The 218253-nt window shown below is 42.4% G+C and overlaps 1 protein-coding gene across 2 annotated transcripts; it reads left to right on the plus strand.

Moving 5' to 3' along the window:
- Positions 1 to 34737: 34737 nt before the first annotated feature.
- On the plus strand, positions 34738 to 209004 carry nkain2 (sodium/potassium transporting ATPase interacting 2; the record flags this gene model as incomplete). Of its 2 annotated transcripts, XM_079571850.1 has the most annotated exons (7): positions 34738 to 36225; positions 114593 to 114730; positions 123083 to 123163; positions 156642 to 156842; positions 178450 to 178510; positions 194418 to 194499; positions 207992 to 209004. In XM_079571850.1, the coding sequence occupies exons 1-7, from the start codon at positions 36172 to 36174 to the stop codon at positions 207999 to 208001; spliced, it is 627 nt and encodes a 208-aa protein (XP_079427976.1). In that variant the 5' UTR covers positions 34738 to 36171. The 2 variants fall into 2 exon arrangements, with proteins under 2 accessions (XP_079427976.1, XP_079427977.1); XM_079571851.1 differs by lacking the exon at positions 207992 to 209004 and having other exon boundaries at positions 194418 to 194503.
- Positions 209005 to 218253: the final 9249 nt, after the last annotated feature.

Below are 218253 nucleotides of genomic sequence, written 5' to 3' on the forward strand. Positions count from 1 at the left end.
TAGAGACAGACACGGCAGCTGGTGTTAAAGCAGTGCCTGTCCGCTTTATGTAGGACGTTTTGCAGAAAGGGCCGAGCGAACTCACGCCGACGCAACCACTTACCCGCGCGCCGCCAGCGAAAGTCCAGGGGGGAAACTCGCGGGACCCGGCGCCGCGGTTCAAATACTTCAACGGCCAATCATTACTTGATTGGTACAGTTGACCTTATGCAAATGAAACACAAAGTCGGGAGCAATTTATGCAAAGTTAATCTTCAGCGAAAACATCTTCAATTGATTTGTAAGAGCATAACTTTCAGGAAACGCTGCTTCTGCTGCCGTTTTCTGTACGTTACCGGCTGATATCATGTCTTATAAAGTTTAAACATGTATTACTTATATGCATTTATGAAGCACATACTCAAATCCACAGCACAAACTATTTCCAAGGAAGGCAATCACGGCGAGGCGAAAATAACTTTACGGATTTGCAAAACTTATCAATGTTTGTTTCAGTGAATGCGAATGAAGTGTTGCTAAAATATGACTTGCTAGTTTTGCCTCTTGGCTCATTGCCCCGGGTAAACAGTCCATCTGCTCCAGACAATGGGCTTACAACAACAGGTGTCAGCTGTTAGGCGCACAGTAATAGCACTGCCACCGTGTTGCAATACGGCATCAGCATAATATTCAATCACTTCTGCAACAGACAGACATTCTTGACGTTTGTGTTCCAACGGCTTCTCCGGTGTTATTAGGAGGCTGGTACGTGTGTTAATATGTATATAGTTTACAGCGAAACCATTTACATGTAAGGAGAAGCTTATTCCTTATTTGAAAGTACTATTACGTCGATATAATATCTAATATAGACATTAGACAGAGATGCCTGATATCTATATTTTGTGTATTAGCTACAGTCTTCTATTAAACAATATGAAGCCCATCTTCACTGTACTTGCCACCAAGGGCTTCTCAGCAAGGTGTTTAAAGTGCTGCTTGCTGCTTACTAATAGCAGCATTAGCATTTCAGCCGCACCAGTTTTGGCCTCAAAGGTTACCAGAAAGGGCTGAGGGTGATTGGTTATAAGTTCAAATTCCAAAGAGGAATGTGGGTGGAAGACAAAACTTCAGTTGAAAACTGTACAGACTCCAATAAAACAATTGCAAGGGCAATTCTTGTTTCGGTCATAATCAAGAATTCACCAAACACAAGCCAGTCAAATCATTATGACCATTGAAAACAAACACACACTGTCTCCTGAATGTCCATGAAGACACTACAGGCAAAACTCAATGTTTTCAGTTTTCAGGTTTTGGGCCAAATTGGTCTCTGAACATACAAGCTTTCACCCGGAAACTGAAAATATGCCTAATCTTCACAATAACATGTTTAAATATTGCGCTGATTCAATGTTCCCCCATAGACTTATATGGGAGAAAACAATTTCAAAGGCCTTTTTCTCAAAACACATTTTTCTGTCATTGTGGCGACACTATGTCCACGTCAGTAGGACCTAAAGACTTTTCCAGCCTTGGACTGAACAATATTTGGAATATTTTTTCAGAGGGATTTTTTATCATTTAATCCCTAAGCCCCATTTATTGAGTTTTGAATGTCAAAAAATAAGGCGAATTTTTTTTTTTTTTTTACAAAATTCTCCACTAAAAAACAGCTTATTTTAAAACTAAACAAGAAATCCTAAATCCCCTCTGAAAAAGTCTTGGTAACTCATTTATCAATAAAATGAAACCATAAATTTGAATGTAGCTCTATCCATTATTCAGATGGGAAATTTGGGGCACTTTTAGGCATAAAACACCTTGTTCTTATATGAAAAGATAAAATGACAGAAAACTTGCAATGTATTTTTTTCTCACATTTATGCCAGTGATCTACAGCAAAAGTTTCAAATTGATATCTGTTAATATACATTTTTTCCCTATTCACCTGCAGTGTCTCGCCTTTTAAATGTGATCAAATGAAGACGAGCTCTTGGGAGGTCATTTCAGTCTGCCGCATTCAGAAACAGAAGTGGTACAAAGGAACGAGGTGGTGATCAGGTTGTGTGGTCTTAGCTCAGAAGACGAACAGTTAAAAAAAAAATGTTCTGAAAGGAGAAATAAAACACACTGCTCACGTGGCTTTATCAACAAGAGGAATGGAGCCTCAGTGTCTCGCGCCCGATTCGCGACAGCACAGGCCCACAGCAGCGCTACCTCCCTGTTGTTAACACGTCTGTCGCCCCCAACAGCAACTACACGGTTTCATCTGTGCCACCTGATAAATGTTTATGTTTAGCCCTGTTTGGTTGGTTTGGCTTTCAGTTATTTATGTGTCATTTCATTTATTTCTGTCAGATCGCAGCACGCCGCACGCTCGCAGCTCCGCACCCATGAGAAATGCCGTGATGAAATCAGCCATCCAAAGTAATTCTGATGAAACTAAATGCAATGAACAAGAACAACGGCTCGTGTCTCTGTGTGCCGGAGAGAGACGCGGCGTTGTTGCCTGGGAAATGGGAAAAAGATCTCAAATAAACCTCCCTTTCACTAGATATTAAATGTAATCGACTGCCCATTTGGACGGGGGAAAAGTGAAGGGCAAGTACAAGGGGAGATTCGGTGGTTTCGCTCACGGACCTGGCCCGAGCTCTGAGCATCTGTGAGGGACTCCGGAGACAGCGCCTTGGCCGGTGAAGGAACACAGCGCGCACCTGTGGCTGTTGGACCGTTTTGTTGTTGTCGTGGTGACTGTGACCAAGACGACTCTCGCACAGCCCACTGCCCGACTGTCAGCCGTCCACAAACAAACTTTATTTTATGTTTCCAAAGCCAGAGACCCTCATCCTGCAGCGAGGTCTGTGCAACATGACAAGACCTGTTTACAAGCACGGAAAAGAAGCTGGCTTGTTTGTTTTGAGGTTGAAAGCTTAAGTTGATGATTAATTTTAGACAAAAGGGTTTTGGAACGGTTTGGGATGACAGGAAAAAGGTTAGAATTAGACGCATAAAGTGTTCACAATATTTACTTAGATCAGGGATTCACAAAATGATTTCAAGACAATGTTTTTTTGTAATGTTATGTTAAATATATTTGTGATTAAGTTTAAGTTTAATGGTTTTGTATAGCCTAATATCACAACAGAAGTGAACTCACAGGGCTGCACCAAACATTAAGGCAATTAAACAGAGCAATAAATATGACAATTTAAAGTTCAGGTGAATGAAGTATCCAGGCAAACATAATGTCCAATAAGCGTTGGCAGCAGGTGTCAACGAGTGGCGTGGGCGTCCCCCCGTCCTTAGACTCTCCAGCACGGCAAAGAAAAACTCAAAAACCCGGCAGGAGAAAAGAGAAACCTTGGGGAGAACCACAGAAGGAGAGATCCACTCCCATGGACGGACGGGCTATAGACCCAGGGCCGAAGGATCCCTCAGCAGACGGGCCAAGATCACAGACCGTCAAGTCCTTAGATTCCAGAATGCAGGTTCCTCCGTTCACCCAGGTTCCTCCGTTCGATCTAGACAGGCACTCCCGAGGGGGGAGTGCTGTGGGAAGTACTGCTGTACTTCCCACAGCAGTTCCTCCTAAGGCAGCTTTACTTCAGGCTGTGCGTCAGAGCTTTACCAAACTGACCTGATTATAAGCTAATTCTCAGAGGTACGTTTTGAACCTAGTCTTAAATGTAGGGACTGTGTCTGCTTCTTTAAAGCAGTATTTTAACAAAAAATAATGCATCAAATAACCATTAATAAACTGGAATTTTAAGGTTTTGCACCTAAATGATTGATGAGCTGTGACCCCACCCACACGCCTCCAGGCGTTCACCTGGGGGTGAACAGGTCCTGGAGAGATGGGAGCTCAAAGCCAATCACCTTCTCAGCAGCACGCACATGCGCTGCATTCAATGCTTGTCCCGGTCTATAGCGCCAGGGAACCACACGGTGATGGAGGAGGTGAGGATGGACTCGATGATGGCTGTGTGGAACTGCGCCAGCATCTTGGTTATCCTTTGCTAGTCCTTCTTGATGAGGGGACTGATGGTTGGCTCCCATTTGAGGTCCTAGGTGATGCCCATGAAACGGAAGGAGTCCACGATTGAGATAGGGGTAGGAGAGTCTGGAGAGTCGGGGCGAGGGGGGATGGTAGGTCTTTGTCTTTCCTGAAGTCCACGATCAGCTCCACAGTCTTCTGGGCGTTCATCTCCAGGTAAGGCAGGCTCACCGTCCGAGATGAGCCTCCTCCGCAAACTTGATCAGTTTAACGGACTGGTGACTGGAGGTGCAGCAGTTTGTGTACAGGGAGAAGAGCCAGGGGGAAAGTAAACAGCCCTGAGGAGTTCCGGTGTTTGTAGTCCGAGTGTCCGAGACGATCTTCCCCAGCCGGTGTCGTAATATATTGAGATTGAACCTTCCATGTGAATCGTGACTCATCGCCGGACCCTTGGCAATACGCATCCCAAGTTATGTTGCGTGGATGTCGTAACTTAGAGCTTAGAGAAAATTGTCCGATTTACAGTGTTCCAACCGAAATGTACAGGTCGGACATTGGTAAATGTGTCCTCTGAGAACAAAGGTTTATAATGACTCATAAACTGTATATTATAAACACATTTAAATTAGCCCAATAAGACAATGTTGACATCTACACAAGTCACATATACCTGCCACAGGAGGCCGGCAAAGGGTAAAAGGTTCGCAGCCTGATGTTTTCAGTGATTTCACTCTGGCCCTGCTGAGTTATAGTCAAGACAAGGCACGCTGGGCAATTGCAGCTAATTGCAGGGTCAATACCAAAAGGACAGACAATGACATCAAGAGAGTTGGAGCATTTCGTTGGTTTAAACAGGCGAATAATGGAGGGGAGAAAAAGTGCATACGGGATTGAGAACTAATTGGCTTGAGAGGCAGGATGTGACGGGCTTAGCATAATGAGTGACAGGTGGAAACAACACAGGAAGTGCAGAGTGTGTTGAATTTTTCCACTACCTTCACTTTGGTTGTCGGTTTATCCATACGATCTAGCTCTTTGAAAAACATTTTAGGGCACATTATTCAGAGATCAACAAGCACCTTTAAAAATCATGAAAAAGCTCTCTTCTAGGTAAGTGCATCTTCTATTATTAATGAGTGTCAGCGAACCTTACTAAATTATTACCATATTTTTCATGGTCGCACGCGGTGTAGCTGCATTTAGTCTGATTTAAATTTCAAATCAGACACAACAACAATAAAAGGCCGGATTACTGTTTTTACTTTGAAACATCTTTTCCCTTAAGTGCATTGTGAAGAAGATTGTTTGTGAACATGCTCTCTGGCGCTATAATGCAATTAGCCTCGGGTAACCTTTAAGAGAAGACAGTGTTTGCGCAGGACTGTATGGCGATATAAGATATCCATTAGACAGGAAAAAGGGCTCCCAGGGTCAGAGCCGACCGCGCTGGCTTTTTATCACCTGCAGACTTCACAGGCTCAGGATGGAATCAACTAAAAGCACTATTCTGAGCGACCATTACATATCTGTGTATCTTATATCTCACATAACATCCAAGCTTTGCAGTTCACTCCCACGTAGTTAAAGGAAAATGCTTGTTTAGGGCAGTGGTTCTCGACTTCTGCGGAAATTTTTAATCAAAGTTTTGCTCAAACCTTTAGAAGTGTGGAAAGCTTAGTGTGGTGTGTGAAAGCAAATTTGTTTCAGCACCTTTCTGAATCCGTATTACAAAGGATCAGGGGTTAAAAAAAAAAGGTTAGACCGGCTTTCATTTCCCTACAGTCAAGTTAGAAATTGCCAGCATCAGCATTTAACTTTGCAGGGTCATGATCTGCGAGTAATCTAATAATATTGTATTATATATTATGTCCATTATAAGATCAAATCCGTCCTTCGTCGTGATCCCCAGCTCTAGACTACACAAGCACAAATCCAAACACGCAAGGTCTTTTTGCGCTACATTTTCCTGGTGTAAGTGGCACATACATCTTAGCGCGGATCCATTTATACCTTCGCTGGTGCATGTATGGCTGCGGGCCCTCGAACAGGAGGACACCGAGGACGGCGTGATTAAAACAGAAGTGAACATCTCAGCAGTCTCTCATCAGCCATGCATTTTGTGTCGCCCAGCTGCCTTCGCAACCCATTCCGCACCGCTTCTCCCACTCTTCATTTTACTCGGTCAGAAACTTCTATCCTTAAACTTCTTGTCCTCCGCTCACCTTTCCCCCCACCCCCCCCCCCTTTGTTTACCACAAAGAAATCCGTTCTTTTTGTCTTTTAGTTGATCCTTCCGCGTCGCGCCTGCTTCTCTCGATCATACTCTCGCAATAAGGGATGGGCAGTGGAGACAAAATACACTCTCAAGCAAGAACGGCGTTGCTTTAAACATTAAACAATGAGGAAGTCAAAATGTAGCCCACATCGTTACTCACATTAGGCTGTCTTAAGAGGAGAACATTATTTGGAGATATTGGATTTGTTTATAAAGGATTTTCCTTGTCTGACCTCTAGAGGCTTAATCAGCAACTAATGATGTTCAAGCAGTGGCTGGACATATACTGCTCTAGTGGGGAGGGGTTTACCTTGTTAATAATCACACCCATTGTTTCCTTAAAAAGGTCAGGTGGTTCACTGGCACGACTGTATGTGCATCAGTATCAACAGCTCTGTTACACTGACTTGGTTTGTGCTCATTATCCGTCTATTGTCAATACCGGCTGTGTTTCAGACTCATTAGTGTGATTGCGCCCTTGAAGTTGCCTCGACTTGGGGCGGGGAAGGCTACTGTAAGAAGGGTGAAGGTTTTCTTTCTTCACTAAGTCCAGGCTGCCGTCATACTAAGCTCTAGCGGAAGCAGAAATCTTTCGCTCGGGTGCCGGGAGAGAGCGGGGGAAAAAAAAAAAGATTGTTGTTAGCTGACGAAGCCTCTTGAAACGTCCTCAACACGAAAACAAACCCAGTGCACGTAAATGGTGTCCTGTTATGCAGCACTATAGGCACTCGAAGCACATTACATCGAGGAGCAACACACCCGTGCACACTCTCATTCATGCTCATGCACCGATGTACACATACACTGGAGAGAGTGACGTGCCACTGCCGCCCCAGATGACGCTTCAGAACCAGGAGCTGAACACGAGGCTGGGTTAACGTTAAACGATACCGGTACGATATTGGGAGAGAAAAAAAGTTTAGGTACTACCGGGATCAAAAAATGAAAGCGTCGAAAGCAAAATATATCATTAGAGACTAAGTTCTGATGCTGTCGGTCCAGGGGCAGCATTAAAGGAAGTGACTTGGTTGTTTTACAATTTGCCCAATTTTGAAAAGTATTTTTAAAGGAATAGTTCACCAGTTTTCCACACTGAGATATGTTCTTACCTGAGCTTAGACAAGTTGATGCGTACCTGTCTGGTCTTTGTGCGTGTCCTAGGTTGCGCAAAACAACGCAAGATGTTGTTAGCATTTGGCCTCCCCCAATGTATTCCTATAGCTCCAAACGGGGCGAAGTTGGAAGCTACCACGCTCTTCCACTGGCACAGACAAAGACCAGACAGGTACGTATCAACTCATCTAAGCTCAGGTAAGAACATATCTCAGCATGGAAAAACGGTGAACTATTCCTTTAATATATTTGTTTTCAATGTCTTGCCTAATGTTTGCTTCTTTACTTTCCTTTTTTCAGAAATGTATTCCCCATTTTTGCTCCAATTATTTCCCATATTATTAATCCTATTTTTCCTTTTTTCCCCACTTTCTTACCCGATGATACCCACTTTATTAACAGATCCAACATGACAGCAGCAGACGCGGCGCCATCTTTCGATCAAGTTTTAGACCATGTACTAAATAGTTTAGCTCTAAAGTTTACAGCTGGTATGTCATACATCATCTGATACGATGATACGATTGGCTATGGCTACGTGCAGACACATAGATCGACATCCGCAGCTCCCAATAAAAAATGTCCTTATTTTTTCCAATTTTCCCCAAATTATACCCCATTGTTCACACATTTCCCGACATTGGAGATGAACCCAATATTGTACATTTGCAGATCTTCCACACGTTATTGTTCTGTTCAAAATCCAAGTATTGTTAATGGTATTGGAAATAATGTAACCGTACCCAGGCCTAAAAGCAGTCGCACCCTCTGGAATTTGATTGACGCCACCACAGGGTAAAAAGTGTGATAAAACTACATTTCAAGTACTTGAGTAAGTGTAGCCCACCACTACCTTTTATTTACCCAACGATCTCTCTTCTTTTGTCTTGAGGTGTGCCTTGTCTGTTCCTCTCGATCACAGTCTCGCTTGTTACCTCCCGATGCCTCCATCCATCTTGGTTCAGTCTCTTCAAGCACACACCCAAGCTTCTTATTAAATTAGTAATAATGTCGCCATGCACGCTCCGGGGAGGCCGCTGTTATTGACTTCATTATGCAAATGTAAACCAGCCTAAGGATACTACTGATGGGATAACACTCCGATTCTCAGTTTTGAAGGAGGATGAGACTGTCCGGGAAATGTTGGGTGCGGTTTCTGGATGTTGAACCAGTGAAGACGATATGTGTATTAAGAATAAATGTGATGCATAAACAACTTTTACGATGTAGTTTTAACCGGCGTTTGTGTCGTGAGTGTTCTTTTAGGACTCCCACGGCAAACTATCCAAATGTTCAATGATGGAGACACTTCTGACAAGAGAACAGACCAAAATAAGCACTCAATGTTTCCTGTTTCAAAACCAGAAGTGGGAAGTTAGTTAAAGCAGTACTAAGTAACTATAGGTTAATAAGAGGCCATATGCGCCACTCCAGGTGTCGTAGCATGTTGCAGTTTTTACTAATTAATTGTCTGTGAGAGTAAATACTACGCTGACAGAAAAGACAAAGGGAGAGAGGGATATTGTACATCCAATTACACAATGGAGATTTTTTTTTTCCACACAAACTTGGCCGTAAATACTGTTTAAGTGGCGCTAACCCGCAACTAGCTTTGCCCGTTAGCCTGTTAGCTTCTTCTTCGTGATTCTATTAGTGTGTATTGGTGGCTCCGACCCGGTGCAGGCAAAGCTGAAATTGTGGTTTTCTGGCCAGAGACACCAGGGAGAGATGAAAGACGCCCCAATCATCCCTTTAACACTTGTATTACCCCCAGAGGGACTACGGAAAGGATTTATTAAGGTAAACAAGTTACTTAGTACTGACTTAAAGGAACAGGCCACCGTTTTTACATACTGAGATATGTTCTTACCTTAGCTTTGACGAGTTCTTTAGGACCTGTCTGGTCTTCACCCGTGCCTTCAGTCACGTAAACACAGCGCAGACGGCGTTAGCATTTAGCCTCTCCCTCTCTCCTCTATAGCTCCAAAACAGGTCAAGATAGCAAGCTCTTCCACGTTTTCCCTATTTAAATATGGTTATGTGAAGTGTTCCACTACAAAGTATAATTACACAAAATTAAACAATGTGGATTTTCTAAGCGGATGAAAGGGGGGACTATATTGTAAGGCGTAATAATACCAGGAGTAGTTCGAAATCCGCGCAGTAATCTTCACTTTACTGTGCAGTAATCTTCACTTTACTGTGCGGATGCCAAAGGTAAGAACATATCTCAGTATGTAAAAACGGTGGCCTATTCCTTTAAGTTTAAATTGCTAGTTGTGAGTCAAACTCATTCCTAAACATCCAGATTTGTCACAGAGATGAGAGCACAAGCCCATTTCAGACCACTATCACTAAAAATATAGTACACTCACAATACAAACAGATGTATTTACACAATATGCAACAATGGTGCAACATTGATCTCATCTACTATGAACAAAATTGGTTTGAAAACAATTCCGGTTGATTAGTTTGAACACATCTTGAAATCATTTTTTTGTGTGTGTATACAACAGTGTTTGCTCATGGGCATTTCTTTGTTTTTCTTTCAAAAAGCAAATACATGAAGCCTGCTTATTATATTGTATTTTCACTTTTAGTAGTGACGATGCGACGCTCCGGAGGTGGCAAGATTTTGTTGGCCAACAAATCCTGCCTCATGCATTTTTAAATAGATCATAAAAAGGATGTGCAAATACAACACCACGGTACAGATGGCTGAGAGAGTATTCGCGCGCCTGTGTTTATCGCCATGTTATTATGTCGACGCGTGTTCATACAGATTCTACACTCGGGCTCAAGTGGCAAAGAATTGATCACCGAGCTAAACTGTTGTGAATGCTCAATATAAGGCATAACAATGAGAGGAATGACAAATGTGTGTGTCACATTTTTATCTGCGAAAATGAGTGGAGGATTTTGACCGCTCCCAAAAAAAATGTGGATATGATTTTAGAATAGGGAAATAAAAAAAATGAGGTCTGAAATTCTCTCAGCCCCACTTCACACGGCACACACATTTTTTTCTTGTCACCTTGAGAAGCAACTTTTCTCACCATTAAAATCCTACTGAGTGCTGCCAGTATTAAAAGCTGGAAACCGCAATCTGTTACTGTGTTCACTTGGCTCTGGGTGCAGAACAAGCACCTGGGTGGCCTCTAAGCCGGAGATCTGCACCGGACATTGCGCCAGGTCTCATCATCAAAACTCCTATCCGCTTTCGTTTTTTTTTTTTTTTTTTTTTTTGCGTGTGTGTGTGTGTGTGTGTGCAGATTTTTTCATCTTCTCGTTACACGCCGCGGTCATGGTCGGCCAAAAAAAAAAAAGAAAAAAAAAAAAAAAAAAAAGCGAGAGCCGCGCCTTGTTACGAGTTCACAGATCTGGAAGAGCTGCGGCGGGATGGGGCGCGCGCGTACGCACACAAGAGCTCGACGCGCGCTGTTGGCAGGAGGACGCGGCGGACAGATGGAGGCGCGGCGGTAGAGCAAGAGGCATGGAGAAACTGAAGTCGCAGTGTCGGGAATCACAATTAATGATCAGGGAGTAATGTGGCACTGTAGATACGGGTAATGAAGGACACGATCGACAAGTAAACAGGCTGATTTGTCACGCGCCGCTGCCTTGCGCATTGCCAACCTTTACCTGGGAGGAAGAAAAGCACCTACTTTTCAAAAACATTAAGGACGTGAAGGTAGGATGGGGTGAGGTTAAGGCTGGTGTTGACAGGGCTTTCAGGTTGACCTTTAAGGGGAGACACTACGGGTAAAACTCAATTTTTTCAGTTTTCAGGTTTTGGGCCAAATTGGTCTCTGAACATACAATCTTTCACCCGGAAACCAAAAATATACCTAATCTTCACAATAACATGTTTAAATATTGCGCTGATTCAATGTTCCCCCATAGACTTATATGGGAGAATGCAATTTCAAGGGCCTTTTTCTCAAAACACATTTTTCTGTCATTGTGGCGACACTATGTCCACGTCAGTCGGACCTAAAGACTTCAAATTTTCCAGCCTTGGACTGAACAATACTTGGAAGATTTTTTCAGAGGGATTTTTTATTATTTAATCCCTAAGCCCCATTTTAGAACATTTTCCACTAAAAAACAGATTATTTTAAAACTTAAAAAGATATCCGAAATCCCCTCTGAAAAAGTCTTGGCAACTCATTTATCAATAAAATGAAACAATAAATTTGAATGTAGCTCTATCCATTACTCAGATTTCGTCGGCAAAAAGGTGGGAAATTTGGGGCATTTTTAGGCATAAAACACCTTGTTCTTAAACTAGCAATGTATTTTTTTCCTCACATTTATGCCAGTAATCTACAGCAAAAGCTTCAAATTAATATCTGTAAATTCACATTTTTTCCCTATTTGCCTGCAGTGTCTCGCCTTAAAAAGAAAATGAAGGCCAGAGTCTAACCATGTCTTTCCCGAGCCCTCCCAAAACCCACAGTTGCAAGAGTACCGGCTTTTTACCACCTGCTTCCCCAATGTGTAATTTCAGAAGAGAGCGAACTTTCATTTTTTTTTTTTTCCTCCCCCCAAACAGTAATTTCATGCTTCTTTTAGAATGCTAAAAGGCTAAGTGGTAACAAGATGTTGCTCACTAACCCCAAACAACCTCCGAGATATGAGCTGCTTTACAAGACTCCCTCCGTGTGAATAGATGAATTCAGTCTTTTAATATGCACTCTTTTATATGGACTAGGAGCTGACTGATCCCGGATTGTGCGCCACTTTAGCAGCAGTATGAGGAGCAGATTCCTAATTAACATGTAGCTTGTTACTGTGCTGGCTGTGCATAAAATGCCCCTTTAAAGCCCTATTACAGAGAGTTAGCTATCGCGTTTGGATCGCATTTTCTCAGCTTTTTGCACAAAGGGTTTTTGTTTCTTTTTAAATGCCCTGGAGAAATGCAAATGTGCTAATAATGCGGTTAAATAATAAACACTGGCCGAAAAAGATATATCTATTTCAGCCCTGCACTGTTCAGTCCTTATTACCTAAGCCTTAAAGGAATAGGCCACCATTTTTACATACTGAGATATGTTCTTACCTAACCTTAGCCGAGTTAATATATCCCCGTCTGGTCTTTGTCCTTGCGCTCTGTCGCGCAAACGGAGCACATACGCAGCCTCTCCCACATGTCACATAGCTCCAAAAAAGCTCACGATAGAAGCTACCAAGCTCTTCCACGTGTTCCCTATTTAAATAAAGTTACGTGAAGTGTTTTCAGGCGAAGTATATTTACACAGAAATGTAGCATGTCGATTTTATAAGCAGATAAAAAGGGGTGCTATATTGTGAGGCGTAATGATACGAGGAGCACAACGTCCGCGCAGTAACTCCTAAAGGTTATTGACGGAAGTGAGCGGGGGGAAAGACCAGACGGGTATATATTAACTCGGCTAAGGTTAGGTAAAAACATATCTCAGTATGTAAAAACAGTGGCCTATTCCTTTAAAATGCAGTTCAATCTCTCCATGTTGATGGATGTTTGCAAATCATATATTATGTGACCGCTGTAACACATAAAACGGCTCACATTTGATAAAGCACAACATATGCAAGCCATTAACTGGAACCTATGACCTCTGAAGTGAACATGTGCAAGATGCTTCAGATCTGACTTAATAACAGAGGCTCAGTTAGTTGGAATGTTCATCCACTGATCCAAAGGGCCACGGTTTGAACCCTGGGGTTTGTGTCCTTGGGCAGGGTGCTTGACACACGTCGCCAAGACCAGTGGTTCTCAACCTTTTGGAGCCGCGACCCCCCATTATAACAGTTAAAGGGGTCACACCTTGAGAAATCGGAACACTAGCCTGCATAATTCTTAAAAAACGAAGAAAAAAAAGAAATGGCTAAAATAAAATTCATCCAATTACGAACATGTAATGGCACTCTGGTGTATAGCACAAACATGCAACAATAAAATATTATAGTATACGCTAAAAGAAGTATGTATGTTTTATCTACATGATCTGGCGACCCTCCAAATTCGTCTCGCGACCCCTAGGTTGAGAACCACTAGCCTAGACGATTGGCAGCCTCGCTTGTGTGAGTCTACCGCACGGCAGCTGTGGCTACACGCAGATTACCATCTGGACCGCAGGAAGACTAACAATTGTCAAGGCAATGGCTAATGGGGATCTGAAATAAACAAACACAGAGTGAATGGATACTAGTGTAGCGCTTTGAGAAGCAACTCAGCTTTGTAGAGCACAACACAAATGTAAACCATTATTATTATTATTATTACCTATGGTCTTTGTGCAGTGACTGTGTCGAGCGCTCTTGCCTCACAGGAGCAATTTCCTGGGTTTGATTCCTGCTCCATGAGTGCCTTTCTACATCATCTTATTCTTATGTATGGGTAAGTTTTCCCCTGGTGCTCTCGTTTCCCCACCTCAAACATAAATTCAGCGTGGTATGGCTGGTGAAGCTATACTCCAAGGTCTGGAGATCAAATCAAACTTTATTTAAAAAGGTGCACATTTCATGTAACACGCCCCACCCCATCCACATAAACAAACCCATTGTCACACTCATAGTTACCCCTAGCCTGAAAAAAGACTCTGCATCAACTTGATTTCTACAGCGTAACATACGCAAGTAAACAGGAAGTGGAGCAAACCAGTCAGCGAAGGGCAGTCAGTGGCTTTTTGTGTTAATAATCAAAAAGAATTGTGAATCACAAAACTTAACTACTGCCGATGTGTTTTTGGTCATTTACCGCTGATTAGAAAACCCAAAAAACGTGGCTCTCCCAGGCCCCGCCCATATACAGTATTGTTATCGAGGGGACATCCACATCCCAAGCGTGACGCTGCTCGCGAACAGCACGTGACCGCAAATTAACGATTCTGATTGCACAGATCTGTTTGCGTTTGGCAGAAGCGGCAACAGCCAGCTCCCTGCCCAGACTAAGATCCCCCGTGTACAAAATATACATCACACACGCACATCCACCACGCACACAATAAAAGAACGGACATGAGACTGAGCACAGATGACTCAGGTTAGGAAACACTTTCCAACCAAAGGGCAATGGATGCTGCACTGCAATCATTCATTGCTTGAAGAATGACTCAGATGGAGACAATACATTAGCCATACAACTCTTGTATTCTGCTTCACATTGAAAGACGTCTCCCACCTGTCCTTGGCTTTGTCCATACATGTACAGCGTGATTCTTTTGGTTTCCACATCCATATTTGTGCAGCTACTTCAAACTCAAAGCAAAGTCACCTCACATGCAGGACAAGGAATCATGACGAGTAATTAATTAATCCCCCAATGGCCTGTCCTCTTTCAGAGCTAGGGTCCAGACAGTACCTTCCTACCCTGCTTCCATAATGCCACGTTCTCCTCCTGTCAACAGCAACAAACCTCTTCATCCCTTAACAAACCATTCTTTTATAAACACCTAAAAATACCTTGATGTACCAGATATGCAAGCACACAAAATTGCTGTACGACTGTATCCAACCCATTGGCAGCAAATCACATTACATCTATTTTTGCACACACACATTGGAGGGAGCTTCTTTCTGGATCCCAGCCCCAGACACTTCATGTATTTTTAAACAATCAATGCCCTCTATTCAAAGTCTTCTTTTCCTTTCGATCCGCCCCTCATCTATCTATTTCGTTAAGTCCTTAATAAGTACGGCTAATAGCCTGATCCCATTTGGCAAAAGTTTGGGAACATTTTGGCCTGGTTTAATTTAACTTAATTAGATATAAACTTTGTTCGTCTCTGGTTCATAGGCTGTTGTTCTGAATGGCAAAAAAAAACTCATATATAGCCAGTGATATTCATATTGTGAAGCCATGCAGATGCTTGTATTTGTTATGAGAGATGAGGCTGTGATAGCGGCGTTATTAGCACAATAACGTCCAGCCGGGTGTCATTTTGTGTTCGTATTGAAATATAGAGCGCATTGTGTATTATATCTTCTGGCTGTTCTTCATTAAGATAAACAAGTTTTGCAGAGATAGCCCCGTTTGTTAACCCTAGATGGAGCCGGTTTTGAAATGGGAGAAATGTGAGTCACCAAACCGAAAAATATTCACAGATGCTATTTTTCAGTATATATTAATATGATATATACTCATTAAAAAACAAACCTGATTTATGTTTCAGTCAATCCTGCGTATTAAGTCCAATCATGGTTTTAAGTCCATTGAGCCTGGTTAATAAGTGCTGCAAAGCTTTATGCACGGAACAGGAAAGGATAGGAGATAGCTGCTCTTCTACAGCCCATCTTCAATGTTATGTCTGTTAAGTATCATATTTCGCGGGTGAAAGGTGAGCTGTGGAAACTGTTCAGCCAAAAAAGGAAAATTACACAGTGTACTATTGCATATCAAAAGTATAAAATGTCCTCTTCTAAACACAATGCAGTTTATGTATCCCTAAATTCAAGCTTGAGTTCACTTAAAGCAGAACTAAGTAACCTATGCCCCTAGAGGCCAGAGGGGCCACTGCAGGTGTCGTACCATGTTGCTTTTTTTTACTCATTAATTGTCCGTGAGAGTAAATACTACGCTGACAGAAAAGACAAAGGGAGAAAGGGATATTATACATCCAATTACACAATGGAGATAATTTTTGTCACTCAAACTTGGCTGTAAATACTGCTAAAGTGGCGCTAGCCCACAGTTAGCTTTGCCTGCTAGCTTCTTCGAAATTTCAATAGTGTGTATTGCACCTCCGGGTCGGAGCAGGGAAAGTTGCAAGTGTGGTTTTCTGGCCAGAGACACCAGAGGGAGATGAAAGACCCCCCAATCAACCCATTAACACTTGTATTACCCCCAGAGGGACGACGGAAAGAATTTATTAAGGTCGTACTTCGGTCGTAGCCACGCCATTAGCTCTAATGCTAACGGCCTGTCAATCAAAGTCCGTCCCTCATTAGTGTACAAGATTTCTAAAATCTTTCTTTACAAAAAATAGCCTTGTTTCTTTAATTGTAACTAACCCAGCGTACCAGGTACTGCAGCAATGGCGGACAATGGCGGCCCCTATAGCGTTGCGGTCATAAAGCAGTGCAACCAGCGACCATTGTGTACCTAATATTTTTCCTGATCGTCAAATGATTTTTTTTATTTTAAAGCAGTCATTTGGGAAAAGACATCGTAAATTTTACGATAACGCTTTTATTGTCAACTTATTTTCAACTTGTTTAATTGTTAATTAAGCATTTAATCCAGAAAAGGTGACCCTGAAAGTTGTGAAAAATAGTAATAAACTGTTTCAAATGTGTGAGGAAAGTGGGAGTGTAGACAATTTACAAACAATGAAGGCAAACAGACTGATTTTTAAGTTCATTCTAGCTTAAGTGTTTGGGTTAAATAGCAATTAAAGAAGAAATCTGAATTTGTAAACCAGCTCAAAGCCAGAATTTTAGATCAGAATGCATTAATCAAAGAAGAAGTCTGTAACATTGCAAAATACGATGAGAGAAAGAGAATTTTCTAAAGTAAACAATCCAGTCCCCTCCCCCTGACTGGACCTGAAAGCCCCTCCTCATTCCCTGTGCACAGGAAAGCTCGTCTCATTGGTCCACGTTAGGGCTGCACGTTATTGAAGTACTGCCGTGTAATATTTCGATAACAACACTATTAACGGTATGTTACATTCTATTAAGACACAAATCAATTTACTCAAAAACACAAAAACATTAACACATTTTAAAGCTCTGTTCATTGTTTTTTTTTGGTTTTCGATCTCAGTCAGATAAAGACTTTGGTGATGTTGCGATATATTGTGGCTTCTTGCAATATTGCGTCACCTAATATAGATACAGACGGCATCTCGTCATAGAAGGGGGCGTGGCTTCGCCGAGGGGGAAAATAGAATCTTTAGGGAAACTCAATTTTCCTCTCTTTTTAGCCATTTTCTGGTGGAACATGAACTTATTTATCACATACAAATAAAGTCCATTGTAAATCGGGCCCATTTGGATATTTTCTCACAGCAGATTGTTCAGTAGAAGTGAAAAACGGCAGTTGTAGCTAGCGCTAGCTAACCGTTAGCATTAGCCCGATGCTAACATGTAACATTATGTTAGCATTCTCTCTTGGAAAAGAGATTTTTAATCTCAATGAGTTTTATCCTGGATAAATAAAGATTCTCCGTTATTTATGTATTTATGGGCTGTTGAACCACTTTGCTCCTCTCCATGTCTTTGTATCTTTATTTATTAGAAAACTATATTCTTAGTTCAGCACATGTTAAAGTAGTTTTTGAATAATTAGAGAAAGTTTAGATTTTTTTTTTTTAAAATTCCCCCTTTACTGTTTTCAAACATGACCATATTTGGACATTTTTTGCGATATATTGTGCAGCCTTAGTCCACCTGTAATTATGTTATACTCAACCATTTGTGGCTGAAATCAGCAAAGGGAAAGACTTTATAAAAACATGATTCTATTTGTAATACATTTCATTTAGACTTACAGATCATCACTTTCATACCAAGACACTGTAGTGCTGAAGGATTTGCAACAGTCAGTGATCCCAGTTTTGACTAAAGGATTTGACAGCTATTCATAGAACGTAATGCAATTGTTTTTATGAATTAGGAAAGCAGAAAAAAAAAAATCCCCCCCTTGAACGCTCAAACTGCTGAGTGGTACATACTGAATAGAAATTGACCCCGGAGCGAGATCCAATCATGGGTATTAGAGCCTGCTGTGATTTACATTACATGTTTAGGCCCCGCACTTGATAAAAATGACGCATTGAATCGTATTGAACCCCATGAGCTACTCCTGCAATCTCGGCGTCTAATAGCACTCAGTGTAAAGCCCGCGGCCCTTCCCCGTGACTGAGTGCATGCACTTGTGCACGCCAGGCCTCGCAAATACTGTATTATAAAAGAGCAACGCTTCTGCAGACAAGGATCGCGAATAAAACTGAATTAGCTCTTGTTTCATGACGTAAACCCTATTCCCGCTCACCACCATAAATCATTTTCTTTGTACCTACGGACTGGTTCCACAGCATCATATTTCAAGGCTGCCCCGGCAAAGGACCCCTATTGAACTTTGTGGCAAAAAAACGAATAAATCTCCCGTGGCTCTTGGTGTTTGCAAGGTTTTATTGTATTCATGTGTAATTTGGTTAAAGACTACACCCCGGGGAGTCAAAAACCAGCCCCCAAACCTTGACACATATTGTATCTAACGACCAAAGAGAAATAGTGAAATTAATAGTGCAATACAAACTAAAAAGGAAACAGGGTTCTGTGCTTTGTTTCCTCACTGGTCGTCTATTTTTAGCTACGAGCCACTGGCAGCTGAGGACCCGTCGACTAGACCACAATTTGCTGGCCACCTAATGAATTCAGTGGACAAAACAATGCTGGGAACCGGTGTGCATGTCAAGTAAGATTTTTAGATCTCAGTTGGTTTTGTGTGCTCGAGAAATGACACATTTATTAGTTTTATCACAGTAAAAAAAATAATGCATAAAAATAAGCGCTCACAGTCGCAATACAATCGTATGCATTATTCATTCACCCAGTCACTCTCTCTCGACTACTTGGTGGTTATAGGAGACTTCTTATGTAGCCACAACGTGTTTGATTGAGGGATTCATGGCTACTGAAGGCATAGACAAGGTGAGTGTCTGGGTATATCTGAATCGAGCAGAGTGATAAGAGGTGTGAGGCAAAACCAGATGTGTGCCAGCGTCTGCCATGACAAGAAGCATCCGAATCGGGCTGTCAGTGAGGAAGGAGGTAGGAGAAGGAGCCTCAATGCTTCCTCTCATACATCCTTTAGCATAGGGACCTTGTTGTCGATTAGGAGTTGTGTGCCATCCCATAGCCCACCCTCGCCCCGCTCAACCACAGCTGATTGGCAGGTGCATGTTTAATTCAATAATAAAAAAAAAAAGATTCTGCACAAGTCAAACTTTACACAAGTGACAAAATAAAAACTAGTCACCCCAGCACAGTCACATGTCACTGTTTAAAAGAGCCACCTCAGTTTGTGCTTTTGCTTTCATGTAGCTCATTTGCATACATTTCGCAGTGGAGGAGCCGACCTCACTGTGTGTTCATGCGGCATGGATCTCTCAGGATGAATCAAAGCACAGGATTTGGTGGAATATTTGACCAGAGAATTTTTTTGTTTCTGTGATGAAGGCCATAACTGTGGAAGGTAAAATCTGAAACAGCTTTTTATCACCGTCTGTTTTCTGTGTGGCTTCATATCGTTATTGTGGTTCATGTTTGAGTCATTAAAGTCAGCGGCTGCAATACTATATGGTAGGGGTGTAACGGTTCACGGGGATGTATTGAACCGTTTCGGGTCGGCCGGTTCAGTTCGGTCCACTTGCGTACCGTTTCGATGTATTATTTTCATTAAATAATGTAAATGTATTATTAGCGTCATATTAAGTGCCGCGGAACAAAGTTCATACGCGAGTTTCCGCACGGACGCTATTGAGTGACGTACATTGAAGCTGCATGAGTAGCTGAGAGAAACGGCATCATGGCAACAGCGAAAGAGAAGCCAGAGCTTGAAGACCCTGCCACATCACTACAGTCTCCTGTTTGGAAACACTTTGGCTTTCCGGTTAAAATTCATGACGGGGACAGACGAGTGGATGAATCCAAAGTTGTACGCCAACATTGTTCCACGGAGATCGGGTATGCAGCAGGCAACACATCAAACATGTTAACGCACTTCAAATGGCATCATCCGAATGTGAATACCACGTCTACTAAAGAAAAGCAGCCTTGTGCAAACACCGCTAACGTCGGCATTCAAACAACCCCTGTCAAGTAGTTCGGATCAGGCAAAAGCAATCACGCATGGTATAGGTGTTTTCATCGCTATGGATTTGTGCCCATATTCAGTTGTTGAAGGCGTTGGCTTTAAGTATTTGATTAAAAGTCTTGAGCCTCGCTACAATATCCCATCACGTCCGCACTTCAGCCAAAAAGTTATACCAGCACTTTATGAAAAAGCTCAAACTGATGTGGTCAATAAGCTATGCGCTTGAGTGCGCTTACTGTATCACTTACTTACAGTATTTAAATTTTATTGTGTCTTGGCAGCTTTTCAAAAGAAAAATTGTGTTAGTTCTTATTTATTTGTACCTAAAATTAACCGAACCGAGCCCTCCAAAACTTTGAACCGAACCGAATACAATTTTAGTGTACCGTTACACCCCTACTATATGGGGTATATTGCTTTTATGAAACAGCTTTTGGCGATGTCACTTCCCCTGTTGTTTCCGCCGCTGTGTGAGGATGGTCAGTTTGTGCAAACGCAGCTGAAGCTCTAGTTCCAAACTTCATAGAGACCTAACTGTTGACCTTATCACGTGACAGGAGGACAGGCGCTAGGATCAGGACATAGGAGGCATTCAGAAGCAGCCTCGGTCCAGTGCCATGGACACTATGCAGTGGCTGGAGTGGGGATGGCACCACTGACCTGCAGGTTTGTGGGTAGACCTAAGCCACCAACTCTCTGTAGGAGTAAAGTAGAGCTCAATCATAGAATGGGACTTGAATGGACATAACCTAGGATCTAATTATTTCATGGTAATATCTAATCCTAACACAAACTCTAACCTAAGGCGGTCAATTACTTAAAAACATGGTTAGTATTTTCTTGGTGATAATAGGGTGTAGTTGTAAATTACACTTTCCCTTTGGGTTTCATACTAATCTTGATATTTCCATCCTATTACCATGTTGTGCTATTGTGCTGAGTAGTGAAAGGCAACAAACAAGTGGCTTCATGTTTGCAAACTTCTTCTTCAAATCCTTAAGCAGATTAACCTGAACCTCGATATTCCCAGTTTGAATTGTTTTATATCCCTCCTTTTGTTCATTGGTTGTTTTAGGCCTAAACACCCTTTGAGATTTGTGCTGCCGAAAAGGATGAACAATCTCTAATTACAAAACTAACGACAATCATTAGTCAAAGCCTGCAGTCATTTTTTAAGGATGAAATCTTGTGAAAAGAAAGGTCAGTTAGTTCCTGAATGGAGCTTAAGTATTACATTAGATTCATGGTGTACAGGAGTCAGATAGTTAACACTACCATGCAGAGCGACTGGCAGTTTGATCCCATGCTGCAGGCCATACATAACTCATGGTGATAGTAAAAGTGTTGGATTGTGTCTGAATGGTAAGTGATTTGAAACTGTAAAAAGTGCAATAGTTCATTTCGGAGTAATCAAGTTTGAAGAAGTGACTCAAACTGCAGCAGCCTTGAGAGTTTTGTTTAAAAAAAAAGCTACGGTTTAAAATAAAAATCCAGTTCAGTCGGAAGACGTTTTGCCTTTGTGGAGTTGACTCATTCCATTGTGAATAGGAATGCATCATGTTGGGTAAGGGTTATTGGCGGGTTTCTGGAACAGACCATGGGCCAGATCTTGTGGTTCATAGCGCAGGCTGTAGAGCAGACGAGTGCGCAGACGGGTGGTGCTCCTTGCAATCTTCAGTGTCATACCTGGCGCAAAAAGTGGGCAGGACAAGAGGGGGGACAGACTCGCATTGCGATGTTGTGGTGCCGCCCCCTCCCTATGCTTTCCCCAGACCTGAGGAAGGCGGTGGGTTGCTAGGGGGGGGCATTGTACATGCGTAACATACATGGTGCAGTGCGCAATGTTTAATAAAGATTAAAGAAATAAAACTGTCCCTCCGCTGCTGCAGCCACTCACTGCAGATCCAAGATGAGCGGGCGGGACAGAGAGGCAGCAGCCTCGCGTTGGACACCGTTCGAATGCGCAAAGATACGAAATGTACAGGATTTAATTGATCAGAAACTGTCATATTGGCTGCGGAGGAGTGGCAGAGTTATGCAGCAGTTGCTCTGCTCCCTGTAAAATGTGCTTCTTTCTTTTGGACTTAGCTGTGGCTCCACAAGGAGCATCATCAGGAGGTAAAGACTGACACAAGTTGGAAATGTCACCTTAAAACGCAGATCAGACCTGGTGTTGTGGCACTTGAAGGCATGTTTGGTTTATTTATGGAAAACTGTTGTTTTGGTGTTAGGGGTGTGCGCGTTGATCTATCAAAGTAAGCCCATGCGTAACCTACGCTCAAACAGACTTTTCAAGGCAATTTCGCTTTTGTTTTCAGTTTTGCTGCTTGTAATGAACCACGCCTCAGTCGGCCTCTTTTTCTTAAATAACGCCCTCTCCCTTGTGGAGACCATTAATGGTTTGATAATAATAAGGTCCACAAACTTGGCTTTAGGGTTTTTACTTTCGACAATACGTATTCCTGTGATTGAATAATGCAACCCCTTTTTGATCATATTGTGAGAAATGACCTTTGGGAATCCGTGCTGACAGAGGAGACTTTCAACATTTTGTTTCAGATGGACAGACCCAGTACACGGAAAGAGCATAAACCAGGTCAAAAGACGACAGGCAAATTGTACCATTGCGTTCTGAGCTGCCCTGCTTCACCTCAGTATCAATCCATGCGCTCCTTAGAACGCTTATGAAACCTGCGGATTCATATTATTTACGCCGAGTGTATCAGGCAGTGGTGTGCGAAATCAAAAGTACAGTTTCTTTTCAAATCCGTTTTGTATGCCATCGGTACCTCTCCGACAGCCAAGGTCAGTTTTCTCACTTTGTAAGAGATCCAGCGTGTGATTGGATAAAAAGTGCTACCTTGAAGACCGTTCGAGCACAGCCCATCACAGATTATGAGATGTTATCCAGTGCCTTGTTAAAACTGGACCTCACGCCTGTCTCCGCCGCTGGCACACACCGATACAACATGCCGATAAAGTGCACGAGCTAAATGAACAGGGCTATCCTCCGCTGCCCTCGCTATTCCTCACATCTGCTGTTTCATCTTGTTGTGTTGTGTATGTTCAAAGTTATAGCCCAATCTATGTATATCCCCAATTTCAATCTTTCTATCTCGGTATACACAACCCTTAATCTAGACTCTCCCAGCTGCCCCACAGGCAACAAAGATTGGACCAAACGCAGACAGCACATTTCACTAATCCCCAGCAAAAGTATTTCAAGACCTCAACTATAATATTAACCATATCAGCACTGAGTTAGAAATAATTGGAACAGCTATTCATGCGTGCATTTTTAATAGAATTTACCTAATATTTATGAAATTGTAAGGCGTGTTATTGTCGTTTAAGGGGCTAGATGCAAGTTGGCCATTTCATACTCACTACTGCCACCTCAGGTCATATGTGTAACTGCACCTTCTATAATAAGCTTGTGCATGACGGCACTTTGGACCCGAATTAACAGCTTTTTGAGTGACAGTGCAGGATTTTAGAGGCATTTGTGGGGACTCCGTATAGTCCCTTTAATGAAAATAGGCAGACAACAACTGGGAAGAAAAAGTAAGTACACCATTAGGAATGTCTCACATTTCTGCCTAAATTGGTCACTAACTGTGGTCTGATCTTCATCAAAATCATAAGAATGATTAAACAGTGTCTGCTTGAACTAATACCACCCACGGTTTTACATTTTTTTCATATTTTTATGGGCCATAACATGTAAGCATTCACAGGACAGGGAGGAGTAAGTGAGTACACCTCCTGAATCTCACTGAACTGCAGCAGTTTTGAAAAGAGGAATGGTCCAAGATTCATCCTGATCATTGTGAGCGTCTAATCTGCAACTATTGGAAAGCAGATGACAGTTGACCTGAGACATTCACAACATGCACGGAATGAGTAGGTGAATCCTTGTATTAAATAGCTTGGCTAAACCTTCTCTTGCAGCAATAACTACTTTTCTGTAGTTGCAGATTAGACGCTCACAACGATCAGGATGAATCTCGGACCATTTCTCTTTACAAAACTGCTGCAGTTCAGTGAGATTCAGGCGGTGTACTCACTTATTCCTCCCTGTCCTGTGAATGTTTGCATGTTATGGCCAATAAAAATATGATCAAATGTAAATGTTTGGGTGGAATTTGTTTAAGCAGACACTGTTTAATCATTCCTGAGATTTTGATGAAGATCAGACCACATTTAGTGACCAATTTCCAATTTCCTTACATTTTCTTCCCACTGTAAGCTAATGCTACATGGCATGGCGTAAACTATAACAATTATTTGAATGTGTACTCGAACAGCAAGAGAATATCAAACATCAAGCAAAGTAATGTACCAATATCAATCAATAAATGTGTAGAAATCGTTTGTAATCTCTGACTGTAATGCACACTTGGCCACACGTCAGGTAGAAAGTCTGATTTACCGCCTACAGATGGAGTTTTCACACAATTTCCTCGAAGTCGCTGATGACTAAGCATGACAAATACACTATTTTAACACCTTGTCTTTCTTGCTGCCTAACAAGTGCATCCACCCATGTGTTCAAACTTCCAGAGCACGTCAAAGTACACATTTATTTATACAAACTCGCTGTAAATTCCCGTCTTGATGCCTGGGTATGTGCGCACGGGGGGGGAAGCAGGTTCACCGGTCCAATCTGCGGCTCTATTTTCAGCAGGTTTCATTTTAGCGTGACAGCAGCGCTCCTTCAGTCACTTAAAGTTAATTTGCCTTTCCTTGTCTCCTCATGCTTTAATTTGCACTTATTTTATAACCACAGCCTCTCAAATCAATCTTTTGGAGTTTTCACTTATTTGATCCCAATTTAGCTTCCTCTTTTTGTTCTGCCATCTGGCTTCTGTCTGTGCGCCTTCCCTCCATCTCGCCCCCAACGTCAAAATAAATCGAAATTCTGCCCATCTCAATTTCTCAAGGTGTAAACAGCGGATGCAAGCTGGTTGTGGAGCTGGGGGTGATATTTTTTTTTTTATATATTTAGGTATGAAACACAAGGTATACAACCATAATAAGTACAGGCACCTTTTCTGGTACACGTTTGACAGCTGCTCTACGCTATAGCCAGGCTACTGTCGACACCACTGTAAATATTTCTACTGATGACTATGGGCTTAAGGCACAGAATACGACTTTCTGATGGCTATCTCACCAGTCTTCTGCTCTCATTGTTTTCCAATGAGCCGTGCACTGATGGACAGTCAGGACATTTAAAGAGTTTTTTAGTGCTTTTTTCAATCACATAGCACCAGTCTATATCACACAAGAATGATGACGAAACCTTCTGTTGGTCTGTAAATGCAGTAAATTAGAATAACTGCCTTGTATAAAATTGCTCTCTCAAAATTTCTGTAGTGAATGTCTTGAAATAGGCCTCTATCTCTTTAAGAACCTCTGACCCTTTCAGACACGCCCCCTCCACACGCTGTCTGTGGCATCAGTGGGGAGGGGGTTCTGCTGAGGAGCAGTGGTTGGTTACTCGGCTGGTGACGAAAGCTCGGAGGCGTCTCCAGGAGGTGGGGGCGTTCCTAGGAGGACTCAGGCAAACCTATCCCTAAAATGGCCGCCATCAGAGTTTTTACAGATTACTCAAAAATACGTGAATGTGCCAAGGCAACACTTCAGGCATGTTTTTAATGAGGGAATGACATAATAACATGATGTAAGGCTTGAAAAAGTCGATTTTGCATAATAACTTTAAAAAAAAGTACATACTGCTGGTCAAACATTACTAAGTGAATGTGGCTCAGTCTGATTATTACCTAAGTGGAAAGTATTTGCTGTAGAAAATACCGAAGCATTTGCTGTAGAAAGTACAAATCGGTTTAAATACCCTATTTTCCAGACTATAAGTCACACTTTTTTGGATAGTTTGGCTGTGGGTGTGCGACTTATACTCAGATGCGACTTATATATCAAAATATATCATTTCATATGTTTGTTATTTTCACACTGACAGCTGCTAAAGGGCGCTCAGTATCTGCTACCCCTGTACCACTGAATATTTAAAGAAACGATAATCAAGCGGTAGAAAAAAACGGGTGGAATGGGCGAAACTTGTGAGGGACTGGCAAAAACCGTAGGTTAAAAAAAAAGCTTACTGCGGGCTAAAGCCTACATGGCCACAGCTAGAGGAACGAGTTTGCAAATGGGAGCTGGAACAACATGATGCCGGGAGAGGCTTGTCGACGGTGCAGTTGCGCCTCCATGCCCAGGCAGCTGCCAAGAGCTGATGTGACTTATACTTCGGAGCGACTTATAGTAAGAGAAGTGGCTGCAGAAACATTCCGCTCATGCCTCAGTGGCATTATTAGGATTTCAAGTGATCTGAAATATGCTGATAATTTTGGCTTTTTAGAAATGTGCTGGAGTTGAAATGATTGTTCAAATGTAATGGAGTGAAAGTAATAAGTTAGTATGGATCCTCTAAACCAGGGGTAGGCAAGTTTGTGTCATGGACGGCTGATTTTCTTCAACGAAACTCACTATTAGCCCAAAGTAAAGCACCTTTTTTCTACAAATATAAGTTTTGCACATAATATATGACCTAATGGGGAGTTTTGCTGGGAAATGTGAAAACAATGACAGTATTTTCCACATTTTAGAGTCCTTTTCTCAAATTTGGTCTCTGATTTATGAATAAATGTTTCTTAAGGTCTCAAAGGTTTTATGCTGGAGGGCCGAATTTGGCTCCCGGGCCTGACGTTGCCTACCCCTGCTCTAAACTCTACTTCAGTACAATGCTCAAGTAAATTTAACACTGACCACCTCTGGATGTACATACCAAATATATACCGATTAAATTTTTCCTTGCTATCGGTACCACTCAATTTTAGTTTATTAGTTTATTCAAGCAGAATACAAAAACATTTACCAAGCATTTCCTCTGTCCTTTGATAGGTCCATCCATAATAGCACCTATTTTATTGCTTATGATCGTACAAATTATAAACTGTATTTGCCGTATTATAATAAGCTGTGCGTAGGAGTTGGCAATTTATTGCTAGCAAGATCATAGTGACATTTGGAAGATAAAACATAATATACTTGACCTGTAAGCTTGTTATTTCATCTTTGTAGTTTCTTCAAGTAAATGACCTTACAACACAGCAATCTAAAACTAATGTTTGCCAGCACAATTTTTCAATATTTCTGATGATTTTCAAAAACATCATTGCTATACCCAAAAATGAGATTGACCTATTTGTGTGTGTATATGCTCTGTTTGAGTGTGAGTTATATTAGTTTTTTTTGTTTGAACCTGCCTGTCTCAATATCCCCGGCTGCCTCAGTTGCCGCGGCCAATATTTCACATTTATGGTCTATTTTTCCACTGTGCACTTAGACGATGGGGAGATAGGCTGTGGTGTGGGAGGTGCGACGTGTCAGTGTTGTCATGCCTTATGTTTGTGTAGGCTATTCGGGCCCATTTGTGCGTACGCGCGTGTGTGTGTGTGTGTGTGTGTGTGTGTGTGTGTGCGTGTGCGAGCGTGCGGATGTGTGTGGGCAGACACCTGGTGACATCTGCTGCCGACAGATAAAGTCATACTCACCGACTATCTCCATATCTGAAGGTGCTGCTGCTGAGGGGCCTATCTCTGTGCCTGCGTCTGTCACTTCCAGCTCCTGTCAAACTCACATTCAAATGGGCCGTATTGATCCCCGAGCGGCACGGGGCTGGAGTGCAGGCAGCCCGACGGCACAAACAGGAGAGCACACCCTGTAACAGAGAGCACGGATATTGCTGCATTACCGACAGCACGGGCATCTTTGAATCCCTGCCATTTCCTTATCGGTGTTTGTTTCCCCAATTTGTAAAGCACATGACAATTTTTTTTCAGTCGTAGTTGTAAAAATGAAAACCGTGACTAGTGGTGAAAGAATGAGCTTTTGTCGGGTATTTCGCAAAACCTGACCCTCTCTGGTAACCCTGCACACAGACAGGTTTATAAATAAAAATCAACTCTCCTCAACTCTCAGATATGTGAGGTATTGCAAGTCTGGAAGGAGGGCCGATAGGATTTCCATATTATGAAGTAGAGGAATAAAAACTCATCCACCTCTCACAAATGGTTAGCGGTAGCAGCATGAGCTGATCTGTGTGGATGTCAGGTTTAGAGCAGCGGTTCTCAAACTTTTCACACAAGCACCACCTCGCCTCACCTCACCTTCACAGCGCCATCTGGACTAGATTCGGGCCGAACCAGGTCTAGACCAAAACTTTGAAGACATCATGACAAAACAGCGAGAAAGAATCCAACTTTAAAGGAGCAGGCCACCGTTTTTCCATACTGTGATATGTTCTTACCTGAGCTTAGACGAGATTATACGTATGGAGCCCGTTTGGAGCTATAGGAATATACTGGGAGAGGCCAAATGCTAACAACATCTTTGGTCTTTTTGCGTGACTGAGGGCACACAGTTCTTCCATACTGTGATATATTCTTACCTGAGATTAGACGAGTTGATACGTACCTGTCTGGTCTCTGTCCATGCCCGTGGAAGAGCGTGGTAGCTTCCAACTTCACCCCCGTTTGGAGCTATAGGAAAACACTGGGAGAGGCCAAATGCCAACAACATCTTTGGTCGTTTTGCATGACTGAGGGCACGCAAAAAGACCAGACAGGTACGCATCAACTCGTCTAAGCTCAGGTAAGAACATATCTCAGTATGGAAAAAAAACCGTGGCCTGTTCCTTTAATACACTGCAGACTAACATTGAACCACTATACACGTGTGGGTGTTTTTCTGGAGATAACTATACCCTAAAACCACATAAAAACATCCCATAATCTATTCTCCCATACATTCCCCATCCCATAGAGGTCAGCTCATGGGATGGGGATGTCTTAAATCCATAAAACCTTGGAGCTAATGTATTTATTACTTTTATGTATTTATTACTTTATTTATTGCTCTTTTCAGAAAACTGGGCTTGAATTTGGAACAGAGGAAACCTGAGACTCCCTTGCAGTGAGGCGCTAACCACTCTATTCCTGTGTGTTTGCAGCATTTATTTAACATATGAACTCATTCTAAAGGAAACACCCCCTTTTCTATGAATACCTTCCATGTTTGTACACCTGCGCATCGACTGTTCTGACAGACAAACAATCGATGACACACTCGGCCTCAGGTCTACATTTATTGTAGCAGTCAGGGCTATTTGACAAGTCTTGATCTTTATATCCATCAACGTCAGCTCTCTTTTGTCCCTAATATTCACCATTGCAACAGATTTGTTGGATTTGGAGGAGTCGCAATTGCTCCTGTTGTCTATAGCATTCCAATAAGTAAAACCTGTTGTTTGTATAGTGTTTGCCAGGAGAAATAAGCCCTTGCTCCATACAAGGCTATACGAGCAGTTGTAAGGATCGCTGTTGTGTGGGGCGTCGAACTGGAAGCGGTAAAAAAAAAAAAAAAACAGAGCCTGGAGCAGAAAAAAGGGCTGAAAAGAAGCCTGTTTGAAGCTTAAAATCTGATTCAAACTTGCAGCCTGGGCTCACCAAAAAAAGTTTGTACCCTAAGCCCAGAATGTAGTTGGTTGTTAGGGTTTACACTTGTGAACACGTAGCAATGGTTTCTAGGTCAATGTACAACAGGGGTGTCCAAAGTGCGGCCCGGGGGCCAAATGCGGCCCTCCGACCAATTTTTGGTGGCCCTCTGCCTTCTTGCTGAATCGGGACACATCATCAGAGATAGTCCTTTTTATTTGAAATGTAATAATTCTACACAATTCTAACCAAACAACTAACCTTTTACTGTGAGACAGAGCTGGTATGAAGGTTTTGAGCATAAATAAAGGTGTGGGGCGCAATTTAAACCTCTGCTAGTCAAAGGTTTTGCGGCACTAAGCACCGATCTATGGCCCTTCACCCTGTGTACGCTTCAGTATGCGGCCCCCCATGAAAAAAGTTTGGACACCCCTGATGTACAACAACGTGTGGAGCCATTATAGCGTTAAGCTTTAATCATTATGCATGCACTTGATTTCACAATTATTATTTGCTTAATCAACTCCTATCGAACGTGGCTTACACGCTGAAGGCTACTCAATGAATGGTTTTAATTTTCTACTTTAATCATGCAGAGATTATAAACAGTTTGGCATTGGTTAAGTGCGTCTCATATAACCTGCACTTAAAGGCAGGGAATATTACTTACTTTTTCCCAGGTACTCCACTTTCTCAGCTATTAGGCTAATACTCCCGCTCAGGATCCAGAGGTTATAGTCTGTTCTTATGCAGGTTGGGTGTTCCTGTGGAAAAAAAAAACCCGAAAATGTTGAATGTTATGTGTTCATTTCTTGATAGAAAATGTGTCTCTTTCACAGTCATTCCAACATTATTATCAAAGATTAAAAAGAAGAACAGCGTGAACTGTATAATTACAAGCTTTAGTTTCCCTTTTTTTTCAATGGGAGGGTTTATTTGTTTGGGCAGTGCAGACCATGAAAGGTGGTTGAGACATTCAGCACGCTGTAGTCAGGAGTTGGTCTCATGCCTCCGAGGCTAGCGTGTCCGACATACAGTACATGTGTAACAGCCATACACTCTAGGCAGGGATTATTTCTGGGGTGGCAACGCATTTTACAAGGTCAATTGTTTATAGCGGGGGTACGCAAGTTTTGCTTGATCACAAGGAAATGTTTCCGTTTGGATTCGGGCTGAGCCTCCCAAAATTATATACAAATAGTAGCATTGTCCATAATATGTGTAGGGGGTTTCTAACTCAGGTAAAAAAAAAAAAAAAATCTTGGCACCTGGCTCCGTATTTAGCTCTAAAGTTTGTTCTAAAGTTCTTTGTCCTGTCAAAAAAGTACTAACTGAGAGTAAGCCTCTTTAAAGGGGCTAGATGCATTTTATACTCAATACTGCCGCCTCAGGTCTTACGTGTAACTGCACCTTCTATATTAAGCCCGTGCGTGGCGGCAATTTGACCCAAAGTAACAACTTTTTGAGTGACAGTGCAGGATTGTAGAGGCAGTTTTGGTGAAGATAGGTCTGGGCTCATTCTACACATTAGGACATGGACATGGAGGGGGAGGAAAATACATAATTTTAACATTTTTAAACTCTGTATAGTGCCTTTAAAGCAGTACTAAGTAACTCTTCCCCCTAGAGGCCATAAGCGCAACTGCAGGTGTAGTAGCAAGTTACGATTTTTTAACTTAACTTTAAATTAATTGTCTTGGAGAGCAAATACTACGCTGACAGGAAAGGCGAAGGGAGAGAGGGTTACTGTGCATCCAATTATTCAATGGAAATATTTTTTTTCACTCAAACTTGGCTGTAAATACTGTTTAAAGTGACGTTAGCCCGCAGTTAGCTTTGCCCGTTAGCATGTTAGCTTCTTCTTCGTGATTACATTAGTGTGCATTGCTTTCTCCGCACCGGGGGCAGTCAAGTTGCAAACATGGTTTTCTGGCCAGAGACACCAGGGGGAGATGAAAGACCCTCCAATCATCCCATAAACACTTGTATTACCCCCACAGGGACTACGAAACGGATTTATTAAGGTAAACACGTTACTTAGTACTGCTTTAAGCACCCAAGTAGCTTCTAAAGCAGCATGACAGCAATGGGGTGGCAGCTGGGGAGGCAAGACCTTTACTAGGGGTGGCAGCCACTCTAGATCCGCCCCTGCCTCTTAGCCAGCGATTCCCAACAAGCTGGTGTAGCTTTGAGACCTGATCGTTCTGTTGATTACATTAATGCCGAACTGCAAAAACGATCTGCCTAAAAACTATCAAAACAATTAATCGTCGTCAGTCCCTAACACAATGAACATTTCCCTGAGACTCCCTTTTGGGTCCCGACCAACCAGTTGTGAACCGCTGCTCTAGGCACACTATCATTCCGTCTGATACAATCCAGCTAATTATCTTCCCATTAAACTGCTAGTTTGCATGTATCAACTGCTCTCACAGTGAAATCCTCGATAATAAAGTCTGCCTTTATTTTATTGCAGTGTTCTATGAGATGTTTTCCTCAACAAAAGGTCACACACTGCAGATGTAATGCCTTCGCGGACATACATCAAATCATCCAAGCATCATTTTCACTGATGACTGCCTCCGTCCACCGGGGATCTCTGCCTGAGGAGAACCATTTCCATGCCTGCTTGGCCCAAGCCCTCTGGACACTGGTCAATAACTCTTATTAAAAAGCATGTGATGGATGACAGCAAAACAATGAAGAGGGGGAGAAACTGCCAGGAGGACAGTCGAGAAAAGAGGAATATGAAGGTGATATGGCGATAAACTATAGGAGAAGGTTTCGGAGAGATGACTGGGCGGATGCTTTGACACATAGCCCCCGGGAGCCTACCATTATACTTGCAACTGTCAGTCAAGATTAGCGGCATAATTAAACTCCTGTCGCGGGGAGTGTGTGTCGTCGTGTCTCCAGTGTGTGTTGTTTCCTTGCGTGCGTGTGTGTGGGAGGGGTCCGCGGTGACAGAGATGGATGCAGAGGGGAAAGAGGGCCATTATGGGGTAGGGCTGCAGCACTGATAGCCTCCACATCTCTGTATGTCTTCAAGGGGCCGGCCATTTCACAGGCGTGGCATCAACGGACCCCCAACACTCTGGCACAAAAGCACTTTATTGTTATTGCATCAAAAGACACAATATTGATGTTGAATTAGGATGTTCTTTTATTGACACCAGGCTATGTGCTGTCTAATTTTGCAATCTACCATGTTTTTTTCATTCTCTTTGACAAATAAGCTTGTGCCCTATAGAATTTAATTGATGGGAAACATTGTTGTTGACTAATTTGCCTCAGCCCAACTCCAGCCGCTGTGGAATCATCACAGAGAGTGGAGTTAAATTAAGTGTCACTCATAAAAGGGGCCAATCACCCGTTTGAAGCGTTTGACTACACAGAGCTTTTTTTCCCCTCTTCTTCTTCTGTCGTGTAGCCCTAATTGACGGATAGTTGAGAGAAATGTTTTAAAACGCTACATGATTTTTTTTTTTAAACGCACTCTCTGTCCACTTTAAAATTACTCCGACTTAATAGCAGGCCTCAAGCTTTTAATTAATCAATGAGAATATAATGATGATCTTGACAAGTCAGACAGGCCCCCACTGTGAATGGAGAGTGGGCCAGAGGAAAGGGAAGAAAGCCGAACAGAGAGGAGAGCAACGCTGATGATTACTGATGGTTAAAGGCCGCGTTCCGGAGCAGCTGCCGCACACCGACCTTCTGCCGCTGTTTGCGCCGCTCCGAGAGAAAAGAGCCGCCGCTCCCCCGCCGAGCGGAACATCAGCAGCGTCAAGACGCGCGCACGCAGCTGCGGCGAACCCGGAAGAGAGCTCAGAGGGCCTTCAAAATAAGGGCAATATATAAGAAAAGTTTATACAGCGTTTGGCCTATTAAAGTGATAGTCTGTAAGTATGTGTGTGTTACAGATCAGTTATGCATCTTAACGTAAAGAAAGTCATGTGAAATTGCAATAGTTTCCCCTCCCCCTAAAGTCCCACCCTTTGCTGATCTCAGAAAGTAATCAGAGTCTGGCTGGATTACACAAGGACCAATGAGACGAACTGTCCTGCAAACAGGTAATGAGGAGGGGCTTCCATGCCCAATAAGGAGAGGAGGGAACTTGATCTTCAAGGTTTGAAATTCCTCTCTCTCTTTCTCTCTCTCTCTCTCTCTCTCTCTCTCTCTCTCTCTCTCCTCATTTTGCAATGTTACAGACGATCACTTTAATCTTGTAGAGCTGCATTAGGAACACTCGGTATACAAATAAGCTACTCTAAGTGCATGTTAGTCAAAACAGCACAAAAATATAATGACTAATTGCTTATCTTTCAATGAAAAACATAGAGCATAGGCTTCACTTATGAACAAGCCGTAATAATTCAGTTTAATCCATCAGCAGAATAACTGATGGCTGTAATGCAGCATGTAGGCTATCACTCAACTACTGGATGTAGGTTATGAAGAGGCTGCACAAACTACGCCCTTAGACAAACCTACAACTTCAGTTACAAATGTAAAAAATAAACTATTTTGTTCAAACAGGCCTATTCTGGTTATGACATTATTTAATCTTGATTGTGATATAAATTTGTTACATTTAACAATAAACTATAGGCAACTCTTCAGGAAATTGTCAATTCAACATAATATTTTGGAGAAAATGAATCTGTGATCCACTTTCATGAGACGGTCATGTCTGTGACACCTTATTTTAGATTTGTTACGTTATTAGCCTGGTTTCACTGACAGGTTCATTATCGGGAAGGAGAAAATGACTCCTTCTGCTATTATTATATAGACTATTAAAATTAACTTAAAATTGAGTGAATGTCACTGAATGTCATGTGTGTGTATGGAGCACACAAGGAAATAGGATTGTTTTGATATCAAATGAAATAAAAAATAATATATAGGCAGGTAATGAAGTCTATAGCTATAAAAAGCACTATGCAGTCGCCACTTTGCACAGATCCCACTTCACGCACGAGACTCTCTTAATCTGAAGTGACCTCCCGGAAGCGGCTCGGCTCCGCGCGTCGCTCCTCTTGACAGCTGGCAGGCGGGAGACGCTCCTCTCTCGGCTGTCTCTCTCGGTCCGTTGGTCCATCCCGGTTCCCATTGTTTCTTCCCGTCTCTCCTTCTCCGCTCCTTGAGGACACACCGCGGGGACAACTCACTGAACTTCGCCGCTGTTTCCCCCCCCTCTCATCGCGCTTTCCCGGACATTTACTGTGACTTCGTATTCTTTTTCCTCACCCTGACCCCGTCTCCTCCTCCATCCATCCCAGAAGCGTGGACCAAGCCTCGGGAGTGTTTACGCCCGGGCTGAGGTGGAGGATTTATTTATTTATTTATTTTTTTACCCAGGAGAAGGAGGTAGTGGATGGAGGCTTGACCAAGGGCGTATGTGAGTGCGCGCGCTTGTGGAGCTAATTTGGATGGGGATGATCCGAGTGGGACTTAGGAGGGGACTAGTGTGCCAGTTTCTCTCCGGAGGCTTTTGACATATCGGGGCAGCTTTCAAACAAATTTACGCGCGGTCTTTACGCGTGGATAGACGCAGCCTTTTGGTGACCGAGTGCCAACTAAAAAGTCTCGGTTAAAAGTGCGCCGTTAATCACTGAAAGATGACGAGGATGGACCCCGAAAAGATGCCTCTGTGACTTCCCCTGAGAGGAGAGAGGAGGAAGAGGCGAGTAGAGCCTGCTTATGAAAGAACGAGGCAACACTTGCTTGTTATTCCCCCCTCCACCCCCCTCTCTTCGTATTTCACATTTACGCGCTCTACAGCATCGCTTGATCTTTGCGAAGTGTGAAGTTTGTGAGGGGATGTACGACCAAAGAGAGTCATCCAAACTCATCGTCCTTCTCTGCATTTCGAGTTGAGCGGTTTTTTTTTTTTGGAGCGTGCTGTCAAGGATGCAAGTGGACGTGAGCTGGACTTCTTCCTAGCCCTCTTAAGTGGACAATTAGAGGCTTTGTGGACGCGCGGCGTAACAGAGGTGGCATTTTTTCCCTCCAGGGTGACATTCATGCTTTCGTTGCCGAGTTAATCAGAATGCACACCACTTGATTGGACTGGATTGCCTGGGAAAGCCGAGCCAAGTCTTTTTTTTGGACCAAAAAAAAAAAAAATCATTCCCCCCCATGGTCCATTTTTGACCTAAAACTTTTTTTTTGCCAGCAGGAGTCCAGCTGACCATCTACTAGGCAATTTCGCTGTCAAAGTCTCTTACATTCTGGAGGAGTTTTCGCTAGACAGGGCCAGTGCTGTCTGTGCCTTCTGTATTTGTGCACCCAAGTCCCCTTCACTGGGCTGACAGCCAACCAGACATCCCTCTGGGGGGGGTGCCTCTCTTTGTTTTTTTTTTTTATTCTCCACTCATTTTTTTCCCTCTTTTTTTTTGGGAGATTCAAGAGTCCAGCTGGAGATCGGTGACTTTAGTTTTGACCGTGAACCACTGGGGAGAAGAAGGCGGACACCATGGGGTGCTGTAGTGGCAGGTGTACTCTCGCCTTCATCTGTGGAATGCAGCTGGTAAGTGCAAGATCAATGGGGCTTTGGGGGGGGGGGGGGGTGGAAAAAAAGTCAAACTGCTCACTTTTTTTTGGCACCAACACGAAAGCAAGTCATCACTGTAAATCAGACAAGAAGCGTGGGCTCTTGAGTGATTAAAAGCGCGTTATTCACGATTACACGACTCGGAACAAAAGCGTGGATTGATGTATCGCCAGATGAAGGGAGATAAATCGTCTGGAGGTCTCGTATTAGAAGTTAACAGATGCGTGAAAGGTCGTGATACAAGGTCTGATATGGTTTTTAGTGATGTATTGGTATTGGCTTGGAGACTGTGGCCGCGCGGACCGGTGCGGAGAGGATTGATGGAAGGATCAGAGGACAACCTGAGGCAGATGGATGAAGGCGCGGCGCAGGTACATCGTGTGATTTATGGAGACGCGAGGTGGTGAGGGGAGAAGACGCTCTGACAGGAAAACCCGACGAGCCACTCCCCTTCCCAGTCTGCCTTTTGTATGCCCCGTTCCTTCATCGCCATCTGTGTCAATGCAAACCAGTGCCAGGCCAGACGACAGCGTGGTTCTGCTCGGTCTGTTGGTGATTTCGCTTCACCGTGGAGTTCTACGTCGTTGAAGTAGTTTTTTGGAAGTCTACTGGACTGCCTTGGTTGAGTCGAGGATGTTTCGCCTTCCGTGTTGAAGACGCATTTTCACTCTCGTCTGTTCCAACTTTGGTTTTAAAACTCTTCTGAAGGAAAAGAATAACAGTAGATGCATCTTAACCCCACTTTGCTTTTGTCGACCATACAGTTTCACTCATAAACCTCCTCACTGGTTCCTCTTCAGTTTGCGACTTCCAAAACCTCTCCAGAATTCACCTTTTTTTCTAAAAGTTTTTTCCTTTGTTGTATTTTCAGAGAGAGGAAAGACAGTCCCTGACATGAGTTCAAGGCAACAATTTTGTTCCAATTTACGCCGCGTTTCTTTGCTCGAAGAGACTTTTAAGAGAAAAATGTGCTGGTCATTTGCTCCCAGATTTTATTTCGCTAAGAGGGCTATCAACTCAGTGAAATAAAATGTGTGTATTGGTGTCTTAGTCATAGTTCATAAAAGCTTTGACCTTCCAACTAGTTTCACTGATGCACTATTAAAGATATTTCAGAATAGCTGAATTGCCGCAGGACTTTTGGTTTAATCGCAAAGCCACTGGTCACTGGTCAGGGATGCATTAGAAAACAAGACCTTCAAACATCGTCATCGGATGAAGAGATGTTATTTATCTTTAACGCTTGTTTTTTAGTTGTCTTTAGTTCTTTCCCAGAAGTCTTCAAAATATGCCTATTTTTATCTTTAAATCTTGTCCGAGCGTCTTCAAAGAAACTCTTTCATAGCCCAAAGTGACGGCATGAGTCAGGCTTTGTTCAGACAGCCAATCAGCAGTCACTGTCACTACTTCAAGGATATGATCGGATTAGTGCCTCACATTAGGGACCTATCTATATCAGTATCTGTAATTAGAGCTGTGTTCTATCGTATAATGGCCAGCTTTGTATGCTTTCCTTGTGTGACCAGGCTTAAGTGTTGGCTCTGTACTAAAGATAATGTATTCCACTGTTCCGATCCACTGAATGATCTTAATGCCGTCCCCGGAGTGCCGTCTTTAATGGGCAGTTTGGATTTTATGGATTTGACTTTGTTTACACTTCTGACTTTTCGGACAATGACAGGGATGTTGTCTTAAAAAGTGGTTGGCGAGATTAAAAAGGCAGCACATTTTGATTTGATTACAAGTTTGCGATTAATTGCATGGCCTCAGTTGTTTTTGTTTCATCTAGATGTTTCTCTTTCCATGGGAGACTTTCTAATATTAGTACAAACTGTAAGATAAGGCTAGCAAGAAAGCGTGCTGCCATGAAAGTGACATTTTTTGTGATGGAATGTCGGAATGATGAAAAATTATCCTTTGACTAACAGTATTCTTACTGTAATAAGAAATGCTGTTCTTCCACTGAACAGAGGTTTACTGTTTTTCCTGCAGAATTATAAAAAAGAAAGAACATGTTCTCAAAAAGTCAATTTCTAGTCTTTCAAATCTAATCCAAATTAGTTTTGGTTGGATGAGTGCGCGCAGCCTTTGTTTTGGTCAGCCTTGCGATGAGAGGTTTTTGCATTTTAGATGATTTAATATGAACAAACTGTGTTGAAGTCGTATTAAAATATTGCAAAAGGTTCATCACGATATTCAACTCGCTTTCTTTTTCATTTTGCACCTCTCCGGATTGTTGTACGAGACATATCCGTCCATGCCTTCTCTTTATCGCCAGTCATTTGAGGGGATCTCTCTCACAGGCAGGATTGTACCTTTTGTCTTTCCCGGATTTCAACAGATTGGCATGGCATTTCTTCACTTTCAGCACAATTCCCATGCACGGATCTTTTGTGATCTACTGTACAGCTTTGTATTGTTCACACACACACGCCCTCATGCATTAAACATAAAGCGGAAATGCTTGTCCCGCGGATTTCTCTGCCGATCTCGTACGCCAGTGAGGATGTGTAACTAACTCCTATTGTCACGCTGGCTGTTTCCCGTCGAGCTGTTTGTGTTGACACATCAAGTGCATAAAAGAGTCTCATTTTCAACGCCGTATTAGCGCACATGACCCCTTGGTGGTGCCCTTGCTATGAATGATCTATTGTGGAACACGCCCGCATCAAAAGAGGAATGACGGCTGCCATGTAGAAGACAGTGGAGCGCTGCATTGTGGGACAAATGAGTGCTGTGCATGTCGGAGGTGAGGGAGACGCGGGGAGCGAGAGAGAGCGTGGAGATGCTGTGACAGTGATAGTCATTGTCTCTAATGCGCTGGAACTAATGCTATGCCATAGTCAACAACATGTTTTGCTCTGTTAACTGTTGTAATAGGGATGCCAGCTGATAGCGCCACAAGCCGCGCTGGAAGTTCCAAAAACTCCACTCTACCCAAACTTACAAGTCTGTCCACGCACTGTTGGCTGTTAAGTGAAAGCGTCCTGACAGCAAAATCCATGTTTGTGTGACTAGAACCGAGTTTTTCCTGTTTTTAAAGTGGTAATAAAGTAGCTTGTGTAGTTGACTTATAGAGTTTATAGTTTTCTTACGATATACTATATGTACGGTACATTTGAATATAGCACTTTTTATAAGTTGTAGGAATAGAAGTTGAATAAGGCTCACATGAGGAACATATTAAATAAATAAAACAGTCGTAGTTGTAAGTAGTTTTAAGTCTCGTCAGTACTATATACTGTAGAAATATTTCTGTACTCTTGTTAAAACCCCTGTACCTTACTTGTTTCTTGTACTTGGAGAATCCTTTTTGCCTCAAGAAGTGAAAAGGGAGCTGCTGCTGTGTATCAAACTTTGAACATTTGTCGGTGTTATCGATGGTCGTTTGCAGCAAAAACTGGCTACGCCTTTTTTGTAGAGGTCGACCGATATATTGACCGGCCGATATATCGGGCTGATATTTGGGAATTTTACAATATTCGCTATTGGCCGATCTAGCACCGGTAAAAACTGATATATCCGGGACAGAAAGCGATAGAGACTTCCCGTTTTTGCCTTGGAAAGAGCGATGTCAGGCCTGAACTCGATTACCGCTAACCTCCGCAATCGTAATTTTGATTGCCACGCAAATGCCGCGGCTAGCAACAGTATGCTAATGCTAACGGCAAGTCGGCAAATAATCAAAGCTGGGACAGACACTATAACTTAATTCACCTAAAGTAATGAAATTATTTCGGCCACTGCTGGAGTGGCCAAGTATTGATGTTTTTACAGGATTATAGACCAGACATTTGTGAAATCGGTCAAAAATATCGGCCGAGCATATCGGCATCGGCCAACAACAATCCCCAAAAATCGGCCTTAAAAAAAACCCATATTGATCGACCTCTTTTGTCAGATGTTCTGATGCCGCAGGGTCGACCATGACGGTAAAAATAACTTAAGTGTTGGGTACCGTGCCTTTAAAGTGAACTTCATCGTCCCTGTTGAGAAATTTGTCCTCAGTATTTGGCCCATCTTTCAATGCCATCGGGGAAACCTGTCAGGGGCAGTGGGCGCCGGCAGCGCAACGCCTGGGGACCCATCTCCAGATCCTGAGCTAAGTTTTACCAGGAGCTTTGATCTTTCTCAAGCGTCGTCATGAGGCTTTTTAATCGTCAGGTCTACGGCCAGTTCAGTGGCAGGAGCAGCAGCACCTGGTTTGGAGTTTTGGAGGATTGCAACGGTAAATGTGTGTGTTTTGTTGACGCGGGAAAGCATTCATTTCTTGTTTGAGCTGAACAACGCAAAGAATTGTAACAATAAAAGCTATGTAGGAAGCTTTATTATGAAAAAAAAAAAAATCAATACGAGGGAGACATTTCTTTTGCCATATTTCTCTGCCTCCAGACCAAATGGCCCTGAAATAGGTTAAAGTATTTGCAAATTAATGGAGCATAGAGCATTTTGGGACGCGTGTGCCACCGTCATGACATATTCTGCTCTGTTAAGTGTTATAATACCACCACCACAAGCTGATAGCACCACTAGCCTCAAAACTCCACTTCCCTTTACTTACAAGCCTAGCCACACTCAGTTAGCTCTCAAACAAAGGCACGCTGACAGTAAAATCCATGTTTGTTCATCCAGAGAAGTGGATTTTTCCTGTTTTAGGGAGTTTTAATAATCCAGCAGCTTGTGTCAGCGCTGCGGTAACCCACGGCCAAAACCGCACAGCAAACAGCCCCCTTTTGTTTAAGCGAGCTAATTGACCACAAATTAGAATACAACCCCATTTCCACTCTTCAGTTTGCCCCACAGAGACGTAATTGCTTTTGGTTATGTTTGCATCTACTTAATACTTGACCTGGCGGGCGAGTAAAAACAATGCAGGGCGAACTGTGCTGCTTTATGTGGTGGAACTGATGTCTTTGTCGAACTGCTAATGGCTCTTCCTTCATTAGCAAGGTAATTAGCAAAAGAAGTCACCCCACAGTGGCTGAGTGGAAAGCAATGGCGCGTTTTGCGGTCTTGACGTATTTGGAGATGAACTATGGAGACACGGATCAGCATCAGTCACAGGAGATGAATTTTTGTCGGCGCATAGTTAAGCCGTCGACGCACGATTAAAATGGTGAGGGGTTGGTGCCACCATCAATATCTACAGTAGATTCGTATTCTGCTGGCACGCCGTTTCCCCTTCGGAAGTTGTCTCAGCAAATCTCCCGCTGTTACCTCTGCCAGATTAGAGATTTGCATTGTAGGTATAGCGTGGCTGCTGATTTACCTCGGACAGTCCTGATTTGGATGTCCCGTGTCTTGCCGTGTTTCTGATTGTGTAGTTGGAGCATCCAGTTAGCATTGGGGATTGTTATTATACATTCTTTGCTAACGGCATGCTAACCAATCAGTGATCACTAATGCTGTAATGAGCCTGTTGATGGTTCATGGGCTTCCGGGTTCTATCCCTATTAGGGCTGCTCGATTATAGAAAAAATAATAATCACGATTATTTTAGTAAGGCAGGTATCGCAGGGTGGCTGGGCGCACCCTTCGAGATCGGGTGAGGAGCTCAGTTACCCGGGAGGAGCTCGGAGTAGAGTCGCTGCTCCTTCACGTCGAAAGGAGCCAGCTGAGGTGGCTCGGGCATCTGTTCCGGATGCCTCCTGGTCGCCTCCCGCGGGAGGTGTTCCAGGCATGTTCTAGTGGGACAAGGCCTCGTGGAAGACACGGTGGTGGGACTATGTCTCCGAGCTGGCCTGGTGTCGCCTCGGGGTCCCCCCAGAACAGCTGGAGGAGGTGTGTGTGGATCGGGAAGTTTGGGCATCTCTGCTGAGACTGCTGCCCCCGCGACCCGGCCCCGGATAAAGCGGAAGAAAATGGATGGATGGATGGATTTTAGTAATAATTGAAATCACGATTATTCAAATTCATTTTTCATTATTACTTTAAAAAACAACTATATGGACTACATGGCAATACAGCGGCATGAAATAATAAGAGTTTACTTTGATCTCCGTTGATCTGCTCCTGAAGAAGAGTTTTAGACTTTTCTGCTAAACAAAACCAGTGCCTGAGCAAAGGATGTCGAGGCTTCTAAAAGAGCTGTTCTCCTTCAGCACAAGGTGAGCTCTTAACAGTGGCGTTATCTCAAGAGTTAGGTATAAAAAATATTAGTACGATATTATTTACAGTTCTGTCTGGTGTTTCAGCTGATCAGACGCGTCACACAAACCGTGCAGGACGGACTTTTTGCGCTTTGGATGGACGAGCGGGAGGGCATCCTTTATAATCGTGTTTTCTCGATTATGCTGTTTTTGTGATCGTATAGTGTAATAATCGAAATCGTAATCGAATTTCGATTAATTGCGCAGCCCTAATCCCTATAATTTCTCCCAAATTCATCAAAATGCACAATCTGTGACAGTGAAGAAGCAAAGGGCTGAAAAACGGTAACTGAAAGCTAGAAACTAAAATGTTTTGTTTTTTAACCGCTTAACCTCTTAACACTCGCCTTAACTGAACACATTTACTCCAGCTCGGTTTTACCTAAGTCTAAGGGCTTCTCGATTGGAGCTAACAGCCTATTGTAACGTCTCATTTGAAAGCTAAGACCCAAAAAACGGATGTGATCTTTTTCCTTGTGTTGTTAGCTTGTGTTGTCACCACAAAGAAGGACAGATTTAATGAATATGAGTGAAAAGGTCGGGACATGAAACTGACAGAAACCCAAAATAAAGCAGGAGCAACTGAAAAAACAAACTCACGGACAGGGCTCGGACATGAAGACAATGAACTGACAAACAAAGGGAAACAGTGGGGCGGAAATACATGAGGGAGTGTGACACAGGTGAAACACATTAGGGCGGGGCAGGAAATGAACAAGAGCGAAGTCAAACAGAAATTCACAAAGACATGTCAAAATAAAACAAGGACATGAACAGATACAAACATGAAAACAAACCAAACCAGGGTGACAGAAGGCAGATCATGACATCATTGCATTTTGTCACTTTTTGGTTGCTCTTTTGTTGCTTTTGCTTTTGCTTTTTGATTGCGTTTTTGTCACATTTTTTGTTGAATTTTTGCCACTTTATGTTGAGTGTTTTCCAGTTTTGTGCTGGGTTTGTGTCACATTTTTCTGCTCATTTGAGGCTCTTTTTTGTTTTGTTTGTGACTAGAGGCAAGTTGGTCATTTTATACTCACTACTGCCACCTCAGGTCTTACACGTCTTAAACTGCAGCTTCTATATTAAGCTCGTGCATGAATTAACAGCTCTTTGAGTGACGGTGCAGGATTTCAAAGGCAGTTGTGGTGAAAAGGTCTGAGCTCATTCTACACCTTAGGACATTGCTGGAACATAGGGGGAGGAAAATCTTCATCTCCGTATAGTCCCTTTAAGGGTAATGCCAAATTGGAGTAAATGTGCTCACTTAGCTGAGCAAATTTGCCTCAATTACCCAAGTATCCAGGCAATACCCAAACCTAACAACGTCTTGAAAAGGGCGTCAAAATAGCAATGAAAACGAGACGTAAATGAAGATGAAAACGTGAGTGTCACAAAAACGTCTTAGCCTATAGATTTGGATAAAACTGAACTGGAGAAAATACGCTCCGTTAAAGTGGGGGTTAAGAAGTTAATAAGCGCATTCACAATGTTCCTTTGCTTTTTGTAGAGTTGTGTTATTTGTTTGTGGAATATTTGAGTTTCGAGACTACATTCAGTATTCCCTTTTGTCAACTTATTAATGTTATTCTTTCTGTTACTGCCCTTTGTCAGCAGGGTGTCAGATCTCACTCCACTGCAATGCAAATCGGACTAAATTGTGTTTCCTAAAAACATCATATTTTCCATCAAAAGAGAGAATGGGTTAAACCCTGACTCCCGAGTGCTGTTGCCGACAAGTTTCATACAAGCTGTGTTACTTAACTATTCATGTTCAGCAGGAGGCATCGTAAAATAAGCCAATGTTTTGCTTTTTTCTTCTAAATTAATGAAATAACTGAAAAGAGAAGATCTGGGACACGGATTTTGCCGTAAACACTAAAAGGATGCTATAATGCTGCATTATTCACTTCTAAAAGACAGTTGTGGTTATTGCAAGTAAGCACTAGTCCCTTTTCTTAGTGTTGTGTTGTGCTGCTGAACAAGTAAAGTAGATAAAAGATAGCTGCAAAAGACACTCAAGAGGTTCAAAACAGGTTTGAGAATAAAACGTTTGAACAAATCAATAAAGAGTTCAAATCTGTGAGGCTTCTCAGAGTTACATCTCTTTGTTCTGTTCTTTTTACTTTCCATACGGGGTTGGCATCAGCAGATCTGTTTTCTTCAAACGTCCTTCTGGACGCTACTTTTAATTTATAAGCGCTTGGGATTGGTTTAAAGGTCACAGCCATCCTCTTTTATAAGACTAACTCACTTTGGTTGCTTTGTCTTCACTGCTCGATATTTAAAAGTGAACTTGTCATTTACAGTTTATGACATGACTTGTATTTAATAATTTTGAATTGATGTGGCAAAGTGGGGTACACTGTCTGCAATTTGAAGGTTCTAGGTAGAATTATTTACATAGTATTCTTATGCCAATGGTTTAGATTTGATTGATTATAAGCATCAAGATAGATAGATAGATAGATAGATAGATAGATAGATAGATAGATAGATAGATAGATAGATAGATAGATAGATAGATAGATAGATAGATAGATAGATAGATAGATAGATAAATAGATTTTACAATATCGGCTATCGGGTATTGGCCGATCTAACGCAGATATCTCCGGGACCGTAAGTGATAGAGACTTCTCAGTTTTTGCCTTGGAAGGAGCAAAGTCAGGGCTCACAACCCTTCAGGCCTCAGGGGAACCAAGAAAGATTGAGATAAAAATGTGTTAGCTGAGCACAGAACCTGGAGATTTATTTATTGGTTTATTTGGTCGGGACAGTGCATTATAATGTACATATTATATGGGTCTCATGTAAACACACCACAACGGATTGTAGCCATGGGCTAATTTCCATCCGTTGTCCCCCATGCACACTCTCAAACACATTCTCATTTATCCTGGCCTATTGTACATGTTTTTACTGTTAAGGGAAACCGGAGCACCCGGAGGAAACCTACACAGACACTGGGAGAACATGCAAACTCCACACAGAAAGGCCCCGTCCAGATGGGAATCGAGAGGGGACCTCTTAGCTGTGAAACACTAGTGCTAACCGCTGCACTACCCCCCATCGCTGAGTTATTTTCAACCTCCACAATTGTATTTTTGATGCACAGACTAGCAACAATATGCTAAACCTAGCAGTAACGGTAACTATCATGGCAACTATGCAAGGCTGGGACAGAAACTATGATTGGATCACGCAAAGAAATAAAATAAAATCGACCACTGAAATAACTGATCTAAGGTATCTTTACTGATCAGATCACATGTCAATATTTACCTGTCATTTACCCAAGGATATTTAGTGTTGAAAAGTCCAGTGATCAGACATTTGGAAATATTAGCCAAAAATATCGGTCAAAGCTGTGCATATCGGCATCGGCCAATAAAAATCTCCAAAAATCTGCATCGACATCGGCCTTAGAAAAACCCACATCAGTCGACCTCTATAAATAATTGCTAAAATACAATAGATGTGTTTCAAGTTACCTGCATAAAGCACAGTGAGAGCACTATGAGACCGTCAGCTGTGGCTTTTATTGTGACATGCCTTAACATTGTCCAGCAACTCATAATTGCCTGCCCTATAACAATAACGTACAGTTCTCATGGGAACATGTCATTATGTGGTTATACTGGTTACAGACTCTCACATTCTCATTTTAGCTCTTCGTAACAAGGTGGATGACCTTTAGAAGACAAAGTGACATTTAGGTGCAGTTTCCTTTCTGCCTAAAGTTAGCAGTGATCATAGCAAACTGTGGCTGTGCCTGAGGAAAATGGCATGAGATCTGAATTAGGGCGACATAATTCAGCGCCATCGGAACAAAATACTGAAGTGCATGGGGATAGTGTGTTAGCAGTTTTCTCGCCGTGTTTTAAATGTGTACTGTGAACTGAATATTGATTTTAATTGACCTACATAAATCACTATAATCTAATTGCCTTTGTAATACTTGGCCTAATCTGAATAACTTAAGAACTTCTAATTAGCGACGCATGCACGACAAATGCCATCATGTTTACCAGCAGAATGCGCAGACAGGAGCACATATGTCTCTGGTGACTCACTGTGGGATGCACTCATCGTTACTATATCTGTCCAGGCCACCCACCAGCTGCTGTCACATGCATGATGACTAAATCGGCCAATGGCGTGATAGGTTTTGGGAAGGCTGCCACTGCCCCCGTGCGATTGGCCGATCCGATCGGAGCGGCGTTTGCGGTGATTGGTGGGTGTTTATGTTGATAGACCCTTAATTGCTTTGGCTGTGCACGTAATTGAATCCAGTGATAGGAATTACTGCTTCTGCAATCAGGCGTAATGTACAATTACAATAGGATGGCGAGTCACGGGCCGGTGCGTCGTCAACAATGATACAGAACGGTGGTAATCTATATTGTCTGCCACTGTAAATAACAACACGGAGGAGAACACTTGTTGGAGATTTAAGAAGCGGGTCAGCACAGTGAGGCCTGTGCGGCAGCTATAGGCGATGTGGCATGGAGTGTGTCTGTCTGTGGCAGTCCATTACAGTGACATTTCCAACACTGAAAGACAAAATGAATAATTTACCACCTGGAAACTCCGGCATGAATACAGAGCGCTGTGTGTGCATGAGTCCAGTGTGTACCTGGTGGCAGAAAGTGAACTTTCCAATGTTCATGTGCGATATTTCCTGATTGCAAACATTCATCTGGGATGAGTAAAATATGCCAACATTGATGGTTTAGTTTTAAAGCAGAAGTAAGTAACTCATGCCCCTAGAGGCCATAAGCTTCACTGCAGGTGTTGTAGCATGTTGCGTTTTTTTACTCATTAACTGTCCGTGAGAGTAAATACTACACTGACAGAAAAGACAAAGGGAGAGAGGGATATTATTCATCCAATTACACAATGGAGAAACATTTTTTTTCACACAAACCTGGCTGTAAATACTGCTTAAGTGGCGCTAGCCCGCACTTAGCTTTGCCCGTTAGCCTGTTAGCCTCTTCTTCGTGATTTCATTAGTGTGAATTGTTGACTCCAACCCGGAGGCATCAAAGTTTGAATTGTGGATTTCTGGCCAGAGACACCAGGGGGAGATACAGCTCTTTTATTACCCCCAGAGGGACTACGGAAAGGATTTATTCAGGCAAACAAGTTACTTAGCACTGCTTTAAGATTCTTTATTACAGATGTAGTGCTTGCCTAAGAGGAACATGATGTATTGAAATATTGCGGTTGCGATTAGGTTCATGATCTATGTTTGAGGCAGGTTTATTTATTAAGCTCATTTTTCTCGTCAGAAACAACTCAATGTTCCTCAAAACAACACGAAACACAACACAAAAATACAATAACACACAAAAGAAAAACGATCAAAATGTCAAAGCAAAAGTAAAAATCAATCACTAAAAGAAATATATCAAATATCTGCTAAAATACTTTCATTTGTCATGTGTGTTTTCAGCCTGGACTTAAACATAGTCGGAACTGAAGCCTGCCTCACCTCCTTGAGAAGATTGCTTTGCTGCATGAAACCTAAATGCATTCTCATTGTGTTTAGCTTTCAAATCAAGATTCAGTTCACTATATTTGAAATCTGTCCAGGAGCATAAATATTAGACTGAAAAGTGAGGAGCTAAACTACAGCAAGTCAATTTATGTTCTACCTAAGACTGTCATTCTCCAGAGTGTAAACTCATCTGGATGATGCTCCAGACTGTAAAAGCCGGTGAAAACGCATTTATTTAGAGGAAGTAAAACAACAGAGAATACTTCTAAAATGAAAAATATGACAATAATGTTATAGCGGTGCCCCCGTTCCAGTCAGTTTCTTTAAACCAAGATCATTAGACCGTAACATACTGTTTATTTTCACACTTATCTGCGCTATAATTAAGTGAAAATAGATTTCCTTTACTTCCGACATAGAAGAGCATTTCCTGCCCATTCAATTATTCCAGTGCATTCTGGGAAATTGCTCGCTAAATAGAGATAAATTGTCCATGTAGAAAACACACTTCTGCTCCGTCAGCGTCCAGTCCAGTTAATCTGCATTTATTTTCGTACTTTTCGTGCTCTTACTGTGCATCAGTCTTCTGTGCAGGTATGTTGCTTTTATTTGAAAACCACTTGTGAGTTTAAAGGAGATCGAAATAGTCCCTTTGGCAATCTTTTATGCCTATTCACACGTCCAGCACCATCTCACATCTTGGCTTATAGATTTTCTGTCGGATTTTCAGTCCCTTTATGTATGCCCACACTTATGTCTATGACCTTTTTTCTCTCTCTATCATTTTTCCCTCCCATCTCCAAAGCCATCATCGCACTTTGGCCTTTGGCTGTGACTGGAGCTGACACCAATATGAAATAGGCACGCGCAGAAAGGTACTAGCCCGTGGGCCTCTTACGTTCCTCCCATTGAGGCCAAGTCTTTTAAAGTTACAGACATCAATGTGCAGGTCAGCCGGTGCTGCAGCCGCCGCACAGGTGAATCGAACACATTGTGCTTCAAGCTGCAGTAAAAGCACTGGGACTTTTTTCAGAAAGGAGTTCATCTCAGCTTCAAATTGTTGTTGGTCGAAAACAAGAAAGAGTAGGCAAGCCACATTAGGCCATCTTACTGGATCCTTGATCACACTTCATTTTGAAGCACAGTCAAAGCTAGGGCTGGGTAAAGTTTTTTTTTCCAGTACTAGGGCTGTGCAATTAATCGAAATTCAATTACGATTTCGATGATTACACTAAACGATTACAAAATTATTAGCATAATCGGAAAAAAAATATATATATTTTTTTTTCAATTTCTTTTTTTCAATTTTATTTTTTATTTTTTTTTTCAATTTTTTCTGGCAAAGCAGACTTGCATTATTTCACGGCGCTGGGATTATTTTCCCTTCACATTTCACGTGCCATGGCTCATGCTTTTGCCTGACATAAAAACAAACAGCGCTGTGTGATGATGTCATCAGGCCGCGCTGCTCAGTTTACTTGCGCAGGTGTGAGGGCTGGCCAGCAGGGGGCAGGTGTGAAACAGAGAACTCTCCTTAATCGAGGCTAACTTGAAATCATTTGTAGTTTTATGACTGTTCAGAAAACAGAAAATATTCAGCATCGTTTTTTTTAAATTAATAAATATATAAATAAATATAGTAATTATTGTGACAGCCATATAAGTTGCCAGGTCTTCTGTTACTGTAACTATATAATTTCCTACTATCATGCTTGTGCTGTAAAATACTACAGATTCCTTAAATACCTGCCCAACAGATAAAAATGTATGTGTTTTGTAAGGATTAAACAACGAGGAGCCGTGCATTAGACGGTTATAATGCACAACGCAGAGTTGTTTAATCCGCTTATACCAGGGTCCCACAAACGTAACATTTATAATAAATGTTTTTTTTCATTTACTAAACTCACTAAATATGCCAGACTACGGGACTATTTTGTGTGGGTTATTAGCCGGTCACTGAAGGCTCGTCTCAGAGCGAGTCATTCTCCGCAGCTATTACGAGGATCTCAGTCAGGCTCAACGACACAACATCAGCACAGAATCACAACACAACAGGACTAACCCGGAAACACTTTTCCCTGGAAGTAAACACCGATATGCGGCACTCGTGGGCAGGAGATATTTCACTGATTCAGCTGTGTCATGGCGACGCCCACAGCGGAGTGATATCCCAGTGATTTATACCGGACTACGTGTGCGGTTATACGAAAATAGTGCACGCTTGTTAGCACCCACCAGCCAATCAGAATCCAGTATTCACCCAGACCATGGTATAAGCTATAATACCACTCCTAGAAAGTCAACTACTTCTATTAAAATGTCCACCACTGAGTCACTCAACAGTTGTCAACTATTTCTGAGATTTAATATTTTATTCAGCAAGAGGTTTTTTGCATTTACTCACATGAAGTCTTTTCTGTGTCCGGAGCATGCAGCAAGAGTTGAAAGTAGTATATGCATAATTCAAAATCATCCCCTTGCAAGTATTTCAGAGTCAGCCTATCTCGCCGCACATCACAAGTGAATAAGCTACATTGTGCCCTCAGCTACAGATAGACCAGCAAAGATTTACAACCACGCTAAAAAGCAAACGTGCCTCATCTCGAAAATATTGTAAAGCAAAGTCTGCCGTGAGGACCGCGACCAGTTCTGTTGGAAGTAATATCAGCAGCAGGTGAGGTTTGTGTGAGCGTCTTTCTCCCAGAGCAATCGCGGCGTTATTGACAGTCAAGTGAACACTTTGGTTAGCTGTGGGTCGTGCAGCTTCCCCCGGCACAGTTAGTCACGGCTTTAAAACGGATAGACTCTGTTCATAATGTTAATAAGTCCACTCTGCGTTTTCTAAGCGTGAGCAAACCGAGCCAAGATCTCCCCAATATTTATTAATAGGAGGGCAACAGTGAGCCAGCGTGTGATAATGTGATTAATAATGAAGCGTTTTAGCCCGGGATGATCTCAGCGAAAATCTTTTTAAAGCTTGAGCTGATTTCTTTTTTTTTTTAATTCAGTGCGCTCACAGCTTCCACTCATGGCATCAGCTCCAACATAAAGGAGACTGAGTAAGTGGTTAGTAAGTGGTGTACCATTATTTTAAGTGGAAGTGGGAATTCAGGATTCGCTCATTAAGCGTGTTCAAAACGGGTTTTACATGGTCGTTGTTCAAAAGAGACTATTATCAGTGTGGCCTGCAAGGATGTCTTAGCGAGGTTGAGCAATATGGAAAAAATATCTGAAGGAGATGTTATTATTCATAGTTGTGGCCATATAAACCTGCAATTAACCCTTTATACAGATTTTTATGTATGTTAAAAGTTTTTACCATAAATTGCACAAGAAATGGGTGTTAAATTGACAGTAATAAAAGGTGAAAAAAACGCTGGAATTATTACAATTACAATTACAGTTGTCCTGTATTTTAAAAAAAATTACAGGTTTATTTTTTCTACAATACAGATTTTTATGTATTTTAAAAGTTTTTTACCGTAAATTGCACAAGAAATGGGTGTTAAATTGACAGCAGTAAACTGTAATAAAAACAAATGAGACAGTGCTTAACTGTAAATTGAATAACAAGGATCCTGTATTTTTTACAGTAAAAAAAAAAAGGCAACCACAGCTGCCAGTTTTTTACCGTAACATTTTTTCCCTGCTGCACTTCAGGAAGATAGAGAAGCTTGTAGTCCTCACTCAGCCAATCAGAAGAGATCACCCTACATCACAGATCCCACCACCGTGGCATTTGACCAATCAGAGAGACCGGTCGCGCTCTCAACTTCCTGTTTTCTCTGAAGTCTGAAAAAGACCCAAGTCTGGTTAAATTCATGGAACATTTCTTTACATAACTTGAAAATTAACCATGGTAAGTTAAAGGGGCTGGATGCAAGTTCGACATTTTATACTCACTACTGCCACCTCAGGTCATACGTGTAGCTGCAGCTTCTATATTAAGCTCGTGCATGACGGCAATTTGGACCCGAATTAACACGTGACAGTGCAGGATTTTAGAGGCAGTTGTGGTGAACAGGTCTGGGCTCATCCTACACATTAGGACATTGTTGGAACATGTAGGGGGAGGTAAATACATAATTTTAACATTTTTTAAACTGTATAGTCCCTTTAATGAAACAAATTCTTTGTTTATTTTATATATATTTGCAATGAACCAAATATGGTAACTTCGCTCACATTGATTTTCTGCATGATAATGAACGATTTTGAAAAATGTTGCAACAGAAATAAACTTGTGTTATGTCCTCCAATAACACTCTTAAAGGGGCTAGACACAAGATGGTCATTTTATGCTCTCTACTGCCACCTCAGGTCTTATGTGTAACTGCAGCTTCTATATTAAAGAGGGGGTATTATGCTTTTTTCAATCACATAGCACCAGTCTATAGGACACTACAATGATGGCCAAACCTTCTGTTGGTCTGTAAATGCAGTAAATTAGAATAACTGCCTTGTATGAAATTGCTCTCTCAAAATGGCTGTAGTGAATGTCTTGAAATAGGCCTCTGTCTCTTTAAGAACCTCTGACCCTTTCAGACACGCCCCCTCCACACGCTGTCTGTGGCATCAGTGGGGAGGGGGTTCTGCTGAGGAGCAGTGGTTGGTTACTCGGCTGGTGACGAAAGCCCGGAGGCGTCTCCAGGAGGTGGGGGCGTTCCTAGGAGGACTCAGGCAAACCTATCCCTAAAATGGCCGCCATCAGAGTTTTTACAGATTACTCAAAAATACGTGAATGTGCAAAGGCAACACTTCAGGCATGTTTTTAATGAGGGAATGACATAATAACATGATGTAAAGCTTGAAAAAGTCGATTTTGCATAACACCCCCCCTTAAAGCTCGCGCATGACGGCACTTTTTGAGTGACAAAACACAAGTGACGTGTAGGGGGATGAAAATACTTAGTTTTAACATCTTTAAACTCTGTACAGTTAAGTTGACTGATTTCCAACTAGTTCAATGAGTGCCCTGCAAAGGGTTAAAACGGACTCCATCTTGAATAATGTAGCGTTTCACATTTTTCGCCTTTTAAAAGAAAACCTGAATAGAGTGAATGCAGATGGGCTGAAAACAAGACAGGCGTTTTTTTTTTTCTTCTCCTTTTCCACCACACGTCTTCATATCACCAGAAAACAGATTGAAATCCGAGGTGCGAAGAGAGAGCCTGCGACAAAAATCCAGTCCAGAAAATTGCCAACTCCGATGCACGTCCAAAATAGCTCTCCCCTGCTTTGAACATCAGCTAAATGCCTAAAATGTCTGGCTGGTTTGTTGACATGGCAAACCATTATCCCCAGAGTAGCCCTTAAATCCCAGTTTGATGAAAAGTGTCCGCGAATCCCACGTCTAAATAGAATCACTAATGAAATCTCCCCACATTATTTACAAGCCCCCTCCAGATGTTCCTGTGTTGCATCTAATTTGATTTCCTAGCTGTCAGAGATAACCAATTTTACACCGGGAACATCTGCTAGCGCGCACAAATCACCCCATACGAGCCACTGCTATAGCGCTAAAAAAAAAAAATACTTCATACTATGATGGTAAATGGGAAGTTGGCTGCGCAGGAAACCCGGAGATGCCGGTCCAAAAGTGTCAGCATAAAGTACAGAATTCTGCACAGCGTAGTCAATACATTAGAGTCTGGAGAAGGTCCAAGCGGTGAAATGGAAAATGTTTGGGAAAGTGTTTTTTTTTTTTTTTTTTTTCCCCTCTTCATGTTGGCTTCTGTCCAGAGGGCGAGAGGAGAGCGGTTTGGATCTGGCAAGCTGGCTGTTCGCCTCATGACAAGGTGCGTCATAGAGCCACGGGAGGTGCCAGGAGCGCTTCTTACCCATGATCCCCGGTTTATTGATCTCTTAAAGCCCAGGTATTTTAGAGCCGAGCCGGGAGAAAATTGCCACCTGTTTTTCCGAGTTAACCCGTCTCGCACTCTCTAAATGTATCTGGCTTCTCCTCTCGGGAAAAATAAAGCGAAGTCATGAATTCACGGGCCAATCAACTTGTTTCGTAAAACAGACCGTATTGAAAGCGACGTAATCTGCGTGCGCATTATGGCGACCGAGTGTAAGCCGGGTGCAATATGATTTCTAATGGGACGAGGGCAAAAGCTGTTTTAAATACGGGGAATGTGCATTGAGGAGAGGATTTGGGGGAAACTGTAATTGACTGTGCTGCAAGTGAACGGGCAGAGGACAGCTGTGGAGGCTTAGGAGTTTATTTGTAAAGAATGTTCATCAAGGTGTTGTCTGCCGAAGGCTGTCATCAGGCGTTCCCAAACTTTTCAGTCCACAACTCCCAGATAAACATGCGAGCAGCCTGTGGTTTTATTTCATCATATTGTAAACAAAATAGATTAATACAGTATCATAATTATCGTGAAATCATGCTGAAATCCCACTTCAGTGCCTTGCAATACAACTTGTGATCTTAGTGAGACCCTACTCACACAGAGGTACAATGCAGACATTGTATACTAATAGTTATGCATAAAGAAAGGTAAAGGGTTTATGAAAACAACACAATTTAAAGGGGGGGTGTTATGCAAAATCGACTTTTTCAAGCTTTACATCATGTTATTATGTCACTCCCTCATTAAAAACATGCCTGAAGTGTTGCCTTGGCACATTCACGTATTCTTGAGTAATCTGTAAAAACTCTGATGGCAGCCATTTTAGGGATAGGTTTGCCTGAGTCCTCCTAGGAACGCCCCCACCTCCTGGAGACGCCTCCGACCTTTCGCCACCAGCAGAACCCCCTCCCTACTGATGCCACAGACAGCGTGTGAGGTTCTTAAAGAGACAGAGGCCTATTTCAAGACATTCACTACAGCCATTTTGAGAGAGCAATTTTATACAAGGCAGTTATTCTAATTTACTGCATTTACAGACCAACAGAAGGTTTGGTCATCATTGTAGTGTGCTATAGACTGGTGCCATGTGATTGAAAAAAGCATAACACCCCCTCTTTAACCAAACTGCTGTGTATGCAGTGTTGGGGGTAATGTATCACAAAAGTAAAAAAACACTTACGCAATGGACGGGAATATATTAGTCGTTACATTTCAAGTAACTCGAGTTATTTACTGTAAATGTATGAACAAAAAAATGACAATCTTCCCACCGAATCAAGTTGGACACTGGTGTATAAGCTCTACAGTTATGTGCAGTAAATGTCCTCAAAACAGAACAGGGATAGCAAATGAAAGGGAAATTTCTGACTGCACTTCTGCTCGGTGGCATTATTACTATATTCAGTTTTATTTTGCCAAAGGTACCTCAGCAGTAACTCAAAGTAGTGTAACTCAGCTACATTTTTGAAACAGTAACATGGAATACACACATATTAGAGCTGTAATTACTAATGTAGAATGTATTACAATTTTTAAGGAACTTGCCCAACACTGAACTGTTCCCTTTCGTATCAAGTTTAAAATTCTGCTGATTGTTTTTAAATTCGCTGGCACCTAAGTATCTGTCAGAACTGCTGCAGCTCTACTGTCCTTCCAGAGCTCTGAGGTCTGCTGACCAGCTTCTTTTGTCTGTTCATAAATCCAAGCGTGTGTCCAGAGGTGACCGAGCCTTCTCAGTGGCGGCCCCTAAACTTTGGAACAGCCTTCCTCTACATGTGCGCTCGGCTCAGTCTGTAGAGGAGTTTAAAACCAAATTAAAAACTCATCTTTTTGCTTTGGCCTTCGGTTCCATGTAGACCAGATACAGTTTGTGCCTTTATATATGACCTGTGTTTAAGTTTTATTGTGTTTATTGTACATATTGCTACTGTTCTTGTACAGCACTTTGGTCGACTATGGTTGTTTTTAAATGTGCTTTATAAATAAAATTGACATTGGCATTGACATTGACATTGAACTTTATTGTCGTTATACAATTGTACAACAAAATTGCATCGATCAGATGTTGGGTACGTCCTGAGCCGCTGCCACTGTGGGCCAACATGACCAGCATGTTTTTGGAGGTAGAGCTTGGTCAGGTCTCACAGCTTGACATCCTTCATGATGTTGAAAAAGATGGACTCCTGATGAAGCTACCAGCTTTTAAGACTGGGGCCCTTCCCACCACACGCTTATGTGGCTTAGCTGCAAGTCTTGTCCGGATACCTCCTTGCTTGCCCTTATTTGCTTCCTGTAGCACCTCTTGTGATGCTTCCACTGCGGTGTAGGGGACTCTCGGTTCCTCTTCAGTGTTTCAGTGTCATTTGTGGATCTGTAGGTCTCAAATGCTCTCTCAAAGATATAATCTGTTGTTTTTGACGTTGCCGTTTGATGTAAAAATGAATATTCAAGATAAAGGTTACAACCACAAGTTACAGGAAAGTTGATGAACTCTACTCTCGAAAGTAAAACTGTCAATAAGTTTGGAAACATTTCCTGCTGAGAGTTGAGAAGCTCTGAGCATGTACACTCCATGTGCTCACAATGCAGCCAAAACACACAGTACGAGGAGTGAACTCTGGCCTTTCCCCGGTGCCGTGTCTAATTCAGTGTCTTAAGCGTGCACATGAATTTGAATTATCACTGCTTTTGTTGCTGGTGGCATGGCTTGTAAAATGCTCTGCCGACACTGACCTTTCCTGACGTCTTCCGTGTGTATATTACATCGGGGCTCTGCTTACTGCGGCATCGGCGTCTCGCTTCCTTACTTTGGAAAGCTTTCTCATAAACCACAATTTTCCACCACGGTTGCTTTTATTGTAAGAAAACTACACGGCTCCTTCTCTGTTCCCCGTGCCTCCGATGATCCTGCCACGTCTTGTAAAAGGTTTCAACGCTCACATACAGGGTGTAAATCTGCGATACAGAATCAAAATACACTGTCGCCAAGGAACAGTGTCTGGAAGTGCGGGAATAAGGAAGTTAAAAAAAAAGTGGATGTTTTTTGTTAAAGCGGGAAAAGCTGACTCAATCTATATTCCGGCACAGCTCAGTGGAGGCTTTAAATTGAACTCTTACACAGTCGGATTATTTGTTCTAAAGTGTCAGTGATTCTGACACCTATACTGTGAAATCACATCCACTGCCTTTCGTAGCGTGGCACCCTTTCACTGCAGCAATGTACAGACTTTGTTATGTGCTGCAGTAGCACATAATACCAATGAACAGAGCAAATGGATGACGTTTGAAATGATGTCAATCATTTTCAACTCTTTCACAACTCCCGAAATTGAACCTCTTTCAACCTGTAGAGGAGTAGAGTTAATGCACAAATATTAACAAGTCTGGCTTCAAAATGACTCCTAGCTTTACGTTTACTGACATAAAAGGGACGATTGTGGTGCTGCGACGTTTTGCTACAATAATCCTACTTTATGTGCACAATTATATATGAGTTTGTTTTGTAAAATGCACTGTTTATCTCAATGAATAGATACAAAAAGTCAACAGCTCTAACGGTATGATCTTTGTGCCATATTAATGTCTCCACTTTTTTAAACCAAAGTCACTTTGCTCGACTAACTTTCTCTGACCTTTATGGATCTTAATTTTTAAGCCTTCAATAATGGTTCCTCGCTCACCATTTGGCAACGGTGTGAAAGTCTTCTTTGATTGCTTTTATGTTTAAAGGGACTATGCAGAGTTTAAAAATGTTAGAATTATGTATTTTCCTCCCCCTACATGTTCCAGCACTGTTATACAAAATCTTATATGTAGAATGAGCCTAGACCTGTTCACTATTACTGCCTCTAAAATCCTGCACTATCACTCAAAAAGTTGTCCGAAGTGCTGTCATGCATGAGCTTAATACAGAAGGTGCAGTTACATGTGAGCATAAAATGGACAACTTGCATCTAGGCCCTTTAAAGCAACTGTGAAGCACTTTGAATTGCCTTGTGTATGAATTGTGCTCTACAAATAAACTTGCCTTGCCTTGCCTTGCCTAAAAAGAGACATTTATCCAAATACTGGAATCACACTAATGTGTTAATATGTCCCTGCAGGTACGGTATGTCTGAAAGCAAATTGGATTAATTTCATTAGGTGTCACTCAGTAGTAAATACTTATTATTTCTTTAAAGTAGCTTTTGGATTTATGTCAGTCTTCTGTGACATAAAACTTACACACATACTGACTAATATTTCTGCAACAAACACATCATTCCTTTGCCCAATCGGGAGACAAATTCTCGAGTTTTGCCTGCGCTGCCCACACAGCCAGTCGATAAACACCAGATGGGAGTGAGGCAAATGACCCAGATTGGCTTTTGAACCCGGGCCACTTCATCCAAGACTGCTCCTGCGCGCTCCTCCAGATGCGCCGTCATTTTGGTGATCGCCGCCGCATTTTAAACACGAAATTATGGACAGAATGAGAAGTTTCGGGAGGCAAAACTGGATTCCTAATACCGTGATATTTTAAAGGTTTTCCGTCGGAGCTGCTGGTATTTCTATCAGCAAAAATGCCAAGCCAGTTCCGAAACCTCGCTTGCACGCTAATCCCCATTTACAGATGCAGCCTATCGGAGCAACGATTTCACCATTTTTTGGCAGAAAGGCCATTATCATAAGCCAAAACCAAGGCATTTTGTATAACACCGAAGATTCCCCATATATGGTATCATTTGTTTCTATACAGTACATAACATTACTATACTATCCCTGTTAAACAAAGTAAACTGGATTAGCTTTAAAACTCACAATAGCCTCCCGCACTCTGCTCTGAGAGGGGCCTATATTTTAGTTAATTGCCACACTGTTTCTTTAGTGTCCATACACGCCACCAACGCTTTGACATAGCTCCTGACTTATGTCTCTAAAGTGGGAGTGAGCCTCTAACCATCCACTGAGGAAATGCTGCTCGTCTGAATTACTGCTGTTGATATACAGTATTGTGACAAGTTGCATTTGCTTTAAAAGTGCTGTGTCCTGTTTGTTTCTTATCATTCTTTAATGCACTTCCCACATATTCCAAGCGCATCTTTATAATCAGGGTCTTTGAGGTCTTTTTTTTTTTTAGATACTACTTTCTGTGGGTTTTACATCGAGTTTGAGTGGCCGGCTAATGGTGTCTTATGATGAGTATTTTGTGCTAAAGCCACAAATCTCATTCCGGTGGCATTTCAGTGACTGGAAACTCACCTTCGTCACTTCTTACTTGGATTAATATCTGGATTAGTGTTTCTAATCTGCGCTTTACAAGATAATCACTGCTTTCCCCCAACGAGTTTCGACTGCAGCTGCTGCTTAAATGGCCTCCTTATCTTATTATGCAATTTACCACTGTTGTTTTGTTCAGTGCTTTTTCTGAGATTCTTCCTTTGTATTCCTTCGGATTTTTATGTCGCTGGGTTGGTGAGCTAATATTAAAGGGATGTTTCAGGATTTTTGACATAGGGCGACATTTCCTAGTTATCCAGAGTGTTGCTGATTTCTAGAGATAGTTTTTTTGTAATTCATGCAGTTCTTATATTTGAAGAGCTTTGCGGCGCTAGGCTAATGCAAAGCTAGCGCATTTCTACGATATCAGCTAGCCTGCATTAAAAACAGTCTGACCAGCTCCACAGTGCACCTGAGGCAAATCACTTTTAACGCCAGATATAAATGTCTGTGTCGATAGAATAATTTTAACCATTTTGCATTTAAAATACCTTATATTTGAGCAGCATCAGCTTCGTGGTTGTATAAGCTTAACAGCGGCGGAGTGATCTGCTAGAAAATAGTCCCTCAAAATGCGATCATTCATGTGATGCAGGTCAGTTACATTCCAAACATTATTCTATCTACACAAACATTTATATGGTTAGTCTGGTGTTATAAGTGATTTGCCTCAGGTGCACTGTGGAGCGGGTCACACTGTTTTTAATGCAGGCTAGCTGATACCATAGGAATGTGCTAGCCTTGCATTAGCCTAGCACCACGTAACTCTTCAAATATAAGAACTGCATGAATTACAAAAAGCAACACTCTGGATAACTAGGAAATGAGGCCCTATGTCAAAAATCCTGAAATATCCCTTTAACTTTGAAAAGTAATATTTTTATTGAATTTGCTTTTTTGTAAGTAATAAGTAAAGGCTGGATTCATTGCTGTGAGCATGTGTGCCTTGTAGTTACATGATTCTCTACCATTGCAACAGAGGAACAATATTGTTATAGCCTCAGATTTGACAGATGGAAATGTGCACCATTGGAAATACAATCAAATATGCATTTGATGTGTGATTCACAAATTAATGTCCTTTCTTTTGCAGAGTCTTTTGTTTTTATCGAGGCTACACTGGCTTGTAATTCTTTTATCGTCACATGTGTTGTCTCTTGTAAAAGAACAAACAAAACTAATGAGGCTCCAGATCTTTTCAAAACCGGTTTCTTGTATTATTCTCTTATTCGCTAATCCTCTCCCCGAGTTCTGACCTCATCTGGAAAATGTCTGCGGTTTGTTTCCGGCCTCCTGCAGGAGGAGCGGGAGGAGGGAAAGGTCGTGTGGTGGATTTGAGCGGCAGATATGGCGCAGTAAGTGTCGAGATGTGTATCGGACTCTCAGGACGACCTTGGTGCTGCTGACGGATGTGCTGAGATGTTTGAACCAAATCCTGCTGCCTCACTATTTCCCAGGGCAGCACCATATCAGAAATACATGAGTGTGCTAAAATTAACTCACAATTGTATATAATGAAAAAAAAAAAAAAACTGAAACTGATATGAATAGTAGAAAGTATAATTAATACTCAGCTGCAGCAGCTCAGGACTGACACCTGAACGCTATTTTGTTGTACATTGACAATAAAGCACTTATAGTTTTTACATTATGACCAGTGAGAGATTAACACAGATTATTTCTTCATCTCTGCACCTGTGGGCGGGATATGACAGACCAAGTTAATATTTAGTCCTGAGTGAATGTCAGCAAAATGACTAAGCGTAAGGATTTGATCAGGTTTGACAAGCGCCAGACTGTGACAGCTCGATGACGGGGTCAGAGTAAAGGTTTCCCCTACAAGAGGCGCAGATATCCATCCAAATGTTTCAGTATTATGCCGATTCAGCTCTGTGGTCTCTGGCAGTGATACTGTATTTTTAATGCAGTGTTTGGCGTAGAAATGGTAAGTTGTTGACTCTACTTTATCTAGAGATGCACCGATCCGATACTGGTATCTGAGCAAATACTGAAAAAAATACAAAAACAAATATCTGAACCGATACCAGTTTTGGATCTCAACGCCTTAAAAACATAACTTTTACCAGGAGAATTCAATCAAGGTCAAGGTCAAGGTCAAAGTTTATTTATAAAGCACATTTAAAATACTGTTGACACTGCCCAAAGTGCTGTACATGTTTCAGTGAGGGACAAATATATATATTCGTTGATAGTTTCCACCTCCGCATTTTGGTTGGCGCGCAAATGCCGTGGTTACCATCAGTATGTTGAAGCCAGTGTTAGCATGCTAATGCTAGCGAAAACTAATCAAGACTGGGACAGAAACTAACATAGAAATACCTAACGTAGCTTATTAAAGGAATAGGCCACCGTTTTTACATACCGAGATATGTTCTTACCTAACCTTAGTCTAGTTAATATATCCCCGTCTGGTCTTTGTCCGTGCGCTCTGTCACGCAAACGGAGCACATACGCAGCCTCTCCCACATGTCATATAGCTCCAAAAATGCTCACGATAGAAGCTACCAAGCTCTTCCACGTGTTCCCTATTTAAATAAAGTTACGTGAAGTGTTTTCATGCAAAGTATATTTACACAGAAATGTAACATGTCGATTTTATAAGCAGATAAAAAGGGGTACTATATTTTGAGGCGTAATGATACAGGAGCACAACGTCCGCGCAGTAACTCCTAAAGACTTCCCCCGCTCACTTCCGTCAATAGAAGCTGCGTGACTTATTTATATCTATGGTTAGGTAAGAACATATCTCAGTATGTAGAAACGGTGGCCTATTCCTTTAAAATAAAATCTTCTGAAGCCAAGTGTACGTATTTTAGTTTTAAAATAACTGATCTAACATATTTGTAATGATCAGATCACTTCATGTGAGTTGTTTATATTAATGTGACCTAAAGCCAAGGATATTTAACGTAGAAAAGTCCAGTGATCCTTGTTAAATGTTTATCCAAGAGTTCATCATCAGATATAATTGAGCCGTAATATCATGACAATAAAAATGACATTATTGATCTTAAAATGGAGAAAAGAGTCAAGTCAGTGTTTCACTCAGAGAAAGCCACTATGAAGAAAGTGGTATCGGTAAATATCAGGTATCGGAACCCAGTATCAGAAGCAAAAAAAATGCTGGATTGGTGCATCTTAAATTTTTTCATTGAACAGTTGTCATTGATCCGCATAATGTAGTGCAGACAGACAAGTGGACTGTGGTCCGAACCCAAATTACCCAAACCTTGAATCTGAAGTCATGTGGCAGCTGTGTGATTCTCCAGTTCTGGCAGGCGTCAATCATCCACTCCTCGTAGAACCAGGAGGACCGGGCGATATTAAGGGGCATCACTCTGGTTCTTACTGAAAGATGAAAGTCAGTCGCAGTAAGTGATCACAGCAAAAGACCACCAATAAAAGGAAGTGGAGTTCAGCTAAAATTGGAAGTCGGGGGAATATTGTATTAAAACTTGCACAGCTCGTTGTTGTATTTTTGCCCAACACTGAGCAGCCTTACACACACATATAGAACAGATAAATCCCACATTTCATAAAGCGCCTGCTCTCACCGTCCTCTCCCTTTGCGCTCGTATTTACCCCTGAAGGTGAAACACTCCTCCATTGTTCTGGGAGAAGTTGCTTCCTGTTGACGCGCTTGTTGCTATTGTTGTTTGTGCACTTGGATGCTGCTCATTCCGCCTGCGCACCGGTTTTGATCTTATTACATCAAAGCAGAGCAGGAATTATAACCGCGCGAGGCTCTTAAGCGTCGCCCGCAGCGTCATCTCGGATAATTATGAGCCGGAGATGTGACTTTGGCTAGGTTTGTGAAACACTGTTTGGTAATTAGGCTTAGATTTGGTGTAATAGATATTAGCGAGTATAAGAGCAGGTGTGGAATGTGGATAGAAGTAATGCAAGATGAAAAACGAGAGAGCAAAGATGATAGTGTGCTTCGATTTACAGTGTTCGGCAGGTTGTTTTTTTTCCCAATGTGTTGAAATGTGTTCACAACTACGTCATTGACAGCAAGTGTCAAATGAATGAACTCATTTATTAATTTTTCTTAAAGGAATAGGCCACGGTTTTTACATACTGAGATATGTTCTTACCTTAGCTTTGACGAGTTCTTTAGGACCTGTCTGATCTTCCCCCGTGCCTTCAGTCACGTAAACACAGCGCAGACGACGTTAGCATTTAGCCTCTCCCCCTCTCCTCTATAGCTCCAAAACAGGTCAAGATAGAAGCTACCAAGCTCTTCCACGTTTTCCCTATTTAAATATGGTTACGTGAAGTGTTACACTACAAAGTATAATTACACCAAATTAAACAATGTGGATTTTCTAAGCGGATAAAAGGGGGAACTATATTGTAAGGTGTAATAATACCAGGAGTAGTTCGAAATCCGCGCAGTAATCTTCACTTTACTGCGCAGTAATCTTCACTTTACTGTGCAGATGCCAAATTTCTCCTGGTATTATTACGCCTTACAATATAGTTCCCCATTTTATCCGCTTAGAAAATCCACATTGTTTAAATTTGTGTATTATACTTTGTAGTGGAACACTTCACGTAACCATATTTAAATAGGGAAAACGTGGAAGAGCTTGGTAGCTTCTATCTTGACCTGTTTTGGAGCTATAGAGGAGAGAGGGAGAGGCTAAATGCTAACGCCGTCTGCGCTGTGTTTACGTGACTGAAGGCACGGGGGAAGACCAGACAGGTCCTAAAGAACTCGTCAAAGCTAAGGTAAGAACATATCTCAGTATGTAAAAACGGTGGCCTATTCCTTTAATACAGTTATGTAACCGAACGGGATTGGTGAAGATGTCTATAACACTCAGACTGGCTTCGTGGATTTCTCTGTATGACTTATACCTGATTGTGGACTGGCGTTCTGATTGCAGAAGAGGGAGACAGATTATTTCCTGGGCTGGATTTTCTTCCTTTTCTGGACTATTTTAGATATGAAATGATCAAGTACAGTATTGCATCTTTTTTTTCTCACATTGTGCAGCCATTGTCTACATTCATAACCAGAGAGTATTGCTGTAAGTTATAGCATTCCGGTGTATTTTTTACCCACATTCCCAATTTCCCACTGTACTGCAGTTTGGCGTTTTGCTGTAAATCTGCTCTGTTTCATTGCTCCAGTCGCGCTCAGCTCGGCTCCATCTCTCCCAGGTCATTTGTGCCGTTCGGGGATCTGTGAAAGCCATGTCTTTGTGCTTTGATTCTCCTGTCCTGTGGGGATTGCTGTTGTGTGGGCGCAGAGAAGGTAGCAGAGCATGTTAACAGACTCCAGACAGAATTTGGGGGAGTTTAGATTAATTGCAATTGAATCAAGAGCAGAAAATTGCATGGTAACGGCAGCTAGCTATTCAGCAACGATTTCAATTATCTAGATGGAGTCCTTTGCAGAAGGCAATACCTCCTTGCGTTCCCGTAAGGCCTCATTATGTGTTAAACAAAATCTTTCACTACGGTAAATCTCACAAACATGTCCTGAAATGTCATCCTTTCACCCGTGCCCCTTGGACATGTTAACAATGTATTCTACTGACTCGTGATTTCAGAAATATGAGGAAAGATTGACGACCTCGCTCCCTCCTACCTCTCTGATTTGGTTCATCCCTGTTTTCCTTCTAGTGCCGTCAGGTCGGCAGATCAGCTGAAGCTTATGGTTCCTAAAACACAGTGCAAACGCCGTGGCGACTGTGCCTTTTCCGTCTTCGGGACCAGTTGCCTATAGAGATTAGACAGGCTCAGTCTCTGCCTGTTTAGTCACTTCTTAAAACGCATTTTTTTTCGCTTGCCTTTGAAAACGTGTAATTTTATGTATTATTGTTTTTGTGTATATATATAGAGAGATTTATTTTTTCCTATGAGTGTTTTTGTATACAGTACTTTGGCCAAGCTGTAAAGTTTTTCAAGTGCTTTATAAATAAAGTGCTTTATAAATAATCAAGATCATCCATCCATCCATCCATTTTCTTCCACTTTTCCGTTGCCAGGTCGTGGGGGCAGCTGCCCAAATCACATTGCACCAGCCCCCTATGGCTCCTCCTGCAGGTGGTGGGTCCACAGAAGGACGGCCTCATGGTTCTAACCGGGCCTGTTAGTCTCTCATAAGGGGCTTCTGAACCGCTCTTTGTCTGACCCGTCACCTATAGGACCTGTTTGCCATGGGAGACCCTACCAGGGGCACGAAGCCCCGACAACAGAGCTCCAGGATCATTCGGGCGCTTAAACCCCTCCACAACGTTAAGGTGGCGCTTCCAGGAGGGGATGATCAAGATCAACAAGACTAAAATTTGAAAACTAAATTAAGAAAATCATGACTAAAACATTTATAAGTTAACATCCATTTTAGGATGTATTCTCATTTATTATCAATAATGTGGAAATCTCAATGAAATCGAACACACCACAGCAGTTTTGTAATGTAAGTGCTTTATTTTTCATTGTACAATTGTCCAACGAATTTGCGACTGAGCGCGCTGCCATTGTGGGCCAGCCTGACCAGCATGTTTTTGTTTGAGCGGTCGGGGAAACTGGAGTACTGCCTTCAGTGATCCTCTGAAACAATGCACCTCCCCCTCCTCTCAGAGCGTGGTGTCCCGCACTGGTCAGCTCCTCCTCCGCCTCCTCCTTCCTCTCCCTCCTGCGCAGCTCCCTCTGCGCCACAACAGTCTCTTTCACCAACTTTCACCACCGTCTTACACTCCAGTGAATGAATATTTGTCAGAACAATAGTAGGATAGAAGATTTGTGTGGCTTAGCGGTGAGTCTTGCCCGGATACCTCCTCGTTTGTTCCTTTTTTTGTTTCCTGTAGCGCCTCTTGTGACGCCTCCTCTGTGCTGCGGGTGTGGGGGGGCTCTTGGTGCCTCTTCAGTGGAAATTCGTAGGTCTCAAATGGCGTCTTGCGAAATACATAAGGCCTCACCTAATATAGCGTCAACAATAATCTGGCCATGTATTGTGCTGCCCTCAATATACTTTTACAATGTTGTTTAGCCCTTGCTTTCATATGAGGAGGAGGCCCACAGGATAATGAGGGGGGGGGGGGGGGGGGCTCTCCATGATGGATAGATAGTGAGATGAATGGTGGAGCAGGTGACTCTGTCCAAATCAGTTGTTTAGCACAGCTGAGGTTTGCGTAATGAGTGGAAATGGCAGCCAAATATGACGGGCGGTTACTCACTGTCAGGCAAGTGGAAATTTCACCATTTTTATGTTGCCTTCTCGTTGAGATTATAAATAGTCTTGTTCCGCTACGATTTCTTATCAGGCTAATTATTCGACCTTTGGGTTTTCGGGTCAAGCAGAAGTCTCTTTTTTTCCACAAATCTGTGAATTCAAACAACAAGGGGGCTGCATGCTCTACATAGAGTATTAAAAGGATATACAGCCTTTGTTCTATTGCTGTTTGAGAAATCAGGAAAAGACTGCCTGTGAGTGACGTCCCTTCGCGGAGTGTACCCCACATAGTTGCTAGGATATAGACTGCAGCCACTGACACCTCTAATAGGGAAAAATGAAAGACGACGAATGATTGACGACAGTTGGAGTCAAGGTTATGTTGAAAGTCACACTTCTCTAAATCCTGGATCTTCAAAAATATATATATATCTTCTTTCAAGACCGAGTCCAGTGATAGCCGGTAATTACGGTGCACAGGGGCATTTCTTAAATCAGTATCATGATTGGCCTAGTCGGTAGCCTTCAAAATCCCAATTTGAAAAAAAAATCAAGGGGATGTTTTTTTGGTAAAACTGCATCAGTACAATCCCCCGCTGACCTGTGTTTATCTCTAATTGGTTCCTTCAGTTTCTGCTCGGTTCGTTTCATTATGTAGATAGAGATACTGGAAAATTGGCAGTGCCTCTAAAAAACATTTTCCTTTTACAAGATTTTGAATACAAGAGGCGGGTAATGGAATTGGGGGCAAAAAAAAAACAAATATTAAGCCGGAAATTATGAGGCTGCAGGCTAAAACCACTGGAAGGTATTTTGACTTAGTATTTAGCTTTTAAGCTCCAAACCCCTGTCTGTTTTTATTAACTGATGCTCTACTGCAACAGTCAAAAGCTTGTAAACAACACTTAACTCTAGTGTTATTGCTTTTAAATCTTCAATTTCGGCTCATTATTTTGACAGTGCAGCTGAGAATCGTGGTTTGGCTCTAGAAAGTATACAACTAAGCTCATATTAGAGTGACTAATGTGATTTCACACACTATTTTATTTAACCATGACACATGCACCCTTACCAAACTGAAAGTATCTTAATTACTGCCAAGACTGAACTTATGAAAATAATCAGAAGTGTTTTTCTTTGCAACAAAAATTAAAGGAGAACATTGACTTGGACTTTGAGTTTTTAACCGTGTTATTTCACTTTGTTGATACAGTTTTGAGTGATCCCTGTTCACTTTGGCCACTTCTTCTACTCCTGAAGCACCCAGATCAGTATTTCCTGGATTTTGTTGCATCACAGAGGGAACACAAAACTGTCCTCCACATATTTAACGCCCATGATCAATCACAGGACCTGTTCTGAGCAGTCCGGCACTCCAAGGGGGTCATTTACCAAGCGTGTACCAATGGCCGCTTGTAGCAGAGATTCGCGCCGACGCTTGGGGCCGACATTGCTGTAGTGGTTCCATATAGTGGCGGCAGAACAAGCTAGTTTTACATTGCATAGCATTGGACTTTAGACACGTTCTAAACAACTGTAAAGCCTGGTGCCAATTTTTTTTTTTAACTGTCTACAGCTAGATGATAACGCTGGGTTTGGCACAATTAAAGGGACCTGGCTGGTTTTTGTGAGAAAAAATTGAGAAATCTCGTATAGTACTGAGGGTCGGCATTGGAGCTGCGTGGCTAAGACCAAACTACACGTCACGCAAGGGCAGAGTCTACAGTGAAGATCCCGCCCTTTTGCCCTTTTTAGGAACATGCTGGGGGAGGGGGGAGTCTGTAAACCTGCCATGATTTCCCCCTTGAATGTAGTCATTGTGGTAAACAGAGTGTATAATGAATAATATCTCTATGCCGTGTACCAGCAGCCGATCTTTTTTTTCACAGAACATTCTCTCATTTATCAGATTTGGGGCCTTAATACTGTAATACAGACAATATAGTATAGGCTAGCTTCCACTCGCTATCTAGCACCTATCAAATGCTGAAGAGTTTTCATTTTGGCGCCATGGATTTGCTAGCTTGCCATTAGCACAAAGTGAAAGTTTGTTTTCACTTTCCTATCACCGTGGCCTCCCCACTGCGCTTGTTCAGCTCACAATCCTGACAAGCCCCTTCTCTCACTAATTACCATTCAAAACTATTATAATGCATTAAACATCAGTGATGCGGCGCCGAAAAGAATGTTTTTTTTCCTGTCTCAATTTTGCACCGGGAAGCAACGTTTCTCTTGTGAAAACTATAGCTCCAAGTTCGGCACATGGCTCTCTCAGCTCTTCCTTGGAAGCGTAAGTCATCCGGCAACGACACAACAGGGCAGGAACAAAGGTAACTATCCCTCTGTTGTCCGCGCGACCTTTATTGATTTATCTGTTAAATATTTACCGTCAGCGGGTCAATAGACGCTGCACTCAGGTTCACACTCGCGCTGTGGCCAAAAGAACCATTTTAACCCTCGCAAACCGCCCTCTCTCTCTCTCTCTCTCTCCTCTCTCTGCATCTAAAAGGGACTGGCAAACCCGCAGCTAATAGAGGAGCATGTGTGAATTATTCCATTTGTGGCTTGCCTTTCTATACCACCATGTTCTGTTCTGGTGCAAATGAAGGATTAATAATTTCATGAGGGAACAAGTTCTTATTACTTTCTACTCCGCCGATGGCGTAATGAGCAGAGGATGACATGGAAAGGTGGTTGTCACGGGCAACACATGCTCCCCCCCCCCCCCCCCCCCCCCCCCGAACCCGATGTAATTTTTTTATTTTCTTATGCCAGTAAAATCATTTACAGATGCTTAGTTGTCTGGTGATTTTGTTTACACATCAGTTAGAGTGATTTGCTTCTGTTTGCTGTCACAAAGTAAGTTTGACGAAAAGCAAAAGCAGATGGCGTGTCATGTTTTGGATGCAATCACAAAGAAAATAATGTCGCCGGATATAATGATGCAACAGATTTGTCACCTTTAGCTCTGCCATTATTCCACGCTCCCAATTTCTGCTTTTGGAACAGAGTTTTCCTGAGGTGAACATGACCTGCTGTAGATGAGAAATCGGAGGTTGTTATATTAAATTGGTTTGAAATTAGAGTATTGCGATGTTTTAGGTTGTCGGCTGTCGCTGTTCAAAATGGCAAAGCTCAAGCTGCTGCAACGATGTAACAAGATTTAAACCATATACTGTATGTTTATTTTATTTTTTTAGCAGAACTACCGCGCAACCAGACCTGCATGTTTTTGGAAGTTGGGGAAAGTTGAACATGAAGATTCTGGGTGTCATTGCCAGATTGCCTTTATGTTTGGAGTTTGCACGTTCTCCTCGTGTGTGGGTGGGTTTCCTCTGAGTACTCCATTTCCCCCCTTCAACTCAAAACATGTACAACAGGTTAATCCTCCAGCTACATACGCATTCTTGACAATGATGAACATTCATCCAGTTCTGGAAATGGGATCAGCCCCAGTCATGTTGGGCAGGAGAGACCAAGAGCCGATATTTTCAACCTTGCTCCTGTGAAGAGCCACAAAGGCACCGACCATTCGTGAGGGGTGGTAGTTTATTGTATTAAATATAATGTGATTATTATGTTAAACTATACCTTTATGCCTGGCTCTTTTCTTTTCAATCATTGCATTAGATTTAATGGTTTTACTCCTCACCAAGATTGAAATAAATGTATATTAAATAAACTGGCTAAAAACGCTATTATTATTTCAACTTTTTTTTTAAATATAATACTTCAGTATGTTTGTGTTTTTTTCCCTGCCCACTGAGCCCCCCCTCTGCTTCGCCCCTGGCCTGTGCGCCACTGAAAAGTCAATGACTTTGCTTAATATGCTTCATTAGAGCTCATCCTTGTTAATTTCCTAATTTTGATCTTTCTCTGTGAATAAAATGTTCATAAATATGAGGCCAAATCTCATCAGTGATCAGAAACTTGAGAAGCACAGAGGCCGTTCCCAGTGACACGATCTGACCGGCTGTTGTTTAACCTGCATCTCGCTTTGAGTGAGGGAGCCGCACGGGCGCCTTTTACACGCCGCCTCTAGAAGGACAGCGTTACAGACTGTCATTCATGTGTGCAGAGATGGGAAACAGGTTCTGTAGGACTGGCGTAAAAACTGTTACAGTTTATGGGAAATATGTACCAATTCTTATGCAAAAAGCCGCATTATATTACCCAATCAGGCAAAGAGCTGCACTCTGATTGGCCAAGAGCCGCATGCGCCTCACGAGCCACCCCTGCACTAGTGGAATTGGGTGGGTAAAATTTCCCTCTGGGGACAATAAAATAACACGCAAACTCAACTCAGAAAGACTGTGCCCACTTCGGGAATCTCACCCGAGAACTTCCTGCCATTAGGCGAGCGGCACACTCCACCACAAACCGCAAACACACTAACAATCCAACATGCAATATATGCTCTTTGGCAAATAAGTTGGTGAACTTCTCTATCTGGAAATAATTCAGAGCCAAAGTGGTTTTTGTGTTTGACAGCACTTTAGAAGCCTTTGAAAAGGCTGGCTGTACAGTCTCAGTAGGTTTGGCCTGAGAGCTCGGTAGTGGGTATTCGAGTGAACTTGTCATAATTAGGCCACAAAGACCCCGCAGTGACACTGGAGAATGAATTATAAAGTGCTGAGCTGCGTGTGTTTCCAAAGCTCTTTCGGACCGCTGGCGCAGTCTACGGGAATATTTCACACACAATTGACTCGCTCATTGTTATCCCACTTTCTTCAGAAATCAGCTGTTTTGGCGGGCATTATAAAGTTAGGGAAAGCTTATTCACCTAAAACCACAGGAGCAAAGCTTTGTCCTATAGGTCTGTATTTAAAACATAAATACATCAATACTGTACGTGACCTATATGTGACCATGTGTTGCATACTGAAAAGTTTCCTTGACTTTCACAGGGTCATGTCGTCGGGAGTCTGGTGTGCTGTTTCAGGTCTACCCTTCTCACAACCTGCTAAAAGTGGTGCAAGCAAGGACAAGTGCTAAACTGGCAACTCTGCATCTTTGTGATGTGCCGGCCAGCCCCTGGGGAGAGAACCCGATAAGCTAACTGGACTTAAAGGATCTGCCGCTAACATCCTGGTGCCAAGAGGGGTTGCTAGATAGTGTCCAGGCAGGGAGCATTCCGGATAATGGCTCGCTAAGACTTAGAGACAAGCCCATTCATTATTATTATTGGCAATTCCAAAGCCTCTGATTCACCTGGTAATGGATGTGTTAGGGCTTCGAGGGGTATCAAGGACAGTAGACAGCAGCAGTCTTACACTTAAACAGACTGTATGTTTACAGTCACATAAAAACAAAAGGATATTCTGCATGCTGGAGCCCCTACCTTCTGTTCAAAGGTGTCTGGGTTCCTGCTTGCAAACCTAAACCGAGTATTATATCAATCTTTTTATTTATCACAGATGCATCACTCAAATGCGGAAGGTTCTCTCTAATCATTCCATAACTCCCACCAGAAGGCAGCATTTGTCCACGTTTATTCTCATCGCGGCTTACAAAACTTTGAATGACAACCTGTACAGCGTGCTCCTCCGTGGGGGCGCTGCCCACAACAAATGCGTGTGTGTGTGTGTGGTGGAAACAGAAGTGTGTTCGGGGTAGAGTTGATACGTGCATGGTTGGGTCGCGCAATGTGGAACGACGGCTTTAGTGTTTCAGATTTGGCAGAAGATGGAGCTGTTTCTCAGTCTTCTGTAGGATGTTTTTTGTAATTGGGGATGCCGCCATGTTGGACGGACCATTGGTTAATCCGCCTGTCAATCCTGCGTATTAAAAGCTTGTAAAGCAGACAAAACGCAAGTGGTCTGGCTGGTCGGCTGTTGTTTGTATTTTAACAATCTTGCCTGAAAGCATAGCGAATGGGATCCAGTGACTATTATGGTAAGACATTTCCAACGACTATGCAATTATGCGAAATCAAGTTGTTTAGCTTTTAACCACATTTCTTACATTGTTCCCTTGTTAAAAATATACCCGGAGGAATGCTTTGCTTCTTTTACAAAGGTTTGAATAATCTCACCTGCTTTGGTTGTTTCTTCTTTAGAACTGTTTGTCTTATGTGGTCTGCCTTTTAAATCCATCACCACACACATCCCATTCTGAGCCGCTTTGTACTGAGACTGCGCCTGTTAAGACACAGTGAATTTGTTAGCATGCCGTTAGCATAAATCACTGCTTTATTTTTAGCATGCAGCATTATTTTACGTTTCAACATGTAAAATATCAATGCAGAGGTGCCCAAATGCATGTCGTTGTTGTTATGCAATTGCTTGAAATGTGTTTAGAAGCGCCGGCACCGAAAGAGAAGCGCATTTGGGTTAGCGTGGCTCTAATTTCTCATGCAAAACCAATCAATACAAGCGTGACCAATGTGGACACCAGCCTGGAGTCTTTTCTAATATCAGATCCTCACACCAGCCGCTCTCATTTTACACCCAATCTTCGTTAGCCTTCCAGCGTTTGTCATGAGTCATAAGCAAATAAAAGCACATAAATGTGTTTTGACAGGAGCCTCCTCATCTGTGATCATATTTCCACCCGCCGCCTGCCAAGGTCTACTGTCGCTGCGCTCAAAAAGTGCCATTATTTTGATCTATAAATATATTATTGGGCTGTTTGTTCTCGCACGTATAAACGAACACACATTTGGCGTCGGCCGTTTTCTCCGCGCACTGGCAGGCATGTGCGTTCGAAGGATGCCTTTTTTTTTTCCTTTCTCTCCTCTCGCATCTTGAAATATGAATGCTGACGGTCTTTTATGGTCGCCAAAGGCAGTTTTGTTTAAATCTTAAATGCTTTTCAGAGGGGGAAATAATATACTCCCCTGGCCACGAGACGAGGTACAAGAAAAGCCTCATCCATTTGTTTGGTTGCTGTTGTTGCATTGTCTTGTTTAAAGCAACTATGGGGTAGTAAAGTGTGTCATATTATTTGTGTTTAGACATTTTGGAGAAGAGGAGAGGCTGAGAGGGCTGATGATTATGCTGCTGTATGCAAAAACAGTAAGATTACAGAGGAGTGAGAGAATACTCGAAGGGCTCGACGTGTGATTGATTGAAGGGCACATAAAGCAGCTGGGTGAAGGAATGGGAAAAAGAAATCACAGTTTTATTATGGGGCGGCACAGCAGTTAGCACTCTGGCCCCTGGGTTTGATCCCCAGGCTCAGGCCAAGTGAGGCCTTTCGGTGTGAAGTGGTGTCCCTGTTTCCCCTGGTTGGAAAATTGTTCAAGAACATTGCAAATCTTTAAAGAAGTACTTTGAAAAGTATTTGTGTATGATTGCTTTTACCTCTTTGCAATCCACATGTGTAGAGTGACTTTATACATCCATACCCGTCGGAAAAGAGGATGATATACTATTCAGTTACAGTGCTATTTTATTTTATTACTTTCTCCGAACTGTATGCAAAGTATTAGTCATTATGCTTCCATTTTTACCTGTTCGCGTTAACTCCTGTGATCCCTAATGCCCCCATCCTCTTCTTCTTCTCCTCCGTATGAATTGATTTAGTCTCATTACGCCCCACACCTGCCCTCCACTCGCTCTTATCTGCTCTGGCATAGACACTAAGAGCACACTTTCCCTCCGCGCCGCGCGCACACACATATTCTCAGTGTAATCAAATCTGGCAATCGCTTGTATTTTTGAATACGGCAGCTAAAGGGAGATATGAATGCGCTCTCAGCTTTCAGGCCCAGCTCGCTATCGGACGATCAGCCAAACTGTAGACGCGACACACCAAAATAGAAGCTCAGTGCGTTGTGAGGAGATGAAGTCGTGCTGCTGCCACCGGCTCCGGGTTTCACTACAGAGTGTGGTTTATGTTTAGACCGTGGCGTAACCTGCTGGAACGTGGCAGGGAAAGTTTAAGGCATCGTAGTTAGTAACAGTTTTAGTTCATGTTTTTAAAAACTGCTCTGTGTTAATGTGCATTGACCAAACTGGTTCGGATGTCAAGTGTGAGTGCGGCCATCAGGCAGCAGTCTCCCTCTTTCTTGGCACAGCTGATTTTTTTTGGCTTTTTCAGCGAACTGCATTTGTGGTTTCTGTGTTCCACTTGCTGTTTTACTTAATACTTTTGTCCGTCTTTGCCGTGTTTTTGTGGCGTTCGGCTGATTTTTTTTTTCACTGCAAAGAGTCCATAATGGTCCTGAAGAAAGCTGCTTTTTAAAAGTAAACACACAGCTAGCTTATGAGTTAAAGACGTTTGAGACCTACACATTTCTTCTTTTGAAAGAGGCACAAAGAGCCCCCCACACCTACAGCACAGTGGAGGCGTCACAAGAGGCGCTACAGGAAAGAGAAAAGGGACAAACGAGGAGGTATCCAGACAAGCTAATGGATGTTTACTAGAGAATAAAACAGATGGACTGCTAAGCTCTTGTCAGAAGATGTTGAAAGACTGTTGTGGAGCGGAGGGAGCTGCGCAGGAGGAAGAGGAAGGAGTTTTGTTTGTTTGTTTACTTTATTGTCCCCGTAGGGAAATTTGTCCTCTGCATTTAACCCATCCTTCGATGCCGCTGGGGCGACCGGTAAGGAGCAGTGGTCGACGGCAGTACCGCGCCCGGGGACCCATCTCCATGATGTGGAGCCAGGCTGATGGTCAGAATCACCAGGCTGGAGGATTCACCTATTGCACATGTTTTTAGTGGTAGGGGAAACCGGAGCGCCCGGAGGAAACCTACGCAGACACGGGGAGAACATGCAAACTCCACACACAGAAAGGCCCCGTCCTGGTGGGAATTGAACCTGGGACCTTCTAGCTGTGAAGCGGATGCGCTAACCGCTCTGCTCTGAAACAGGGACAAACCCAGAAGTCTCTCGCCGTTTCAGAGGTGCAGAAACTTAATGATTGGCGGTTATGCAGGAAACATGGCATAACATCTGCTTTTATGCGGTAGGTCTTTATTTTTTGATTCTACAGCGTACTTCATCAAACATCCATCATAGACCTCCGCAGGTGAGGTCTGATCGGTGGCCGTGCTCCAGCAGCATTTACCAAACTTTCTCACTGAGCCTCTTCCAACTTTTTAAAACTCCAGTGTGAATCCAACATAATCACTCACTAAGTCCAATGAAAGCCCGCCAATATCATTTGGCAATTGGTCGGCCATTCTTTTTTTCCCCCACTGTCGGGGGACATGATTGATTGAAATAAAAGGAGACGATGCGTAATGCCCACACTGTCAGCTGTCCAATCAGCGGAAAGGATTTTATGATGGATGTGGAGCGGCCGCATTGGGAAGTGGCACACCTCTGCAGCGCTCTCAGCACTCACCGTGATTACATCTCCACAGTGCATGTGTCACAGGGAGCAAGAGGAGACCGCTTGTGTGTGAGCGCGCATGTCAGGGCTTGATTACAGCCACAGTCTTCTCCCAACATTTAACTCAAAGGGAATGGCGTTTGCTCATTTCTGCTGTTTTCCAAGACAGATCCGTACACTCCGAACAATCGTGGAATGAGGAGAGTTAATTTACGGCCCAGGTTGCATGACAGTCTGCCAAACTAAAACCATAACTTCCCTCACTATCTTACTTTAGAGGGTCTGGGTAGGTCCATCTTTCAACTCTGATTGTGACATTTGTTCTGCCATCTAGAATTCCACTCCGCCAGCAGCCACAATGTGTTTTGCGCTTTTTGCAAGTATTCGGTTACAACCTCAAACATATCTTTGTCATAATTTTACACTTTGTTTCTAGAAAATGCCATGTTGAATGAAAACATCTAAAACGAAGTATTCAGTAGTTTCATTTTCTGATTTGCACGCAATCTCACTGTAAGCCCCTCCGTCTCAAAAATGAAAGGGAAACACAGTCAACAGAAACATAGTGTGTAGTGTAGCCATGGTGAGTGTTTTCACTTTGTGATCAGAGGATTAAAGGAATAGGCCACTGTTTTTTCACACTGAGATATGTTCTTACCTGAGCTTAGACGAGTTGATGCGCACTCAGTCACGCAAAAAGAGTTAAAAGCTTCCACGTTTCCCCTATTTCACTATTTCAATATGGTGACATGAGGAGTAGGAGTAGTACCAGGAGTAGTTCGAAATCCGTGCAGTAATCTTCACTTTACTGCGCAGTAATCTTCACTTTACTGTGCGGATGCCAAATTACTCCTGGTATTATTACGCCTTACAATATAGTCCCCCCTTTTATCCGCTTAGAAAATCCACATTGTTTAATTTTGTGTAATTATACTTTGTAGTGGAACACTTCACGTAACCATATTTAAATAAGGAAAACGTGGAAGAGCTTGGTAGCTTTTATTTTGACCTGTTTTGGAGCTATAGAGGAGAGAGGGAGAGGCTAAATGCTAACGCCGTCTGCGCTGTGTTTACGTGACTGAAGGCACGGGTGAAGATCAGACAGGTCCTAAAGAACTCGTAAAAGCTAAGGTAAGAACATATCTCAGTATGTAAAAACGGTGGCCTATTCCTTTAAAAGTGGTACTATATTGTAACACCTTAGGAGTACTTCGATATCCGCACAGTCATATCTTCACTCCTAAAGAATTCTGGACGGACGTGTAACTACTCTCGCAGCTGTATTTAAATAGGGAAAATGTGGAAGAGCTTGGTCGCTTCTACCTACCCATTTGGGAGAGGCTAAATGCAGCATCTTTGGTCTTTTTGCGGGACTGAGCGTGCGCACAAAGACCAGACAAGTACGCATCAACTCGTCTAAGCTCGGGTAAGAACATATCACGGTATGGAAAAACGGTGGCCTGTTCCTTTAAAGTCAACAAGAGGTCGAAAAGTGAGGGGAGTGGGTCTAAACGCAGCTGTCGGTTTGTAACATTGTAACATAGTAAAAGGCTCTTAGAAAGTCGATTTTGCATAACACCCCTTTAAAAATGTGCCAAAGTTCCCTTTCAGTCATGCATGTCTCATATTGCGCTTATTTAGTATTATTGTTTTTTTACGCTTTATTTTTTGGGGTTTAGTTAATCTGCATCTCTTTGATCTTTCGTGGGAACAAATGATCAGAGTCGTTCCCAGTGTTTTGAGACGCGCAGAAGGAAAGACAAATAATAATTACACAGCAGACAAGGTTCAAGGAAGCAATAGAAGGATGCGAGGATGATGGACGGTTGAATGAAGCTACGGTGCAGAAGGGGGGCATGGATACAAGGTGATCTGTAGGAGAGGACGTACTGTGAACATATTTCTTTTACCACGGAGACACCGAGGGAAAGGTTAGCATGAGCAAGACAGCGGAGAACACGCTAAGAGGTGGAAAGGGGGTAGTAGCTTTAGAGGTGAGCTGACGGGCATGTTTTACACACGCGCGCCTGACAAGCCTCTTTCAACGCCGATGTGAGATTTTCAGCCCGGCTGCGATCTTTGGGCTTCACTGAGCAGAATGATGTCTAGGTCTCGTCCGGCGCTGTCAGCTTGTTTTGCCATTACTTTGCCCAAGGGGGAAAGTTGCTGGTAAGGTCGTGCAACTTTTTCTGTGGACGGGCTATTATCTCAATCACAGTCATTACACCGGGTGGACGGGGATTACGAGATCTCGGGCGAGCACGGGGGCAATGTCCAGCACTCCCAGGACTGCCATTCCCTTTTTATGAAATCGCACCCATAATGATTTCGCAGGCAAGGGTTGAGTCGTTGAGCTGAAGGCCTTTTGAATGTGAATAAGCTCATCTGATTTGTTTTGACTGTATTTGCTTGTTTATAGATTTTGAAATATCAAATCGGGCTGTACTAACTCCATCCACAAGGGGTCAGTATAAAAATGACCAACAAACAGCATTTACGCCTAAACTAAAAGCTTGTTTATATCAGCCCCTTTGGAAGATATTCAATTTGATGGGAATACAAGTAAATCAATACCTAAAACATTTTTCCACTCAAAATAAATCATTCAAATAGTGTCCCATTGCTGTAATTACCCTTGAATGCCTTTGAAAAACATGCATTTTTTTGGTTGTTGTCTGCTCTCTAAGCATCAGGTTAGGCAAGGACAGAGTCGTGCAATCTGATTTTAGGTCTGATTGTGATTCAGAGACCTGAGGCAAATCAATGGCGGCTCCTCGCTCCACAACAACAGCTCGGTGTGAACTGAGAATCAGACACATCAGAGAAATGCAGCCTTCTGCAGCATCAAAGAAATGACAACTATAATCTACTGCCACGGAGAGCATATAGTACAGGGAGTAGCATGTGCAGGGTTTAGTAACTGGTGCCGCTGTTATCCCAAATTAATGCCTTTATTTTCTATGGCCCTTGTCTAAATCCATTGCTGCTTTTTTTAACCCAGTGGCTTACGTGTTTTATTTGCGATACTGCGTTTCATATTGTTCTGAGTAAAACTAGCACTGAACTCAGGATCTAATGCAAAATAGCATTGTTGAATGACTGCTGAGCCACGTTGTAAGATGGTATCTATAAACTAATTTAATTTAATTTATAAGCAGTACATAGCATTGAGTACAATTCTACAGTGGAGATATGACTTTGTTTTTTTTTAACCACACCAAGTGATCCCACAAGCACAGTGGTTATTATTAAGAGTATCTAAAATACAGGCTTTGTAGTAAACAAAATCTGGATAAAGCAAATTAATTTCTTCAAGCAACTGTATTCAGCAGCACTGCACTCGTAGGCAAACATGAATCCTCTGTAGGTTTGACGCTATTACCTGACACATTATTCAGCTGGTTGTTCCATTAGAGGTCAATGTAATTTCTTGGCATATTGAGCTTGCTTTTCGTGAAGGAAAAAAAGAAAAGAAAAATTGGTCACTTGCGCCACATGCTAAGTTGAGTGTACAGGAAGCGTCGCTGTGAAACTTGGCGACGGCAGGTTGTGATTCATGCCTCATCAATAGCAGCGCCGAGCACTAGCCGCGGGTATGGGCGGCGTGTGTACAGCGGTGGCGAGGTGTGTGGCGGATAATAGGACTCACTACCACGGGCTAATGGAAACCAGTGTGTGCGAGAGGAGAGGACACAGCGGGCAAGGTGCAATGCCACTTAACCAGCGCGTACGTGCCGGAGTGCTCCCTAGGTCCGAACGCGCAGGTGTTTAAGCCATCTGGATCTCCTCTGTGCAGCCCAGTGCAACCTGTAAGGTCATATCCTCTGTATGGAAGACAAAATCAATGAGGGAGATTAGTGTTGGGTTGTGGCTGGGGCTGGACAGTTTGTAGCTAATTATCTGTGCCATAACGGCTTCCTGTGTGGCTATGATGATGCAGTTAGTGGTAAGCATTGCATCAAAATCAAACTTGACTTTGGTGCAAATTGTCTGCTATATTTGTATCGTACGTTAAAACATTTCATGCAGTTTTTCCAGATGCAAAACTATATAATTTTACACATCTGCACCTCTGTCTATGAAGTCCTTTTTTTAGTGAAACTGTCATGGCTTCAGTGGAGAGTAGCCTTCTTTTGTTGTAAATAAAATAATTTATTCTGCATGCATTGAATGGTTTATAACCGTTTTAAGTCATGCGAGCGATGAGAAATCCCACTTATAAATAAACTGAAACACCATGGCTGCAGTTCTGTGATAAGTGGATGTGAGCTTCCGTGGCTAAGATAAAAGAGGTACAGGGAACACTTCGGAGACACATTGCAAAAATGATGATGAAGTCATTTCTCCACATTTTTCATGGCATTAGCTTCACATGCTTTCCCAAATGGCCACTAAACTCAAGTGCTGACTCCTTTGTCACGCCATTAGGTTAATGAAAAACAAGCAAGTACTGTAGGGAACCCAATCCACTGTCACCACACACGCGCACGCTTATCTTCGCGTGTAGGGCTCTCTGCATGTGCAGCCAGATAGGAATCTCCAAAGCATTTGCTAAGTCTTTTGTTTGTGGAAGCCACTCGAAGCGGAAGCAGTGGGATTCCTTCTTGTATCTCGCAGCTTAGGAAGGCACATAGGAGTGGCTTTTTGGTTTTGTACAAGGATGGACCCTGGAACACACGCTCATATGTACAACTGATGGATTGAAGTGACTGGCAAATCACATTACACAGCGAGCATTTAGAAGGCCATACACGAGCGGTATTATTAGACTGGGTTAAGTGCACACATACCGGCGCACGCTGTCTCTTGAAATGGTTATTGATAAGGCTTTTTGTAGGATACTGTTAGCTCAGGGCTTGTTCTATACTTCAGACAGATACAGTATTTTTAGAGTGCTATGGCTCAAAAGGACACAACACTAATAATATAATTCTTTTCACTCAATGAATATTAGCCAGACGCCCATGTATCCAGATGGATGGAGAGGGGAGAGGGTTTTCTTAAGCCACGAACAACTGCACTCTACAAATCCAATCAAATACTGCTCCAAATATTGGATTTTGTGATGAGATGACAATGGGTGGTTGATAAATGTCGTTTTTTCATCAAAATGGGACAAAAATAGACGTAAAAGATACTCAAATATCATTTTGTTTCATGTTTTTATTTTGTGGTTGTGTCAGTAAAAATGTGAATCTCAGTCAGAGGAAAAGCTGCAGCGATTTGTGGATATACAGTGTTGTGGCTTCTTGTGAAATGAACGTTTGCGATAACAATAATTTGCCAGTTTGTTGTGCAGCCCTATAATTAACGCATCAAAAGATCTATTGAACTCTGCACCGCTCACTGTTTAGGTAGATATCGAGTCTGTGTTAGTTTAATTTCTTGCCAATTTCGGCTGTTAATTGGAGGTGGCAGACAGTGAAATACCGCTTGCACTTTGGCATTATCAAACGCCGCGCCATGTACATTTGCAATCAATTAATCTTGATCAAACGAATGAGGGCAGACTGGAAAAAAAAAAAAAAGAAAAGCCGGGTAAGTTTTTGTGCTTTTGGGCCACGGCAACACAGCCTCTCCTCAGCCCCTCATAGATTTATAGCTCCATAAATGGCTTAAGTGCAATCTGCTTGTAGGCGTTTCTGCACTGTAAACACAAGTACCAGAGGCAAAGGCCCGATGTGCTCCACTGACGACCAATGGCACTCGCAGCACCTAGAGTAATATTATGGAAATACGGCCCCATTCTCCGGCTCATAACAGCGCTGAGCAGGAGAGAGGTAAACCGCCTGGCTCACATTGACGCTATGAGCACTTCGAGCACAATGAAGGCGATTTAAATAAGGTGACAAAGTTTGGCAGGAGCCGCATTGTCAGCCGGGACACCACAGGTTCTTTTCATGTCGCCCCATTCAGACCCAAGACACAGAGATAATTTAGTCCTGGCCCCGGACCCGGGCACAGCAAACCTGAACTAATTCCATTGTCTCCTGAATTACACTAGGAGTCTGAGCGAGCGCTGAGGGTGTTTAGAAAGTCGACTGCTTCGGTTAGGGGCTTTTTATAGTTAGGTGCTTATGTCTGTCTGACAGGAATGACAATGGCTACTCTTTATGTGCATACATTTGCGGAGACGTAGAGTTTGTACCGAACTGTTGCATTTCATTTTCAAGTTTTGCTGCGGCATTTCTGGCCAGGGAAGCATTCATTATGTCATTGTGTTTTGTACAAGTATGGACAACATTAATGCCAAACCTACTGTAAGTTTATTATCTTCTCCTATTTACGTGTGTTTCCCGATCAAGACAAAAAGCCGGTATCGTGATTTAACTGTTATGATCTGGTCAGGTCTGGATTCAGCAGCTCTATGTGCCCAAAGAGTGCGATCAGCTGACGACCTGAACATCCTGATGACCAGGTTATTCCATCAATGGATTTCTTCTTCCCTGATGGCACGGGCATATTACAAGATGACAGTGCCAGGATTCATCGGGGTCACTTTGTTAAAGAGTGGTTCAGGGAGCATGAGACATCGTTTTCACACACAGAGTCCAGATCTTAACTCCACTGAGAATCTTTGGGATGTGCTGGAGAAGGCTCTGCACAGTGATCACACTCTCCCATAATCAATGCAAGATCTTGGTGAAAACACTGGATCTTTTGACATTGCACAAGCTTTAAGGAATAGGCCACCGTTTTTACATACTGAGATATGTTCTTACCTTAGCTTTGACGAGTTCTTTAGGACCTGTCTGATCTTCCCCCGTGCCTTCAATCACGTAAACACAGCGCAGACGGCGTTAGCATTTAGCCTCTCCCCCTCTCCTCTATAGCTCCAAAACAGGTCAAGATAGAAGCTACCAAGCTCTTCCACGTTTTCCCTATTTAAATATGGTTACGTGAAGTGTTACTACAAAGTATAATTACACAAAATTAAACAATGTGGATTTTCTGAGCGGATAAAAGGGGGAACTATATTGTAAGGCGTAATAATACCAGGACTAATTTGGCATCTGCACAGTAAAGTGAAGATTACTGTGCAGTAAAGTGAAGATTACTGCGCGGATTTCGAACTACTCCTGGTATTATTACGCCTTACAATATAGTTCCCCCTTTTATCCGCTTAGAAAATCCACATTGTTTAATTTTGTGTAATTATACTTTGTAGTGGAACACGTAACCATATTTAAATAGGGAAAACGTGGAAGAGCTTGGTAGCTTCTATCTTGACCTGTTTTGGAGCTATAGAGGAGAGAGGGAGAGGCTAAATGCTAACGCCGTCTGCGCTGTGTTTACGTGATAGAAGGCACGGGTGAAGACCAGACTGGTCCTAAATAACTCGTCAAAGCTAAGGTAAGAACATATCTCAGTATGTAAAAACGGTGGCCTATTCCTTTAATGAAACAATGACACAAAATATTAGAGCGGGTTATTTTTTTGGGGGTTCAGGCAGTGCATGTTGAACAACAAGCTGTATTTTTAGATATATTTCCCGTTTGGATAATGTGTCCTGATGCACTGTAAAGTAGTGCATCACTGTCGTCTGTTATGAGCAGTGGGTGACAGCAGTGCAGAGCCCAGGGTGTGGTCCCATATCCAGATCAAGGGTTGGATCTTTGTCAGGAGAACTCGAGTATTAGCCTAATGTATTCTTGTGGATTGTGGGGTGAACTTGGAGCACCACCCAGAGGCCGAGAGCACACGCAGACTCCTCAAAACGGCCCTACCCAGCTGGGCATCGAACCGGGACCCTCTTTTGTGATATGAAAGTGCCACTGTGCCCCCAAGTTGGATTTCCAGATGTCAAAGCTTGAGCCCATGTATGGGAGCCCGGCAGGGAGATGCTGTTTTTGCTGATTTTTAGTTGTAGGATACAGCAGAACATGAATGACCTAAATAATGCTGAAAGAAACGGCTTTGACAAGGTTAAAATGATTAAACAACAAAGGCCGATCTTACAAAGTGAGCTATTCATTACTATTTTTATACTGAAATAAATTACAGTTAATGTGATCCAAACACTACAGTTAAAGTCCTTTGACTGAAATCCTATTTTTACCACCTTAAATAATTGACCACTGCTATCATTTCCCCTCATTTTGTCCATTCTATTAGCCAAGTTTGGGCGTCCATTTACTCCATCTACTCCCACATGTATAATTTATTTTTTCTAATACGTCCATTATGCCGCGGCAGAGCTCCCATTGTGCCTTTGTGCATGTGCTCGTCGGAGGCATACACATACAGTATAAAATGATCTGCCTCACTGCTTTCCCGGGAGTTTCTTTAGAGCCTCGTCTTGTTTACTATTGTGTGCGTGGTAATGTTGGTGAGCCTGCTGGGTATCCATCTGCGGCTTTATCCGGTGATACTTCCTCTCATATCTCACCAACAAAACCACTGAGACTCTGTCCGTCCTTTGAAAAGAATGGGCCGATAATTTCCATTTAGAAAAACATACAAGTCCATACAAGTGAAACTGCGAGGTTTGAGAAAAGTGAATCAAATAAAATAATAATAACAATCAGAAAAGATGTCGCGAGTCGAGACCTAAAGCAAAACTAAGTAACTCTTGCTACTAGGGGCCATAAGCGCCACTGCAGGTGTCGTAGCGTGTTGCGGTTTTTTACTCATTAATTGTCTGTGAGAGTAAATTCTTCACTGACAGAAAAGACAAAGGGACAGAGGGATATTGTACATCCACTTACACAATGGAGATAATTTTTTTCACTCAAACTTGGCTGTAAATACTGTTTAAGTGGTGCTAGCCCGCAGTTAGCTTTGTTAGCTTCTTCTTTGTGATTCTATCTCCAACCAGGGGGAGATGAAAGACCCCCCAATCACCCCATTAACACTTGTATTACCCCCAGAAGGACTACAAAAAGGATTTATTAAGGTAAACAAGTTGCTTAGTTCTTCTTTAAATACTTTGCTTTTTCATTGTCGAGAACCCCCTCTGGCTGAGACACATCTTTAAGAGTTTGAACAGAGAAACTAAAAGTTTGAAGACAAGGAACAGCAAAATTGATACTAAGACGTACAGACTTGTGTAAACTCTCAGCCAGGGGTTTTCCATCGTAAATAAGTTTAGTTTAGTAGTACTGTTCTTTACCGTTACTGTAGACGTGCCACTAAGTCTGAGTTTATTCACCACACAAGTACAAGCGAACGCCTTTGGGTGCAATTTAGGCGCCTCCTTGTACCTGCTATTTGTCATGCGGCATTCGATACCACCCCTCCCACACGCGCACCCGCGCCCACACACGCAATCCCACCACACTAGCCCCGCATAGATCGGGCCATTAAGATACTATAAGAGAACGGAAAGCCATTGGCGGGCCTGATAATTCATTTACAGGCTCGCCGAGGAAGAGGATGCTGCGATGTGTGTGCGAAAAGCAACACAGCGGGCAGGTAATAGAGGGAGGGGGGACGTGGGGTAAGCAGAGATAGGGCAAATGGAAAGACAGCGGAGGAAAAGTGGCGAGAAAAGTGTGGAGCTAAAAAAGGGAATTGGAATTAAGGGGAATTAGTGAGGGGGAGATAAAGGCTAAGAGGAAAAACTCAGATGCAAGTGAACTAAGACCTAAAAGTTCAAGTCGCACTCCGGATCATTCACACCAATGAATATAAATAAAGTATTAGCATATAACCTGGCATGTTCTGCAGAGTGTTTTTAAAGTGGTGAGCCTATGTTATCACAGATTTGTCCAGGCACACGAAAGAAAACTCCGTCTAATGCACATTTTACACATACATACATCGGAAAACTTAATTAGTTCCTCTCATGCAAGTATAGCTCTGGGCTCCTCGAGCGGAAGATGCGGAAAAGGAACATTCCTATTCCGCAAGAAGCCGAATTGAAAATAGAACTTTACGACAACAAAGAAGCGCGCGAGAATCAGGTAATTTGCTTTGCGCCCCTGAAGGGAACAGCCAGAAGGGCCCTGCTTCAGATGCAGGATTTCGAGGCAAAGGTGTATCTCAGAATTTAGACCGTGTACAAGCTAAATGTCACAGCAGGCAGCGGAGGTTTGAATCGACAATAATGCAGCTTGTTCGCAATGATAATTCAGCCCGAGCAGTCGAGCTACCGAAAAAGCAGTGTCAAAAAGTTTTAAATCTAGCATATGTTGAGAAGTGCCAATTCAAGTGTAAATCCACTTCTCTATTTCAACTATATAATGCACTTCTGTGGGTATTTATCCAAACTCCATCTCGAGAATCAAAGAAAGTGGCCCAGATAAGAAACGCCGTCCGAAATCGCTTCTAATGCCGCCTGCACACCTTTTTTCCCTTTTTTTTTTCTTTCCTTTTCGGTCAGAAAGGACCAGACAAAGAAAATGACAGACACACCGCGGCTCTCAAAGCACGCAGAGAGGACAAGCAGATGGACTGGGCCGTTCCATCAAAGCCATTCAATTTGCTGCTACACAGTGTGATGGACCTAACCCAGATCTGAGTTCAGAGAGGGACGAAAGCAGGGAGGGCAGGTGGGGGGAGGGAAAAAGTAAAAAGGAAGGAAGTTTGGAACCAGTGGGCAAAACAACAGCAGAGTTTTTACAATTTGCCGAATAAACTGCGGTTTCAAACGGGCCCGGATCACCTCGCGGCGATTGTTTGCGGTATCACAGATTTTCACGGGGAAATAGCTGGAAAAACACTGGCGTCTCCTGCAAAAACCTGCAATTATTAATAATGACACATCAGGCTCGTTATCGGCCCACTCGTTAGCATCGTCGCAACGCTCACGCGGAATCAGCGGCTAATCATATGTGACTGATGATCTGCCGAGACACCGCTCCTCCAGCATTGTGTTTGAGCCTCTTCTGATCAGCCCGGCGCGTGGTGTGGATGCTATTCAGAAAACCGTGTCTAAAAATAGCGCTTCTTATTACAGGACGGGGACGTGGCGGCTTTCGCAAAGGTTCTGTGCACATTTCCTGATTGAGTTGCGGCCAATTTGGACGGATTCGAGGTCCATTGTTATTCCTAACGTAATTCAGATTGGTCTTTGTTGCTGGTCATTCAATCATAAAAAATTGTCCTTACGAGCCAAAAACTCGAGTGTATTTTTTTTTTTCCCCACTAACTAATACAAAAAAAATCAACCAGCATTTTGAAAACATTTGCATCATTATGAACCTGAAAATATGAACTTGTATGATTCTGCACGATTTGATTTTGATGAGGCTTCAGTTTTCGCCCTCTGAGTTAGTGTTTTCACAATACAAACATTTTGCAAAAATGGATTAGTGAGGTTCACACTGATAGTCCTATTCAGAGAACTCCTGTCTCTTTTCTGTCTCCATAGCTCACAGTCATAACTTTAGAGATCACTTTGAATAATGCACGTTTTAACAAAATGTCTTAGTTTCTTATTTTACCATTTACACAGTCAGCTTCTGCTAAAGGTCAAAACCATGCTTACCCATTCATTTAGCTCTATTTTTAGCAAAAACCTGCATAGCATCAAAGCTTTGCAAACAAGTATCTAGTTCAGTATTGATTAGTATATGGTTAATTGATATGATTCTTTCTGTTTGATTTCTTATTTTTGAATGGTTCTCTGAAAGGCCCTATACCTGATTTTTTTAGATTTTTTTTATTACAAACAATGAAAGGGGAAGCCACTAAATCAATCTGTTAGTTGTGGTCCAAACTCATTCCCAACGTTTCCAACATAATTGTAATGTCTTCAAAGGGATACGTTTTTTTCACACCTTGTAGGGTCATTTTTTCAGGTTCATTGTCGCAGAAATGCGAGAAAACTAGCCTTAGAGTTCAGGAAATTGATAATTAGATGGACAGTGTTTTCCCACAAATGTGAGTTTACAATATACAGTACTAAAGGAGGACATCACAAGAAAGGGTACATTGCCTTTAAAGCAGAACTAAGTAACTCATCATGCCCCTAGAGGCCATAAGCACCACTGCAGGTGTCGTAGCAGATTCCGGTTTTTTACTCATTAATTGTCCGTGAGAGTAAATACTACGCTGACAGAAAAGACAAAGGGAGAGAGGGATATTGTACATTGTGCCACAACTCAATTACACAATAGATATATATTTTTTTTCACTCAAACTTGGCTGTAAATACTGTTTAAGTGGCGCTAGCCCACAGTTAGCTTTGCCCGTTAGCCTCTTAGCTTCTTCTTCGTGATTCCATTAGTGTGTATTGCACCTCCGGGTCGGAGCAGGGAATGTTGCAAGTGTAGTTTTCTGGCTCAAGACACCGGGGGGAGATGAAAGACCCCTGAATCATCCCATTAACATTTGTATTAGCCCCCAGAGGGACTACGGAAAGGGTTTACTGAGGTAAACCTAGTGCTGCTTTAATATAGTAGCACAATTGCCATTATTGCAAAACATCTACTGGCTTAGTTGTGAACAATTAGTAGAGTTTGACATTCATTGAACGAGGAAAGTCTCACTCAAACTGGATGAAACTTCCTAGAAAAAGGCCACACTTGGTTCAAGTATCAAACTCAGGACCTTCTTACTTTGAGACAAAAGCACTAACCATTGCGCCACTGCACGGCCCTGACCAGGCTGCTCTTTTTGTTTATCTCTATAAACACTAACCCTATATGTTTCTATTACATTTTAATAGAACATCCTAAACGCTTGACATGCTTAAACGTCTGAAAACACAATGGATGGACTGAGGCTGGGGAGTGGACGTCCACAGACAGTGAAGGGACAAAATACCAAAATGATTAGCTGATGGTTCTGACATTTAAATGCCACGTTTACATACAGAAATGTTGCCCAGGAATATTAATTCGCCAGGCAATGATCCAAAATGCTCATAGCGGGAGAGCGGCTCACACAGGCTACCCAAAAAGGAAAAAAAGAAAAAATGGCCTGCGTTCCGATTCAATAGAACATCTTTGAACACACTGGAGACGTGTGATTTCCAAATTGCCCATATTCATGCCTTGAATGGGTTTAAATGGACCGAAATGAGAAGTGCTTTGGCTTTAGGCTAACTTATATTATTACCGATAGGCTGCTCTTATGCTAGCTGCGCCCTGAGGAAAACTGCCTGATAACCTCAACTCGCCTCGTGTCCCAATTTTGAAAGTGTTCATTAGCGGCCTCCAAAAGCACATTAGATTAAAGTCAATTTACATTGCAGCAGCTGTACATTGATGACATAATTAAGCTGATAGCCGACCGCTGAGAAGGTCATTTCCTAACGCTGAATTATTACCTGTCCTTACGGATCAAAGTGGATGAATGAAAAATGAAGTAAAGGAAAAGTACTCAAACTATGTGCTGGAGTAAAAGATACGCTTCCAGTTTTGTGCTCTCTCAGCTCAGAAAAAAAGTTTGCACTTGAGAGTTGTTACTTCTCTTTATGCACTCATTGGTTTTTTTTTTCAAGTAAACAAGTATCGCTTAACACGGCACAGCAGCTCTTCACTCGACAGCCTTTTCTCAAGTGTTTATAGCGCCAACACTTTTAGCTCACAGTGAGTTAGATTCGATGTAAAACAATGCCGGCATTATCTGTTAACTCAATGGTCCAAACACGCCGCGGATCATTTCCTTGATAGGTGAAGTGAAGTGTTGCCTACCTTTGCAGGGCAATGACTCCGCATTACAACGCTCCTCTTTAAGTGAGCAAAAGTGCTTCGGATTTGACATTCTTGCAGCAAGGTGAGTGCGTAACAACAGCGCTCTCATGCGAAAGCCACCAGACGAGTGCGAATCCAGCTGTCGGTCTTTTTCAGAGCAGAATTGTTTCACAGGTTAATCGTCGGGCTAACATTCTGGCCACTGCTATTTCGCAAGGTTCTGTCCACCTGGTTTGAACGCAGCTTACTAAGCACAAATGGTCGATAAGCGCCAAGCACAACAATGGGAATGAGAATTAGAGCATTCGACGAGAGCCAAAATAGGGATGATCAGACGACAGAATCGGATCATCTTGGGATAGATACAGGAAGCGCCCATATATGGTCATGTTTGAAGCAGTTGAGGGGGGAAACAAAGAGGAGAAAAAAACTCCAAAACGACTTTAACAAATGCTGAATTATGAATATAGTGTAAGACATGGATAGGAGCAAAGTGGTTCAACAGCCCGTAATTGCAAAAATAAGGAAGAATGCGATCATGATGCTTCATGTTAGCGTCATGCTCAATGGGCGCTGGCTGCTCTGCTTTATGACCACGACACTGGGGGCCGCCATTGCTCCGCCGTTGCTGTAGTACCTCCGTATCGCTACTAGGCCCCCATTGAAAAGCATTGGAGTTTCGACACCTTGAAAACAACTTTAACGCCTGGTTTCAATTTTTTCAACACTAGACTAGGCGAGATATTCCTCCTGAGATAACGCTGGGTTAGTCACAATTTAAGAAACCAGGCTGGTTTTCGTAAGAAGAATTTTACAAATCTCGTACTTAATGAGGGTCGGACTGTTAGCATTGGAGCAGTGCGAGCTACACGTCACGCAAGGGCCGAGTCTACGGTGAAAATCCCGCCCTTTTTAGGAACCTGCTTCGTCAGAGCTGGGGAGGAGGAGTCTGTAAATCCTCCATGAATTCCCCCTCGACCGTGGTCATTATGGTAAACGGGGAGGAGTGAGCAGAAGACGTCCATTATTTTTTACAGCCTATGGTCATGCTATATGCTAACACTAGCTATGACCGCAGTTTTTTCGCTCCTACTGACCAATCTGCTCTGAAAACTCATCCACATGTACCCGATTTAGACTTGACTTTATTTGGATTTGATAAATACGTTTATATTCCGCCAGAAAATGGCAAAAAAGTGAAAAATTGTATTGAGGCCACGCCCCCTTGTATGGCGTGATGCTGTCTGTATCTATGGGATGCTCCAGGTGTGCACGCTTTACAAAAGGGACTGGCGACAGGTGATGAAGGAAGCGGTGAGTTAAAGCAAATTAATTTAGTTCAAAATCCTAAAAAGTTAGAAGTTCTTTTAGTATTTGTTGCTGATAAAGAGATTTCCAAACAGCTAAATCAGGACCAAAACAATACATGATGAAAAATAATGAATAGGAAAACTGATCTCTTACGTTTTTTAAGTTGAGGTGCCTTTTTTGTTTTAGGCTGTTAGCACAAAAAAACCTAAATCGTGACATATAATACATTGTGTCCTGCCCTTGAGCTCTGACTTCAGGGTGAACACTTAAAGTTTGAGCTCCAGCACAGACTCCAATAGGGATTTTTTTTTCGAAAACCTCCAATCTGTGTGAATTCAACTCGACAAGTGCAGCTCCTTATGTAACCCCTGTCTATTCACCGACAGCTCTTTTAAGCATCGTCGGCATATGTTGGCTCTAAACTGAAGATCCAATTTGTCCAGGTGCTGAGGGTTATTGTAACAAATTAGACGTTCTTCGCCCGTGGGCCGGCGGTGGCTGGTGGCAGCGAAAGCCCCGTCTCCAGCCGCGGGTATATGGAGATGAGTGACCGTAATGACAACCTCCAAGTGCTCCTCTCTCGCGCACTTTCATTAACACCGTGCCATCTTGATCCATGGTGGTGGCTCGCCGTCGCACATCAGGGGACTTACTACTTGTCACTAACAGGCTCTTTCCATCTGTTGACAACTACGGCATGTCACATTTAAAACCGATGGCAGGGCACCCGGGGAGCAGAGCAAATGAAGCATATGCACGGAAGTTGAACAGTCGAGGATTCTTGGCTGTGTTTAGTCTCGTGTGCTCTTGACAATCACGGCCATTTTCTTTCTCTTTATTCGGGGTCGGATCACGGGAAACGGCGAGTCTGAGCCCGACTTCCCTATTCATGCACACGTCCTCCAGCTTTCCGTTTTCCAAGGCTGGCGAGACACTGAAGTCCCTCCAGCGTGGCCTATATAGGTCCTTCCCGAGGGCCTCCTCCCGACGGGTCGCGCCTGGAACGCTTCCCTAGGGACGCGACCGGGAGGCATTCGGAGCAGATGCCCGAGACACCTCAGCTGGCTCCTCTCCACGTGAAGGGGCAGCGGCTCTAATGGTGCGCCCAGCCACCCTGAAATATCTGCGGTCGTGTCCTTTCAAACCTTTTCAGACCAAATCTCAGGGCAAAGGCGAGGTTTGCATAGGAGCTCAACATATTCCTGTTTTTAACCAGTATCGGGTTATACTCATTTGATCTACAGTGACAAACACAAAGTTTCCAAATACAATCAGTCCTGTTCGTAACGTAATGGTCCTGTACCTGTTGGGAGCCGAGGGAATAGAGTTGAAACCGTTATTGTGGTTCAATCTCAACGTTATATTCTTCAGGCGTGAGTTTATCAGCCCGTTTCACGACTTTCAGGGAGCGATGGGAAACTTTACTGTCAGGGTAATGTTAGCCACAGTTCAAAATCGATAAAAAATGCTTAACCTTCTACCCCCCACACATTTTCTCCAGTTCAACCTTAGCAAAATCAAAAAGCTTCTCGACTGGAGCTTAAAGCCTATAGATACAGATGGCATCTCTGGATTCGCCCATATATGGTCATCTTTGAAAACAGTCACGGGGAAAACAATTTGGAGAATAATATAAACTTTTTTTTTAATTATTCAAAAAGTGCTTTAACAAATGCTGAATTATGAACAAAGTTTTCTACTAAATAAAGATACAAAGACATGGAGAGGAGCAAAGTGGTTCAACAGCCAATAAATACATCAGTAACGGAGAATGCTAACGTGATGCTACATGTTAGCGTCGTGCTAATGCTAACGCGAGCTACGACTGCCATTTTTTCACTTCTACTGAACAATCTGCTGTGAATAAACATCCATATGGACCCGATTTAGACTTTACTCTATTTGTATAAGATAAATAAGTTACTGTTTCACCAGACGCAATGCAGGCCAGAGAAACGTCTCATTTGAAAGCTGAGACTGACAAAACTGATTGCGACTTTTATGTTGTCGCTGCGTTTATGTCACATTTTTGGGTATCGCGGTAGATTAAGGTGTGCTCATTAAATATTAATAAGCTTTAGTAATCATTTTAGGGTTAGAGTAAGGGTTAAGGTTAGGGTTAGGTTTAGGGTTGGCTATGATTAAGCGTACCTATTATTAATGGCCTATTAGTATGTCAACAGATAAAAGTATAATAAGAAGTGGGTTACTACTTTACAAGCATATTATTAATGCTTATCAATACCGTATTAATACTTAACGAGCACACCTTGAAGGGACTATACAGAGTTTAAACATTTTTAAACTAAGTATTTAGTTACTTTATATTTAGCTCATGCACGAGCTTAATATAAAGACTGCAGTTACGCGTAAAACCTGAGGTGGCAGCAGTGAGTATAAACTGACGAGTCTCTTTAATATAAAGCGTCACCCATTTTTGTTGTGTTTTCGCAGTTTGTTTTTGTCATTTTTTGTTGCTTTCTTCATCACTTTTTTCCCTTGCTTTTTGATGCTTTTTTGTTGTGTTTTCACCGCGGTTTTCTTACCTTTTTGTTGTATTTTCATCCTTGTTGTCGTCGCTGTTTTGACGATTTGTTCAAGAAGCTTCTAGATTTGGGTGAAGCCAAACCGGAGAGATTGTGCTCGGTTCAGGTTCAGGTGATGAAGTTTTGACGTAATGGGCACAGTTGTCTTTGTTTATAAACGCCTACTTTTACAAAATGAGGAAGGAAAAACAGTACGAGACCTTTAACCGTACCAGAGCATATGCAGCTAACCCACGCCTAACTATATGTCTACAAAAAGAACAAAAACGTAAAGACAATTTCATTCAAACAAGACCACAAACCACAAATCTCTACAGAGCAAAATCATGGTCCACTGTTAGTATTTTCACAGAGTTTAAAGCTTCTGTCGAGCAGTCTGATGAGTTGAAACCCCGCAGCGTGCCGTGTTTTCTCCGTCCAGTCAGTGGAACACGTTTCATAACCCTGGTCCGGACCAAGCAGCAGCCCGCAGGCTATAACGCCTCATGAACCTATTTTCTACACCTGCCTTTGTCCATCAATCTGATCTGTCAAATACTGTATATGGCGGAAGGTGTTGACAGTGGCAATCGTATATTGAGTTGTGAGAGATTTTATTTTAAACAGAACTTGAGAACTAGGTCTTTTTTAAAAGCCAAATCTTTCATCTAATGCTTCGTCTAACCTGTAATACGCACTTAATAATCGCTAACAGATTCTTTTGTCTCTTCAACTATTTAATAAGGCACTACATGTCTTGTTGGCGGACATTATCGGCGAACGATATTGATGTGTGGTCGTGTCTCCCAGGTGTACTTTCTGCATTTGAGCCGTGGATAAAAAGCCAGACTGAGCTAAATATTGAACTGGGCAATTAATCAGAGATTTCCCTTGGTCTCTGAGAGCTTGTAGATCAGGAAATTGCAGTTTTTTTTCTTTTTCTCCCCCCCCCCCCCCCATCCCCCCCACCTGAGGAGACTATTGAAGCTTAACACAGCTCTCCGCGGAAACTTCAGTGAACTCAAGCCGCGCTAACACTCGGGCAGAAAGGAGTCACGGATATCGCTGATTGCCACTAAAGCGCTGCTGTATGTTTTATGGCCGCAGTCTTAAGTATACCAGCCTAATGGCCATCTCGTAATGTTAATTTAAGTGGGACTCAGAGCTAGGTCTTCTATAGCCAAGACATTAGGGTTCCTCCGCATGTGATGGAGTGGCCGCGGCGACAATGAGCGCAGGAAATTGGATATTTAATAGAGAGATTTTCACCTTAGGATCATTATTGTCTTTTTCCATTTTTATCCCAGCACCATTTGCTTTGCTTCACCTTTCATCTTCTGCACCACTCACGCCGTCAGGCCTCTCCGGCTTCTTCCTTCCAGGTCTAAGTAGCCACAAATGGTCCCTAATAGCTTCCAATGGAGATGAATTGATCGTCGTGTGAAAGTGAATCAATAGAAGATTGCTCTTGCAGTACACAGCGGGATGGCGCGTAGGCAGGCGGGCCTTAATTAAGTTAACAGTAAACCATGATGGCTTTCCCAGTTTTATTAGGAGAATAAAGTTTATGATGATAACCCAAAGAAAATGTGCTTTAGGGTTAAATACTGCAGGGATATGGTGGATGGTGTGCATCTTTATAGTTTTCACAATTGCTTGCTTCTCGGAAACTTTAATATAGGGCTGGGCAATAAAACAGTAAGCAAAGATCTGTTATTTTTGGTGCTAGCTTCCCATGGTGATTCAATTTGTTTTTGTTTATTCCAGCTCGATTATCAAATACAGACACCCTCCACTTCTATTGGCCAGTCTCGTCATCCTCTGAGTGACTTGTGTGACGGTGGATTCATGATTCATAATGAATATAATGGGAAGGGAGTCATTTACGAAGCTCTTGTTCATATGCTAAACCAGTAGCACGTGCAAAAGTGCAGCATTTTTTACTCACGCAGCATTTTCTTATTTAGTTTAAGTTTAAGTTTAATGGTTTTGTATAGCCCTATATCACAACAGAAGTCGCCTCACAGGGCTGCACCAAACATTAAGGCAATAAAACAGGGCAATAAATATGACAATTAAAAGTTCAGGTGAATCCAGGCAAACATAATGTCCAATAGGAGGTAGCGACGAGCGGCGTGGGTGTCCCCCGTCCTTAGACATTTACATATTTGATTTGTGGCCCTATTACTCTAATGCACATCATTTCAAATGTTAAATTAGGTGCAGCACTATTTTTCAGCTTGCACTTCTAGCACCTCTCTATTAGATAATAAACCCTGAAAATAGGAGCGGTCCTAAAATAGGCCCCTGAGGAACACCATAAAGCCCAAATACTAGCTTACATTGCGGTCAGATTTAAGCCAGCTGCTAAATTGCATCTACTATTTAAAATTAGCACATTCAATTTATAGGATATAGCACCAAATTCATCAGTGTGTATTATTAGTGGTGCAAATCTGATCCGTAAATGAGTTTGTCCTGTGGCTTTTCAACATACAGGTAACGGCATGTGCAGAGTAGACACTTAGTTCATCAGACCCAAGCTGAAAGGAAACTGCTGTAAAGAAAAATAATAAATAAAAATAAAAAAATAAAATACTTAATAATTATTTGTTAATATTTTAATGTGTTTTTAACAGTCTGTTGCTACTACTATACTGTAACCTATTACTGAAGAACAATTTCCCTTGTGGATCAGCAACATTTTGTTTATATCCAAGACTTCTGTTATGGTGTTATTATAGCAAATACTTCTTTTACTATGTCACTGCTTCAATTAGTGCTTTATTGATGGAACTAATTCTACTACTCAACCCCATGAACTGCTACCTTAACGTGGTGGGGTTGTTTGAGCGCCCGAATGATCCGAGGAGCTATGTTGTCTGGGGCTTTATGCCCCTGGTAGGGTCTCCCATGGCAAACAGGTCCGAGGTGACGGGTCAGACGAAGAGCAGTTCAAAAGACCCCCATGGACGTACACTATACAAGGACCGTGACGTCGCCCGGCATGGCGCAGCCGGGGCCCCACCCTGGAGCCAGACCTGGGGTTGGGGCCCGAACGCGAGCGTCTGGTGGCCGGGTCTCTGCCCACGGGGCCCGGCCGGGCCCAGCCCGAAGGGACGACGTGGGCCCGCCCTCCTGTGGACCCACCACCCGCAGAGGGATCCGTAGGGGTCGGGTGCGGAGAGGACTGGGTGGCAGTCGAGGCCGGGTGCCTCGACGACCTGGTCCACATGCACAGCTTCTGGCGTTCGGGACATGGAACGTCACCTCGCTGGGGGGGAAGGAGCCTGAGCTTGTGCGGGAGGTGGAGAGATACCGACTAGATATAGTCGGGCTCACCTCCACGCACAGCTTGGGTTCCGGATCCCAACTCCTGGAGAGAGGCTGGACTCTCCATTTTTCTGGAGTTGCCCGCGGGGAGAGGCGGCGGGCTGGGGTGGGTTTGCTCATATCCCCCCAGCTCAGCCGCCACGTGTTGGAGTTCACCCCGGTGGACGAGAGGGTCGCGTCCCTACGCCTTCGGGTCGGGGACAGGTCTCTCACCGTTGTTTCGGCCTACGGGCCCAACATCGGTGCAGAGTACCCGGCCTTCTTGGAGTCCCTGGGAGGGGTACTAGATGGTGCTCCGACTGGGGACTCCATTGTTCTGCTGGGGGACTTCAACGCCCATGTGGGTAACGACAGTGAGACCTGGGAGGGGGTGATTGGGAAGAACGGCCTCCCCGATCTGAACCCGAGTGGTGTTCTGTTGTTGGACTTCTGTGCTAGTCACAGTTTGTCCATAACGAACACCATGTTCGAGCACAAGGGTGTCCATAAGTGCACGTGGCACCAGGACACCCTAGGCAGGAGGTCGATGATCGACTTTGTAGTTGTGTCATCTGACCTCCGGCCGCGTGTCTCGGACACTCGGGTGAAGAGAGGGGCTGAGCTGTCAACCGATCACCACCTGGTGGTGAGCTGGATCCGCTGGCAGGGGAGGAAGCCGGTCAGACCTGGCAGGCCCAAGCGTGTTGTGAGGGTCTGCTGGGAACGTCTGGTGGATCCCTCTGTCAGTGGGGTCTTCAACTCCCACCTCCGGAAGAGCTTCACCCAGATTCCGGGGGAGGCGGGGGACATGGAGTCAGAGTGGACTCTGTTCTCCTCCTCCATTGTCGATGCGGCTGCTCGTAGTTGTGGCCGTAAGGTCTCTGGTGCCTGTCGCGGCGGCAATCCCCGAACCCGGTGGTGGCGCCCGGAAGTAAGGGATGCCGTCAAGCTGAAGAAGGAGTCCTACCTGGCCTTGTTGGCTTGTGGGACTCCTGAGGCAGCTGAGAGGTACCGGCAGGCCAAGCGTGCTGCGGCTCGTGCGGTTGCGGAGGCAAAAACTCGGGTCTGGGAGGAGTTCGGGGAGGCCATGGAGGAAGACTATCGGTCGGCCTCGAAGAGATTCTGGCAAACCATCCGGCGCCTCAGGAGGGGGAAGCAGTGCTTCACCAACACTGTGTACAGTGCGGGTGGGGGGCTGCTGACCTCGACTGGGGATGTCGTCGGGCGGTGGAAGGAGTACTTCGAGGACCTCCTCAATCCCGTCGTCACGTCTTCCAATGAGGAAGCAGAGGCTGAGGACTCGGGGGTGGGCTCGCCCATCACCGGGGCTGAAGTCACCAAGGTGGTGAGAAAGCTCCTTGGTGGCAAGGCTCCGGGGGTGGATGAGATTCGCCCTGAGTACCTTAAGTCTCTGGATGTTGTAGGACTGTCTTGGCTGACACGTCTCTGCAACATCGCGTGGCGGTCGGGGACAGTGCCTCTGGATTGGCAGACCGGGGTGGTGGTCCCTCTCTTTAAAAAGGGGGATCGGAGGGTGTGTTCCAATTACAGAGGAATCACCCTCCTTAGCCTCCCCGGTAAGGTCTATTCCGGGGTGCTGGAGAGGAGGATCCGGCCGATAGTTGAACCTCGGATCCAGGAGGAACAATGCGGTTTTCGTCCTGGTCGTGGCACACTGGACCAACTCTATACCCTTCATCGGGTACTCGAGGGTTCGTGGGAGTTCGCCCAACCAGTCCACATGTGTTTTGTGGATCTGGAGAAAGCGTTCGACCGCGTCCCTCGTGGTGCCCTGTGGGGGGTGCTCCGGGAGTATGGGGTCCGGGGCCCTCTGCTAAGGGCTGTCCGTTCCCTGTATGACCGCAGCAGGAGCTTGGTTCGCATTGCCGGCAGTAAGTCAGACCTGTTCCCGGTGCGTGTTGGTCTCCGCCAGGGCTGCCCTTTGTCACCGGTTCTGTTCATTACTTTTATGGACAGAATTTCTAGGCGCAGCCAGGGGCCGGAGGGTGTCCGGTTTGGGAGCCTCAGAGTCTCATCTCTGCTGTTTGCGGACGATGTTGTTCTGATGGCTTCAACGAACCAGGACCTTCAGCACGCACTGGGGCGGTTTGCAGCCGAGTGTGTAGCGGCCGGGATGAGGATCAGCACCTCCAAATCCGAGGCCATGGTTCTCCACCGGAAAAAGGTGGCTTCCCCTCTGCAGGTCGGTGGGGAGTCCTTGCCTCAAGTGGAGGAGTTCAAGTATCTCGGGGTCTTGTTCACGAGTGAGGGACGGATGGAGCGTGAGATCGATAGACGGATCGGTGCGGCGTCAGCAGTGATGCGGTCGCTGTATCGGTCTGTCGTGGTGAAGAGGGAGCTGAGTCGGGGGGCAAAGCTCTCGATTTACCGATCGATCTACGTTCCCACCCTCACCTATGGTCATGAGATTTGGGTAATGACCGAAAGGACAGGATCGCGAATACAAGCGGCCGAAATGAGTTTCCTTCGCAGGGTGGCTGGGCGCACCCTCCGAGATCGGGTGAGGAGCTCAGTTACCCGGGAGGAGCTCAGAGTAGAGTCGCTGCTCCTTCACGTCGAAAGGAGCCAGCTGAGGTGGCTCGGGCATCTGTTTCGGATGCCTCCTGGTCGCCTCCCGCGGGAGGTGTTCCAGGCATGTCCTAGTGGGACAAGGCCTCGTGGAAGGCCCAGGACACGGTGGTGGGACTATGTCTCCGAGCTGGCCTGGTGTCGCCTCGGGGTCCCCCCAGAACAGCTGGAGGAGGTGTGTGTGGATCGGGAAGTTTGGGCATCTCTGCTGAGACTGCTGCCCCCGCGACCCGGCCCCGGATAAAGCGGAAGAAAATGGATGGATGGATGGAATTCTACTACTGCCAATATTATACCACTGTTATTCTTTAGTATTGAAGTAGTACAACAATGTATTCTGTTTAGAAACTGCTCTTCCGTACACCACTCAAGTTAAAGCATCTTCTTTCCTTCGCTGCTAAATCACTACGCTCTCCCCAAATGCTTCAATATCTACGGCGAGTTACCCCCGGCTGACCCCACCCCTCTCCCGCCTCCCTCCCTCCCGTCTCCTATAATGGGATGAGCAGCAGAATTTGATCAGCAGTTTTTTAAAGGTCACACAAGCGAGCGAAACTCTCAGCCAAAGCGTCGGGGGAGCCGGCCGTAGAGAATGAAGCGTTAGAAATCAGGAGGCGGTAGGCTGAGGAGGACTACAGCTGTGGGACCAGGCCATGCAACAGTGACACTCGGAGGGAGGGGAGGGGGGGGGGGGCTGGGGTGCTGTGGGGGCGCAGCGCTCAAGATGGGATTAAGGAGGGATGATGCATGAGAAAGTGGATATTGTGTTTAACCAGTGAGCGATAGAACAGCAATTTAGAGCAAAAGTCAACTCAAGGTTCCGGCAAATCTCTCCCTGACCTCCGAGGGATGAGGAAGAAGCCCTGGCTGCCATCTTGGATAGGTCAAGAAAACACTGTCTGGAAGAATTTGTGATCAGGGCTGCTCGTTAGCAATTCTCCCTGCAGGCTTTTCACAACAAAAATAGCAATATGTCACTAATTATCGTCATGGCAATATCCAAGAACGGAGGTGACGTCTATTTGACAGAACGTGGCTTTTTTTTTTGCTAACAGCCTAAAACAGAAACACATAGTAACTTATGAATGTCTTTCTCATTTTAGCGTTGTTTCAATCCTGATTATCGTTAACCTGAATAAGTTATCGGATATTGACTTTTCTTTTTATTGATAACAAAATTGCCGTGACTGAGCACACTGCATGTTTTTAGCGGTCAGGGAAACCATAATACTGCCTTCAGTGATCCTCTAAACCAGGGGTGTCCAAACCTTTTTTCATGGGGGGCCGCATATTGAAGCGTACACGGGGTGAAGGGCCGTAGATCAGTAGTTAGTGCCGCAAAACCTTCGACTAGCAGAGGTTTAAATTGTGCCCCATACCTCTATTTATGCTTAAAACCTTCATGCCAGCTCTGTCTCACAACGAAATGTTAGTTGTTAGGTAAGAATTGTATAGAATTATTACATTTCAAATAAAAAGATCCATCTCTGGTGATGTGTACCGATACAGCAAGAGGCCGAGGGCCACCATAAATTGGTCTGAGGGCCGCATTTGGCCCCCGGGCCGCACTTTGGACACCCCTGCTCTAAACGGTGCACCGCCTTCTAGGGTTATCCCTGTTTCAGAGCGTGGTGTCCTGCACTGGTCAGCTCCTACTCCCTCTTCCTCCTGAGCAGCTCCCTCCACTCCACAACAATTCTAATCTGTCTTATTCTCTTATGAACAAACATTATTCAATTGTAGGGAGAGAAGATTTGTGTGGCTTAGCTGCGAGTCCTGCCCGGATACCTCCTCGTTTGTCCCTTTTTTCGTTTCCTGTAGCGCCTCCTGCGACGCCTCCACTGTGCTGCAGGTGTGGGGGGTTTCTTGGTGCCTTTTCAGTGTTTCAGAAGAAATCCGCAGGTCTCAAATGTCTTTAGCTCAGAAGCTAGCTGTTTGTTTACTTTCCTTCAGGCTAGTACTCTCTGCAGTAATAAAATCAGCTGAACGCATATTGTGCATATTTCCTGTAGATATAAAGGTTAATAATGATTTCTTTTGGCAGCGCTTACACGTTGCCATTGTGAGCAGAACTTAGTCTCGAAAAACTCTGCAGGAATCATTCCCCTTGTAACATGATTGAACCAATTAATAAAGCTTATTAAGTAATTTGCATTGATAGCCAGTGAGTCATTATCCATGCGGGTGATTGTTGAGTATTGCTGCCTTTGAGTCTCAACAATAATATTCATTGTTGTGCCTGTGCCCTGGATGCTGGGGTCAAACCTACATGAACCTACATCTTGACCTGCAGCGTAGTGCTATGTACGACTGCAGCCAGTATGAAACCAACCTTCTTGGCGTGCGAGGTGTCCGACGAGATCCCTGCCGTTTTTTTTATGAGAAACAGAACCTTGAGTATTAAATATGTACGCCAGGGGTGTGCAGCCATGGTGGGAAGTGAAAGAGAAAAGCAGCGGGCAGGAAATGAAGATTCGGGCACAGGGGAACAGTGTGGAGCGGAGCGGGACTGAAAGAGTGTCAGAGGAACAGAAGATGAGACATTTTCATTGGTCTCCGCCAGTGCCGATCCCAGGGCTCATTGTGACTGTGGGATCTTAATCACCACACCGTCTTTTCATCACATCTTCTCCAGGACGGGCCGCTCCTCTCTCCCTCCTCCACTTGTGTTTAGGATAAAAGAGACTTTTATGGCTCTGTGGTGGCTATTAATGGTTGCCCAGTGCAGCTGCCTCTCTGTCTGGGGCAATAATCATTCTTTGATATGGTTCTACCGCTTATTACCAAGTGGAGACAAAGGCCTCCCTGAGCTCAACACACATCATAGTATCTCAGTGGGCAGGGTTCGTCTATGGCTTCTTTCGCTCTTTTTCCTGCTGCGCCTCAATTAGTCCTTTGAGTGTTGAAGCAACTTTCACACCAACATTGGCCGCATTTCATCCCTCAGATCATTGGAAAAAAGCTAAATGATTCAGTAGTCTTTAGTTAAATATGTGGTAGATAGACATCCCGTTTGCTGTTTCTGGGTGGTTTTCAAGTAAGTTTCGCTGATTGAAGTTGATCCTTTTCTAATAATAAATGAGCAATATATGAATATAACAAAACATCATTTGGGTCGAATAGAAGTAGTTGTATGTGTTGTCATTTGTCAGTATGTAACATGTTCCTTCTGAGGAAATGGCCAGCCGATGTATCAGGACGATATTTGGGGATTATACAATATTGACTATCGGCCAATCTAGTCCCGATAAAAGACGATATCTCCAGGACCAAAAGTGATAGAGACGTCTCGATTCGTTGGAAAGAGTGAAGTCTGGGCTTTGAAACGAGTCCTCCCTCAGGGGAAGAGAGAAAAATCGCAATGAAAATTGGTTAGTAGTAGTAATAGTTTATTCGGTCATTTTTTCATTCCTTTATACATTAAACAAACATTTCCAATTATGCGTGTACAAGTTAGCAAGTTTGACTAAAGTTGGTTAGTTTCACTAAACCTCAGTGAATATGGACATGTATGTCATTTTGAAGCACAGAACCTGGAGATTTCAATCGCTGAGTTAGTTTAACCTCCGCAATTGGATTTTTTGATCACCATGCAAAATGCTGCGGCTAGCAACAGTATGCTAATGGGCGGCATGCTTAAGGTAACGGCAGCGAATCTGAGCGAGGACAGAAACTATGATTGAATCACCGAAAGTAATAAAATAAAATTGGCCACTTTAACCAATATTTTTAACAAATATTAGTCAAAAATATCAGCTGAGCATATCGGCATCGGCCAATTGCTGGGTTGCAGGTTCTAGAATGTGATGATGTCACAGCACCCAGTGGGGGCAGGAGCCAGTTTTTCCTATTAACAGAATTTCACAAGTTGTATCTAAAAAGAAAATTCATGAATTACAAAAATAATCATTAATATCAGTCACTGGGTCCATGATCTCTCTGTACAAGACCAAAAATGTCCTCAAAAACAATATAACTGTACCTCTATATAATAATACAAGCCTTCAAAATGCTGTGATGTCACCTACAACCCAGCAATAATAAAATATTTCGGCCTTAGAAAAATCCATGTCGGTCGACCTCTACTAACAATACCTAAAGATGCAGCAGTGTTTGAGAGATATTGTCAAACAAAATCTCAATTTGGCCAAGGATGACAGAGGTCATTTTGCTGAAAGGCTGATGATTTGTTGCCTAGTTGTGTGTTTTGGGAATCCAGAGAGAATCCACTAATAGAGAGGCAAAGGGCTGGGTACAATTACAACGCCGCTGTTGAATGGGAAGCAAGTTGCAATACTACTGGTGCAAGAACTACTTGAAAGAAACAAGTGCAGGTTTTGAGACAGTGCTGTTGATGGTTCCTTAGTAACTACAGGCTTTGCACACACAAAAAAGACTTTCAAGGAATATAAAAGATATTCTTTTTCAGGTGTCTTCACTACTTGCTTAAAGGGACTATACGGAGTTTAAAAATGTTAAAATTAAGTATTTTGGGCGGCACGGTGGCGCAGCGGTTAGCGCTCACGCCTCACAGCGAGAAGGTCCCGGGTTCAATTCCCACCTGGACAGGGCCTTTCTGTGTGGAGTTTGCATGTTCTCCCCGTGTCTGCGTAGGTTTCCTCCGGGTACTCCGGTTTCCCCTACCACTAAAAACATGTACAATAGATTCCCCTCTGGGGCCACGACTCCCCTGAAAAAGAGATTGTTAATCTCAGTGGGACTATCCTGGTTAAATAAAGGTCAATAATGATGATAAATTTTCCTCCCCTTACATGTTTCAACAATGTCCTAATGTGTAGAATGAGCCCAGACTTATTCACCACAACTGCCTCTAAAATCCTGCACTGGCACTAAAAAAGGTGTTAATTCGGGTCCGAATTGCCGTCATGCACGCGCTTAATATAGAAGGTGCAGTTACACGTATGACCTGAGGTGGCAGTAGTGAGTATAAAATGGCTAACTTGCATCTAGCCCCTTTAAACATATTGTGATGATGAACAACTACGCACCATACCACTTTCCGGCATGCATTAGTGAAGCTACATTATTATACTTAACCAAAGAAAGAAAAATCTAAACAGATTAAGATTGTCTGGTCAATAAAGTCACTGAAAGCTTTAATTAAATTGAATCTATTTTCATAGAGACGAAAGATCCAGACACTCAAGGAGACTATTTTTTAAGAACAAAATATGCTGTTTTGATTTTGAAACCCTTAATTAGCCCAGTCAAAACAACTCATTACCATTTTCAAAGCTTATTCTTTTTCTCTTTTTTTATTTCGCCTTAATTCGTTCCCTCCAAAAAATTCAACATTGGCGGAGGACGCGAGGAGCGGACAGCATTTGTTGACTGACAGTGATGGATGCGCAGAAGCACAGAAGTTTTAGGCACTGAATGAAACGGTACATTTTGGAAAGTGGTTGTGCAACACGAGCGCGAGTGTGGTGGATGCTAACAAAACAGTAGGTGGAATAAACATGCCGGTCCCAGGGGGGAATCCGGCGTTGGCATTAGCAGACTGACAGACGGCTGCTTATCAACTCGGTTTCCGCACAACACGCTCACATGCACAAGTACATGTAAAACAGTGCCAGGTGAGGATGGAGCGCGATAAATCCCCCTATTTGCTGCAGAACTGGACTGTATTCTCAAGTGGAAAAAAAAACAAAACATAAAAGACTGGAGACCGAGGGAGATGGTTGTAGTTTAAAAAAAGAAACACAATTGAGTTCTTAACATACACAAGACAAGAATGAGAAAAAAAAAGTTGAATCGATATAGCTGGCTTTGAGCGGGCTTTCCAAGGTCGAGCTCTGAAGAAGTCGTAGATTAAAGTGCACATGGAGGCAACTTATCAGCAAAGCTTTAACTTGTCAACAAAGAATGAGGTTTCCTTCTCAAAACAGAATCACGTATTTAGGCCGGTCACGATAACACATTTGAAGTCCGATATATTGAGGCAGGAAAGTATCGCGATAAACGATATTATTGACTCTAACGATACAAGATACTTTCAACTCTCAGGCATAGAAATGACAGCAAACCTTTGTTCTAAAAGTGCATCATCATGACCTAAAATACCACACCAGCTGCAATAAACATGAAATATAATGTAACTCACTTTGCTCCAGTTAGAAATCAAAGTTTTACCAAGAAAAACGACTAAAATCGAGCCCAAAAATATATCGGTTATCTGTTATTTATTGAACGATAAGTCGATATAGTAATTATTGTCACAGTCCTGCATGTATTGCTTTAAAGGTACACTGCGTAACATTTTGGACTAAACTGTTGCCGGCAAAACAAAACAAGCTCCAACACTGAAAATGCTATTACTGGGGTGGGTAATCAAAGAACGGATTTGGATGAGAACCTAACCTGTTTAAGGCGAGACACGGCAGGTGAAAGTATTGATTTTTCACACAGTGGTCGAAGTGGAGATTTTGATCTATTTTCCTCCCTTTACATCTTAGTTTTCATGTATAAAAATGACAAAACTCACCCCGCATGATGTTTATTTTATGATGTTTTGTCTGCGAGGTGGGGGCAACCCGGAAGTAGCTGCTGCGCCGCATAGAAAGGCCGTCTTTCCCGCGGGTTTTCATTCATAAATATTGACAGATTTTACATCCACGTGTCCTGCTAAGGGTCCTCGTGATGACGCTTTCACCCAAATATGGTATTTTTCCTCCTAAGAGACGCTGGAGCGGATGAGTCGAAGAAACCAAAAAAACAGGCGGAATTTGAGTTTTTTCTGAAAAAATCGTAGTTACTAATTTGTCAATAAAATAAAACCATACATTTTAATCTGGCTCAATTCATTATTTTGATTTCGTTGCCCAAAATATAAGCAATTTTGGCAATTTTAATGCTCAAAATGCCTTATTTTTATGTGAAAACATACAATGACAGAAAAAATGCAATACATTTTTTTTCTCATATTTATATCTGTAATGTTCAGCAAAAGTTTCAAATTGATATCTCTACATTTACTTTTTTTTCCCTATTCACCTGCAGTGTCTCGCCTTAAATCTCAAATTCCACTGCCTTTAGTCACATCTCCATGGAGACGTATCCACTCCCGGTGAAGTTTACAGTCATATCTTAGGAGAGGTGATTCTCATAAATGTTTGTTTGTACATTTATGAGGTAGTTTTCAATGATGAAAATATGTGTCATAAAATAAATGCCTGTCTTTCAATTCTATTCATTGGGTAAAATTCTACGCGGTGCGGCTTTAATTTAACCTCTTAACCCCCACCTGAATTGAGCACCTTTTCTCCGGTTCAACATGACACAAAACACTTCTTGAAAAGAGCATCAAAAGAGCGACAAAAACGTGACAAAACAGGCGGCAAAAACGTGATATTGGAATAATAAAGAAACAGAACTTTCACGAGGATTTCAGCTGCATCGGGTCGGTCAGATGTTTGTCAGTTCACCATCTATTTTTTTTTTTATGACCAGAGAGCAGCGAACAGAATTGCCCATTGGGATGAATAAAGTTGTTTTGATTTGAATGGGTGAGGGCGGTGTGAGGTGCAGCGCTGGTCTTCTTCTACTGTCTGCGAGTGTGGCGTACATGGTGGTGCATCTAGAGGAGCTTATTGGCAATGCATCGGTGCCGGACCGGCCAAACGGGATCGCTTAGAGTAGCTTTAAAGGGGGGGTATTATGCAAAATCGACTTTTTCAAGCTTTACATCATGTTATTATGTCATCCCCTCATTAAAAACATGCCTGAAGTGTTGCCTTGGCACATTCACGTATTTTCGAGTAATCTGTAAAAACTCTGATGGCGGCCATTTTAGGGATAGGTTTGCCTGAGTCCTCCTAGGAACGCCCCCACCTCCTGGAGACGCCTCCGAGCTTTCGTCACCAGCCGAGTAACCAACCACTGCTCCTCAGCAGAACCCCCTCCCCACTGATGCCACAGACAGCGTGTGGAGGGGGCGTGTCGGAAAGGCTCAGAGGTTCTTAAAGAGACAGAGGCCTATTTCAAGACATTCGCTACAGCCATTTTGAGAGAGCAATTTTATACAAGGCAGTTTTTCTAATTTACTGCATTTACAGACCAACAGAAGGTTTGGTCATCATTGTAGTGTGTTATAGACTGGTGCTATGTGATTGAAAAAAGCATAATACCCCCTCTTTAAGTTTGTCCCATATCTTGTACATCATTCCATTTGAAATATAGCAAAATATTAAAAAAAAAAGCCTTTAAATATAACATTTTCTTCCAGAATCTAGTATCTCCCCAAAGTGCTGCACAATCAAAGGCAATATTATGGCAGCAAAGAATACAATTATTTCAGATTCATTTGCAAACAATAAAATATTCCGTCTCCTCTCCATGGTTCTCATTATATTTTCCAAAAAACGTGCTCGCCCTGCAGTCTAGCCCTCCCAGGATGCATCATGTTCTCGTTTTAGTCCAGCGGGACATATTTCAGTGTTCTCTCCTGGACACGTCGTTGCGCGGTGAACCGGATCCCGCACTGAAACCCGTAAAAAAGGTCAATTGCTTTTTCTACTTTCTGTCGTTGTGTCCTTGGGCAAGACACGTCACCCAAGCTTGTCTCTTTGGCGCGCTCCTGTGTGAACGTGTCTGCAGCGTTTGAAGAGGTTGCCGCCGTGGTTGGGCTGCCAAGTCAGACAGCCCCGGGGCAGTCACGGTGGAAGACGCTCGCCATGAGCAGTGTGTGACAGTGTTGAATAAATAATGATGGTCTCAGGTCTGAAGTGTTTTTGAGTGGAATGCTAGTTAGCCCCGAAAAACTACATCCACAAAATACTTAAATGATTACAGCCCCACTGTCATTTCTAGCCGTCTCAGTGAGTCAAGGTCAAGGGCTGGGTGTCGATACTTGGATTTTGATACCGATACCTGAACGATACTTTTCCCGATACCTAGTATACTAAAATACTTTTCATCTAGAACCAGAAAACTGAACAATAATGTGTGGATTATCTGCAAATGTGCAATATTGGATTAATCTCCGATGTCAAGAAATGTATGGCGAAAAAATTGGGAATAATTTGGGGGAAAATTGGGATAAATTGTGGCAAAAATAAGGAAAAAACATTGGGATAAATTTAGCACAAAAAAAAGAGGGGGGAAATAGGGGGGGAAATTGGGGGGAAAATTGTAAAATAAATAAATAAATAATAATTGTAAAAAATAATAATAATAAATGGAGAAAAAAAAGGCAAAAATAATTGAAAAAAATTGGAAAAAATAATTAATGAAAATTGGACAAAAATTGGGGGGGAAAAAATAATTTATTCGCCCGATTTCTATACTTTTATTTTTTTGATACTGGTAACCTAAACTTTTTTCTATATCCGAGTGTCCAAACTTTTTTCATGGGGGGCCACATATTGGAGCGTACACGGGGTAAAGGGCCATGGGTCGGTGGTTAGTTCCACGAAACCTTCGAGTAGCAGAGGTTAAAATTGTGCCTCATGCCTTTATTTATGCTTAAAACCTTAATGCCAGCTCTGTCTCACAATAAAATGCCAGTTGTTAGGTTAGAATTGTGTAGAATTATTACATATTAAATATAAAGGACCATCTCTGATGATGTGAACCGATTCAGCAAGCAGCCCGAGGGCCACCAAAAATTGGTCTGAGGGCCACATTTGGCCCGCGGGCCGCACTTTGGACACCCCTGGTTTAACGGTACCGAGCCCTCGTCAGGTTTGAGTAGAGCCCATTCATAGTGAGGCGTTATTTCTGTTTTGTTTTCACCAGTATAATCAAATAGATGCTGGTATTTCATTCATTAGGTGAGATGATCCACTGTATGGCTTTAAAATAGATATACTCGATTCTCGCAGTTCCCCGCTTTAGACACTCACGCTTTGCATCTCCTTATCTTACAACCTTGGCTCTCCCCCCTCATATCTTGAAATGAGCGCCTCTTGTCTGCAGCATCAAAGCCTGTCGCTGCAGATCCCGCAGGACCCGGCTGGCCCGCTCCGAGCTCCACCTGCACACCCCCCGACGCTTTCATCAAACGCACGTATCACAAAAGTGCCACATCTCCTAACGCCGCCGCCGCCGCCGCCGCCGCCGCTGCTGCTGCTGCTAGCCCTGTGCTCCCTGCACCTCTGCCTGCCTCGCGGTTCGTCCCCTGAGCCCGAGCTGCTGAAAGGCTGGGGACGGTTCACACCTTGCGTTTCAGCTTCAGCCGTTTCACATGCAGCGGGAATGAAGGAGGTGAAAATGACACGTCGTAATTGTGTTAATTCAAAATGTGGCGTGAATTGTAAATGATGTCATTCAAAATTTCTAGCACAATTTATACTTGCAATTTATAAATGGGTGAACTGTTGAAGTTCGATATATTGAGGCAGGAAAGTATCGCGATAAACGATACTATTGACTCTAACGATACTAGATACTGAAAAAAACTCAAGACTGGAGACCAAGGGAGATGGTTGTAGTTTGAAAAAGAAACACAATTGAATTCTAAACATACACAAGACAAGAATAAGTAAACAAAGTGAATCAATATCGCTGGCTTTGAGCGGGCTTTCCAAGGTCAGGCTCTAAAGAAGTTGTAGATTTAAGTACACATGAAGGCAACTTATCAGCAAAGCTTTAACTTGTCAAACAAATACAAAGACTGAGGTTTCCTTCTCAAAACAGAATCATGTATTTAGGCCTGTCACGATAACACATTTCACGTTCAATATATTGAGGCAGGAAAGCGATAAACGATATTATTGACTCCAACGATACGAGATACTGTCAACCAGCAATGTGACAGCACTACTTACGGCCTGTCAGGGTTGCCAGGTCCATGGTAATCTTGCGGAATTGGATGGATTTTAGGGCTGCAACTAACGAGTATTTTGGTAATCGATTAATATTGATTGTATTTTTTTCAATTTTTTTTTATCACGTAAAGCTAAAGTGGTGCCGCTTGAGGACATGTTGCTGGAGTAAACTTAAAGTAAACATTTGTAGGAGGCTCTTTGTGCTATTTCTGCTTTCTGATTGGCCGAGACAAAGACAGATATTTATGAAATGTATAATGTACAAAACACTGCAGACCCTAACTTTAAAAACAAAGTAAGTTTCCATCCAAAATGCATAATTTCCATGTCTTTTTTGCTCTATTTTAGGCTATGTTTACTAGAAAACGATTAATCGATAACTGAAATGGTTGACAACTACTTTAGTAATCGATTAGTTGTTTCAGCCCTAGTGGATTTTTTAAAGCTTTTGTGGATTTTGGCCTTGCTGTTTTGCATGTAAACCAGGCTATATATAGCTTCTTCCTTGGTAAAATAAAATCCCTTTATCGAATGGCAAAACCTTCAATCCAAGGTCCTCAAAGCTGCTCTTTCTGTGAGAGGGTTCTGCATCATCGGAAGAGTGCTGTGGCTCTATAAACAAGCAAAAGACAATCCCAGTTGCTCCACGAGTTTGAGCGGGTTTGGCCGCTGACTCCTGGCCACCTTGCTTCCAGTAACAGTGTTTGAAGACCTAAAGAGACATTAAGGATCCATCACAAAGAGCCGAGCATTATTCCTCTGCCTTTCGCCTCTGTAATGTCTATAAATTGACTGAGCTGCCGTCAAATTAAAGGCATTATTTCATGTAATCTCAGTTACAGCATCTGCTATGTTGTCGATAATACATTGCGAGAATTGCAAATGATCCCATTCTTTTCGGGAACCCGCCTTGTCTGTGCGCACTTTGTCTTGCTTCTGTCAGGAGTGCTCAGTGACTTAATTACAAAGAGTGATGTAGTGACAGGCGCCACGGAGTTAGTTGTGCCACAGCTGAGCAGCATAATGGGACTTTCACATAAAAAAAAATAAAAAAAGGGGGAGAGAAAGATGCCGGGCGTGGGAACAGATGGTGTGGTTTGAATATCGCTCTTTAGTGGCTCCCATATTAACCCAAGTTATAACAATAAAACCCGGTGAGAAGAATGGGGCTTGTGCCGGCTGACCCCTTAAGGATGTGGCTATAACGACCGCAAGAAATCAATACACGCTTTTACAATGTGCGCACCTCCTTTCTGTGTAGCCTGTGTGTGTTTGGGGGTAATGTCGTGGGGGCTCCCAGCTGGACTGAAGACTGTTTATATTATTGCTGATGAAAGAGCGGTCCCCAAGGGTCCTTGATAATGTGCAGGGAGGCCTCTCTGACTCCTATTAAAACCCTATGTATACGTGCGTGTGCGAAAAGAGCGCACAATGGAACCGCCGTGTAATTGTCAATAGGTGGACACACTTTTAACATAATAAAATGAAACAAAAAGGGGGGCACATGCACACACGTGAATGGACGAAAGGCCTGTCCCGCTCGTAAAGACCGCCCTGGATAAAGAAAAGCAACGTCCCGGGACGCAGCGGGCCGCCAGCTGAGCCCAGGGGGTGACCGATAACAGCAGGTGCCGTCAAGTGGCCCCGCGACGTGGAAGCACACTACACACTTGGGTGAGCATTTGTCAGCACGCGAGACTTGCTTTTAGCATCCAACATCCCTTTCGAAAAACGGCCTTTTATCGAGAAACCAATGGAGGCTTTGTTAACGTAGCAACAAAGAGGATTGAATTTCAGAATAGTGCTCCCGTTTTTTGCCGCTTTGCTTTACAGATTCGGGCGCTATGGATATCATTCGCCAGGAGTCACTTCGATTCTGAACGTCGCTTTCTAAAGTTGTCAGACTGTCAAACCAAATGGAGGTAATAATAGTGGAACAATTCACGCTTGTTCTGACAGAAGTGATTTGTAAACATGTATGGATTAGCCGCTCAATACTTTTTGAAATTTCGCCGTCGTATAACAAAAAAGGGCATGCCACCGTGAAGAAAAAACAAAAAAACATCAACACCCGAAAGACTTGTTTTAAAGCTTGATACGCCTACTTTAAAGCCTGCGTGTCTGGATCTCTTATTTAAAGCTTAATAGGGGCATTAGCAAGCTGTAAAGGGGTTGCAGTTCATGTCCTAGCGCTCTCGAGCTCTCCGCGCGGTTCCCTATAACCCGCTATTTGGCCGCAGAAGTCATCCGAGTTGCCATATGGCGTCCCATTAGGGCCCTCTAAAGCCAGCCATCCAGAAGTGCCTCGCTGTGTGTGAACGCGCATGCGAGAGGGAAGAGCAAACATCGGCTGGTGTGATAGAGAGCTGCTGTTTAAACACTCGGGCCTGATTGTGTGGAAACTCAGCTTTTGGGGGCTGAGTCTTATCAAATCCAATCCCGGAGACTCTTTGGTTGTTTCCTTTGTTTGAAGTGTCCACCTTGTTTTTTTGTTTTTCTTTTACTTGTTGTTCTCAGAATGCGATTTTCTTTTGTTGGGAATTTTCGGGAATCTGTCGGCGAATGCTCTCGAGGTTTCGACGTGCCGGAGAAATGTGTGAAAATTACAAACAGCTTTTTTATTTTTCTTAAAATAGAGGCGCGACTTTTTTTCTTTAATGAAATGCTGAGTGGGGTGAGAGCGGGAAACATTTGCACCCATGATTAGGAATAGATCAACTGAAAACGTGGTTGATAAATGGAAATAAAATGGTTATCCAATTCCAAACCTGCAAAAAAAAAAACAATCCAATAGATTCCATTCACTGACCCTTTGTGGCTTTTTGGTAATAATTGATTTGCTAAACTAAAACTAAGAGTCCTTTAGCCAGTTTTTAAATCAAAGCTCCTGTATTGGCGATAGAAAAAGGAACCCGACTATTAGTCACTGCGATTGCACTGTCTTTTTTTATGTTTTATTTTTTACCTTGGGTCCTTTCTTTCTTCCCCCCACACAAATTGCTGCTTTTACAATATTCTTCATGGAACAAGAGTCACCATTATTTTACCGTTGTAGCCCCAAATGACAAAAAAGAAAAAAAGAAGTGACTGTGTCTTTTAAGTCTTGTTATTCATTTGCTTTGTTGTTCCCTCCTTCTGTCTCTGGCCTTCTCCCTGATGCATGTGTTAATATATTTAGCAGGGCCATATCATACGCTGCGCTGACTTCATTAACTATCTCAGCGTGAGGCAACAGTGACTGAATGATAATAAACCCGGCGCGCGCACACACCGATGCCTAGGTTACTGATTACGCTTTACTTCATTATGATAAAAGCGGCTCATTTCAGAACACATCCTCTTAACCCTTCTATCCCGTTAGTGCATTTGTCATTAGCAAGCCCCAGCTATTATTTATTTTCTAATCAGGAATCAACCTCCTATATAGACAATAGAACATCACGCAGACGGAGGCCTTAACACAGGGGAATTGCTTCATAAATTATGTCCCTTCAGGAGATGCATAATATTAGGGGCGCGTGTGGTGCACTGTACTGTTGCTAAGCATTGTAATGAAATTATGATTGGCACAATTTGAAGTATCCCTTGGGTCTCGTAATAATAAAAGTATATATCTCCACTTTTGCTAATTTGTATCCCCACCGAGAGTTACTTAGTAGTTGGAGTAGTCCTCGTATGTAAAAAACTTTATTTGTTTTATCCCGGAACACTCTCAAACGTTTTAACAACACGTTTCCCAGACAGTACTTACTATGAGGTTTTGGTTGCATCCTCACATAACATTTTCAGTCCATAAATATCAAATGGTGTCACACTACTGTCAGATCTTATAACATCCATCCATTCATCCATTCATTTTAATCAGCTGTTCTGCGGGTTCCCGAGGCGGCACCAGGCCAGCTCAGAGACATAGAGTTCCTCCAGCGTGTCCTTGGTCTTCCTGGGGGCCTCCTCCTAATGGGACATGCCCTGAACACCTCCCGAGGGAGGTGACCAGGAGGCATTCGAAACAGATGCCCGAGCCACCTCAGCTGGCTCCTCTTGACATGAAGGAGCAGCAGCTCCTGGGTCCTCCTCCTCGAAGGGTGCGCCCAGCCTGCACCCTCTGAATGAAGCTCATTTCAGCCACATGTATCTGCGATCTTTATCCAGATCTAAGATCTTGTAGCAGTAGTTGAAAAAATGAGTTGGTTTCTGGCCCGCTCGAGTGAATGTTACAACAGGATGCTCGATTTACTCTGGTATTGAACTTCAGCGTATGGAGATATCGACATGAAAATGGTTTAGTTTTAAGTTTTGAGTTGTTCAATGTAAAGCAACATTTTGGAGGGACCTTAATGGACATAATGATTTTTTTAATATAGTGAAATCATCTATATTTGTTTTATTTTCCAGAGCATTTAATCCCTGCAGAGATAGCATAGACTTTTACCTTGTTTGCACTCTCCAGTTGTGTAGCAAGAGACTACTCAGCCCGTATTGACAATTTCAAGTCCTGTCCTAGTTTCGTATATTTGGATCAAATTGTTGCCTACTTTGTAATTCAGTCATGTAGCCTAATTGATGTCTTTGGTAACCCGACGCTTTGCAATTGTGCGTTGTACGTCATGAAATGTACACCCAGCATCCACTGCTTGTCACTTGACTCCTTATACACAAATAGTAACTTTACTTGTCTGAATGCTGCAGTGGAGTGTGGTCCATGTAAATGTGTTTGGACTCAGGCAAATTAGCAGCGTGCCGCAATGGTCCATGCGCGGTGCGTAAAAATGACTCAATAGAGGGTTTGAAGAGCACTTGAGGGCTTTAGTCTCTGGTCGTAAAAAGGGCGGCATGACATTTTGTTGCTGCACCTGTCTGCTGCATTAGACAAATCCTAGCTAAACCTCTTCCACCGCGCAGAGTGACTTTTAAATCAGGCAGTGAATGTCAGATGTACACGCGGTAACACTGGTTCTTGTGTTTCCTTGTATAGGTCACAGTGTTGGAGCGACAGGTGATCGACTTCCTGGGATACCAGTGGGCTCCTATCCTCACCAACTTCCTGCACATCATTGTGGTCATCCTCGGCCTGTTTGGCACCATCCAGTTCAGACCCAGATATGTCACTGGGGTAAGTAACACAATACACACAGTAATACAATCTACCGCCTCTTTAGGACGCCTCCAACCATTTTTGCATTATGAGCGTTTTTTAATGCTATTTACTGTACAAATTAAAGCCACTACTCCGACTTTTTCATAGTTTGGTTGGGGGTGTGACTTATACTCAGGTGCGACTTATACATAGAAATATATACTTTCATGTTTTCACACTGACAGCCGCTAGAGGGCGCTCTTGGCTTTTGTACCAGTATTTGCTACTCCTGTACCACTAAAAATGTAGAAAGAAAGTGAGAGGTGGAGGCTACTTTTACTGCAATGTAGAAAAGATAAGAAGCTAATTGCAGGCTAAAAGCTAGGTGGCTACAATTAAAGGAACGAGTTTGCAAATGGGTGCTTGAACGATGTGCTGCCGGGAGAGCAGTTATGTCTCCATGCCCAGGTAGTTGCCAAGGCTGGTGCGACTTTGTTTTTTTCTTCTTCATTATGCATTTTTTGGTTGGTGCGACTTATACTACAGAGCGACTTATACTCCGGAAAATACGGTACATGGTATATATAAATCAAAATCCTTTTTTTTCCTCCAAACAACAAAAAGTGCATCCATCAAGATTTTTTTCCAACCTCCAGTATGATATAACAACATGATATGATAAACTGATACATCTTGATGGAAACCTTCAGCCTTTTGTGATTAAAAGTACTGTATGTGAATTGTCAGGATACAGTGGAAAATGTAATTAACCACAAGCTTGCTGCAAGGTTAAAAATCGACCTTGAAATTTGAAAGGTTTACTCGAACATGCCCTTCAGATTTTCCTCAAAATTTGGACCTGCAGTAAGTGGTTGAAAGTAGATTGCAATTTCATCTCGCTTTTGCAGATCTTGCCTTTGCAGGGAAGCGTTCAAACTGTGTGTCAACAGTTCGCTTGGAGTTCACGTTAAAAAATGTATTCACAAATCCATTTATTTATGCCGCTAAATGCCCTAAGCTTTTGTAACAGCAACTTGTGCTCGCAAAGAAACATCAGTGGGCCTATCACCTGTTTGATCATTCTGGAGGGATGAAAGAGCCGGCTTTCTGTTCAGCGCAAAATCAAAAGACTAGACTTTACCTATGTACAGACTAATGTGGATCCAATAATAAACAATAATGGTACACGCCAACAATTAGAGCATAAGAACAGCCGTGACTTCTCTAACCATATTTAAAGGCCTATGTGGTGAAAATTACCCTGTTTTTTTTTGGAACTTCAAACACAATATAGTATGAGAACTCCACCACTGACAGCTTTGTGATGTGATGCATTGGTAAACAAAACCTTCTCCCACACCACCTCCCTGTGAGTCAGCGCTGAAGGAGTTATGTCAAAGTTCAACTCACAAAATCTGTATCGTATACTCCACATCGGTAAAGCTAACAACCTTAAAACTCTTGTGTTTAGTCGATACAGTCGCAGAAAACCACTTGCTAAACAATTATTCTGACTCCTTTAGGTTGAATATTGTTGTTCGCGTCTATTACCTACTCGCTCTCATGACCAGGGAATGTCATCCCTCATTGATGTGGCAGATGAGGGTTGATAACAATATGAATGCGCAGGTCAAGTCAACATACGATGAAAGAGCCAATCCCTGTCTTGTCAAAACTGCTTGGGTTTTGTCATAACAGAATGCACATTAGTCATTCTTTTTCTCGTTTTGTTTGGTTGCGTGGCCTCTGTGCGATTCTAAGGTCCCAACTTACCACTTGAGAACCACTGGTTTATTCACACTAACATGATACATTATCCTTCGAATTGAATCAGCATGCGGTGCGGTTTAATGAGCCACTGTATATTTGTAGAAAAAGTTCCGCGGATTTTTGACCTGCTAGTGTTTTTGCTCGGGTTTCCTCCCAGCAGAATATACATCGGTCAAAGTCTTTTATGTTTTTCGCTGCATAGCCTTTGTGACTCTGTAAGCAGTGGAAGAGGCAGTTCAGGCCATTGTGGATGCCCTGAATAAATTCTAAGCTTCAGCTGCAGAAGAGAGAATGTGTGCATACTGCATTAGCCTGGCTTTTTACTGGTCATGGTTTTATGGGAGAGTGTCACCGAGGAAAAAATAAAAAACTAAATCAACAGATGAAAGAACACGACTTCTGCAGATGACTGTGGAGATTCAGACAAGATTTAGGCTAATTAAGCCAGACAGAATTATAGTGGAAATAATGACAGCACATTATAAACGGCTGGGGCTCGTGTTGGACGATTGGGAATTAACTGGTCGGCACAAATAACATTTTCTCTCAGCAATGAATGCGCCCTATCTGGCTGCATAATGCTACAGCTTCTTTCTGAATGTAAAAAGTGTAAAGCAGTGGTTCTCAAAGTGGGGTCCGGGGCCCGCTGGGGTTCCTCAGAGGTACTATAGGGCCCCCCAAAGCTTGCCTAAAAAACAAGTACATTGAAAAATATATATATATTTTCAATGCAAATGTACATTTATTTGCTAAAATAAAACCAGTATTTAGCCTGCAGTCATTTGTAGCTTTTTATGTACTTTAATCTGTAAAATTATAACAGATATTTCCTTTGAATAAAGTAAATATTTTGTTATGGGGGCAACAAAAAAGCAACAGGAGGATAGTGTATAACAGTCTAGACGTGGCAGCGATATGATTTTTGTACCTAATACAGTTGGACATATGTCCATGCTTCTCTTCCTTTGATGCCTGTAAGTGCACTCTTCTTCAGATCAGTGCAGGGTCTGGTGTCTCGCTTGTACCAGAGTAACTTCATATTCTGAGGAGCACACTGAGCCTGAGGAGTCTGTGCCGTCTCAAGAACAAGTACTTTTATTTCAACTTTGGAAAACATTAACCATACAACATTGTTATCAAAAAACATATATTGGGCAATATTTTTTTTCATTCACACAGTTTTGAGCAAACATGTTTGGTTTGGTTGTTTCTTCTTCTGCCAAACAGCTGGATTTGGTTGCGTAGTAGATACAGTACTTCCTGGAAGTTTCCACTGCATTTTTAAAGTCCATGTTACTGCATCTGCATTTATCCCTGCTCCATCGATTTGGAGCACCAGACGAGATCTAAAAGAGCAGCTTTTACCCATCAAGTGAATTTCAATGCGCACACATTCCTTTGAATCATAAAATTTGAAATAACCCTGCAGAGGTTCACAAAAGCAGAAATAAGCTTGATTTGTCATGTCTTTGAATAATTAGCAGTTTCCAAATGTCTAAACTAGAAAATACCATATTTCAATGCTAACAGGGGAATGCTAACAAAGAGACGGGCCTCCGAAAAGGCTTTGAAAATGTAATCTGACATAATCAAGTTTTCCATTATTGTAATTTCACAGTGCGCTCCCTTTTTAGATCAGCAATAGCTGCCCTGAAGGGACAAGACTGAAAGAAATAGATAAATATTTGATGTTAGAAAGACAAGAATCCATCTTGTAAAATTCTAAAATGGAATCATCTTTTTTTTATTGCAAGAAGCTGCAGGCAACAGCAGCCATCGGGGTAAACCCTGACATTGAGACATAGAACTCTTCACCCCATAATTCATTCAGCATGGGCGATTCAGAGATCTAGAGCCAGCGCCACCAATGCACCTAACACTATCGTTCAACAAAAGGATGAAACCTTAGATGACCCACTGTAACACCGGGAGGACATGCAGACCGCCTCCATTTGTCTTCTTTTAAAAACCTGTTAAACTAAAGTGCGAAACAAAGCTTAGGCATTTTTTTTAAAGTCATTCAGATAAAGTGGTGCAAGGTTCAGTAAAAAATAAAGATGAAGATTCAGTTCACTGCGCATATTTTAAACACGTCTCGGAGCAGTAACATATAGAAAGACTGAATTATGCAAAGATCATTCTTTCAGAACATGCTTGTGGAAGTCTACACTATAGGACTAGTGTAATAAAACCCTAAAGAGACAGGATCTTCTGTTGTTCGTAAAGGATGTCACTCACACACCTAAATAGCTTTACAATTCGGGCGTTCTGCTCTCCCAAAATTTCATCCGATGGGTGGGGGAGTGACTGAATTTTGCGTTGCATTATGGGTAACGTTCAACTTCACAACTTCCGGTTCTGTGTGTCGTAGCGTTTCCGTTCGTTCTCCTTGCTTCATCTTTTTCTACAAAAGGAATACAATTCTGTAGCTGATATTTCATAATGCAGACTTTGACTGTTCCGACTCTCTACATTTGGGGCTCGTACCTCGCCTCCCCTCCTGCCTTCGGCGAACACTCAGCCACACACTGCCCCGCTGTACAGTTTCCCACCCGGCTCAGAGCCTCGAAGGCCGGGCGGGATAGCTAACCGCTGCCCCGGTGTGACAGCCTCTGATGGGCTCTCTCTGCCCAATACAACCTTATTGTGTCTGTGTTTTCAACGTGAGAACATCCAGCCATGTTTATAAATAAGTCCGTAGCCGAGCTGCTAACTGCTCGCCCGGAGCTAACTCGCTGCTTAGCAGCTAGCACGCATAGATCCAGTGAAAACAAATATTATGCACCAATAACGTCAGTAAAGCCGGTAACTATATAAAGCACATACTGAGCCGGGCTTGACACATTTACGGTTTATTGCGGACTTTTCATCAACATGAGCTGTAGGCGATTGTAGCAAGCTAACGGGGCTAACCTGGAATAACCATTGTCCACTGGCACAAATTGTCCTTTATTCGGACGTATGGACTGGATATCTGCTTAAATACTGGGGAGATCCTCGTAGACCATGGGTGTAGCTATAGTTAAAGATCCATAGGACATGACAGTAGTAAAGAGGGACAAATTAGCCCCAAAACAGCAGCTATTTTTCAGTCAGGAGCTCCTTCCTACGCTTCAGAACACATTTAAAATCACTCAGCCAAAAAATGCATGATGAAGAAGAAAAAAACATATAGAAGTCGCTCCGGAGTATAAGTCACACCAGCTATGGCAACTGCTAGGGCATGGAGGCATAACCGCACTGTTGACAAGCCTCTCCCGGCAGCACATTGTTCAAGCTCCTAATTTGCAAACTCTTTCCTCTAGCTGTAACCATCGAGCTTTTAGCGCGTGATTTTCCTTGAAAATACAGTATCCAAAGAAAGATTTGTGCTTTTTGTTAAAGGATAGCTACAGCCTATCCCGCTTCCCAAGCTTTTAGAATGTGCTATTACAGTAGAAACCCAGTGACCTTTAAAACAATGATATAATTGTAGAACAGACAGGCTGTGTTAAATAAACTGGGTAAATATTTATATAAGGAAACAAGTGCTCATACATTATTCATTGAACATTCTCTGTCTGATGTTGTATAGTAAAACAAGGTTATCTGCATTTGACATATGATAATGCTTATAGTAAATCAATGCGCTTTAAAACAGCAGCCAGATTGAATGAGACGCTTCCCTTTCGTTAACGATTAGAAGTGTCTCACGTTTCATAAAACTTGAGCCGGGTTCCCATGGGTCTCTTCTTCCACACAACTCCTACACGCGATCCCTCCCATTGGCCTCGCGCTCTCGCAAACAATGCACATACTTCCGCGGCGCTAAATGTCAAGGAAAGTTTGGTAAAGCTTAGCGCATTCAGTCGGCTTCTTAATCCCTCATTTATTTACGCCGCCTTTAAGTACACTTTGAAATCTCCGGCGCTTGGCAGTCTGTTTACGCTCCCGCCGTCTGCTTTTATTCAGGTGATTTGTGAATGTTTTTTTTTTTTGGCGCATCTAAATGACATCAAACGTGAAGTGTCGCGCCGTCTCTCCTCCCATATTTATCAAAGACTAATGGTATTTTTTTTAATTCGCAAACTATAGCCTGTCACATCCGAGGGCTATTTGAGCTGACAATACCATCAATCCCAAAGTAACTCCGGGCTGCGCATGAACTGAATAGAAAAGAAACCAATCTATTGAATATTTGGCTAATTAGCTTGAAAAGAATGAGTCACACATAAAGGCTATATTAAGTTTTTTTTTCAACACCTCAATAAGGGACTCTTCCTTTGGCTGTTTAATACTAGGACAAGAGACAAGAAAGTAGGGCTGCAAAAATCAAGATCCAAGTCTTGATCAAAGGTTTTAATTAGAAACGACAGCACTTTTACACATTTAAAATCTTATGCAAACAACAAAAATATCCTGTCTCCACGGGGTTGTGTTTTGTATAAACCCGTCTCATCCTGTGATTCAGACCTCCAGTCAAGCATTGTTTCTTGATCAAAAGTGTAGCTCGGCCCAGGCCCAGTTCTACAGGGGTGCGAAAGGATGCATTGCAACCTCATTCTGAAATGTTTGCACCCTCGATGTGAAATGAAGCCTAGGCGTTAATTCAACCTGGGAGATGATTTTCAGCATCACATACCTCCAGCCAATGATCGCTTCCGAGAGGGCCACACCCCCACCTCAGCCATCAGCATAAAAGCCGCAATCATGGTTCGTTCACTTCCCAGCTGCGCTGCGACCCGCCTCCACCCCATCTCCGCCTCTTCCATCCACGGCTTCTACCTGCTGCAGCTTCACGGGTCTTCCATACCACCGCCAGTGTCCAGGCTCCGGGGGAAAGGCATCCCTAACTACAAGCTGTTCATCCATACTGACTTTCAAACATCGATGTTACCGCCGGGGTCTGATCACCAAAACTAATATACATGTCAATAAATCTTCCTAATCGCTGCTTTTGTCTGTTTGAGTCTATCCAGGTTGAATTTCTATTTCCCGGGAGTTTAATGAGTTTAGACCAGCCCACGTGCCGTTGGAGGTTTAGCTCAACTCATGGTTTTATAATTCAAAGATTGTAGGATCGGTTCCTGCTCACGACACTTTCTCTTTTCACATGGGTCGCTGCACACATAGCCTGATACATCTCCACATTCAACACGGAGTTACAGCATGTATATGAAAAATGTATCTATGCACTTTTCTACATTGAACGCTAATGCCGCGCCTGCCTTGACTGCACTAGCCTGGCCATAGCCATCCGTAAACTCCATTCATACCTACCATTCAGCGAGCGGGGGAGGCGGGTGTGGCAGGTGACGTCAAGCATTTGCTGGTTGTAGTTTGGCAATGGCGGGGGATAAGAAAGTAATGGAAGCTCTTCGAATTATCCTCCCAGATAACCAAAAATTGAAACTGAAGCCTTGGAATATGAAAGCAATGCCCTCGAGAGTCATAATATCTTGCTTCACTCATTCAGGCACATTACATATGTCACAACCAAACGCTAGCGAAAATCCAATCCTTTCAAAGGAGTTCATCCCTCCCACCTGATAATGGAGCTCAATTGTGAAGATCATCCTTACCCAAATCTAAAGGCTTCTCGTCTGGAGAGCAACAGTATAACGCCTCATAAGAAAGAAAACTGATTGTAACTCTGTGATGCGTTGTTGGTATGGTTTTGTCACATGTTTTCGTCTCTTTTTATGAAGCTGTTTCGTCACTTTTTTGATTGACTGCGGAATTCTTCCGCAGTCAATTATTGGTTTTCATGTTCTTTATTATTATTCCTCTTCCATCTTTTTCCCGATTTTCTAGAGCTTTCAGCACCTTCATGCTTTGTGCAATTTATGCAAGTTATGCATCAAAATGTTCCGCATGTTGAGGAGAAGGGTGCTATTACTTTTGGGACTTCTGCAACTTACGGTTTTTCCGCAATCGGCCAAAATGTCGGAGATTTTTCCCATTGACTTATAATCGGGCTGCCGCAAATCCATGCTTTTCTGCACTTTTTTCTGCATTTTATGCAATTTCTGCACTTTGTGCATGTTCAGCTTATGCAACTTGTGGGTTTTGAGAAAAAATTGGCCTTCTGCAGATTTCCAGTTTTTTTATACGGGAGTTTGAAATTTTTGCATTGGTGTGTATGGGGGAATCCAGCCAATGGGGAGACTCCAGGCCTTTCAGCCATTTGATTCATCAAGCACTTTCAACAGTTTGACCAGTATATGGAATATAAAGGTTTATGCAACATTAATAATTTATGCAAAGTAACCACTTTATGGGATTTAACCAGTTAATGCATTTCAAAGCATTTATGCAACTTAAGAGTTTATGCCATTTAGGATTTATGCAAATTAACCCATTCATGCATTTTACCACTTTATGCAGTTTATACAGTTTATGCAACATGATATTTTATGCATTTTACCAGTTTATGCAAATTTGATTATGCAATTTGAAGAGTTTATGCAATTTCTGCATTCGCTTCCCGCATTTCCGCAGTCAATCGCAATGGCGTAGCCATTGCATTTCTAGTTGTTATTGATGCTTTTCTGAAGTCAAAGTAAACCTCACCTCGCCTGCGTGTAAACCTCGTCAACAGCCCTTCTCACCACCGCCCTCCTGTTCTTGTGTTTGCAGTACGCGGCCTGGCTGGTGGTGTGGATGACCTGGAACGTCTTCATCATCTGTTTTTACCTGGAGGTTGGAGATCTGTCCCGAGTAAGGGCTTTTTACTTCTTCCTTTTTTTTCTATTATATTGTTTGTGCACCCCAGTCATGCATCCTGTTCCTCCACCCGCACAGTCAGCACAGTCAACACAGGCACATCACTCATACTTAGAGAGAGGCTTTATGTAGTAAGCGCAGCGAGACACCCATTTAAATGCAACCAAATCCTCTCAATTTATATGATAATGCCGGATTCGTATCATCTTATTTTAAGCTATCTGGAAATACTGATCAAAGCCTATAACCGTTTTATACATGCATTGCAAGTTTTGATGATATAGATTTGCTGAAAGGCAAAGGAGTACAAGCAGAGCAGCAGTGTATAGCTTTTCTGTACATAAAAACAGAGGTCTACACTTGGTTTTCATCCTTTATCTTTCCTGTCTCACCCTCTGTCCCTGTGTATATGGGTCTAACTTGGATTCAAATATAATAGATATCAACAAAACTTAGAAGTAATGAGGCGGGTAGCCAGAGACAAGTTCCTTTTATGTAATTCATTTGGGTTTCTGCAGGGCATTAAAAGCCATTAAATGTAATTAAAAAGCATAAGCATTAAATCTATTTTTTGGGGGATTATGATGACATTGCTCAACATTTTTTACTGTGTAAGTTCATTGTAAATACCACAATAATGGTCTGAAACATGTGCTGTTGCAGTTTTTTGTTAAAAGGTTTCCTGCTTTGTCCAGTTCTCTTTCCTTTGTCCGATGAAACATTTGAGAATCTTAAGAAATGAATCATGCGCTGATTTTTTTTTTCTGTGTTTGTGGCAGTAAAATAAAGTATCTGGGCATTAAGAATGGTATTAAATGGAACGGAAATAGATAGAGACTCACGGTCTTTTGTGTTGGAAACGAGCCCACCCTGGTCCTTCTATGCCTGCGGGGAGCCGCGGAACATCGCAGTAGGAAATCGTAAATTTATTCAGAAGTAGAGATTCTTCTTTCAATATAACTGTATCTGTTGTGCGCACATTTAATGAAGGACATGTTTTGATTTTCTTTTTTGTAATGAATAGATAATCGTAAGATAATATAACAATGACAATCAAAATAAATGAAACTATCTTTCTCCATATCCAAAGTGTGTCCAAAAGGATTTGAAAAAAAAAAAAAGCAAAAAGTAATGACCATATTTGGATCACAGAGCGTTGTCGGGGGGATTCCGTGTGTCGTGTGGATACCAAACATATCAGTATTTGTGAGAGGATAAGCATCGGAAACACCGGCATGTTGGAGCGATTTAAGACTAAATCCCGAATCGACAAAACATCAGAGAATAAACAACGTTAAGAGTTCCGGGTCTGTCTGAGCACAATTAAACCATAACAGTTTGGTATCAGAAAAAAAAGTTTTGGTTCTACTGGTAAAATAAAATCCAGTTTTGATGCTGTTGGTCCAGAGACAGCATTAAAGGAAGTGACTTGGATGATTCAGCTCAAATAAATGATTTTTTCCCCCCATTTTTCTGAATGTTTGCCCCATTTTAATACTAATATTTCCCCACATTCTTTTTCCAGTTTTTCCCAATTTGATTACAATTTTTTGCATATTTTCACCCCAATTTTTTTTCTTGTTCTCCCAATTTTGTCCCCTCATTTTCACCCATTTTTAACACTGATATTTGTCCTACTTTCCTAATTTCCTTTTCTTTATTTTTTGCAAAAGTTTAATCTCGGATGGATCCACCTTCTGATCACTGAACCACCGGAGCCTCTGCCGCCTCCCGCTGTTTCATTCACTGTATTCGGTGATATTTACTCACATTGCATGCATAGTTAAATATCATAAGGTAAATGTCAGATAGAAGAATTGTTCAGCAGGTTTACATTATGTCGCCGTCGCCAAGGTGACGCTTGACATTAAAAGACATCAGACGGAGAAAATATTCCAGTAAATAAATATAATCTTCATGAAGTGAGAAATGTGTGAAGAAAAGGGCGACAAGATGCTAAATATGTTCTTAAAAAGTAGCAGGCGGCAACAGTAGATATTTTGGTATATTGGTAGCGTTGAAGTAGAGTGCCCTAGATACACTTTATAAATTGAAGTCGGAAAGTAATAAAAAAGTTGGAAGCTACAGTGGAGGCTGCAGTCTGCTTTGGTCTTATGAACAAAACCAAGACGGCTTTATAGTACACCCACAAACTAAACACAAGTTAATCTAAAAGGCTCATATCATGCAAAATCCACTTATTTATGTATGTGCACAGATTAGCCTGTTATAAAAGCTAAAAATTCATTTCATTTTCAGTTTCATTTCTGCTCCTCTGCTCTGGTCACTGGACTATAAGTCGCTCCGGAGTATTCACCTTATTCCGGAGGCTCGCGTGGGCGCCGCCATGAATTGTGCCCGCCCCTTTTCTCCTATGTGTTAACATGGGGCTGGAGAAGTCCACATAAAATCAGTCACTACACGAAAACAAAGCCGTTTTTCGGCCGTGCAGAGAAACGGTGCAGTGTTGACATGTCGGTGCAAATGAACATTGGCCATTTTACACAAATCAATCGACTAAACATCAGATTTGAGCGAATATTTTCCCTCGTTCTCCGTTAAAATGAATGGGCTTCGCGCTCGACTGGAAGTGTCTGGACAACGGAAGTGCCGAGACAACACAAAAGTGGCAAAAGTGGCAAAAGTGGGCGGGGCGGAATAAGGTGAATAGAGTTCGGGAATGTGACGTCATATCGTTAAGCATTATTAGCAGCAATTGTAAACTAATGGAGATTTTAAAAGTCAAAATACTGGAGTTATTGTTCACATTAAAACACTTGGACACCACAGTATGAGATGTATTTACCAGCAGTAACTCAGCAGCTAATGTTAGTCAATGGAAATGTATGCTAACGGCTGCAAAGATGGGAGATCTCCATGGTAACTGTAGATTTTCCTGAACTCTATTCACCTTATTCCGGACGTTCGCGTGGGCGCCGCCATGAATTGTGCCCGCCCCTTTTCTCCTATGTGTTAACATGGGGCTGGAGAAGTCCGCATAAAATCAGTCACTACACGAAAACAAAGCCGTTTTCAGGCCGCCCAGAGAAACGCTGCAGTGTCGACATGTTGGTGCAAATGAACATCGGACATTTTACACAAGTCAATCGACTAAACATCAGATTTGAGCGGAGAATATTTTCCCTCGTTCTCCGTTAAAATGAACGGGCTTCGCGCTCGACCGGAAGTGTCAGGAAAACAGAGGCGCCGAAAGTGGCAAAAGTGGGCGGGGCGGAATAAGGTGAATAAGAAGCATTAGCCAAAAAATGCCTAATGAAGAAAATAACAACAGTCGTACGGTATGCTAACGTAACACATTGATGGTTAGCTAAAGGAAGCATAAACAACGGACTAAATAGGTGTCTGCTATGTTAACGTCACATAAACAGTTCAGATAACTATATCATAAGAACATACCAAACCTTCTCGATCTCACTCCAAATCACTAAATCCATTGAAATCTTCATCCTCTGTGTCACTTCTGAACAATCGCCTTGGCAACGACCTGGGCACGGAGGCGTAATTGCACCATTGACAAACCTCTTCCGGCAGCACGTTTTTCAACCTCTCATTCGTTCCTGTAGCTGTGGCCATCTAGCTCTTAGCCTACGATTAGCTTTGTTTTGTTTTCTTTCTCCGCTTCTCGCTCACTCCACACTTTCTTTCTGCTGCTCGACTAGCCTGCAGCGCCCTCTAGCGGCGTGTGAAATTATACAAACTATGAAAAACAGTGCGCCGGAAAATACGGTACCTATAACGACCGTTGTATAGCTGGAGATGATGCAATAGTGTGTCTGAATCACAAGAGAGAATCTTCACATCATCTCATTTGGGCATTTAATTTGACAAGGCTTTGAATTCTTCTTCTTATTACTATTGTTGTCGACAGTCTGCACTCGCTAAATATTTACCAAAAGAGTCGTTGCGCCGCAGTAAATTTGAAATGCGGATAATCAACTTGGACAATTAATTAGGGCCAATCAGCGCGTTCATAAACAGAACAAATCGCTTGATGGAAATGTTGATTATCGTTGATTACAGTCTGTCGCATGAAGCTTGTATAAATCGCTTTCATAGACTGTAAATTATGCATTGATAGTTACACAAGATCAAGCTATTTTTCCATCTACTCCTTTATGTAACGTTGCGTTCAATATGCAAATAATCCGGTGGCGTTTTTAAAAGGAAAGGTAATCAACTATGAAATGAAAATGCAGCTGAAATAAAATCACGCCTGTACGTTTTACACCGCCGTACAGCGTCTCCTGTTGGCTTCCTGTTTAGTTTGCCTCATAATGGCATGGTTGGATGCACTTCCCACATATGCAGATGGGAAAGCTTGTTAGTGGAGCTCCATCCCACTGTTTAGCAGCTGAATGCCTTCTGCTTTACCATACCCATTACTGTGCATCATATTTATACAGGTAGGATTGGTTTAGGCAGCTGGAATAACTCCTGCAGTGCTGTGGATAATGGCTAAAGGATCAGCAAAACTCGAGTTTTGTAATGTATTAATTAGGGTTGTTCCCATACTGCTGTCAGATTTCATGCTGATACCACAAACTTTTCAGGAATCCGTGTCAGTGATTACCTGAAACAAAACCTATTCATTACTATGTTGTGTTTTTGTAGAAGAGGACGGTACAGATGCAAGCTGCAGCTGTTTACTGTACGCTCACATCAGCTTTAAAACTGTTGACGCTCTGCAGACACCTCCAATAATCGCTGATGTACATTTATGGTGCCTTTTTTGCCTTGATTTAATCTTTAGAGTGGAAGCAGAACATTGCTTTGTTTATGATGCATAATGTGCTCATGGGCTTAGCAGGCTTTTCACAGGCTTCGCTATTTTTATTCACATGCCCTGGTATGGACTGGTGCTTGGTATCGGCTTCTACTCTGAGCCGTATTGATATCAGATTGGAAAAAAATGGCATTGGGAAAAACATTAGCAGCCGTACGAGATTTGATTTCGAGGTCGAGGTGGGCACTTGTTTGCCTGTTTATAAGAGTAAGGCTACAAAATCTCAAGCTAGTACATTGAGTTGAATATGGATGGATTTTTTCGCTTGTGGCCTGGTTTGACGAATACGAACACATTAGAAAGTCGTGGTAGTGTTACTGGACCGATCTACACCCAGACTGATAGGCCCTGTCCAAACGAAGTCAAGCTGAGGACCAAACGCAAAGAGATATTATCAATCCAGTGTATCGTCCATACGAGCCCGGCGATTTGGGGGTCTGTAAACAAACATTTTCCAAACTAGGTCCCAGAGTGGAAAGATCTCAAAACGCCGTTTACGTGGCTCCGTTGTTAAGACATCTCCACAACTTTTACTAAAGCGATGACATCACAGCTCCAGAGTGGTGTCTGTGATCCATAATCTACTGACCTTATAATGAGTTTTACTCATGGCCTATGATGGTTTGACTCCGCTCCTCTTTGCTCCACAGCTGTCTGCGAGCCACAGGTGACAACACGTAGAAAAACACGGTCAGTCTGTGTTTTTGGACTGACAGTAAAAGTCACTGACAGGTTTTTCAGCTTTAGTCCCGTTACATCTGAAGAATAAACTCTCCACCTTGTCTCTTCTGTAGATCGTAAATCCTTGAATCAGTTTTATTTTCGCTGTTTACATTCCACATAAGTTTCCTGCGCACAGCATCACAGCGCCTCACACAGACCTGAGGCGACCCATGTGGAGGCACACATTTACTGAGCAGGCTTCATGCTTACAAACAAAGTTTCTGAAAATATAAGCGTTTTGTCTTCGTGTGGATGTGGCCATAGACAAACATGCACATTCACACATGTGGGGAATTTAAAAGCAGCTCTCCGTGTTTTAGGCATATATAGTGGCTTAATGCAGTTTTTGTATGAACTTGTTTTGCGAAAAATGCACACACATAGCTATACTCGCACCCGAGAGCTTATTGTTTTGGCGCGGACGCATTGCCAATTGATTCACAAAGCACTTAAACCACACAATGGTATAAACGTTGTGTGACTAATTCTCTCCGGTGATCCTTCTGTGGCGTATTTTGAAGTCGAGCAGCAGAAAAGACCCACACTAAAAGAAAACAGCCACTATTTGAGATGTTTTCAGGAAACCAAACGTGCTGATATGATATTGTCAGGCTTCTTGTCTTTGTAGTGGGAACATGGCCTTCTTGCGTTTATGGCGCTGAAGATTTAAGACCCTCGCGCCCTTTTGCAATGATAAAACCAGCCTAATAGTGTCTCAGGGGTTAATTAGATGGCCTGCTTTCACTGGTCGGTATATATTATCACACCACACAGTAAACTTTATTGTGGCCCGTAATTCTCGGTACAAACGAGCACTCCACTTCCCCCCCCCCCAGACCAAAACCAACGGCAGCTGCTGCGTAACGAGCGCGATCCGGCCCGTTAATCAGCGCAACCTTGATCAATTATCCACGACGCACCAATCAGGGGGTTCGGCGCACGGGAAAACGGCCACCGAGCTGAAGGGCGCGGCGACCCTGACCCAGTTCGCCGGATAGCGAGTTAGCGCCGGGGAGTCTCCGAACGTCCCACCTCCGGCAGCTGTTGCGGCCCGCACAGATCCATCACCTACATTTCCAGGGCTTGTTTACTGACCTGAGGGCTATTATTACACCGGGCCGGAGCGCAGGCACAACAAGTGAGTCCGCACAGGTGGAGACGGAGTGTATATGCAGTGCACAGGTGGCTGCTCAGGCCAGACAAAACGGGGTTTAATGAGGACACGCCGTGTAGCATGTTGGCTAAACTACATTGGAGAAGGTTGTGCCTGTTACGTATGTGGCCTTTCTTTTATTAGCACAATCTGGGGTGTTTTTAGACTTTTGGGAGTGGCCTGGAGAGTTCTTACTTTGGGTGGCAACAGAACAGGGCCATGCGTTGAAGGCAGGGGTGTCCAAACTCTTTTCATTGAGGGCCCCATATTGAATTGTACACAAGGTGGAGGGCCACATATCGGTGGTCACTGCTTTCAAACATTAGGAAGGGCCCGTCTAAGAGAGGTTTACTCCTCAGACCCTTATTTAGGCTCAAAACCCCACAAAATAAGATCTTTGTCTCTGAGGCTATGATCATGTAAAATTATTAAACTTGTTGTAAAAAGTACCATCTCTGGAGGTTTGTACCAATTAAACAAAAAGCCTGAGGGCCGCCCCGGGCCGCACTTTGGTCACCCCTGGTTTAAGGCTTTAAGCAAAATTGAAAACTATTCCCCTTTATCCGTAACTCTGGAAATGGGAAATTAAAATGTTACTCGCCATTGCAGAGAGGGATATTCTACATTGTGCCACAACCCAATTACACAATAGATATTTTTTCCTGCTCAACTTGGCTGTAAATACTGCTTAAGTGGCGTTAGCCCGCAATTAGCTTTGCCCGCTAGCCTGTTAGCTTCTGCTGATCAACAATAAAGCTGTAGACCGAATACAGTGAGGACTTACCTGCACCATGTCAAAAACCTCAGAAATGTGAGCCAAATGTGATTTTGTTGGCAACTGAGAGCAGCGAGGGAGATGTTTTCCATTAGTGTGTATTGGGGCTGCCGGGTCGGAGGCAGGGAAATTTGCAAGTCTGGTTTTCTAGCCAGAGACACCAAGGGGAGTTGAAATCATCCCATTAACACTTGCATTAGAGGGTCTACGAAGAGGATTTAGTAAGTTAAAAAACTGACTTAGTTCTCCTTTAACCAGGAAAGTCACACTCGGATTCAGTTGTTTTTCAGAAGACAAGCTGTGCGCGTCTTTTGTGCGAAGTCATTGAAATAGTGCTGACAACACCGATCACGTTTACCTTCAAGCACCCCACTGATTTCATAGCTGACACAATATTACTGCGCTTTAGCAGCTTTTCTATTCAGTCCCCGGCTTGAATTTTATAGAACCGAGGCATTAGAGTTCAACCCACGCGGATACACAGAGGGTAATGCATTCTGCACTTCAAGAGTAAAACTGAAAATCTCCCACTTTCTTTACATTTCTCCCCGTTATCCCTCTCACCCGCTCCCCCCCTTCATCCCCGCGCCTCCTCGCTCGCTCGCTCGCTCTCCGTGTAACTGATCCCTCCTCTCCCTCGGCTCAACCTGTAATCAAGTCTTTTTCATGTTGTTTTGCTAAGTGCCGTGTCCCGCTGCACTATACTCTTATTCGCACTCGCCGATATCCTTTAGAAGGTTCCCATGCTCTTGGAGAAAAAGCGCACCAGTCAAGGGCCTACTCATGAGTGTGTATATGGGCTAAAAAAGCAAACTCCAAAGTAGGCATCTGAGTTGCAAATTTAGGGCATTACTTCGGGGTCATTTGACTAAAGCGAGTGCGACAGAGTGCATTTTTCTTCATTTCGCGCGTGTGTTTATGAAGGAGATGGATAATCAGTGGAGCTTTGATTTGGACCACATCATCGCTGACTTAGATTTGTACTCAGCCTTTGATGTAATTTTCCGCTGCCCACGTCCTATTTTATACATGACTAATCTTGATTTTTTTTTTCTCTCTCCCCGTCTTCCGAGCGAAGAAGTAGAGCGCTAACTGGGCTGTCAAGGAGGTGAAGTGATGGGGAGCAGATATTAAATGCCTCGCCTCCCCCTTCCAAATTTATACAACAAAACGCCAGTCTTTCCGAAGTTGATGTTGGTTGTTTGCGGGCGAATAACTGGGATTGCATTGGCTCGGTTTTAGATTTTGTTTTTGTTTTATTGACATGCATTCTACTTAGCATTTGATGGATGTCTTGGTTATCTAAAATAACATTAGACTAAGCACATGCTAGTGGTTATGTCTCTCCTCGCACATCGCTGCCTTTCACACGGAGGTTTCCAATCTCATATAACCATTGGACCAAAACATAACCCAAAAAAAAACAAGTGAGTGATATCCAATCAAATAGTGCGTCATTCAGACCAGACAGACAAGTGTGTGCTTCAGCCATTTTCAATTACACATCCTTCCTGGCCAAATGCTGGAGGCCGTTGTTATAAAAGCATGCCTTGAATATCAAACCAAAGAAAATTATGTCATTTGTCCAGTAGAATAGAGCACATTGTATGAGTTTAAATATTTTACGATTGCGTCCTTTTAATATACACTGCCAGACCTAAAGAAATTCACTACAAAAAAGGTCACATTGGCATGGTTTCAATATGCTTCTGCAACGTCAGATGTGGACAAATTTTTGACTGTGCTTTCTCGTTCGAACGTAATATCAAGTTGTTAGAATGAATGATGAGAATTGTTCAAAATGAATAAATAACAACAATATCAATTATTAAATACGCTTTACTTTAGGCGCGGGAGTGGGGTGGCGTCACTGCAGCGCCTCCTCTGGGCTCCCGTGGGTCAGTGCCCTGTCGCTGCGACTGGACTGCTGCTCCTGGCGCAGACGGTTCCTCAAAGGGGGTTTCCACACATCTGTACCCAGCCTTATGTATCTATGTATTTTATTCTCTGTGTGTGTGTGTGTGTTCTTGTACTTGACCAGTTTGAGTTTTTAACCAACAGAGTGAGGACATTTTTGAAAAGTGAGGGCATTTTGTCTTCATTTATTTGAAGGACTGTTTGAGGTTCAGGATGTGGTTTTAGGTTTTAGGGTTAGAATTGGGTTAAGATTAGAGTTAGGGTTAGGGTTAGGATCAAGGTTAGGTGCTTAGGGTTAGGGGTTAGGGTCTGGGTAATACATCATGTCTATGAGTGTCCTCACTAAGATAGAAGTACAAGATTGCGTGTGTGTGTGTGTTACTGAGTGAGGGGTGTGCATAGACGGTGGGGTAAAAGTGTGAGTGTGTGTGTGTGTAACGTTTGTATATATATATATAGTTTTAAATGTATTAATCTGTAAAGAACTTTGTGATACCTTTCAGTATGAAAAGCGCTTTAAAAAGTTTGATTGATGGATAAGCAACGTGTAATGTTGGGCGCAATTGCGGATGCCCATACCCTGTGGTATTACGGGGAAAAGGTCATGTTTTTAGCATTTAGCCTACACTCTAAGAAGTCCTTCAAACGGCGACTTTGTGTTTTGGTCTGGCAGTGTAGTTATATCAGACCATTTTGCAAATCAATCTACATTTCAGAACTTCCAGCTCATATATAAAAACTAAAGATAATTTTGCCATGTGAAAATCAGCTTCTCTGTGTTGATATCCCTCAAATGTTAATCACGATGCAAATTATCAAGTGAATGAGTCTAGTTCGTTGTCATAGGATGATGCTAAGGCCACATAACTGCACAGTTTATGAGAATTTGGCCGTGGAGTAGTTTCCTTCTCTGTCATGCATCTCACCTCAGACCTGGAGAGAAATCTATTTAGGGGTTTTAATCGCGCTACGGGCATCGCCAGGCTGAGCTCTGCATACAAACTAAGTGATTGTTTCAGAAAGGGGAAACATTGCATCGAGTAAACAATCTCATTCAATTCCCCGCTCAGTGACAGACTGGTGTTTGTAGCTCGATGCCAAAAAAAAAAAAAAAAAAAATGTGCACAACGCATCCAACTGCATATTTTATGTCGGGTGTTTGAAGTGCAAATACTCCCTGTGTGTCGTCACAAGAGGCAAGTCAGGGAGATTAGCGCGGCAAAAAGTTGTGAGATTCGCCAAAAGGCCCTTGACACTTGTTGACGAGACGAGGAGGAGACAGCGAGCAGCGGCTAAAAAGGTGGCCGGAGCAGACAGGCCGAGGGGGTGGGAGACCTGTCAGACGGGATTTTTAGCGGAGGTTGAGATGTTTCGCCGGAGGAGCGGACAGGGGACGAAGATTGAGGTGAGGCGGAAGGCGCTGGTTTCTTGTGGAGATGTCACGGCAGCCGGACGTTGTTATGACCACTGTGAGTCACGTCGGCAGGCCTGGCCCGACCGAGTGAGTGATTCCATCAATTATTCACTAACTGTGACCAGAGCAGCGGCAGTCGCTAACAGTCTTACGCCCAATTTATATGATAATGCGGTGTGTCTTCATGGATCATTCGCCCTCACGAGGAGTTATGTGTGTCGCGCTAATGCAGCGTTGAGTTATTTCACCACTTGAAAGTATATATGAATAAACTGTTATTTGTTCAATTCTGAAATGGCCGTCCTTGACATTCTGTCTGTGTCGGGAAGTACGGCGGCTTTTGGGTAATTTTCAAAGGAAATTATTTGAATACACACTTCTTGTTGAATACACTCCTTAGCTTGTCTTGTGCGCTGTCAGCCTAATTCAATTGCCATGATCAAAACAGTCAAAAGAAGTTTCTCCAGCTCACAGCACTTCTTCTCTGAGGCACTCATTCCTATTGGGGTTTAATTTGTATCCAATTTTTCCATAGATTGGAGCAACATCTACGTCACATAAGTGGCGCCAAAAGGTTACCGGAGCTCTCGTCCATTGAAATGAATGAGGTTGAAAGTTGTATTTGTTTTATGTATTTATCGAATGTGAAAAAGAAGCCATGGAAGTGATTTCTTGCTTCAGGTAATTCACAGAGAAGAACGTTTTAAACCCACTGTGATCATGACGTCAGCGATATTTGCATGTGTAATTTTTTACACTGGTTGCTTTATAATGTCATTACAGTTTCAGCTTATAGTTTGTCCATTTTATATAATCCATCCATCCATCCATCTTCTTCCACTTTTCCGTTTCCGGGTCATGGGGGCAGCTGTTGGAGTTGCCCAAATCACATCGCACCAGCCCCCAATGGCTCCTCCTGCAGGTGGTGGGTCCACGGAAGGACGGCCTCACGATTAACCGAGCCTGTTGGTCTCTTATAAGGGGCTTCTGAAGCCCCTTATAAGAGACCTGATTTTATATTATCATTAAATTAAAATCATGCAGCTACGGTGTAGTTTTGTAGCTCATGAGAGCAAATGTTTCATGGTTCATTCAGCAGCTAATCTACTAGCTAGCTGCTATTGCTAACACTAATGTGTGTTTTAAAACCCATAGAATCGTTAATTACGCCCAACGCTGAGCACCTTTATAAGTCTGAATATTTACGGATTAAAGACGTCACAAAGTGCATAATGCACGGCCACAATGTGGAGATGTTTCCTCAATAATGAGCCCTAACACAGAGGAGCAATCAATAAACTTGCTCATATCATTTTACACAAAAAAATAATCTTCTGATCGTCTTCTGTGTCCGTAATCAAGAACAGCCATCTTCAATATAAATATTTTACCCTCAGAACTAGAAATGACCCCTGTTCCCACATACACACCAATGCCATTTTTAATTCTTGATTCCCCCCCACCCCTCCTGGAACCGCCACCTTAACGTGGTGGAGGGGTTTGAGCGCCCGAATGATCCTGGGAGCTCTGTTGTCGGGGGCTTCGTGCCCCTGGTAGGGTCTCCCATGGCAAACTGGTCCTAGGGGACGGATCAGACAAAGAGCAGTTCAGAAGCCCCTTATGAGAGACCAACAGGCCCGGTTAAAATCGTGAGGCCGTCCTTCCGTGGACCCACCACCTGCAGGAGGAGCCATAAGGGGCTGGTGCAATGTGATCTGGGCAGCTCCAACAGCTGCCCCCACGACCCGGCAACGGACAAGTGGAAGAAAATGGATGGATGGATGGATGGATGGATGGATGGATCCCCCCCAAAAAAGGGGGCGTGGCTCAGCAAAAGTTCCCGGATGTTGCTCCCATCTATGAGTAGTTTTGCAAGTCACAAAGACAATCGAATGATCCAAAGGCTGCCTGCCAAGAACCACACAACAGCCTTGAAAGTGCTGTGTTGTAGCTCATTTTGGACGTGTGAGAATATAACTTTCGGGAAATGTAAGCTCACCATTCACGCCGTCTGACATTGGGAGTAAGGCAGAAACCGCTGGCAGCGAGACAGATGAGCTCATCAACTCACCCACACATGAAGGCCACAGAAGCTTCTCCCTTGTTATAAGTCAGTGGCATTGACAGTAGATCCCCACACCGCCACCTACTGCCATGGAGTGTGCACCACAAGGCAAAACAAGCAGCCTATACTTTTTTTTCTTCGGAACCTCTATTTAATATTGCATTTATTTTTCAAATGCAGTAGAGAAAAAGCCAAGGCAACGAATCCTCCGAAGCTCAACTTTAATTTGTTATTTACCGCCTCTGCCCTTACAATTCTGCTGTTCTGTCTCACCAAATTGTGTACTCCTTGTGTATTTGAAGGCTAATCGAGTCGGCTAAATTCGAATTGTTGTTTCTCCTAACTGATTTTCATGACAAGCTAATTCTTTTACTAAGGGCTACCAAGGCAAAGATGATTAAAAATATGGCATCAACGGCTTTGCGCACATCAGTATGTCTTGGACAGAAATATTTCCCATTAAAACGTCAAAGAAAAGAGTAACTAATCATTCCGCGGAGCTCTGTTTTTTCCTGTGACTGATGTGTAATAGCTTATTGCACACTGTCTTTCCAAATTGACTTTTTTTTTTCATCAGCTGTCTCCCACCCGGACGTTTTTAGCGTCTTCAGCTGTTTGAAGCCCCCCCCCCCCCCCTCTCCATCAGATATGTATCTCAGGCTTCTGTAAGGCTTCCCCGTAGAGCCCCGCCATTGCGATAAGGTGTACATCCTTGTTGTGACAGTAATTTGAGTTGCCTACCCAAAGATTCACTGTATATCACTCTGTCACACTCCCCCATCTTTCCCCCCCCTCCTATCACTCTGCGGCTGCACTATCTAATATAGCAGGAATGCCATAAAATTACAAAGTTTGAAAAGATTTGTGATGCGGCGTCCTTGACAGATTTCGGCGAGCAGGGCCCGGCGGAGAGAGGGAAGACTGGCACCAAAAAACAGTCTCTCACACATAAACAGAGCATATCCACAAATGCGGTTCTAGACAGGGAAGTGTCAGTATTCCATGGAAACACGTCAATCACCGACTTCGAGGGTGGGCCGCTGTTTGGGACGCTCATCCGGCTTCTGTTTGCATACAGTGTGTCAACAAAAGTGTGTGGGCACATACTGTAAGTGTCTGTTATGTTTGGATCGCCCGTCGCTCCAGCGTCATTCAAAACCTCTCAGGACGTAAATCATCTCCCTCATTTCGAGCAGCGAATTTCATATTGATTTTTCATATTGAAGGTGAATGAATGGCGCGCCTCGCCTCAGCATTCACAGTGCAATTCCTGGTCTGTGTGGGGCTTTCTATGTGGAGCTTGAGTTTTTTTTTGTCCTAAGTCCTGGGCTTTCCTGGGTGCCCTGCCAAAAGTAACGCGGAGATAAGTACATTTGGCCCAGATTTGAGTAACTCATTTCAAGAAATCTGTCCATGAGGCATGATTTTTTTTTTTTACATGTTAAATTAAGAAAAAGTATCTTATTGTATTGAAAATGGTTAATTTAAGTGTAAGAAAAAACTGTCCCATTTATAGATTTCTTGAAATTAGTCGCTCAAATCTAGGGCAAGTTCAGTCTCTCCATCAAAAGAAAACAGGCCGATCCAGTTACTCCTAACCATGAATCTAGATCTGGAGATGTGGCGCTGTACTGCGGCTTCCTACTGCTCCTGACAGGTGGCCCCAGCAGGACGGATAAAAAGCAGAGGGGAACATATAATCCAATATGGACAAAAGTGCTTTAAATGGTATCATTTAATGCCAGCTGAGCTGAAACCTACACAACACATGTTTAGAATCAGAATCAGAATAGTGTTTATTGCTATTGTTTGAGAACAGGTTCAAGAACTAGGATTTTTTCTTGGTACAATCGGGCAACATAAAACATATAACACAGAATTTAGATTTAAAAAAAAAATAGCTAATAGGCTTGGTTGGAGCCTTGCACATAGAGAATATTGGCTTGAGTGGCTCAAAGGTATACGAGCGATCGCTGTTATTGTTTACTAATTTTCGCCGGATGTTTTGGCGAATGGTCGGCAACAGCTGATGCATATAGGCCTCTAACTCAGTTTTATAAAATGATAGATCTGTTACAGCGCAAGAGAAGCAATGCCCTGTTTATGGACATTGTTTTTGCTGATTATAGGATTTTAATGAAATGTTAATCAAATATGAAAATGTAAAATGCCTACCATGGCCAACGGATGTGACGACATCGCGATCGCTCGTATTGATGCAACTATAAATTGAATATAGTCAATCAGTTTATTCATCAACAAATCAGTAATTAAGTTATTCCTAGTGGCGCATATGATTTATGCTCAGAACAGAGTGTCAGAAACAGTATAAAATGTGAGTGGTGTGTGAGTCTGTAAAGCGACTTTGACTCTGGAAAAAGCACTGTACCAAGAAATTTCCATCATGTTATTAATTTGGTTTCATTTCATTTATTAAAATGAACTGAAAACGATTCCTAGTTGTGAACCTGTTCACTAACAATGGCCAATAAAACAATTCTGATTCTGAATAATCTGCCCAACAATGACTCGTCAATTAACCGAATGATCAGCAGTGGATATCGTGATTAAAATAAACCTGCCAGAACATGCCAAAAACATCATTTAAATCTCACCCTTTGTCTTTCTCCAGGCCTCCTGCTGAGGAGCTTGTAACACTGAACTTTACCTCTGGCCTTTTTGGCATTTCAAACATCTCTCCTCTCTCGTCCTACCACTGGGCACAGTTCAGAAAAACGCACCATTTTAAATCTTGAAACAAAAGTGCTTCAAAATGTCCCCCCGGCTCGCCATTACCGGCTATAAATAACATTAAGATCAGAGCCGATGCCCTCTACATTGATCAGATGTTTTACAAGACAATCAGACTCCGAGTATTGTCATTGAAGAGTAGTCAGAAAAGGGCAAATAGACTTTTCCTCCCGCCTTGAGCAGCCTGATATAAACTTGTCACATTGTACGATCAATCTGGCAGTAAAAACGTCACCCGCAGTTGACCTTGATGTAAAAAAGAATAGATCAGTACTGCTGCGCTGGGTTCTTGCCAAGTCTTGCTCTACGTTTTTTTTTTCTTTCCTTTTCCCTTTTTTTTTTTTTTTTTGCTGCTGCCTGCTTCCTCCAATTCTTCCACTCTTGAAGGAAGCACTCATTTCCATCCCATAACGTGTCATCTCCCATTCTGCTTATCGTTCCTTCACCTGTCCAAACCGCTCCGTCTCTCCATCCTAGACGCCGTAAGTATAACGAATCTTTCACTCTAACCTCCACCCTTTCCTCCGCTCGTCATTTTTATCTGCCGCCTCCGTCCCCCGCGGCCTTTTCTCTCCCCGCAATATTTTCTTGTTTGTGGATCGGAATTAGGCTCTGGGACAGTAATGGGATTGGAGAAAGGATCCTCCCGGTGACGCCTCGCATTTAGAGGGTCTGTTTGAATGATACAGACAGTGACAGGTTATCCGAGACGCAGACTTCTGCTGACACACTGTGCAAAAAAAAAAAAAAAAGATAGGCATGTGCGTTAAGCTCATCCTGAAGGGCGAGGGTTTTTCTATGAAACCTTAAGCGTGCGTTCAACCAGGAAGACTTTATTACCTGGTATCTCATGTCTTTGCCTCTTGATGTCTGTCAATGCTTTCACATCTCCAACCTGTAAAGAGGGGGTATTATGCTTTTTTCAATCACATAGCACCAGTCTATATCACACTACAATGATGACAAAACCTTCTGTTGGTCTGTAAATGCAGTAAATTAGAATAACTGCCTTGTATAAAATTGCTCTCTCAAAATGGCTGTAGTGAATGTCTTGAAATAGGCCTCTGTCTCTTTAAGAACCTCTGGCCCTTTCCGACACGCCCCCTCCACACGCTGTCTGTGGCATCAGTGGGGAGGGGGTTCTGCTGAGGGGCAGCGGTTGGTTACTCGGCTGGTGACGAAAGCTCGGAGGCGTCTCCAGGAGGTGGGGGCGTTCCTAGGAGGACTCAGGCAAACCTATCCCTAAAATGGCCGCCATCAGAGTTTTTACAGATTACTCAAAAATATGTGAATGTGCCAAGGCAACACTTCAGGCATGTTTTTAATGAGGGAATGACATAATAACATGATGTAAAGCTCGAAAAAGTCGATTTTGCATAATACCCCCCCTTTAAAGGAATAGGCCACCGTTTTTATATACTAAGATATGTTCTTACCTCACTTTAGTCGAGTTAATATATCCCCGTCTGGTCATTGTCCGCGCGCTCTGTCACGCAAACGGAGCACATACGCAGCCTCTCCCATATGTGACATAGCTCCGAAAAAGCTCACGATAGAAGCTACCAAGCTCTTCCACGTGTTCCCTATTTAAATAAAGTTACGTGAAGTGTTTTCATGCGAAGTATATTTACACAGAAATGTAACGTGTCGATTTTATAAGCAAATAAAAAGGGGGACTATATTGTGAGGCGTAATGATACGAGGAGCACAGCGTCCGCGTAGTAACTCCTAAAGGTTATTGACGGAAGTGAGCGGGGGAAGTCTTTAGGAGTTACTACGCGGACGCTGTGCTCCTCGTATTATTACGCCTCACAATATAGTCCCCCTTTTTATTTGCTTATAAAATCGACACGTTACATTTCTGTGTAAATATACTTCGCATGAAAACACTTCACGTAACTTTATTTAAATAGGGAACACGTGGAAGAGCTTGGTAGCTTCTATCGTGAGCTTTTTCGGAGCAATGTCACATATGGGAGAGGCTGCGTATGTGCTCCGTTTGCGTGACAGAGCGCGCGGACAATGACCAGACGGGGATATATTAACTCGACTAAAGTGAGGTAAGAACATATCTTAGTATATAAAAACGGTGGCCTATTCCTTTAAAGGATCTGTAACCTTGCTATTTTAGCCATTCCAAAGTAAAGTATAGGCATTCATATGATATATTGTACCACTACCACTATGGAGCACTCATTTTTGTGATAAATATAAGTTTTTTCTGGAGGTATTTTTCAAACCCAGAAGACACAACGCTTCGATTCAGTTAACTCCGCCCCCTCTCTCTGCTCATACAACGTAGTAGAAAATACACAGCAAAAAAGTTACTTCATGATGCAGTTATAAGGAGTTGACATCTGCAACACAACTTCATAAATGACTAACACACATAAGCTAACGCGCGTTTTGATTGACTCGCTGTTTACGTTATGGGACTCGCGTTGGTTATAAAAGTTTATCCACTTCGGTTCTGGCAAAGTTTCCATCAAGAGACAGTCGCAGACAAACACTATTATGGCTGATATTCGCTGAATCCCTGAAAGAAATTCCAACTTTTGGCGAGTGGCCTCTTCTTTGGGAAGGTTGAGAAAAATAAAGTCTGTCCTCTCGTAGCCAAACGCGCAGACACATTATCGCTACGAAAAAACAACAGGTGTCCAGAGTGGGTTAGAAAGAGCTCCTTCTTCACAGCTTCCAGTGCAGACATGACATCTGTTCAGACGCTCAGGGGGTGCCTTTGTTTTGTCCACAGGGGCATCTCTTTATATTTATTTATTTTTCCTTTATTTCTTTCTGAAATAATGAAAAGGCTGTTTTACAAATTAAAATCAGGCCGTAAGCGAAGAATTAAGACATTACAGACGACACTGCTGTGACCTGCGTGAATGAAGCCAAAGCCCAGTCTGGGGGTGTTTTTGATAAGGAAATTGCAATAACAAAAAGTCGATATTGCGTGATACAGGACCTTTAAAGGAATAGGCCACCGTTTTTACATACTGAGATATGCTCTTACCTCACTTTAGCCGAGTTAATATAAAGGTTATCGACGGAAGTGAGCGGGGGAAGTCTTTAGGAGTTACTGCGCGGACGTTTTGCTCCTCGTATCATTACGCCTCACAATATAGTCTCCCTTTTTATTTGCTTATAAAATCGACATGTTACATTTCTGTGTAAATATACTTCGCATGAAAACACTTCACGTAACTTTATTTAAATAGGGAACACGTGGAAGAGCTTGGTAGCTTCTATCGTGAGCTTTTTTGGAGCTATATGACATGTGGGAGAGGCTGCGTATGTGCTCCGTTTGCGTGACAGAGCGCACGGACAAAGACCAGACGGGGATATATTAACTCGACTAAAGTGAGGTAAGAGCATATCTCAGTATGTAAAAACGGTGGCCTATTCCTTTAAGCCATTTAAAAAGATATCCATGCACCCTCTTCCGTCTTTTCCACACGACCACACCTGTCAACTGCTTTGATTCAATAAACTTCAGTATTTAGGTCAAGTGTGTCTAAGTGAAACTAATAATAATTTACCACAAACACAGCGCCGGTGACGTTAATTAAATTCAAAACGGCGTCAACAACGGTCGTTTCTGCCCGATGTGAAGTACGTAAATCATAAATCAGAAAACCTTGGTGCTCATGTGTACGTCTCACACACTCCTGGTTGATTTGAAACAACTTATAAGAAATTGCACGCTGGAATATTCACACCATCATCAAGAAACTTTCTCCGGTTGGACTGAGACGACTGAATGCTCTTTGGGAACTAAATAATTAAAAAACAACTAAATAGAAGCAAATCATTTTTGCGCTGAAAAGGAAACTGCATTGCGTCAAGTTTAAATATTTCATGTGGCTTAGACCAAACAAAGTTGCGTTTGCATTTGTGCTGATACCTTTCCCTTTCCCTTTATCTAGTCAATGATACGATGGAGTTAATGGACTCGCTGTATCAGCCACTGAGCTTTTTGTCTCTTAAGTGTAAAGAGTGCTGGAGGATGAAATGAGGTCAGGGTGTAAAAGCAGGGCCCAACCAAAACAAGAAACCGCTGATAAAACTCTTTCTCGTTGCCTCTAACAAACACATTTGTTTGATCCATTTTTAATGTGGGAATATTGATTGTGGAAGCTTTCAAGTGCATTATTCTCGCGTGCACATTTTCGTCCTCTCGCACTTTTCATACAAGCCTCAACAACAAAGACGAGCAGAGATTTAATACAACTGCAGGTTGACCAAATATCAATTTCGGCGTATTGTTTGCCTTGTCAAATCTTCTTTCATCTTTTTCTCTAGCAACTCCCTCTCATTTAGCTAACCGCCCGTAATCCATAACCGTCTTTCTGCTCAGGCATCGCCGATTATCTCTTCTGCCTCTTCCCACAGTTGAGCTAATGCAGACTCAATCTCTTTCACATTATGTTTTACAGTAAGGAGATTTTCTTCTTTGTCTACCTTGACAGACAATGGGCAGTGGCGGTAATAAGCTTGGCACGTTAAGCTTCCGACCTGAAAAGTTTTCTATAGTGTCTGAGTCACTTTATTGTATAATGTCGGCTGATCTTCTGACCATCCGCCTTGACTTTAAATGTTTCATAACTATAATGCACTTAGTCATTGAGCGTTGAGGCGGATAATTCTTGTAAACTAGTAACAATTTTCACCACTCAAATAAAGGTTTATTTACAGTTATGTCCCTGAACTTCCCTGCATTTGACCCATCCTTCAATGCCACTTGGAGAAGATGATCGTTAGCTTTTTATTGCCTAATACTCAGGGCTGGACTGGCCATCGGGAGTTTTCCCGGTGGGCCGACATACTTTTGGGCCGGTTGGGCCAGTCAGATCGAGAGAAAAGCCCCGTAATACCTTACACCGGCCCACAATTAGCACCAAAAGCTATTGGAATTTCTATCATTACATAGATGCAATTACATAATTCCTCCACTAGAGGGATGTGACGCATTTTATACCCTTCTGGTGGCGCTCACATTGCGAATATACGAGGAAATCGTTTATTGTAACCTCATTAACGCAACACACATTTTAAAGCGGGGGTTTTATGCTTTTTTCAATCACATAGCACCAGTCTACACACAACAATGATGAGCAAACCTTCTGTTGGTCTGTAAATGCAGTAAATCAGAATAACTGCCTTGTATAAAATTGCTCTCTCAAAATGGCTGTAGCGAATGTCTTGAAATAGGCCTCTGTCTCTTTAAGAACCTCTGAGCCTTTCCGACACGCCCCCTCCACACGCTGTCTGTGGCATCAGTGGGGAGGGGGTTCTGCTGAGGAGCAGTGGTTGGTTACTCGGCTGGTGACGAAAGCTCGGAGGCGTCTCCAGGAGGTGGGGGCGTTCCTAGGAGGACTCAGGCAAACCTATCCCTAAAATGGCTGCAATCAGACTTTTTACAGATTACTCAAAAATACGTGAATGTGCCAAGGCAACACTTCAGGCATGTTTTTAATGAGGGAATGACATAATAACATGATGTAAAGTCGATTTTGCATTATACCCCCCCCCTTGTTAAGTAATTTTACTAAAGTTCCATCAGGTTGTAAACAACAAGATTAAAGTGTTGAGTGCCATGAGGGTTTAGCTTGAATTCAGCAGAAAAAACATGCAGCGATTGTCCTCAAGGGCTAATTGTTTTTCTCATCACGTCAACTATTGCTTTGAATATCACTGTTTTTTTTGTTTTGTTTTTGAGGGCCGGTCTTGACGCAAAAGTCCCGGGTCCATAGAAGCTCCATACAAGCGAACAATGCCACTTCTGTTTAAAAGCAACCTACCATCTCTCTGAGCATTACTCGTGTCAAACCATATCCAAGCTAATGCCTCTTCTATGAAAAACACCAAACACAAACATCTTAACAAGCGATTCGTCTTCATTGTCGGTTTCCCCATCTTAATAATGAATCCTGATGAACAATAATGATTGCCTGATACATTTGCATTAATATATAATGCTCAGCACATTCTTTGCTTCCAGGAAATCTAAAATTAGCAACGACCATCCTTTATGCAACCACGCGTCTCACCTGGGAGACCATCCGGGCTCTCCGATTGGCCGACAGATGTTGCGCACCCGCAGCAGCTAATGTTGTTTTGTTAAGAGTAGCATGAACGCTAATGGTCACGGTCAGGATCTCGAACCTTGTTTTGTTTTTTTTGTTTTTTTTCACTCTCCCAAACATAATCTAACACTATAGACCACTGCGTTAGCCGTGAGGAGCTCTAGGCATTATGGGTTACGGCCCCTTGCCTGGCACCCGGGGGAAATCACAGCAAAACAATGTAGGGAGATGCACCGTGACTGATGATATTGGTGTGGAGTAGCAAGCTGAGGGCGCGTGGCTAAGAGAGACGGTGACAACACAAGCTTTGGATAGTTACAAACCCAGTTAAAGAGAGTGAAAAGTCGTCTTAAATGTCTCCTAACTTTGTCTGATTTTTTTTTTGTAAAGTAAAATGCGGTGTCTAGACTCCTATGACTTAGCCGTCGTTGTATATAGAGCGGATGAAAAAGGTGTGGGCGCCTGGCTGTGCTGTATTATTGGTGCGTGCATGTCCTCAGGGGCTTGGTGTGGCAGAGGGGAGCAGATGCTGAAGCACTCATGGGGAAAATCTGGGACTCCTTTCCTTACTCCCACTGTCCAAACAATACAGACATCCAGGCATTGTCGGGAAAATGCACTCCAAGTTATAGTCTCGACCGTGAGGTTTTTTAAATTGAAATGTATGGCATTTTGAATGTGCCATCTATTGGGCTCACGCTGTATAACTCCGAGTGCATCATTTCTCGTGCTTGTAACAACTGAATTCTGACTAATGTTTCCCGTTTATCAGAGCACTTTTCACTGGAGCGACAAAAGTAGTCCTAAAGAGACACATGTGGCTCTAAAACCATACGTTGCAGATGCCGGATCAAGGTCGATGATATAACTTTTTCATGATGGATTTATTTATGCCCATGAATAAATGATAGCTTGATTTCCTCCATCAAGGTCAAGCAATTTAATCAATACCAGTGGTTCTCAAACCTTTCACACCAGGTAGTGCCTCATAAAGATTTCCATAATCAAACCTCTAACCCGGATGTAAAACTATATCTATAGCCGGAAAAACACCTAACTTAAAGGCATTGCTGTGGAATCAAAGAATTGTTTCCAACTAAACGTAATTATGTCTAGGATCCAAGTACACGTACCACAGATTAGGATTGATTCTAAAAATCATGTTCATTTCAGCAGTGGAATTTGTTGATGCCATCAGTTATCAACATTTGTTGTGGAAATTGTGTGGTTGTTGTCTTTTTCATTTCCAAATACTGTACTGCAAATGAAATACAGGTCCATAAAATCACATGGTGTGCCCCAGGGTTCAATTTTAGGCCCAGTGCTTTTTAATCTGTATATGCTCCGTCTTGGCGATGTCATCAGGAGACATGGCGTCAACTTTCACAGTTATACTGATGATACACAGTTGTACATCTCCATGTCTCCTGATGTCACCAGGCCAATGGATGCACTTTTTTTACCTGCATTTGATCAAATCCTGGACGGCAGAAAACTTTCTCCAGCTTAACCAGGACAAAAGGGAAGTTTTAGTCATTGGTCCTGAGGCCCAAAGATAAACTTTTACCCAAACTACAGTCTTTTAACCCCTCCTCCTCCATGTTATTTACTGTATACTTGTATACTTACATTAAGGGGAAAAAAGCTACCACAATCTTATTTCACACAAGTTAAAACATTTTTAATCTAATTTTGAGTGCAATGAAATCATCTTTTCTAAGAATTAGTTACTCATAATAAGGACAAATTTAGTCTTTTCAAAGAAAGTGTTCTTATTTCTGATTTTTGATTTTTTGTACTGGTAAGTGAGCGTATACCACACCAATTATTTTCCAACTTCCCCATTGAGTCCCATGCAGTTGGAGTTTTAAAAAGGCCATTACCCAGCCGCAGTCCACTGTCAGGCTACATCATATTGGGGTTCTGACCGTACCTCACTCTCACCTCTCTGGGGAGCGGAAGACAAAAGCAGAACAGAGCGCTGGTAAATTGAGGAGAAACGCTGGGAGGGGGTTGTAAGGGGTGGAGGCAGAGGGCAGGATGGCGCGGTGGAGGCAGGGCCAGAGGCAGCGGGCCAACAGATGTGGTTCAGTGGAGCGGCACAAGCCCGCAGTCAGAGACAAAGACCTGGGAGCACGAGTGCATGATCCTCCACGAGCGCACGCCAAATGATAGACCTTGTGTGTGTGCATTTAAAAAGGCAGGAAATATCGAGGTGTAAGAGGGTGCTTGATCTGAACACTCAGCCAGATGGCAAGAAGTGTCGTTGTTTCGTATGTAATGCAGAAATAGTTTTCTATTCAGTACTAAAAGTTAAAGGCACAGCGCAGAACATTCCAGTTCATACCAAGAGAAAAAAGTCACCACCTGGATTTAAAGCAGTACCTTATTAATAAACCCTTTTCGTAGTCCCTCTGGGGGTAATACAAGTGTTGATGGGATGATTGGGGGGTCTTTCATCTCCCCCTGGTGTCTCTGGCCAGAAAACCATGCTTGCAACTTTCCCTGCTCCAACCCGGAGGCGCAATACACACTAATGGAGTCACGAAGAAGATGCTAACAGGCAAACGGGCAAAGCTGATGTGCAATATCCCTTTGTCTTTGCTGTAATGGTAGTATTTACGCACAATTAATGAATGTAGCTGGTCAGGTCTAGGTTCAGCAACACTATGAGCCCAGAGAATGAGATCAGTTGACTACCTGAACCTCCTGAATGACCAGGCTAGTCCATCAATGGATTTATTCTTCCCTGATGCACGGGCATATTCCAAGATGACAATGCCAGGATTCATCGGGCTCACATTGTTCACACGTCGATTGGCCGACACAGAGTCCAGATCTTAGCCACATTGAGCATCTTTGGGATGTGCTTTGGGATGTGACAAGGCTTTGCACAGCGGTCACACTCTCCCATCATCAATGCAAGATCTTGGTGAAAATTAAAGCAACACTGGATTTTGACATTGCAGAATCTTATTGAAACAATGCCACAGCGGTTTCACGATTTTCCTTTTATTTTTTTCGTTCGGGCAATTTCTTTGAAGACCGCCATTGCGACTTAAATACTTGCATGTTCGTCCTATATACTGGGTGAAATGTTACACAGTGTGGCTTTACATAAGGGCAATGATATGGTCTGCTCGAGATATGACTTCATCACCGTGGGGCGTTTAAAGTTACACTGAAAGCTTGTGTATGTGAAATCAATACATCAATACCACTACTGTATGATCGCACCATCTGCAGAAGACCCTGCAGGACGTGTCAGCTTTAGCTTTCAAACGCCAAGTGGAGTCTTGTTCGTGCATTTGCATTGCCCATTCCAAACTGCAGGAAATGAAGGGCATGAGTCAAGAATGGCGTCTGGCGTGAAACAACACGGACCAAATGTGAATTTCAAAGCAAATCTGAGACAAAAGAATGTGGGTCTTGGAAGATAATAATAATTCTGGTGGGCATGTTTTTTATATTCTTACATTTATTAGCTAAATTTGTCGGAACAACAAGTATAGTCGAGTGTCATAACTCCCTTTTTGTCCCATTTCCTTTGTACTGTACACAAAGCTCTTTGTAACCCTCGACAAAGCCACAGGTTTCTAAATAATGGCCAAATTTAAAATGGCACCCCGAATCCAAAAAGCCATTATTAGTCTATTGTTTGAAGTTTACATGGGGGAGCATTCAATTTTGTGCCTGACAGAAGAACAATGGTGTGGAGCCAAACCTCATAAGGAGAACATCAATACTTAGACATTGACACATGAGGCCGGCGATTTCAAAGTCACTTTTAAAAGTTTGCTGGCCCGAAATCTGAATACTGCACTGTATTGTTTTGCCGCTGTTGCTCGTCAAAGTCTTCGGATGTTTGTATGGATTCCAAATGGCGCTTGTAATATTTAATACAGTGAAATAGGCAGACTGAAGAATGAACTGCCGATGACAATAGTTGACATTGAATTTCCCTGAAGGCATTTGTTGAAAGTTCAGCATGGACAGATGTGTGATAGCTTGGCTTGTTTTTGTCCAAAATACGTGTTGAATCTTGTTATTTTTGTTACAATGTGTAGCATTTTCTATTTTCCCCAAGTCTGATTCACACCTCAATCTGTCTCTCAGCTTGAGTCTTATTTTTCCCCCCACAGTGATGTATTACCATATTTTTTTTTTTATACTCGGGATTCTTTTCTGTGGTATGACTTTATATTTAGTTCTCTGACAGACATGGACAGTACTGCGCTATAGCCCTGAGCCAGTTTTAATGACCACCCCAGTTTTAGTCTTAAACAGAGCAAGTTTTGGTCAGTTCAAGTAAGGCCTTCTTCAGTTTGGACGATTTCTCCCAATGCACTGACAGCAATAGAGCTCCACACAATCAGACTGTCCAGTTTGGCTTTCTTCTTCAGACGTTATGAAACATGTCTTCTTCAGAGGACAGCCAGTTTTACATGGAGTCGCGCAGAAGTCAAATTGAGCTGTGTGGAGATACAGTAATAAGGCACAGACATAGTTTATTTTAGCATCAAATGATCGAAGAAACAAATTATTCTGTGCTAGAAGATCTGACCCCTGTGGAATGAACAATGTTTTGATAAAGGTCAGGTCCTCCAAGGCGTTCTGCAATTCTACACTGCTTGATAAGCAATCTACATACACTGAAATGTATGTTTGGGTGAGCTGTGGATAATCACTGTGTTTTTATCTAAAATCAATCTGCTGAAATGTGTAAGAGTTAGAGAGAGTAATGTTTCTTCAATGCACTGACGATATCAGACTCCTAGACCAACCGCATTTTGACACATTATTCCAGTCTTTTGACATCAACACATCTTCATTTAGTGGATATTGTCTCACTGGAATAACTATTTTGCCCTTTTGTTTAGATGCCTTAATTTGTTGACTTTCTTTCAGCATTGAAATTAAGACACAAACATACTCACTCAAGACAGTATTTCACAAAGAAAAATATGTGCAATGTGTTATTAGTTATTGGCTAATGTTTGGTAAAGAACAGTCTACAAAGATAAAGCAGTACTAAGTAACTCATGCCCCTAGAGGCCATAAGCGCCACTGCAGGTGTCGTAGCATGTTGCACTTTTTTACTCATTAATCGTCCGTGAGAGTAAATACTACACTGACAGAAAAGACAAAGGGAGAGAGGGATATTGTTCATCCAATTACACAATGGAGATATATTTTTTTACCCAAACTTGGCTGTGAATATTGTTTAAGTGGTGCTAGCCCGCAGTTAGCTGTGCCCGTTAGCCTGTTAGTTTCTTCTTTGTGATTCCATTAGTGTGTATTGGTGACTCCTACCCAGTGGCAAGGAAGGGTCATCACATTAACACTTGTATAACCCCCAGAGGTAAGTTAGATAAACAAGTTACTTAGTACTGCTTGAAGTTTATAATTGTCATGGACTTTGGAGTCAGTCACATGGAACTGACTGATTTGCTTTAATGACTCATGTTGGGCCGTGGGAAAGTGAAGGGGGAAAAATGACAAGATGATGAGATGACGAGATGAGACCGAAAGTTAACTTGAGGCATAACATGCACGTGGCTTTGTTTCTATTTATAATGATAATATAACACAAACCAAAGAAATTCAATTCAGTTTATTATGGGGGAAAAAAGGCATGGCGTTTGTGTGCACGTGTGTGAGCTCGGCATTATCTCCGAAACTATGTGCAATTGACCTACTTAAATGTGCAAAAATAAGAGTCTTTCGCGTTGGTCTTGGAGAGATGTAAGTTTTCATTTGTGAATCCACATCATATGTCACGCTGACCCACTTACAGCGCACTACCCTGGAGTGTGGCAGGAATAGTGTAAGATCAAGCGAAATATTCCCTGTGCTACTCCCACCACTGCTTTTTTTTTTTCTTTTTTTTTTTTTTGAAATTTAATGAAGTCTCAACCTATTTAGTCCCAATAATCCACAAGTGGCGGTGCACGCTAGCAGATTGACCTTTATGTTAAGTACCTTTTAATAAAGCCACGGAAGATGGGTGTTCCACTTATAATTACTTTTGTGTTGTGCTTTTTCAAGCGCTTAAAGATAGAAACACTTGCAAAAGAATGATTGTCTGAAAATATTGGAGAGAAAGAGAATTGAGAATGAGATGAATAAAAAAAAAGAAAAAAGTGAGTTCTTTTGGGGCAGGGCGTTGACAGACGAGCAGAATTTTCCAGAGATTTAACAGCAAAAGGAAGATGGCAAATTATCAGGGCTCGGAGCAAATTAAGCATTTAGTCATTACACCATAATAGAGAGAGAGAGGGCAAGGGCGCGGCAGAGGAGGAGTTTTTACAAACAGCTAAAGGAAAGAAATTAGAGAAAACAATGTAGGGTTGTTCTGATGCCTTTTTTAATTATTATTTTGAATCCTGGCCAATACTCGCGGCCTGTGTAGCTCGTACAAGGAGTGCCAGGCCAATAAAGGGGTTTTTCCACTGGCGGACACTTTCAACTGCCGAGGCCAGGGCCAAACTCGTCTAACCAGGTATACATTTCGGCAGGAGGACAGCCCTCACTATTAACATAGGTCATGTGGATTTAATATTTCACAACATCATACCACTGTTCTAAAAGGGGATTCTGCCAATACAGTGTTCCCTCGTTTATCGTGGGGGTTACGTTCTAAAAATAACCCGCAATAAACGAAATCCGCGAAGTAGTCAGGTTTATTGTAACAGATATTTGTTTTCAGGCTGTAAAATCCCTCATCACACACTTCATAAACTTATCTCACATGTGTTCTCCCTTATGCCTGGTGTTCACTGTGGGGTTTTTTGTCTAACAAGATTTTTAGATTCACATTACAAACGTGGGGATTGAAAACATCGTGAGCTGCACTCGTCTCCACTGCGCTTTTTATCATAGCAATTTCAGGCTTCAGAAGGCGAGTATTTAGCTGAGGTGAGCGCCACATGCTAACAGTGTTTATTCCCGCGTAAATGTGCAGAGAAAGTAAACGTGGAGTCGGACCCACTCATGCCCGGCCTGTGCTGCTGTGACTCTGTGGTGTGAGCTGATGTGTTGACGGTCCACAGAGATCCTCTCTGCACACTGCAGCGAGACGAGGGCTCACTCTGCTACTAGCCAATCAGGACGCAGAACACAATGTGCATATGGCGTTCATACGCTGTATAAAAAAAGCATGCAAAATTGTACTAAAAATAAATAAGCAAAACAGCGAGCCAACTTTAGCGCAACTTTAGCTGGTGTTAGCATAACATTTGCATGTCGCTTACCTTCATAGTTTGTATTTTAGCTGCTTATTTCCTCTAGTACTAGCCTTGGCACCTCTGAATGATTCCATAACCCCCAGCAGAAGGCAGCATTTGTCCACAATAGTTCTCATCGTGGCTTTTCGAAACTTTCAATGACGTTCTGTAAAGCGTGCACGTCTGTAAAGGCGCCGCCCTCAACACCTGCGGTTGTGTCGTGTAGTAGCCTGGCATCCAGACTAATCTCTGATGTTTATTAATTAATAAACAGGAGACTAGTCTGGCGACCCTGTCGTAGAAAAGCTACTGCTGGAGGCGGGACTAATGTGGGACAACCGAAGCGCATAGCAGCCAATGAGAACATAGCGGATATGACGACAGAAACAGCGACAAGAAAGTTGTATCATTCGGACATGAACAATGGCGCTCCTGCCACACGGAGTTCAGGAAATGACTTCTGTTGTTTATGCCAGAAAAACTTAAGAATACAAGCATACCGGAGCATTACGTGAAGTGGTTGCTTGTGTTGAAAAACTACAAAACAAAGGCGCAACAACGTGACGTTCAGGGAGCTGCTCTGATTGGTCGGTAGGCTCCATATCGCTGCGTCCCTTCCTTTGAAAGCGCGCAATGGAGTGTTGCCAGACCCTCTTCTGTAAAGAAGTGGAGTCTGGTTGGCGAGACTAGTCGTGTAGTGGAAACATAAGCGTGTAATGGGTAGAGTCGATTCGTGACAAGAGTACACAGATCGTGGCGCACGCGGTAGAGCTGTGTTCAGTGGAAAGACGCCGTAAGTGTGAGTAAAAGCAACAGAGAGATCTGTAAAGAGACGCTGAATGGTTCGACTAAATGATGAATACTTTGTCTGTGATTATGTACCTGAAAAAAAGTTTAGACACCAGCGTACTTATTGTAACAGCCCGACAATAATGTGGATGTGTAGGCTGTTCAAGGATCCGCCTCTTGTGTTCTTAGCCGTAATAAGTCACGCTAAACCTTGCTAAAGGCGCAGCGATATGTGGCTTCTTTACTTTACACCGACTTTTATGGCTTTATAGCACTATAGATTCTTTAAAAACCTCATAGCCTCGAGTGTATAAGTGCATTTAGATGCTGCAATAACTGTCCTGAATATTGGGATAACAATATCACTGCAATATTAATACCAAAAACCATTAGCAATTAGTTTTTCTACAAATTGCAACAATATAAGACTTCAGCGACGTCAATGGGAAATGGGATGTGCCTGGTTAGAAAACAGGAAGAAAGAAATCGTCTTTATAAGCGCCGCAAATGCCAAAAGCCGTTGACATCTTGTGTAAGGCCAGGCAGGTAATTACTAAATCGCATCTGAGCGCAATCATTGACATAGAGGGAAAACTCATACACAGGTGCTATGCGTCTTGTGCGAACGGTGCCGGGAGCAAAACATCTTCTCAAAAACATCAATTTGAGAAAGGCTATATTGAGAAAATTTTCACAGCTTTACTTTGCCATCAAACAGTCTTCTCCAACTGGGAATTGGAGCCCTGAAGCGCTCTTCAAAGCCACCAGACTCTATTGACAAAAACGTCAATTTCAGCTGGCAGGAGACTCGCAGGTTTATTGCCGCCACTATAGTTTCTTTTTTTTCCTTTTTTGTCCCTGTGTTGCTTCGGTGTTTTAACAAATAATTTCAGGTCCAAGCAAAAGGAAAAGCATAGAGCTCAAAAACTCAGGTAGTCAGAGTGGTAACATCACCTTTCTTAGCCTAGCCGCGTGCCTGCTGGTTTTTAGAAAAGGGTGTTTGATGTGCCTCCCCTTTTCCCCGTAAATAAAGTACAAAGAAAGGCAACGTTTCAATTTTTCTGGACAGAAATTGGTTTTATGTGACTATACTGCATTCTTTGTTCACTGTGAGGCGACTTCTGTTGTGATATCGGGCCATACAAAACCATTCAACTTGAACTTGAACTGTCAGATGTTCAGTTTGGCTGCTGTATACAGATCATTCCTTTGCGATATTCTCTCTTGAATTGAGGTTTACCACTTTATTCCATTTCCAAAACATTAACGGTATCACTTTCTAAGGCAAAGAAAAACTAAACTAAATGTAGTCTTTGTGCCCAATCCAAGCAATGGTACCAGGAACGTGAACTGTTTTTCATCGCATTTTTGTCACCTTTTTTGAGTTGTTTTTTTTTTTTTTTTTCATTTTCGTCACTTGTTTGTGGCTTTTTCCCCCCCCAATAACACGATAAAAAGCGACAAAAACATGACTACAGTAAAGAGGGATGAAAAAGCAACATAAAAGCCACAAAGGAGTGACAAAAACGCGATGATGCTAGGCTAGTGCTAGGCTAGTGCATGTCTATGGTAACTAGTAGCCTGTATTAAAATCATGGGGTAGTCCTCCCAAGCGTTGCCATATCTGACTTGTAGAAAGCTCCTTTATGAATTCCACGTGTAGTAACGTGGCCGCAGGTAAACAAACTACTGTAGATCCGGTAACCAAGCAGATCACTCCGCCGCTGCGTATCTTACAACCAGGAAGCTGATGCGCTCAAATATAAGTTCCTTTAAATGCAAAATGGTTATTATATATAATAATTTCAAAAATTACAGATTTATATGGGGGTAATCTGGTGTTTTAAGTGATTGTGCACTGTTTTCAATGCAGGCTACTAGTTACCATAGACATGCACTAGCCTAGCACTAGCCTAGCACCACTAAACTCTTCAAATATAAGGACTACATGAATTTAAAAAAACAAAAAAAAATCTCCAGAAATCAACAACACTCTTGATAACTAGGGAATGAGGCCCTATGTCAAAAATCCTGAAACATCCCTTTAAAAGTAGTGCGACATCTCAATCAGATGGAGGCCCTAATACTGTAATGATAACGGCAATTTGCAGGGTCATACACTTATCTGCCATTATGTTTAGACGGAAAACTACACAATCTTTCACACATGACCATTAACAAAGTCAGTACATCTCACACCAAAGTTGTGCACTGTACATTCTTTGGTCAAGTACATTACAGCATTTCCACACCCCAGTAAGTCCTTGTGTGTGTGAGAGTGCGTGCGCCTGGGAGCTGTACGAGTGTGGTTGGGGGAGTGTCATTAGCCCAACTGTCTCTCCGATGATCTATGCGCGTCCTTGCTAAGTGGAGCCGTTAATATGTGCATTATTTACACCAAGGCGAGTATCATAAGAGAGGGGAAAAAGAGACCCACAGAGAGAGAGGGAGAGGGAGAGAAGGGGCATTTCAGAGGAAGGACTCCCCAAACTCACTGCATTGCACCTGCAGTGGTCAGGGCCGCACACTCTCACAACGCTACATAAAAAAACTCAAATCTCATTCCGTATTTCTGCTAATTGTGTAGTGTGTTATCGGTTCAGCAGTTTTCAACCAGAAGCATAATACTCCTTACTGGAATAAATTCTCTTTCCAAAACCTGCTATTGCTTTTTACCATAAAGGCTAATGATTGCAACAACATACTACAGACTGCAAGTGTAAAGACAGTGTACGAACTATTTTAACATTGAGTCTTTTGCCCACATTGCTTGGATCGGGCACAAAGAGTACATTTAGTTGAGCGACATCACATTAAAGCACCTCTTGCTATGTCAGAAGAGCGACTAAACTGCTGTAATACAAAACATGCACCTAAAGTTCCACTCGACACCGACAGTACTGTAGCTGCAGTCGGTTATTGCAATCATGCATTTGGGAAATGGAATAAAGTGGTAAACCTCAATTTTGGCAGAAGCCGTGTCTCCATGGAGAGGTGGTGTCCCGTTCCAAGACTAGGACTGTCTACCGTATAACAATAGAAGTATGGTATTTAAAAAATGATTACGGTTCTGCTTGTATCATGTTTTGATGCCTGTTGGCTCCAGAGACAGCACTTAACAATGTTACATGATTGTTTCAGCTCAAAAATACGTGATAAAAGAACATAAAATAAAACAAATGACCATTGTTGTTCTGTTTTATGGGTCATATCGTTCAGGAACCAGTACCGTTAACAAAGTAACGTTAAAGTACTGATTAAGTACTGACTGAAAAAAAAGTACCCAGCCCTTGTCAAGACTGTGAAGATACGAGCTCTCATTTTTAGGTATTTTCCACAAATAAAAACATTGTAGTGAAATTGATGCTTGTATGTATTTCTTTTTTGTATTTCTCTCTTTTGTTGAGTGAAACGTTTCGCCGTATGTCTTTAAACTCCCAACATACTGCACGCTGCCTTTTACAAATCCTCGCAGCTTCTCCATTCGCACATCCTCTATCTTGCAACCCTTTCATGCTTTGATTAAGATCTAATCAGACTTATCCCGGATCATTAAAATTATGAATCTGTGGAGTATTTTTAGCTCCAGCCCCCCCTCCTCCCTTCGCCCCCTGTCTAACGGCGGGACTCAGTTATGACACATGGTTCAGATTTAATTAAAACTTGTTGGAAATTGGTTTTGACTTTTGGCCGGGCTCCCCTCTTCTTGTGCCACCCTTTGTCCACTGGTGCGATTCAGCCGCTAATATCCCCGCTCCATGTCTTGCAGGACTCTGACCTCGTGCTGACATTCAACCTGTCCATGCATCGCTCCTGGTGGATGGAGAACGGGCCCGGGTGCAAGGTGACGCCCATCACCCCGCCTCCTTCCTGGGCGCCCGAGGACCACCGCTACATCTCTATATCAGGCTGTCTGCTGGACTTCCAGTTCATAGAAGTGGCCCATTCCTCGCTGCAGATACTGTTGGCTGTAAGTACAAAGTGCATTAGTCGTCAGCGCCGATGCGGTTTGAAGAAGAACCCTTAAATTATAGGTCTTGCATTCAGTGTCTGACGCACATGAGCTCGCCATAATGCTGCTGCTCGCTGTTATTTCTATCCCTGTTCATTCGGACTTAATGATTCAACGCGGCAGAGTCTTATTTTAAAGCAAGAATTTGATCATTTAACACTGTGAAGCTCGTGTATTGAATTTGCTGCGGGTCACTGCGGTATCTCTGAAAGAACACACTAAAACCACAGCGAATGTATTCACCCAAGGCTGGTGGGGACAGTGGCTCAGGGAATAACCAGTGCATGCCATTGTTATGTCTTTGGGCAAGGAACTTTACCCACCTTTCCATCTTAGTGTGTGAATGTGTCGGTAAGAGATGGCACAGATTGGCAGTCTCCTTTCCGTCAGTCTACCCCATAGGCAAAATAAATAATAGTCTCGGTCTCCTCACTCTTCCCTGTTTACCATAATGACCACGTTCGAAAGGGAAATCCTGAATTACAGACTCCTCCTACCCTGTTCCTGAAAAGGGCATAAGGGCGGGATCTTCACCGTAGGCCCTGACTAGGCCCTCGCAGGGCACGTAGTTCGATCGTAACCACGCCCACGCCGTTAGCTCTAATGGCATCAGCCTTTCAATCAATGTCCGGCCCTCATTAGTATACGAGATTTCTACTGTAAAATGTACCTTACAAAAAACAGCCTGGTTTCTTTCATTGTAACTAACCCAGCGATATCACAGGAGCAATATCTAGCTGTAGAAAGTTAAAGAAAAATTACAAACTAGGCTTTACAGTAAAACGTGTGTATAGTGCAATGCTATCTAATGGGAAACTAGCTTGTTTTGATGCCCATATATGGAGGTACTACAGCAAAGTCGGCTCCTAGCATCGCGGCCATTGGTCAACACCAGAAAAAACCTGTAAAGCACAACACAAGTGAAAGCTTAACACCACTCAGTCTTGAGAGTGAATTATGAGTGAAAATTGTAAGGCACTCCCAAGACCAATTCATTATTATTATCGGTATTTGTCTTTGCGTTTTTATTTCTTTGGAAGGTGACTCAAACAGGTGACACGCGTCTTGACTCTGTGCTCACCCTGTTCTACAGTAGAGCAGTCTTTTCAGAATACACCAAAAGCACAGCTGCGATGCGTTATACATATTAATGTGGATTGTTTTGTTCGGCTACTCAGGAACTTTTAAAAGTTTCACGGTGACATTTTGAATAATAGCGGCTGCAGCTGTGTAGTTGTAAAGCCACGCCGCGTACGGATAGTTGTAAACATAGAATTACACAGCGCTGTATTATAGCGAGAAACACGCTTACTGTGGAGGGAGCGTTATTTTTCACTTGTCATCTAAAAATATCTTTGGGAAGTCAATATTAGCAGTGAGGACAGCTGTGACTGGTTTATGATCTTCGATTGTCTGCAGGCCCATCTGTTCTTTTCACTTTGGGGAAAGCAAAGATTCTGGCGCACTCCTCCTCCTCCTCCTTCATCTTCTCTCAATTCTTTACTGAGATATAAAATGTCCCATTAGTCATATTGGTAGGACACAATATCCCAGTGTTCTGCATGCACTGTCATGACTTTTTTCAAACTCAGTATTGCACAGTTATTATTACACAATCATATATAAATTTTATAGTGGCACTTTTAAAGGGACCTCGGAGAAGGCGATAGATTCATCTGCCATTTTTGTTTCCTTTTTACAAGGTGTATATGTTCAATCCTAAGTGTTTACTTGTCTCTTCCTTTGGCTGATCACTATCCCTGCATGCCCTAAATCGTTAAAACTGTACCACATCCCTGTCTCCCCCCCCCCCCCTCTTTCCTAATAGCACAGAAAATAGAGGGCAAACCTATTCGCTCATAGAGGAGACATCAGCCCACTAAGTTCTGTCCAGATACTTAAAGCCATACATCCTCATTAGGTGAATTGTCTGTAAAAGCCGCCTTTAAAACTCTCCTTCTAGCTTTCTCCTGTCTCCTTTCATTGCGGCTGAAACGATTTTTCCTCCGCCTTGTCTCGCAACCTCGCCCCGCGCGCTTCTCCTCGCTGACACTGTCAAACTGTGATAATTAGCTGGATCAGAAGAGACAGGAGAAGGGGATATACAAAGCCAGAATGAGGGAGGCCTGTCACTTTCATCCCTGTGTTGTTTTGCCTCTAAACACAAACACTTTTGAATTTAGACTGCCACTACAAACCCTTAGTCAGGCAGCACATATCAAAAAGGAAACACGCCCAATGCGGCGGGGGAAGAAACGGCATTTTCTGTTCATGTGTGCAGCAGAAAGACGGGTAAGAAGAAGGGATTTTTTTTTGTGAGCCATTTTTTTTTTATGTGTGATAGCACACTCAGCGCTTTTTTAAGTACATTGTTGAAGCAAGAGTGGTGGAAAAAAAAAATACTGTGTGGGCTTGTTTTGCATTGCGTTTCACTGTGTTACTAATGCTATTAAGTCTGCTGCCTTTGATACAGGTGTGCTCCTTTTAGTGTCAAATTATTTGCCAAAGATCTGTTCAGAATGATGCGTTTAACATTGTATAGTTTTGCATCCACGATAACTTGCTTTGGTAGAGCTGAAAACTGTGCAATGTTTTCCCACTAAGTGAAAGAGCGCACACATGCAGTTTGTCGAAAACCTTTTAAGAGCTTGGCGAGCTTGTCCAAATGAAGTGGGCCCCAAATGGAACCTTTTTTGTGGTCAGTTTGATATCTTTGAATTGGCTCCATGTTTTATGTTGAATTGAATGAACAGGAAAAAAAACATTTGGGTCATTGTTTATCATTAGTTCAATAACTGCCGGTAGCTTTTGCCAAATCCTCAAAACAAGAGTGAAATGCAAATGTGAGGAATGATGTGGCTTTAACGGTGAAGAGGGATTTGTGGAAGGGGCATGAGAATGTGGACAAGTGTGGGCTTCAGTATCTTCAGCCATCTTCAGCTTCATGCCTGGCTCAGGAAGTGGGCTGGTCGGGGGCTGGACAGACTCCCATGCACAGCAGTAGTTCCTCTCCAAGCTTTACCTCCTGCAGACTGTCTTACTAGACTGGAATATTCTCTGCTACTGGGGGGGTGCATGTGCTGGTGTTTTGATCACGTTTCTGCGGCGTGGAGTTTGGCCTGTGCTCTTTAATACTGGCACGAGAGTGGGATGGGATCATCAGTGTATTCATAAGCTGGACGGTTTTTAACTCACAGTGAGAGAAATTGTTTGTAGTTTGTCCTGCGAGCGCTTAAAGCAGCACTAAGTAACTCATGCCCCTAGAGGTCATAAGCGCCACTGCAGGTGTTGTAGCATGTTGCGTTTTTTTTTTACTTATTAATTGTCCGTGAGAGTAAATACTGCGCTGACGGAAAAGACAAAGGGAGAGAGGGATATTGTACATTGTGCCACAACCCAATTACACAATGGAGATATTTTTTTTCACTCAAACTTGGCTGTAAATACTGCTAAAGTGGCGCTAGCCCGCAGTTAGCTTTTCCCATTAGCCTGTTAGCTTCTTTTTCATGATTCTCTTAGTGTGTATTGCGTCTCCGACCCGGTGCAGGGAAAGTTGCAAGCGTGGTTTTCTAGCCAGAGCCACCAGAGGGAGATGAAAGACCCCCAAAACATCCCATTAACACTTGTATTACCCCCAGAGGGACTATGAAAAGGATTTATTAAAGGGGGGTTATTATACAAAATCGATTTTTTCAAGCTTTACATCATGTTATTATGTCATTCCCTCATTAAAAACCTGCCTTGGCACATTCACGTATTTTTGAGTAATCTGTAAAAACTCTGATGGCGGCCATTTTAGGGATAGGTTTGCCTGAGTCCTCCTAGGAACGCCCCTACCTCCTGGAGACGCCTCCGAGCTTTCGTCACCAGCCGAGTAACCGACCACTGCTCCTCAGCAGAACCCCCTCCCCACTGATGCCCCAGACAGCGTGTGGAGGGGGCGTGTCGGAAAGGGTCAGAGGTTCTTAAAGAGACAGAGGCCTATTTCAAGACATTCGCTACAGCCATTTTGAGAGAGCAATTTTATACAAGGCAGTTATTCTAATTTACTGCATTTACAGACCAACAGAAGGTTTGGTCATCATTGTGGTGTGCTATAGACTGGTGCATAATACCCCCCTTTAAGGTAAACAAGTTACTTAATTCTTCTTTAATAAGATGCACGAGGCTGTGCCCGATGTTAATGTAGAGGAAAGAAAGCGCTCGTTGTAGTCAGCACATCGTTCCTCAATCAACCCCCTTTTTCCCTAAGCGACGCCCTCAGGTTACCGGTGAAAGCACTGGGGCACCGTTGTTTGTAAGGAGGATACCATGTTTGTCTTGAGCCGCGCTGTTGTCGGGCCCAATGTTTTTACTTATTATATTTTGGCAAAGATTTATTTTGGCACGCATTTAGTGTTGCTCCTGCTGTTTGAACACCCCGAAAAACCATAGATGTAAGATATGTATATGCACGGCGATAACTCAAACTTTTTGTGGCATTGCTCTTGTTTTGGATCCCGCACCCCCCTCTCTCTCTCTCTCTCTCTCTCTCCCCCTCCTCATTCTTTTGGGGCGCCTCTCCGACAATCGATACTGGTACTTATAGTGTGGCTGAGTGCCAAGCCACCGCGCAGCTGTAGCACTGTCTGACTGTAATTGGTGTGTGGAAACAGTGTCACGCTTCATGAGCACACACTCCGCATTGTGACTGGCTGGCCCGGCTCGCTCGCTGCTGGCTGCTTTTCTATAATTGGTGGAAACGCTGTCAGGGTTCTTAATAATAACATCCGTTCAACCAGCGGACCGGGTCACTAAGTGGGCTAAGGTTTTTGGCCGGGGTCGCTCTTGTGTACCGGCGGTTTGCTAGTTAGACACTCGGGCTAATGGATTCTTCAAAACGCCCAAATTTCAGGCTCTGTATGTAAACTAGCAACATGTCAGCTGCCAAGATGTGCTTTTTTTCCCCCCCCCACTCCGGTTTGGCAAATGTGCGATGATGGACTTGTCAAAATAGCTCACTCACTGTCTGGTTCGTCGGAGGTGTGTTGTAGAGGTCAATCTCGATCATGTAATATTTTCACAGCATTGCAGCAGCGGTTTGTGATTTGAATTTTTCCCAAGTTTCTGTGGGTTAAAGTCATATTTACTGTAATGTAGGAGAGGATAAATTATGCCCTTAATGAAAGCTGCGTTTCTTTACACACACGGCTGTAGGAGCACAAGGTTGGGTCAGTGTTAATGTGTGGATCAGCAGTCCAATGGGAAAAGTGGGGGAAGGTTGATCGCCAGGGAAGTGCACATTATACAGTAGGCAGTGTGCATTATGATGAATGCAATAAGAGGTGCCCCGGCGAGATGTGCAGCTCACCAGTCATTCTGTTGCATTTGCATAAGCATTGTTAGAACCACTTGACTTTAAAATCTCGCAATATAAAAGGCTGAGAAACAAAATGGAAAAGCGTGTTGAGTGAAGGTAAAATGAATGTCTACATTTTGCTAAATTGACTTTGCTGTTGTTGTTGTTGGGGTTATTTTACCTTCAGGAAGTCCCTCGAGACATTTCTAAGGGGGACCTAGCCAAGAGGCACAAGTGACATACTGTATAATAAGGGGATGTGGGCAAAGTCGGCTCCTTGTGCAAGCAGCTTTTCGCAGGAAACTGTTTCCCGTTTCACAGCAGGGCCAGGTTAACTGCCTCTTCTGCCGTTTGGTAAAAGTAAGGGCACATATCGCTTTACAGAAACTCAGCCTAAGGTCTAGGGCTGGGTACCGTTAAACAATACCAGCATGGTGTCGGAAAAAAGGTTTGGGTACTAAAGGTATAAAAAAAAAAAGAAAGCAGGTACTGAAAAAAATCTATCTTCTATCTTTAGATCCAAGTTTTGATGCTGTTGGTTCAGGGACATCATTAAAGGAAGTGACTTGGTTGGTTTCAGCTCAAATAAACGGTTTCTTTTCCCTATTTTGTCCAATAAAAATAAAAAAGTCACCCAATGTTTGCTTATTTTTTCCCCAAATTTTTCCCCACCTTTTTTTTTCCTCATTTTTTTCCTCATTTTCCCTTTTTTTCCTTCTAATTGTGGCTCATCTTTTATTACCAATATTTGCCCTATTTCCCCCATTTTTTCCTCAATTTTTATCCATTTTATTCTCCATTTTTGACACAATTTCTTAACATTGTAAATTTGAGGATATTCTCAACATTATTGTTCTGTTTTCTGGTTTTAGATGACAAACATTTGTGTATAGCTATTGGCAAAAGTATCGTTGAGTGTCAATATCGAAAACCAAGTGTCGTTAAAGTGATAGTCTGGAAGTCTAAATGTATTGCAAATTTTATAAAATGTGCAAAATCGTCTACCTGGTCTTGCATTTTGATGTAAAGTAAAGTAATAATATGTATGCAATATTTTTTTTGTAAAGTCCCTTCTTCCCGGATCTCAACAGCTAATCAGAGTCTAGTATCCTTCAGTGTCGACCAATGAGACAAGCTTTTTCCTGTGAACCAGCCTGTCAGGTCCAATCAGGAGGGGAGGAGGAGGAGCTTGATCGTTTACTTTTGAAAATTCTGTTCCTGCTCTCCTCACTTTGCATACTAAGAGGGCTTTCTGGTTAAAGAAGGGAGAATTTTGATCGGTTACTTCAAAATTTCACTCTCTCTCTAAAGCATTGTAACATATTTCTTTCTCATAGAATACTATTTTTTAGTACCGATTGATACTCCATAAAACGGGCATCGATGAACGTAAAGCACAGTTTCCTTTGCTGTGCGGTTTTGCCGAACGGATTATTAACAGTTTTACAGACTGACTGGGTAGACGCTAGACGAAGAACAACAGTGTGTCCCTTCTGGGCTTTCGTGAGTGAGAACAGAAAGTGATAGGGGTAAACTACGTCGATGATTGATTTGTCCTAACATACAAAAGGGAAGCGGGAGACAGGATGATAAAGTGTGAGGAGAACTGCATGAAATTGCGCTAAAAAGCTCGTCCCGACAGAAACATCTTCATGACACGTTGCTTGGGCACATTATGAAGATCTGAGGCGCAGCAGAACAGAAGGTTTCTCTGGGGAGCTGTGAGAAGAAGAGAGAGAGAGAGAGAGAGAGAGCCCTGTGTGTGGGCTAACACCTTCCCCTGCTGCCAGACTTCAGCACAGCCACAGACAAAATAGAAGCAATTCTCCTCCAATCATACTCTTTCCCGATGTGGAACGAGTATGAAATCTTGCACTCAAGTAAAAGTACAGTTACATGGCCCTAAATATAGACAGAGGGCAAGGACCAATTCATTCTGTTGAAAAAGAACCAAAGGGATTATCCATTTAAGCCCATGTTAGTGTGTTGTTTGAATCAATTAATTTGTTTGAGTTTGTTAGAGAAGGGTTTAGACTTGGAGGTGGTTTTGTTAATTGTGGAAATGCCCAGTAATCAGAAGCCATTAATTAACCAGATCAAAATAGCGGCAATAATGAAGTAATGAATAACTTTGGAAGATTATAATTTCAGCACCACCCACCTCCAGCTAATGATCGCGTCTGCGAGGGTAGTACCTCACCCTCAGCCTTTAAGCTACAATGTTCATGACTCATCAGCTTCCCAGCTGTGCTGCGACCCACCTCCACCCCTTCACCACATCTTCCGTCTTCTGACCTTGGCTTCTCACTGCTACATCCTTCACAAGTCTTCCATACCTCCACCAGTGTCCAGGGGAAGACATCCCTAAATCTAACCTACCCATCTATACTAACTATAATCCGTATATCGATGTCAGGGTCTGATCGCCAAAATATGTATGTCAATAAATCTTTCTAATCACTGCTATTGTCTAACCTCTTAACCGTTTTTTTTCTTTTCTCCAGTTCAGTTTTACCCAAATCCAAAAGACTAGATATTACAGTCTCCAGTGTAACGCCTCATTTGAAAGCTAAGACCTACAAAACTGATTGTATCTTTTTTGCCGCAATGTCGCTGCACATTTTAAAAAATTAAGTCTTGTAAGTCGTGTTTTCATAGGTTTTTTTCTCTTGTTTTTGTTGCTTTTTCATCTTTTTTTCCGTTGTTTTTTTTTACACTTTTTTGTCACGTTTACATCAGTTTTTCATCCCATTTTCGTTATGCTTTTTTGACGTTCTTGTGTGGCTTTTTTGGTAGTTTTTCATCACTGTGTAGTCATGTTTTTGTCGCTTCTTTTATTGTGTCATTGCTGCTTTTCCGGCACGTTTTTGACACTCTTTTGTCGCGTTTTCATCCTCATTTTTTGTTGCTGTTATGACACTTTTTTCAAGAAGCCTTTGATTTGGGTAAAGCCAAACTAATCGGTGATTCTTCTTTGGAACTGTCCTCCTCCTCCTCCTCCTCAATACTATATGAGAACCTTAAAAACTCATGATGCAATGCGAACGCAAAGTATGAAATGTAGGCTAAAACAAAGGCTAAATTATTTCCCCCCAAAAAAGGCAAAGCCCGCCCTGCTTCCTCCTCTGTACCCCCGAATAGACCTGTCGTGCTACACATCTCCCTTTTCAAAGAGTCCCGATATAACTTCTCAGATACAGAGTCCTGCTGGTTGTCGCCTGGTGTGCCGTCTGGAAAATAATACTCGTGATTAGCATAAGCAGAATGGAGGGACTAATCAATGGAATTACCTACTGTTGTTTTTTAAGTCGGAACACTCGGCTCCGCTCGGCACACGGCCGAATCAGCCCGGGTTCACGCTGAGAGAGTTAGCTTTTCCCATCTTCATGTCACACCCATTAAAAAAACAAGCCGTCGGGATATAGAAACCAAAAGATTGCATTCGTTTTAAATTTTTCAATGAAGGGAATCTTTCTTCAGCAACTTTAGTAATGATTTTCCAAACTGACCCTATTGTTGATCCTGGTTTAGTCTTTGTGGCCCTTTGGAGAAGCATTTTTCTCAATCTTTTAATAAAGAAATGGCTGAGATGACAAAAAAGCTTGGCTATAAAGTGGCACATAAATGAATTAGAGCTCTGTTTGACGTGGCATTATAGAGATTATTCATTCAAACCCTGGCTGAATATGATAATCTCCCTTGATTTGCATAGAGATTAGGAATTATTTATTTAGGAAGACGTCATGAGCACTGTTACTGAAGCCATAACTGCGTTTTTATACAGTTTTGTACTCTATATCCTCACTCTATGGTATTAGAGGTTTTTAAAGTTTGTTTTGCGGCTTCTCCGGGCTCATCTGTTCTATGATCTGAGGAGACCAGTGCATTAGGGAGACAGACCCAGTTGATGACTTTAGAAACGTCTACTCCTGGACAACTGAGAGACAAACTCAATCCACAGTCTTTAGATTTGACACCTCACCAGTCCTAGCCCCTGACCCTGAGCAGCACCAGAAGTGAGAGTCGCACACAGTCTGAGAAGCCTGTGCAAAACTACAGATGCTTTTAACGGCACGGACGCAGTGTTATCACCGCGGAAACCCTACGGGGAAATAATGGTCTTGGTGTGCGCACTCTCCGTCTCCGTCCGTTTGGCCTCACCTTGCTCGGCGGCAGAGGTGGGGGGAGGCGCCGCGGTGGGAGGGAGTGTGACCTATAAAAGCGTCTGTCCTTGCTCCGAGTAAAGGTCTCCTCCCCAGCGTCCCGACCGCGGAGAGACGGTCCGAAAGCCACGCAGAACAAACAGGTTTTCCTTATTGAACTCCAGCTGTTTGACATTCCACTAATTTCTCCCCGAGCTATTTTCGAAATGCCGCAGCGATTCAGGTGGCTCTGCGGAGAGGAGAATAATGGAAAATAATACATCATTTTATGTGTTTTTAAGTGTAGCAGATTTTTTTTACTAATGCTTTTCTAAGGACGGGTCGTTCTAGTCGAAATTTAAATATTATATCTCAACTTTTTACGCCTGGATCAAAAATATATATTCCTACAATGTGACATTCCCTGCAAGTTTTGGCCACACTCAAGACACAACTTTTACTGAGACTCTTATCAGTTCCTTTTATATAACCGCCATATTTTGTGACTCATTCTTTGGAAGTCCCTAAAATCTCTCCTGGCTCTTGCTCACTGTAGTCTAGTGAGTGCTTTCTACTGACTGTGCGTCACACAGCGTCAAAGGCGATATTTTTCCCTCTACTGTATTAACACAGGCCACTGACCTCATCCGGCACAAAGATAGTGAAGCTTTTATAGTTTTTAGTGAAATGTTCCCGTCTAATTATTACAGTTACACATGTGATTTTGTGCAAATATTGTAGTGTATCTTCCAGCGTCCAGTTTGAGTAAACAATGCTTCAGACAGTGCAATACCTCCGGTGGGTTTTGTCCTTGCGTGGTGTTGACATTTCCCTTTCCTCGCTGGTCTGCAACTTTTTGAATTCAAAGACATTTTTACTGAAAGAGCCATAAACAATTTTGTCGTTTATGGACAGGTGCTGATGCCGTTTCTCCCGCGTGGAGAGCCCAGCGCTCTTTGACACCAGCGCCAGTGCGGGACCAGTATATTCTCCATTCTGTTTGTCCTGTGAGAGCTTAAAAAGGATGCAGTATAAATGCTGAATAAAGTACAGGAGGTTGTTAATAAATAACGGCGATGAGGGAGGTCAGGCAGTGAAAAGGAAACATCGCTGTTGTTGCGTGAGGCAAAAGATCGGGCGCTGAATGTGAAGGTTAACACAGGTCTAACGCAGGTCTAAAGAAGGCTTGACTCGAGTTTGCACCGGGACTAAAACTCGTCTAACCTAGTGATAAACCAGGACTTAAAGGGATATTTCAGGATTTTTGACATAGGGCATAGTAATCCAGAGTGTTCTTGATTTCTGGAGATATTTTTATTGCAGTTTTTCAAGTGTTTAGTGGTGCTAGGCTGGTGCTAGGCTAGCGCATGTCTATGGTAACTAGTAGCCTGCATTAAAAACCTCTTCAAAATTATGGGGTCGTCCTCCAAACGTTGCCATATCTGATTTGTAGAAAGCTCCTTTGTGAATTCCAGGTCTACTACACTGCGTTCCAAATTATTATGCAAATGACATTTTTCTAAGATTTTCTAAATTGTCAACTCAAATGAGAGTCAGCATAATTTTTAAGTCTTTAACTGGTAGAGGATCATTTAAATGTGGTGGAAAAAATTTCCTAGTGACAACAGTATTTTTTTCAAAAATAAATATAGTAAAAACCTCAAAATCCACTGTTCCAAGTTATTATGCAACTCATCGTTTCAATACATTTTAAAGCTTGTAATTAACTGAAAATGGTCATTTGTTGTATTTGTAGCATAAGGAGGTCATATTTACTGAAATCCAAAGCTATTTCAATCAAAAAAATATTAACAGGTCAAGTTATATTTTAACATAGGAGCCCTTGTGTGATAGCAGCTTCAAAATTCTTAAATCCATTAAAATTGTAAGTTTTTGGACAGTTTCTGCTTGGATTCCTTTGCAGGATGTTAGAATAGCCTCCCAGAGCTGCTGTTCTGATGAAAACTGCCTCCCACCCTCATAGAAGTTTTTTTTGTTGAGGCTCCAAAGGTTCTCAATAGGGTTGAAGTTAGGGGAGGAGGGGGTCCACATCATGAGTTTCTCTCCTTTTATGCCCATAGCAGCCAGTGATGCAGAGGTTTTCTTTACAGTAGGACATGGTGCGTTGTCATGCATGAAGAGGATTTTGTTCAGGAAAGCACGGCTCTTCTTTTTGTAGCATAGAAGACAGTGGTCAGTCAGAAACTCCACATATTTTTCAAAGGTCATTTTCACACCTTCAGGGATCCTAAAAGTGCCTAAAGGGGCCGACCAGCTCTCTCACCATGATTCTGGCCCAAAACATGACTCCGCTACCTCTTTACTGACGTCACAGCCTTGTTGGGACATTGTGGTCATTCACCAACCATCCACCACTCCATTGAGTTGACCATCCAGGGTTACACGGCCTCATCAGTGAACAAGACTGTTTGAAAATGAGTCCTCATGTATTTCTGAGCCACTGCAGCCGTTTCTGTTCATCAGCATTCAATTAACCGTTTAGGGGAGGCCGGATAGAAGGTTTATGCACAACTGTAGCCTCTGGAGGGTCCTACACCTTGATGTTCGGGGGACTCCAGAGGCACCAGCAGCTTCAAATACCTGTCTGCTGCTTTGTAGCATCTGTTCCCATAATCTGATGTGTTTGTCTGGCAGAAACCGTCCATATTGTGCCTTTATCGGCACAAAACGGAGTGTGCTCTGAATCATCCACAAATCTCTTATCAGTATGATGATTACACTTAATCTTTCATGAAATATCGAAGGTTTTCATACCTAGACCAAGGCATTCAACTATTTCACGCTTTTCATCAGCAGAAAGTCCCTTTTTCTTTACCATATTGCTTGAAAATGATGATCTGCATAATAAAGTGGAACACCCTTTTTCAGTAGTTTTTCCCTTAACTGGGCTTAACCTGACAACTAATAATCCCAGGTCTCTGAGATTTATGTCAGTGATTCATAGAGCCCCAAGACACGATACCATCCATGAGTTTCATTATTATTGCTTTTTTTTTTACCTTTTTGACACAAAAATCCAATTTGCATAATAATTTGGAACGCAGTGTATAGATCCTGTAACCTAGCAGATCACTCCGCCACTGCGTAGCTTACAACCACGAAGCTGATGCTGCTCGAATATAAGTTCTTTTCAATGCAAAATTGTTATATTTCAAAAATTATTCAGTCAACACAGACATTTATATCGGTAGTCTGGTGTTATAAGAGATTTTCCTCAGGTGCTCTGTGCTTTGGTCTGACTGTTTTTAATGCAGGCTACTAGTTACCATAGACATGCACTAGCCTAGCATTAGCCTAGCACCACTAATCTCTTCAAATATAAGGACTGCATGAATAAAAAAAAAAAAAGAATCTCTCCAGAAATCAACAACGCTCTAACTAGGAAGTGTGGCCCTATGTCAAAAATCCTGAAATATCCCTTTAACCTTTCAAACCGGAAACTACGAATCGCGAGTTTTTTGTCATTTTACATCTTAGGCGGAGCTTGCTGCAAATCGGGCCGTAATCTTAGTTTAATACTGAGTGGAAAGTGAGCGTTGCGCTTCCAGGCCGAAACCACGCAGCAGGTTGGTGGTTTGGCTGGTGGAACAGCACTTTTGTGTCATTATCGCAGGAAACATTTGATGGGAACGTTCTGTTCGCGCGCTGGAGTGGAATGACGGTGTGAACTAATGTGCAAAGGCAGAGCAGGGACAAATATAATGCATTCTTATTTCGCTCCCATATCAATGTTCATAGCTTTGGATAATGTCACCGCGCTCGCCAATGCAGAACTAACAGCCGCTGTGTTTTCCATGGCAACAGGCACCTTCTGCAGAACACTGTGGAAATGGCCGTTTTTTCAGGCATCTGGGATGGTTCTGTGCAGTCATGTGGAGCGGGGAAGTTTGGTGCTGCTGTAAATATTGTTATAGTAAGTAAATAGTTTGGTCTTTCAGATGCAGAGTGCAGTTCGAGATTTAAGCATGTCCCTGAATGTCCTAAGAAGATGCTTGGAAAGACAGGGACTCAGGTGTTTGAGAGACTTATAACCAGAAGGCTTTATCCCAGATATGACCAGCTCATATCATCGCCTACAGTCCTTTGGCCAGACTGTGTGATGTGGTCTGTGAGTGATTGGTGCATAAGTCGCTTACCACCAAGTGTGACTGAGGAGATAATGGCCTACTGGAGCGCATGGAGAAACCTGACAAGCTTGGAAAGGGCAATATGAAATCAAGCCATTACATTTCTGAAGAAAATATGGTTCTTCTATGGTTATTTTTACTGAAGAATTGGCATACAAAAAGGACACTGTTTGACCTGAATAATTCCAGTCTTTGTAATTAGCAAACCGAGACAATTAAAAATACAATTTCATGTGGTTGGCAACAGATGGCGGAGCGGCAAGAGATGACAAAAGTGGTTAATTTTTACATCTACGCGCGGTTGTATCCTGAAACATTTTCCTCTTTCAAATGTCGAGCTCCTCCTCCTCTGCTGCCACCCCGGCACGAAAAACACCGGCGAAACGCGCCCTTGTCTCATCGCGCTCCCTGTCAGCGAGGTGAAATGTCCGTGTTGCACCAGTTATTGCTTGTCAGGATGATCACAGGATGCCGCGGCTCCGGCCTCCCTCCTCCGTCTCAGCCCCTAATCGCGCCATTTCCATTTTATACTCGTCGCGTTCCCCGCATCCCTGCCTTTTTCCCCCGGCTGTAACTAGGTAACTCTAATCCTCAGACAAAATGAAAAGAGAAGACCTGTCTCTCCTCCCAAAAGCGGCATTGGATCAGCGTGATTCGACTCAGCCAAACAGAGGCACAAAGGGGACGAGAGGAAGAAGATACCAACTTGGTCATTATTTCTCCAGAGCGCGCGAACTCCGCAACTGTCTCCGCCGCGATGTCATCTTCAATTATTCATGGGGTCATTAAAAATAGTTCCAAGTGCCTGCAGCTCATTTGTGCAAGTTAATTCCTCAATGACCTTTGACGTTTTACACACTATTACACTTGACGATGTCGCCCGTCCAAAACTGGGAAGACGCATACAATAATTAGACATAATGCATATTCAATTAGAGTCGATTTGGTGCCGTGTAGAAGGTTACACATATGTCCCCATTTCTCTCACACGCACCACGTAACGGAGCATAAACATTAATAGACTTAAAGCTGCGCTGCCCGTTTCTATCCGTTTTTCAAGACTCTCCTCTTAACCCCTTAAAGGCGGGGTATTATGCAAAATTGACTTTTTCAAGCTTTACATCATGTTTTTATGTCATTCCCTCGTTAAAAACATGCCTGAAGTGTTGCCTTGGCACATTCACGTATTTTTGAGTAATCTGTAAATACTCTGATGGCGGCCATTTTAGGGATAGCTTTGCCTGAGTCCTCCTAGGAACGCCCCCACCTCCTGGAGACGCCTCCGAGCTTTCGTCACCAGCCGAGTGACCAACCACTGCTCCTCAGCAGAACCCCCTCCCCACTGATGCCACAGACAGCGTGTGGAGGGGGCGTGTCGGAAAGGCTCAGAGGTTCTTAAAGAGACAGAGGCCTATTTCAAGACATTCACTACAGCCATTTTGAGAGAGACATTTTATACAAGGCAGTTATTCTAATTTACTGCATTTACAGACCAACAGAAGGTTTCATCATCATTGTAGTGTGATATAGACTGGTGCTATGTGATTGAAAAAAGCATAATACCCCCTCTTTAACCTCCACCAGAACCAAGCACATTGTTTCCAGTTTGGCTTTACCCAAGACTAAAACCTTTTCTTGAAAAAAATCGCCAAAATAGCGTCAAAAAACGAGAGAAAGAAAAAAGTCAGAAAAGCAACAAAGGAGCAATAAAAACATGACAAAAAAGCGAAGAGTGACAAGGAAGGAACACGGCAACGCCTAAACAAGCAGCAATCTCCCTCTCTTTTGGTACAGCTGTGTTATTTGCCTTTTTCCTGTGAACTGCATGTGTGGTTTCTGTGTTCCTCATTGTTTTACTGGATGCTTTTGAACGTCGTTGCCATGTTTTTGTGGGGTTCGGCAAAGAGTCCAAATTGAGTCCTACACATTTCTTCTTATGAGACACTGAAGAGGCACCAAGAGCCCCCCACACCTGCCGCACAGTGGAGGCGTCACAAGAGGTGCTACAGGGGGTAAAAAGTGACAAATAAAGAGGTATCCGAGCGAGATGTGCCTTCTATTGTTCTGGCTAATGGACGTTCGCTGTTGAACTGCTACACTCTTGCAAGAAGTTGGTGAAAGACTGTTGTGGAGGGGAGGGAGCTGCGCAGGAGGTAGAGGATGGAGGAGGAGGAGCTGACCAGTGCAGGACACCACGCTCAGCGACAAACCCAGGAGGCGCCACACTGTTTCCTCTACCTCAAAACATTTGGGTCAGGTTGGCCCACTGGCACCTGAACGCAATTTCATTGTATGGTTGTACAATGACAAATAAAGCAATAAAATAGCTATTATTTTATTTAAGGCGAGACACGGCAGGTGAAAGTATTGATTTTTCACACAGTGGTCGAAGTGGAGATTTTTATCTATTTTCCTCCCTTTACATCTTAGTTTTCATGTCAGATATAAAAATGACAAAACTCACCCGCATGATGTTTATTTTATGATGTTTTGTCTGCGAGGTGGGGGCAACCTGGAAGTAGCTGCTGCGCCACGTAGAAAGGCCGTCTTTCCCGCGGGTATTCATTCATAAATATTGACAGATTTTACATCCACGTGTCCTGCTAAGGGTCCCCGTGATGACGCTTTCACCCAAATATGGTATTTTTCCTCCTATGAGACGCCTGGTCAGGCCTGGAGCGGAAGAGTCGAAGAACGGGCCGCGCATGCGCACTCGCTACAAAACTTCAGGGCTGGTTTTCTCTGAACTCGGGCAGCGGGTGAGCCCTTATAGTCGCTCCCACAGACTCCAAACTTTCCAGTCTTGGACTTAGTAATATTTTGAAGGTTTTTTCAGGGGGATTTTTTAATATCTAATTCCTAGCCTGATTTATTCAGCTTTGAAACCAAAAAAACAGGCGGAATTTGAGTTTTTACAGATTTTTTCACTGATGATTAGTTTACTGAAAATATATCCAAAATCCCCTCTGAAAAAATCTTAGTTACTAATATGTCAATAAAATAAAACCATACATTTTAATCTGGCTCAATTCATTATTTTGATTTCATTGCCCAAAATATAGGCAATTTTGGCCATTTTAATGCTCAAAATGCCTTATTTTTATGTGAAAACATAAAATGACAGAAAAAAAATGCAATACATTTTTTTCTCATATTTATATATGTAATGTTCAGCAGAAGTTTCAAATTGATATCTCTACATTTATTTATTTTTCCCTATTCACCTGCAGTGTCTCGCCTTAACAAAAAATACTACAAAAAACTAACATGAAAACAAAAATGTGACCGAAAAGTGACGACAACACGGCAGCAACTCGGGGAAAAAGACCCATTTACATCATTTACATCATTTACATCAGTTTTGGAGCTTTCAAATGAGGTGTTACACTGGCCTAATTGGCTGTGAACTCTCCAGTCTGGAAGCTTTATCGATTTGGGTAAAGCCGAACAGCAGAAAACATGCTCGGTTAAGGCGGGGTTGCGTAACTTTTCACCCAATGAATGAAACAAAAAATCCAAACCTTTTATTCACAGGTGGTTTTATCGGTGGTTCCCGTCGCGTTTCGCCGACACAAAGCGGGGTTATTGTAAACAGGATATTAGGCTTAACATGTGCCTGCGTCTGAGCCAAACAGGATATTGACGTTAGGAGTGCTCTGATCAAAGGCGGTTACGGAGAGCGGCTCCCGTGTGCACCCGCTTCGGTGTTGGTAACAAATCTAAGCCAGCAGTCGTTTTCCGAGGCAATGAGCCCACGCAAGACAAAGAGTTAGCGCCTGCTGCCTTGTCTGAGCGCGACAGGAAACTCTGGTTACATCACACACAAAAAAATGAATCCTAGCAGTTGAGAAATCCAAGCCATGATTTTCAGTTTTGATAATTCGGTCTTATACAATCGAAAATCATTCTTTATTTTCAAATGAAGCTTGTGCGCAAATTCAACCTGGAAGACCTACCAGCTGCATTCATTCATCACCTCATCACCGGCAGCGCACTCCAATCATCCAATCACCCGCTCAAGCCGCACCTTCACAACAGCCAATCACCGCAGCTGCTCATCCCCTCATCAGCCGTTCATCGCTCAGGATTCCCTTTTTAAGCTCCCTGGTCAATCACTCAGCCGTTTCCCAGCCGTGCTACGACCCTCCTCCACCCCTTTCTCCGCCCGGCTCCTCCTCGGCTCCGCCCATCAAGTGGCCAACCCAGGTCTCTTCCACCACCACCAGGGTCCAGGCTCCGGGGGAAGATCATGGCTATCATTCGTCAAACCCATGCATTCCATATCGTTCGTTCAGTCTTCCGCCGGGGTCTGAGCCCCAATAATGATTCATGTTCGTTAATAAAACACTTTCTGTGAGTCTTTTCAGGTTGAATTAGCAAATCCGGTCATGCTTGGAGGCTTCATGCTGTGGTGCCCCTGAACGGAAGCCTAGAAGAAAAAAAAGTTGCAGAAGTTTTGGGAGAAATGGTTTCACCCTGACCAACTTTGTCCGTGTTGTTTATTTCCGATAAGCCGCTTTAATAATACGTGTGTGCCACTTCCTCCTTGCGCTCCCCTCTCTTTCGTTCAATTTAACCGAATCCTGTGTCTTTTGTCACAACAATCAGCATTTTTACTCTTATACCGCTCTGCTGAATGACATGAGAGGTATTGTTACAACTACGAGTCTCGCTGTCTTCCGGAAAATTTGATGGAAAAGGTGGTTTCATGCAGCAACATTCGATCCATAAACCTTTATTTTTTTTAAAGTGTCTTTTTTTGTGACACATCCCGAACCAGCTGTACTTTGTCGAGACTATTACTGCTACATAGAGCCTCTTGTGTTATCCAAATTGATTTCCCCATTGCCGTTTATCCGTTCAACACCGGCTGCATTGTCTAGCATTTGGCTCAACTTGAATTACAGGGAGAGGAAGAGAAAAAAAACATTGCTCCGCTGAGAAATGCACCATATTTTTACGACTCATTTAGTGACAGGGCTGGAAAGGGAGACGAATTGAAGATAAGGATGCAAAGGGTGGAGAGAGTAGAATGAGGAAGCAGGATGGGAAATAGAGAGTAGGAGAGGAGGCGCGGGACTAGGGAGCTGAACATTATTTAGACTAAATGGGGTCAGGACCTTGAGATATACTCTAAATGTGGTGGCCCGCGTTTCGCTGCTGTCCATAGCATGTATATGTCCTCATTAAGAGTCGATGGTGGCACGTGAGTGGCCATATAGTTCAGGAAGGGTAATGCAGGTTTCTTCTTGTATTTATTTGAGTAAATAGCTGTTTATTTATTCATGGGGAAAATAACACATTCTATAGGTAAGTTTTTGCCATTCACATTGTCATGCTTGCTCTTTACAAGGTTGTTTCGATGAATATTAATCTGTTAGTGTCAGTGCAGAGCTCTTCAGTATGTCACCTATTAATTATATTTTATATCATATTTAAGGTGCAAAACATCCATATCGCAAAACTCCACAATATAGATACAGACGGTAATGCATCATACAAGGGGGAGTGGCCTTGCCGAGGAGGAAGGGAATCTGCCGGAATATGAACTTATTTATCACACATAAATAAGGTAATGTCTAAATCGGGTTCATATGGATGTTTTTTCACAGCATATTTTTACAAGAGGCCCTGCCTATACAGGCCTCCGCTGTGAGGTCCCTACCGCCACAGGCTCCACTCTCAAGCCGCCCCCACTGTCAGGACAGGATATGCACGGGACTATCGCCTCCCTGATTGGTCAGATTCATACTTCGCCTGAAAGACACCTTTTGGTTAGGATTAGGGTCAGGTATACAATTAGTTTGGATTAGTTGATTTATTATTATTGTTTTACTCATATTGTTATTGCTTTATACATTTTTTTTTTAGAATGCAAGCTTATAAAGGCATGCGTACGATGTCTGGTTGTTTATAAATGCTTGTACTAGAAATAAAATTAAACATGGACCTCTATTAACCGTCTTAACCCCTTAACCGTTTAAACTAGCGTTGTTTTGTTGTGGTGACGTCATGGTTGGAGCTCCAGCAAGTGACCAATCAGGGAGCGGCTGACCTTTCCCATCCTACAAAAAAAAAAATCACCCCCCCCCCTAAAAAAAGTCCGCACTTCCTGTTCTGACAGTGGAGCCCGCACCAGAAGCGACCTCACATCGAGAGACAGGTGCCTCTCGATTTTTCAGTAGAAGCGAGAACAAAAGAAAGAAAAAAAATACAGCAGTCGTAGCTAGCGTTAGCATGTAGCATGACGCTAATATGAAGCATTATGTTAGCATCCTCCGTTATTGTTGTAATTATGGGCTGCTGAACCTTTTTGCTCCTCTCCATGCCTTTGTATCTTTATTAGGTAGAAAACTCTATTCAGAATTCAGCATTTGTCAAAGTAGTTTTGGAGTAATTTTCTCCTCTTTGTTCCCCCCTCAACTGCTTCAAACATGACCATATATGGGGTATTCCAGAGATGGCAAAGATCCTCCAACTGAGATTTACTGATTTTTTTTTAATAATTTTCCTACATTGGTTTCATTTTCTGTCATACCTGTAGTTTGTCTAGAGGGAGTTTTAGTTCTTATGTCAGCATGTTTTTCATAAAGATTTATACCAGCTTTATTACACATTATTCACATTATTTATTGTTATTATGGGTAACTTTTCCCCTACTCTTTCCTTTTAAGCTTTTGAAGATTATATGTTACAGGTCGCAGCACACAAAAAAAGAAAGAAAGAAAGAAAGAAAGAAAGAAAGAAAGAAAGAAAGAAAGAAAGAAAGAAAGAAAGAAAGAAAGAAAGAAAGAAAGAAAGAAAGAAAGAAAGAAAGAAAGAAAGAAAGAAAGAAAGAAAGAAAGAGAAAGAAAGAAAGAAAGAAAGAAAGAAAGACTTTCAAACTTTGCACTGAAATATGCTAACCGTTCTGCCATCGCAGGCCACTTAAAATAGAATCAGTGTGGGGTTGCTCCTCGGAACGCGGAGCGACGTGAAATTTTCTGACAGTTGGATCACATGTCGACGGAGGAGCAAAGACTGCCAGGAAGAAATATAAGGGATTTCTCTGTTTGAGGATTAATTTTAAATCCCATATTGCGGCTTTAATACCTTTCTGCTCGCACACTTCTTTCCCTCACTTGTTTCAACATTTGTATTTAACTTGTGTCGTTCTATTGCTGCCAGATAATAAGGTCACCGAAACGCTGACCTTATGTTGACAGTGTCTTCCTGCTCTCATCTGTCGCCCAGGAGACGAGCGACCAATGGGAGCGCAGATAAGAGCAAAGGGAGTACGGCTAGTTTAAACAGCGCACAGTGTAAACAAACACTCGCATTTTGACTTCAGCCGCCATGCCCTTTCCTCGCTTTCCCGTTTTCTTTGCGCCAGAAATTGAGTTTGAAATCCGAGCATCATGGTATCACTATATTGCAGCGCTTGTTACTTTTGAGCCGCAATAAAAGTATGTTTGGTTGCGAGCCGTGCACAGAGGAGCCCGGGGAAAGCGATGTTGACGTCGGAGACAAATCTGAACTATCTGGCGTGACATTGTAATATTAAAGCTATACTGGGGCGCTGGAAATTCAATTTTCAAGCGATCGCTATCTCGCCTTACTCACCGCACAATGAGGGAGACATAAGGGTGACATATTTTTGTTTGAGCTGCGGGCTTTGAGGCTACGCGCTAAACCGAAGTTAATGCAGCCTAACCTTGCGCTTGTCATTGGAGATGCCAAACAGCGCGACTGCACCGATTGATTCTGCCGCGTTATTTCTGAGCTACAGATGAATGCTAAACACCCGCATACACCTGTTGTTGTTGTTTTTTTTCCCCCTGCTTGTTACAGCTTCCTCTCCAGCGTGATCTATCCAACGGAAGACAGTTGTTGCTATCTGTGTATTGTTCCGGGGCATTGGGGCTGATTTATGTGTCTGTGTCTGTCTCTCCCTTCAGTTGGTGGGCTTCATCTACGCCTGCTATGTGGTCAAGCTCATCTCAGAGGAAGAAGACAGCTGTAAGTACCAAGCCACACAATGCATATTCACGTACACTGTTGTTAAAGCCACACTGCGTAACATTTCATTCAATAGATAGACAATAATCTAAAGTGGGTTTAATTAGTGAAAACCTGACGATTGCTTTGTTTTGAAATCCCTCTGCAAAACTAGCTGAACACTAAGAACATGTTTGGGATGGAATGCTATAAGTTCACTGTTATGATACTACGGAAATCCCCCATGTTTGTGGGCACTAGCAAACAGTGTTCATTAGGAGTGACAATATATCGATTTTCCGATATATCGCGATGTTTTGCAGGGCGATATGATACCGATGTTGTTTATTCTGATATCGATACTTTGGTGACATTGTGCATATTAATGAGGCAGTTTTCACAGTCAATAGAGGTCAGCAATGACCAAGAAATCAGTACAGCAGGGGGCAGCACTACAGTTTCAAGCACTGGGACGAAACACTGTCACACAAATAATTTACTTTTAATGATAGTTTTTATATCTATATATACGATTAATTTGGTTGATTTATTCCTTTTTAAATAGGACTGCAGTTTCTTGTTTATTTCAATGTAAATGAAGTCATTGACAGATCTATAGACCCATGTTCAGTGTGTAAGTCAGGGATCATTTATAGACAAAGAAAAAAGGGGTACAAAGCACAAAAAGAAATGTGAATGATGAATAACATGTGGTATGTTCAAATTATGGATAAAAGTTGCATGTTTTTCTTTTATTTAGCATTGTAGGTTATTTTTGTGCAAGATATCGATTATCGGCGTATCGTGAGATACTCGTTATCGTAAGCCATGTATCGCATATCGTATCAAATTGTGAGAATCCCACCCCTAGTGTTCATAGACTAACATGAGATGAGAACGTATAACAAGTGGAGCCAGGAAACAGCTCTGTTAGTTGGCGAGGAACAGCTGGTAAATACATCTAACATAATGTATTGTCCAAATGTTTTAAAGTGAACATATCATGCATATGGGGCTTAACAATAGACTTGAAGACATTATCTTTGGTGCCTCAGCATTGATAGTTTGCGCCGGTGGAATACAGACGCTAAAGCTGGTGAAGACTCGGGCTCCTCCTGTCGGCAGCTGTAAGTTTCAATATCTATTTTGTATTTTATGACGTGGTCAGCAGCCTCAGCGTTGTAGCTTTGTGGAGGACTGTTTCAGGGTTTAGCAATGGAAGTACAGAACCAGGAAGTACAGAACAAAGTGCAGACACCGTAGAAGAAGAAACAGCTAAATTCAACAGCACGAGGATGACTCACGACTGCATGAACGTAGTGAAGTAGCAGGTATGTCTTCAACGTTATAATATGGTTCAAAGCTCGAAAATGTTGCATGATTTGTTCACTTTAACACAATAATCCAGTATTATACCTTTTTAAAATCGCTATTCGTTTATTATGGAAAAAATGTCCTGCAAATCCCGTAATGCTGATTTGTTCATCTTAGATATGTTTCGCAGTGTGGATTTAAATAAACATATGCAGTATCTTTAAAAAAACTACCCACTATCACACTTGCATCCCCAACACTCTGAATAAAGGAGGCAATAGAGAACAGAAAGCCTGCCCAGGAGACAATAGCTGTGATTCTGTTCTGTGGAAATTGGCACCTCTCCCAGTGCTAAAACATGTTCAGATCAGCTGACAAGAGGAGTCAGGTATGAAAACTGTTAAAAGAATGAATTATCAGACGAGCATAGCAACAGTTTGTGACATGTTCAGTCTTCCACGTCGGCCTTCGACACTATGGAATACTATGTGTTTTTGTGACACGACACAGTAATGATAATGATTACAGCCTCACGTGTCTGAGATATACGAGGTAATAATAATATCTGTCCAGCCCCTGATTGCGCTGAAGTGAGTTATTATTGCAAAGTGCACCAAAACCTACGATTAAGATGAAAAAGAAAATAAACCTTCTGCAAATCAAACGCAGTGTGGCACAGTCTGTTTCAGTCTGACGTGGGTGTTTTATTTCTGAAGAATTGAGACAGATTGGCCCACAGCATATGGTTTGGTAACAAGCAATCGGCGTAAAACCGGAGAAAGAAGTTCTCAAATATGTGTCTGTTGAACTCAGATTAAGCATAGGTTATAAGTTGTTTCTTGAGAGATAAGGGGGGGAATGTTTTTTTTTTGTTGTTTTTTTAAGGCAGTGGTTAATCTTAAGGCCAGGGGGACACCTGCGGCCGTTTGCTTTTTTTAATCCGGCACATGAAGTACTTAAAGAAGAAATAAGCAACTATGAAAAAAACTTAAAAAATAAATAGTCATAGCATGCATAGTCCCTCTGGGAGTAATAATTAATTAATGGGATGACTGGGGGGTCTTTCATCTCCCCCTGGTGTCTCTGGCCAGACAACCACAATTGTAATTTTCCCTGCTCCGGGTCGGAGGCCCCAATACACACTAATAGAATCACAAAGAAGAAGCTAACAGGCTAACGGGCAAAGCTTACTGTGGTGTTGGGCACTTTAGCAGTGTTAACAGCCAAGTTTGAGGGAAAAAAATTATCTCCATCGTGTAATTGGGTTGTGGCACAATGTACAACATCCCTCTCTCCCTTTGACTTTTCTGTGAGCGTAGTGTTTACTCTCACGGACAATTAATGAGTAAAAAAAGGTAACATGCTACGACACCTGCAGTGGCCATGCCGCCTTCGCTCTGCCCTATCCCGTCAGACCTTGGAAGCTAAGCAGGGAAGGGCCTGGTCGGTACTTGGATGGGAGACCGTTTGGGAACACCAGGAAGCCTAGCGAAGGTAGTGAGTGAGTGGTGGTGGTCGGAGGGGCCGATGGCGCAGGCTGGTTGCCTCGCTTCCGTCAGTCTACCCCAGGGCAGCTGTGGCTACAATAGTAGCTTACCACCACCAAGTATGAATGAGTGAATGAATAGTGCAATGTAAAGCGTCTTTGAGCGTCCAGAAACTGAAAAAAAAAACCTGATGCATCATCATCATCATCATCAGTGGCGCTCATGGCCCCGTGCATTAGACGGTTATAATGCACTTCGCGGAGTAACACCACTCCAATGCGCGTCGTGGTGTTCTCGACTCCGCGTCGTGCATTATAACCGTCTAATGCACGGCACCTCGTTGTTTAATCCTTACTTAACTGACCAAAATGAAGCATTTGCCGCTTATTATTTTATTCACGCAAGAGAACAGTAAACAGTTAAAAGCACTATATGGATAAACTAAGAAGTACAATTATTTCTAAAAGTTACTCAAGTTCATGTATTAAATGTTTTTGAGTACTACCCGCCTCTGGAATCGGACATTTTCTGAATTCTTATTTTGGATACAGACGGATTGGGCAGTATCACCAGGAAATGTAAATGTTTATTATATTGATTACTGGGTAGGCGTATACAAGCTTCTAGTTTCAGCCTACTCCTGTTTTTGTTGAGCTTCTGTAACAGAATAACATGAATGTTGTAAAAAGTAAAAATTTAAACTATGTGCATCATGTTTCCCCCAGATACAGTAGATCCAGAATCAAACACATTTTTATGCTCGATTGGGAGTGGGATGAAGTGGCGCTAATAATTCCTAATTCCTAATTCCATTCCTAATAAGAGTTTCAGCTGTGGTTGAAACACAATCAAATCTTGTTAATTTTGTCCTGAGGAACGCCTGAGAATGAGCTCGTATTTGGACGCGTGCCTTTAGCCCCCGCGGCGATGGCTGAACTATAGCTGTTGACATTAGGTTGAGCCAGCAGTCAATTTGGAGAAGAGTTTGTAAAGTGGTTGTGGGCGGGTGTGTGGAGTTGTGCGGCGTGTGAAATGAAAAGTGTGAAGTAAATCAAATCTGTTCCACAGTTTTCTCCTCCTTTTTCCTCCACGCGTCTCCATCGTGTCCTTTTAGTGGCTGTCTGATGTTGACGGAGCGACTGTGAATGAAGCCATATTTTTTTTTTTTTTTTTGAGGCAAGGCTATGACTGACAGGGAAGACAGCTCCTGCAACCCGACTTGAATCTTTTTGAAATTACCCAAAAGAGGAAAGGCGTGTTTTAGGGGGACATGGCGGTGAGTCATGGGTGTTTATTGCCGCTTCAAATTGGATATTTCACATTTAAAGTTCAAAACCAGCAGACAGCTACAGTTCCATCAGTTCTTTTAATACGCAGTCTCAAATCAAAAACATATTTCGCTCTCAACACTCTTTTAGTTTGCTTGACATTGCATCCAATAGTATGTGTTAAACCTTTCTAAACACTGAAATAAATGTTTGTCTAACTTAAATGCAGAATGTGCACCAACCCGCGATGACAGTAAACACTGATTTAAAAAACACTCACAAATGAAATGAGTCAAATCAGTGCGACGACCTTGTGCTTATCGCAGCAGGTTGTCGGCATTAACATGATGGAGATGTTTTACCTGGGGCCACGGCTTTAGTTATTCCATTAAAACTGACCGGACCATCATCATACAGGGATCAATATCTGAGCATGTCTTATTCAGCACAGGAATCAGCATGCCGTATGCCCCCGCGCATTAATATTGATGGCTTATAAATGGATTCTGAATCCAGGGGGGCGATGCACAAAAGCAACAGGTTTCCTCGTCCATGGGATGAAATAGCGTGAATGGAAATATCAATCTCACGTTACGTTTCAAATGTAGAGTGGGAAGAGCAACAAGGGGCTTTCACATTCCATGAAATCTGAGCATCTGTTTGTGCGTGAGTAAAATTTCACACGTTTGTTTTTTTTTGTTCCGTCTTTTGTTAAGAAATTCTTCCGCCCTTGAGTAATGTGTTCTCATCCAACAATGGAGCTCATAGTATTCTTACAAACAAACAAAAGCACATGCAATATTACAGCCTTTTATTGCGTGTGTGCTGAGATACGTTTTATGCAAGACTGGGCATTCAGTCATTCAGTAGCCTGGCGAGCTGCACTATTGTATTTCCTATTATACTGTGGATCGTGTCTTATTTTAAGTGCATGTGACAGGTTTTAATGCTTTTGAAAACATGACTTACTTAGAAAGATAGCATCAATTGCAAATTCAGCAGTTGCATAATTATCATTTTATTTCAGTAAAGCAGCAATTTTAATGAAGAGATGTGGGAAGTGACATAGATGGAGGTTTAAGTTCCATAGCAGTTTGACTCATTTACCATTGACTTAAAGCAGTACTAAGTAACTTGTTTATCTTAATAGATCGTTTTCGTAGTCTTTCATCTCCCCCCGGTGTCTCTGGCCAGAAAACCACAATTGAAGCTTTGCCTGCACCGGGTCGGAGGCGCAATACACACTAATGGAATCACGGAGAAGAAGCTAACAGGCTAATGGGCAAAGCTAACTGCGGGCTAGCACCACTTTAGCTTTGTTTACAGCCAAGTTTGAGTGGAAAAAAAAAGATCTCCATTGTGTTATTGGATGTACAATATATAAATATTGATATAAATTTCTGTTGTACTCTGTCTCATAAGTGCTCAATGTTTCCTTACCATCTTTGGTATATTGTCCATTACCATCGGTGATATTGTTCATTCTCCTTACATTGTTAGTATAAAATTTTGTTACAAAGTAATAGTTATTGTTACCTGTGGTAACGCCACCATGACAAAACATTTGTATAATAATCCTTAAACAAACTAACAGTGAAGTTGAATGTATTAATCTCTGAATGGGGAACTGGGGGTGGGATTAAATAAATTATCTTCTTCCCATCCCTTTCAGGTAGAAATGGATCATCATGTTTACATACTGTATAGGCCTACTGTACTTTCTGTGCCATTGCCTGAAATAAATGTATAAAAATGAATGAATATCCCTCTCTCCCTTTGTCTTTTCTGTCAGCGTAGGGAGAGAGGGATATTGTACATTGTGCCACGACCCAACTACACAATGGAGATAGTTTTTTTTTTTCACTCAAACTTGGCTGTAAATACTGCTTAAGTGGTGCTAGCCCACAGTTAGCTTTGCCCTGTTAGCTTCTTCTTCGTGTTTCTATTAGTGTGTATTGCGCCTCCAACCCGAAGGCAGGGAAGTTGCAAGTGTGGTTTTCTGGCCAGAGACACCAGGGGGAGATGAAAGACCCCCAACAAATGGTAAATGGTCTCAACTTATATAGCGATTTTCCTCCTACATTAGGCACTCAAAGCGCTGTACAGGAACCAGTCACCCATTCACACCCTCATTCATACACGCAGACACTTCCATGGGATTAATGAAAGACGAGCTCGCATGTTTTACACGTGTCTTTCACCAATGAAACGCCTTACGAAATGAATGTATTGGATTCCATTCATTGTGTGAAATGTCTTGCAGAGTGGCTTTAACAGAGCGTTATTGCACAATATGACTTTGGTACTAGTAAAGCGAGATACAGGGAGCCTAAAGGGGGTGGAAAAAAGAGTGAATGGTTGGCAATAAAAGCTTCAGTTAATTCAGTTAATTACGCGACACAATTAAAAGTATGCGTTGATATGAGCCAATCCATTAGTAATACAGACCGACGGCAGGCACATTTGACTGACCATTAAGATAAAAACATACCTGCAGGCTCACAATTTGGTGTCGCCTCCAATTATCCGCCTAATTAAGTGAAGGGTTACAATGTGATGAAAAGTAAAGACAAGTTCAATCCTTGTAATCTCGCTCTAAACATTACAAAATCCATCCAGCTATCAAAGTCTGCCATCTTCTTTTTTTTTTTTTTTTCGCGACGTGTCTAATTCCCCTCGTTTCCTATTGTAACAGTGACTAGCAGCTTAAGCTTCAGAGGGCTCCTTGCGATATTCTTGTGTGTGCTGTTGACTGAGCAGTAAATGTGTGTGCGCGCCGTGTTCGGGAAGGAAGAAGAAGAAGTAAAAAAAAAAAAAAAGAAAAAGGCGCTGTGGGTGAAGGAGCTCGAACCCACAGAGGAGCGATGAAGATTTGGAGTTGCTGAGAAAGCTAATTACGGCGATAATTATTCCAGGCCGTGCGTGCGCTTGTGTGAGAGAGCGCTGTGTGGAGTGGCAGAGAGGGGGAGATTAATCATCATTTTCACCGCTGTGTCTGTCTCCGGGCTGCAGACAAGTCCCTATCAGACACACAGGTGCATAATCTAGTGATAAACAAAAACACACACGGAGCGGGGAGAAGGGGGCGCAGCCTTAAAGGGGGACAACATAAGGAGCTCGCGATGGGAGCGGTGAAATACATTGACATTAAAGTGTCATTATAAAGGGCTTGACATGACTTTTTTTTTTTTTTCTGTCTTTTGCTCATCGGCTGTTGTGGCTTGTCTTGTTCAAATGTTTTAGCACTAACTGGCATTGCTTTAGAGATGCCATGAAAGCATCCTAAAAACAGTACAGGGTTCAAAGCAGCAATTCATATTCTATTAACCGTATATTTAACATTTTAAATATTTGACAATTTGTTGCGTTTTGTCACTTTTTTGGGGGGCTTTTTTTCGTTGCTCTTTTGTCTCTCTTTTTTTCCACATTTTTATTGTGTTGGGAAACTGGCCACAGAGTAGTCGGAATGGGCAGGCAGACTCGACAAAGAATAAAGTTCTTACCAAGCAAAATGTATTTCTTCACACAAAAGGAAGTTCTCAGAGACACATGTTACATGACACATGTGGGCGGCACAGTAGCACTGCGGCTAGCACTCGTACTTCACAGCTAGGAGGTCCCGGGTTCGATTCCCACCTGGACGGGGCCTTTCTGTGTGGAGTTTGCATGTTCTCCCTGTGCCTGCATAGGTTTCCTCCGGGTACTCCGGTTTCCCCTATCACTAAGACATGTACAATAGGTTCCCATCTGGGGCCAGGACTCCCCTGAAAAAGAGATTCTTAATCTCAGTGGGACTATCCTGGTTAAATTTAAAAAAATGTCACACACAATAAAAAAATGTCACACACAAACAAAATGCCTCCCCTTAGTGACTACAGCAGTCAGCTTTTATACCTCTCCTAATGGGAAGGACCTCCCATAGGTGAGTACCATTAGCTCGGTGGGTAAGTTAACCCTCGTGGGGCCTTCGCGGGTCTTTTTGACCCGCTGTCATGTTCCGGGCATTTGGATGCAAGGTGACACAAGGGGGCGCCCTTCCAACCTTCTCAGTGTAAATGTGAGTTGACTTTCTTCAGACTTAGACTTTAGGTCAGACACCATGAGTGACAGTAACATGACGCTAAATGCAGTGAGCTCTTTGTTTGCAGTAAAAAGGCTGAGGCCTCATTGCTCTTCAGTCACAGACTGAGAAGTGAAGAAGGAAGTCATGGAGCTTCTGCTTTAGACGCAACTTCAGTCTTCTGCTGCATGTAAGAGTCATATTACATCAAATCAAATGTTGTAATCTGTAAAGCACTTTGTGATACCTTTTGGTATGAAAAGCGCTTTATAAATAAAGTTTTATTGATTGTTTGATCATATCCTGAAACTCAAATCTGTAGTAAAAACATAATATATGGAAAATAATTACAATTACAAAAATGCTGTATCTAATAAAAAAGTCTTTTTTTTTTTTTTTTATTTACTCTCATTCTAAAAACGAAAACCCAAACAAACCCTAACCATTTGTATCTGCTGTAAAGTCATGTTTGTCCCAGTTCCTCTGAGTCATGGTGCAGCAGGACTGATGTGGACAGAAGCTCATGAGGTTCATTTCTTCAACAGTTTCTATAGTAACTATTTTCTCCAAAGTAAAAGTAGATCTACCACAGTCCTGTCCACATCTGTCACGGTCCACCATGACCCACCATGACTCAGAGGAACTGGGACAAACATGACTTTACAGCAGATACAAATGGTTTGGGTTTGTTTGTTTGTTTTTAAATTTAGAATGAGAGTAAATAAAACTTTTTGATTAGATACATGATTTTCAAATATTTTTCTTTTTGTAATTGTAATAATTATTTCCATATATTATGTTTTTACTACAGATTTGAGTTTCAGGATATGATCAATCAATCTTTATAAAGCACTTTGCATACCGAAAGGTATCCCAAAGTGCTTTACAGATTACAACATTTGATATGATATAATATGACCCCTACATGCAGCAGAAGTCTGAAGTTCGGTCTAAAGCAGAAGCTCCATGACTTCCTTCTTCACTTCTCAGTCTGTGACTGAAGAGCAATGAGGCCTCAGCCTTTTCACTGCAAACAAAGAGCTCACTGTATTTAGCGTCATGTTACTGTCACTCATGGTGTCTGACCTAAAGTCTAACTCTGAAGAAAGTCAACTCACATTTACACTGAGAAGGTTGGAAGGGCGCACCCTTGTGTCACCTTGCATCCAAATGCCCAGAACATGTCAGCGGGTCAAAAAGACCCGCGAAGGCCACACGAGGGTTATAACAATAAGTTTAGCTGGCAAGCGTTCAAATCAAATTAATAAAGACAAAATACAAACCAAAATCATACACAAAGGAAATTCAAAGCAAAGTTTAAACCAGTTTCCCCCCTGCCACATGGTTCAGACTGAGATTTTAAAATGGCCATCAAAGACCACGCCTTCCCTTTGTTCCCACCATGTGGTGCAGGTAAATTTGTATATTGACTCAATTAACAAATAAACAAAGTTTAAAATGGACGTGAAGTGCAATCATTATTGACTTAATAAATGAATGAATCTGGTGGGTTATTGTTCGCTGATGGATATTGCAAAAGAAACCAACGAAGCAAAATAACCCAAATAAATAATGGGACAAACCTACTTAGTCACATATTGCATTGCACTCATAGATAGATTTTAGATTTGAGTAAAGCTAAACTGGAGAAAATGTGCTGTCAGGTGGAGGTTTTAAGATTAACAGGCCTTTGAGCTCTGATTTGTATCAAGTCATTTCTCAACATCATCTTGGGGGCCAGAGCTTCTGTGCTGGAGGGCCAGATTTGGCCCGTGGGCCTGATGTTGCCTACCCCTGTAATAAACATTTACACCTCCCCGGTGATACAGCACAATACGGTCTGTATTTGAGAAAAGAACTCCGAACAACACATTCTATTCTGTAGAAAGGTGTCACAACAAAAATGGAGCACTACTAATCTTCTTACAGTTTGACATGAGATAGACATCAGATGTTATTCCTTCCTGAGTTCCCCATTTACAAAATATTGTTCTGTATTGTGTGAAAAGGTTGTGTCATCCTCAGGTACAACACACACTCGTCACCTTCTGTGAGCAAGCCTAATAATAAAATCCATAACCAGGACAATGAATGAAGCACCGTTCACTCACAGGGACCACAAGCTCAACACAGAGTGAAAGAAAGCGGTTTGAACAAGCAAAAGATGGCGACTGAAGGCGAACAATGATCACTGAATTAGAGTTGGCTGAAAATATATGAGCGGTAGATTCGGCAGTGGCAACTTTTTGGTACGTTTTTTTGGTTAATTCTTCCCTTTGCAAATGTTTGTTGTTTATTTCTGTAAAAAGTTCTCGCTGCAAACCCCAATTTGTCTATTCAGTTGCATGGGTGCATGGGCAACATCCCGCTGCTACTTATTTTCCGCTGCGAACGATGTTTTAGAATCACATGTATAAATACCAGCGATTCCAAATGTCTGGTGTGGAAGTGGAGGGGGGGGTACATTTAATGAGACCAAAGCCGGCCTCACTCGTCGTAAGCTTTGAGATGACGCGCAGGCTAAAGGTTACGGAGGTTAAACTATTCGGATGAAAGTGAGGCTATAAGCGGTGAAGGAATGCGGTGCACCATGTTTAGAACGATGGTCTGGTGAAGTCCTAGTCGCTGGACATGCTTTAGACATGGTCTGATTAGGAGTCGGCCCTGGTTTTGATCTAATTTATAGTCTCGGTTTAGCCATGGTTCAGTCGCTACATCCAACCTATGCATATTAAAACTGTGTCTGTGAAGGATTTTCTCTTCGGGTCCAAAATGTTGCGAAACCCTGGAGTAATACTCAAACAATAAAGGTGCCCATCATAATAACATTTGAAACTGCAACATTTCCAGATGAAAGACACAATTGATTTCTGGTTAAATTCAAACCAAAGTACCGAAGATTATACGCTTTCCGTAATGTCATTAGTTCTTCCCATTTTGTTCGAAAATTCCCGGAAAAATCATTCATGAGGAACACGTTTCACTTCTTAAATGCAGCCGTTCCCAGCAGAGATGAGGGCGTTTTTTTTAGGAGGGGGGCTCCATTTTCTCTTGTTCAAAGGGTCGAGAACGGGCTGTGCACAGACTATTTGACTGCAGCATGAATCAGCAGGAAAACTCTTAGCGTTCACACTGGGCTATGTTCCTAACAAAGGGATCCGCACAAAAGGAGGAAGTATATCAAGCGTGGCCAATGGCGGGGTATTGTCTGAGGGGGAAAAAACAGTAAATGAGGCGAATGATCATAAAGTACTGCGGCGGTTAAACAGACGAGACAGCGGAGATGGTGTGTGTTGTCCCGGTGAGTGCCGTAATGAAGATTTCACACGCATACATTAAGAGGATAAAGGCAGCGAGAGATATCTGAGGGTGACTGGGAGGTGATGAGCAACTTTGGAGACAGTTTTAAAGTTCGGACAGTTTTTGCTGAATTTACCTTTTTCTGCCTTTTGTACTTCATTTTCATTTCAGAACATAGCGGAGTAGAGATTTACCTGCAATAGTGATTTGTTTCATTTATGCTTGAGTGAGTACTCCAGATCTTCTTAGCTCAAAGCAATTTGTTTTTATGCTTCAAGTAGACACTTGATACTAACCATAAAGCACTGGTGTGTAGGACTCAAGAGTGGGTCACAGAATCATTTACAGTGGGTCATGGGCCATTAATGGAAATAAAAGTGGAGTGTCTGTTGAATTGGTAAGGTGAGTCTTATTATCAATGCTTTCATAGCTTTCATTCATTTCATATTGTAAGATGTTCTCAAAAGCTGAAATATGCCTAAAATCTGAATGGGTCTTGGTTGATAGTGGGATAGTTAGCCATGCTGCTAATGCGTGATGTCAATTTGGTTCACTCACCCACCACTGCCAGCAGAGGGCGACAGACACCAACTAAGCTGTGTCCCAAAGACACATTATCCAATTCTCAAAGCCTAAACGCCATCAACAGGGGCGACGGTGGCGCAGTTGGTAGAGTGGGTCGTCTCATGAAGGCTCGGGAAGGTCGGGGGTTCGAATCCCAGCTTCTGCAGGTGCACACTGTGTCATTGGGCAAGACACTTCACCCCACTTGCCTCCAGTGTCTGCGTACATTGGTGTGTGAATGAGAGAGTGAATGGGAGACTGTTTCCTTACTGTAAAGCTATTTAGGCCTGATAAAGGTAGAAAAGCGCTGTATATAAGTTGAGTCCATTTAATCATCATCCTGTTTGAAGTTAAAGACTTGTTGGCGCCAGATTTTGTCCTCTTAATCTCTTAACCCCCACCTGAACCGAACACATTGTGTCCAGTTTGGCTTTTCCCAAATCAAAAAGTGGCAAAGGTGCAACAAAGAAAGTAACAAAGAAGCAATAAAAGAGCGAGAAAAAACAACAAAAATGGGGCAAAACCATGACGACGCAAACTGGAGCAAATGCCCTTGGTTCAGGAGGGGGGTAAGAAGATAAATAGATGTTAGTACAATTAATACGCAACATCATGCTGTTTAAAAAAGACTATTTGGCGTAAGAGTACAGATGCACAACTACACACATCTTCTTTGGCCATAGATACTGTACATTGTATTGCATGCATCAGCCAAATTGTGAATCGTGTAGCATTTAGAGGGTTTAACCACACTTCTTGTACTATCATCTCAGTAAAATGATATCGCTTTATGGATTGTGCTTAAGTGTATACAAGTGCTTATAGCGTTTTTTGGGTTTGTTGTGGGCTGTAAAATGCCCCGAAAATCTGCTATGAAAACCTTAGAGCAATGATATCCTCCTTAAAGAAAATCCAAACCTCAAGGCAACATCAATTCCCCCAAATAACCCTCAATACGCTGCGTTTTAGCGGCTTACTTGCTTTGCAGTAATTCAAGTGGACAGTGTTTGCTTACTAAGGTGTATATTCTAATTAGCCTGGATATTTTGCCCATTTCACCTTTTTCGAGCCTAGCCTTAGATCTAAAGAATCCATAAGAGGCCAATTATTATTTTTTTCGCCACCGCTTGCAGACATGGCACTGCTCCTCAATCTTGCCTATTTTTCTCCTTGTTTACCTGCGTCTCCTTAATGTATGGCGTCTTTTATCTCGGCGGTGACAGCGCCGATCCCCGCATTGTACTTGATGTTACAAAATCTTGCTGAATAAATAGGGGAAAGTATGCCGCTGATCAAGGCCAGGAAGTACCCTTTTATGAGCCTGCGCTTACATCAAAGTGTGGGGAAGAAATGGTTTCCCGGCTTCAAAAGTCCACGTTGGCTGTCTGAAAATCTGGAAGGCAAAACCACCTGCTGGCAGCTCACAGCGCGGCGTCGTGTCGAGGCCTCCTAGATAATTTAGCAGTTAAGAGTATTCTCCAGGCAAAAAAAAAAAAAAAAAAAAAAAAGAATCCACCGCTGCAAAAGTCCTCCGTGTTAAAAATAGATTTGTGGAAATATCCCCCTGATTGAGATGGAAATTGGGCACTAACTGTGATGCAGAAATAGGTTGCATCCGCGTTAAATAATGAGGGGGAGGACAGTTCATTCTATCCTAGCATTTGCCTTTTATCTGTCAAAATGCAAAAAAAAATAATGCTTTGATTCGGTTTATGGATGATATCTCTGTAATAACTATAGGTCTATCCACATGAGATGAAAAACTAGTACAGTGGCTGAGGGAAGGTGCCTCTACTTACTATTAAGGTTCTATTCCTCTTCTATTCCTGGGGGCTTTCTGACGGTTTCTCCCGTCAAACCCAAAACATGCACAGTGGGTTAATCCTTCAGCCAGGTGATTCTGACCGTGAGCACATGCGGCCCCTCACTGCTCCTGACAGTAGCCTCGTCACAATAATAACATTTCAAACTTCATTTCAAAACTATTGATACAATTAATGTTGTCTAACTCTATTCCATTCTTGTGTCTATTCTGCATCTGATTTTCAACACAAAGTAAAATTGTGTCTTTTGTTTTTTGATAAAGCTCAATAAGCCATTCTTTTAGTCATATAAGTATACTATAGTACAGGGGGTTCCCAAACTTTGCAGTACCTGACCGTCTAAATCACTCAACCAACCAACAACTTCTGTAAAATGTTATGAGAATTTATAATAATTCAAGGTGCAAAACATTTAAAATATATTGATATTTGTTTTAATTTTACAAAAATAAGCTGTTTTCAATCAAAAACACATCACTTGTCAGAAATGTACAAAAATATGTATAGGGTAGTATAGGGTTGGGTTTATTGCGATAGAATTTTTTAAACACTGACTGTAGAACACGGGGACAGGTGCTGAAAAAGTAAAATGAAATGAAGGACTGCTTGAGTAGATCATATTTGTGAGGAAATTAGTATGGCACTAAAAAAAGAATGAAATATCTTTGCATTAATTATCCCAATAGGCGTAAGGCTGGAATTTTAAAGTAATTTATCCGTTGTCAATTATATTGTCCAATATATCGTTATCGTGATATTTCTTTTTTATAGCGTGATGGAGATTTGGCCATATATCCCTGCCCTAGTATAGTATAATATTTAGTTTCAAGTTTCAAGTTTAATGGTTTTGTATAGCCCACTATCACAACAGAAGTCGCCTCACAGGGCTGCACCAAACATTAAGGCAATAAAACAGAGCAATAAATATGACAATTAAAAGTTCAGGTGAATCCAGGCAAATATAATGTCCAATAGGAGGTAGCGACGAGTGGCGTGGGCGTCCCCCCGTCCTTAGACTCTCCGGCACGGCAAGGAAAAACTCAAAAACCCGGCAAGATAAAAGAGAAACCTTGGGGAGAACCACAGAAGGAGAGATCCACTCCCATGGACGGACAGGCTATAGACCCAGGGCCGAAGGATCCCTCAGCAGACGGGCCAAGATTGCAGACCATCCACTCCTCATATTCCAGAATGCAGGGTTCCTCCGTTCGCTCTAGAGAGACAGGCACTCCCGAGGGGGAGTGGGGACAGGAGACACCATGTGAATAGTGATGAACAGACTACAGATAAAGTAAATATTGTATCATGATAAGACAAAGTCTGCAGTAAGAAGAAGAGGATAGCGCTCAGTGGACCGTACTTCCCACAGCAGTGTTTCTCCTAAGGCTGCTTTACTTCAGGCTGTGGGTCAGAGCTTTACCAAACTGACCTGATTATAAGCTAATTCGAAGAGGTACGTTTTGAGCCTAGTCTTAAATATAGGGACTGTGTCTGCTTCTTTATCGTTGGCTGGGAGTTTATTCCATAAGACCGGAGCTTGGTAGCTAAAGGCTTTGCACACTTTATAGGGCTGAACGATATTGAAGTAGCTTGCAATGTGCAATACGGCTGTGCAATATCGTGATAGCGATATTATTGCGGTATTTCCCGAAACCATTTTAACACGATATGATACACAATTTGTTTTGGCTGAGTTTGCAAAAAAAAAATGTGTCGATCTCAGTCAGATGAAGGGCTTACTGATGCGATATATTGTGGCTTCTTGCGATACAGATATTGCATCACCTAATATCGCGATACAATATTTTTTGCGATATTATGCAGCCCTAATACCTGGCAGGTTTCCCGGCACTGAGTGATGTGTCAAAAGAGGAGGAGAGATATCCATACGGGGACAGTAAAGTGTGTCTTAAAGTTCAGTGTTTTCTGTCCCTGCACGAATTAACTAAGATAAAGCAACGAGAAAAAAGTAGAATTATTTATTGTTTATACTGTATATATAGAACCCTGCCCTGCAATAGATTCTAAAACACCCTGAACAAACCTATTACCGGGGAATCAGAGGCACAATCTAATTAATGGTGTTTCTTGTGTGTGTGTTTGTGTGTGCAGTTGATTTTATAGGAGGCTTCGACTCGTACGGTTACCAAGGGCCCCAGAAGACCTCCCATCTGCAGCTACAGCCCATGTACATGTAAGTATTCATCAGAGTAATTACGCAACACGCCACCGGTACAGATTAATGCGTTTGCGTTTGAAGTGAGGTCAAAGTGAGGTGAGTCGAGTGGGAGAAATACCACGACGATCAAAAGAGGGGACAAGGAAACAGGAAAGAAGCAAAGCAAAACACTTACCTTTTGAGTTGACCTTACTGTTTTTATAGAAGATAGTTGGACAGCGGTGCATCATCCATACATCAGTCACATTAAAGCATCATATCCACAACATAAGACATCATTCTCAGCTACTTGTGAATGTAACACCCACTTAGCACATGGACTGGTGTAAAACTAATGGCTTTTTATGGACTTTAAGCAGCAGAGACTTGTAAATACAGTATATTGCCTTTAATTAAATTACTAACATGTATGAAAGTTTGAAATAACCATGTTTCAAGGCTTGTTTTCCATTAACTAAAATAGACTAATCACAGTTGCTAGGCACTCATTTGCATTGTTGGCAAAATACTAATAATCACTATTGATATGTTTGATATGTTTTAGTCTCTTTCTCCAGTTCGGCTTTACCCAAAAGCTTCTCGATTGGAAAGCGTTTTTGTCACTTTTTTCACTTTTCTGTGGCTTGTTTGCTGCGTTTTTGTCACTTTTTTGTTATGTTTTCTGTCGCTCTTTTGTGGCCTTTGTGTTGCTTTTTCATTACTCTTTAGTCATGTTTTTGTTGCTATTATATTGTGTTATTGTTGCTTTTCTGCCACGTTTTTGTCACTTTTTTGTTGCGTTTTCATCCTAATTTTCGGCGCTATTTTTTCCAGAAGCTTTTAGATTTGGGTAATGCCGAGCTCGAGAAAATGTGCTCAGTCCAGGTAGGGATTAAGATTAATATTAGTAGTAGTTTAGGTAGTAGTAGTTTATTTTCTTCGGTCATTATAAACATTTAGATCACATGTCACATGTTTTCCAAAGAAGAAAACGTGTACTTTAAGTATTTAAAGGGGCTACATGCAAGTTTGCCATTTTATACTCACTACTGCCACCTCAGGTCATATGTGAAACTGCAGGTTCTATATTAAGCTCGTGCATGACGATACATCGGACCGAATGAACGCTTTTTGAGTGACAGTGCAGGATTTTAGAGGCACATGTTGGGGGAGGAAAATACATAATTTTAACATTTTTAAACTCCGTATTGTCTCTTTAAGTGCTAAATACTTAGCACTTATTACTGTATTTTGTGTGAGACAGAAGGTCTGCTCATTAGTTCGTACACTTGGGAGTTTGACATTTGTTTACATTAGCGATAACGCCCAAAATGGCGGTATGTAGCATATTTCTCAGATGTTTATAAAAAAATGTATAATATAGTTTTACCATAGCTGATACCAGAAATACACAAGTATATACAGTATGACCATGATCTAGTTAATTTTCCTGACTAGGGCTTTGCGGCTTTAGTAAAACAATTTGGATGAGATTTGCCATTTATGCCCTTTAATCAAGATCCAGTTCATCGTGTGCATTGGAAAGTTGTCCTGAGGCATTAACATTGGAGACAAGAGCGAAATACGACTATTTCCGCACAGGTTTTGCTGAGGTCAGGGTCAGCAGGCTTTTTACATCATAAAACCCACAGGATAGTTTGCTGTACTAAGCCTATGTGATTTACAACATATTACTACTATGTTCAAACTGCTATTCCAGTTTGATTGTGGCCAAATCTTGCCGCTCTATTCCTAGCACAGAGATTGAAAAGCACTGCACAAAAGTACCCATCATATATATATGGACTTTCTCACAAAAACGCCATCCCATAGAGGCCTATTTTCTTAGCAGAGCAATAACACGAGGCGCCACATATAGCCGTTGTCACACGTCAGGATTGTCGGGCGCCAGAAACATGTACAGAGCAACAGTGCAATGTCCTTGTAACAGTTATTTTGTGGGAACTGCCCTTATTTCAGTTGAAAACTGAAGGGAGAGAGGGGTGCGTGACCTGGGCGCTGATGCAAGTGGTTTCCTCAGTCCAGTTGAAATTTGCCTTATATTAAATCATCTGAACTTTTATGAAACATTTGACAATAGCAATTACTGGAAAAGAGAAACTTATAATGGGGTCAGAAACCTCTGCAGACCCAGGCTCAAGGAGAATTATTGTCGGTCAGGACCCTGTCTCTAAGCCTCAAAAATGTTGCTTCTAATTATTACCAAAACATAAAAAGCACAGATTACACAAAATTGCTAAAGTAATGGTAGTAGGCTATTATCTTTTGTTACACCTCTGAATAGTGCTTCGTTATTAACTCCATCAACTGTGGACTTCCTGTGTAGAGATGGGCGATGTTGACACATGTGAAAGCCGCAATATATTTGTGAGGCTTTTTAGATACTGTTAAAACCTCTTAACGACCACCTGAACCGGGCACATTTTCTCCAGTTTGGCTTCACCCAAATCTAAAAGCTTCTTGGATAAAGGCGTTTGAGTAGCGACAATCCACAAATCCATTGAATCCATTGATTAAGAGGTGTTGCTGTGGTGGGATTTATTACTCGAGCAAAAGAACAAATACTACTGGTCAAATATTACTCCAAGCTGCTCAGTCGAATTATGACGGAAGAGGTTAAGTGACAGTAATGTGTCGTATGTGCTGTAGAACAGGGGTAGGCATGTTTGTGTCATGGAGGGCCGATTTCCTTAATTTCCAAAACACCAAGGGCCAAACGCACAATTGTAGCCCAAAGTAAAGCACCTTTTTTCTACAGATATACGTTTTTCACACCATATATGACCTAATGCGGTGTTTTGCTGGGAAATGTGAAAACACTGACAGTATTTTTCACATTTTAGAGTCCTTTTCACGTCTGATTTCTGAATAAATATTTCTTCAAAACTCTCTTGGGGCCAAAGGTTTATGCTGGAGGGCCAAATTTGTCCCCTGGGCCTGACATTGCCTACCCCTGCTGTAGAACATAGTTAAGTATTCAAAGTAGAAAGTAGAAAGTGTTAGGAAAAATAACATGGGGACAAAACCTCTTCCTTGTGGACAGTCAATGGCATCAGACAGTACATCTTCACAGTGTGTCATACAGTTCATATTGATAATTCTCCAAACCATCAAATATAGAAATAATATTATGATAAATGTAGTTAGTAAACTCATTAAGATCAAAGTGATTTTGCAATGAACTATAAACATGCAGAAATACTTCTTTATATGTACGAATGTCATCGTTATTCTAATCTTAGCTGACACAGCATTTATGTCACAAGAAGCCGCTATCACCGAGGACTGAGATTCACAATTAATTTCCTAAAACAAATACGCATTGAAATGTTTTTTCATGTCATGATTTTCAAGACTTATTTCCATTTCAGCCTTATTTTAGTTACCGTATATCCCAACTATCCCCCTATTTCTCAGAATTACGATATATCATCTCACGGGCGATATTTTGCTCATCTCTTCTCTTGTCTGATGGCCACATTATGGAATCAACTCTCCCGACATTTAAACCGTGGAAAAAAAACTAATCCTACTTAATTGTCAACCGCAGGGAGCATTTAAGGACTCTGGTTTGGACGCAAGCTAAAACGGTTTTGAATTATGTACGGCTTAAGCAGGCGGAGTGTGTCTGCATCTGGATATGGGCGCATTACTTATCAGCTCAAGGCCTCATCAGTGGTGACTCGCGAAGCATCATAGCACGCTCCTTCGCACAAATAAAGTTGAGGTGCGGTGCAGGAAGAAGAGAATGAAAAAAAACAAAAAAAAAACAGAAGCTTTATCCTTGATGCAGCGTGTTGTCGAGGCAGAAATGGATTTTGTAGTTTGCATTCCCGTGCGCACTAGATCCTCGGCCGTCTTGTAGCGACTGGAAGCATGGATTTCAATTTCACCCGGGGCTATTCTTAGAGCCGGGACGAGCCAATAGGAAATCGCAAAATGAGTCCAGGCTTTGGCGTCCCCCGCATCAATCTCCCGGTGTGTCCTGAGAGGAGCAGCACAGCCAAGCCTGATAATGAGCGCGCGACTGATGTGGCCGGGACAGCTGATCAATAAGTGTTCTCATCAGAAGGAGAAGAAGTATCCCAAATCTGTACCCAAGTATTGAATGTGAAGGGTTTTGCACTTGCCCTGTAAATACGTCTAATGCTGGATGGCAGTGGTCGATCAATCCAGGCAACTGCACTGCATACTGTAATTGTGTTCTTGGGCAAGACACTGAACCCATGCACGTTCCTGTACGGGTTATGTTAGTGTACGTTTGTGAATGAATCATTGACAGAGCCGTGGGAAGATATTTTAGTTAGGGGGTGCTGAGGGACAAAATATACCCCCAAAATACTTTTTCTGTGCATAAATCCTATTTATTAACCTCTTAACTCCCGCCTGAACCGAGAGCATTTTCTCCAGTTCAGCTTTACCCAAATCCTGTAGGCCAGTGTAACACCTCATTTGAAAGCCAAGATCTACAAAACTCATCTAAATGGATCTTTTTCCTCACGTCATCAGATTTTTTTTCCCATCTTTTTTTGAGGAGGGTATTCAACTCATTTTTTGTCATTTTTTTGTCTTTTTTTTGTCTTTTTTGGGGGGGGGGTCATTTTTTTTGTCATTTTTGTCATTTTTTGTCATTTTTTGTTCTTTTTTGTTCTTTTTTTGTCATTTTTTGTATTTTTTTGTATTTTTTTGTATTTTTTTGTCATTTTTTTGTATTTTTTTGTATTTTTTTGTATTTTTTTGTATTTTTTTGTCAATGTTTTCTCACTATTTTGTCACATTTCCATCATTGTTTTCGTCTTTTGTTTCGTTTTGTCGCTATTTTCACACCTTTTTTTCCAGAAGCTTTTGGACTGGGGTAAAGCTGGAGAAAATGTGCTCGGTTCAAGTGGGAGTTAAGGGGTTAATATTGCCTGCAGTTCACAAACTATTCACCAGGGGGTGCTGCAGCACCCTCAGCACCCTGGGTTCCCACGGCCTTGATCATTGACTACTGTTAAGAACCCGAGACAAGTTTCCAAAGTGCTGTTACTCATGATTACAACTTGGTGTGGCTGTGGATCAGTGGTTTGACGAGAGACTCCGTTTATCAAAATGACAAGCGCTTTACTCAAAGGTCTGAGACAACACGCTGCGCCAAAGCACCTTGTGTCTTACATGTGTGGGACTTTGCGGTTTAGTGACCAGCTATAAGCAGAGGTGGGTAGAGTAGACAAAATATTTGCACAGGGAGCAGAAAAAAGTACACATCTTCCATGAGTTTAATTGGAAAAAAAAAATGTGTTTTTTTACCTTTACGACACTGAAATACAATTTGCATAATCATTTGGAACGTACTGTATAAAAATAAGGCAAAACACTTTTTGTTGTGCGTCAAAATTAAGATTTGTCACTTAATGATTTACCCACAGTGCTACGAGTTACTATTTTTTTAAACTCAAGTGAGAGTACAGATACTTTATTTTAATATTACTCAAGTAGAAGTAAGACGTACTGCAAAGACTACTTGCAAAAGTACAGTTACTTCAAAAAGTTGCACGTACTTGAGTCAGTATAGTTGGGCTGGGGGGTCTGCACTCTCCAAACGGGCTCTAAAAACCTCGTCTTTTAACGCAACATACACAGTGGGACGCAAGCATTGCCCACATGTCCATTGGTTCGGGAAGATGGGTGGGGGCTTGTTGTGGGGGCTGGTGCCCACTCACAACACCCTGTTTTTAATGCATTGCACTAAGTCCTTGGTAGTCATTGTACATAAGATACCACTATTTTACTATTTCATCGTTTTTTGTTTATTTTTCTCACATTTTCTGCTTATTTGCACACCCTGAGTGTTTCTAAGAGCTGTATGTAACAAGTGATTGTGAGATCAATAAAGGCTTATCTTATCTTATATAGGGCTTATATAGGGCTTACATAAAAGCCCTATATAAGCTTACATAAATACATAAATATAGGGCTTACATAAATAATAATGATATAATGTATACATTTATATACATTTACAAGGTACAAGGTATATGTGGTCGAGAATGACCGAGCCAAGATCCTGTGGGACTTCCAGATACAGACGGACAGAATGGTAATGGCGAACCAACCGGACATTGTGGTAGTGGACAAAGAGCAGAGGAAAGCCGTTGTGGTCGACATAGCAATACCAAGCGACTTCAACATCAGGAAAAAGGAACACGAGAAATACCAGGGGCTCAGAGAAGAGCTGGAGAAAACCCGGAGGGTGAAGGCATCAGTAATATATATATAGATATATATATATATATATATATATATCCCTTGTGTGCCCTATAATGCAGAGTTACACTCGTGGTAACCTGGGGTCATTTTTGACCCAATTATGTTTCTCTAATATCTCAGTCATGTTTGGATTCTATCTTTAGTGTAACTTCAGACTAATGGCCTGATACTAAATGTTTGTGTTTTTTATTTTATTTTTTCAGTTTGTAGGTCTTGTTTGTGTAAAAACAAAAAACAAATCCTGAACAAACAACAGTCATAAAATATCAAAAATGTAATTCTGAAGATAACTCGGACTATCTGGTCAGTTTCCAAATGGAAATAGTCAAAATTTGGTATTATGCAATTTTTTAATTTTCTCATACATTTGAATGAGAACAAATAGTTACACTCGTGGTCACCTGGGGTCATTTTTGACCCCATTTTGTTTCTCTAATATTTCACTCATAAAATAACATTTTGAAATAAATTTGAGTTCTATCTTTAGTTTGACTTCATAAAAATGCACTGATAGTAAATTTACCAGTTTTTATTATTTTTTGAGTCGGTGAGTCAGTGTTTATGTAAAAAAAGTCAAATTTTGAGCCAAAAATGGCCTTGTAACACTGAAAATCCTGAAGTGGAACTCGAAGTATTTGGTGAATTGGGCACTGGGAGAGGCTCAAAGGTAGAGCAGGTTCTGTTTTTGAAAAATGTTTCATTTTTGAATGAGAGCAAATAGTTACACTCGTGGTCTCTGGGGTCATTTATGACCCCGGCAAAATCCCATTCATTTCAATGGACATGAGCCGATCCTGCATGTTTTCTGTCTTTGACCTTTTGTACCGACTTCATTTGTGCTTCAAATATGAAACCATTATTATGTGTCCATCCCAGAGGACCTCCTCTACATGCACATTTACCAGATTTTGAGTGGTGTTACTTCGCGGAGTAACTCCGCTGCGCGTCGTGGTGTTCTTAACTCCGCGTCGTGCATTATAACCGTCTAATGCACGGCTCTTCGTTATTTAATCCTTACTTGTACTGCGACTTTAGCCGTCTGGAAAAGCATTAAAGGGCCTAGATGCAAGTTTGTCATTTTATGCTCACTACTGCCACCTCAGGTCTAATGCGTAACTGCAGCTTCTATGACTACGTCTCGTGCATGACGGCACTTCGGACCGAATTAACACCTTTTCGAGTGACAGTGCAGGATTTTAGAGGCAGTTGTGGTGAACAGGTCTGAGCTCATTCTACATATTAGGATATGGCTTGAAAATGTACAGGGATGAACATGCTTAGTTTTAACATTTTTAAACTCTGTATAGTCCCTTTAAGGCTATACATTTTTTATTAGACACTAGTCAGAGTCGCAGACACCCACAAAACAAAAGAACTACCGGTAGATAAACAAGCACCTAACACCAGTACAAAGAAAAAAAAGCTGGTGCCTGTGACATGGTAAACCAGTATAAATGAGCCAACCTGCTACTTGTAATATCAGTATATCAGCCTTTGTGGTGAAAGACAAATCCTCCACTACCCCTCCATTATGTGCTATATCTATAACTTATTCAATAGTAGACTATTTTTTAGTTAAGCCAATATAATAAAAAAAATCCCTTCATATTTTTGCTTCCAACTTTTGCGAGTCTTGTGTTTGTGCATCAAAAGGTCACTGAGTAAGAGAAATACAGGTCAACAAATGTACAGCTAAAGAAGAGAAAGTCGGAGTGATGGATGAAACCATCGGCCCAGACAAAGCCCAATAAAGGAGCTTTCTGTAGTTTTATATACGTCCCCTGTGGAAAATACAACATAGATCATAAATCATGGAGTCTGAAAGATAATAGGCGCGCTCTCTGCCCACACAAATATGGCTGACCCCAAACCTCCACGCGATCTGACGGACAGCTTATGTACCCCACCAGGCGCTGAAACAGCCCCAAACGCCATCAATATGCTATCATTGTTCCCCAGCTGTTTTCCCCGCGCTCTCCTGTTTATTGGCTCCGGCCAGAGGGACCAATAAAAGGCATCAGCTGCACCATCCCAAAGGAGAACGGAAAAGCCTGTGTTACCGAGGCGCGCTCGCTCACAAACACCCTGCCCACCCACACACACGCTACGCACAAAATAACTTCACAACAATTACGGCCTGCAGGATCTGTAACAGTATGCACTCGCTTTTGGAGAACATAAAGCTCGACTTATTAGTGACCTTAAAGGAAAGTTGCTTCCACTGTAACGGAAAAAAAGCAGCTAAAGGGGAACTGTGTGAAAAGAGTAGCGACTCAATTATTTGGGGAAACTTTTACCACCGTGTTTTTGCCTAATGGTGTTTATAATTGAGAACAATAGAAAAGTAATCGTGCGTATCTCAAAGTAAGAAGAAAACTAGTCCCCGTGTCTCCAACGCCCCGCAACTCAGACGATTATTTACTGAAAAGGCTTTATGCTTCTTTAAAAAGCACAGTGGCACAGCAGCTAGGGCTCTTGCCTCACAGCAAGTAGCACCTTGGTTCAATACTTGGACCAGGTGGGGCTTTTTCAGTCTTAGGAGATTTTGTAAACGACTGGGGGTTGACACATAACTAGGGCTGTCACGATAATTCATAGACTGTAGAAAATAGCAGACAACATCTGCTCACGCCTCCCCGTTTACCATAATAACCTTGTTCGGAAGTGAATCCATGGCGGATTTACAGACTCCTCCTTCCCAGCTCTGACGGAGCATGTTCCTAAAAAGGGCATAAGGGCGGGATCTTCACTGTAGACGTGGCCCAATGGCTGCTGGCTGCTCTGCTTTGTGACGACGACACTAGGGGCCACCATTGGTGTAGTACCTCCGTATAGCCGCTAGGGACTCATTGGAATGCATTGCGCTTTAGACATGTTAAAAACAACTTTAAAGCCTGGTATTCCTTGATATTCCTCCTTTGATAACGCTGGGTTAGTTACAATTAAAGAAACCAGGCTGGTTTTCTTAAAAACATTTTTTAGAAATCTCGTACTAATGAGGGTCGGACTGTTGGACCATTGTGCTGCGCAAAAGCCGAGTCTACAGTGAAGATCCCGCCCTTTTTAGGAACATGCTTTGTCAGAGCTGGGGAGGAGGAGTCTGGAAATCCGCCATGGTTTCCTCCTCGAGCGTAGTCATTGTGGCAAACGGTCTATGACTTGGCCTTCACGTGACGTGGAGTTTGATCGTGACCACGCCCGCGCCGTTAGCATTAGAGCTAACGGCGTCAATCAAAGTCCAGCCCTCATTAGTATTCACCTTATTCCGCCCTGCCCAATTTTGCCACTTTTTGTGTTGTCTCGGCACTTCCGTTGTCCAGACTCTCCCGGTCAAGCCCGTTCATTTAAACGGAGAACGAGGGAAAATATTCTCCGCTCAAATCTGATGTTTAGTCGATTGATTTGTGTAAAATGTCCAATGTTCATTTGCACCAACATGTCCACACTGCACCGTTTCTCTGCGCGGCCGAAAAACGGCTTTGTTTTCGTGTAGTGACTGATTTTATGTGGACTTCTCCAGCCCCATGTTAACACATAGGAGAAAAGGGGCGGGCACAATTAATGGCGGCGCCCACGCGAGGCTCCGTAATAAGGTGAATACAAGATTTCTAAGATGTTCCTTACAAAAACCCGCCTGGTCCCTTTAATTGTAATTAACCCGCTGTTATCACAGGAGGAAAATCTAGCTGTAGAAAGTTTTTAAAAATGAGGCACCAGGTTTTAAAGTTGTTCAGAACGTGCGTAAAGAGCAATTCTTTCTAATGGAAAACTAGCTTGTTTTGCCGCCCCATACGGAGGTACTACAGCAATGTCGGCCCCTAGCGTCGCAGTCATAAAGCGGCCATTGCGATAATTACTATATTTATTGTTTGGACATTTATTTACCTTTCACCCCTTTTTTGTTTTGTCATCATTTTATCTTTAAACTGAACTTAAATGTTAAGATATTAAGCACTTTTTGAACAAAGCCTTACTGACATTTTTATGCCTCCAAAATATATCTCCATCATATATCAAAAGCCTGAAAACCCCCCATCCGTCTGTAAAAATGGTCATGATTCAGATTTATAGGATCATTTATGGGCTCAGGTTACTGAACATTACTTTGTCGGAAAATTCAATATTTTACATTACACAAAGCAAATACTAATGTGATTTGGGTCGCAGCTTGCCATACGAGACTAGAGTTAGTTTATATGGCAATAACATAGAAACTGAAATTGCACTTCATCACGTTCCAGCCTCAATATATAATTAAACTGCAGATTTTGTTATCATGTCAGGCCTTCACATAACGAGTGAGAATGCTGAAAGAGGCCACATGACACGAGTCTGTCAAACAGCTGAAACCACACAGCTGCATTAAGGATTTTATGCTGCCCCTGTCGTCTCTCCCTGATTCTTTTCTCTCTTTGGACCACTAATAACATGTAGCCCTTGAATAGTTTCTACTCGGCGCATTGAGTTGCCTTGTGTACGATATGTGCGGTACAAATAAAGTTGCCCTGCGTACTGTGAGGCCAGAAATTTAACACATTCTGAAATTAGTGCTTTAAACAAACAAATGGCAAGAAACTGAGGAATGATAGATGAAAAGATGATAAAAATGCTCTCCGTTTGCCTGGTTGTATTTGTAAGATTAGCAACTTAAGTACAGCCTTATTGTTCGCGGTGAGCTTGAATGTCTGACAAGGTCTTCTTGTTAAAAAATCGTTCTAAACTATAAAAATCCCTGCGTACAAAACCATATAGTGCCTGAGTGTGTATTGTGAACCAATGCAGCTCTTAGTTCTCCTCTATAACACAAGAGATTAACTGTTATCTTTCCTGCATCGTAAAGCAACCATCACAGGCTCATAATTTAGCCCCTGATTGTGACTAATGATTGGCTTCAAATAGTGAAAATGAGTAGGAAATTTCCCCCAATAAGTGCAGCCACTGAGAAACGACATATTGACGCCGTGTAATTGAATGCTGGGTGAACGCTAGGCCATTGGTTCCAGTAAAGTGCGAGCATTTACAATGTGTCAACAGAGATATGGATTGGTTGGCCCCGACTCGTAATGTTTTCTTTCTGTTTTGAAAGTTAACGATACAGGGAGGCCTCATTATGCTAAATGCAATCGCAATCTTTCATCTTACACTGGCTGTCCTTAAGGCATGCTGTACTGTATACTTATTAGAGCACTAAATGTGGGTCTGTGGCTAAAATAGGACACAACACGCGGCTTACTAATGATGAAAGAAAGCCTGAGACGAATCACGTTCCTTACTATTAGCAAAGGCGATTTAATGCAAATGGGCTGCGATTTCAAGGCATGAGACGTGAAGCACTTGGGGCCTCCTTGGGGCTGTTGTTTGAGGTTGGTGATACAATATTAGCTTTAGTATTGACTATAGAGGAACCTAGCTCACTTTTGAAGGGATATCAAAGAAGTAATGTTCTTCTGAGCACAGTCGACTCTTCAATGGTACCCTTTATGAAATAGCAAAGGAAATTGCTTTAAAGGGAGACAAAAGACAGTGGATCAATATGACACTTCAGCAAAGACAGTGAAAGAGGTTACAAGTAACTTATATGTAAATGAATCTTCTTATTTTGATTATGATGTCAGAGTACAGAAACTTCTTCAGTGGTGTTTAATGTAATTGCACTGCTGTTCAATTCGAATCAACACACTTTTTGTTTAGACTGAAGATGAGCCATTGACCAGGCTGATGTCAAGCAGTAGAAATAGTAAGCGCAGTAAAGCAGTAGTAGTTCTTGAAGCTTTAAAAGTACATTGTTGAAAAGTACTGCCCGATTCATGGTTTCCATGCGACGTTGGAGGTCTGTCCACGAAGCTCACTGCACTGTGTGAAGCGCAATAGACAAGCTCTGTTCTTACAGAAAACGTAGACCTGGCTCAGCTTAGACGAGTTGATGTGTACCTGTCTGGTCTGTACGCGTGCGCTCAGTCACACAAAAAGACCAAAGTTGTTGTTAGCATTTAGACTTTCCTCCTTTCATCTATGGGGCCAAACAGGGTGAAGTTTGAGGTGACCAAGCTCTTCCACATTTTCCCGATTAAATACGGTTATTTAACTCGAGTAGTTACACGATACAAGTCTAGTTGCACAAAATTAAACATGTCGATTTTCTAAGCGGATAAAAAGGGGCACTATATTGTAAGGTGTAATAACACCTTTGGAGCACTTTGACTTTACTGCGCAGACATCGAAATGTAACCGTATTTAAATAGGGAAAATGTGGAAGAGCTTGGTCACTTCTAACTTCACCCCGTTTGACCCCATAGAGAAGAGGAGGAGAGGCTAAATGCTAACTACATGTTCGGTCTTTTTGAGTGACTGAGCATGCGCTTAGGAGAAAGACCAGACACATCAACTTGTCTAAGCTCAGGTAAGAGCATATCTCAGTATGCAAAAACGGTGGCCTGTTCCTTTAAAAGAATAATCCTTCTCCATGGAGTCTCAATACTGACACATAAAGCGCCAATGAAGAAAATCAAATTCACGAGCTGGCTCTAGCTCGCTGTAGTTTGAGGCAGTAGTTTAGTCGCACCCACCTTTTATGCCAAAAAACTGAGGCTCAGTCAGGCTTCAGTGGAGCTCAGAACATTAACAAACTGCCAGTTTACACTTTTTACCCTTCTCTTACATAGCCTAACAAAAGGTTTATGTTTCGATGACTCTGGTATCTTTGCAATAATATTTTACAAAATCACTTCAGTTTCTTCTTTACACTTTACTCCGTTTCTCATTTACTTAAATATTCACATTTTGTGTTCAACATGTTCAGCATAAAAAGAAATTTATCCTAAATGTGACTCATCGAGTAGAAAGTGAGAAATGTCAAAAGACTTTGGTGAGATAATTGGCTGGGGAACCTCTGGTGGCTCTCGAGCTACTGGTTGCAGAATGCAAATGCTTTTAAGTGAACGATTACATTTTACATTTCTAAAGCTCAAATAGCTTAGTTAATGGTAGAATGTGCCAGGAATCTCAGAAATCTTAACAATTTTGATGACACAATATCAGGCTATATCAGGTTGCATCGCCATGACTTTCTTTTTTGTTTAGTTTCCCAACAGTGAGATGAACGTGGGAATTGTTTCTTTATAATGATAATAATGGAAAATAAAATGGATGTCACTGAAAATAATGAAAAACTGGACCTGTAGAAGAGTGCAACTTTCCTCCTTGTTTGTTCCGTAACTTTTACATGAGACTTTAACAATGCCTTCTTTTCTCTGTGCAGGTCGAAGTAACCCCGGCCGCCTGCTCCCCTGGACCTCTCCGTTGCCAGTCACCGACGCTTAACATCCCGCTTCAACCCCCTTTCTTTTTCTTTTTTTTCTTTTTTTAAACCAAGACACTGAACAAAAGTAAAGTGAACAGCCCCACAACAGTGCTGACTACTTCTTCTGCTTCTCCTCCTCTTTGCTTTGTGTGTACCTGCTGTGTGTTGTTTAACCGGAGTCTGGCCGTTTCCTGATAAAACACTGCCCCCTGTGGCTCGGACCTGGACACTGCACTCAGAGCCAGACCTGTTCTCTGCATCAAGAAGGAAACCAAAGCTGGGAGGGTCGCACACACACACACACGGCGCCGCCAACACATGGATTGCAAACGCTACAGTTAAGCCATCGCTCAACGAAGCTAGTGAAATGTACAGCGTTGGTATCTTGAGTGCAGACGAGCATGACCAAAGAGTTCAAACGTTACACACATGGACAGCGAAAGCTCTTTTCCAATCCACGAAAGTCCAAAACGGATCAACGACGCTCATCAAGAATGTCGCCACTTTCCATCGCTCCGATCGGACACTTTCTTCTGAATGTGAAAATACTTGCATGTACAGAAAGCAGACGTCATTGTTACTAATAATGTGAATCTTAACAATGTTTACAATAGAAAAACCTGTCTGCCGCGTCGAAAGGGAACTGAAGAATGAAGAGGCGTCCCCCGGGGATGGGACAGACCACGGGGTTATGTGCTGCAGTATCCCAACAACGGCCATGGGATGTTTCCTGCCATACACTTTACATGGTACTTTGTTGTTTTAGAATGGCAGTCACATAACAATAGATTATAGTTTTGACTGTCTGACCCCATAGCCTTCTCTGGTTAACAAGTCAAGTGCCCATTCTCTAATATAAAGCCTATGACATAGTGAGTAACTGAAGTTCTTCCTTATGGCAGCCCTAGATATAATTTATATATCAATTTCTGACCCTATAGCTACACATTACATTCAACAACAACCAAAACAAGAGCCCTGGTTCATAATAATGTTTCCTTCTGTTCTGTTGATTCGGGTAAAATCCAAACTATCGATCGACTCCTGACCCGCTGTAAATAATCCTGCCAGCCACTTTTTGCCCCACCAGTTTGAGAACCCTTCCCACAGAACCGACAATCACCGAGTGGCCTGAATCTATTCGCTGACTGGCAAAAGTCGTTCAGGCCTATGAGGGATGGAAGTTACATGCGGTTTGTATGGACGCCATTTTAGGTCATGTCGAAACTCATTTGTTGCCTATTTATTCTACACTACAAAAAGTGAATATCAAGCATTGGCTTAAATGACTTGAATTGAGGAAATGTATCTTGTTTTGAGCGGTTTTCACTCATCTAGATACTTTTCCTGATCGGACCGAGTTTACTTTGCTTGTTTGAGGAGATTTCAGACCAGTTCTAATGTAAATCTCGCTTGAAATAAGAAAGTTAAATTGCCAATGAGATAAGACCAATTTTCTAACCCCATTGGCAAAGAAAATTATCTGAAATAAGGACAAAATGTATCGAAACGAGTCAGAAACATCTCAGAACAAGTGAAATAATCTAGGACAAATGCCCAAGAACTTCTTAACTAGTCAACACAACTAAAATTTGGATTATTATGCTCAAATTGAGATGTTTATACTGATCTAGTTAAATACTTTTTGCAGTATATGGCATAGCACATTGTAGGTTGTAGCATCTGTAGCTTCATGGTTCTGTTAGCACTAGCACAATTGGAGATATTTATTTTTCATAAAGCGCTTTGTTGATGATCGAGTAGGCTATTATTTATTGTTTCTGTTTTATTTTGTCCCGACTGAGTGCGCTTAGAAACAGCCATCTTCGTAAATTGCTGATAAAAACGGCTCCAAATTTAGTTTAGCTCTAACAAAACAGGTTCAAACAGGACGTAAGCTTGTTCCGCACTTTCACCCCACACCCTGATTCTTAATTTCGAAGTGCCAACGCCAACAATGTCCCGTATTACGAATCAACTCATTTAGCATTCCAGGCTTAATCTCCTCTGACAGTTAAATGGGCTTTTTAATCTATCACTTTTTACTCAGCAGAGAGAAAAAAAATCCCTTCGGAAAATGTGACTTTTCCTTTTGTGTTTGTGTGATCATCGGACCAAAACATTTCGAGGCCTTTTGTTTTTTTCTTCCTGCCAGCGACGAAAACACCTTCACTGCGGAGACGGACTCGTAAACGGTGCATTTGAGAAAACTCTAAAAGTCCGATCCTTCCTTCAAGCCGGAGCGACGCTCGGAACGAAACTGTCGACGCAAAAAAAAACGGCATCTGTGTGTTTTGCATGAGGTGTTTGGAAACATATTTAATCTCATGCCGCGTGTGACTTAACTAGTTACTAAAATGCCCCGCAGCTCTCGAAGCCCTCAATGTGAACTCTGTGATCTTTTCTAGACTATACGTTAACGACAAAAATGTCCGCAAGAGTTAAAAGGAGAAAAATAGCGACTGTGTACAAATCTGTAACTTTGAACTTCTAGACGTTTTTTATTCACATGTGGCCGTGTTTACTGTTTTTTCTAGTTGACTAATACCGTACGATGTTGTGTACGTGAGTGAGATGTTTTATTTCTTCTAAGTGTACAGTGCTTTTTTGATAGGAGAGAAGAAGACGAGAGCAGAGAACTAGATGCACTATAGAGACATATGTCATTCTATGTTGGGAAAAGGCTGGAGAAATTCATGGGTTTCCAGCCGACGGTTAATTTAACATTATTAATTTATATTTAAACTGTCGACAAAGACTGCACATTGCTTTTAATAAATAAAGTGATTCAAAGCTGGAGTGTCTTTGGGGTAAATCGCAGCGAAAGAAGAGGGTCGCACACAGAGTCCATTACACGGTGTAATTAAAAGGGAAAATTAGCTTCATTAGAATTGAATGGGTCTGATTTACACACCTTGAATAAAGAGTTAGAGATGAAACACTGCGGTGGAGCCCATGAGTAATCACAATAATACAACAGTACGTTTGCCTCAATACAATAAATGTTTTATGTTTGATTTGGAAAAAAGTCAAATACTTGGTGCAGAAGATTTGAGTTTAGTTTAGTTTAGTTTAGTTTATTTAATTTATTTTATTTATTTGAGCAGGGACAGTGTACAATATACATTAACCTTAAAGGGAGAGATGCATTGTACCAGGTTATAGCACTTGTGCTAATTTCCACCTGCAGTCCCTGGGCAGACTGATGTCAACAAAGTCATAAAAATACTAATACAGAAAAATACATTTCCCCAAAAACAGCATTAAAATCAACACACACTTCATTCATTCCAACGCATTAAATTGCACACTGTTGCACACACACCAATTACAGGACATTATGGGAACAAGTTTGTTTTAAAATAAGCCATTTTTTAGCCTGGTGTGAAAAAGTGTTAAAATGTACACATGTGGTCAGCTCTGTTGGCAACATATTCCACTGTTTGATGAGCTTTTGTCTTTTATGGGCAAGATTATAAGATAGAACATCTGAAGTCAGTGCCCCATGTGAACCAGTTTAATAAGACAGAGAAATTGCTTTCTTCCTTCTTCTTCTTCCCACAAAGGACAATAAATAATCTAATCTTATATGTCATAGGGGTTGGTTGGATCAAGAGCCAGTACCTGCAACTGCTAAGAAGGTCCCGAGTTCAATTCCCACCTGACCGCGTGTGTGTGGAGTTTGCATGTTCTCCCCGTGTCTACTTAGGTTTCATCCGGGTACTCTGGTTCCCCCTAACAAGAAAGAAAAAAACAAAAACCATTGGCCTTTGGTGGGTACCCCTTAACATTTTAAGCAGATTCCGGGTTTGACCTCCAGCCCAGGTGGTGCCTTTCTGTGTGGAGTTTGCATGTTCAGTGTGTGGCTGGGTGAATCAACCTAAAACATGCACAGTAGGCTAAAACCTTCGTAGTCCAGACGATAGTTTAAATTTAATCTGGAGATGTGGTCGACTCGTCCTTGGATTTCCTTATCGGGACATAGGGGGTCATTATTAAAGGAACAGGCCACCGTTTTTCAATGCTGAGATATGTTCTTACCTGAGTTTAGACGAGTTGATGAGTACCTGTCTGATCTTTGTGTGTGCCCGTGGAAGAACTTGGTCGCTTCTAACCTCACCTCGTTTGGAGCCATAGGAATATACAGGGAGAGGCCAAATGCTAACAACATCTCTGGTCTTTTTGCGTGACTGAGGGCACACAGTTCTTCCATACTGTAATATGTTCTTACTTGACGAGTTGATACGTGCCTGTCTGGTCTGTGTGCGTAAAGGTGGAAGAGCGCGGTAGCTTCCAACTTTACCCCTGTTTGGAGCTATAGGAATACATTGGGAGAGGCTGAATGCTAAAAACAACATGGTTGTTGTTAGGGGCGGCACGGTAGCGCAGCGGTTAGCGCCTCCGCTTCACAGCTAGAAGGTCCCGGGTTCAATTCCCACCAGGACGGGGCCTTTCTGTGTGGAGTTCTACCCGTGTCTGCGTAGGTTTCCTCCGGGCACTCCGGTTTCCCCTACCACTAAAAACATGTGCAATAAGTTAATCCTCCAGCCAGGTGATTCTGACCATCAGCCTGGCTCCACATCATAAAGATGGGTCCCCGGGCGCGGCACGGCCGTCGACCACTGCTCCTTACGGGTCGCCCCAGTGGCATCGATGGGTTAAATGCAGAGGACAAATTTCCCTACGGGGACAATAAAGTATACAAACAAACAAACAAACAGGTACGCATCAACTCGTCTAAGCTCAGGTAAGAACATATCTCAGTATGGAAAAATGGTGGCCTGTTCCTGTAAGGCAGGTGCAAAATAGTGGGTACAAGCTGAAGAATAAATATGCTAGTTTGTGGGCACTTAAAGTGATAGTCTGTAAGTTTAAATGTTTTACAAATGTAAAGGCGGTCTATTTGACCGCCTGGGTCTGAAATTTGAGGTAGCATAAGTAATATTAGATAATGTCACTGTTTTCAGCAAGCTAGTCCGAATCCCTGGGGTACCACTTTGACCAATGAGACGAGCTTTTCCTGTGAACCGGCCTGTCAGGTCCAATCAGGCGGTTAACTTTTGAAAATTCTGTTCCCGCTCGCCTTCATTTTGCAAACTAGAGGTGGGGAGGAATTTGATTGTTTACTTTCAGATTTCACTCAATCTCTCCTCACTTTGCAAACTTACAGACTACCACTTTAATTTACCATTTGGTGTTGCCTGTGCTACAGTATTAAGGCCTCAAATCCGATATGTAACTAAGTAGTGTAAAAAAAAAAAAAAAGCTGCTGCTGATCCACTTTTGCGCTCACTTTGCACATGAGCAAACACTTGGTAGATTAAACTTTATAGACAATACACAACGGATTTCCAGATTTCCTCTTATCTCTTTTCCTTTGGAACAAGTTCAGAGTTCCATTACACATACATGTCTCTGGGCCATGACCTAATAAGTTACAGGATTACACAGTTGTTATGTGCAGATATTACACAAAAGTCGCTCTTATGACCAAATGTTTGAATAATCACACGACTTTTGCCATTCCGGACGTTCCTTTAGGTCTTTGGTGCTTTTACGATATCACTACTTTATAAATAGACTTAAGCCTTTACGAAACAAGCCACTGCGGGGCCATTTACTCTTTCGAAGCTGTGTGTCAATAAACGTTAAGTCATGCATTTGTAAGCCTGTTCTGAAGTGTGATTAGGGCTTACAAAATCTCCGCTAATCTCTTTATTATGAGGCTTTTGAGTTAACACCCAGAGCATACAGCCGCTTGAATATGCTGCTGATTAAATGTATAAATAATAGAAATGTCTGCTGGCAATGCCTTTGTAGAATTGGAAATAGTACATTTTGTAGGACAAATGCAACATCTGCAGCTTCATTAAATTGATTTGGTTCCAAGCGCCCCGGCTATTCATATTTTCATTTGTGAATATGAATGGCAATTTTAATGGGGCTGTTTGCAATGTTATCCACTATTAATAATACGCTTACATTAATGTCCGCACTTCCCTGAGGGCCTTGAAGCTGATTTGTAATTGCTCACCTGTTACCTAAAGAGTCTTTGTTAGTTTAAAGCTTTTTTTTTTTTTTTTTTTATGACGGATTTCTACAGGTGACTGGCTCAAAGTAGACCGTGGGGAATATGGCGCGGGGCTGGCGGCTGAGGAGTCTAATTGTGTGTCTTTGCCTGACGCGTCGCCAACATTATTTCTTATTAAGAGGAAAAGAGGACGCTTCAGAGGGAGACATCGTTTCGGGCGTGGGATTTGGTCTTTCTTGTCGGGCCAAGTGAGTCCAATACTTCAGTCCATGGTGAAGTTAAAGTTAAAATTTAATGAACATCACACCAATTTAATATGTAACTGGGCTCTTATCGGGGCCGGGTTATTTAACATGGAATATTGCCACTTTCTTATGTTGTTTCGGCAACTTTAAAGCAAGATTCAGGCGTGAGGTGGGGTGTGAACCACGGTTTGTCACTGGCTAACACGACATGGGGGAAAATTTGTCAAAAAATGTTTATTAGCATTGACGTATACCCTACATACCCTACTGTGAATCATAATAATAATAATAATGCATTGGTTTTATATAGCGCTTTTCTGGACACTCAAAGACGCTTTAAATTGCACTATTCGTTCACTCCATACTCGGTGGTGGTAAGCTACTATTGTAGCCACAGCTGCCCTGGGGTAGACTGACAACCAGTCTGCGCCATCGGCCCCTCCGACCACCACCACTCACTACATTCGCTAGGCTTCCTGGTGTTACCAAACAGTCTCCCATCCAAATGCTTAAAGTGCATAAAATACTACTTAAAGGCACACTGCGTAACATTTTGGACGATACATGAACAAACCATGCTCTTAAAAGAATAGGCCACCGTTTTTACATACTGAGATTATGTTCTTACCTTAGCTTAGACGAGTTCATTTGTTAGAGGATAACATTAAATCGTTATTAATGTTATCCTCTAACATCACGCATGCCCTCAGTCATGTAAACACAGCACCGAAGGCGCTAGTTTAGTTTAGTTTAGTTTAGTTTAGTTTATTTGAGCAACAGATGCATACAGGTATAGTAAGGCAAGGCAAGGTAACTTTATTTATACCACGCATTTCATACACAAGGCAACTCAGTGCGCCTAGTATACATATAACATACAGAATTTTTCACAACATAAGCGGTATTAGTGCTGCTCAAAGGGAGTAGGAAGAAGTTAGCGTTAGCATTTAGCCTCTCCTCCTCTATAGCTCCAATCGAGGTGAGGATAGAAACTACCAAGCTCTTCCATGTTTTCATTGTTACGTGAAGTGTTACACGATAAAGTATAGTTACACAAAATTAAACCATGTGGATTTTTTGAAGCGAATAAAGAGGGGAACTATATTGTAAGGCGTAGTATTAACAGGAGTAGTTCGAAATCCGCACAGTAATATCTTCACTTTGCTGTGCCGATGTCGAACTACTCCTGTTATTATTAAGCTAAGTTATACTTTATACTTTATATACTTTATACTAATCTCTGTAGAGAAATCTCTTTAGAGAAAGGAGTAGTTATTAATACTCCTGGTATTCAACCGCTTAGAAAATCAACATTGTTTAAAACGTGGAAGAGACACATGAAAACCAGACAGGTACAAATGAACTCGTCTAAGCTCAGGTAAGAACATCAGTCTGTAAAAGTCTGTAAAACCTGTGGCCGATTCCTTTAATGACCAGCTCAACACAGAAAATGCTATTACTGCAGTGGATAGTCAAAGAATGGATTTGGATGAGGACCTAGCATTGAAATCTCAAATTGTACCGAGTTTAGTCGACATCTCCATGGAGACGAGCTGGAGACAAACACACTCCTGGTAAAGTTATAGTCATGTCTTAGGAGAGCTGAAGGCCCATGTTTGTTTTTTTATGAAGTGTTATAATGCATTCTACGCGGTGTGGCTTTAATGGGATAATCAATATACCAAGTAGCAAAAAACACTTTATATATATTTTTTTTTCAAGCATTACAAACCAGAAATGTCTTACTTATTAGTTATTATTAGACGCAGAATCATCAACATAATGCAACAAAAACACAGCCTGGGCCTAGACTGGGTGTGTCATGTTTGTCTAGTATTGCAAACTTAACCAACCAGAGCGGCTAGTGAAATGTTCCTCGTAAAAAGAAATAAGGTAGAGCTCTAGATTCCGAGACGAAAACCATCGCAATGTTGAGTAATGCATTTCCAAATGTCAAACTGAACACGCTGATTGTAGCCCAAATAAGTCTCGAGGAAGAGTATGTTGTTTCCAAATAATACCCTTCAAAGTAAACACAGCAGTGAGACTGAAATGCAGTTAGTGACTCATTACCCATCTCTGTGTGCCATCGAAAGCAAATGTTCCAGTTTGTGTGGCTGATATACACTGGTATGAAGTAAGAGGAGAAGAGTGGGTGGTGTGCTTTTGCTTGAAGCTGCATAAAAACAGCTGTGTACGAGTGAAAAGGTAAACCAGCCAACACAGTGAGATTCAGAGCCTCAAGTTATAGTTAGCTGTAATGGAGACATACGCCGTTACTGGAGATAATGATCGACGTGCTGAAGTTTCTCCACTCTCTGACCTGTTTCATTTCAAATATCTAAGGGGTAAGGCGATTCTGGCCTCCGAAGTGAATGCCGTGCATGTTGGCGTTCTTCACGAAAAAACCAATTGAGCTGAGCCAGGACGAGAGAACTAATTACAGTTTGCCTGGCGCCCCGTGTCATTAATGAGGAATTGTAACACGGCTAACAAGGCTTTTCACAGGCACTGGCCCAAATAGGCTCATTTGAAACACGCCAACAGCCCCTGAACCAAAAATGTAGCCGTCCAATTTAATTTTACACCGCTTTGTTGGAGTGTCACTTATGAGGTTAAGAGTAAATGGAGGCTGGTAAAAAAAAAAGGCAGTCTATAAGGAAATGGAGGATTCTGAAAGGATGTGATAAGAATTCTATACACAGTGTGACATGTTAGTGGGGGCTGTGGTTTTCAAACTGCGGTGGTGCCGCTTCAAGGTGTGGACACTGGGGAGTAAAACAAATTAAAGTAAGTCGGTAATTTCCACAAAGGTCATCTGCAATTATTCCTTTTTTTTCCCGACCTGGTTTAATCCTCAATTAATCTTGATCTAGGCCTGGTGATACTTGGAAGGTCTACAGTAATAAGCTATTTTATGCAATGTTACAATAAACGTTTGAGAACCACCACTGGCCTATAGAGTTCGGGAAAGTCTACAGTTACCATGGAGATCGGCCATCTTTACAGCTGTTAGCATACATTTCCATTGACTAACATTAGCTAAAAACAGTCTATAAAGTGGAGAAAATAGCTGTGGAACAGTTTACAATTGCTGCTAATCCCATAATGCTTAGCGATATGACGTCACATTCCCGAACTCTATTGCTAATTTGCCATTACTGTAACTACAAAAACTTAAAAAAAATATTCAAAATAATGATGGTTGTTTTTAGGATCAAATTCTGTCAATAACATGGGGAGAGTCGGGTAAGTTGAACCACCCTTATATTTAGATTTTTTTATTTTATTATTATTCGTATGTAAGATTGTAGATTTGATCTGTACATGATTTGGACTTGCAGGACAAAATGTTGGGAAAAATTGTCCCTAAAATGTTTGATGAATAAAGAGAATTTTTGGCCTGATAAAAAAAAAAAAATCAAGAAAACAAGATTAATATCTATTATATATTTTTTTCTATAAAATTGGGAAATATAATGGGAAACACTAAAATGTAAAAAAAAAAAAATTGTGATGTTTAGTGTCAATTTTACCTTTAAATCTGGTGGTTTAATTGACCCCGCTCCTGGGGTAAAATAAGCCATAAGCAGGGGCGGACTGGGACTAAAAAACGGCCCTGGACTCTGACCAGCCCGGCCCAAGTTAGTGTAAACATACGCGTCCACGAAGACATATTTTGACATCAATTTATAATAGGCCTAATTTTTATTGCACAATTGCTGTGTCACCAATGCACAACAGAGCTGTTAAACAAATAGAATATAGGTTTTTATTATTTATTTTTTTGCTGCTTTTCTGTGCAATTGCAAGGCCGGGTAGCAGCATCCCCTTACAGCAGGGTGTCAAACTCAAATACACAGTGGGCCAAAATGTAAAACTTGAACAAAGTCGCGGGCCACCATTGAACAAATGAACCTTTTTATATGGACCCAAACAAGATT

The sequence above is a fragment of the Gobius niger genome (genome assembly GCF_951799975.1).
Source record: "Gobius niger genome assembly, chromosome: 15".
In the NCBI taxonomy this organism is placed as follows: domain Eukaryota; kingdom Metazoa; phylum Chordata; class Actinopteri; order Gobiiformes; family Gobiidae; genus Gobius; species Gobius niger.